This window comes from Odontesthes bonariensis, chromosome 2, assembly GCF_027942865.1.
Source record: "Odontesthes bonariensis isolate fOdoBon6 chromosome 2, fOdoBon6.hap1, whole genome shotgun sequence".
Taxonomy (NCBI): Eukaryota; Metazoa; Chordata; class Actinopteri; order Atheriniformes; family Atherinopsidae; genus Odontesthes; species Odontesthes bonariensis.
The window spans coordinates 7986341-8250418 of record NC_134507.1 but is presented as its reverse complement, the minus strand read 5'-3'; the positions used below and the strand labels follow the sequence as shown (position 1 = coordinate 8250418).

Genomic DNA, 264078 nt, shown 5'->3' with positions numbered 1-264078 from the left:
TTTGTTCTCTTTCCATTTGGGCTGTCATAGTGTTATCACTTAAATCCTATCAGTTGCACTTTGTGTGTTTAGTTCACATATTTTTGGTGATGTTCTGTGAAGCGTGAAGGCCACAGCTTTATTTAACTATTTGGCCAAGTTCATGTTTCACAACCAAACGCTGTCAATCACAGAAGCAAAGTGCAAGGCACCAAATGCGTGTTCTTCTGATCTATGTGGGTTATTTCAGCACAACAGTGAATGACGCCTAATGGTATGCTGTGCAGCAACTATCTGCTAACTGAGTGAACATGAAATTTGATGTTTCCATTCCTGCTCCTCCTCTGTTTGCCTTGGGTGGTGCCTGAAGGGAACAATGAAGGATTGTCTTCAAGTCTTTGCTTGAGCAGCTACGGTGCCTCACTTCCGTTGGTTTGAGTAGGCTACATCATATTTTATCCTGACATAGCTATTTTAGGTCTGAGAATAGAGCAAGAATCAATGAAAAATCTCTGTGCCTTGGTCTCTCCATTTCACTCCTTTCAGGGTTTAGCAGTGCACAGGCTACGGGATATCATCTTGGAATCTCAGATGGCCCTCGACCAACTTCTGAGCAAGGTCACACTGATAAATTAAAGGCAGTCAAGTGTGGCAATGTATTTTCAGTCTATTGTTAATGGCAAAAGAGAGATTGTTAAGGGAAAAAGACTCCACAGAATTAGTGTTGGCAGAGGAGGCATTTCTGTAATGCTCCAATCTCTTGTGACTGCACCTTTGTCAAAGTCTTTCCAATAATCACCCTCTTTTGTTTGTTACTGTCCTCTTGTTTGGTTAACTCATGAGGATAGTGTTATTGTCGCAATAATATCATCCCTGCTTCATCAAAATCCCAGGGATTGTTCAATGTTTAGAGAAGGGTGATGGCCTGATACTACCTCTGTTAGCCAGTGAAAAGCCTAAAATAGCCTAAAAAACAACACTGATCAATCTATTGCTATTTACCTTTCACCTCCAAGTAAATTATGATGAGGATATATATTTTTTTTGGATACCTATAATTAGGCACTACTTTGTTTCAAATCCATAAATTGTCATTTATATTAAGTTTTTATAAGGAAACTAAACAGATGGGCAGGCCCTGAGCAAAACATCTGCTGTGGACCTTTGCTGACTACCCACATTTTCATTACTTCAGCAGAGATTAACTAATCTGCCGTAATTCGACTCAGCAAATTTCTAATTGGGACGCATTCATAATGTAAGGAATTACAAAATTAAATCTTAATTTGGGGTCTCTAAAACAAGACATCTGAAAGTTAGTTATTATTGCATCCGGTATTTTGTTTTGTTTTTCCTCATTTTTACACTAGGAGTCTGACTCTCACCACATCCTGGACAAGCCCCCAAATTATCTTTTGCGACCCGGTTTATAGCTCTTTGAGCTCTATGCTGCAGCTGTGCAATGTAAAATGGAGACTGAGCACATGTTAATACAAATGAAGGGGTTTATCATAAAACAACAAAAAGATTAGAGTTTCAGCGAAACCAACACAAATAAAAGTATGGCGAGCACAACAACACAACAGGCATGACTATGAGCCACACCTTTACAGGTGCAGCCAATGAAGACAATTCGGAAAACCATGCACATGTACCACACAAAGACATTTGGAGTGGCACTGCTAGGTCAGTCGCGATGCATAGGGGTGTAACAATGTGTGAAATTAATATCAATATTAATTATTAAGTGGTAAAGGGTCTTCACACACTTTATATGGCACTTATGACACGCTTGTGTGTTCTTTCACACACATAGTCACACAGCTCTGTCACACTGAGCCTTTGGGTCCACTGTAATTTCATGGAAGAATAGCTTGTAATTTTTCAGCTCTTAAAAGTTTCAGTGCAATCTGTTGGTTTCCTTAGCTAGGAAATTGTTTTTGAATTGGCTCTATAGGAACGAATTGGATTATTTTATGAATAATTATGATTACAATTAATTGAATTCCAATTTGCTTGAATTGGACTTTATTATCCAAGTGCCTTGAGATGACATTTGTTGTATTTGGCGCTATATAAATAAAAATGAATTGAATTGAATAAGTAAATTAAAAAGAAGCAGCAAATTAATAAGCATAAATTCATGCACCGCAGTCAACCAACCCCGTGTATCAGCGTTTTGGGTTTTTTTTTTGTTTGTTTTTTTGTGAATTTGTGTATTTTATGACATACCTCTAGAAAATATACAAATCCCTGTCCATTCTTTTTTTTTTTTTTTCTGAACCGGCACAATTTCAAACGAGAATGAAGAGGATAAATATAAAACATGATTAGAAATTTTATGGACAAGGCAAAACGCTTTTTGATAGTTGAGATTTTGTGAATCAGCCTGATAAAGCGTAAATTAGCCACCGAGCAGCTGGAAGTAGTTTACTCGGAGCCGGTTGTCAAAGTGCTTCACAGCTAGCCTCGGGCCGGGCTGCGGGGAAAGCTGCGGGGAACACACCGAAGCTCCAGTCAAGGCGGGGCGACGGACTCTACGGCAGTTCCTCTCTGTCGACTGCTCTCAAAGATTCAAGGCAACATGCCTCAAGTATGACAGCAAACTGGTTTGGCTGGGTGACAGGAGGGGGGGAGGCAAAGTAACGAAAAAGAAGAAGAAGAAGAAGAAGAAGAAGAAGAAAACTGACTTTCCCCGGGTCCCATCTGGATAGGAGGCACGACGCAGGCAGCTGTGAGGAAAACACAAGGAAGAGGAAAGATGACCGGCGGAAAGTTTAAGCGAAGCAAAGCTTGACGAACAAATATCCACGGGGTAAGTTCAGCGTCTCGCCGTGTATTGTAGTGTAATATCTATTATAGAATTTAGTGCGAAATATCCTAAAATATGGCCGACCATATGGCTAACCTGGCCTTATTGAAGTTTTCTAACATGACTGTCAGTCTGGCTGGAGAAAAATGTTTATGTAGAAGTTCTGCACCCACAACCAAAGTTAAATGTACTACTATGTCTCTTTGTTTGTGTTTCATTCTCTAGAGTTCGTTGTTTAGTGCGTTTATTTTAATTCCTTTTTGAGTGGTTTATTTTCACTGTCATGTTTCTTTTCTCAAAAATGTGGCTCAACATTAACTTAGAAATGGAGGCTTTTGGCCAGAAGGAGGAGCCACACCCATAACCATTTATCCTGTGGTTAGATTCCATCTTCCCCTTTTTCGTTGTGCTTGTTCCACTGTAGTATCATTGTAACAGATCTGGTGATGAGAGTAAAAAGACCTTTACCCTGTCAAGCGTTTATCGTGTGTGTGGTAATACTCTAGTGCATTGACATTGATTTTGAAATGAGTCAGCTTGCTTTATCTGAAAAAAGGCCTTGATATATCACACAGATCCATACATGTATAAAGTACTAGCGATTCAGACTTGAGTACAAGTACTCTGTCAAAAAAGCGACTTGAGTAGAAGTAGAAGTGCTCTTTAAGCACCGTACTTAAGTGGAAGTACTAAAGTATTAAACATGTTTTGTACTTAAGTATGGCAAGTAGTTTATTTTTAAAATTACTACTCAAGTACTGAAAGTAAAAGTAAAAGTATTGTGTAGTGTAGTCATTAAAGAAATTGTTTATATTATTCAAAGTGTTTGGCTGTAACAGCAGTACAGCAGAATGTACAAGAGCACCTTAAAACATTGAGCTTAACTCTTTTGAACAAAAGAATATGTATTGGCAAGTATGTCCCTTCCCCCTTTAAAGCATCTCCCATCACTTCACACATTACACATTTTCTTTTCATCCTTGTCATTTTCTTTCAACTTGTTAAAAAAATCTCAAGGCCAGTAGGCCACATACAAATACAAATGTCATGTAGAAACAAAAAGTGATTAGAACACCTGAAAACACTGGGCTTAACTCTTTGTGAACAAACAGATCAAGCATGTCCCCTCTCCATTTAAAGCATCCTGCCCCTCTCTTCCCTGCTTGTGCTTTTTTTCTCTACAACGTTTCCCCTTCTTAAACTATGTGCATGCTTGTGTGTCTCTCTGTGTGTGTTTTTATATGTCTGTTTGCGTGTTTGTATGCGTGTGGGTGTGTTTGTGCATGAATGAGTGTACGTTTTTATGTGTGTGTGTGTGTGCGTTTATAATAACGAGTAACGATGCAGCACATAAAAAATGTATCGGAGTAAAAGTACTAAACTCATTGAAAATATGTACTGAAGTAAAAGTGGAAGTAGGAGAAAAAAATAATACTCCAGTAGAGTACAGATACAGCATTTTAGTACTTAAGTAGAGTAGTGAAGTAGTTCTACTTCGTTACTATACATCTCTGCACAGATCCCAAGATAACTACTTTTGTTACTCTTTTCTTTATCTTGGACTGTCGAATTTGGTTAAAAGACAATAACAAAATGTCATTTTTGAATGAATAACCATCATGAATTTGGTATTTATTGATGATTTAGTCTGTCCTAAACCTAAAGATAGAAAACAAGATGAAGAAAAATGGCTAAATTGAATAAATTTTGAGTTTGAATCTGGAGCGCTAAACTCTGACCTGTTGTTGTGAATATATCAGTTATGTGAAAGTTACTTGAACTTCCATGAATTAATTACATGTGTCTCTTTTGTCCCCGTCTCCTCTTAAAGCTACAGTATGGCGCGGCGCTCTCAGTGCTCCTCCGCCGGGGATAACCCCCATGACCCCAACTACCTCCCTCCCCACTATCGGGAGGAGTACCGCTTGGCTGTTGATGCGCTGGTCGAGGAGGATGTGGAGGGCTACTATCAGTTCCTCCAAAAAGCAGATGTTGTAGACTTTTTGTGCGCTCCTGAAATTCAGCACATTCAGAACTCTGTTCAGGCTCCCAAGCAGCAGAGCAGCCAGCCCGAGCTGCACTTTCTGGAGAGGGGGGACGATGGCTCCTCGGACACCTACTGGCCGATTCACTCTGACCAAGAGGTCCCGGGTTTGGACCTTGGCTGGCCTCAGCCGCTTCCTTTCGTTGAACCTGCTGAGGTCATCCCTCTGATCAACCCCCCAGAGCCGGACATGCCGAGCATCAAGGAGCAAGCTCGCCGACTCATCAAGAACGCTCAGCAGGTTGATCTGACGCTTTCTGTTTTTCATTTCCTTTGATGTTTACTCATCCCCGATTGTCTGTCTTTCACATTGGTGTTGTTTTTGGCTCTCGTCGCCTCAGGTCGTTGCCGTGGTGATGGACATGTTTACCGATGTTGACATGTTTGCGGATATTCTTAATGCGGCCCACAGGAATGTCGCCGTCTACATCCTGTTAGACGAGCAGAACGTGCATCACTTTCTTAACATGGCGTCCAACTGTAGAGTAGATCTGCAGAGCATTCCGGTGAGTGCAGATTATTGCTTTTGTTTTCAATATTTTGACATTGAACTTTGGCTCAAAATATACGCCTAAAAATATATTTTTTGTTTTAATATTGTGCTTTTAAAAACCGCAAAGTGGATATTCGTGCCGCAGGAATGAACCGCTTTGGCTCTGCTAGCTACTGGCAGGGTTGGGAGGCGAGGACGTGCAGAGACACGAGCACATTGTGGTGTTTTTTTGAGTTTGTTCGGTTGACCACATCAAAAATGTATCACCATTTTCATCATTTAGTGGTTTTAAAGCAACACTTTGTGCTGGTCAGAGGGAAATACAGTAGGTTCTGCAGTTGTTGGCAGCTCTGAAACTGCTTCTTTAGTGTAAGAAATGATTGAGCAGACAGAAGTATTTGTGTGCCTGCGTCAAATTGATTTAATTTGTCTTGCAGTTTTTATGTGTGAGGACCGTGTCTGGCATCACGTATCAGTGCCGCACAGGGAAATCCCTCAAAGGTCAGATGATGGATCGCTTCTTGTTGACTGACTGCAGGGCTGTGCTGAGTGGGAATTACAGGTGAGGTCCTTTAAATCTTTCTAAGTCTCATACAGGGTACTCATGTTACCAACATGACTGGAATCGCTTTCTACCTTTTAGAAAAATATATCTAGATTTAGAAAGTCTAATCACTTTAATCACGGGATTACCCAAACAATCAGTTGGACGGCTTCAACTTATTCAGAAAGAGTTCTTACACGAACTTTCAGCAGCCACATAAGAGCTGTCACCAAGGCAGCTTTTTACCATCTCAGAAACATCAACAGAATTAAAGGTTTCCTCTCCCAAACAGACCAGGAGAAACTCATCCATGCATTCATCTCCAGTAGACTCGATTACTGTAATGCTCTTTTAACTGGACTTCCCAAAAAGAGCATTAAACATCTGCAGCTCATCCAGAACGCTGCTGCTGGAGTTTTAACCCGGACTAAGAGATCTGAACACATCACAGCAGCTTTAAAATCTTTACTCTGGCTTCCAGTCAGTCACAGAATAGATTTTAAAAGCCTGCTGATGGTTTACAAATCCCAGAATGGTTTAGGCCCAAAATACATCTGTGATATGTTCAGAGAATATAAACCCAGCAGAGCTCTTAGACCCAAGGACTCAGGTCAGCTGGTCCAGTCCAGAGTCCAGACTAAACATGGAGAAGCAGCATTTAGCTGTTATGCTGCAAACAAGTGGAACAAACTGCCAGTGGAGATTAAACTTTCACCTAATGTAGACATTTTTAAATCCAGGTTAAAAACTTCTTTTTTTCATGTGTCTGTGCTTGAAATCTCTTTATATTCTTTTATGTATTTTTAATGCTTCTTCCACTCCCTGCTGCAATGCTTTTATTTTATGTAAAGCACTTTGAATTGTTTTGTACATGAAATGTGCTATATAAATAAATTTGATTTTGATTTAGACATGAACAAGGAAATTTTAACATATTGCCCCAATGCTTAAGTCCCTCCACTGGCTACCTGTTCAGTACAAATCACCTATAAAATCCTTTTTTTTTCAGTCCGTAAAGCGCTTAGTGAGTTGGTTCTCCAGTACATCTCTGACTCGCTCGCTGCGTGTAACCCAATCAGGTCTCTCGGGTCATCAGATGCAGGTCTTTTAGGTGTTCCCAGAATTAAATCCAAATCTCCCAGCGGTGCTTTCAGTTACTGCGGTCCAGATCTCTGCAACGAACTACCTGCCGATCCTCAAAACTAAACTCAAATTCATTCCTGTTGTCACAAGCCTGCAGTTAATAGTTGTCTGTATGTGAACCTGTGCTGGATTCAGTGAAGCACATTGGATTTACGCGTCATGAAATGTGCTGTATAGATAAAGTTGTCACGGTCATTTTATAAGCGTCTTGACTGTGTTTCTTTTTGTACAAAAACTTGACCATTCCCCCCTTATTTTTGTCTTTGTCCAGCTTCATGTGGTCTTTTGAGAAGCTGCACCGCTGCATGGCACACCTGTTCTTAGGACAGCTCGTGACAACATTTGATGAGGAGTTTCGGATTCTGTTTGCTCAGTCCCAGCCACTGGTTGTCGAACATGCGCTTGCTCCAGTGCAGGACTTGGGTCTTTTGCATAAGAGACAACACCCAAATGAAAGAGCTCCACTGTACAGAGAGCCCAGAAAGTTTCTACCCCATGGTATTGGTCAAACCGATGAATGGGTGAGACATTCCTATGATGAGCGAAAAGACGGGGATTGGAGGATGGCAGGTCTGAAAAGGCAGGAATCCTTTCACGGTCCTGCAGATATATACAGTAGGCTCCCTTCGCAGCAATCACGTATGGATCCTTGCTTGGATCCGGGCCTCTCGAGGATTGCCATGCTGGAAAATCCTGCCCATAAACGGCACTCTTATGCTGAAGGTGTTCATGGCAGATACTCATTCCTGCAACAGGGAATGCCAGACTCCGAGCCCCAGGAAAAGCATTTCCACAGGGGCCAGCAGCCTTATCCAGGACCAGGACCAGAAGGAGAATACGGTGGCCACGACAAGTTCTGGAACCCAGGCTATCTCTCAGCAGACCAGTACTCTGAACCAGGTTTAACACAAGACGTGCAACCATCTGAAAACTTTGACCCAGTTCTTAACTATTTATCATCTACCAGAAATGTGAACTTTGACCAGAGCTTAGAGAAATCACTACCTGTGGCCGATTTACCGTTTTCTTCATCTCAGCCCCGAAGACTGAGTTTAGACCAGCCATATGTCCGCCAAACATCTCCCACCCCTTCAAACTCAGCTGATCAGAAAACGTTTTTCTTAGACACTACCGCTGATCGAAAGGATCCGACAGTGAAACGGGGGCTGAGAAACTGGAGGATTAGCTCATATCTCAGTGCATATGAGGATCCCAAAGAAGAAGGCCTGCCACTGGCTTCACCTCAGGCCCCTGATGCTTTTGAAGACCCCCCTAACCCTATGCAGCAAAGTGGACCAGGCATAGATGTGTCATTTCCCAAAATACCAAATGTCAGAGAGTTCAAGGTTCCTGCAAACAGGGCAAGCCAGATGCCAAATTATGCCAAAAAAGCTACTCGAGAGCAGCCAAAGAAATATCTGGATGAGCCTGCTGCAGTGGCAGCAGAGACCAAAGCAACACCGACACCCTCAGAATTATCCCCTGCAGCCGAAGGGGAAAAGACAGAGGAAGCAGAACAAAAAGAGCCGAAAACCGCTGTGCTTCGAAGGGAGGACTCTTTTAAAAGGAATTACAATGCCGCAGTGCAAAGGAGCTCCAGGTTAAGATCCTCTCTGATATTCAGCTCTCTGGACCAGCAGCAAACTCAAGACACTAGCAGCACAGATCAGCTCGATGAGCAAAGTGAAAAGAATGAAGCCGCACAGACAAAAATCCCCTATGTTTTCGGACAAAAGAAGTCTGCTACGAGAGAACCTATTGAATGGAGTAGTTACATAAAGTCAGCTACAGTTGACAACTCATCCACAGAAACGTCCAAAGCAGATGATAAGAAAGCCTCAAAAGAAGATTTTTCAGCCAACCCAGAGGCCCAGGAGCCAATAAAACTGTCAGACGTGAAGCAAGATAGTCCTTCACCATCTGAAGCTGAGCTACCCAAAACTGATCAACCGGTACAACAGCCTAAACCTTTACTGCCAAGCCAGCTATTTATGGATATGAATGATCCTGATAATAGGCTCATGTTTTTCAAAGAGTTGGCAGCAAAACGCAAAGCTGCAGAAGCGGAAAAGAGAAAACAGAAGGCAAAACTACCGGCAAAAGTTGAAAACACTGCCACCTTCCAGAAGAAAGAGCCCATTCCAAAAGAATCCCCTGAAAGCCAGGCTTCAGTACCCGAGGGTTCAGTAGCAAAAAATGTGTCCACAGAAGCAGGCAAGTCAGCTACTCTGTCCTCAGATGCAGGTGAAAAGAGCAGTAAGAAGGAAAGTCCAGTCAGCAAGGATTCTAACACCTCCCACAGCTGTAGTGAGCAAACAGTCGAGCTGGACAATCAGCAGACGGCAAGATTTCAAGTTTCTGTAGAAACCAAAGCACAACGGAGCAATTCTACAGAAGAATCGATGCCATCAAAGCTTTTTATAAAAGAGAGCAGTGATCCACCTGCGCCAAGGGATGACAGAGAAACCCCAAAGCCAGATTCTACCTCAAAGCAGCCTGTTTCAGTCACCTCCAGTGCAGCAGAGTTTCCATCGTCTCAGTTAGAGGCCGACATCTGCTCTCCTCCCATCGCCGGATCAGGATTGAGCACTTCTTCTGATCACACTCTGCTAGATTCTGGTTCAGAGATCCGCCCCTCCACCGCAGGGGAGACCTCACCCTCTCGTATTATAAAAGGAGATTCCAGCTCAGCCCATTCTCCAGGAACACCATCACCAAAAAGTGACAAAACTGAAGCGCAGGAATCTGTCAGCACTTTACCGCAAGCATCCTCCCAATCAGTTCAAGAAACTAAACAAAAATCGGACTCTCCGGCCAGCCAGACGGAGTCTTCTGCTGCAACACCTTCAGCAGAAGCAGCAGAAAATGATGGCTCTCAGTTAGATGTTGCAGAGGAGTCTGGGGCTGTTGGATCGTCTAAGGATATTAGAACTGAGAGCGCATCTCCCAGTGTTAGCCCTGCTGTGCTTGAGTCAGGCCTGCTGGGTGTATCTGGTGTAGAAAGCTCCGTGTCTGAACCTGATCCAAAGGGGCCCGCTGCTCCTATAACTACTACTGGAGAAACTCCACCCAAACCATCGGTATCTGAATCAAGCTGCCTTGTCAATACAGACTTTACTCCACATGCTTCCCTGTCAGAAACAACTGCATCTCCTCAGGACACGTCAACGCCAGCTGCCCCTCCTCACCCCGTTAACCTGACAGAGTTTGATCCACCCACCCCTGCAGAAACAGAACCATCTTCAGACGGATCACGTTTGCCTGAAACCGAAAAGACGGAAACTAATATTTCTGCTTTGGACAGTCTGTCAGACGAAAAGTGCCTTTCCAGTGAGACTCAACCAGAGCTTGATTTGCCATGCAAACCAGCTGAATCAGACACAGCCGAAAGCGACGCATCTTTAGAAGGACGCAAAGCAGAATCTGAGGTAGCGGAGACGAGCGAGAACAAATCTGACAATCAGGAGGACGCGAATAAAAGTCATAACAGCAGTGCCCAGGAATCTGTGAGCAAGGAAAAAACAAATGACCAAGTCAAGCAGAGTAACTGCTCCGAATCAGCAGAGATTACATCCAAGCAGCCCAAATCGAGCCAGTCTCGCTACCACTCATCAACAGCCAACGTGCTCTCAAGCAGCAACCTCCGAGACGATACCAAGCTGCTTCTGGAGCAGATTTCTGCCAACTGCCAAAGCAGGAGCGAGGCCACCAAGGAGTCTCCTGTCACGGATGACGAGAAAGAAGACGAAGCTGACAAAAATGCCAAGAAAGAACAAGAAAGAGGGTTCAGGACACTCAGCAGAGGTCAGCCTAAGTCACCTCAGGAACGGGATAAACTGCTGGAGAGGATTCAGAGCATGAGGAAGGAGAGGAAGGTTTACAGTCGTTTTGAGGTACGGATGTGTTACCTTCTTTGTTACTGACCTCATTTTGTGTACCCGTTTGGTTGTAAATCATTTTGTGTCTCTTATTGCTTTAACAGATGGCACCTTAGATGGGATTCGAAGAACGTGGAGAGAAAGAAACAGTGGCTGCAGCGTATGCAGAAAAGACTGACGTGGCTCTACAGTGTTAAAAAAATGACCGTTTTTCACTGAGATACATGATAGAAGTGAGATTCCTCTTTGAGTTCTCAGCAAACAAGATTCACTGTGCTCTGAGGAGTCGGAGGACCTGCGTCGGATGTTTACGAGGTGAAACTGCCAGCAGTAAAAGAAACTATGCAAAGCTGGCCCGGTCACGTGCGTCTGGGACTCTGTGGACTGTGGTCACCAAGTAACTACCGATGTGAAAACCACGTGGGCTCAGACTGTGTATGTATGTGTCAGACATGTTTTCCAGAGTGCATGGGTCAGGTGCAATGTGTTCATCAGACGGTCTGTGTGACGTGTCGTTGCCTTTTTCACTGGCGTTACAGCAGGGACCGAAAGACGTGCTGTTAATGTGCGAGAGAAAACCAGTAACCAGAGTTTGTACAACTGTAATATGCTTCCATTTGTATCATAGTCTTGTCCCTTTCATGCCAAACTAGAGATGTCGATAGCTGCATATGTTAAAGTGTGAAACGAGCGGGCGTGAACATTCACGTCCATGCATGCGTTGGCAGGGTTACGCAAGCTTCGACCGTGGAACCGAAAGAAGTTGTGAAGAAACTTGAGACTAAAGGAGAAAAGTCGCTCAAACATTGTGTACTCGTGATATTGATGCGTTAATCAGGCAGCATGTGAGGTTTTATTCGTTTCTTTTTTCTATAGGAGCCCCTGAGTGAAACGTCCTGTTTCGAACTGCAAGAACATAAACATTTTACCGAATAACTCAAAGCATTTCTCTTCTGAATCGCTCATATTTTGTCCAGGCAAATCCAAAACGTACCCAAAAGCATGGGGGCATTTTTGTAATGAGCTGGCCTTATTCTGTTTTTAATGAAAAAATATTTACACAGTAAAAAAAAAAAAGAAAATGAGCTTGCAAACAGTATCAAAAGTTGTGTGGGATTTATGACTGTCTCTATCAACACTTGTCATTCATGAATAAAATATTTCAATTTCTTTCCGGCTGTTTATGAGTCACGGCTACATTATCGTTATGGCCTCTAAACTTATCTCCACCTGGGATGAACGACATTGCTTGAGAAAAAGGTTTTTAATTTTACTTGAACATAAATCACGTCATGGGAAACCAGTAGTTTCAAGCAAACTTACATCCCAAAAGTCTCTGAGAGGCAGCCAAAGGCCTGCAGGGAACACTGCTGCACATTATTTAACTGATTATACTTTGAATACGAAGGCCACATAATCCCATGACATAAGAGTCAACACTGTGTTTATTTCAGTCCCCAGCAGCACACCCACAAAGTGTGGAGTAGATCTGGACTAACGGGTCACTGAGAAAGCCAAAGAGCCTTTACTTTGTTAAAGAGATTTTTAAAAGCCGCTAACCTGATTTGAATTGGTGGAATTATTGCATTCAGCTTAATCAAGTAATCAATTAAACTGCAAACGTGACCAGCCTCTATTAATAAAAGAATGAGTTTCTGTGACAGACTGAACTTACTCCAACATACTCCTTGTTACATATTGGCGACAAATCACAGTCTGTCCTCTAGCACCACCCTCAGGACCAAACAGCCCACAACAACAGCAATATATTACAATCTGATGAGATTCATTTACTCGAGTCAACTTTTATGGAAGATTTTCAGATTTTCTGGATTTGTTTCTCGTAAGAATCTAAAATCTGCTGGTTTCCCTCAAACTTGTTTTCTGATTGGGAATAAGCTGCAAGCGTGCTACAGACCGTGTGTGGTTTGATTGCAACGTGTTTATGCAGTTGGAGCTAAAATAGGATTTAAAAAAAAAGAAGGTACTGCGTAAACGGTAAATCAAAAAACAGTTTCTAGTTGATTTCATTTTGAGTGAATTTGATTCAGTTGAACTGAATTGTATTTCTACTGTATTTATTTACAGTAATGTGAAAAAGAGAGTGTACCCTGTTTCAGGGTAAGATCAACCGGTCCTTACCAGTTCAGCAGCACATCACACGTTACATCTCGTCTTTATTCATTTTCCAAAACTAAGCATACTGAGCAGCTTTCATAGGGGGTAAAATGTAAGTTGTAGTAAGCAGTAGTGGACATCCCAGGTCAGACAATTGCATTGATCAGAGAAACTGCTAAAAATCCAAGAGCGACATCTCAGACTCTACAGGCTTACGTTTGCATGTGAAATGTTACAGTTCATGACAGTACAATTAGAAAAAGACTGAAGAAGTATGGCTTGTTTGGAAGGGTTGCCTAGAGAAAGCCTCCTCTCTCTAAAAAGAACATAGCAGCACAGCTTAGGTTGGTAAAGTTACATCTGAACAAACCACAGGACTTCTGTGGTTTGTTCAGCATATCAGCACCGACACCTCAAACCAGCTTTGAAGCACGGTGGTGGAAGGCTGGTGGTTTGGGCTCGTTTTGCAGCCACAGGACCTGGAAACCTTGCACTCACTGTGTCAACCATGAACTGCTCTGTATCCTAAAGTATAGAGTCAAATGTGAGGCCATTTGTCAAAGCTTGGCTGCAGTTGGGTGATGCAACATCTTATTCTTAGTGATTGTTTTATGAGATGTGCAAAAGTTGCCATTCTGCTTTTATTTGCATTTTCATTGTCCATAGTGTCCCAACTTTTTTTGGAATTAGGTTCCAGATTTTCCATCTTTTCTTTGTAGCCGCTTTATTTGAAACATCTTGCAGGACATGGCAATGAAAAATAAAGAAATACCTCTTAAATCTAAAACATATTGCTTATGTTTGTACTGTGACGACCCCTCCGCTCCACTAGTTGTCCCTGTTCTCTTTATTGCTTCTTCCCTTCTGCAGAGAGTAAGGCGGAGTGCTCGTCAGACTGATTGAGCCACACCTGGGGCTTGTGCTTCAAAAGCTCCTCTCTTGCCAGTTTCAATCCCTCCTGACTTGCCTTTGACTTGCAGGGCGGCTGCTGGTTTGTTGTTTTTGATCGCTTACACATTCACACACTCAGGCATGCAGACACGACTGACAACTGACTTCCACGTTTCCTTAGTTTAGATTTTGTAATTAAAAGTTGTTTTGAAATTTGGAAGCTTTCGTCTGTCTCCCATTTTTGTTACAGCCTGAGAGCCGGGCTGTGACAGTACCATCTTGGGGTTTTACACACATGGTTTGCAAATCATTTCAGTCTGTTTTGTTCATGTTTAGACTTTATCCAGGCTTTTTTTTTTTTTTGGCTGTCACACAATTATTATGATTTGATTGATCAATATTAAGCTTGATTAGAGAATAGAGAATTATTCTTCTATAGTAACAATGAAGTCTGGTTTACTGTGTAAATCCTATAAGTTCAAAGTGTCTTTATTTGAACTAATTTGCCAGCCGTTTCTCTTGCAAAACACCATGAAACGGATTAGTCTCGGTGTGGATTAATTTACCGTCCAGTCACATGTAACAGTGCGCTGATTATGAAAGAAGATCTCCAAGGTTTCATAAGAAACAGTGGGCCTCTTGTCTAGAAATGTCACTTTCCCTCCGCTGCTTACAAATGTCTTAATAAGCTTGCACTGAAACACACTAATCTTTAAAGAACTGCACAGCCTTGAGTGCCTCACATGGAGGGAAAAACTTGGGCTGCATTTGAAGATTAGTTTTTCTCTGTGTTTGATTGATTTGTGTCGATCATATCAAGCTTGCTTTAAGAATGACTTCAGCCCTCAGGAGAGCGTACCACATCTCAGCATTCGGCTGGTATGCTTTTATTGTTAAATGTCTCGCTGCAAAGGATGGAGAGGAGCTACCGGCAGGAATCTTTGTTTATGGAGGACCGTGGAAGTATCTTACTTTTTTGAACTTGGTGAGCACACTTGTAGGGGATCACTGTCGTGGAATATCAGGGTTTTGTGATGTGGTGGATGTGAACAAACATAATGGGAAAACGGTGATGTTGTTGGTAATATTTTAGCTACTACAAATGACGTTCTTTGGACTGGCGGCTGTGAGTGACCTTCAGCCAGAGAAGAAGACAAGGAGTGCTCTGAACAGATGTAAAGACCTCCTATTCGCTGTCTTTGCTTTCCCTGTGGGCATGGTGAGAAACCACTTTTGGCAAAATCCTACATTTCTGTCACAAAGCAATTACTTGGCACTAACTCTCCGTTTTCTGCCTTTTTCTTTAGTTTGTTGTTGTACTCTTCTGGACGATCTTTGCCTATGACAGAGAATTAGTGTACCCAGCTTCTATTGACACCTTCTTCCCACCTTGGATAAACCACGCCATGGTCTGTACCCAGTGTCACATTTGTTTTGGGCACTCAAGCGAACCTGAGTCTGTTGTTCTGAGCTTTGATGATTAATACGCTTCTACGAAACTGTTTTTCACAGCACACACTTGTCCTTCCTGTTTTACTTGGCGAAGTGCTGGTGCAGCCTCACACCTACCCGCGGACTAAAAACGCCCTGGCAGCTTTAGGAGCTGTAGGTTTAGCTTATTTATCTTGGTAAGTGCTGAGTCAGCTAATACAATAGATCATGCCTAAACAAGGGAGACAGGGGTGGAGCAGTGATTTTTAATGTGGGGGTGTTACGGGGGGAGTCACATGAGCGCCACATCAAGCCCATAGACACAACGCTGAAGTTGGCATCCGATTTGCGAATTAAATGGATGGGCATAAAGGGCCATTTCACTGCATTTCTTGCATTTTGATCGCCCTAAACTAGATCCTGTATGGAAACCACAATTGTTACAATGCTCAAATCTGGATGGAATTATTCTAAAGAGGCTATAGATTCATTAAAACCTTGTTTGGGATTTGTGAAATCTTTCTCTGATTTGTAAAAATGCAGAACAGGGCCATTTCACTGCATTTTTTGCATTTTGATCGTCCTAAACTAGATCCTGTATGGAAACTACAATAGTTACATTGCTCGCATCTGGATAGAATTATTATAAAAAGGGTACAGAGACATTAAAACACATTTTATGATTTGTTAAAACTTTATTTGGTCATTGAAAATTCAAAAAGGTGAAATCATCTTGCTGTAAAAGTGGGGGTGTCGAAACATCCCCATCCCCCACGGGTGCGACGCCCATGAAGGGAGACATATGTCTCACACAAAAAAAGCAAAAGAATTTGTCTCGGTTCTGCACCCTTCACACGAAGCAGACTGGAAATTTACATGAAAATAATGTGGCTGAATGCGCAGCGGTGTGTAAATGTGTCTCTGTCAATGCTGTAACTAGTCCAGGCTCGTCCACTGCATCAGTGTGCTGAAGTTCACGGAAAGCAGACAGCCTGAGGGGAAATGCTTCCTTCAAACCTTTAGCATTTCTGGATCGCATACAGCAATGCAGCCTGCAGCTCTGTGTGCATTTGACAGAACAAACCATAAACAAGCAGAACATAATTTTTTTTATAAGACTTTTATTTTGCTGTTACAGTGGTTACTATCAGAAGTGCCAATGGGTTGACAAGCACATTTTTCCAAGATTCATATCCATTTTTTTTTTTTTTTAGATCAACTGATAGCTCTAGTGATTCTGACAAATGCTCCCTTTTCTCTTTTATTTAATCCCACTGGGCAGGATCTTATGGGTGTATATGTCCGTGGGTGTCTGGGTGTATCCCCTTCTTGGGCTCTTCAGCACTCCTGGGCTGTTTGGCTTCTTCTTTTTTAACATGTCTGTGGTGACCTTGCTCTACCTGCTCGGGAACAAGCTCAACAGCCATGTCTGGGGTAAGACGAGATAAGTTTATCTCAAAGAATCGTGTTACCTTGTTTCAGCTCTATCTCTTGGTTTATCTTTTCTTACTTTTTTTTCGTCTCCCTCACTCTAGGAAAGGACAAAGCAAAGTAATTGCTTTCTCTGCCATACAAACTACCTTCCTTTCTGAAACTGGCTGCATCAGCAGCATATTGAGACCTGCACCTACAGTATAAAGCTATATTTAAACTGCATTTCAACTCTACTCTATACTCTGTACTCTATATTTAAAGCTGTGATTGTACAGCTCAACAAAAGGGTATTTGATATTGCATCATGTATCAGGAGCATCAAAGCAAGCATAATAAAGCAGCTTCCACAACAGCTGTGTCTTCTTTTTCAACTCGCTCAGATTCTTGATTCAAGAGGATCTTGTTGTCGGATGTCACGCAGTCATTAGTCACAGAGGCAGGAATAATGCAGTCAGGGTCCAGTTTAACAGGAAAATGTTCATCAACCTGAATAAAGTGTATATATTCTCCCACTGATTGTGGAACTTCTGGAGGGGTTACAAGAAGAACTAATAGTCCAAAACACAATGTTTCACAGACTGGATTTGATGCCATCACAAATCTTTGGACATCTCCAGGAAAAGCTTTGTTTTTGCGTCCATTAGTCACCTTGGATGAAGTGACTTTGTTTGTTTGACTCCAAAAAGGAACTCAGCCACCTCTCAAGTCTCTGTAGCCTTTCAGATGCTGGAGGTAGTTTGGATCCGCATCCACCAATCCAACGGAAAGAATCTTTGCCAGTAAATGCAGATCATCTTCACTCAGGTCATTCTGTTGGTGAGATGAGTGCCAGTTATTAGATCTCAGTGATTAGAATCTGTCTCAGTGTTTAACAGTGGGTGACAACTCACCTTCTTGTTTGCAGAGGACTCAGGAGGCTGGGACTTTTGGAGTTTCTTTGTCTGTGAGCGATATTGATCATGTCAGAGAATTTGAATTTCAGTTACATTTTGATACGAAACTTCCCCCACCTTGCAACTGAGAAATACTAAATGGTCACTCACCTCTTTGAGTCCTTTTGAAAAGCAAATTATTACGAGGAGTAATCCGGAAACGATCTGAGCAAATAAAAGAACAATAATCAGTGCTGCATTTGTCCCAGTGCTCTTTAGAGAAGAACTTTGCTGTAGTGCTCAGGTAAAAGAAATGAAAAAACACGTTAAAGGATCTTTACTTACTACCAACAGGTGCAACATGTTTGCTTGTCGTGTCTCTGTCCTGCTTGTGCTCTGAGGCGTCTCTTCAAGTGAGCTATATAAATTCCTCCAGCTCTGCAACATCAGGCCACAGTGCGTACGTCACAGGAGGTAAACTCCCCGAAGGAACCAGCTCAACCGGACACACTGCGTGTTCAAGAGGCACCTGGTCAGAAAGACAAACAGTTAATCATGGTAGAAATCTTCTATCACGCAAATGTTTGCGTAAAATGGGCCATCGCTGTGACAAAGAGAGCTATAATTGACTCCACTTTAGACTTGCGACATGCAAAAAACAACAAAAGAAAAGGAGCCACGGCTGACCTCTGATGTGTGACTCGCATTTTCAAAGCAGCATCAAAAGACACTTGGAAAAACGTCACATTAGCCACTACTTTCATCATCTGTGAAATCCAAAGACGACCAACATACTTTAGGAGTGGAATAACATGGCCTGACAGACTGTGTTTTTCCCCTCAAAAAAAAAAATCCCTTCATGCTCTCAAATGGTTTGGATGTCGCCCTCACAGTTCTGCAGCTATGTGGAAGCCTGTCTGCTCTTCTGATAAGGAAGATGAACTGCAGGTTGACATTTTTCCAAGTGAGGCAGGAACATTCTGTGCACATCATTAGAAAATCAATCATCAACATGACACAGAGGGCTCTGTTTCAACAGATAAGCACTTGTTTTAATACTTCTTCGTGTGCATCAAAGTAAAATGACGTCGCAGAGATGGAGGTCAATCAGACAACACAAATATGCATACATCACTCTCAGATGAGGATAAATAAATGCACACAGATGATTGCGTGTCCTAAATGCTAACATCTGTGGGCAGTTCTGACAAGTTAGGCCTTCCCCTCTTATTGACACTGGTTTCTTTAGTTTGTTACGTATAAAATCCGGACAGTGAATCATGATTGTGAGTCCCTAGCACTCTGCATTTCCTCAACAGCTACATATATCACGACGTTTACTGATTACTTAACTCGTGATATGACTATTAGCACACACACGTTACACTGTTAAACCTTTAAATCCCTAGAGGCAGTCTTCTTCACCTCTCAATGACACCTTTTATCCCTTTTGTGTGCTGGCTAGCCATTCAAACTTTAAAAAAAAATGTCAGCACTTAAATGCAAATTGGTCAAATTACTTAGATTAAGCACTTTAGACGTCAGAGCAACTTTAAAAAAAAACCCTGGAGGAAAATTGTTTCCATTGTGTTTTACTTGAAAAAAAACACGACAGAACTTAGATGCAGAATCTGTGATCATGCCAGGATAAGATGGATGTTTGGATGATGTCACACATTGCCTCGTTACCTGAGGAAAGGGTGTCAAGTATAACGAAAATGGCATGCAAAAACACGATCGCGTTATTGGTGTGTGTATTTCTATTTTACAGCGACAACAAACAAAATGCAATGATTTGCAAACTGTTTTTTTAACGCTGTCACTTAAAAGTTAGCAAAGACAACACCGGATATCAGATGGTAAAACTTGGATATTTTAAAAAAGAATAAAAGATAGTTCATTTAAAAATGTATGCCCCATTTAATAGATGCAACATATGCTTATCATTGGCAGGAAGGAAAAAAAGATATAACAAAATTACCCTGCTTTAACTCTCACAAGTAATGCAGTGAACTGGCAACAGGCTGAGAAGGTAAACATGGATCTCTATATGCTTTCCGTTGGTGCCTGAGAAATGTATGTCTGCGTGTTATGCTATTCTGCTGCCTCTATGGGCAGTCTCATAAATATGTGGAGCCATCCGAGCTATGGACTGCTCTTAGTTGCATTGCTGCTGTTGTTGGTGCTTTAACTTTGCTCTGATGTGAAATAGACAGAAGTCAAAGTGGACAAAGATCTGCTTTGTACTGGACTGAAACCAAGTGATAGATAATAAAGATTGTCTCACGCAGCTGTTGTCTGTATTTATCACCTTTGTTTTATATTTTTATATGTTTACGAAACGTCGGAAAACATGCAGTATAAACGTGAAGTATAAACAGGCCCTGGGTAAAAACTAATACCTAATAATATCCGGGCTCTCAGACAGCTTTGCATTAAAAACAGAAATGAATGTTAATCTCTGCATGGGATGGTGAGCAAACACAGTGTGACACTGCATCCACAAGTTTATTATGAAACTCACCCATGCAAAGAACATTTCTGAGTACATAAAAAGATACAGCCGTCTCTGGGTCCGAGCTCATTTGAATGGCAAACAGTCCTGTGGTCTTACAATGGAAAAAATTCAAATAATTCTTGGAAATCACAGACCCAGCATCCTCTGGGCTGAAAAGAGGGAGAGACCACCTGAGCTTTTATTACCATACAGTTCAAAAGCTAGCACCTATAATAGTATAGGTGCTTAAGAGGACATTAAGAAAAATTGGAAAAACATCCCTATGAATTACAAAATATTTCAAATCTGACACAACCAAATCATTTTAGAATATTGTCACCTCACCAACAATCAGGGTAACTTATTAGCAACTACAGGTGTATTAATCTGTAAAATAAAAAAAATAAAATAAAATAAACTATCTCTTTAGTACAGTGAAATCAACTTTTGATTCTTGAATCTTTTTCTAGAATAGATAAATAAATAAACAAATAAAGAAAGAAATGGAAATGCAGATAGCATGAGTATGAACTTTTATGGACCATTATCTTTGTAAATAGAAGTGTCCGTCTCCATTCCACAAGAGGGAGCCAAATATTTCGTAGACTACATGAGGTCATTTACAATTACTCAGGTAAGAGGCTCAAGTTAAAAAAAAAGCAGACAAGTGCCGACACATTAATTCCAGATCCTTCCAGGAGATGCCTAATTACATAAGGTGAACACAGCATCAGTTGACTAAAATAGACAGATTTTTATATACTGAAGACACGGAAGTATTTATGTAAAGCACTTTGGATTGCCTGGTGTACGAATTGTGCTAAACAAATACAATTGCCTTGCCTTTCCTTTATATCATGTTAAATCATATCAGGTCAGATATCTATAGTTATCTTTCTTTGACAACTTATTTTTACACACTTGGCAGTATATTTTTTTATTACATTTTCAACAGATTTCTGCGTTGTTTAGCCTACTCAGTGGGTGTAGACTTCACTGATTTCATTAGGTAACTGTGATTGAGTACAGTATAATTAGTTTGTTTCATATGTTAATTAGTCAACGTTACAGTTACATATGTGTGTGGGACGTTTTGAAAAGCGATATGTTAAAATAAAAAACAACGTGTCTGTGTTGTGGCGCGCGGGGGGTATGGGGGGTACTGAAGGGTATAATGTATTTATATATCTGTGTTTGTATGAGCGCGCGTGCGTGTTCGTTTTACAAATAGCATGCATCCATACCAGTACAACTGCAGTGACACGCATGCGCGCGCTCTCCATCTAGAACATGTTGGATGATTCGCGACATTTCTTCACTCACTCTCAGCAAAACTGTACTAAAATGTAGTAAGACTTCCGGTTAGATGGAAAATATTTCAAATTAAAGCTCGCCGTGTTTACTTATCATTGTCATTTTTTAGATTTACGTTCACAGCAACTTATCTCAAGAAGGAATTGCGAAATTCCTGCTATTTCTTTCAGTATTTAATTAACGGACAATGCTTGTTTTTGAGCTGTTGTGTCCAGATGGTCTATGGAAGTTAAACTTCCATAGAAACGGGCTTTGATACTGTTCGCTCTCTGTTAAGAAAGCGACTTTTATTTCTTAAAGGAAACCCGGAAGTCCAGGGTGTGACGCACTAGCGCTGCCACCTTACCTCAACAGCAGGGTTACAGCAGTTGTTGACAGAGTTTTGGGGTGGAGGACATGAGTATAATTCATTTTGAGAGCTGCCCGGTATTTAGGTTTTAATTTTTAAATGCAGAAAATGTACCGGCTTGTGTATTTTTAGCTGTCCGGAACAGTCGCCGTGCTAAAAACACTAGAAAGCAGAGCTGCTGCTGCTGGATCTGTGGAGGATTGGTAAGATGTGCTCCCTGTCTTTGAACGAAACCTGACCTAAAAAAAAATAATGAACGGTTTTAGTGAAACTTAAATATCTGATATGGCTCTGGGATACTGCGTGGTGTGTGCTCGTTGCTAAATGAACTATCCTTCTCATCATGCATCATGCTAACTGCACCGCTGATGGGGAAAAATAGCTCCTATCAGCGTTACCAGGTCGTCGAACAGGTTTATTTTTTTTTTAAAAAGGAGCTTTAAAACGTCCAGCGTCTTTACCAAGAGTAGTGGCACGAAGTTAAATTGTCATGAATGAAGTTGGTTTGGTTGCATTGGTCGCGGCTGACCGACCTAGCTTATAATCACCACGCTAAGAGACATGCTAGCTGTCCATCTGCGGCTATACTCCCACAGACCTCTGGCACATGATAGTTTATGTTTGGTAGTGTTTGGGATAGTGAAAACTACGGAAGAGTATTAGGGCCAGACATAAGAAAAAATATTAATATTTTGCCTGTCGAGAATAAAGTCGACATGTCGAGAATAAAGTCGAAATGTCGAGATTAAACAAGACACTTTAATCTCGACATGTCGACTTTAATCTCGACATGTCGACTTTAATCTCGACATGTCGACTTTATTCTCGACATGTCGACTTTAATCTCGACATGTCGACTTTATTCTCGACATGTCGACTTTATTCTCGACATGTCGACTTTAATCTCGACATGTCGACTTTATTCTCGACATGTCGACTTTATTCTCGACATGTCGACTTTAATCTCGACATGTCGACTTTAATCTCGACATGTCGACTTTATTCTCGACATGTCGACTTTATTCTCGACATGTCGACTTTAATCTCGACATGTCGACTTTATTCTCGACATGTCGACTTTAATCTCGACATGTCGACTTTATTCTCGACATGTCGACTTTAATCTCGTCATGTCGACTTTATTCTCGTCATGTCGACTTTATTCTCGACATGTCGACTTTAATCTCGACATGTCGACTTTATTCTCGACATGTCGACTTTAATCTCGACATGTCGACTTTATTCTCGACATGTCGACTTTATTCTCGACATGTCGACTTTAATCTCGACATGTCGACTTTATTCTCGACATGTCGACTTTATTCTCGACATGTCGACTTTAATCTCGACATGTCGACTTTATTCTCGACATGTCGACTTTATTCTCGACATGTCGACTTTAATCTCGACATGTCGACTTTATTCTCGACATGTCGACTTTATTCTCGTCATGTCGACTTTAATCTCGACATGTCGACTTTATTCTCGACATGTGGACTTTATTCTCGTCATGTCGACTTTATTCTCGACATGTCGACTTTAATCTCAACAGGCAAAATATTATTATTTTTTCTTATGCCTGACCCTAAAACTCTTCCGTAGAAAACTGAGCTGTTTATATGGGGTTAGTTAGAGATTAGCTTCAGTCTATAAGACCTTACCTCCTTAACGGAAGTTTTGTATCAAATGAGTGTAGCTAACCTAACTTTATTCTAACCCCAATTTCTAAACTCGACATAGTCCGTTTACATTTTTCCACGCAGGGTCCAGTCGGACAACTTTGGCATTTCACCAAATTCACAAATGATATGATAATTTTTTTTGTAATCTGTAATCTAATCCTTTTGAGTACATAACGTGTCCTGTAATCTGATTGCCAACGGATGGCTGAAATGACTGTCGTGTGGTCCAATTTGACGTTATTAAACATTACAGATAAAATCACAACTGTAAGATTCTTAGACATTATTACCGGTGTAATCACGCTTACCTGATGCGTTCTGGCTGTCTTTCTCTAGTATGCCTACTGTGGGACACCTTACAACTTAAATGATAAAGTAAATATAGTACAGATGCTCCATGATTTGGTTACAACCAGAGTGTCTCTTCACAGAGGCAGCGGTCTTGCTGACTGTTGCATCCAAAGGTGAAGGCTACCATGCTGTGCTGGGGAAATGCTTCTTTTGGACAGCTAGGCTTGGGCGGGATCGACGAGGAGATAGTGGTCGAGCCTCGGAAATGTGAATTCTTTCATGGGAAGCAAGTGACGGACGTGGGCTGTGGTCGACTTTAATCTCGACATGTCGACTTTATTCTCGTCATGTCGACTTTAATCTCGACATGTCGACTTTAATCTCGACATGTCGACTTTATTCTCGACATGTCGACTTTATTCTCGTCATGTCGACTTTAATCTCGACATGTCGACTTTAATCTCGACATGTCGACTTTAATCTCGACATGTCGACTTTATTCTCGACATGTCGACTTTATTCTCGTCGTGTCGACTTTAATCTCGACGTGTCGACTTTATTCTCGACGTGTCGACTTTATTCTCGACATGTCGACTTTATTCTCAACATGTCGACTTTAATCTCGTCATGTCGACTTTATTCTCGACATGTCGACTTTAATCTCGACGTGTCGACTTTAATCTCGACGTGTCGACTTTATTCTCGACATGTCGACTTTATTCTCGACATGTCGACTTTATTCTCGTCATGTCGACTTTAATCTCGACATGTCGACTTTAATCTCGACATGTCGACTTTAATCTCGACATGTCGACTTTATTCTCGACATGTCGACTTTATTCTCGTCGTGTCGACTTTAATCTCGACGTGTCGACTTTAATCTCGACGTGTCGACTTTATTCTCGACATGTCGACTTTATTCTCAACATGTCGACTTTAATCTCGTCATGTCGACTTTATTCTCGACATGTCGACTTTATTCTCGACATGTCGACTTTATTCTCGACATGTCGACTTTATTCTCGTCGTGTCGACTTTAATCTCGACGTGTCGACTTTAATCTCGACGTGTCGACTTTATTCTCGACATGTCGACTTTATTCTCAACATGTCGACTTTAATCTCGTCATGTCGACTTTATTCTCGACATGTCGACTTTATTCTCGACATGTCGACTTTATTCTCGACATGTCGACTTTATTCTCGACATGTCGACTTTATTCTCGACATGTCGACTTTATTCTCAACATGTCGACTTTAATCTCGTCATGTCGACTTTATTCTCGACATGTCGACTTTAATCTCGACGTGTCGACTTTAATCTCGACGTGTCGACTTTATTCTCGACATGTCGACTTTATTCTCGACATGTCGACTTTATTCTCGTCATGTCGACTTTAATCTCGACATGTCGACTTTAATCTCGACATGTCGACTTTAATCTCGACATGTCGACTTTATTCTCGACATGTCGACTTTATTCTCGTCGTGTCGACTTTAATCTCGACGTGTCGACTTTAATCTCGACGTGTCGACTTTATTCTCGACATGTCGACTTTATTCTCAACATGTCGACTTTAATCTCGTCATGTCGACTTTATTCTCGACATGTCGACTTTATTCTCGACATGTCGACTTTATTCTCGACATGTCGACTTTAATCTCGACGTGTCGACTTTAATCTCGACGTGTCGACTTTATTCTCGACGTGTCGACTTTAATCTCGACATGTCGACTTTATTCTCGACATGTCGACTTTAATCTCGACATGTCGACTTTATTCTCGACATGTCGACTTTATTCTCGACATGTCGACTTTAATCTCGACATGTCGACTTTATTCTCGACATGTCGACTTTAATCTCGACATGTGGACTTTAATCTCGACATGTCGACTTTAATCTCGACATGTCGACTTTAATCTCGACATGTCGACTTTATTCTCGACATGTCGACTTTATTCTCGACATGTCGACTTTATTCTCGACATGTCGACTTTATTCTCGTCATGTCGACTTTATTCTCGACATGTCGACTTTATTCTCGACATGTCGACTTTATTCTCGTCATGTCGACTTTATTCTCGACATGTCGACTTTATTCTCGACATGTCGACTTTATTCTCGTCATGTCGACTTTATTCTCGACATGTCGACTTTAATCTCAACAGGCAAAATATTATTATTTTTTCTTATGCCTGACCCTAAAACTCTTCCGTAGAAAACTGAGCTGTTTATATGGGGTTAGTTAGAGATTAGCTTCAGTCTATAAGACCTTACCTCCTTAACGGAAGTTTTGTATCAAATGAGTGTAGCTAACCTAACTTTATTCTAACCCCAATTTCTAAACTCGACATAGTCCGTTTACATTTTTCCACGCAGGGTCCAGTCGGACAACTTTGGCATTTCACCAAATTCACAAATGATATGATAATTTTTTTTGTAATCTGTAATCTAATCCTTTTGAGTACATAACGTGTCCTGTAATCTGATTGCCAACGGATGGCTGAAATGACTGTCGTGTGGTCCAATTTGACGTTATTAAACATTACAGATAAAATCACAACTGTAAGATTCTTAGACATTATTACCGGTGTAATCACGCTTACCTGATGCGTTCTGGCTGTCTTTCTCTAGTATGCCTACTGTGGGACACCTTACAACTTAAATGATAAAGTAAATATAGTACAGATGCTCCATGATTTGGTTACAACCAGAGTGTCTCTTCACAGAGGCAGCGGTCTTGCTGACTGTTGCAGCCAAAGGTGAAGGCTACCATGCTGTGCTGGGGAAATGCTTCTTTTGGACAGCTAGGCTTGGGCGGGATCGACGAGGAGATAGTGGTCGAGCCTCGGAAATGTGAATTCTTTCATGGGAAGCAAGTGACGGACGTGGGCTGTGGCCGCAGACACACAGCTTTCTTGCTGGAGGATGGGACCGTATACACCTGCGGCTGCAACGACCTGGGGCAGCTGGGCCACGAGAAGTCCAGAAAGAAACCAGGTTGGTGACGTTTCTCTAGTTTTGCATTCTGATAACAACTTGGTGAAATCCCCCCATCTGTCTTTGTCATCTATCAGAACAGGTCGTGGCGTTGGATGCGCAGATTATCGTGGCGGTGTCGTGCGGAGAGTCCCACACGCTCGCCCTGAATGACAAAGGGCAGGTTTTCTCCTGGGGTCTTGGCTCAGACGGCCAGCTGGGCTTGAATAACTTTGAAGAATGTATTCGCGTGCCGAGGTAAATTCGTCAACTTGTATCTCTTATTTAATGATTCACATTCTTTTCTTGTTGTTTCTTGTTTCCCCCCCCTAATGCTGATGCTCATTTATATTCTCACTGTGAAAATACCAGAAACATCAAGAGTTTGTCAGAGGTACAAATCGCTCAGGTAGCCTGTGGGTATTGGCACTCCCTTGCACTTTCAAGAGGTAAAATTGTTTTGTTTTTTTACCAACATAATGCCTATTTATTCATCCTGCTTACTGTGTTATTCTTCAAATCCTACCTATTTTCCCATAGGTGGCCAAGTCTTCTCTTGGGGCCAGAATCGATACGGTCAACTTGGGCTGGGACGAAAGGGACAGAGCATCTCCACGCCCCAGAACATTCAGTCTCTGCAGAGCATTCCCTTTTCCCAGATATCGGCAGGTGGTGCTCACAGCTTTTCCCTCACGCTCTCCGGAGCGGTGTTCGGGTGGGGGTGCAACAAGTTCGGCCAGCTGGGTCTCAATGACTGCAATGGTGGGTTGTCAAAATCTTAAACCGCTTAGGACTATTCAAGCCCGGAGTACAGACCGATTTTCAGTTTTTTCTTTTTCTCAGATCGGTGTTTCCCAGCCCTCCTGAAGTCCCTGAGGTCGCAGAAAGTGATTTACATCTCCTGTGGAGAAGATCACACTGCAGCACTTACCAAGTTAAGTTGCATTCATTTTGTTTATCTGGAAAATCCGTAGACGATCTTGATTTGAATTTGGGTCGAGCTTGAGCTATTATTTTCGTAGTTTGGAAGCAAATGTTGACACGGGATCACAGGCCCAGCTCAGAGTTGATGCTAACATGCGTCCCGGTGACATCTAGATAGCGCTAAATACAGGTGTAAACACACATTGAGAGGCTGTTTTTCGATCTGGTTTTATCACCAAAAATGGTTTTACGTCCCAGAAACATCAGCTGACTGCGTGCGCGCTGACTGAGAGTGCGCTCAATCTCGCTGTGATGCATTCCGGCATGCTTTCTGTTTCTGTTCCAACCCCATATTCACCGCTGACGTTACAGGAAGGGGGTGTGTTCACTTTTGGAGCCGGAGGGTACGGGCAGCTTGGGCACAACTGCACAAACCATGAAATCAACCCAAGGAAAGTGTTCGAGCTCATGGGAAACGCAGTCACACAGATTGTGTGTGGAAGGTGAATTCACTGTTTATTTTCACACGTTTCCTCCCAGACATGATGTATTGTTTCCTCAGATAAATGTGCTCAGCTCATTATTAGATCGTTGGCCACAGGGGCGTAATGGAATTTTATTGAAATGTCACGGAGGAGCGGAACATTTCTCAAATGACTGTGTTATTGAAAGGCAGCACACGTTGGCTTTCACACCCTCCTCTGGAAAGATGGATTCATTTGGGCTCGGAGGTAACGGCCAGCTCGGGACGCGCTCCACATGCAACAGAAAAAGCCCCGCGCTTGTCAAAGGCCCCTGGGTAGCGGCCGGCGCTTCAACAGAGGCGGGTGAGATTTATTCAGGCTTCCTCACGTAATTTCTGAAGACTAAAAGCCTGGGGGGGAAAAAACAAAGCCACTTGTTGGAGGTTTCTCTTGGTTCCATCTTGTTAGGGTGCATTCAACAAAATGAATTGTAGACGTTTAACTTTTTACATTTTCTTTTTAAACTCTAAACTTCTCGTTGCATAAGATGAGGTCATTTGAAATGATATCGTTACTTGTTGGAAATCTACTTAATGCTTTTATCAATTGATTTTGCAGACCCGGAGCAGAGCTGTTACGTCAAAAGAATTTATGCTGGAGGAGATCAGAGCTTTGCTCACTATTGCACTGCCAGTGTAAGTATGACTAAACACGAGGGACTGCCTCTTAAAGGATACTGTTTGCACCGAAGACTCGGCTTTTCATTTGTTTATTTATCTTTCCCTCACTGTGCTCTCAGTGGAACATAGTTCAGCATTTGAAATGCTCTCACTTTCCAGTCAAAATGAAGAAATGCGGGACTTGGTAGATAAATAATATCACCCGGTCACACACGCCGCTCATGGAGCATTCTTTAGTCCACCTACAGCGATGCAAGCTGTGCTTTTTGTTTCACACACCGATGAACCCATAGGAGGCCACGTAAGGGTTCGGCGTCTTGCCAAATGACGCTTTTACTAACCACCGACCTCCCGATTGGCAGACGACCGCTCTTCCTTCAAAGCTACAGCCGCCCTGAACATGAGGGATTAACATGATGAATCATTTTATCATTTTATAGCATCATAGCATCATAGCATCATTTTATATCTTATGCCAGCAACCACTTAGTTTTTTGATCATTTGTCCTGAATTTCTGATAATGGTAAGATATGGAGGATCAGTTAACGAGGGCGTTCTTAGTCTATTCTGATACTATGCATCCTTTTGTCAAAAGAACTTTCATCGCTGCGAGTTGTTTTGCTCCAAACTTTCTTCCGTTTATTCCGTTTGGTTTCTCTCTCTTTTCTTTCTTTATTGTTACAGAACCTTCAGAACGGAGATGACGAGCGGATACGAGACGTCCAAAGAAAGATATGCTCCTTGAACGAGGACGTTGTACAAAAATGGATGAGCCACTCACCGGGAAGACTCCCACAAGAAATCTCCAAGTAAAGTCTCCTCCTCGGGGGAACTCTGGCCTGTTGCCGTTTGGGCTAGTTTGAGTTCACTCTAGATAAACCGTATTTCTACGAAAGGAACCTGTGCTGCATTCAGAGATCTGGCCTTGAAAAGACGCCGCACCAATGCCGTGCTTTTTTTTTTTGTGATTCCTTTAGTGAGATCGACCTCGTGTTCTCCTCAGCGAGCTGCCTCAACGGATCTTTCCTGTTGACGAGGTAATCTCATTTTACACAAAGTCAGTCTGTGACACGGCACAAGAGATTCTCACTTTTACTATATTTGCTTTTTGTTGATCCTGTCGGATGTTTTCAACCCTGGTTTGGAAATGTCAGCGGCGTACAGGCGTGTATTGAATGAGGAAGTGCCGCTGATCGCTGCCTGGTGCGTGAACATGTTTGACTAAAGCGTGTTGTTCTTTCACGCAGTCATCCGGATCACTTCAGCACCACCGGCAAGTGTTCAGGCGTGGATGTGAACATGGCTCGCGTGCTGTTCCACAGAGTGATTCGGCAAGACCGGCCTGAGATCGCTCAGCAGGTCAGTAGCCACACGCAAAACCTTTTCCATCGAGCGTAAGCAGTCAGGTCCAGAATTTCTTTTGGGGAGGAAAATGACAGATTTTCAGTTTTTCTCCTCTTCAGTGAAAGGTGTTTAACTGAAAATGTGTCCCTGATAGGCACTTTCATGCTCGGCTTTTTGTCTGTTTCCTCTAAGCTTCTGGAGTTGATTTCAATTGTTGAATTTGTGTGTGGAAAATCACAATATGTGGTTCAAAGAGGTATCGATGCAAGTGACAGCAAGCCTTCATTGAGCTTAGACAAAAAAAAAAAAAAAGAAAGAAAATGGGCCAGAGAGATCTAAAAGTCTTTAGTTGTAATCAGATGAAAAAAAAAAGTCAAGAAACCTCAAGGGGAAGCAGCTCACTTGTAAAGTCTACAACCAAGAGATGTCGTCATCCGTGAAAAACATATATGGATCTTAAGATGCAAACGGTGACACTCCAAAGGAAGGCCTAGATTGGGGCCTTGTCAGATAAACTCTAATAAACCCTCTTAGTTGTAGAATAGAAACAATATTAAGGCAGAGAGGAAGGGCCCCAGATCCAAAGTCTGACAGAATGCACAACAGTGCCCTCCAAGTCCCATTTTTCAGAGTTCCCCCTCTGCTCCTCAGTGTAAAATTCCAAATCAAACAATTCAGGCGTGATTAAAGTGCATATTCCAGACTTTAATTTAAAGTCATTCTCAAACATTTCAGTTCCACCGTGTAGAAATTGCAGCCGTTTTTAAAGATGGTCCCCCTTGTTTCAGGGTACCATAATGTATGGGACGGTTGGCTTTTCTCAAGTGGGTTTTATTGCTTCATTCGTGCAGGGATAAGATACCGAGGCGTGCTTTTTGATGTCTGTCGTTGTCCTTTTTCAACCTGAGGAGAGAAGCTGTGCCGACGGAAATTTAAAGAAGCCATAATGAGGCTGAAAAACAAGTATAAAACCATGAGAGACACCAGTCAAACGTTAGGATTACCAAAATCAACTGTCTGGAATATCATTGCATTTCAATATAAATGTGTGGCAATTGTGCCGATACAATGGTGCAGTGTGGCCTCAGTGTGTTTGTGTGGCGTTTGCATGATGAGAGCAGTTGGTGCCTCAGTGTAGCTCTGTGATGTAGTGATGGGAAGTTCGGCTCTTTTCCAAGAGCCGGCTCTTTCGACTCCCGAACGGCTCCTTATTTAGGATCTTTTGTAGCCTATATTTTACCTTAAAGGGACACTATGTAATAAATTAAGTCATTTATTAGCTCAAATCAACATATTCATTCATAAGTTAGTCCTCATTGGTGTAAAATGATCTCTGTCAAAAATCTCACTTATCCTCCTGAGTGAAGAATAACTAGTCTGTATCTACATAGAGCAGGTAAGCTCTATGGAGGCTGCCATGTCCTTCCGCTCTATGAAAAATGACGAAGTGCCGAGAGGGACATAAAGCACTTCGAATCGCAATTTCCCCACCAGGCCTACAAGCAGAAATGACGTCATTGTGACGTCATTTCCGCCAAATGGCTTATTACAGCCGCTAATGCTAAATAGATTTTATTCCTTGGCACATATGTCTTTGTGTTCATTAGCTTTCTTTTTGTAAGTGCATCATCTTATTCTTTTTATTATTATTCCTATGCTCCCCCTGGCTATCTTCTTTTTGGCGTTATGCTCACATTTGTAAACTGTTATTTTGTTGATTTACTAATAAAGTTTAAAAAAAAAAAGCTAAATAGATTTTATCTCGTAAATGATCCCACTAATAATGCATTGATTGTTACCAAACTTCTGCCGTAGTACACATAGGCTCTTAACTCACAAAACGAGGCATTAGAAAGTTTGTAAGTTTACCGGGAGTTTATTTACCGCTGCTAATGCTCCTATTGCTAACGCAGGCTAATGCTAACGCTGCGTCAACGTCACTTCCGGTAACTCCCGGAATATGACTAATTGCATTGCTTGCACACCAAAGGAGATGTTATGTTATCTGACATGTTATCTGTCATCTGTATTCATAGTGTTGTTGTATGTGTGTTATATAATCCTTTGTACTGTGTGTCTTGATTTCTTTTTGTTTGTATGGACCTTGAGTCTGAAGCTATAGCTTCTTGAATCTTGACACATTCCGCTTGCCTTAGTTCAAGAAGTTGCAGTGCACATTTGAAAACGTGAGGCGCTAGAGAGCAAATTCACTCAACTTTGCAAAATAAAATTGCACCACTAGATGGGGGAAGAAATTACATAGTGTCCCTTTAACTTTACAAAAAAAAATCATGGTTTGTGTGTTGAAAACCCTTTTGCTTTCAGTGTTTTTATGAGAGACCTTATAATTGCCTAATTCTTTGCATTTGTTCTGTGACAAAACCACTTTTACATTTGTTTATTTCAATTAAACGTTTTTATTGCACAAATTAACAATAAACTTCAAACACATCCACAGAACAGAACCAAACTCAAGCTAACATTAATAATGGCCTCAATTAAGCTTTTTTTAATGGACAAATGAATCAAAAGATTTCAAACAAATTCACAGAACAGAACCAAAACCAGAACCAAACTCCTTAATTCTCACGTGAATACCGCATGCTGGTCGCCATGCTGGCCAATCATAACAAAGCTCTGTCGTAACCAGAGCTGGGACTGAGCACTGAAAGTGAAACCTAAGCAGCGAATGGAAAAAAAACTTGGAGTCGGCTCTCACTTGATGCGAGCCGGCTCTTATGATTCACTACAAAGAGCCGGTTCTCAGAGCCGATGCTTGTGCGCATGACCCATCACTACTGTGATGGTCTGACAACTTGCCCGCTGACAGGTTAAAGTTGGGCTAGCTTATCCATGAGCATAGTTTGATGCTCCACCACGGCAGGTTTGTGTGCCCCGCCTCCGCTGCCTTTAAAACTCTCTTCCCCTCAGCTCGTTGACGTTTGACGTTCAGAAAAGAAGAGTCAGACGAGGCTTCAACCAGGCGTTATTGCTTTGATTGTAGCACGTCTCTGTTCTTCCCTCTTGTCTGTCTCAGGTTGCTGCCAGTCTGGAGAAGAACCTGATTCCCCGCCTAAGCAGCTCTCCTCCAGACATCGAAGCACTGAGACTCTACCTCACTCTTCCAGAATGTCCGCTGTTCAGTGACCGATGCAACTATGTGACCATCACTATCCCGTTTGCCAAGTGTGTCATCAGCCTGAAAGAGGCTCCACTAAAGGTGCTCGGTAGGTCCAAGAATGGTTTCTGTAAAAAATGTATCCAACAACTCTTCTACCCGTGCCTGTAACCAAACGGCACCCTGTGTTTCCGTCAGGAAACTGGTGGTCCACATTTGAGCCCCCTCTCTTCCAGAGGTTGGTAGATTTGTACAAGGAAGTGGTGGTGTATCTGCTCCTAATGCACAAGGCGGGCATCCCGGCAGTGGAGCAGAGGATTTTCAGCTGCTTTTTAGCCACATCCCTTCAATTCCTGGAGATCTTGCACAAGGTCAGGAATGACGCACCGTCTCATCTCATCTCATCTTGAAGGATTATTAATGTCCCTTCCATGTCTTCAGGTGAATGAGAGAGCCGGACACATCATTCAGTACGATAAATTCTACATTCATGAGTTGGACGACCTGATCGATATCAGAAATGACTACGTGACATGGATTCAGAGGCAGATGTACCCAATGGTGGGTCTACTGTTGGTGACCCTTCAACTTTTCATTTTTACACGTGCTTATGTTTGGGCTTTGACGCCCACATTTCTGCTTCTGTGTCGTTAGGGCCATGATGGCGTAGTGACTCTGTGTAAGTATCCCTTTGTATTCGATGCCCAAGCGAAGACCACGCTGCTTCAAACTGATGCTGTCATTCAGATGCAGGTAATATACACGCCCCATCAGTCCGGTCTCACACAGTCCGAAGGAGCTCAGTCCACAGTGGTGAGTCGGCCATTAATCATACTTGTGTTTTATAAGTAGATGGCAGTGGATCAGGCGCAGATGCAAAACTTCAGCTCCATGTTCATGCCGGCAGTGGAATCTGTCAACCCGTGTCTCATCCTCATCGTTCGGAGGGAAAATATCGTCGGCGACACCATGGAAGTCCTGAGGAAATCCAAGAATGTTGACTACAAAAAGCCGCTCAAGGTAAACACTGTTAGAATCTGCGTTTTTTTTTTTTTTTTTTTTGTTAGAACTTACATTTTTATTATTATTTTCACAGAGCTATTATACAGCCATACATCAGTGGTCCACGAGTGTTGACAATGTGAAGTTTTCAAAAAAGAAAAAAACATGAATAAAACATCTTAGCATGACATCTGACAGCTTCAGCATCACATCTGTACTCATCACCATACAACCCTCAAATAAGGATACCCTTTGGGGAGGATAAACTAAACACCATAAGACAAACTTGTTGGACTCATTTACATCAACAGAGCTTCTGCTGGTCCCCAGCGCAGGCTAAAAGTAGTTTTTTGAAGTCTTAATGAGTAGGTTATCTTTTCCATTTGATATAATTCCCTTAGTTTCTGAACCCATAAGTTGTAGGAGGGTGGTTCCAATTGCATCCATCTGGTTGTAATGCATTTCAGGGCAGCTGTAAAAAGGACATTTAATAGATATACTTTGGCTCGTCCTTGTAAACCATCTGGTACAACAACAAGTATCGCAACTGTAACATCCTTCGGTATAACTTCTGGAAAGATATGGTTTATAGCTCTGTACACCTCATCCCAAAAGTTTTGAAGTTTAGGGCATGACCAAAAAATGTGTGTATGATTGGGGACTTCTGGGCCACAGTTTCTCCAACACAAGCTTAGTACGTTAGGATTCATCCTAGCAACTACATCAGGTGTCCTGAAATATCTGCTAAAAATTTTCCATTTATATTCCCGCCACATATTTGAGTTTGTAACTTGATGTGCCCCAGTCCAGACTCCCTCCCATGTTTCGTCAGAAATTATTTTGGCCGTCTCTGCTTCCCATCTTTGTTTTGTCCGAGTGGGTTTGTTAAGGTTCATTGACAGAAACACCCCATATAGCTTTGCTATCAATTTTTTATCCCCTCCCCCTTTCTGGAATTGAATTAGGTTTTCTATTGGTTTGGGGTTACGCACTCTTTCCCAATCCCTGTGTGCCAACAGAAAAGAACGCAACTGTAAGTATCTAAAGAAATCGCTTTTCTGGAGATGAAAATTCCTACATAACTCTTCAAACGACATAAGGTTGTTCCTGTCGATCAACTGATGAAGAAATGTAAGCCCCTGTTCAGCCCACTTGGAAAAATGTTTGCCTAAGGAATTGGGTGTGAAGGATCTAATATGTCCAATGCTTGTAAATATAGAATCTGCATGTTGACACTAAAGTGCCCGCATCAGGCTCATTTAAAGGAACATAACTTCCTCTCTGGGAGCAAAGCAAATTAGTTCACATGATTTAATGCCCCCTCACCTTAAAAAAAATAAATAAATAAATAAATAGTTTTTTGTTTGTTTGTTTTTCCTCATAATGATTGATAACTCTGTGCAGCTCCCTCACCACTGTGTGATGCGTTTGCCTCGGCACTGAATGCTCTTGCGATTCACGGCAGGTGATCTTCGTGGGAGAAGATGCGGTCGATGCAGGAGGTGTGAGAAAGGAGTTCTTCCTCCTGATCATGAAAGAGCTGCTGGATCCCAAATATGGGATGTTTCGTTACCACGAGGACTCCAGGCTCATATGGTTTTCCAACAAGGTAACCAGCGCTCTAAAGCCCCCTCAACAAATCCGTAGAGGTCAATGTTGACAGTAAACCACGTTGTGTCTGAATGTGACCCGTGAGACGCCAGCCTCCTTAAAAAAAAATGTTCCTTGCAGACCTTTGAGGACATCGACTTGTTCAACCTCATCGGGATCATCTGTGGTCTGGCCATCTACAATCTCACCATAGTGGAGCTCAACTTCCCTGTGGCTCTTTACAAAAAGCTTCTGAAAAGGAAGCCGACGCTAGATGACCTGAAAGAGCTCATGCCAGACGTGGGAAGGTCAGTGCCTCTTTTTTTCTTTTTTGTATTCTGTAAATGACGTAAAAAAAAAACATTTGAACGCCTTGTGAGATATTCTGCAACATCTCTTCCGATTAGGAGCCTGCAGCAGTTGCTAGACTACACAGAAGATGACGTTGAGGAACTCTTCTGCTTGAATTTCACCGTAAGACCGTTTTCGGTCGGCATGAGATGTAAAACGAATGGCTCGACTCCCTGTCATTACAGCATTTATTATTTTTTTCAGATCACAGAGGAAAACTATGGTGCCACAGAGGTCCTGGAACTAGTACCAAATGGTGAGGAGATCAATGTCAATAAAACAAACAGGTAAAATTGTCAGAGTTTGCTGAAATTCCTTACATGTAGCCAGCGATGAAAAGGCCGCTATTTCATCCCGGCTTTTCTCCTCTTCCAGGCAGGACTTCGTCAGCGCCTACGTAGACTACGTTTTCAACTCATCCGTGGCCCCACTGTTCGAGTGCTTCTATGCAGGATTCCACAAAGTCTGCGGCGGCAAAGTTTTGGAGCTGTTTCAGCCAAGCGAACTGCAAGCCATGGTCATAGGAAACACCAACTATGACTGGACGGAGCTTGAAAAGGTCTTATTTTAAAACTGCGACTCAGTCCAATGCATCAATTCACTAATTTAAAGGAGAACTGCGGTATTTTCAACATTAAGCCTCTTTTCTGAGTCGTCTGCAATGTTGTAGAACCCCCCATCAACGCTTTTTTGAAGTTTACTGCTGTCTCCGGTATTTGCCTAATTTTGATTCATCTCAACCTGCTTCAGAACGGAAAGTCATGTGCATGTCCAAAAAGGTCCGTAAAAGCACCATAAATGTCCGTTTTCAAAATCATCAACTCACCGGAGTGGTTACTGGTGTGCACTGGTAATCCATATCAAATTTTGTTGAGAAAAGTTGCTTCTGTCATGTTTTATTTGACATTTTGTTCTGGATGTTCGTTGATATTACTCCGCCACTGTAAGAAAATAGTGCGAGCATGAACGAGCTGCCAAATAAAACACGACAGAAGCAACTTTTCGCAACGAAATTTGATATGGATTACCAGTGCACACCAGTAACCACTCCGGTGAGTTGATGATTTTGAAAACGGACGTTTATGGTGCTTTTACAGACCTTTTAGGACATGCACATGACTTGCCGTTCTGAAGCAGGTTGAGAAGAATCAAAATTAGGCAAATACCGGAGACAGCAGTAAACATCAAAAAAGCGGTGAGGGGGGTTCTACAACATTGCAGACGACTCAGAAAAGAGGCTTAATGTTGAAAATACCGCAGTTCTCCTTTAACCAAAGTCAGCCGAGTAGGTCGTATGATAAACTGAATGAGTAACTTTAGTTGATGCTCCTCAGGGTACTGAATACAAAGGAGAGTACTGGGCTGAGCATCCCACCATCAGGCTCTTCTGGGAGGTGTTCCACGATCTTCCGTTAGAGAAGAAAAAACAGTTTCTCCGTAAGTGCCGCTACATTTGTGTGATGTTGTAAGAATGAAACGACACCTGAAGAGTGATTGTCCCGGCACGCTGTGTTTACGCTTTGCGCTGTTTCTAGTGTTCCTCACAGGAAGCGACCGCATACCAATCTTGGGCATGAAAAGCCTGAAACTGGTGATCCAGCCGACCAGCGGAGGGGAGCAGTACTTACCTGTTGCCCACACCTGCTTCAACCTGCTGGACCTTCCCAAGTACACGAGCATAGCAACACTCCGGGAGAAGCTTTTAGAGGCGATAGAACACAATCAAGGCTTTAATCTTGTTTGATAGTAGAGGGGGAAATGCCTCGTGTTCCGACTGTTGGTGGCAGCCACATTCCCAAACGTTTTCTTTTTATTTCTCGTTTGGACTCAGTTCAGCTGTTAGAACTGGACGCTGGTCGCTGAAAGAATCCACGCCGCACAACAAACGATTAAGTTTGGACGTCCAGAGTTTTACATTAATGTTGACTTTGATTTTCCAATTTTTTTCCCTTTGCCATGACAGCAGTTGATTCACATTTGAGATTGCTCATGTAGGTGTGCTTTAATTCATGTTTGGACATTGCAAGTATGATGAAGCAAACTACTGGTATATACAACACAGGGCTTGCAGACACCAACATAACTCTTGTAAGATGCAGTGAAAAAAAGCACTTCCTTTTTGAAGCTTAAAATCTAATCTAACGGTAAAATGTTTGAGTTTTTTTCTTTTAAAACAAAAATTGAACTTTAGGCAACATCTGCACTGCAACTGCAGCCAGTCTCTGAATTTTTGCAAGAGTTATGTACCGTCCCTGTGTATTGAATGTTTGAATCTAGACAATGTAAAGAAACTCTTGATGTTTCCGAGGAGCTCCACTGTAACACTTGATTGAGAGCAGTGTGAAGCATTAGCTTTGAATGCTGAGTTGATTAATCTTGGCTGTATGCCTTAAAATGATCCACAAATAAAAATCAAAGTACAGCCACTAAAATAAATGTTACTTTGAGGGTAAGGTATTGGTTTTGGTTTTTTTTGTCATTCCGAGTAGTCTTCTAAAAGGATGACTTATAGTCACATTAGGGCCTGTTGATAGCCTGGGAATTCCCATGCTGCTTTGCGCGCGATTTCATTCTCACTGCAAAGTCAGCTTGGAAACCACCGCCCTTATTTTTGCCTGAGTTAGGGAACCAATCACAGAACGGGGGGGGGGGCGGGCAGCAAGACGATGACGACGTCTATGCGCGACACCGAAGCTTGTAGTGTTAATCCAACATGGCAGCGGACACAACGTTACCGTTCGATGCAGCCTTAGAAAGTGTTTTAAGTAGCTTAGAACGCAAGTTTACTTTTAAAAAAGAGCAACGTTTGGCGTTTAAAGATTTCATTGCCTTCTTCCTCGTCGAATTTATGTCACTCTACATACGTCATCTGGTATAAGTGATACTATGTATTGCGCGCAAAGCAGCATGGGAAGAACCAGACGCCATTTGATAGACATTCGAAGCGCCCAAAAAACGGCTCTAGGCATTTGTAAACCACATCAGCCAGGCTAGCCTGTTGATTAAAAAAAAAAAAAAAAAAGTCTTTGGGAATAAGGGCTAAACTTCTATTTGACAAAAAGAATTAAGGGCATTTAATTTATTTCCCTTTGTACTTAAGGGTTGGGGGGGGGTGTTACTCTCCTTGTCGGGTGCAAGGACTGGACTGAAAACTAGTGGAAAAGCAGACCACGTCAACAGAAAAATGTTGAAATCCCTTCAGAAAGCCCAGAGAAGTACTGCTGAAGACCACGGTAGAAGATAATCCAAAACCTGAGAAATAAAAGGTGGTTCTGGAGTTTTCCACGGCACTGTGGGTCGCACATAATCTTTGAAAGGTAAAGCTTTCAATTCATTACATTAAATTACACTACAGTCATTTTTGCAGACGCTTTTATCCAAAGGGACTTACAATAAGTGTGTTTGACATCAGTAGGCAAAAGAACTTCAGGTCACAAGAAATAATAAGTGCATTTCCTTCCAAAACCAAACAGCTAAGAGCATAACTAGTGCTAGAGTATGTGCAATAAGTTGGTACCTAGACAAATGGGGAAAAAAGACAATTTAGGAAACATAAGTGTGAGGAGATCACAGATCATGCCATAACAGCAGTTTTCACTTCAGTTTAGCTTTAAAAACCAAGTCCCATCGGGATATGTGCTGGTGTGTTCCCTCACAAAAATCCCCAAAACAGATTGCCATTAAGACGACTCGGTTTAGGTTAATATTTTAATGATAAACTGTACACGTTAAATTGCATTGCACTCTATGGCCCTGACAGAAGACAGCATATTTGTCTGATGTTGCGTCGTTTTTAACGGGGCTTTTGTTGTTTTCAATGGGGCAGCTCATGGTGGACCAGCTTGTAATGGGAGCCACAGGACGGACAGCGCTGGGCATTTCCCTCATGAAGCCAGAACCACACAATAGCAGTGTTGTCCTCCTCACCTGAATATAAAATACAATAATGAGTGACTGCACTTGCAATGCTCACGGTCATAATAAAGAACTGTGTCAAAGTCCGTCTAAATAAGATAACTTACAGAGACAGCCCACCAGCCGCTTATTTGAAATGCTCGGCACAATATGAGGGTCTTCCCTGGTGCCCGCATAGTGTGGGGGCTTCAGGATACTGTAGGGATCCTGGAAAGAGAATTTAAATGAGATGTGTGCATGCAGAGTTTCTGGCCACTATTCTTCTGTGCAAAGCAGCTACCGTGGTGAAGTTGGTTTGATATTGGATATTCAACAGATATTCATAATAAGGAAATAAGGTGTCATTTTTTTCCAATACCTCCCAAGCCATGTGACCTAGTGACTCCAAACCAATGCAGAGTAGTTCTCCTATGTAGCACCAACCACGCACACCTTTTTTTTTTTTTTTTTACATTAATTGTGTGCACACTCTATTTTATATGGGTTTTTTTTAAGGAAAAGCCATTATTTCCTATAGGGAATGGTCTCTAAAATAGAATGTGCATACAGTTGGCTTAAAAAAAAAAAAGTGTGTGTGGTTGGTGCTACATAGGAGAACTATTCTGCATTGGTTTGGAGTCACTAGGTCACATGACTTGGGAGGTATTGGAAAAAAATGACACCTTATTTCCTTATTGTGAATATCTGCCGAATATCCAATATCAAACCAACTTCACCACGGCAAAGCAGCTCACCTTTCCCAGTTTGAGGGCCTCCCTGGCGCGTCGCTCCAGTCCAGTGGCCTGTTCGTCATCAGTTGGTACTCCTGAAAAAACATGTGGCACGAGGGGGGGGGGGGTCGTGAAGATACATTACCAACTATGAACGGCATTCAGTAACATTACGGCAGATTACACCAAAGTCCTGCAGGTGGGGACGGCGGTGAGTAACACCTCCCACAACAACACAACCCCCTGTCCTCTACCAGGATGTTGGCATCAACCCAGCACAAACTGCCAGGAAGGTGGGTCTAATCAGCAGCAGGCCTTTCCACAAGTTAAAGTCCAAATGACCTTCATTTTCGTCTCACACGCTGTCGCCACATTTACACAGTGAATCGCGACAAACAGAAAAGCGAAACAGAAGACGGTTAATTGGTCTGAGTACATATTTTGTGTCTCTGTGGACAGTGAAAGATGGTTGGTATCGTATAATTCAATTCATTTAATTTTTATTATATAGCACCAAATACAACAAATGTCATCTCAAGGGAGTAATAAAGTCCAATTCAAGCCAATTGGAATTCAATTAATTGTAATCATAATTTTATAATAATGTATCACCAGCTAGTAACCAAACTGCGCAATAAACTAAAGTGACTTCATTTGATAGACTCACATTTTTACTTCGTCAGCTTTGCTGTCTTATGACCAAGGACAGTTAGGCGTTTCTGGTATTTTATTTGTGGTCTTAAATATAACTTTCCTCAGTCACTATTAAATATCCCTACCTCCCACTGAGGCCATAGCACGGCAAAGTGGTCTTGCCGCCACATTTCTTCTCAGCTGCAAAGTTGTAATAGTACAAGTTCGGAGAAGCAGACGTCCCGCCATTCTGTCGCCTGTATCACGTCCTGAAAATGACCTGACTCTGACGCGGCTGTTTTGATGGACTGAAATGACCCCGTCACAGCCGACAGGTGGTTGGACCAATGAGAGCACAGATACAGCCGAGGCGACCAATAGAATTGAAGAGAAGGAGGGATGAGGAAAAGAAAAGAGCAACACTGATGAACTTTTGTCTGATTTCAAACTCGCTCGGACCACACTAATACTGCATTATGCCTTTTATTTTAAAATATCTTTCACTGCATGCCAAATTGCTTCTTATATTCTTATATCCAGTGAGAGGAAACTTAGTAGTTAAATAAATACTAGGCAAGGTAAGCCAATTTTATTTATAGAGCACAATTCATTTACAAGGCAATTCAAAGTGCTTCACAGCTACATAAAATCACAAGAAGGCAATAAAATCATTAAAAAAAAATTAAAAAATTAAATTAAAAAAATTAAAAATAATAATAATAAAAAATGTTAAAAAATTAAAAACCCATTAAAAATAATCATTAATTAATTAATTTAAAAGTGAAAAGTGCAGATAAAATACTTCCAGGTGTCATATGCACAGCTAAACAGAACTGTTTTCAGCCTGGATTTAAACATTGTCAGAGCTGAGGCCTGTCTCACATCTTCTGGAAGACTGTTCCAGATTTTAGGAGCATCAAACTGAAACGCAGCCTCACTTTGTTAAAGGATAAGACCGTTTTTTTGACATTGGGCCCTTGATTTCACATTATAACATGATGTTCTACTCACCCCTGCTTGTTGTTGGTCATTTGGAGCTGTTCCGAAGATATTCGCGAGGCGTCTGGCTGCTCTCTTGAGATATTCGGCCATGAAACGGTTTCCTATGGGCAAGCTTATACAGGCACAAACTATGCTGTTTATAATTTATTAATTACTCTACACTAGAACTGATAACGTGGAGGTGCGTCGCTTACTTAAAAAAATCCGGGTTATTGTAATTTTGATTTTTTTGTCGTAAAGTGGGTGTTACTGACGTCCTCGTCGTGCTACTGCCACAGACAGCCCACAGACCTGCTGCCTATTTATTCATTCGGCTAAAATTCAAAATTAGTAACCCGGATTTTTTTAAGTAAGCGACGCACCTCCACGTTATCAGTGCTAATGTACAGTAATTAATAAATTATAAACAGCATAGTTTGTGCCTGTATAAGCTTGCCCATAGGAAACCGTTTCATGGCCGAATATCTCAAGAGAGCAGCCAGACGCCTCGCGAATATCTTCGAAACAGCTCCAAATGTTCACCAACAAGCAGGGGTGAGTAGAACATCATGTTATAATGTGAAATCAAGGGCCCAATGTCAAAAAACCGGTCTCATCCTTTAAGTCCTAACTCTGGGCACCTAGGTACAATTGAAAATTGCTGTATGTATAATTCTGGCCTCAACACTGGATTCTGACTAAAGTCCTTTTTTTTTCATAGATTATTGCTGCATTGATGTATATCAGTACTTTGTCTAAGATTAAGATTAATCAACTGCATTCATATAACACTTAAACTAATCTTGTTGACCACATATTGGACTTTTACACTTGAATCTTATCTAGATTGTTTACATCCATTATTTACATCAACTTGGAGTATATGGAGTTCTCTCTTAAGCACAGATACTTAACTTCCAAAACATGTCATTAAAATGGATTTTATTAGTTCTAAAAAACAATGATTTGGTCTTTACCAGTTCCTAAGATTAGAAAATTTAGAAGCCGTGCATGAAAAAGAAGTATACTCTCACACATTCAATAGGAAATACAATTAATTGATCATCAGCAAATGTGACCATATGGAAATGATCATTTTGGTCAGTTTCCTGGTCTATAGCATTCAGGTGTGTGTGCACAAAACGCCAAGGAGGAAAGACACCAGCGATGATCTTAGAGAAGCAATTTCTACAGGCCTCTGTTAGCATGTAAAGTCTTTAAATTCATGACAGTATAGTTGTGTGGCTGGTTTGGAGTTGTATCGAGGAAACTGAATTCAATTCAGTTCAGGTCACTTTAATTTATTAAGTGCCGAAATGACAAACAATATCATCTCAAGGCACTTCAAAGATACAGTTTATTCAAGCCAATCCAATTCATTATACTACAATCATAATCCAATCCAATAAAAATCTAAATGAGTCAAAAGAAAAGAAATGCCTTGTGAAGGGAACCAAGAGGTTCCATTCAACCTTTTCTTTGATTCAATCCTCCCATCCTGAGCATGCATGAGGCGACAGGTAAGAAAAGACTTCCCTTTAAATCTGAAGAAAACCTCCAGTAGAACCAGACTCAGGAAAGGTGGCCATCTGCCCCGACTGTTTGGGTGTTGAGAGGTCCGGAAAGAGGAGACAACAAGCAAAAAAAAAAAAAAAAAAAAACACTACCCTCTCAAAAAAAGAACTTGGTAGCCCTGAAAAAAAGTTTGCAAAGTTACATCTTAACAAACCACGAGTCTTCTGAAATAATATCTTTTGGACAGACGAGAGCAAAATGTTTGGTTATACTGCACAACACCATGTTTGGTGAAGACCAGAGACAACATGTCAGGAAAAAAACTCCTTATAACTCAAACCACCACTGAGCTTGACAGTTGGGGATGATTTGGGCCTGTTTTGCAGCCACTGGACCTGGGCATCTTGAAGTCATAAGCCTTATTGATATATATATATAAACAAAACATCCTTAACCAGTCACTGTTCCCCTTCTGTGATTCACATGTAACAAACAGAAGAGGATCAGCCTCCTTACAATGTGTGCTTACATACATCAAGCCAGATTGATGGAATCAGCTGAATTTTTGACAGCGTGTTTGGTTAGAACAGCAGGTTCTGCTATGCTGGTTAACCATCAACTCCTCTGTGTACCAAAGAATTCTGGAGTTAAATGTGAGGCCAACTACTACTGTCAGACTACTAATTCTTGGCTAAAGTTATAGGTCATATAGCAAGAAAACTGTCTCAAACAGCAGCAAAACTACATCATGAGGGCTGAAAAGTAAAAGAATCAGGGTGTTGCAATGACCCAGTTAAAGTCCAGACCTGATAGAAATGCACAGAGAACTGTGCATAAACAAACGCCTGCAAATTTTAATTATCTGAAGCAACAGAAAACAATTGCTTGAGTTCTATAAGCTATTAAACCGCAGTGTGTGCTAATTTTTTCACATGTTTCTGTTTCTGCATTTTTGCTTAGTTTTTGTTAAATAAATAATTTAATGTTATGTGATGCACTGTCCATCTGAGGTGTATTTTATTGACCTAATTCTAAGACAAGGACCAGATGACTTCATATTATGGTTTTATATGTAAAATCTTGAATTTGAAAAATGACCATATTTATATAGAATTTTGATTTGATTTAGATTTTATTTTATTTCAGATGTTCAAGGGAGATCAACAGCCTCCAAGTCAACAAAACAAAATCATATAAGCAAAATCCCACTTAACACACCTGAAAAGGAGTGGGAAGAAGCATAGCTTATTGAATCCCACCCCTATACATTCAAATAGAATAGAAATATTATTCAGCTTTTGCGCTAGATATCGATAAGGTGTTTGATGATATCACTGTGATCAAAGCTAAAAGCCCAATAAGAACGAGGATGCTTTGCCGGGTGCGGTGGCGCTCCTGCAGCGCCTCCACCTGGACAACACGACCAACGACCACACGTGGAACCAAACATTTTGTATTGCAGTGACACTGTGACATTGCGTAACCAGGAGGTGAGGCCCTGTTTGTGCCATTTGGATCACATCTGGCCCTCACAACACTCACCCTAACCCGCTTCAAAGCCGGCTCATGTTCATACAACATTTACCATAACTCCTGTCACGCTTGGTTGCTGACCTTTGGACCACGTCTGACCCACATAACACTCGTCAGTGCTGTAGCAGAGCGATAAGCGCCATAAGTGGCCTGGGCTGGGGCCGAACATGTCTGCTATCTGGGAGAACTTTTTATCGTGCAAAAGGTACAGCATGTAATTACCTTTTTTTGGTTGTTGGTTTGATGTTGAGATTACTACTGTAAAGTGGAATTTAATAATGATGTGGTATTTCTTTTTGTCCATACAAAGCCGGGGGGGGGGGGGTTGCAATGATTAGAATTGCTTTTTAAAATGAACAAATCTGGAGAGGATTTAAATCTAATAGTCTAATATGATAAGTAGTCTTTTAAAAAAAATGTTTTTGCTTCCAAACACCAGCCACAACATTAAAAACACTGAAATTTAAAGTAAATTTTAATTTACTATGGTAACTGGAGTGTCATATTTTGGCAAGAAGTGAACAGTCAGCTTTTCAAGACAATATGTAAAAAAGAAAAAAGGAGCACACGTAAGGATCTGAGCAACTTAAACAAAATGCAAACTGTTAGTGCTCGACAGCTTGGTGGGAGCCTGTTCGTGAAGGCTGGCCACTGAACCCCACACACCCCAGCTGTGTTCATTGGTCTCTGATGGAGAAATGCTTTTAACCGGCCAAGATCTGAGTAGACTAGGACGGACTCTATGAATATGTATGTGAATGTGTGGGTGCAGTTTGTTGTGTGAAAGTGCTTTGAGTGGTCAAAAAGACTATGAAAGTGTGCTCTAAATGCAATCAATTTGTCTTCAACTTAAACCAATGTACTGAAATGCAACCCTGCAACAATAATGAATGACAGGTAAATATCCTGCACACACACACACACACACACACACACACACACACAAAGTATTTATTTTAGTTTGAAGTTTCTGTATTACTTCTAAATTATTATTTCTATTTGGTAACACTTTAAAGTACAAAAATAATTGCTTGGCAACCAGGGAACAATTGAGGAAAAATGAGGAGCTAACAGCTAGTTCACCATAACCTAATGATTAATCTGGCTAACAATTTGTTTTGGAAGCTATTGAACAGTTAATATAATAGCAAATCCTTATGTAATGAATCCTCAATCGATATTTTGACAAAATAATTTGTACAGACTCACTCACCTCAGTATTAGTTCTCAAGTTTACTTTCTCTAATCTTAAGATGCAGTCTTACTGATAAAACAACTACCGTACTTAACCCAGATTATCAAAGTTTTCATGAGGGATTCATCATTACTTAATCCATCATCCCATCAGTCAGGAGCGTGTTATGTTACATAACATCTGGGAGAACAGAAAATAAAGACAAGACCACTTCTGGAATGAATCATACATTTGAAATGACATATTTTGATGAGCAATTTTATTTAATAATGACAGCACTAATAACAGTAATACTGTCCGTCTTTAAGACTATTGCTAAGATGTTTTTAAAGAGTGGCAGAGTCTGTGAGTCCTATGTTCCACATGTGAAGGGCTTCTTTAGGATCTTGGAGGCTGCAGAGAACATCCTGGTGATGGCGGACCTCCGCTCCTGCTGATGAATAATTGGCGATTCAGAGTCTACGCAGATCTCCTCATTGCGAGGCAACAGTGCGTCGACCTCACAGGCTGGAGCGACTTTATTACTCCTGAAAAACCTTCTCACTTTCGTAAAGAAGCCTGGGGGGTTTCTCTGCGTCTTCTGCAGGTGAAGTTTTAACTCCTTGACGACTGCCTCTTCGAACGCCACGTCTTCAGACACGATGGCGGCCTGCAGCTGCGTCGCAGATCCAAACTGCTTGCAAAGCTTCTTAAAGATGGAGATGTGAAGCTCGCCAACAGCCTTCGGCAGAGTAAAACGCGTCTCTCTCACGGTCCTCTGGATCAGATTTGTGCAAATCCCATCCAAGTTCAACTCTTGCAGAGACGTATTGCTGGAGCAGGCGGTGTGGTCCAACAATTTACTAAGAAAGACCTGGAGAAAGGTCTTGTGTTCCTGCCGTAGCTCTTCTTTACCCTCGTGTAAGTGTGGCGTTTCTCTGTTCTCCTCATGCTCAGTTGCTTGATATTTGCAAGGTAACGATCGAACAGAAACCACCGATATGTCCGATGATGGAGTCTTTGTTTCGCAGCTTAAGGTTCCCTCTAAACTGAGCCCCTCCACACTCGTCACGTCTTCATCCCAGGAATCACTTTGTTCCTCGGAGGACTCAGACAACCTGAACATGGACACCCCCAGGAGTTTTGCAAGACACAAAATGATGTCTTTTCGTGTCCAATCCCGCGTATCACTGGCATCTGTTTTCTGACTTCCTGGCCGCACGGGTGAAAGCAGTGATTGGTTCACCCTCCTGGCCACCTCTTCTCCGACCAGCTGCAACAGCTGCTCCGAGTGTTCAGACTCTCTCGCTTTCACTCCTTCCACTCGTTGCAGGGCGCAGTGAAGGGACTGTCCGAGGCTCGCCTGGACGTCCTCTGGTGTCACTCTGCAGTAATTCCTCGGTGGAGTGCTAAATCCCTCCCTACATAAAGAGACACGATCATACTTTAGTGCGCTGATCTGTTCTAATCAGAGGCCAACACTGAAAACAGATTATAGAGGCTGCTAAAATTTGGGCGGTTTTTTTGTTCATGGTAGGGTAGGAGACCCTGGATTTTGAGTCCAGCGAAGCTGCATTTTGAAAAGGTCAAAAGGTCAAAAGTCCCAACCCTTTTCTTCACTTTCCCCCCCGAAGGCACGCCTCTAGAGTACATGAACGCGCACGAAGGTGCACGAGCGCTGTTCTGACAGCAAGCATCGATCGTTGCCGTATTTAGTATTTAGTTTATGCTAACTATACGTTTAATAATGCTAGGTGCTAGCCAAGCTGGCTCTAGTTTAGCTTCCTGCCAAGCTTCTGGACGCATAATTCGTTCACGGAGCAGGGTACGCGCACAGGGTACGCACACAGGGGGAAGGGGGGGAGGAGCAGATTGCAGTTTGATAGACGGCATCAGAATCCAATCATTGTGAACGGACCGTTCACAATGATTGGATACTTTCATATTTGTGTCAAAACTTTTAATTAATTGGTTGCAATGGGGGTGTGAAGAGTATTTCAAGCAATATGTAAAAAAATGCTCCAGAAAAAGAACCCCTACCCCACCTTTAACTAATTAAAACAGAAGTCTACACAAGTGAATATGATGGTTTTTGGAGGTGAAGGCTTTGGACTTACATTGCGACTGAGCTGCTGTTGTCCCTCTCAGAGGAAGTACAGTCGCTGCTCTCTTTTTGTACCTGAGGGGCCACAACATCCAGGACCGAAACACAGACCATGTCGAGTATTCTGTCACACAGCTTGGCCAGCACGATGACTGTTTCAGAATCGATGCTTTCCTGTGCCAACAACATCCACTGCCTGGAACACAAGATTAGGAATAGAAGTAGAAAAATACTTTATTTATCGCCCAATGGGGGAAATTCAAATTCGTCAAGTAGCTCAACATTTTTTTTAATATTTACAATGATTGTATTAACAACAATAAAACAACAATACTACTACTACTACTACCTAAATAAAAATAAATAACTAAATGACAAAATAAACAAATAAATAAAAATCAATCAATCAATTTGAGAATAACTCAGCAGTCACTGTTATAAAGCCTTATGGCTGTGGGAACAAAGGACCTTCTGAACCTCTCACTCTCAGTCCTGCGAATGGTTAATTAGGAATGGTTATGTCAGCCAAAACATTTAACAGCTACATTATTTGCTGCAGGTTTAGCTGACGACTTCTCCTTACTCATTGGTGATGTTGTGGAGGTGTAGAGAAACCACACGTTCAAACATGTCTGGTTCGAACAGGGGCATCTCCAAATCGCTGCACTTCAGTTCTCCTGCAGGTTCATCGAGCAAAGTCTGACAAAAAGCAGAACAAACAGGATTTTAGAAGCAGATATTTTCAGTATTAGTGCTGACAGGTCGGATATAAATGTGTGCACCTGAGGGTTGCAATAAAACAGGAGCAAATGGTCGCTTTGAAGCAAAAGAGGGAAACAACTCATTTCCATACCTTTCTGTCCATGACGGGGTGGCTCATCTGCAAAATCACAATCTGGTGCGTTCACCATAATAAAGTCTTTGCAGACAAAAAGGTTCTGCGCGCTCTGACCGCTGCGCGCAAAAGTGTTAGTTCGCAGAAGTCACCTCAAACCAGAACCAGAAAATGGCTTCTCAAGGATTTTAGAGTCATTTCGAGTTCCAGAATTCAGGAGACTGTTCCTCCGCGTGCACGTGCGTGTCACCGAGGCAACGATGTGAGACCGCAGGTGAGCGTGAACATTTTGAAAATACGTGCGTGGACGCTAATTGGCCGCGTGCGTGCACACAATGGGGGAAATTGCGAAGCGAGTCAATCCATTTAGAGACTCTTACAGCCTGTTGTCATGTGGAAGTTACACGCATTTCATGATAAATGTTTTTGGAGAGGCCTGTGTGTGATATTTAGCGAAACTTAACTAAACTTAACTATGCTGTTTGCCGGACTTCCTCTTTCTTCCTTAACCCCTTCAGACCCTGCCTCCATTGGAATGGACATGACATATTTCTGTCTCTAAACCAATAAATACTCTGTAATTTAATATGCCAGCAGTGCATGTTACTGACTGGATCCTGATTATACAATCACAATCATTTCATGACATTGAGCTCTGAGAGAGTGACAGACATGAATCAAAAATATCCATTTATGTTCATGCTGGCCAAATAAATTTGCTCTCAGTATAATTGTAAGTTACAAGTGATAATATTTGAAGTTATTTTGAATTTATATCCATCCATCCATCCATCCATCCATCCATTATCTTCCGCTGGTCCGGGGATCGGGTCGCGGGGGCAGCAGCTTGAGCAAAGAGACCCAGACGTCCCTGTCCCCGGCCACTTCCTCCAGCTCTTCTGGGGGGACCCCGAGGCGTTCCCAGGCCAGCCGAGAGACATAGTCTCTCCAACGTGTCCTGGGTCTTCCCCGGGGCCTCCTCCCAGTGGGACGGGCCCGGAACACCTCACCGGGGAGGCGTCCAGGAGGCATTCTCACCAGATGCCCGAGCCACCTCATCTGACTCCTCTCGATGCGGAGGAGCAGCGGTTCTACTCCGAGCCCCTCCCGGATGACCGAGCGTCTCACCCTATCTCTAAGGGAGAGCCCAGACACCCTGCGGAGGAAACTCATTTCGGCCGCTTGTATTCGCGATCTCGTTCTTTCGGTCACTACCCACAGCTCGTGACCATAGGTGAGGGTAGGAACATAGATTGACCGGTAAATCGAGAGCTTGGCCTTCTGGCTCAGCTCCTTCTTCACCACGACGGGCCGGTGCAGAGCCCGCATCACTGCAGACGCCGCACCAATCCGTCTGTCAATCTCCTGTTCCATTCGTCCCTCACTCGTGAACAAGACCCCGAGATACTTGAACTCCTCCACTTGGGGAAGGATCTCATTCCCGACCCGGAGAGAGCATTCCACCCTTTTCCGGCCGAAGACCATGGTCTCAGATTTATATATATATATATATAATTTATATCATATCATTAATTCATAGGATTCTTTCAAAGTCTGATGTCCATTGCAGTGGACATCAGGAGTTGGGCGGGTTCAGCTAACACTCAAATGTTTAGTGTCAGTATATAAAGAAACAACATACCTGTAATATTTTCATACAGTTTACTATGGGAAAAACAGATTTTTCAGGTAATCTTATCTGCAGTCACACATCTATTGTGATCATGTGCATGTTCAGATTGCTTTATTTCTGTATCTTCTTGCAGGCTCCGGGTTTTACTGCTGATGACCTCACTGCTGTTCCCTGCCCACTCTGTGATACACCATCAAGAGAAGAAGCTGATTGTTCATTTATTTTTTGACTGTAACATAGTGAAACAATTTCTCGCAAACCTCAGTTCTTATCTTTTTGCACAGCGTGGCCATTATGTTTTCTCTCTTAAAGATATTTTCTTTTACTATGAAAACTCAATAGATCCATCGTTTGAATTTTTAGTTAACTTTTATATTTTGCAAGCTAAGTTTTTTATTCATAAACAAAAATGGCAGAAAAATCAGCCTTTCTTTAATGTTTTTATGTTAGAAATGTCCACTCTTTTCAAGTCTCTTAAGTTTGTAAATAACAAGAAAAATGAAAGACTTTTGAATGTTCTTTAATGTATTCCTCTAGTTTTGTTTGTTTGTTTTTCTTTTAGTTGATTAATGTAGCCTAACCTAATCTAAAATGTCCTTTACATTGTTATATCCTTGTTTTGCCTTATTGTCATACCATGTCTCTGTCATTGTTCTTTAATTGCAATAAAAAAAATTAAAAAAAAGATACACCATCAAGTTCATGTGCATGTTAAAAACTGTACACAGACTCAAAACCATGCAAACACCCAGTTCCAGATGTTTAGGTCATACCTGATTGGTTAAAACTCAGCATCATTTTCCTTATGTTTTTATGACATTTTACGCCCATTTTGTCGTGGCGTCCATTGGAATGGACATGAAAAAATACTATTAAAAACATGAGATATCAAAAATGTGTTTTTTGCACTTTGTTTTTATGTTGGGGAGGAGTGAGAATCAGTTTGAAAAAATTTTTTTGCTCAGCCAAAAAAATGAAGGTCTGAAGGGATTAAAATGAGACTGGACTCCATTTTGGAGAGAGATTCTTGGGGTCCAGGAGACTGTTTTCAAAAGGAAAATGTTTCTAAACTTCAAAGTTATATGTACCTATGTGATCTGGGTGGACTTGAATACACGAAGCAGGACAAATACCTTTTGAGAGTGTTGTTAGTAGGGTGTAAAAAGGCTCTGACCAGAAAGTGGCTTAAGAATGAAAAACCAACAATAAATGAGTGGATTGATTTATGGAGAGAATTACATTGAAATTAAGAAACCAAATTAAGAGAACTGGTCAAAATGGCTCAGCTATGTGTCATCTATAAGACCTGATTTCATATAGATGTAGCTCAAATCCTCTATTAAGATTTTATTTAAAAAAAAAAGTCCCCTATTTTCGAGCAGCATCCTTATTTTTCTATGTGTGATGTGCTTATGTTGATTCTGCCGTTTTACTTAGTGCACAATCCTCCCTTCGTCATGTCATGTTGTGTTTTTGTTCCCAACTGGCACATATGTGTATGTTACCAAGTAAAAACGAATAAAAACTAAATTTAAAAAAAAATGACAATAATATTTTTCATCAAATCAAAGATAATTTCAGTAGAAAGTCACATGGGACTGGAGCTCTGATATTAATGGTCGTGTTCATTTTGAGGTACACCAAACTGGTGTATACTTGCTAACTTTTTAGCATCTGCTAAACTGAAGGTGGTAATTAAAGGGCAAGTCAGACAGTATTCATCGTTTTTCCATCAGGTTTTAATTTGAGTTTGACAACATTAACAAAACTTTTTTATCCTCATCAACATACTTTCAATGACCCAACCTTTCAAAGTGAATACTTAAGTCCCTTTGACATTAGTTTGATTCAGTAAGTACTGTCGGAATTTAGTTTCTCCTCCTCAGGACACATCAGACTGGATGGGTACCATCTATGAACAGATAATGATTGGTCTCTTCAAGCATGTTGTGTGTATGGGGATTAATTCTGGCCTCATACTCACAGAGCTGCTCACTTGTTACATTTTAATCCAGCAGTTTCTGACCGGTCTGTGATGACAGATGGCCAAAGTAAACTGATTTCCTTTTCCTCGGCTTCATTAATGAGAGTCTCTGTCTTGTTAATGGTGAAACTGCTCTGTCTCTATATGCTAAATGGTACAAATTAGGAGAGCGCCTGCTTCCATTCCCAGCTAAAAATAGGAGTGGAAATCCGGTTTGAGCATGTGCGTATAGTTTAATGATGAGGAAAAGGTGTACACGTTGTTTTTTTGTGTGTGTGTGTATGTATTGTTGACTTATCTGGCCACAGTTTGGCCTGTAGCAAAAAATAGATAAATAAAAATAGTCTGATGTTGAGGTGGTGTAACAGTGGGCAATACTGGTGGGCAAACAGTGAATCGTATGAAGTTTAGGTTTGGCTTTTTATACTACGTAGGCTGTTGATTTTATGTTCACAGATATTTTATTTGGCGTGGGGTGGACAGTCTATTTATTTATTATGTTTTATTGTATTTATTTTATTGTACAGCACTTTGGAAACCTTTGTGTTTTTTTAAACTGGTCACCTGAAGGTGCGACCATTAGGTCGTGTGTGGCACAAATTTAAATGAAGTTCTTTGTCAGCTTCGTGAGTAGGAAGTGTGCAAACCTATTCAAGATCAAATGAGCGGGCCAAGGACAGGAAGTCAGCAGGGCAATGCTTTTTAGAGTCACTGATGTTTTCTTTAATGTGGCAGAAGAAGAATTTCTGTAGTAAGAATTGGTATTGTGAATATGACTTCTGAGCAAAGTTGTCGTATCTGAACAGCAGCTGTTTAGTGTCAGATGCACTTAAACTTGGTATTTACTAAAAAACGTCATCTTCTTTTGTGAAGACTAGTTTGATTGGGGGGGGTATCCCAATGGTTAGAAATGGAACTGAAAAATGCAGTAATCTTATTTCTCACTGATTTTATAAAGCATAGATGTATTTTTACATGAAAATGTAATGGCCAAAAGAAGAAGAAAAATCAGCAAAGTTCAATGTGTGAGAGAGGAGCTTTAAGTAAAGAAGTGTGTCCAGGTGGAGGCGCTGCAGGAGCGTGAAACAGCTGTTGGTTTGTAAGTGAAAGAGAAGCCAGAGAAGCAGCGAGGAAGCTGCTAAAAGGTGTAAAAAGCGTGCGTGTAATGTGTCAGAGCAGAAGGAGTGTAAAAAGACTGAGTCCCGCTGTATTACTCAGGCTGCACTACAGCGTCTATTCACAGGCGCGATCCCACTACTGAGCGGCACGGGGGCTTTGACCTGCTCCGTTTCCGACCTGGGCCGTTGCACCCCTCCTTAGACAACCTGGTGTTCCCGGGCTACCCCAGGCGCACCATATCGATACCGAACTTAGTGCGGACACCCGATCGGCATAGTCCGCTGCAGCTCAGAACTCCTGAGTTCAAACGATCCGCCAGCCTCAGCCTCCCGGTAGCTTGGATTACAGGCGCGCGCCACCGCACCCGGCGGAAACACGATGTTGTTATCGGGATTTTAGCTTTGACAGAAGTGACGTCATCAAACACCACAGCGGCATCTGGCGGTGAAGACTGAGTAGTGTTTCACTCGTTCTCCAATCTCCTCCTTGAAGTTTACTGTTGGATTTGTTTTGGCGTTTGCACGTGTCGGTCACCGTGGTAACACTGTTGAAAATAATTTTGACACACCCACAATTTGCTGGTGCACACCCAGTGTCTTTTTCCTGGTTACACCAGTGGTGTGTGTATACATATTTAAATGTGTACATTAGCAAATGAAAGCAAGTCTACATGATGAAACACAAAGGATCTGGTGTTCATCCTGTCTGCAAAGAAATAATATTAAATGCAGCAGTCACTTCTTTCAACAGAGCATTTTCCATTCTGTCCTTACTTTCTCTTGTTTGACAGTGGTGTCAAAAGTGCACACATTTGTTACTTAAGTAGAAGTATAGATACTGCAGTTTAAAAACACTCTGGTAAAAGTTGAAGTATCAACTTGACCTCTTTACTCAAGTAAAAGTGAAAAAGTATGTGCTCCAAAACCTACTTAAAGTATAAAAGTATAAAGTAACATTTAAATAATCATTATTTTTTTAATTTAAAAAAAAACACACACACACAAAAAGGTAGATGCCACTATATGAATTGCAAGCTTAATTTGAAAACTGAATAGTTCTATATGTGGCCCAAGACAACGATCATAAAACCATTACTGTCAAAGACAAAGTCACTCAAGGAGCATGTTCTTTCTCAAACTTTATTGGAATTCAATTACACGTGACGTGAGGTAGTATTCAAGAGGTAGGTCGTGAGGTATTCATTCAAAACAAAAACAAAAAATGTAAGGAATAGAAAGTACAGATACTTGTGTGAAAATGTAATGAGTAGAAGTCAGAAGTAGGCAGAAAAATAAGTAATGGAGTAAAGTACAGATACCTAAAAAGTGTACTTAAGTACAGTAACGAAGTATTTGTACTTCGTTACTTGACACCTCTGAAAAACGACAGTGAAATCTAACTATTACGTGATGTTAGATAGAGGTCAGAAAACCAGGTTTGAGGTGAAACGTTTTACTTTTACTTCTTCAAATGATATCACCTGCATCATAATCGTGTACTATACCACTTTAGAAAGCTGACTTCAAGACAAAACACTGCATCGTCCACACCATCAAAGCTGCAAAAGGAATCGTAGAACAATCATGAGCAGAAAGAAAAGATTGGAGTGTGTGTTACAGGAACTGTGACGCTTTGAAATGAATGAGTTCATTCAGAGTTTTAAAAGCCATCACTGCATGAGAAGACAGACACTGTTCCAGAAACTATTAGAGCTGCACATTTCAGGACTGTTCTCATGATATCTTCTCCAACAGTGATTTTCAGACTTAGGCAGAGTTGTTTTAGGGCTGGACTCTATCCCAGCTGTCATTGGGCGAGAGGCAGGTTACCCTGGACGGGTCGCCATGCATCACAGGGCCACACAGAGACAAATAACCATACCGCTCACACTCTCCTAAAAATCTAAGAGTCAACAATCAACCTAACATGCAAGTTTCGGGGCAGTGGGAGGAAGCCGGAGTACTCTGAGAGAACCCACGCATACACGGGGAGAACATGAAAACTCTCCAGACAAACGCCCCGGCTGGGATTTGAACCAGGAACCCTCTTGCTGTGAGACACCACTCCTTGTATATTTGTATTTATCCTAAATTAATTTTTTGGTGCTCAGTACTGTACAGGAAGAAGGGAACTCAAATATGCAGCACAAAGGGAGAAGAAACAATATTTCAAATTTGGACGTTTAAGCCAATGTTCTTTTCATCGCCATTAGGTTGAGGGTGGGAGCTGATGATTCCAATATACTACAGAGCCAAGACTGTCCAACATTTAATGTGCTACATCAACTCTGATGGATCACTTAATGAGAAGAGGCATGACAATCCATCCTGTTCGCTGACGGTGAATCATGTTCTCTTCTGTTTACTGACCGTGGAAACCCTCTGTGAGTTCTTCAGGGGTTAACAATCCACAAAGTTTCAGCGTTGAGTATTAAAGAATTCACAGGTTAGATTTGGGTCCGCTGTTGACTGGAATGGCCCTGAGCTCAGTCCACATGCACAAATACTCTCCGATTGTCAGTGGTGTCAAAAGTGCACACATTTGTTACTTAAGTAGAAGTATAGATACTGCAGTTTAAAAACACTCTGGTAAAAGTTGAAGTATCAACTTGAGCTCTTTACTCAAGTAAAAGTGAAAAAGTATGTGCTCCAAAACCGACTTAAAGTATAAAAGTATAAAGTAACATTTAAATAATCATTATTTTTTTTAATTTAAAAAAAAAACACACACACAAAAAGGTAGATGCCACTATATGAATTGCAAGCTTAATTTGAAAACTGATTAGTTCTACATGTGGCCCAAGACAACGATCATAAAACCATTACTGTCAAAGACAAAGTCACTCAAGGAGCATGTTCTTTCTCAAACTTTGTTGGAATTCAATTACACGTGAGGTAGTATTCAAGAGGTAGGTCGTGAGGTATTCATTCAAAACAAAAACAAAAATGTAAGGAATAGAAAGTACAGATACTTGTGTGAAAATGTAATGAGTAGAAGTCAGAAGTAGGAAGAAAAATAAGTAATGGAGTAAAGTACAGATACCTAAAAAGTGTACTTAAGTACAGTAACGAAGTATTTGTACTTCGTTACTTGACACCTCTGCCGATTACAGCCATCAGCGCCATGCAGGCTACATTGACGAGCCACCAGGACAGGGCAGATGGAAGGTGAGCGTTATAGATCCAGCAGCTGAACATGTGAAAGAAGTGCACGGTGATCGTGAAGTCGAGGCACCGTTTCCCCCGCCGGAGGAAGAACCACAGACCCAGGGCACTGCCAGAACAATTAGACAATTCAATGCTGTGGTATAAAACATTTGCTTTGTTTCAGGTAAGATGAAGTGTTGTGAATACAGTCGTGTCAAAAATAACAGCGGTGACATAATAAATGGCAGGTCCAGCGTTTAAAGTGAAAGATGATTAACTATCGACTTTTCCTAACATCACGTAATAGTTAGATTTTTCACTGTCGTTTTCATCCAACATCAAACAAGTGTCACCAGTGTCAGGCTTTGAAATGAGCAAAATGTCAAAATACCCCTTTAATCAAGAGCTAAAGTGTTTTAGTAACCAAACATAAATTTTAATCTCTTGCAAGTTTCTAACCACAATACAACCAAGCCATCAAAATAACACTATCAATGTAGTTACAAAGACATCATGTGAGAACAGTAACAGCAATATCTCAGCAAAGCTTTGCTCTCAGTTATTACAAAAGCTATTGTTGATCTTTCAATCCATCAAAAGATCAACCACAGCGACAAAACCAACGTTCAGAAATGCTTTAGACAAAATGCACCTTCATCCGTTTTGTTTTGTTGTAAATCTTAGTGTCAAATGACAATCAACCGGTTCATTTGTGTGCGTGTGTGTGTGAAAAGAATATGTGAAGTGTGAATTTTGGAGATTGTTATACAGATTTCTGTCTTGGGTTAATAAAGAATAATCTGTGTTAGGATGCAGAAGATGATAGAAAAATAACCCAAGTGTTTATTACTGATGCCAGGCCAATAATGCTATTTTAGAGGTATTTCCGGTATTAAGCTCTTCTCTGATACAAAGAAAGTTAATAAATGTATAATTGATGATAGAAAACCCTGTCATTTAGACTCAAAATATACCAGTTAACAGCAACACAAACCACAGCCTCCAGATGAAGCCTCACGATGCTTGACCTAATAAAACTAGCTAAATTGCAAAGCTTCTTTCGCTTTTAACACCTACTGTTACTGTCTAAAGATGTAAAAGTAAACTAACAACTATAAAAAAGCAAATAATTGACTTATTCTCGTAAAGTATCTTAATTACCAATGCACTGTATAACTATTAAATCAAATGGAACACAAACTTCAAGTGTAGCTTCTCTTTTTAAAGGGATTTTTTTTCAGTATGGTTGTGTGAGGTACTCCTAAGTAGTCAGTGTTAGCCATAAAAACACTCCTCAAAAAACTCAAACTTTAACATTTTTAACAGCAGTTCAAGTAAAGACTTTATAAAGTGATTCGTTCACACAGCACCTTTGCATTGAAGTACTCTGTCTCCATTTTCTCAACCAAAGAACATGCAAGTTGTTCTGTGTCGTTGCGTGTACGGCTGCTCTGCTGTTCCCTAAGTACTCAGTTAAGAATAAATCAAGAGCCTGGAAAAGCAATACCACATACCGTTGTCAGCCAATAGGTCTGACATAACACCTGACAGACTCAGCTTTTCTGTGATAAGATATGCTGTACAGCCACCATGCACACAATGCAACACGAAAGCTTTTCAGTCTGTCCAATGTCTATGGTGCCCATACCTTGGTGGCTGGAAGGAGGATTGAAAACCCCCAACCTGCCACATGTAGCATAGCTTTTCTATTTGCATTTAATAACAACAATACGGCAAGAAAAATAACATAAGAGTCGCTTCATTTATTTATTTCTATTGCAGAATTTAATTTGAACTGATGAATAAATGAATAATGCTTCACATACATTCTTACAGTAAACATTTCAAGCACAGATACAAACACAAAAATGTCTAAATAACAACATTTTTGTAAAAAATAATGTCCAGTCATTGAGCTTTTTAATTTATAAATCAAATTTTATTTAATTTTTATATCTTTTCCATCTAAATTTTGCCTGAAGTGAAGGAAAGATTAATCATGTTTGAAATGCCAGTTAAAATGAAAGTTGAATGTAATATCCAGTTTAATACACATTGATATTACATTCAATTTGTATTTTCAACTGGTTCCCTTTGATGAAAGAAAATAACAAGAAATTACGTCAATGGATTATTCATTATGTGGTCATCGTTTGGTCTTATGTTTATGTTTATCTTTGTCACACCGCGGTGAGGTCGAGTGGATTTTTTGTCTCGTCTCGTCATTTCCTGTATTATTTTGAAATATGAACTCTCCCTCTCGTTTCAGGTCACTTGCCCTTCCTCTCGTGTTCCCGTCTGATTGTTGTGTGAATGATTCCACCTGTTCTCTATTATCCCTGTGTGCATGAGAGTCTGCGTCTCCCCTTGTCTTGTGCCACTGTGTTGTATCAGTTGGTCTCACGTGCATCACTCTCGCCTTTTCCAAGCCTGTTTCTAGCCAAGTTCCAAGATTACCTTGTTGTTGTATCCTCGCCAAGAGAGATTTTTTTGTTCTTTTTAACTTTGATAAAATAGTCGTGCTAAAGTACCAGTTTAAGTTTTTCATAGCATTCTTGTCTTCCCTCCCAGTTGGAGTGATATTTAGATAAAGTTCATTTTTGATAGTCCTTTTGTTTGCTCCTCCTTATAATGGAGTGATATAAATGTATATATATATATATATATATATAATGAATGACTTCCATAGCCTGTTTTGTTTCTCTCTGGAGAGACTTGAGAACTTCTGCTCCTCAAATAAAAGCTTTTGGATACATCATCTCCTGCGTCCTCCACTCTTGGGCCTGACAATCTTTATGTTTATGCATTCAGCAGATGCTTTTATCCAAAGTGACAGTCCTGTCTTTGGAGTCTATTGTCTTTAGAATATTAATTCTCCATGTCCATGGAAATTGTCTGGCAGCCATCTACAAACCTGTCTTGCTATCAAAAATGAAATGCCGGTGACAACGGCAAATCCAGCTACTTTAAACATGCATTTGGAACTGAACTGCCACCAACCACTGATCTGAGGTTTACCTGTTGAGGCATCAGTAGAAGTCTGGGGCATCTGATCTTGGTCTGCTTGTCTTACATTGTTCAACTCCTTGCTCTGTTTGGTTATCAGCTCGTCTTTACCCTGAATTTCTTTTTGGGCTTCCTCCACTTGGTCCTGAAGATTTTCCTTATCAGTCATCAAATGTTTCATTTTTTCATTTTTCTGGGCCAGCTCTTCGGTCAGAATCTGGATTTTCTCCTTCAAAACGTCCTCATTTTGATACCGAGCCTCAACTTCTTCATTCAAATGTTTGTTGTATGCCTTTTCTGTTTCCAGCTTCTTTTCAAGAAGACTCAGTCCAGCTCTGACCTTCAGGTTCTGTTCTCTCAAAGAACGCTCTGTCTCCTGCATATCAATTACTTCTGCCGATGTCATTTTGTTCTGTTCTTGCATTATCGTGAGCCTGTTCTCAAGTTGGGCCATCTTGCCTAAGAGGTCTTGTCCATAACCTTCCTCCCAAATCTCAGGATTGCTCTCTGTTTCCATCAGCCGCTCCATCTCCTCTTGTCTGGTGTGCTCTGACTCGACAGAAGCCTCCTCAGTAAACTGATTACGGTATGCTGACATGTCCGTCTTCTATGCTTTCAGGTCCTAAAAGAAATTGAACTGTTCAGTCGATGAATAAAAGTGCCAATAGTAACTTCAACGCCTGTGACGTCACGCCTTTGTGACGTCACAAAATGTTCTGGACCTTTGATGAGGGTCAACGAACGTTAAGTGACGTATTTGCGTTACAGAAACGAAATGGTCGCGTCACGTGCCTACGCAACCAATCCCCGATGTGAAAAGTCCGATGTTCGAAGTTGGAAGTTGGACAGCGAAACTAGCCTAGCGAGCCAGACCCGTATAGCAAAAAGCTGTACAGGGGTCTAGTGACGCTGGATAGCAGTGTGGGCGGGATAAACGACTGTCTGTCAAGTTCAACGCCACGCAATAGGATGGCGCAACAACCAATCAGAGCGATGAAGAAGTTTTACGTCGTCAACGCGACGGAATTTACATTGTGGTTTGTAGTCTATTGCCTGAAAAACTGATTTCTCTTAAGCTCTAAACTCTGTAAACTTTAGCAACATTTGAAACATTTTTAGGCGAGAAAGTAGTCGTTTAGATCCCCAAGGTGTTGAAAATCTGACAAAATACCGGCATTTACAATTTTGTTCCCACGAATTCGGCGCTGCTAAAGCTAGCCGCAGTGAGCAACGCATTTCCGGTTTTGCCGTTTTGACAACTCTCGTCCCGTTAACGGAATTTGACCGTTCAAATTCCTTACCGGATAGTTTTGTCAGCTCTGAGTCGAAGATCGGCCCGCTGTCTTCGGTACATCATACTCACAATTGACTGGGGATTGCTCTCAGATGTAAGTTTACTTCGTTTCCCTATAAAGCTAAAGAGAGGTAGCTAATGGAAATTTTTTTTTCTTTTTTTACCTCTCTCTGAAACTACACACTGAAACGGCGCACCTCTGTCGTCACTAGGTAGCCCGGCCTTCGACCCCGCTCCTCACGATTTGATTGGCTCGATTAAAGTTTTGATTTGGAACCTCGCAAAACGACCACAAGTGACTAGACTAGCCCCGGAGCAAATTCCATTTGCGGCCGCTAGGGGCGACCAGATTTCTAGGCTACAGCGAAACGTCTCCTTCGGCAGAACGTCAACTTCCTACACTGTAAGTAAACTCTCAAAACTGTTAATATGTGCTTGTTTATGCAGATGGAAAGCGGGTGAATCTGTCTCTATGATCTAACTTTTAACTTTGTAATATACCACAGCGATATAGCATGTAGCTCATAGCATAGCGAGCCTGGTTAGCTAGCTCACATAGCATATTACCGGTAGGTAATGTAGATTTGAGTTAACCCTGGTAGTTTTGGTCACTATATCATGATACAATATTTTTTTTAATAACGTTCTTCTCCAGTTTGTGTATTTATATTTTGTTCAAGTCTGACTCTGACAAGTTGGATGATTTTGATTCAAATTATTCAATTAATTAATTCTTCATTAAATTTCCCTTTGGTTGCAAAGTATTTTTTAATTTGAACTGTATTTCTATCATTGGAAACAAAAAAGTGTTCTCTTTTCCACACCTCACTGGATACATTTTATTTCTTGTTTCTGAAAAAGTTCTTTCAGATGAACAGAAAAACTGTGCCAGTCTCCAGCTCCACCATAAGACGGAGAACCCTTGCAGATGTAGAGAAGCGACTTCAACAGATTAGGGATGACTCCACAAACTGACTGACTGACTTTCAGATAACACATGAGCAACAGGGCAGTCAAAAACGCAGAGGAGCCTGGATCTGACTGGGGAACATGTGATGTGCGCATACTGAAATCATGTGGTACGCTATTTATCATTATTTAAGAAGACATTTACTTAAGTAGCAAACTATATTTTTCATGCTATGACTTCATTGTCTGATGTTTTTCCCCTGGTTTTAGATCAGTACCTCGAGGTAGTGATGTGGCGTTTGGAGCGAGGCCTCGGCGCATTGATATCAAGGGAGGCAAAAATAGCGGCAAGCGATGTGAGGTCTGACTTTTTCTGGATGAACGATTTTGTGATGCAAATGTATTACTCTTTTGAACGCATATTGTTTAGAGAAGCAAGACGCTTTATTTTTCTAGCCCCAGCCAACTAGCCGGACTACCTTTCGTGGACGCCAAAACTCAGCTGGAACTCTGCTCACAGGACACAGCGGGGGGTAAGAAAATGTTCATAAATGATGTTGCTAATATGGGATGTCAAACAGCTTCATATCAAAAGAGGCGAACTATCCCTTTAAGTTCAGTTATTATAACAGTCATTATATCATCTATTATTATTATTATACTGCATTAGAATATATCGTAATTAGGTTAGAATAGTTATATAGGATATAGGACCTAGTAGGATATATAATATCCTAATATATAATAAACAGTAATATTATGTAATCTCAATTATTAATAGTTTTTTCCCCCTTTTACTATAGGTCACCTTTGGCATCTGCTGGATAGCACTGTTGGACAGAGCAGGCAAAGCTCAAACGCGACAGCAGATGCAACAATGGAAGTAGACCGCTATTTAGCTGAGATTAATTTGGAGAGAAATGAGGATCCACTCATATATTGGAGCAAACAAAAGCACCAGTTTCCACATTTGTATCAGCTGGCACTGACATTTTTATGCACTCAGGCATCCTCAGTGCCATGTGAAAGGGTATTTTCGAAAGCCGGCGAGATTGTGTCAAAAAAAAGGAATCGTTTAAACCCGAATACTGTTAAAAAGGTTTTTTTTTTTTTTTAAATAAAAACCAATAACTTATATTTGTCTGGTTGCCCATACTGCTCTGTTGCAGTTTATTCCTGACTCCCGGTCCCATAAGCATTTTCATACTCCCAGTTCCATAAGCACTGTAGTCAGTGTACATCATTGATATATTTCATTTGAGTGATCAACACCATAGCACTCAATAATACTTCCATATATGCAGTTTTCACACATTTATTTTCATTGACACAGTGACAACAATTGTTTATTTTACATTGCAGGATGCTCTAACTCAGGGTTAATTTAGTCTGTCATATATTCCTTTTGCACAGCAGGTGTCACTAGAGAGACCGTTTCAATGAGGCTTCGGGTAATGAACCTTTGAGCTGGAAAGCCTCATTGGTTCATGAAGCCTCGTTTTGCCATCATTACTGCGAGGCACCTCACCACCTTAATAGGTCACTGTCATGCAACACTTCTGACTTAAAAAGTGAAGAGGAAGAAGTGGACATTTGACCGAAGTGAAAGGTGATGTTAGCATCTTGTAGTTTAATATTAACCTATAAATCAGGGGTACTCAAATAGAAATGAGGGGCCACAAAAAATTTTTCAATGACCCAAGGGGCCATTTATTTGGACCATGTATGATAACGTATCATAACAATATAACATAACGTATGTATAACATTTCCTTTATATTCAAAACAAAAATATTACCTAAAATAGAAATATAATTTGCATTTGGGCATAAATTAAAATGAATAACTAAATAAAACCAAGCATAACCGTGTTCAAGATCCAAAACCAATAGTCTTCAGGCAGCCCATTTCTTGTGCTTTGTTTAACAAACTATGCATCGCTGTGTCAAGAACTATTTCACTTTTCTCAGCTTAATGTGAGAAATGGCCTCTTGTGTTGGAGCCTTGGCTGAAATGGTGTGATGGCCAGGCAGACAGACTGATGCAAATGCTCACTTGTGAGTCGACTGCGGTATTGATTTTTAACAATGTTCATGGTTGAGAACGCAGATTCGCAGCGGTAGGTTGACCTGAACATTGTCAGGATGTGAATTGCCAATAATCTGCAGCAGAGGGAAGTTGGCTGTAGTTACCATTTTTGACTAGAAGGTGATGACGTCACACTGAGTCTCTCTCTCAGTGCCCGCAGGTCAATAAGCTGACTTTGCAACTCAGCAGCTGGCATCCATGGAAAGACCTGGTTTGCCTCTGAGGAGAACTCGCTCACATTTCTTACCAGAAATGGGTTTCCGATGCATAGAAGGATTTGTGTCCCAAGATTGAAGTCATCAAATCTTGCTTTGAAATTCTCAATCATCTTCTCCACAAATGGATTATGTTGCAGTTGAGCTTCTTTTTCTTTGATCTGCTCCAAAGGTTTGGGGAAATTCCTCCTGTACATAACAATAAAAAAGTCATTATTATTGGCATTTCAAATGATTGTTATTAGGACCATGATTATGATTATTATTATTCAAATCAAATCAAACCTATTTATATAGCACATTTCATGCACAAACAACTCAAAGTGCTCTACACAAAACAAAAGCACCCCAGCAGGTAGTGGAAGAAGCATTAAAAATACATAAAAGAATATAAAGAGAAACAAATAAAATAATTTAAATGAATTTAAAAACAAGGAACAGTCAAGATAAGTTAATAAAAGATAGCGTGCAGATTTCATGCATAGACACATGAGAACAGAAATCATTTTAACCTGGATTTAAAAATGTCTCCATTTGGTGAAAGTTTAATCTCCACTGGCAGTTTGTTCCACTTGTTTGCAGCATAACAGCTAAATGCTGCTTCTCCATGTTTAGTCTGGACTCTGGACTGGACAAGCTGACCTGAGTCCTTGGATCTAAGAGCTCTGCTGGGTTTATATTCTCTGAACATATCACAGACGTATTTTGGGCCTAAACCGTTCTGGGATTTGTAAACCATCAGCAGGCTTTTAAAATTAGTATTATTATTAGTAGTAGTAGTAGTAGAAGTAATAGTAATAGTAATTAGTAGTAGTGTTATTGTTATTATTTTAAAAGGGCATGACATTTTAAAAAATAAAAATAAAATGAAGATGTGTGTGGCAGACAATGTTTAACAGCCTACCTGTAAGTCACCCTTGTAGACCTCTAGTTTCCTCTGGAATGCCCGCACTGCTGATATCAGCTCACACACAGTGTTGCCACTCCCTTGGAGCTTCAGATTCAGCTCATTCGTGTGAGATGTCATGTCAGTCAAAAATGCCGCAGCCTCCATCTTTTCTGGATTGCGCAGGAAATCCATGAACAGTTTTGCTTTTGCACTTTTTTGTTGTGACAGAAATAGTTGCAGTTCATTCCTAATGGCCCAAAACCGCGCCAGGACCTTGCCCTTGCTCGGCCATCTGACGTTGTTGTGCAAAAGCAAGTCATCAAGTTCAGCTTTGACCTCAGTCAGGAATGACCGCAGCAAGCGATGCTGTAGTGCAGATGATACTCTCAAGAAATTCACCAGCTTCATCATTGTGTTCATGACTTCAGCGTAGATTTCTCCAAGACTTGCACGAAGGAGGGACTGGTGAATTATACAGTGGTGCGATATGAGATGAGGGTGAAGAAGCTTCAGGCGCTGAACTAGTCCCTTCTCTCTGTGGAGTCAGACAGTGGGATTTGTTGAATTTTGGCTTTCATTTCCTCTTTTCTTTCCTTTCAAGCAACGTGTCCATCACATCAATCATGCATTCTTTCTTTAGGATTCGGTTGGATGTTTGATATGATGCTTTAAGAGCATTTAATTTTGTTGTTCTGATCTCGGAGTTTTGTGGAAATGTCTCTTCAAACTGCTTGTGTTTTTTTTTTTCATAGTGTCGTTTCACATTGCACATTTTTATTGCCGCGGCAGTTTCTTGACATATTAAGCACAGAGGGCGAATGCTGGACGGTGGTAGAAAGAACGCAAACCTTTCTGTCCATTCTGGCGGTTTTCGCTGTCCAGTTTTCTTTTTGGGGAAAATTTCGAGCATGCCATTATTGCTCCGGTTGGTAAACGTGTTGCTGCTGCAGAGCGAGTGACTAGGCTACTATCTCGTCTCGAGTTTACGAGGGCTCTACTGGTAGAGCCTATCTGTTTATCGTTACCATGGAGGCAATCCCCAGCCTCGTCTTGAGATCACGGTGCGCGATCTCAAAATAAGAGCGAACAGCGCGATTGAAAAAAAAAAAAAAAAATCATAATTAAAAAAAAAAAAAACTTTTCAAAACAGCTCGTGGGCCAGAAATAGATGCCCAATGGGCTTAAAATGGCCCGTGGGCCGCCATTTGAGTATGGCTGGCCTATATAGTATTTTGGTAATATTTTAAAACCTAACAATCAAAACAACTTTACATAATGTCACCTGACAATAAAAAGTTAACGGACTTTAGTGAAATGATCAGGTTAATTACCTCACGTTAGCCTCCGTTGCCAAGCTTTCAGTTAGGTCTCTAAATCCATTACATTTTTAACGTCAACATCGACATTTCATGCCAACCAAATGTAAAAATAACGATATCTAAGAGTATACTTCTTATAGATAATGCTTAAAAATGTAAAAAAAAAAAAAAAAAAAACGTTTAAAATGCTGTTATTTTATTAACTTACCAGTAATTGTTCTTGACGAGTAATTGAGGTTAACGGAGCTGCGACTCTTGTTTGGAACTCTGGCGTCTCAGTGACCCACGTGACTTCCGCATTCCTTTCTTTCTGTAGAAGTCCATGGGCGTGTCGCCACTCTCTTTACGCCACTGATCAAAGGTCCAGAACATTTTGTGACGTGCGAAAACAGTGACGTGCGAAAACAGTGACGTCCGAAAACAGTGACGTGCGAAAACAGTGACGTCCGAAAACAGTGACGTCACAAATATTCCCTGACGACACAAAGTTATTTTAGGACCTTAAAGCATAGAAGAGGGACATGTCAGGATACAGTGATCAGTTTACTGAGGAAGCTTCTGAGAGAGAGTCAGAGCACACCAGACAAGCGGAGATGAACCGGCTGAAGCGGCTGATGAAAACAAAGAGAGGCAAGCTGGACCAACTTAAAATGGATATGCAGGACACAGTGCATTCTTTTAATGAGCGGGACCTGAAGGACAGTGCTGGACTGAGTCTTCGTGTAAAGGAGCTGGAAGCAGAGAGAGACAAGCTGGTCCAACTTAATATGGATATGCAGGAGACAGAGCGTTCTTTGAGAGAGCGGATCCTGAAGGACAGTGCTAGACTGTGTCTTGTAAATGAGCTGGAAACAGAAAGAGACAAGCTGGACCAATTTAGAATTAATATGCAGGAGACAGAGCATTCTTTCAGAGTGCAGAACCTGAAGGTCAGAGCTGCACTAAGTCTTCTTGAAAAGAAGCTGGAAACAGAAAAGGCATACAACAAACATTTGAATGAAGAAGTTGAGGCTCGGTATCAAAATGAGGACGTTTTGAAGGAGAAAATCCAGATTCTGACCGAAGAGCTGGCCCAGAAAAATGAAAAAATTAAACATTTGATGACTGATAGGGAAAATCTTCAGGACCAAGTGGAGGAAGCCCAAAAAGAAATTCAGGGTAAAGACGAGCTGATAACCAAACAGAGCAAGGAGTTGAACAATGTAAGACAAGCAGACCAAGATCAGATGCCCCAGACTTCTACTGATGCCTCAACAGGTAAACCTCAGATCAGTGGTTGGTGGCAGTTCAGTTCCAAATCCATGTTTGAAGTAGCTGGATTTGCCGTTGTCACCGGCATTTCATTTTTGATAGGAAAACAGTTTTTGTAGCTTGCTGCCAGACAATTTCCATGGACATGGAGAATTAATATTCTAAAGACAATAGACTCCAAAGACAGGACTGTCACTTTGGATAAAAGCATCTGCTGAATGCATAAACATAAAGATTGTCAGGCCCAAGAGTGGAGGACGCAGGAGATGATGTATCCAAAAGCTTTTATTTGAGGAGCAGAAGTTCTCAAGTCTCTCCAGAGAGAAACAAAACAGGCTATGGAAGTAATTCATTATATATATATATATACATTTATATCACTCCATTATAAGGAGGAGCAAACAAAAGGACTATCAAAAATGAACTTTATCTAAATATCACTCCAGCTGGGAGGGAAGACAAGAATGCTATGAAAAACTTAAACTGGTACTTTAGCACGACTATTTTATCAAAGTTAAAAAGAACAAAAAAATCTCTCTTGGCGAGGATACAACAACAAGGTAATCTTGGAACTTGGCTAGAAACAGGCTTGGAAAAGGCGAGAGTGATGCACGTGAGACCAACTGATACAACACAGTGGCACAAGACAAGGGGAGACACAGACTCTCATGCACACAGGGATAATAGGGAACAGGTGGAATCATTCACACAACAATCAGACGGGAACACGAGAGGAAGGGCAAGTGACCTGAAACGAGAGGGAGAGTTCATATTTCAAAATAATACAGGAAATGACGAGACGAGACAAAAAACCCACTCGACCTCACCGCGGTGTGACAAAGATAAACATAAACATAAGACCAAACGATGACCACATAATGAATAATCCATTGACGTAACTTCTTGTTATTTTCTTTCATCAAAGGGAACCAGTTGAAAATACAAATTGAATGTAATATCAATGTGTATTAAACTGGATATTACATTCAACTTTCATTTTAACTGGCATTTCAAACATGATTAATCTTTCCTCCACTTCAGGCAAAATTTAGATGGAAAAGATATAAAAATTAAATAAAATTTGATTTATAAATTAAAAAGCTCAATGACTGGACATTATTTTTTTACAAAAATGTTGTTATTTAGACATTTTTGTGTTTGTATCTGTGCTTGAAATGTTTACTGTAAGAATGTATGTGAAGCATTATTCATTTATTCATCAGTTCAAATTAAATTCTGCAATAGAAATAAATAAATGAAGCGACTCTTATGTTATTTTTCTTGCCGTATTGTTGTTATTAAATGCAAATAGAAAAGCTATGCTACATGTGGCAGGTTGGGGGTTTTCAATCCTCCTTCCAGCCGCCAAGGTATGGGCACCATAGACATTGGACAGACTGAAAAGCTTTCGTGTTGCATTGTGTGCATGGTGGCTGTACAGCATATCTTATCACAGAAAAGCTGAGTCTGTCAGGTGTTATGTCAGACGTATTGGCTGACAACGGTATGTGGTATTGCTTTTCCAGGCTCTTGATTTATTCTTAACTGAGTACTTAGGGAACAGCAGAGCAGCCGTACACGCAACGACACAGAACAACTTGCATGTTCTTTGGTTGAGAAAATGGAGACAAAGTACTTCAATGCAAAGGTGCTGTGTGAACGAATCACTTTATAAAGTCTTTACTTGAATTGCTGTTAAAAATGTTAAAGTTTGAGTTTTTTGAGGAGTGTTTTTATGGCTAACACTGACTACTTAGGAGTACCTCACACAACCATACTGAAAAAAAATCCCTTTAAAAAGAGAAGCTACACTTGAAGTTTGTGTTCCATTTGATTTAATAGTTATACAGTGCATTGGTAATTAAGATACTTTACAAGAATAAGTCAATTATTTGCTTTTTTATAGTTGTTAGTTTACTTTTACATCTTTAGACAGTAACAGTAGGTGTTAAAAGCGAAAGAAGCTTTGCAATTTAGCTGTGTCATGTCATGTCATGTCACTAAATACTGAACTGGGTGAATGAGTGCAGCTGGGGACAATGAATACAGGTGACGTGAGTGAAAAGCAATGGCAAAAACTAAACATGGACTTAAAAACTAAGACATGACTACGCATGATAAAAACACAAAACCAAAAACATGGGAAAAAAACCCATGAACGTGACAGTAACAAGTTATGAGATTTTTAAGAAAATAACAGATTTCTTCACCCAGTCACTGCCAATCTGTCTCCTTGGATTTGCACGTTTTAAACTCAAGCAGAGTGCATCCACTCAGTCCAAAAACCCAGCGTGCAAGGATCTGAATGGAGGCGGTGCATCAGGGTCAGTGTCCAATTAAGAAGATAATTGGTTACAATAAGCTGCCCAGTCCCCCAGGCATCAGTGATTTATTAATGAATCATCATTGCCTTCTCAGTAGAACGGAGGTTCCTCTCATTAAAGCTGCAGTCTGCAAGATTTGTTGTTGTCATACGTAAAGTCCTACTTTTTGGCAATCTAAGAGTTTACATGATCTATCAGAACGCTTGAAGTTGAAAACGGTGACCTCCGTAGTCGCAAAATGCAAGAAATGCTTATTTTTTAACCGAAAAATAAAAAGTTATTCAACTTCCTGTCCCGCCCCTTCAAAACACATGAGAACTCGTGCACGTCTACGTGCACACCAGATGCGCCTACACGACTCCTCATTCATCAACTCACCTGTCATTTGCGATCATGGAAGACACAGTAAGTAGACTAGCCTGTAATGAAGTTAAAAAGTCCAGATAAATAAGCGTGGGGACGAGCCTACCTTGTATCGCGCGTGCACAATCTGTGATTGACAGGCAGCAGAGCCCAGCTCGTTAACCTGATTGGTTACCTTTTACCGGTCCGGTCTGCAATTTTGTAAACAAACCTGCTGGCTTTGGAGGGACCTAGCGGGACATATAGGGGACCTAGAGAACTCATTTTTTTTTGTATTGGGGTATTTAATGTACTACTTTCAGAATCCCCGGATAGTTCCAGGCATTATGCTTGAAAAAGAGTTGCAGACTGCAGCTTTAATAAGGTGATTTAGGGTCAAATATGTTTCTGTGGCCAAACAACTTCGTTTTGTTTTTGTTTGTCCAGACAAAATTATCATTCACTTAGAGACAGATGCCAACCTGGAGCGGTGGGCAGCCATTCACAGCGCCCGGGGAGCATGGGGTTACGGTGCCTTGCTCAAGGGCACCTCAGTCGTGACAAGGAGGTGGACTAACACCCCTACAGCTTTCAGTTTCACCAATCTTTTTGAGTGGCGAGAGTGGGAATCGCACCGCCAACCTTCCAGTTATTGGAAGGACTCTAACCACTGAGCGACGGCAGTTGGGATGGTATGGAAATTGCAAAAAAAAAGAAAAACAAAACAAAACAGTTTTACTTTCTCTTGCAGTGTGAACCCCAAATATGTAAATCCATCCATCCATCCATTTTTTTTTAAGTGGTAGAAAGCATTTGGTAATGATGCTGATCAAAACTGAAATAAGTGTCTAAAATAATGCCTCTGACATGCTCACTGTGTTTTAGATACAGTGAAGACCGTATGTGCTGCTTTATGAGCCGATTTTCGTACATGTGTGTATCAGTGGCGTAGCCACGGGTGTGCCAGGGTTTGCCGGTGCCACCCAAGTTTCACTGTTGGATTTGTTTTGCCGTTTGCACGTGTCGGTCATCGTAGTAACACTCGAATACCCAACTGATCTGTTGAAAATAAATTTGGCACACCCAATATCTTTTTTTCTGGCTACGCCACTGCCAGGAGCTGAAGAATCCAGAACCATTTTCAACTTTATTCTTTATTACTTTACAGGAAGTGACATTACTCCCGGTTTTTCCTCTTCCTCGCAATATCATTGAGTGAGGCGACACACTTTGCTTATTTATGACGATATCTATTTAAAACAGCCTTATGTTGTTCATTTTGAGGCAGGTTGAAAAACAGCCTATATTTAAGAGAAAAAAAACATTTTACAACTGGATTGACTTCTGATAAAACCACATCTCACCTCTTCAAACACAGAATGCAGTGGCATATTCTTTTAATAAATGATGCCACGTAACCATGGGCGTCGCACCCGTGGGGGATGGGGGTGTTTCTACACTCCCACTTTTACAGGAAGATGATTTCACCTTTTTGAATTTTCAATGACCAAATAAAGTTTTAACTAATCATAAAATGTGTTTTAAAGACTCTGTACCCTCTTTAGAATAATTCCATCCAGATTTGAGCAGTGTAACTATTGTAGTTTCCATACAGGATCTAGTTTAGGGCGATCAAAAATGCAAAAAAAATGCAGTAAAATGGCCCTGTTCTGCATTTCTACAAATCAGAAAAAGGATTCACAAATCCCAAACAAGGTTTTAATGAATCTATAGCCTCTTTAGAATAATTCCATCCAAATTTGAGCAGTGTAACTATAGTAGTTTCCATACAGGACGTAGTTTAGGGCGATCAAAATGCAAAAAAATGCAGTGAAATGGCCCTTTATGCCCATCCATTTAAATCGCGAATCGGATGCCAACTTCAGCGTCGTGTCTATGGGCTTGATGTGGCGCTCATGTAACACCTCCACACTTAAAATCACTGCTCCACCCCTGCACGTAACTACATGATTGTAGCAGACTGTATGTTTCAGTTTAAGGAATAAACACGGCCCGTCTCACAGCTGAAGACAATAAACATGATCCACTTTAAATCAGCAACACAAAATCACACATCACACCAATAAATGCATCAGGCCTGATCATAGTGTAATTGTGAACATTCTCACTGAGCCTGAGAGATTCAATTCAGCCTTTTGTTAGACAAAGTCTTCCACACCTGCGACAAACACGTTCACATCAGCTTAGAATGTCCTGATTTAGCCAAGAATTTTAGTTGAGCCACGGCCAGACGAACACAAAAGGCGCCACTACGTTTAACATTGCCCGCAGTGGAGTGTCTGACAACAGCAAACACAAGCATTAGGGATTTGATTGACGGATGCATTTATATTTCATAGTTTCTGAACTTCTGTAGCAGACGAGATGGAGAGTCAGCGGCCCAGCGGAACCGGCGGTGGCAGTAATCACCTGAGCAAAAAAATGATGAAAAGGAAAAATGACTTAGGTTGTAAAAGCTGAATGCAATGAGAAAAATGTTCAGACCTGCAGAGATAATACAATATTTATTACTCTGTTATTTTTGATCCCATTGAAACATCACATTATATTACAAAGTTATAGTGGAAAATGGATTCCATTAAAAATGATGTAAAATGGGTTATGGAGCAAATGTTTAATCAAATGACCTAACTGTAACGCAAATATTACGTTAGAAATGATAAAAAGTCTTACAACTTAACTTATCTAGACTGTTGCTTGTTTTTAAATTCATTTAAATGATTTTATTTGTTTCTCTTTATATTCTTTTATGTATTTTTAATGCTTCTTACACTCCCTGCTGCAATGCTTTTATTTTATGTAAAGCACTTTGAATTGTTTGTACATGAAATGTGCTATATAAATAAATTTGATTTGATTTACTGACTGGATCATGTGAAGCTGGGATTTTTACTCCACCAGCTTCTTTCAGGTTTGATTGTAATTACAGCCCGTTAAGAAGCTAAACTACTCTGTTGTACAGTTCAACTGACAATGATACAGCGTTGGATCCCCGGTGTAGGGATGGAAGATGGGTGTTTGGAGGCCCATTACAGTCTAGTTGAGCGTATATGCAGGAGTTATTTGATGTGCATCGTTCAGGTGTTGCAGCCCAGTTATGGACTATTTGCAGTGTTGTATAGTAACAAAGTAAAAATACTTCACTACTGTACTTAAGTATATTTTGGAATACTTTGTACTTTCCTCGAGTTAAATTTTTTTTGACAACTTTCACTTTTACTTCACTATATTTCCGAACTTAATTGCATACTTTTACTCCAATACATTTTCATTGTTCGGTTTAGTTACTCGTTACAAAAAAAAGAGAGAGCGAGAAAGAACGCAACAGTGTTTTGACCCCATGCATGTTATGCCTGCCCAAAGACGTGGAAATTCTGTCTTACAGAAACTCCCCTTTTTTAGGTTTTAAGGTAGTTTCACAAAAAAGGTCTTCCTCTTCAGATGCCAGATAAGCTTCAGTTTTCTCCTATTTTTTTCTTTAAATTTTGTTTATAATGATGGCAATAACAGTAGCAGCCTCTTTTGTTTAATTTTTTTCTTAATGGTGTAATGTACGCCTCATTTTCAGCACTGACCTTACTTGAAGAAGAAAAACTTAAAGGTTCACAAAGTTTGTATGTTCTGTCTAATGTATGTTGTTCCTGGTCTAAATTTTGCCTGAACTTGGTTGTGTGTAGATTTTAAGTGTATTTGACCTTCAAAGTTTACCAAAATACAAAAAATGTCATTCAAACTGCATTTGCCTTGTTTACTTTTTACTTATACTTTTCATTACATTACTTAAGTACATCTATTTTTACAGCAATTCTCATACTTAAAGGGATAATCCGGAGTAAAATGCACTTTAGATCAATTTTGGGCGTACATACGTTGAGTTGACATCAAAATCATGTCATTCGGATGTGTTTTGAGAATTTCAATTTGACCGTTTTTAGCCAAAAGTCGTAAGCCTGGAAGTGAAGTTGGCAAATCATGTCACCGCTACAAAACGCTATTCTTATACCTCTTCTACAGCTCCAAACAACATAACACTTAAGTGGTAGTGAGTAGAGGGTCCCTAAAGCCAAACCGAAGTGTCCTGAGGTCTTCATGTGGTCGGATAGAGAGTCCTGAATGAATTTAATCAAGCCAGTATCTTTCCGGAAATGTTGCTGCTGCAGCTGCCTATACAGACCGTGGTGAAGTTAGTTTGATATTGGATATTCGACAGATATTCACAATAAGGAAATAAGGTGTCTTTTTTTTCAAACCAATATCAAACCAACTTCACCACGGTCTGTAGCGGCAGCTGCAGCAGACACATTTCCGGAAAGGTACTGGTTTGATTAAATTCATTCTGGACTCTATATCCGACCACATGAAGACCTCGGGACACTTCGGTTTGGCTTTAGGGACCCTCTACTCACTACCACGTAAGTGTTATGTTGTTTGGAGCTGTAGAAGAGGTATAAAAATAGCGTTTTGTAGCGGTGACATGATTTGCCAACTTCACTTCCAGGCTAACGACTTTTGGCTAAAAACGGTCAAATCGAAATTCTCAAAACACATCCGCATGACATGATTTTGATGTCAACTCAACGTATGTACGCCCAAAACTGATCTAAAGTGTATTTTACTCCGGATTATCCCTTTAAGTACAAGACGTTTCGGATACTTTAAGACTTTCACTCAAGTAACATTTCAGTCAGTGACTTTGACTTTTACCAAAGTCATATTTTGGAGGGGTACCTATACTTTTACTTAAGTGTGAGATTTCAGTACTTTATGCAACACTGACTATTTGTCCACCTGACAAACTTTGGCGCATCAGAAGTGCTAGCTATGAATACAAAAACGCAACACTTTATCCTTGGATGAGTACCAAGCTGCCCCCTCTTAGATATTTCCTGACCTTACTGCAGTATCAGAGGGTTCTAGGAGTTAATAAAGTTGATGGCGATCTTCTGACATGCCGCCTTGCAATCTATGTTTCTTTTACGTGTTTGGTTCTGGGTTTCAGTTCAGAGGCATCCTGGTGGATTCTTTGTTTCTTTTAATATTTTGAGAACATTTTTGATTCGATCGACTCACTTGAAGACGGCACCGCTTCACATGAAGACATCTCTGATGCCTCCTGCTCGCCGCCACGGTCCTCTGCCTGTGTAGCGACTGGCGCCTCTGGTTTGGAGGCCTCCAACGTTGGTTCCTTCTTGGTCTTCACAGCCCAGTGCATCGACTGCAAACAGATGGCCCAGCACGTGTTAATTACAGAGATTACACAATGCTTTGAGAAATGACAGCAGAAGTAAGGACATTACGTACGGTCTTTACAGAATCATTCCAGGCCTGCCAGTCATGAAATGGAACAGCAACGCCGCTTCTTTTCCAAAGGTCATAGTTTTTCCTTTTAGCTTCATTGCATAAAACCTCTTTGGCCTCCTGCAGCTTTTGGAAATCTGCCACTAAGAAAAACAAAGGGAAACATCAGGGATAGGACAAATAAAATCACGTCTTTCCATGAAGCCGACAGAAGGTCTTCGTCAACATCCTTTGCTTTGAAGTCAAGACATCAGAAAGAACTGTATTTGGAGCGAGTAAGAAAAGCGCGAAGAGAACTCATGCAAAAAAAAGCTTCATTTTCACGCTTTCCGTTGCGTTAAACAGGACTCTCACACAGCAGACGCCCACCTACCTGCTTTGGGGTTGTCCAGGTGTTTGTCTGGATGACACGCCAAAGCTCGGATCTTATATTCATTGATAATCTGCTCAGTCTGCAAGCAAAAGAAAAATTGTTAAAAAGGAAGAGGGGAAAAAAGATAAAAGAAACCAGGTGGAAGAATTGATGATTTGAATAAACAAATAATCAAAGAAAATAAAACTTATGAATGATATACATAGAAGAAAAGAATTCTCTATGATGTCTAAAATTGTTTAGTTTTCTACGTCTTGAAAATAATAGCTGCTGTATTTATAGATTTTCTCTGTTATTGTAGCATGAGTGGTACTGGTAATTATTAAGAGGGTGGGGGTTGCTGTATAAATTTTCCCCATCATGGATATCGCTTTTTTGAAGTTAAGTACGCGTATTTTTTCACAAATTACACATAAATATGCAATAGCACCACCTACACAGACACCACTGACGCACGACTAATTTTATTTATTTATTTTTTTGGGGTTAGGCATCAACAGGTCTCAACTAGCTCAAATAGTTACTTCCGAAACATCTTTGACAACATGCTCACACGGTATTTTTTTTATGTTGTTTCGCATTGATCAACTCTTGAAGTGATCTGGGTTTTTTTTTTTTTTTTTAATGTTGTGCAATCCAGCAAATAGTCAGAGACTCGAGTCCGCAGGTCAGAACTTACCGATGACAGTTCGTCGCATCCTAATAAGCCGTAGTAATCTTCTAAGTCCTCTGGTTTGTAGCTCAGCACAGCATCCATGAGCTCTGACAGAGAAACGCTGCGTGTGTTTTGTTATAACGGAGCAACGTGATGCTGCTGTGTCAGGTCACAGTTGCCTTGTTCAGGATTTGTCGTTGAATGGACTGCTGTTGATGTTGGTCTCAAAGTTGAATGCCTTTCCAGACGAATATGTTAGAGTGACCAATGTCCAATATTCCAAAGGGGATCTCTTCTGAGTTGATAGAATTTAACAGCATGTTAAATTTTCTCTTTTTTTCAGCATGTGACGTATGCTGCATTCAGGGGTTTAGGTTAAGGCTGGGTAAACGTCCCTCTCAGCGTCACAAAACTGTGAAAAAAAATGGAAATGCACAACCAGAATCATTTTAAAAATCTTAAATAACATTGTGACAAAATCATGTTCTCGTTTATTAAGCTATACGTCACGTGGCATGATCGAAATATCAAAGTACAGTGTGTTCTACTAATTGGAGTAAAAATCAAAGTCAAACCTCAGACGTGCAATGCAGTTGTTACAAAATATTTTCAAAGCAGGTCACAAGCTCTTATCAAACAGTCGAACGTTTGTCTGACAGAGCATTTTTATTTTATTCATTTTTGTAACATTTTTACGAGCTGTTGGCTATACATAGTCCGACAGCTTATGAAGGCAGCATATGGAAGTTTTTCTGTGCCATCAGAGTTTGAATACGAATTTCTAATATCGAATTTTTCCAGCATGAAAATCAGATTCTGAATTTGAAAAACCAACAGTGTAAAAAAAAAATTCAGTGTAAAAAAAATCAACTTCCAAAAATTGAGTGGAAAAAGAACCAGACTCAACATCAGGGTAAACAGGGAGAAGCAATCGATCCCTGCCGTTCTTTTTCTACTGATTTTTTTTAAGTTGATTTTTTTTTTCCACTGAATTTTTGGAAGTTGAATTTTTTTTTTCCACTCAATTTTTGGAAGTTGAATTATTTTCCACTGAATTTTTGGAAGTTGAATTTTTTCAAGTTGAATTTTTTTTTTACACTGTTGTTTTTTCAAATTCAGAGTCTGATTTTCATGCTGGAAAAAATCGATGTTAGAAATTCGTATTCAAACTCTGATGGCACAGAAAAACTTCCATACTATAATTTGTTATGGTTTGACGTCATCAACGTAAAAGGGGGACGTTCCGCTCGTGTCTAACTGGCAGAGAACGGGTCACGTGCCCTATGCAAATGAGCCAGCTGTCCGAGAGGAAGGAGCTGCTGCTCGGCGGCTCTGTGGGGCTGAAGATGGCGGACGGAGAAAACAGTCACGGAACGGCTTTTTCAGGCGCCTCCGATATGGATGAGCCTGCCGCGAAAAGGTCTAAAATCAGTCCAGGGACTTACTACGGAGTCAAATCCACCGAAGTACACCAGCTCTCGTGTGTCTCCGCGGCCACAGGGACCCGGGAAGCCGCGGTAAATTGTGCGCAGCCAGCGGAGAAGAAGGAAGCAAAGCCGGTGATGGCGGTGGAGCTGCAGGCCCCGGCGGCGCCAGGCGGAGACAACAATGGATTGGGGCTTTTGGTCTCCGAGCCTCACAAACCAGAGGGGAAACTGAGCGACAGCACTGCCTTTGGTGAAATTGAGGAGAGTGCAGGTATGAAAAGTTGGCCATTTGAACAAAGCCATTTTGTACAAAAGAGCACTTTCAGTGGGAACAGTGTCGGCTTCACCAACTGACCGGCTAGCCGCGAAACAAGATATGTTTTTTTTAAATTTAGCTATAGGTAAATCGTTATATACTAACGTGTACGGCAACTTTTCTACCAAGTAATATTCGGTGGACATATAGAGGTAAAGAAAACACTGTCAGCACAGATTTTTGAGGACTTAACTTTCACAGCACAAAACTTTGATCGGAACTCCGCGTTAGTTAGCTGGTGTAACGTTGAATTATGTGCACCATTACACTGTGTGAAGTAGCAGATACTGAAGGGTTTCACTTGTGTTGCCTTTCAGTATATGTTTTATCTAATGTTGTCGGAGGCTGTAGTTGTTGTTAATACTGCCGCACCATGTGTGGTCGCACATTTTACTGGCTCAGAAATTACTGCAAAGTCTGACAGCCATAGTGTAGTGTTTAGATTTGTCGATATGTCTTTAACTTGTGCACATACATATATTTACTTTATTTTGTACTCTATTTTATTCTATATTTTTAATCTTATTTTGTATTTTAATCTTGCTTATATATTTTATTTGATATTCTACTATTCTAATTTAGGAATATTTGATTTTACTTTAACTTTCTATTAATGTTACTTTGCTACCTAGTTTATATTTTATACTTTGTATTTTGTGGACGGCGGTCAAAGGTCATTTCACTGCATGTTGTACCGTGTATAACTATGCATGTGACAAATAAAACTTTGAATTTTTGAATCTATGTGTGGCAGAAGGCAGAAATTAAGCCGGTGAGCGGGTTTCAAACATTTTATTCTGGCACAGTCTGACTTCACGATTCCATTTTACTATTTGCGATGATATTTAAAAACCGTACCAATGTTATTGAGTTTGTTGATAATCGTGCTTAGGTCACAGAATCTGTTTCTGAGTAACAAAAGTCTGCTTTACCACACTGAACATGTTGTTGTCATAGTTGTAATAAGAGATAGCCACAACATAAATCTAGGTTCAGTTGCTCATCTATTTTTTTTTTTCTTTTTAAAAATAAATAAATAAATGTCTCTGTGCTCAGATTTTCTTGGACACAGCGATCTCCCTTCCAACGGCCTTGCTGTCACGCCAGACCACACAAATGAGGAAGATGACAGGTCCTCACATGCAAGCTCCAGTGATTGGACTCCTCAGCCCCAAATAGGTAAACGGAAGAATTGTACTGCTGCTTGCCAAAATGTATTTTCAGTATTTGTGATTGACTCATTTTGGAATGTATTTAGTAATGGGCTGAGATGCTGTTAATATGCCCAGGTTCCTACAGCGTCATCCAACAACAGATAAGAGAGACTGATCCAAGGGCCATTTTGCGGGATCTGCTCCCAGAGACTACACTCCCACCTGATTTAGATGACATGACGTTGTGGCAGATCATCATCAACATCTCGGAACCTCCGAAAAGAAAGAAGCGAAAGAATATTAATACCTTAGAAGATGTGGTCAGGCTACTTCTTCACAGCAGAAGGATCCTCGTGCTGACTGGCGCCGGTGTATGCATCTACGTTTCTGCTGTCCAGTTGCACCATTCAAAATAATCAAGCTTGATTTAATGTTGTATTGGTTTAAGGCGATTAAACTAATTTCTTCCTTATCGTTTGCTTGCTTTTTAAGGTTTCCGTTTCGTGTGGAATACCAGACTTTCGCTCCCGGGATGGAATTTATGCTCGACTCGCTGTAGATTTTCCAGACCTTCCAGATCCTCAGTCTATGTTTGACATTGACTACTTCAGACGGGATCCTAGACCCTTTTTCAAGTTCGCTAAGGTCTGTTCATGGTTTTCTTTCATTCTTTATTTTCTTAAGTTGACAATCCATTAAAAAATATGGTTGATTTTTGGGAAAGAGGACTATATAAAGGTTTAATTCCTAATGCGAGTACAGATTAAATTTAAACACAAGAAAATGGCCAAATGTTCAAAAGAAAGGGGTACAGACGGGTATAATGTATTTATTTATTTTCATTAATGTGGATTCTGTCATCTTTGCTACAGGAAATCTACCCTGGTCAGTTCCAACCCTCACCGTGTCATAGATTTATATCTTTATTGGATAAGAAAGGGAGGCTGCTACGAAATTACACACAAAACATTGATACATTAGAGCAGGTGGCCGGAGTTCAGCGGATTATCCAGTGTCATGGTAAGTGATGCATCTCATTTTATAACTTTGTCTACGTGTAGTTATGTCCCGCTGACAGAGCAAACTAATGAATTTCTTTGGTCATTTCAGGGTCGTTTGCAACTGCGTCCTGTCTTAATTGTCAACACGAGGTGGATTGTGAGGCTATAAGGGAAGACATCTTTAACCAGGTATATATGTATATTCATTATAAACTTATTCAGGACAATTGATTTGCATTCAGGTGCTTATGTGATGGTATCGCATCTTTATAATTCTGTTAAATATCTTCAATGTACATGAAACAGGGTGGCCGCGGGTCCTTTAAAAGTCGTAAATCAATTTTCCTGAAAATAAGACCTTAAAAAGTATTTGTCTTAAATTCAGATTGCATGGGTCTTAAATATTTGTGTATTTTTCTTTTTGCTCTAAAGGAACAGTATTTATTTATTTATTTATTTATTTTAATATATTTACTTGATTTTATAAGCATTTATTCATGGGACTTAAATGTTCTGAAAATATTGTAATAAATTTAATTTAGGACAATGATGACATTTTTGTGATCTTTTCACATGACACACATTTAGCCGATGTTCTTAAACTCAATTGTCATTTTACCATACTGTCAGTGTGTTTACTTGGTATTTCCATCGTACGTTTGGTCTTAAAATTCATTTAGAAGTGGTATTAAAAAGTCTTAAATTTAACTTGTTTATACCTGTATACACCCTGTGAAAACACAAGAAAAATCCCAACATTACCTTGTGTTTTCGGGTAGTAATTATGCATGAAAGTTCTCTTTAACAAGTAGTTTCCATTTAAGATCCCCGCACAGCCCCTCAGACTCCTATTTTTAATTTTAACCTTTGTTATTAGAGGCCTTTTTTATCAAAGACATTGCTTTGCGAACACATTGAGTTAATTAGGGTGATAGGCTAACTCGCTTTGTGAACGTTGGCTGTTCTTATTCATGTTTAATGCATGCAGCCCCTGTCAAAGTAAAAGCCTTCCTTGCACTGTATTTAGTTGCAATGTCAGTGAAATGCATTTCTCCTGCAGGTTGTCCCTCACTGTCCACATTGTCCTGATATTCCTCTGGCCATCATGAAACCTGACATTGTCTTTTTTGGAGAGAATCTTCCGGAAATGTTCCACAGAGCCATGAAGCAGGATAAAGACGAGGTGGACCTCCTGATTGTCATCGGCTCGTCACTTAAAGTCCGACCAGTTGCCCTCATCCCAAGTATGTTTTATTTGGATAAATACGTTTCTAGTCTCTGTAAGATGCATTCGAGAAACACGCCTTTTTGTTGCATTCACAATCAAATCCAAACGCACAATACATCCTGGTTTTCTCTCATCTTCATCCAGACTCCATTCCTCATGAAGTGCCTCAAATCCTGATCAACAGGGAGCCACTGCCTCATCTAAACTTCGATGTGGAGCTACTCGGCGACTGTGACGGCATTATCAATGAGCTCTGCCATCGTTTGGGTGGAGACTTTGAACAGCTCTGCTACAACACTCTAAGACTCTCCGAGATCACAGCGAAACCCCCTCGGTTACCAGAACAGCCACCAAGTGAGGCCTTGTTTGCTTCCAGCAACGCGGCTTTGGAGCAACAGAAGCAGCACAGGACAGACTCGGTAAAGAAGCCCTCGGAGGAGACGGAAAGTCTGAATATCACAGAGACCGCGGATAATAACGTCGCGCCTCTAGAGCCGTGTCCAAATGCTCAGCGTCCAAGTGAGGAGCCGGCCGAGTCTCACGCAGAGGACACGCCAAAAGACGACGCAGCTGAGTTAAAGAGCCAAATCTCAAAGATTGAATTTCGTAAAAGATGCTGGATGAGTCGAATCAATAGAAGTCCAATCAGCAAACGCCTCGAGGGTAAGCTTTAGGACACGGTAACCAGAGCAGTTTGGCTTCCTATAAGAACCAAAACATGTAAACGCATTTTAAGATGTTACAAATTTAGATGTGAGCTTTGTTTAAATACAATAACTAACACGCTCATTCCGCCGCCATTTACCTTTTCCCTGCATTCAAATAAAGCAAATGAATCTCCTCCAGATGGTTAGCAAAGCCACAAACCGTGAGAAGAAGGGATATTAGATGCACAAAGTCACAGATTCTCTATTGTTCTCCACAGCGGGCCAGTACCTGTTTCAGGCACCCAATCGCTACATCTTCCACGGGGCCGAGGTTTATTCAGACTCCGAGGATGAGACGTCGAGCTCCTGTGGGAGCGACAGTGAGGAATCGGAATGTAGCGCCGAAAGGGGGGAAGACGACAGCGAGCCCGAAGATGCCGGAGCGGCGGCGGCGGCGGACGGAGACACGTGCCTCAGAGACACATTACATGACAGTTCAGCCAATGAGGCGGCATCAAATGTGCAGATAGACAATTCGTCTGAAAAGACTCAGAGCACCACACACCTTTAAGTGTAAAAAGTACCCAGTTGACAAAGCACTAATTGTCCATTTTTTTTTTTTTTATATATATATATATATATGTTTCATATATTTTCGACTCATACTTACTGTTGTTTTTCTAAAGGTTGACATGGCGTGACAGCTTTGTGTGTATAAGCAGCAGGTCTTTCTTTTTCTGGGCCCAGTTCTGTCCCTCGCATTGTGTCTGAAACCACATACTCCGTTCTCCTTACTAAATAGAACGCAGGTTTTCTTTTCTCTCTTTTCATTTTTAAATTGCCCTTCTACTTTGTCAACTCGTATTGCATCCGCATCTTTCAGAAATTTAGCCGACGCTTTCGTCCACTGTGGCGTACCGCGAATGCAAATGCCGTATTAAGCTTTAATTCCCGAGCTGTGGCAAATGTTGATCTTGTTCACATGTGTGACGTCAGCTGTGGACTGATGTGTTTTCTTTTTTCGATTGGGTTCAACTCACTAATGGGAAAGATAAATATATAAGCCTACTGCTTGCTAAATAGTGGGTGCTGTGAGTTTCAGACACACACATTTTCAGTTGATTTACTTGGAACGTATTGTCGAACCTGTAATGTAGAAAGTTCAGTTCATTCTTTTTTTTCTTTTTTTTTTTAAATGGGCTTAATTGTTGGAAAAGGAACCGTACTCTTTCATTTTAGACCAAAGAATACTTTATCAACACGCTCCCATGTTGTTATGAGCTTTGTATGTTTAACTTGTCATCTAAATCTTTGAAGAAGAAAAAAAATATATATAACTGACAAGGTGTTCCTCCTGACATGTGGCAGCTACTTTTATGGTCACGCCTCTTATTTTTGTACTCGGATGTGAGATACTCGTCAAAGAGCAGTTTTTATCTGTACAAAGTTATTCCAGAAACCTTATAAAGAGAGGGACTTTGCTTGTATTGAGTAATATTAACTCCTGGGAATATATTCACATTGAAAATGGCACTTTTTCTCCTCATGAAAACGGTTTTGTTGCCCGTGTCTCTTCATACAATATGAGGGAGTCTAAATCCTGTAAACTGTTCGGTCTGTTGGCAGATTTGAGCCACTGTTATAGAGACAATGTTGACGCCGACATAATTCACATTGTTTTCAAGGTGATGTTTTAATAATTGTTTAAGTTTATATATAACGATTTATATATATATATATATATATATATGTATAAATCGTTATAGCTGTCTTCTCTCTTGGAGTTCTCAGTAAAAAAAAAAAAAAAAGGAAAGACGAGCACTTTTTTACTTCAAACATACCCGCCAGGTCTCCTCATGATGAATAAGAAGAAAGCCTCTCCTGCCTCAACACACCACCAGGTCCCAAATCCGCCAAGGACCTCTGCACGTTTTGCACTGAAACAAATGTGTTTGATACGGGCTTACTAATACTCAGGGGTGGAGCAGTGATTTTTAAATGTGGGGGGGTGTTACATGAGCGCCACATCAAGCCCATAGAAACGACTCTGAAGTTGGCATCCGATTCGTGATTTAAATGGATGGGCATAAAGGGCCATTTCACTGCATTTTTTTTGCATTTTGATCGCCCTAAACTACGTCCTATATGGAAACTACAATAGTTACACTGCTCAAATCTGGATGGAATTATTCTAAAGAGGCTATAGATTCATTAAAACCTTGTTTGGGATTTGTGAAACCTTTTTCTGATTTGTAAAAGTGCAGAACAGGACTATTTTACTGCATTTTGATCGCCCTAAACTAGGTCCTGTATGGAAACTACAATAGTTACACTGCTCAAATCTGGGTGGAATTATTCTAAAGAGGGTACAGAGTCTTTAAAACGCATTTTATGATTTGTTAAAACTTTATTTGGTCATTGAAAATTCAAAAAGGAGAAATCATCTTGCTGTAAAGGTGGGGGTGTCGAAACAAGTTGTCGACGTTGGGGGGTGAATTTGCTGCAAAACAATATCAGTGGAGCGTCTCGAGACTGCGCATGCGTGATACGTGTTTTTACTTAAATCATATTCTTTCAAACTTCTCTGTTTAAAACCGCTGCTCATTGATATTTGTACTTTCTGTGGGTTTTTTGCACTGTATTGTCGAGGTTCACATGCTCGGGGCCCCCCGAGTACTTCCCTCTTGTCCAAATCGTTCAAAACTACATTTCCCAGTATTCTCTTCGCTGTCCCGCTATACGGCGTGTCGTAAAAAAATTCAGTTAAGAGCAGAACCTGGATGTGCACCATCGAAAAACGGCTGACTGTGTTTTGTCTGTATTCCTATCCTTTTCTGCTGAAATGTCTATCTAATACTGCCAGGTTCTGGCCCACAGGACTAGTTGTGAAAAATGGAGGCCATGGAGGATGAAAGTTTGGACATTAAGGACGACCACAATCACAACTATTGTGGGAGTGCCAACAGTAAAGTCCGCACAATTCTTAGCTCCCAGCTGTCGGATGTAACGACGGTCCCGCAGTCCGCCTGTCCGACGGTGCCCGGGAGAGAGCCGGGGACCCGCCCGGGGAAGCTGTGGTCCGGTTGCACCGGGGGCTCAAAGTTTTTAGACTCGGATACGGGCAGTGAGAGCAGCGAAGTAAGCGAGACTGACTGCACGGCTGTGCCAGCTAATGCCGAGGCAAAAATCACCCTCGATTCTTCTTCCAAGTTCCGTAAGTTGACTTTAAAAGCGGGCACTGTGACAGCCAGCCAGGCCCCGATATCCCGGAATCAGTCTCGAAGCTCGGCCTCGGTGCTGTGAATACTACTACTTATTATTTATTTGTACACAGAGCGGTGCTGCTGGCATTGTTTTTACGCTTTGTGTCAGACCCAGCAGACCATCTCTTGTTCTTTCCTCTTTAGTTCTGAATGCAATGGCTGTGGAGGACTACCGGAAAAACCACTGGCCGAACCTGGAGAAGGCAATAGACCGTCTGCTCATCCAGAACGCCACGGATCACATCTCCGTGTCCTACGCACAGATATACGGGTACCTGAGCTGGGCCAGCTTTTTCTACAGCATGGGGTCGCCGTTGACTTATATAGCACAACGAGCACAGTGCTTGTTATTATATACCTCCTTAAACAGAAAATAAATGTATGGTAGAATTTTACAGTATGCTCAAAGGCATTGTGAAATGAGAAATAGGAAGGTAGGCTATAAAACTATAATTTTACTAACTGGTCACGTACTGTATTAGCCTAATGGGATGAGATCTGAGTGAAGAGACTTAATTCTACATACAGTAATCCATCCATTCATATTTTTTTTTTTATAGATAGTTTTTGTGACACTTGTTTGATGTGTTATTTTCATGTTTTGAAACGTTTTCATCAGTATTAGCATAATTTACTGTGAATAATGCATTTGTTCATTGAATACTTACCTATAAAAATGAACATTTCTAATAAACACAGTTGGTACAATCTTAACCAATGAAGTAGGGATTAGGCACACAAGTCACAAGTACATAAAGTTAAGGTCTTGGGGGGTAAAAAAGCATCAGTTTTAAAAAAAAGTCTGGAATTTTAATTTGGAAAAAGAGCAAGCACCCTGTTAAAATGTCTGTTGTTGTTGTTTTTCTTCTCTTTGTTTTCCCAGATACATCTACAAGTGTGTTTGCCAGCAGCACTCTGAGTTGCTCTACAGCGATCTGACATCAAAGATAACAAACCACCTACAGCAGGTTTCCTCCCAGCTACAGGTTCAATTCAATTTTCAATTCATTTTTATTTATATAGCGCCAAATACAACAAATGTCATCTCAAGGCACTTGGATAATAACGTCCAATTCAAGCCAATTAGAATTCAATTAATTGTAATCATAATAAAGGTACGAAAAGCCAGCTATACAGGGAAGTTATGAAGGAAAAACGAGGGGATTAACCTTTTTTTTTTATCACTGATTCGCAGGTCAGCCCGCCGGAGAACTTAGTTGAGAACTTCAATGTGGTTCTGACACAGTTCACGGCCTCTCTTCAGTGCATAGTTCCAGTGTTTATATACCTGGTTGGTATTTTTCTCTTCTTTTTTCCCCCCCTAAGAGCTTGAATTCTATTTCTACTTTATGTTGATGTGTGTTGACGCACGGCTTTTGCACGCTTCTCAGATTTTTAAAAAAATTTATTTTTCCCCTTTTTCGACATTTTCAGAACAAGTTCTACATTGAGTCGAAACTGAACAGAGACCTAAAAGAGGATCTGATGAAGCTGTTTGCCGACCATGTTGCAGAGAAACACTTGGAGACACTGATGCGTGAGTGCACGGCTCTTCACTCCGTGTAGAATCAGGATATTTAGTCTTCTGCTTATGATATTTGCGAACATAAACGTACTTCCTGTTCTCTCCTTTATGCTGCTGTAAGCGCATGGCGTGCTGTTAAAGAGTAGACTAAAGGGCGGTTTATGGTCATAAACCAGGTCGTCTGCGTGTGTGTCGCAGTTAACGCAGACATGCCCCCTCCCCTTACGCAGACACTCTGGTGCACCTCCCCAAAATTGTAACTCACCGCAGACATCGCCGCAGGGAGGAGAGAAAGGAGGCCTCTGATTGGTCAACTCTACATCCGGTCTACACTAAGCGTATTTCCGGTTTGCTAACCGGCTGACGCTAACCGTGCTAGCCGTGACGATTCTTTCGCCTCTCTGCCAGCTCCAGTAGTAGCAATATTTCTTCTATTTCTAGATCGATCAGCTGCATCTCAATCAAAGTGCGCATTCGTCCAGTCGCCATTGTTGTTGAATGACCTCCGTAACCGTAACACCCACAATCCTAGCTTGTTCGTGATTGTCCCTCTTGCGTTGTGGCGTGGAATTAACATAGCGCAGACCAAATTCAAAATTGGGCATAAATCAAAAATAACTGCGTCATGTCTGCGACACACTGCTGCGAGAGTATACACGGCCCTTTAGGCCCCATCCACACGTAGCCGGGTATCTGCTAAAACGAATATATTTTTCTACGTTTGGACCTGTCATCCACATAAAAACGCATCGTAAACGAATGTTTTTAAAAACTCCGGGCAAAGTGAAGATTTTTGAAAACTCCGTTTATGCAGCTGCGTGTAGACACAGATAACCGGAGTTTTGCGTTTTTGAACGTCACAATATGCGCCAAAACAACAACAAATCTGCTTAAAAGTCTAAAGTGCGACCTTTGTTTACTGAAGAAGCATGGATGCCTTGAGAACTGTGGTGGTTATTATTGTGCAGGCGCTGTTTACTGCCTTGATTTTACACGCCCAAGTCACTCCCAGAGGAATGGCGTGACAATTTCGCATGTCCCAGTCCTCACTCCTGTCGCTGTCGGAATTATTACGTCCTCATATCGAGGGGCAGTCCAGTCATGCGATCACCTGTCAGTGTGCTCAAAAAAGTTGCGTGCACACTTTATTATTTAGCTGACGAGGGCAGATTGCGCAAAACAGCAAATGCATTTGGGTTGTCAAGACAGGTGAAAACGCAGATGTTCGGTTATGTGTGGAAGGTTTTTTTTTTTCGAAAAAACGAGGTAATGTGGATACAGATTATTTCATAAAAGGAGGGGAGGAAATATTCGGGTTTTAAAAATACCCGGCTACGTGTGTACATAGCCTTAATTCCTGTGTGTCATAAATTAGCTCTGAATTTCTCGTTCGTTTCAGCCCTTCTCATCGAAGCTCATTCCATGCCCTTTCAAGTGCAGCCATCAACAATGGCCAGTGTGGTTAAAGGCCTCTACAGTCTACGACCAGGTGATTAATTATTATTTTATATATTTTTTGCTCTTGAAATGCCAGTGTGAGAGAGGCATCATAGTTCATGTAATGTTCCTGATATTCACTCATGTGCCGCTCCATGACTCTTTCAGAGTGGGCCCAGCTCGCCCCGGCTCTCTTTTCTGCCTTCATTCCTCAAATCAACCCTCCTGCCGTGGAGTCCCAGCTGCCAGATTACGCTGCTCATGACCAGAAGCTCCAGATGGAGCTTTCCATGAACGGCTTTCCACGGTCAGTTTTTTGGTTTCGGGCAGCTTTCTCGCACACTTTAGTTGATGGAGACGCTAACGCACTGTTTTCTCGTTTTCCCAGAGGTGATCAGTCGCGCAAACGTGCCAGCGAGGACTCCTGATGGCTGGCGCCGGCGTCACCAGATATGTTGCGGAACTGTTACTGTGCCTCCTACGTGTTTTCACGAGCCGGGTCGCTGCACTGGGTTCAAAGTTAACAATGCATCCGTTTCATCTCTCTCGACTCAAGGCCACAAAACACTGTGAACAAAGAAGAGAATGTGCTGTTTGAGCAGAAGCTTAATCTTACTGCACTCAAAAGTACACGGACTTCCACTGCGGATGCTTTCCTCTGTGACGACGCATCCGGCTTCTGACTGAGATTAACGGGATGGAACTCTTCACGTTGAGCTCATTTGAAGATAGCCTTAATGATCAGATATCCTGAGCAGGGATAGGCTGACGCTGTACGTTTCATTCCTTACCTTTTTTAGCCTGGAAGTGTTGCGTGTTGTCTGGATGGACGGGGCTAATCAAGACTTACAACTGCTGCTAATAATGCTGTCCATGTGTTAATCCTACAAGTCGCTTGGTCTTGGCGTGTGGAACTCGGTGTTTACAGTCAACACAGATGAGAGTGGAGAACATTGGCAACTATGGCCCAATCCCAGTTCCGCTCCTTGGCCCTACCCCTTCATTTCGGAGGCTTAAGGTGTCCTTTTCTTTCGTGCAATCAAGGAGTAGTTGTCATCTAGCCACCCAATTGGGCCCCAGTGCACTGATTATAAAGGGGTAGAATGAGCACAACTCCTCCATGCCAAAAAGAAAGAGGGACACCTTATTCCTGTAAAACAGAGGGGAAGGAACTGGCTTTGGGCCTCAGTCGTTGACCTCAGTAACGACTCTCCTCCTCATGTCGCCTTATACTGCGTTGGTAAACCAGACTGTGTTTCACAGTTATGCCAAAGAGGATTGCCTAACATGTTTGTTTACTTTCCGTATGGTTGGATTTAAGCTGAAATACTTCATACTGAGCCACAGATTTTTTTTTGTTTGTTTTGTTTTTTTCATACTAACAACTTTTGAGCTTTTGGCCGTACTGTCTGCTTTAGTGGCTCATGTCAACTTTGACCTTGGACAACAACAACAAAAAAAAGAATCACCCTTTTCTTTTCTTTTTTTAAAGCCTTACATGCTAGATTGGTAGAGCTCACCAGTAAGTGCCAGGAAGTTTAGAAAACTACAGAATAGCATATGAGGATCTCCTTGTTACTTTAGTTTACTTATTGATATCAAACCCAGTTCTCAATGGAGTTAACAAAACAACTGATATGCAAGCGTTTTATTTCTGGTGCACCAGTGCATTAAATGCTTCGACAGCTTGTTCATTATGCATATAAATTCTGCCTGTGTATAGCCGTCTGTGCTTACTAGTTTTTACTGCAGGTGCATTTTTGTGAAAACGATTAACTTGAAGAGACACATTTGATACGACGTCTTACACTGTTTTAAGTGTAATCAGATGCTCAGGCTTGCTTCTTGTTTTCACCTGAGTTTTGAGAAACAAATCAACTCAAAAGTCAGCCATCGTTGGGATCTGAAACGCGGCGATGGTTCGGGTCAGTGTGAGAAGTGGGTCTTGAAAATGTTGATCTTTGTTAATAAACCGGCATTATGAGGAAGAAGAGGAACAACAGAATTGTTGCGAGTGCTGAAACACTGGATTTACTAAGCTACTCACTATCAGTTTTCTTTTAACGTGCAACAAAACTATTCATTCTGAAACAACTGTGAATAAAATTCCACGTGTCGCAAAAGCTGTTTTAGGAATCTGTTACTGAGATGTCATTAAAAAGAAAATAAAAGCATCAAATTGTTGGATCTAGAATCTGTGATGAAACTGACATTTGACATTAATCTTTAGATTAATCTAATTGATCAATTAGATCAAGGGGCTTCTTTTTTTTATTGCAATTAAAGAACAATGACAGAGACATGGTATGACAATAAGGCAAAACAAGGATATAACAATGTAAAGGTACATTTAGATTAGGTTAGGCTACATGAAACAACTAAAAGAAAAACAAACAAACAAAACAAGAGGAATACATTAAAGAACATTTGAAAGTCTTTCATTTTTCTTATTATTTACAAACTTAAGAGACTTGAAAAGAGCGGGCATTTCTAACATAAAAACATTAAAGAAAGGCTGATTTTTCTGCCATTTTTGTTCATGAATAAAAAACTTAGCTTGCAAAATATAAAAGTTAACTAAAAATTCAAACGATGGATCTATTGAGTTTTCATAGTAAACGAAAATATCTTTAAGAGAGAAAACATAATGGCCATGCTGTGCAAAAAGATAAGAACTGAGCTTTGATAGAGAAATTGTTTCACTAAGTTACAGTCAAAAAGATCAAGGGGCTTCTGCACATTATGTACACAGGCTAGATTTCTACATTTTTATTTCTATATTTCTATTTTATTTAAGAAACCTGTTAAATATTGTTGTTGCATGCTTATTTTATCTTTATCTTATCTTTTATTATTATATATTTGGACATCCAGTGCGGGCAACAAAGAAAATAATGTCATTGTTCAGGGAAACACGTTTCTTACTGCACATGTGACAATAAACCTTTGAATCTTGAATCTTCTGATTCTGTGGGACGGATGTCTGTGACGGAGCACTGGAAGATGCTCCCTCCCTCCCCGGCCAATGAGGTGGGACGCCACCCAGACACATGGGCCAGGCCTCCCCAAAATAACCTGCCACCACTGTGCTGACAAATGTTGCTGCTTTTACTGGTGACAGGTTACCGCAGCTACTCGGCCGCACATTTTCCTGTAAACTTCCAAGGTTAACTCGGTGCAAGAAAACCCGGGAGGGCTGAGCAGCTGCTAGTGTGCAAGATTTCCCAAGGTGGCAGCAACCCGGGAAAGAGCAGAAACTTCCCCCCCCTTTCAGCATAGGTGCGCTCCAGTCCTTCACAGGGGCCAGCTGGGTTTATACTGAAGGTAAAACAAACTACCCCGTTAATTTGATTGTTCAAAGTCCTGGTAACTGTCTCTTGGCATTGGCCTCTGTGTGTGTTGCTTCAGAAAATATCTGACATGGAGTCTCAGACGAGCTTTGACTATTTTTGGTCGACTGTTGTGCTCCCGTGTAATCGAGTTATCTTAACCTGCCGGGATGTGTGCTACTGTTCAGTCAGGGAACTGATCATCAGAGTGGGTTAGGATTTATGTGTTGTCCCATTTATGATAATTCTAGTCCTGTTGGCATAATCGCATTAAAGTCTGATGTGACTGTTCAAAAATCAGGCTCGCAGGATAAGATGGATTGCTTTTTTTGTGTTGATTTTTTTTTTCGTGTAAACCGACTCCCCCCTCGCTATTATTAGATGTGACTCGGTGGGCTAGGAGCCTGTTTGCAAAGTATTAATGTTCACAACAGCTGCAGCGGCGGGTCCACTGGAAGGGCATCACCGCGTCTCTTAATTGCACCGATTTGAGTGTCAGCAACATATGCGTCCCCCTATCTCGTGTCTGTATTCAATAACTTGCTCATGCCTAGAGTCACAAAAATCTGTGCAAAGTCTAAACGTCATATAAGTGTTAATCAGAGGTGGACAGGGGGTAAAAAAGCATGCCTCCTGCCCATCTGATCTGGTGTCAGCACATGAACCCAACACCTTGTCCAGCATTTAAGCAAAAATAAAAAGCTATTTTTACCACATAACTCATTTATTTCACAAGGGATTGTTGTAACATAACGTTAAGTACAATATTAGAAACTTAAATCTAAATCCACGGATTACTCGACTCTTATGGTATGTTGCAACGTGACGGGATCAACTGATAAATTGCATGTTTTGTAAAATATCAGAAAATGGTTTAAATTGTATTTATCTATTTTATTATTATTATTTTTTATTTTTTACTAATATACTAATACTAATATTTTTATTTGTTAATTTTTGTTTTTTTCTATACATTCGTTCCTTTTACTATTTAATTGTGTGTGTGTGTAATGTTGCATAATTCACTTGAAGTCACTTGTCAAGGACTGAATTTATATTGTATAATAATATAATGTGGATTATTGTTTGGTCATTGTTATTGTTTGAAAAATAAAAAAAGTTTAAATCATAGAAAATGGTTTAAAATGAAAATAAAGCTGTTGATTTAAAATCAGTCAAATGCTATATTTAGCTGGAAATGATGCAAAATCTTTCTTTTTTAAATTTTTTATTTCACAATGCACTTAATGTTTTGAAATGGGGGGGCTGCCAGCACACCTGTGTAGCACCTGAGGGCGGTTTGACATCAACTTGATGAAACACTCGAGGCTTGAAGGCTCTGAAAAAGAAATCGCCCGGATGGCAGCATGTGTTGCTCTAACATCTGTGCATATTGTTCAGTGTTAAATCTGTGGAGCAGATTTGCGGGTTACTCGTGCACCTACGGACCCCCACGCCATTGGCAGACGCTGATTTCCAGACCTTAATGGGCCAAACAGTAAATGTTATTGCTAAATCAACATGCTGTATTTACAGTGAGAATGATTTGATATGGAACACCATGTATTTATATTGCTATCAGATTTGTTGGATGGTATCCTGTTCCTGCAACAGTCAACTTTTAGAGTCTGAAATATGCACCTGTCACTCAATCCCAATAAGTGTTTTGCAGTTTTCATGTTTCGTCAGTTATGTTGTTAAAATGTAATGAAATGATAAATAAACTATTGCAAGAAGCAGACAGCAGTTAAAAGTGGAACGTGAGGGGCACCTACTTTGATACAATAAGTCTGCAAAATCATATTATTCTTTTGAAGAATTACTCTTTCCTGGAAAAAAAACATAATTGAGATAATTGTTGATCGCTTGTATTTCCTTCATGAAGTTTTGGTCTACAGACTTTCACATAAGGCAGCATAAAAACAAGCAATTTAAAGAGAATAAAAAAATAGAATAAAAATGAAAACACAGTTTAAAAGCAATCAAAGAAGAGGGGAAGAAGAAAAATATAAACTCAACCATAAGCACACCGTGTGTACACTTGCTTGTGAGGTGGAAACGTACTCTAAAACCTGAGGTGTGGGCTGAAGCTCAGTCCAACCCAACAGCAGATTTGATTATTTGCATTTACATTCCTTTAACCGAATACTTTGTGTTTCTTTCAGCACCATGCAGGAGAACAACATCGACCAGCCGCCGTCGTTGTCTCAGCTCTTAAGGGAGAGCTACCTGGCAGAGGCCCGAGCCCAGCAGCGCCACAGCCGCTCAGACGCTTCTTCCTCACGCTTTCAGATCTATGGCACAATCAAAGGAAAGGGCGAGGACAACGTTGGCCACAGTGAGCCCCAATTGCCAGACCTGTCAGCCTTCCTCAGCCAAGAGGAGCTTGATGAGAGTGTGAACCTGGCCTGCCAGGCAATTGGACATGAGCCTCGTGAGGAGAGGGCAGAGCTCAAGGCCTCAGTGACACTATCACCGCCCACCAGCATCTCCTCAGTTTCTTCCTCCACACTCCCATCTGTTCCATTCTCCAACCCCTCTCATGCTTCTTTTGCTGCCTCGCCAACTGTGTCCTTCCCTCAGCCAGCCCCTGAGGTTAAAAAACCGACAGCAGCTCAAACAACGTTCGCATCCGACAGAAAGATGCACAAAGCGTCCGCACGGCAAGAGAACATGACCAGGAACAGCAAGGACTCCACCGAAGGATTCGACGACGACAACAGGCAAGCAAAAGGCGCTCCATACGGTCTTGAGACCCAGTCTAAGAAGGAGTTCCTAAATAAGGCAGCGGACTTCATCGAGGAGCTTTCTTCTCTCTTTAAGGCCAACAGCTCCAAACGGATGCGACCGAGAGCATGCAAAACCCACAGGAGCAGGACCCAAAACAAGAGCCAGAGCGACGAGGGGGTTTATCCCCTAAGCTCCGAAAACAGGGAGCGCACTGGCATACCTGTGGAGGTGGAGAAGGACAGACCCAGTCCAGCTGTTACCCACGACCCAGCAGTCCAGCAGGAGTCGGGGAGTGAACGCACTGAATTTCAAGACTGCAGAATTGCTGAGGAGGAACACTTTGATTCGGTGTCCCAGGAGACAGGGGGTCAGGCTGAAAGCTTTTCCTCAGTAGAAACTCCATTTCCTGCAGAGCCTGCGTGTGAGCCTCCTCAGTTCATTCAGAAACTGAAAAGCAGGGAGGTTCCTGAGGGTAGCAAGGTCCAGTTAGACTGCATTGTAAGAGGATGTCCTATGCCTGAAGTCCGGTAAGAAAACCCAAACCAGTTCTAAACTCCTCAACTTGCTTTTATACATTCACATTTCAGTGTGCAGAAAAGAGTATTTGCTTTTAGGCTCTTTAAAGATCCAACAGTTTTTTTTTTTGTGAAAATGAGCAAACGTGAATGAATCTCATTTGTCATGTTGTCAGTTTGTATCAGCAGTGGTGCCCCATCCGACTATTGGCAGTGTCCTAAAAGTTAATATCTACCAGGATGATCTTCATTATCTTAAACAATAAAACTACAATGTAGACTAGATATTTATGCTCCACTTAAGGTCATAAGCAAATATAATACCACGCATCTATTTTGTTGCCTTGACCTATTTATGCCAGGATACGGCACAGGAGAATCCTTCTGGTTGTTGAACCTCAAATGCAGGCAGAACAATGCGGTTTTGTCCTGTTGATGGGACACTGGTGAAGCCCATTGCTCTCAACAGATAGTGAAGGGTGCATAGAAGTTTGTCCAACTAGTCTACATGAGCGTTTGCAAGTTTGGGAAAGGCATATGAGCATATCCCTCAGGCTGTCCTTTGGGAATGCCATAGGAGCATTGTGCATTGGCCACAGCCGCAGGCCTATTGGTTCCTGTAAAACCTGAGCAAGAACTTGGTTCAGATTCCCTGCAGTAACTCAGGCTGGTGACCAGTGGGTGCTGGACAGCTTTGGCTGCTCTTTGTCACGGGTTTTCTTAAGAACTTATCCTGACAGAATTCATAGGCATAGCCAAAGAGCAGAGGATGTCCTTCCGGTTAGAGCACATCTTTTTTTTTAAATTTATCGTTGTTGTTGTTGTTGTTGTTTTTTCCGATGATGCAGTTTTGTTGGCCTCAACAGTTGGCGTCCTTGAGTTTGCATTTCGGCTATTTGTGATATGAAGCAGCGGCAATAAGAATTAGCACCTCCAAATCTGAAGCCACGATTGGTAGCCAGAAAAGGGTGGATTGCCCTCTCCGGTTTAGGGATAGGTTAACTCCTCAGGTGGAGGAGTTTTAGTTATTTGTGGCTTTTTTCACATGTGGAAGAAGGATGGAGTGAGAGGCTTAAAGGTGGATCCATGCAGCATCTGAAGTCATGTGAACACGAGCTGCTTGAGTATGTTTGTGCCCTCACTTGTCATCATAAGCTTATGACAGTGAGCAAAAGAACAAGATCACAGACAGAAGCCACAAAAAAAAGAGTTTCCACTGAAAGGTGTCAGCTCTCACTTTAACAAACAGGCTGAGCTCAGACATGTGGGAGATTACGTTTCTAAAGCGGTGCATATTTATTCAGACATTTATAATAACATTTCAAAACAAGAATTTGTTTTCATACTGAAGATACAGGCAAAGACACCACCAGAGGCTACCAAAACTGTCACACGGAAAAGTGAGGTAATTTTACAGGACGTCACAATTCTATGACATTGGTGGTGAACAAACACTCGCATAAAGACAAAAATAAAGCAAAACAAACACGACATAACACAGAAAAAGACAGCTAATCAGTTATTACTCACCAACGGGTACAACAAAGCGAAGTGTGAATTGATCTTGCATCCCATTTTTTTTTTCTGAACTCATGAGCACTAAAAGCCAGTCTGTTTATAATTAAAGGGCACGCGAGATCAAATTGCACCCCATTTGTGAATTTCACCATGCTGGAGGCTATATATCTTCATCCAAACAAGAAGTCATGTGCACATAGCTGATTTTTCTCAGATTTCGTTATTATCCGTTATTATTATTTAATTATACCTGAATAAGTAATCATGGTAGGACACTGTTGAGTGCCAATGTACAACAGCACTTTACAGGAGCATGATTTGGGGAAAAAAACAGGTTTGACACTACATACATTTGTTAGACTGAGTGTTAGCAAAGTTTGCCAGCATGAAGATTGGTAATGCCCTTACCCATCTATATGTTACATGTGAGTAAACAGATTACTACTTTAACTAATCAGCAGTTTAAGCACCAATACCACACACAAAGGGTTAGTGGGTGAGGATCACTGGTCCACTCTTTAATGCAACATCCGATTACATAAAGCTTTCTGTGTTGGTGTTTTTGGATAATGAGTGATTTTCTTCTTGAAACTTGACGTACATTTAGCTAACTTTAATATGTAATAACTTAAATTATTTTTCCTACAAATGAGCAGTTTTTGCAGATTAAGTCATTTTCTATCAGTATTGACTTTGCTTTTAAGGGTACACAAAGTCAAACAGGACATACTCAAGAATCAAACATGTATTGGTAATGGTACCCAAGTTGTCTTATATGCAACAATAAAAGGTGAGGTAATTAAACTTTGTGTAACAGTTTTCCCACCAGGGAGTATTTGCAGGTTTAATCTATTTCGGTCCATTTTTTTAGAAATACTTCAAATGTATTTAGTTTCTGACATATTTTTGTTTGTTCAGACACGTTAGACCATTTAAACAAACTGTGTGTGTCTCTAAGATCACCCTAAATAAGTCGAAAACACTTCAAGGAGAGGAAGCTAAGGAGGATGGTGCCGTGTTTGCTTGGGCAATGCTGACAGAAGTGTCATGTGATGATAGCCAACAGCTGATTCAGAAGAGTGCAAGTGCGTGTTTGTATAGGTGTGGGTCGCTGTGTGTTCAGGGGAGTAAATCACAACAGCACGAGGTTTCCTGTTTTAAAGACCGTGGATCCTGATCACTAATCATCTACTGTCAAAATGTGATGAAACACAAGAAGTCTTTACACTACACGGAGAACTCACAGAGCAGCTCTTGGTGTCAGAGAAAAGCAGGGCAAGCGTTGACATCAGCCTCTTGTTTTAATGCTTCTCTTCTGCTTCTTTTATGGCTGTTTTCTTAGACATGATTTAAAACAAAGCTTGGGCTTATAAGTTCCCTCCCATGCTGTCAAAGGCAGGTGGTGGACTATAGGGGGCATGGGCTTGTTAGCCCTTCTGAACATTGTTGAGCCACTAACTTATACTTGTCCGGGGAGAATGTTGCTCTCAGCCATTTTTAGACTGAACTGGCAATGCGAGCTGTAGTCCTGTCTGATAATGGAACTGACTGAGCTCTCAACAGAACCATGAGGAGTTTGGTAAGATTATTCACACAGTGCTCAGCTGATATCTTTATAGGGCTTGTTGCTGACAGCATACATGTGTGATGATGTGAGCTCTGATTCTCACAGCTTTAATGCTTGGGTCTTATTTGTGTATTTCATTGACACAGACATCTTTTCTTTAAATGTGATTTTTGCTGTTTCGGTGCACGCAGCTACGGTGTGTTGAAATAGAGGAGTCTAAACAGAGGTTCTTATTTCACATTATGAGGTGGTGTACTGCTTCTGGTGTGTCAGTGTGTAGCATTGTGTGTATTCTGACTCTATGTTTAGCATTGTGCGTAAGGTTGGGTCAGCCAGTCAGAGATCCTCGGCTCTGAAGGGAATCTCCTCTCCGGTTCTGATCTCCAGAGGGAAAATAACCCGGACAGGTGCAGCCTCCCGCCTCCTCTGCCGCTCATGTTTTCAAGTTAGGACCTTTACTCATTTGAAGTGACGCAGCTCGGCTCGGGCAGAACACGCACAGCACATTCCAGCAGCGTCACCTTTGTTGTATCCAAGTCCTGGGACTAGATCTCTACTGTTCTCCCCTTTCAGAATTTACAACAAAAATATCAAAGCTTTAGATGACTTCCAGATCGTGTCAGTGTGTGTTTTTTTTTTTTTTTTGCGTGAGCTGCTTTGGGAAACACTTTGTGAGGACGGGTTTATGGCTGTGTGATGGCGCTGTGCCAGAGAGTAACGCATCACCCCATTCTTGTTTGCTTATTGGCTGGATTTTTATAAAGCATCAAGGCCTCATCCTCTCAAAATAGATGTATGCTGACGTAGTGGCTGTGCATGTGTTGCTGGTCAGGACGGAGAAGAAGTAAGATCTTTACAACTCTACTTTTACATTGAAAAAATAGACTGTTGCCAGCTGCACATCCATGTTACTTGGAGGCTATGTAATTTTAGCCAAGCTTAAGATTTTGTTTAAGCCATTTATCATGTTTTGATAGAATTTTTGCACATTTATTCATTATTTTATGGTATACAGTTACAGATTTACTGGCTTTAGGATGCAGACCTGAAACAACCTGGTTTAAAAACCAAGTTTTACAATCATCAGCTTGAAAAACAACAGATTTTGGCAGACTTTATCAGTCTGCCAGCTTGGGAAGCTGGTAAAGCTTCTTGTCTTACGGGGATAGGGCTCGCTCATCAAAACATTTCTTCTTGGCCAATTAAATTGGCGTCAGGACAGAAACACTATTGGGGGAACTGGGAAAGACACTGCGTACTAGCAGCCTCATTGAAAACAGCGTTGGAAGGTTAATAGAAGGGAAAAGAACTGACATATGTGGGAAGAGTGGCTCTGAAATAAGATTGCTCGAGTAGGAGAGTGTTGAAAAAAATCCTCTTCTGAAAAATGAGTTCGGTGACACAAGCGTACTATGGATAAAGCCTGAAAAAAACTAGTTTACTGGCAGAAAAGAAGTAAAATCAAATTCTTGTGTGAAATCCCTAGGAAACATGTGATCAAATGTTTTTTGTGTGTTTCTGCTGCCTTGCAGGTGGTTTTGTGAGGGCAAGGAGCTGGAGAACTGCCCTGACATTCAGATCATCACCAGCGGGGAGCTGCACTCTCTCATCATTGCAGAAGCGTTTGAGGAAGACACTGGCCGCTATTCCTGCTTTGCGTCTAATTTCTATGGCACAGACTCCACTTCGGCAGAGATCTATGTTGAAGGTGATTCTCCTTTCTTTTTTCTGTTTTCATGTGGGCACATAATCGCACCACTCGATGCCAAACAAGCATGCGTTGTTCAATCTTACAGGTGCCTCCTCTTCAGATTCAGAGGGGGAGCAGCACTTTGAACAGTGAGTTTCTTACCTACAGTCATCGTTAACGTCCACTAAAAGATAAATGCAGTGTGAGGATCATACCAAGACTGAACAACTCTGTTTCTCCTTAACTTCTGTGATTTCAAAAAGGCTGCAGAGGAAACAATCTCAGTCGTCTTCACCTTTACCTCCATCATCGAGCCAAAGTCTCCCTGCAGAGGAGGACATCTCTGAGTCCTCACAGCCTGAAGCAGCCACTGAGGAACCAGCGGAGGAGCTCTTGGCTCTAATAACTAGCCAAGAAGTCCCAGAACCTCATCTACCGACATCTGCCACTATCCTATCCTCCCAGTCTAAAGTGTCCGTGGCACATCCTGCTCAGGAGGAGACAGCAGTGTTACCTGTGACGGTGTTTCCAACTTCAACCAGTGCTACAGAACTTAATGAAGCTCAGGGGGTGTCAACATCCATCCCGGTCATATCAGCACCACAGTTGGAGCAGGTAGCAGCAGCTTCAGAGCCAGTGCCTTTGGACCCAGTGGTGTCGTCTGTGCAGCCTGAGCTGTCATCTCCAGCACGGACACTCCATCTTCAGGTAGTAGAACTGAAATGTTTCCTATAACTACAGTTTTTCATTTATTTTTGGTCTTAAACAAATTGATCAAGCTCTCCCTGTTTTTTTCTTTCCTTTTTTTTAACAATTCAGAATCAAACGTCCAACCACATCTATCCACAAGGATTAAACGGGCAGCCTATCATGGCTGCTCCAGTATTCACAAAGGTAAGCTGATTTCTAAAAGGATGCGTACCTGTGCTGCGTCATACAGCTTAATGCAGGGGTCTTCAACGTTTTTCAGGCCAGGGACCCCCAAACTGATGGAGAGTTGGAGCAGGGACCCCCCTACTATTTATATGGTTTACAATTGTGTTTTATATTTAACGGGGCCTAGTGCCGTGTATAAATATAGCTACTCTGTTATTGTACATTCAACACTAAGCTATTCAAATAATACACAGGTTAATATATTCATGTTTTTATTTTAAACATGTGCAAGGTACAGGGTGGCCGTGCCACTGCCATTTATAAACAAACATCTTGCATACAACACTGAGCTATTCAAATAATTGTGACGTCCTGTAAAATTACAACACTGAGCTATTGAAATAATCCACAGATTTTAACTTTAAACATGCATGTAGATGGGACAATGAATTCTCAAACCATCTGTGGATGGCACACGTTTGCACACACCTCTGGCTTAATGTATGGATGCTCAGGTGACAGACAACCTGCCTTGTGCCACTAGAGCCTGCAGGACCTCACTGCATCTGAAGGCCAGCTGGTGGTGCTGGAGGGCCGCGTGAAAGGGGTGCCGTCGCCTCAAGTGGACTGGTACAGGGAAGGAAAAATCATAGAGGACTCTCCTGACTTCAGGATCCTGCAGAAAAGTAAGCTTCTGTCCTACTTCTGTTGTAACATTGGTGTCGTGTCATGTGTACAAATAGAAGTTTTTACATTTTTAAGATTTAAACTTTGAAAAGCTCGTTGTACCTTCGATTGGATGGTCAGCAGAAATGGCATAAGGCATAAAAACATAACACAAATTAATGGTGGTTTATATGAAATTTTGTTACAAGCGAGTTAAAGATTTAATTTCCATTAACAACTTTCTTCAGCTTAAATACTGCTACCATTTTACAAGACATTAGATTAAGCCTCTATCCTTCTTTAAAGTTGACAAAAGTTGACAAAATTTCAATTGTGCCCTATTGGTGCTAAAATTTTAATGTAAATCCACTGATTATTTTTCGAGTAAACCTTGCTACCAGACAACCAAACTCTATGGCAGAGTTGATAAAAAAATATGGTATTAACAAAAATGACAACTAAGAGTCACCTTGCATGACCTGATTGTGAACAGATCCATCATTAGGGATAATGAGTTTAGTTACGAAGCTAATTACAGTTTTTGTTTCTGTTTCAGAGCCCAGATCTCCGGCTGAATCAGGTACATACTTCATTCAACCGTCGTGTGTCAAAAACAGTCCTGTTGACTGCTGCAAGGCATTCGTGCCTGTATAAGAAGCTGCCGTGTGTACATATTACTCTGGTGAAGTGTTTATAGTCCTTGGCTGAAGCTTCTGTGCTTCTTCTGTACATAAGCCAGGGCTGCTCTTCTTAGACTCTGGACCATATAAGGTATTCTCCCATCCTGTCTTAAACCACTATGGCAGATCAATTCAACCTGCACCCGCTGCACACAGACTCTCAGACACAATGATGCAAAGGATACTCGTTGCTGGGCATTTGAAAACGAGAATCATCTATCTGTCTCTTGTACAATGCAGTTAAAGAATATCACATCATTTGAGCATCATTTCTCCCCCCTTTACCCCCAGAGGAAATATGCACTTTGGTCATCGCTGAAGTCTTTCCAGAGGATTCGGGAATGTTTATCTGTACAGCAAACAACAAGTATGGGACCGTTTCAAGTACCGCTGCACTGAAGGTCAAAGGTAATACTTCTCTTTTGCTTTACAAAAGCAATCCCAGTTTTATTCTTAGACTGAGCTTTCTATCCATCTCTACGGTTCTCCTCAGGAAATGGCAGCAACAGCAGCCACGTGAGGCCTTTCAGTAGTTTACCGGTAGAACCAAGCCAAATCCAAGGGTTTCCCCCCACAGCTCCAGCTGTAAACCCTCATGCAGAGGTTCCTGTGACCAGCAGCATCAAGCCCCACTCCAGCACCATTCGCCTCGACCCACTTGTCCCTACTACTTTACGCTTGGACCCGGTAAACACCAGCACCCTCCGTCTGGAACCGCACAGTTCTAGCGTGTTGCGTTCAGACCACCTCCGCACCAGCCTGCCCAGTCTGGAACCCGCCACTCTCACCAGCACCCCAACCTTAGATCCTCTCTCCCTCCACCGGGACTCTCCTGGATCCAGTGGCGCACATTCAGAACCACAGGGTGGCAACAGACAGATTTTCTCGTACCCAAAACCTTTCATCGCCTCCGACGCCGCGGCTGAGCTGGAAGGGCCCAGACCTTCAGTGACATCGCCAGAGATGAGCTCCAAAGTTAAGGAGACGCCAAACCACCTGAACGGGAGCCCCGCGGTGGTGCCCCTGCCCGACCCTCCACCGAACTCCTGCCTAAAAACAGGCACCCTGACAAACCACAGACACTCACGCTCCAGCTCAAGAGTCGGTCTGCGGGTGCACTTCAAACTTCCAGAGAAAGACGAGGGTGAACAAGGTGACGAATCCAGTTTCTCTGATGAAGACTTCTACTTGGGATCAGTCAGCAAAGAGCCTCCACCAGTGCTGGCTAAACCCAAACTGTGAGTAGACGGGTCTCTGTAATTAAGAAAAAATAGAATACATTAAAATGCCGATCGATTGAGATTTTATTTACCAAATTGTTACCAAAACTGTGTCCAAACTTTGGACTGTCTCAGAGTTGATGGGCTGTATTTTAAACAGCAGAGGGGGTGGGCGTTTCCTCCTGCAGTAGCTGGGAAAGCAGCTGAAATCATTTCGATTCGTATCTGAATGCACCAGGACTTCAAATGTGGACCTTCCGGCTTTCTAAAACAAAGGATGGGGTTTTTTATTTGTAAGTTTTCTTCCATGCATTTGCATTGATCTATCCCAGAAAAAAGCTGTAATCAAGTCGCGTTTAGTGGTTTGCTGATTGTCGTTGATCATTTATATGACATCATGGGTTGAAAAGCATTAAGATAAATCAGACATGTTGGCCACTTTAGTTTACTGTAAGTGGATGTCCATTCATTTGATGAGAAATAAAAGCGCAGTCCTGTTTAGACTCAGCGTGTTTAATGCTTAGTTGAAACTGTTTGCGGGCTACTTGTTCGTAGTCCATAAAAGGGCAGAATATTCTGCTGGCTTGGGCTCATTCCTGCTGGGGTTTACTGCAAGGACTGAATTTATGAGAACAGTGCACTGACCCTGTCTCATCCACTCCTTGTATAGTTTTGGTTGTTCTTTTATTTTGCTTTTGTTTGATCAACAGGGACCCAGCTCAGCTCCAGCTTCTGCACAACCAGGTCCTAATGGAGCAGCAGACTGAACCTCACACCCAAACCCCCATCCAGCCTCCGTCCCAGCCTCCGTCCCAGCCCCCGTCCCAGCCTCCGTCCCAGCCTCCGTCCCAGCCCCCGTCCCAGCCTCCGTCCCAGCCCCCGTCCCAGCCTCCGTCCCAGCCTCCGTCCCAGCCCCCGTCCCAGGTCCAGATCCAGCCTGAGGTCCAAAGCTCCCAGGAAAATTCCCTGTGGTCACCCAGAATGCACCGTGAACCCCACGTGCAACCTTTCCAGTCGTACCTCAACACGACAACACCCCCGCGGCAGATTTCTCACTCTGCACCTGCACTCACCACCGCCCCCTCTGCTCCCTCAATGACTTCTGCTCCCACCTTTTCACCTCTTCCTAAGACCCCCCCTCCGTCTGTCCCTCAGCTTAAGACTTCCTCCCTGGTGACCGCCCTTCCTCCTGCCCCACAGCTGAACACAGCTCCCGCTCTCAGTGCAGCACACGTGAGCCAGATCAACACCATCCATGCCTCCCACCTGAACCTTTCCCCTGCAGCCTTTGCCAGAGCTGCACCCACAACCCCATTTTGTCCCCCCCCTGCTCCAAAGCTTAGTACAGTCCCTTTAGATTCAAATCCAACCTTACAACAGACCACATCCCCTGCCCAAATGCTGAGAAGCACCCATGCATCCCTCATGAATCTCACCTCCATCTCCCACACCTTTAACTACGCCCGGCCAAAAGAGTTTATCAAAGCTCAGCCCTTTTCGCCCGTCAGGAGTCCTTCCCCAACAGAATCGCCAGTTCCTCTGCTCAATGAGCTGGCTGCTGAGCTCAACTCTTCAGCAGCTAGTTCCCCCACTCTCCCGCCGTTCTCTCCCCCACCCAAGATCTACCCTACAAGGGTGCTCAAGTCCCCCACCAGCCCTCTGTCCCTCGTGTCCTCACCCACACCGGGGTCAGCGTCATTCCTGAACAGCATGTTCGCCTTACGAGCCCAGTCGCCCCCACAAGCCTCTTCTCCCACCTCGAGCAGCTCAAGCCCCAGTCCCATCCAAAACCCCGTGGCCTTCCTCAGCTCCGTCCTGCCTTCGCTGACCCCAAGCCAGCCCACCAACTCCATGGGCCTGCCCAAGGGAGCTCCACTCGGGTACGCTTTTTGTGGCAGAACTGTCAGTGAACTGTCACACATTTGACCACATATTCACCCTCTTTCTCTGCAGGGTTCAAAAGAAGGTACCCAAGACACGCCTCCAATCAGCTGAAAGCATCCGTGAAAGCAGAGAAATTCTCCTCCAGGACATTGAGAGGAAGCTTCAACTCAAAGACGATACTCCAACATTTGCACATCAACAGGTAAGCAGGGTCTCTGCAGCCCTGATTCCTTTCAATTTCTCCACAGCCTAATTTGCAGGGATGTAGCGGTGCATAAACAACTTTCGGCTCTCTGACTGGGTCGACTGAGTTTGTTTATTTCAACTGTTGACTACTGTGTGAAAATGAATGTCAGTGATATTATTTAGAAATAGTACTGTGCTAATCCTCAACCAACCAGCTGTTGCAAAATAGTTTTCTATGATTTCTTTTAAGAAATAACTCCTTCAGCTTTCTACGTGCAGATATATACAATCCTGTGACCAAAAAAGTTGGGACTTTGTGTTAGAGGTAAATGAAAACAGAATGCAATGTTAGACAAAGTATTTAATAAGCACGCTTAATAGAAAACAGTGCAAATAAATATTGTAAAAGGTTAAAACGGCAAAATATAATAATTTTAATAATAATGATATGAAAACAATGAAATATTAGTTTCGAAACAAGCCCATGTGCAGTGCTGTGCAAACGGACACAATTCTGTTCTCCAGATAACTGCATGAGCTCAGGAACACTTCTGAGGGGATTTTGTAGGTCTGTGAGGACACCAATAATACTGATATGCAAAGGTTTTTGAAAAACATAAGTCAGTCCTTTAGGAAAAGCCTTGTTTATTTCCCTAAGACAAAGTTTTTCCATGTGTTACAGAAACATGTCTCAATAGTTAGAGAGTTTAGGTGCTAAACATGCCAAATAGTAAAAAATAAAGAATACTATAACAGAAGCCTCAAAGTGTTTAAAACTGAGCCGAAATCCCATATCCAGCAAGAATGGGGAAAGTTTTATACTTCACACTTAAAGGATGCTGTGAAAAGAAGAGGTGACGACCCACTGTGGTAAATATAGCTGGCCTCTAATTAAGAATGAGCATACAGGAAAATACGTGCAATTTCTCGGTTTCAGCGTGTGATGTGTTTTAATAATTTGAAAGTCAACGCAAGACATTCTGTTTTCCTTTGCTTTACACGCCGTCCCATCTTTTTCGAAGCCTTGGTTGCATATGTGTAAACAATCTGAGATGATTGTCTCTCGACAGATGTTTTTTTTAAAAAAAACGTACGCTCAAATGTAAATACGAGACCCACAGTCACTCAGATTAACTCAATGATGAACTCGCTTCAGTTCAGCGCAGCATCGACTCTCATTCCTGTTCATTCATCATTGTGAGTCCGCGTAGCGTAACAACATTCAGTGTGAGTACTAATAACAGCAGCTTGTGTGTTATACCATCAGTATATGCTTGTATGTACTGTTTGTGCGTCTTTGATGTTCATCATCCATCCCTATCCTCCCATAGAAGCTGAGTAATAAGGGGAAAACAGCAAGCAGACCCCTTGGACCAAACATTCCTGCTACTGTCATTAACTATGATGAGGTACAAGGATCTTCCCGTCCCAAGCACTGCTTTGTTCAAGGCTGTATGGGTTATCATAATGTCTCAAAGAGTAAAACATTTGGATAGTCTCACACTGACCTACATACTATGGTTAATCAGTATCTCTAATCAAGCACTCAAGTTTTTGTTAACTAATTAAATAACCTGCACGAGAAATCTAAAATTCAAGAACGGAAAATTCCTTAAACTAATTAAATGTAATGACCCTATTGTTTATTAAACTGTGTACAATTTTATTTTAGCTCATTTATAAGTCACAACTTTCCCACTGAAGCTTGCAGCTCCTTTTTCCAAAAGGAAGATGTGGTTAGTTACATTTAAGCAAAATGGGGGGGGGATTGGGGTTTTCGGCTTCCTTTCATCTTCTGTTATTTGGTTTGGTTGGATGAACGAAATATTTCACCAGCCAGGAGTGATATCCGATGATGTCACTGCATGAGCCTTATCATAAAGTTGTTAACAACCCAGTCTCCATAAACGTTGAAAAACTGCGGGAAACGGAAATAAGGACAGAACACACAGATTTTCCAAGTTACTCAAAGCCTACAGTTCATTGTAGATGGTGCAAAGACAACTTATCCAGTGTTGAAACAGAGAGATGGCAGTGGTTCAAACGCTGAACGCTGAACTGAGGAGGCCAGCTGCTGTAGTTTGGAAAGAAAATGGCTTGATGTAGGATTTCAGCTGCTCGTGAATTGTGGCATTTTTATTTATTTTTTGGTTTAATATCAGGTTCTCAATGCGAGGCTTATGGTGCTAAAAGGGCAGCCACCCAAACTCTTTTATTACAGAACCATGCTATTTTGATACAAGCAGAATAGGATTTTTCGTTGTCTTGCTGAAATAAGCAAGACCTTCCAGCTTTGGTCCTGGATCTTGTTGAGATGCGACGTGTTTTTATTTGCAGGTTACAGTCTAATCTCACCTTTCGAATGTGACCAACTGTGTTCACCGATTTTCCCTTTTTTTTAAAGGTCCCATATTTTTAAAGGGCTCCTTTGCAGTGTAATAATTTCTTTTAAAGATGTACATTGAGTTTTTCTGTTTTTGTATGTAGCAACGGCTCTTCTTGTGCCACAACGAAGGCAGCTGAAATCCTATTTTGTAGCCCCCCCGTCTCTTTGAGAACCTCCTCCTTGGTTAAGAACGGCAAAAAATAAGAACATTTCTCAGTTTCAACATTGTATATCTTGTTTTTTTTAGCTCTTTCGGTGACATGTAGGGCTTGAGTAATTTGCAAATCATTAAAAAAACTCTGCTCTCCTGTTTCTGTTTTTATTTGAGTTTTAAACAGCGTCTCAACAGTTTTGGAAACAGTTTTGGGTTGCAAAGTTACTTAACTTTGTGTTAAGATGTTAGTAACAGATTGTTACTTCAATACCGCCGTTGCAACATGGTAAACAAATGCACGTTGTTTCATGTTCCTGATTGCTGCAAACCTCTCCTATCTCAATGTGTATGCATGATACCGCAGCCATCAGTTTCAGGTTTGATGCAAGCACAAATGGCGCATGCAGACATGTTGCTGTTGCGACTACTTTTATGTCGTGGTTTATCTTCCCCCAGGAGTACAAAGTGTCCAGTTTTGAGCAAAGGCTAATGAGCGAGATTGAGTTCCGTTTGGAGCGAACACCGGTGGAGGAGTCGGATGATGAGGTGCAGCATGATGATGTCCCCTCTGGGAAATGCATCGCGCCGATATTTGACAAGAAACTGAAGAATTTCAAGGCGGTGGAAGGCGTGCCCGTTACTTTCTCATGTAAAGTAGTGGGAATCCCACTTCCAAAGGTGAGAGGTGAACAGCTTCGCTCTACAAATGAATGTATGATCTTTGACTTGTTGTCTCGTGTTTATCACGTACGCCTGTGTCCCTCATCAGGTTTACTGGTTCAAGGATGGCAAGCAGATCTTGAGGAAGAATGTCCATTACAAGAAGATAAGAGAGGGGGATGGGACCTGTGCTCTGCACATAGAGTCCACGACCAGTGACGATGACGGCAACTACACCATCATGGCATCTAATCCGCAGGTATCACTTGGATCTCAGTTTGCTATGCCTGCTGTCTGCACTTTCTTTCCGAACACTCAGGCTGATTTGTGATTTAATGATCATCAGGGACGAATCAGCTGCTCGGGTCATTTGATAGTCCAAACTGGACCGCCCCGGAGTCGACTGACACCCATTCACTCTCAGAGGTGAGCGAGCGTAAAATGTGATCTGCAGATGTAAACCTAATCCTTCTGCTGCATGGGGAACAGCTACTACTCTACTACTCCAAAGTGTCTTCATTCAGCATTTTGAGTTGGTACGAAAACATTTCCTGAATGATTTAGACCAGAGATCTTCAACAGGGGGTCCGCGCAGGTACTGCAGGGGGGTCGCGAAATCTTTGGTTGATTAGACGATTTAAAAAAATTTTTTTTCAAACAGTTTTTTCTCACAAATTGTGTGCAAACGTGTGCCATCCACAGATGGTTTGAGAATTCATTGTCCCATCTACATGCATGTTTAAAGTTCAAATCTGTGGATTATTTGAATAGCTCAGTGTTGTATGCAAGATGTTTGTTTATAAATGGCAGTGGCACGGCCACCCTGTACCTTGCACATGTTTAAAATGAAAACATGAATATATTAACCTGTGTATTATTTGAATAGCTTAGTGTTGAATGTACAATAACAGAGTAGCTATGTTTATACACGGCAAAGGCCCCGTTAAATATAAAACACAATTGTATGCCATATAAATAGTAGGGGGGTCCCTGCTCCAACTCTCCATCAGTTTGGGGGTCCCTGGCCTGAAAAACGTTGAAGACCCCTGATCTAGACACTTTAATCTAGCTGCCCCTATCTATGAAGTCATTCAGAGCTTCTTTCTTTCTTTTTTTTCAACGTGCAAAACCTAAATTTGTGCGAACACACCTGCTACAACTACATCACAATGCGTTAACAACTATTTGCGTTTCTCAAAAAAAAAAAAAAAAGGTAAAGGACCACAGATGACTAATATTGAGTAATGAGATTGTGTGTTTGCGTCCCGTAACATGCTCTTGTCGCCCCGTCACGTTGTCAGAGTGCGAGCCCGCATACAGGAAGTAGAAGGTGAGCAAACCCAGGAGCGCTTTTTTCGCCCTCACTTCCTCCAGGCTCCGGGGGACATGATGGCTCACGAGGGGAGACTGTGCAGACTTGACTGCAAAGTAGGTAGTGGGACCTGCCGTGAGATAATGTCAGCAAAATAAAGAATTTCTTTCTCAGCTTACTGTCAACCTTTTCTTTTTTTTTTTGTTCTTCCAGGTGAGTGGTCTACCTAACCCTGAGATAATGTGGCTGGTCAATGGGAGGCCGATCTATCCGGACCTTTGCCACAAGATGCTTGTGCGGGAGAACGGCATCCATTCCCTGGTCATTGACCCTCTGATTCAGAATGACGCGGGCACTTACACCTGTATTGCCAGCAATAAAGCAGGGCAAAGCTCCTTTAGCCTCGAACTGAATGTTGTGGGTGAGCACTGGACACCGTCAATGACTTTAGTTTCTCAGTGGCGAAAAGAGGAAAGTGATTGCTTGCAATTCAGCTGAATACACCTCTACAACTTATGTGATGTCTTACTCTTTAGAGAAAGAGATGAAGCACCCGCCCGAGTTTGTGGAGAAGCTGCAGAACGTGGGTATTCCTGAGGGGACCCCGGTGAGGCTGGAGTGCCGTGTGCTGGGGATGCCCTCTCCGGTCATCTTTTGGAAGAAAGACAATGAGACCATTTCTAAAGCTAAGGACAGAATCTGGTAAGCTGGAAGTGTCAGTGCCATACTGCGATTTCTACCTTAAAACTAAACAGGGTTATGACGAACTGCAACAATGCCCAAGCTCGCTTTGAAGCATGTCATACCCAACTCTTTTTTTCTTGTCTATATCTCACCATACTTCCACAAAAAAAACTCATTCAGGCCCCGTTTATACAATAGGAAGACGCAGATATTTTCCTGCGGTTTGGCCTCTCATTTACACCAAAACCCCGTTTTTATCACAGAAAACGATTATTTCTAAAACCTCCGGCCAAACTGGAGATTTCTGATAACGCCGGTTATGTGTTGCCGTGTCAACTGGGAGAAACGGCGTTTTAGGTTCTTAAACGTCACATTATGCGCCAGAAAATGCTTAACAGACACAAAATCAAATTGCGTGTTTGTCATTAATCCAGAAAAAGTCGCTCGTGTTATTTGTTGGTGTCGATTCTCCGGATTTTGATTGGCTTGCATGGCTTTATTCCTTTCCCTACACTGCCATTATTATGTTATTAATAGTTATTATGGCGCTTGACGGCGTATTTATGCGGGTTGATGTAAATGACAAGTTTTTTGAAAACGATGTTGTGTGCACGATGTTATTATTGAAAACGGAGGGGGGGGGGATATTCGTTTCTCTAAATATGTGTAAATGTGGCCTTAATCTCTGATAAAATGGGACTGAATTCTCCGTTATTTTTTTTTTTTATTTCAGGATGACCCAGGATGCCACAGGATATGTGTGTCTCCTTATTCAGCCAACAAGAAAAGATGATGCTGGCTGGTACACAGTGTCAGCAAAAAATGACGCTGGAGTTGTATCTTGCACCTGCAGACTTGATATCTATGGTAAATACTCTGTGTAGTTGCGTGCAGCTTTGTTAAGAAACCCACTCTGTCACTATGTGTAGTAATATTAGCTTACTGCTGCGTCTTCAGCACAGTGGCATCAGAGTGTCCCAGCACCCATGAGGAAAGCTCCACGAACAGGCAGTCGCTACGCCGCTCTGACAGGCCAGGGGCTCGACATTAAGTCGGCGTTCCCCACGTCAGACACCAGCCCCATCCTGTTCGCCAGCTCCCCTCCCGAGGCCACGCTGGAGAGCGAGGAGCTGTGAGCGGTCTGAGGTTTCGGGCCTTCCGGCACATTCTGTGACCTCCCTGAGATTAAAGCAAGAGAGAGCTCAAAGGGAAACACCTAACAGAGCAGATTTTGTGTGATGCATTTTTGAAGTGTAACATTCAGATTAGAACGGCAGAGACTCACGTTCATGCTGTCGGCACGGATAGTGGGTTTGTCACCATTCCTATTTACTCAAGTCATATAAAGAGTGTTTTACATACAGAAAAAAAACAAAAAAACTACAGATTTACAAAGTCTTAGCTCATGAGCCACTGGTGGGGTGGGATATTGTTGTCTGGTTGGTTTGAATGATTCACATTTACTTTCACCATCATATTTAGCTGTGATGCCAAGGTTTCTGAATGCTGGTGAAAGTATCTGCTCTTAATTGTTAATCCTGTTTTATGAGTGGTCGTGGCACCACTTGTTTCTACAGCAAATCACACACACACACCTGCACTGCTAGCAACAGTTTCTTTTTAACTTATGAGTTATTTTTTTTAATCAATAACTAGTTTAGAATATAAACAGAATGTGGCCAGTTTTCCACATTTCAGGTTTCAGACTCATCCTAAGTGTTTTTTTCCCCCCATCAGTCTACACATAGTTTTCCACAGTGATATTGCACAACTAGGTTTTTCGACTTTTTGGTCAGTTGGAAAAAACTGATCAAAAAGTGAACAAATATCCCTTTTCCATAAGTAATCAGACTCTTCACTTAATACCGGTTTAAAACACCTTTCCATGCAGTGACATAAGCATTCGAGCTCAACTATGTTGGATGGGGATTGCCAGTGCGCCGAATTTTCTGGATAAAGTTTTCCCTCTTTGGGGGACTTTGTTAAATGTAAATAAAAACTAAATGTGAGGATAAACCTCATCAAACGTTAAAAGTGGAACATTGTTGCTAAATTGTAAAAGATTTGAGCACATCTTGGATTTGATGCCAGCAAGATGTTTTAAAAGAAAGTTGGGATGGGGGCAACAAAAGGCGAGAAAGTGAGTGAAGAAAAAAAAAACAAAGATAAACAGCTGGAATAACCTTGTTGTAGCTAATAAGGTCAGTAATATGATTGGATATAAAAAAGAGCTTTGAAGACTTTGGATATTCCGTCATCATGATAATATCATCATCATCATAAACAAGCAAACAAAAATTACAAAAATCCAGAGAAATCTCTGTGTAGGCAGTGCTGCAAAAAAAAAAGAAAGAAAGAAAGAAAGACATGATTCTGTGATGGAAATCAGTGCATGGACTCGGGAACAGTTCCAGAAATCTGTTCACCGCTCGCAAATGCAGGTTTGAAAGTATTTTCTGCGTTCTCTCGCGAATAGAATATTGGTTTACGAGATTTGCAAATTAGTGCGTTCTGCTTTTGATTTACATTTCACGCTCCAAACGTTTTCGACATTGGCGTTGAACACATTCATCTTTACCCGACGAGTCTCCGAGCCCAGCACAGGAAAACCTCCCCGCAGAATGATACTGCCATCACCAAGTTTGACTCTACAGATTTCATTCACGGGCACTGACATTTGCCACACACCAATGGAAATATTGGCTCTATAATTCAGTCTGTCTGTCATTCAGCTGGCTTTTGGTCAAATCCCCACTGAGTTACTATGTGTTTTAGTGAGGAATGGCTTCTGCCTGGCCACTCTACCATAAAAGCCTGACTGCAGTAGTGTTGCAGTGACGTTGGGCTTTTTGTAAGATTGTCCTCAACAAAGAAACTTCGGATGTAATTCATAGTGACCTGTGACCCTGTGACCGAAGCGCTCTGTCCTTTATTGCTCAGTTTTGCAGGGCAGCCACCTCTAGCTTTTTTTTTCTTTTTCTTTCCTCGTATCTTCCCCAAATCTTCGCCTTGACTCCCCATCTCATAGAGGTACAAGCAATGTTACGATGTCATGGTTTGGGTTCACTCTAACTCGCTTGATGTGTCTGCTCGCTATTTATGATCAAAGAGTTTAATAAGACGGACCCCAGTTAGGCAGTCTAGGGATCGCAAGGACCCCCGATAGAAGCTTACTGGCTGTTTCAATCTTTTAATGTTGATAGATAAATAAAAAACTCCAAAAATACCGTTTTGCCTTTACTTTGTGGACACTGTTACATTGTGTGTAGAATGATGGCGGAAAAAAAATAGATTAAAACAAAAAAAGAGTCCATTATAAGTTGAGTTTAATTTCAGAAATGGGAAATTAAAGACTGAGATGTTATAATTTTCCACATTGGCTCCATGAACCCATTAGGATCTGATACAACAAGTCTACAGGGTGCCTCACATCACATAAACATGGGTTTATAAACATCTGAATGTGCAATTTAGACGAGTGGATTTAAATGGCTCCAACAGGGTGGGATTCTCACTGTGTTTAAGAGAGTTATTTCTTAAAGTTTATCACCGCTTCATGTTTTTTTCCATACGCCTGCATGCCTGTAGCTGATAAAGATGTAGATGTAACCAAACAAACATGCTGTGCCCTCTCATAACTCAACCGTCCTGTGATTCCTGTTTAACTGATGGCTTATTGTTGAAAATCCAGACTTTTTTTTCCCCCTGTTGGGTTTATTAATCTTTGTGTTGACAAATATTTATCTGCAAGGAAACATGTGCAGTTTAACACATGTTATCAGAACAATAAGTCAGATTTGACTTGAAAGCGCATGAAAAATGTCTCCTGAAAGTTTTTTTTCTTTGTCAAATATATCACGCAGAGGTTATTACTGAACATCAAGAGACTGAGTCAATATATTCAAGTCAGTTTGGGAACCGACAGGAGACCGGTTTGAAAGCATATAATCAGCTGATGTAAAGTTGCACACTGTAAAATAGTTTTGTCCGTCTCAGAATAAAATTATATTTATTCAAATGAGTGACGTGTTTGATTTGCTCGAACAAATGGTTTGAACAGCACCTTCGATCCTTTCTGCCTCACCTTGAAGGGATCCCGATCCCGGTTGTTAGTATCCCTGATGTTGGAACGATATCATCATTACCCAAAATCTTCACTTCTTCTGTCAGTTTTTAAAAGCTTGTTGTGGCTGTGCTGTAATTAGAGCCCTATTAGCTTAAACGGATTCCAAATTCAAAACAAATAGCAAAGCTCAGAAGCCAATTACGCATTGCTAATCAGTCCAATTAGTGCGGATGAGAGTTCAAATAGGCATAAAATTACATTCACCTTATGTGACCCAATTAGACTCAAAGCCTCATGCGACCAGCTGCCAGATAGACTTGTTATCTGGGTGCAGTGTGTGTTGCTGAGCTTTGAATGAGATATTGAATTGTGTTTCTTATTTTTTCTTAAAAATACTTTTTTTTAACTTATATTACACTCATATCTCATTTTGCACTGAATAGTGCGATGCTGTTTTAGATAATGTTTAGCAATTTTTTAACGACTATTGCGGCATCGACATAGCAAAGTAACGTTTTTGGCTTCAAACTAGTGGAGAAAAAGAAAAAGTTTACAAAACTCAAGTTCACATCGGCTTCGGCACACGACTCATTTCTCATCAAAGTACATATAAGCTTATCCATGCAGCTTGTTTTAATAATCGCGTGACGATGATGAGATTTAGGAGGTCAAAACCACACATGCAAAGTGAGTCTGCTCTTATACTTTCTCTTGTACTGAAACATACGCTTTTTGCCTTAATCTCCATTTCTCCATCCGGAGATGTGGCTTTCCGAGGGTACGTGTTTCAGTCGGAGCAGATCGGTCACTCTTCAGCTGTGACATATGGCTTTTGACAGAGGCTATGGCTCAGCCATCGGTGCTCAGACAAGCCAATCATGTGAGGGTGCTTCGTAAAGGCCCCTCAGACAAGACAAGCAGCAGCTGGCAAACTACATCAATCTGTAATAAATGAACCGACTGGTAGATGGGATTATATGCCTAACTGCACAGCTAACCAGTCAATCCCAAAGTGACCAGACAGCATCAGCTTGTGTGCATGACCCAGTACCAGAGACGGCCATTATTCTGGGCCTCTGACAGTGATTAATCATTCATAACCTGCCTCAACAGCCAAGCTTTGAGTCTGTCAATACACATTGACATGAGCTACAACCCCCCCACACCCTCCTCCCGACAAAGGATGACACCAGAAAACAAAGCAGCAGAGGTGCAACAATAATCCACAAATTTAGATACATGCAAAAGTTCTCAATTACAAGTACATTTTCTGCAAGGAACATTTTAAATTAATCTAAAGTATTTTAATTCTGGCCAGATATTATAAGTGAAATGTATTCCAGAGTAGTCAACAAAAATTGTTACCATCCTTCTTTTGAATTTCATCTAAAAGTTGCTGATAGATTGATACGGTTCAGTAAAGGTTTCCTTCTCAGAAGAGTTAACCAAAAGTGAAATCGTCGGGTGCAAACAACACTACAGAATGAGGGACCGCTGAAGGACATTTTTGCGGCTTTTGGTTGTTGGGCAACATTGTGGTTAATTACATGTGTGTCCGTGCTGAATCACAGAATTCACTGTTGGCAGATGGGAAGGACAGACAGACAAATTATTTCTCGAGCCACTTAACAGATCAATTATTTATCTCACTTGTGGCGCCAAGTACATAAGAACATTAAAGCATCGCATGAGGTGTGAGTCGTGAGGAGCACAGCACCAACAGGCGTACTTTACGGTGAAAGGAAATCTATCTAATTAGAAGTTTCTGCTCACCAAACCTGAAACGGGGCTGTAATCTTGACACCATATTGGTCCGTATTGTTTGAATGTCATAATCCCCTGATGTGCTGATAAAATCCCTCAGGTTACAGGCCTCACTTACACTTCTGTTGCCTCGGGCTAATCTCAGATTATGGCTGTCATCACATGGAGGGCATCCACATGGCAGGCAAAAGAGTGCTCCTTGATGGCTTAAGCAACTAAATAAAACCTAATAGGCTTATTGCCAGGGGTGCTTTCCATTTCTAACTTATAGATATGACTTTGTGATGCCTCCTGCTCGCTTTCTGAGGCTCACGACAGCTAAATTTAACAAATGCATAAAAAGGAGCTAAATAAATATTAGATTATAAAAAGAAAAACATTAGTATTATTAGAATATGGATTAACTATAAAATATTGGGGATTTTTTTCTTGTGTTTATCAAGAACACACTAGATTAAAAACAAATCAAAGGTTTCTATTAAAGCAACATCTGTGGTATAATAATTTAATCTGTCTGCCAATCTTTAGTCCGACCTTTGTTCGATGTAAAGCTAATTCAGGTGTTTGTATTCATGTATAATAACTTTGTTTCTTCAGTTTTAGCCTTAAAAGTGTTTGTTTGGCCCATCAGCTGTGGTGTGTTGAGCTAGCAGATGGTAGACTTTTGGTGTTTGTGACACATGGCTCTGAGTGAAGCCATGGCCAGATAGCCCAGCCCAAGATAATTGGAATTTCATTAAGGGTCCATGTGTATGTTCGTGTGTGAGTGGGTGTGGGTGTTTATGAGTCTGCATGAGTGTGTTTTCGCTAAGGGCAATATTGAGGAAGGGGTAAGGAGGAGGAGGAGGGGGGGGCGACTCCACCTGCTACCACCTGTTCATCTTCTCTGTCTTATAAAAGCTGCCCCCTCGCTGTTCCTAGGATCACAGACACCTTGGACTCCTCAGACTGTCCTCTATCTGGAGTTACAAGTGTTGGACACTCGGCCTGGACAAGATCGGACGGACACTGGGAACTTTTCTGATACATCTGTTGTCCAAAATCTGTCCGATCTGACGACACAGACTGGCTTTATTCTTCAGCCTAAAAAAACCATGAAGTCTCGTCGACCCAGCTGCACCGACTCTGGATCCGAATCCTCAGAGCCAGACTCCAAGAGCCCAGAGAAGTACGAGACCGTCACAAGGCGACGGACGGCCGCCAACGCCAGAGAGAGGAAGCGGATGCAGGGTCTGAACACGGCTTTTGATCTCTTACGTAAAGTGGTGCCCCAGTGGGGCCAGGACAAAAAACTGTCCAAGTACGAGACCCTGCAGATGGCCCTCAGCTACATCATGGCCCTCAACCGGATCCTGACGGACGCCAGGAGGCACACTGCTCCTCACAGGCAGTGGCTGGACCTGCAGTTTGACGTCGTGCAGCCCGAAGAATACTCTTGCCTCATGAGGTACGACCATCCCACAGGACAGGAGTACGTCCACTCATCGTTCTCTTACCAGTACGACGGCCATCAGGTCCACGCGTAAACTGCTGCCACGTGGTGCACAACCAGTCATGTTGTTAGATGTGAATGACAATGTGAATATCCTTTCTCCAGTCTGGGGGACAGTAAATACATTTGTATTGCTTTATTTTGCATCGATTTAGTCTTTGTATGATGATCAGAGAGTCTTCTGATTCAGTTTTGAAGTCTTTCTTTTGTTTTTTTTTTTGCTAGAAAAAAAACAGCAATGTTGAGCAGATTTTTGTTCAGAGTATAGCGGTGAAAGACTTGTAGCATCGATACAATGACCATTAGATTGTGCTGAGGATACAGGCAATGGTGTATTTTTTTATCAGTTATTTTGATACGGCCCAAAAATGTTGTGCAATGCTCAATGGATTCTGAGAAAAAACCTTGTGGTCTTAGCTGTATAGTTCAAGTCAAGATATGACTATTTTTGTCAGATTGTAAGTGCATGTTTTGTAGAGTGGAAATATAGATGTTATTTTTCACAGACTTCTATTTTGTTCAATCATAGTTTTTCATCGAAAAATAAAATAATTTTGTATGAACCCTTTCTTTTGCTTCATTGACCACTTTATTGAGCAACTAGTGCAAACATGACGGTTACAGTCCTGTGTCTAAGTCCATTTTTCAAAATCTAGACGTGCTCACGAAAGTAACTTTGACTTCCAAATATCTCAGAGCACAATAGTGTGCTTAACAGCTGACATGCTGTGGTTAAAAACAGGGGTTGTTAGACAGGACAAATCATTCAGAGCGTGATTTGTTTTGTGTAAGTCAGGTTCTGAGCGCCGCCTCGCCCCGCTCCCTGATGGTTAAATCATCCTTTTGTCCGGAGTTCCTGCATTCTGCGATAAGGCGCTTTTACGTCATTATAGGAACAAAAATATTCATTCATTTAAAAGAGACCATTTTGGGATTAAGTAGAAGCATTACAGTGGTTAGCTGAGGGAGTTTCTCCACACACACACACACACACACACAAAAAACAACACATTTTGTAGTTTAAAAGTACCATAAATATTCACGATTCAGCGCAAGCAGCAACAAACCAGGATGGCATATGACTGTTGGACCTGGTTACTGACCCGGCTACAGATTTAAATAGCCATCATCAGCCTTCCAAAAAACCGAATGCTGTAGATTTGAGCAAGTTTGAAAGGTGGCACAAGCCGCAGCAGATTAAGGAAGCCTGTGTGCCAGATCCCAGCATGGTTTCAGCAGGGGAGCAGAAATTAAACTCCATTGTTTGCTAATGGCTGTGTGTAATTTCTCTGTTCAGAGCCACTGGAGCATGAATGCCCAAACTCAGTCTGCACTATAAAGGACAACTACAGAAGTCCATTAACTTTAACGTTAAAATGAGAATACACTTCTTAGTTGGCTTGAAGTACTTGGAATTAGCTGCCGTACTGACATTTAATTTTCCAGTCTATTTGGTTTAATACATTTAACCGAACCCATCTCACAACTGGTTAAAACGATAAATGGGAACATGAATTACTTACATCAAATCATAGAAGGAAAAAAAAGTAACTTGACACGTTGTCCAAAACCTAACAGTTTTGTTCAAGAAATCATTGATGTCGGCCCAGAACACTTAAAGACTCGACTAATGGACCCTAATGCAGATGGTCATAATGGTTCACATACCACGTTAAGTGTTTGCATACCTAATAAACACTCTGACAGTTGGTAAGCCACAGAAGAATAGATGGCAATGTCAAAAGTGTGCAATGGTAATGAGGCAGCAATCACTCCTCTTTAGTAATTTCAGACAAGTGAACAGTTGGCCAGCGAGAATATAATCAACATGCAATTAATTGATTTCCTCAACAGGGGCATGTTATTGGATGAGTTGTTAATCAATAGTGACAACATTGTGTTCAGCATGGAGGTAACCGAGAGGGTCAAACAAACCGGGATGCCTTTCAACAGCTGAATAACTTGCACATTTCAAGCAGCTTAGTAGGCAGAAAATGTGGGCATTGAGCTGAAGACAGAATGGAATTACTTACATTTTCCAGGGTATTTTTTTTTTATTACATGAGCTTTTTGAGGCCTCTTTAAAGGAGGACGATGAGAGAAAAAGAAGCCGTTTTTCTTCACTGAGTTTTACCCGTTTATCTGTAACACACAGCCATCCACAGCAGAAAAAAGAAGTATGTCAAGCACCAACAAGCACCATGATATTACATAAATTCAGTGGTGTCAAAAGTACACACATTTGTTACTTAAGTAGAAGTATAGATACTGCAGTTTAAAAACACTGGTAAAAGTTGAAGTATCAACTTGACCTCTTTACTCAAGTAAAAGTGAAAAGTACGGGCTCCAAAACCTACTTAAAGTATAAAAGTATAAAGTAACCTTTAAATAATTATTTCTTTTTTAAATTAAAAAAAAACACTCACAAAAAGGTAGATGCCACTATATGAATTGCAAGCTTAATTTGAAAACTGAATAGTTCTATATGTGGCCCAAGACAACAATCATAAAACCATTACTGTCAAAGACAAAGTCACTCAAGGAGCATGTTCTTTCTCAAACTTTATTGGAATTCAGTTACACGTGAGGTAGTATTCAAGAGGTAGGTCGTGAGGTATTCATTCAAAACAAAAACAAAAAATGTAAGGAATAGAAAGTACAGATACTTGTGTGAAAATGTAATGAGTAGAAGTCAGAAGTAGGCAGAAAAATAAGTAATGGAGTAAAGTACAGATACCTAAAAAGTGTACTTAAGTACAGTAACGAAGTATTTCTACTTCGTTACTTGACACCTCTGCTTAAATTAATTTCAACTTAGTCTCATCCTCCAAACTACAAAAGCTACAACAGTGGACCGGTTGCTCCTCCCCCCAACAAAGCTTAGGTCATCCTCTCTTTATAAACATCTCTCCAGCAGGTGTTCAAAAGCTGCCGACAGTGCATCTCTGATCTGAACACCAGAGGTCCATATAGAGGAACGTCCACACCGAGCAGCATGAAGTGCTTGAACAACCGGGCCGAGAGCCGCCTGACTGGGCGGGTGGAGTGCGAGCTGGACAGCGTGGGTAACGGGGCATGGGTGAACCACGGCTACTGCGGGTCCCCTCCACCTTTGCCCCGGGTTGTCAGCACCATCTATAGCCCCCAACCCGTCTTCCAAAGCTCCATGGATAGTCTGTACAAACAAGATGTCCCGGGCGGGTTCCCAGAGGAACCCTCATCCTCTGAGCAAAGTGTGATGAAGAAGAGAAGAGGCTGCTGCTCTTTTATAAAAGGTAAGGAACACTTTCATCCCACCGCAGCGTTCCTGCTTTGAAAAACACCCGTATAACCAATTTCTTAACTGAACTGCTATCTTTCAACATCCTTTTCTAACCAAAAACACCTCGGAAACATGTTGTAATGCTTTTGAAATTGAAGTGTCTGCCTGACAGGTGTTACCAACATCACAAAAACATCTGCACCACAACTGCAAAAGCCTCGACTTAAACTGACTTTTCTCCGTAGGGTTGTGGGGCACAGCATTGACCGAAAACACCTCCAACAACAGGGAAAAGCTTGTCCGAACCACTCTGAGGGAGTTACTGGTCTACGTAGTGTTCCTGGTGGACATTTGCCTCTGTAAGTGCGAGATTCCAATGTTTTTTAAAAGTTATTCTTTCTAAATTTTTTGGAACATGGTCAAAGTTTTGAACTCTGAATTTGTGACAAAATGATTTCAAATATCTTGATTTTGCAGCATTTGTGACTAATGTAGTGAATGAGTCATTGAAAATACCTGCTCAATTTGAATTTGATGACAGCAATATGTTTAAAAAAAACAACTATTTGGTGACGGGGCCACTGTATTGCATAAGCAATGTTTGCTAGATATTTCCGCAGCTCAGCACTTTGTGAAATATTCAGTTTCTTAATGTTTTCAGTGAGTGACAGGTGTGGACTACAGGCAGGTCAGTCATAATGTTTGGTTCTTTCCTCTTAATCTTTTTTCTTTGGAAGAAGCGAAAAACGGTGTTTACTGATACTTTTTGTGATGCGTTTTGAGCTCTGATGCTTTGGCCCTTGGGGGTCTGATCCATTAAAAGCAGATTTTCAGACTCTATCCTGCTTAAAGAGATTTCTCCAGATTCTCTAAATCTTTGAGATGTTAAGTAATGTAGATGATTAAATCCCCACATCTTTGTAATTTCATGTTGAGTAATGTTATCATTAAATTGTTGAACTATTCGCCCATCCAGTCTTTCACAGAGAGGTGAATCCAGTTGTGAAGGACTTTCTACAACTCTTCTTTTATTATCTACAAATTATGCTTCTGGCCTGTTGATAATCAAACTCTTCAGACCTTAGTCGTTCGTTTCCTCCCTTTTTTTTATTTTTTTTACACAGCTTTTACTGAATTAAATTAGTTTTTTTTTACAAATCAGCTGCTTGCATTAAATTCTAGATACTCTTAAATTTTTCAGAACATCATTAAGTTGATTTGCCTGACACTTAAATACTGTCATTGATTTAATTTACATGATGAAAACTGCTGAATTGTTAGGAAGGCAATGAAGTTATTTCCCTGTTATCCCAAATGAGCAGATATCTAATGTTACTGAAGTGTTTTTTTATTTTTTATTAAATAAATTACATATTTTGTTCGCGTGTTTCTTCGTTAACTTGAATGTATCTCAACCAACTAAAAGGATGTGAGGGCACTCTGGATTGTTGACCTACCACCCAAACTTTCCACTTTGCTTTGATGCCAACCACAAAAGCCCCTCCCATCTCTGTCTAAAAGCCATTGTCCAGCCGAGCATTAGGAGAGAAAGGGACACGACTGCTGCTCTTTTGGCTTTTAGCGATAAGAGCATTTGGCCACATCTTTTGTTGCTTTGTCCGGGTTAGATTTACACTGTTTGATGAAGCCATTTGCGTCAGGCCAGCTTGCTCCCTCTTCAAACAAATTACAGCCCCCCTAATCTGGATCCATTTCACTGCAGCAGTGGCGGAAACAAAGCCAAAGAATTCAAAGCGGGCTTGTGTGTCTGCCAATGAGGTTGCCTTATCTTGGACCTCTGAATGGAGCAACATTTAGAGATGTGCCTGAGCAAAGCCAGATAGTAACTAACAATGTGATTACGTTCTTACAGTGACATACGGTATGACCAGCTCAAGCACCTACTATTTCACTAAAGCCATGACGGACCTCTTTGTGAACACAGCCAGTGAGAGTGGGGTTAAGTTTCAGTCCATTGGCACCATGGCTGACTTCTGGACTGTGAGTTTTACTCCATTATTATTTCTTGTTTCCAAACTAACGTGAATGTGTAAAAAAAAAAAGTAAATCAAACTGCATCTGCCCTCTCTGTACACGAACAGTACACCCAGGGTCCATTACTGGATGGCCTCTACTGGACAAAATGGTACAATAACCAGTCCCTTGATAGCGGAGACCAGTCTTTAATCTACTACGAGAACATGCTGCTGGGCGTTCCGAGGCTGAGGCAGATCAAGATCAAGAACAACTCCTGCAAGGTCCATAAAGACTTTAGAGATGAGATCACGGGATGTTTCGATGTTTACAATGAGAAGAAGGAGGACGACCTCAACTTCGGTCTCATCAATGGCTCTGCGTAAACCCCTTACTGTTGTCTAAAAAAAAGGCCGTTAGTTATCAAGCATATGCAGGAAACGAAGCAGGAAAATGTCGTGTTCTTCTCAGTTTGTCTTCTTCTTCTGCAGCTGGACCTACCACACAGAGAAAGAGATCAAAGGTTCCTCTTACTGGGGCTTGCTGACCACCTACAGTGGAGCAGGATACTACCAAGACCTGAGTCGGACTAAAGAGGAGAGCGCCGACATGCTGATGGAACTGGTGGACAACCTTTGGTTGGACCGAGGCACCAGAGCAGTCTTCGTCGACTTCTCCACCTACAACGCAAACATCAACATGTTCTGTGTCATCAGGTGAGGAGCATCAACTATTATCAGCAAATTCACCTTCTGGTTCTTGGTTCTTATCCACTGGCTGACCCAAAGTTTGGCCTGCACCTTTCAGGTTGGTGGTTGAGTTCCCAGCCACCGGTGGCGCGATCCCTTCCTACCAAATAAGAACAGTTCGGCTGATTCGCTACATCACCACCTGGGACTACTTCATCCTCGGCTGCGAGTTGGTCTTCTGTGTGTTCATCCTCTACTATATTGTGGAGGAGATACTCGAGCTGCGGATACACAAGTTATCCTATTTCAATAGCATCTGGAACATACTGGATATTGTAGTCATACTGGTAAGAAAATAAAAAAAAACACCCTTTCATTCAGACCTGCACTGCAAAAAGTGAAATCTAAGTAAAAAGAAATATCTTAGATCAAAGGGATATATGCTTATTTTTTGTCCGATAAGATAGTTCTTTCAGTTTTTATGTTAGACTGTTTCACTTGTTTTAAGTGTTTCTGTCCTTAATTATCTAAATAAGGTATTACAGCTTGTTACTGAGATGTTATGACCTGTTTTGAGTAAGTACATGCTTGAAGCTAGAATATCAACAGTTTCAAAGCTGGTTTCAAGAAATTTAAGGCCTAGTGCATACCACTATGTCAAGATAATGGCTCTAGCATTTACTTGATTCAAGAATATTTTTCAATATATTGAGAAAATAGGCCACGTGTATTTAATTAGAATCAAGAAAAATGTACTTGTTATTAGTTAAAATACACTAATTCTGAGGTATTTGTCGGTTAATTGAGATTAGATATTTTTACTTGTTTTGAAAAATTTTGACGAGCCACATTTTCTTGTTCCATTGGCAGATAATTTTGCTATTTTTAAGCAAAATACACCTAATTTTTGTACTTTTTTTTCTTGTTTTTGAAAGCTGGCTTTTTGCAGTGTGCTGTTTCCTCTGATGTTTCTTTGACATTATTCTTCTTTCCAGCTGGCCATCGTCGCCATCATCTTCAATGTTTTCCGAACAATCAAAGTAGACAAATTGCTTGGCAAACTGCTGGAGCAGCCCGGTATCTATGCGGATTTTGAATTTCTGGCATTCTGGCAAACGCAGTATAACAACATGAATGCAGTGAACCTGTTCTTCGCATGGATTAAGGTAAAGCACCGACATCTTTCCCCTTCCCGTGCCAATTCTTGGGCTGTTCCTAAGAACGGGTGCCTCCTTCTTTCCATTTTGTAGATTTTCAAGTATATCAGCTTTAATAAGACCATGTCACAGCTGTCCACCACTCTGGGTCGATGTGCGAAAGACATCTTTGGGTTTGCCATCATGTTCTTCATCGTCTTCTTTGCTTATGCTCAACTTGGATATCTACTCTTTGGAACAGAGGTGGAATCTTTCAGCACCTTTGTAAAGTGCATGTAAGTGGTGTTCAAAACTGCAACAGGAAGTGATTCACTGGTTTGAGCACCCGTTAACCATTCTTAATTTAACGTTTGTGGGGTTTTTTTTCCCCTGCAGCTTCACACAGTTCAGAATTATCCTCGGAGACTTCGACTATGACACCATCGACCGCGCCAACAGAGTCCTTGGGCCAATCTACTTTGTCACCTATGTGTTCTTTGTCTTCTTCGTTCTATTGGTAAGATATTCTGCAGCTAAAGCAAACAGACTTTAAGAGGGCCCTTTTGAGCTGTCACATGATCTCTTCACGCGTCCTTCCCTCAGAACATGTTTCTGGCCATCATAAACGACACGTATTCGGAGGTTAAAGAGGAGCTGTCGTCCCAAAAAGATGAGCTACAAATTACTGACATCATCAAACAGGTAATCAAATGGAAAAAACACACAATGATGGTTGTTTTTACAGAGCTCACACACAATAAGGTTTTTTTATTTTCTTCTTTTTCTCACAATTCAGAGCTACATGAAGACGTTTATGAGGTTGAAACTTAAAAATGAGAAAATTTCAGATGTTCAGAAGGCGCTGCAGTCTGGATCGGGAGAGATCGAATTCAAGGACTTCAGAGAAACTCTTAAGGAGTAAGAGATGCAGTTCCAGAAGGAAAAGTTATCAGTTTGATAACTTTAGTATCAAACTGAACGCTCTGATGATTTTTTGCAGGATGGGTCATGCCGATCATGAAATATCTGCAGCCTTCTCACAGTTTGACCGCGATGGGAACCAAATTCTCGACGCAGACGAACAACAGAGGATGAAAATGGAGCTGGAGGAAAAGAGGGTTCGTGCTCTAACCTGGAAAAGACACACTGAACGATTCCTTGTGATGTTTGTGACTATCATGACAGGTTTCGGGGATTACATAGATGCAAGGACTGAGCACCAATGACTGCAGCTTTTCTGTTTTTATCAGGACGCTCTAAATGCTGAGCTCAACAATCTTGGAAAGAATTATGGGAGTGATTTACTGGAGAAGCCTCCCGTAACACCAGATGAGCAAAAGAGCCTCTCCAGCAAAACCTTTGTGGATCAGGAACAGTTTCTAAAGTGGGCAAAATTTTTATTTCACTAGCGAAATGCCTTGAAATGTTTCATTCCAATGAAATACATAACCAAACTCTACCGTTACCTCTTTTTTTTCTCAACGAAAGACTGGCCTCACAGGTGCTGCACATTGAAAGCTTAGTGGCAGGCGTCACATCCAGGATTGAGCTGATTATGGACAGACTGGGACAACAAGAAAAAGCCAACAGAACAGCCCAGATACCGTCTGTCGCCAATAATGATGTGAGTACAGCAACAGGTAACAAGATTCTCATCAGCACGGAGGCTTCACTTTACACATACCCAGGGATCAGAGCACTCTATTAGGGATATCATGGAGATGCAGCGCTTATATAACAGAAGTTAGACTGAACTTTATTATGTTTGTGTTGTGAAATATTCTGCAAAATTCATTTTCAATGACCCCTTCTTCAGAGCAACGACTCAGCCTCCGATGGCCACGTCCTGGTCCACGTTGACAGAGCATCAAAACCCGAGATGTCGTCCAGGAAACCAGCGATGCGCCCCCTCGACACTCACATGTGATCCGTCACATGGAATCTCATCTTGAAATCAGCCGACCCGCTAACGATTCCTCAAGCCTCACAAACTTCCGTTATTCCATTTCTGCTCAGTAAGAAAAGAAAAATTCTCGAGCTAGCAACAGGGCAACCCGGTAACAGTCAAAGTTACCGTCCTCTCGTGGAAAAGTGTAAATGCTGTATAAATGTTTGTAAAAATCTTTGCTTATTAGGTGCCTGACCGCACTACAGCTGATCTAACAAACTGGCTCAAACGTACGCACAGATAGCTGTGTAGAAGGCTACAATGTCGTGAGATCCTAATGTAAATCTATGTACTATTAGTCTTGTAACATAAATATACTATACACAACATTAGGTTTAGCAAAATGAATAAGATGTTTAAAAAAAAAAAGAAAAAGTTATGCAATATAATCCAATGTCACGCAATGCGTCTGCCAAGTTGCAAGTAACTTAAGTTGCTTTGCTTTGCTTCATCCCTAGATGCCCAAATCACATTAATGACCTTAAACAGTGCGGAGCTCCTAATTTGAGAAAAATGACTTCACTTGTAGCAAATAGCTGGATCTGAGAAACTATGATTCAATTGGACAAGATTTCTATGAACGACAGTACAGTGCAAAAGGCTTGAAACCTGATTTTTCTAAATGATTCTGCATCCAAGCAGCCAGACCTTTCGGTTATCTTTTAAAGTGGTGTTGAGCCACAGCTCTTCAGACTCTGATGGCTTTTCTAAAGGTTGGGCATCGGGTGTTTTTGTTAAGCCACTTAACGCTACTGAAAGAAAAGTGCTAAAGATGACACTGTTTGACAGGCATAAAATTACTTTTTTTTTTTTAAATGTTTTATTTGATTCCCAAAGAGCCATTAGCTGAAAACCTGGTATATTGGAGGCTGTGGAGGACAAAAAATTACCCGCTAGGTGGCAGCAGTGCCACTTTGCACAAAAAAAAGAAGCTTGTTTTCTCCGTTTTTTGGGTCGAACAGCTGTTTTTGGTGAAACCAACCTATGTTCTACTGTCTATTACTAAAGGACTGAAAATGGTAGAAACAAACTTTTTTTTCCTGATGAAAGAAGAGAGTCTACTCTTTCGTTTGGTAATTTCGGTGTGTACATAGTCATAAGACACACTTTTCTGTGGGTCTTGGAAAATCAGTCAAAATACTGTAAAACACTTGGCAGTATGGCTCTCTCTTCACTGAAAATGGCTGGCAGCCAATGAGTTAAGGAAGGGAAACAGGGAGAAAAGGCTGAGCTGTGCCAAAGGACACGAGAAGTGGACGAAAAAATAAATAAAAAAATCAGCTGCAACAGGTCTGATGGAGGGATGAATCCTCCCCAGAATGAAGCAGTGTGGGATCATGTTGGCAGAGAACGGAGCAAAAGGCAGCTGACATCCAAAGAAGAGCTTTGGGATGTCCTTCCAGGAGCCTGGAGAACTATTCCTGAAGACTCCTTAAAGAAATGACAGAAAGCTCGTGTGTTCAGGCTGTGTTGAAGATTAAATGTGCCTTTAGCTTAACTTTCAAGCTAGTTAGAATTGTACAAATTCTTTAATGCCTTTTACACTGTATTGTCCATTTGTTTGCACCCGTTTTTCCATTTTCCTGACAATATCGTAAAGAAACGGGGAGTGTGGGTCAACCCTTCTGCACAGTACTGTGGCAGTAATTATTCAGTTCCATCATCTCCCACTTTAGAACTAATCTCCCGTGTATAGAATATTCAGACAGAATATCAGATGCAGACTTTAAGAAATGTGAAACATGCCGTTCACATCCTGTGGTAGGCGTCCCATAAATGTATGCTTTGCTGTCAAGACCTCCGCATAGAGCACCATTTATCAGCGTCTAATAATAAAAAAAACATACAGAGCAACGAGGTACAAATGCTTCTTTATTTCAAGTGACTTGCTTTTTTTTTTTTCCCCAATAAATGGAAAACTAATTCCGTCATTTATTATTAAACATCACTTCTGTTGTTCAACTTAAAAGCAAATTGCCATTACATTCAGTGTTGTAAGCGACATGTCATCAGCGTACAGGCCGAGCCGATGCGACACACCTGCTTCCTGCGGCGCCCGACAATGGCACACAAACGTGAAAACGGGGGGGAGGGTGAAGCCGAAAAAGAATTTCGACTTCAATAACTCAAAAGTTTGAATTTGCCGACAAATCAATTAAGGCTTAAGTCGTAAATCATATTGCTGAAAATCCAATGACGGGTGATTAATATCACATCATTCTACCTACAGTATGTACATTAAGTTTCATGATCAAGGTTTATATTTACACACTCAGTAGACACGACCCTGTTTTAAGTCTTGAACGCTCCCCCGCTCAAATAAAACAAGAAAAACATCGTCTAGTTCAAACGAGGGGAGAGGGAGCCTCAAAGGTGTGCGATACACTGTACAGAATGGCACAAACACAAATCGAATCCAAACGGCAGGATTTCATCGAGTCATCCTCTTGTCACAATTTGCCAGCGATTCAATAATTTACCTGGGATATAAGGACGCTTCAAAAACCAAAATCAAGGGGACAGAGCAGAAAGAAAAAAAAAAATATATATATATCTCCACCGATCAATGGAAAAAGTTTGAATTACCCAAAACAGAAAAGTTTCATAAATTAGAGGCCGTTTTGGTTCAAAACTCGTTTTCAAGATTTTAAATCGCCAGTAGAACGAGACGCGTGTGGATGAGCTGAGGTCAGCGAGGGGGAAGGAGGAGGAAAACATTCAAAATGTTCGTCTTCCTTCCTTTAGTCTTTACCGAGACTGGGGGCTGAGCAGTTTCTACAAAAATCTTCTTTTCTGCGTCGTGCGTGTGCTATAACGTCTCCTCTGAGACGCACCATCAGAAATGAATCGGTCTTGGCTTTAAGTAGGTTTTAAATTAAAAATCATCAGAGTCCATCAAAGAAGCGCGCGTCTCTGCGATGCCAAGGTCACGAAAATTTTTATTTACTTATTTTTTTTTGCTTTTAGAAGTGTAGGTAAAATTTCTTCGTACACAAACTTTATCCTGGAGACGCCACAACACACATTTATCTCCTTTAAAGCCACAGCTGTTTATACAAATAGTCTCTTTAGATATACTGGAAGGGTAAAACTCCGCTGCTCCGGGGCCCTATTCACAAAGCATTTGTGTCACAACTTATCACGATCCAACTTGATGCCAAGCTGGTCCATGAACTGAAGGCCCAGACCAACCTTTAAGCAGATCATTCCTGCAGCTCAGCGTAGCCTGAAGCAGAAATTCACCATGGCCAACAATAACTGCTCCACCTGTACAAATGATATGCGACTGTACGGGATTTTAAAAACCGAGGGGGCGGGGTTTGGTAATAAATACACACTGAAACGTTTCTTTTCAGAGCGGGTTTTCTGCATTTTGACCGTGTTTTTAGGAAAGTAAAAGTAATCCAGCTGTCGTTTGTGCGTTATTTTCCCTCCGAAGCTTTAAAACTGACAGTCGCAATAAGTTTTGCAGAACTACGATGACCTTTTTTCCAATTTTTTTCTTTTTTAGAGTTTGACCCATTTGTCACTTAATGTGTGACGAGAGAAAAAGCATCATGTTTGGCGTCTACGTTAAAGGAGACATGTTATGCTGTTTTTTTGGTTTTTTTTTCCTCGAGCTGACCCATTCCTGAGGTCTTTATGTCGCGCTTTGGTCAAAATAAGACAGGGACGGTGCAGCAACTCCTTCTTCTTCTTCCATTAATTCAAGCCGCTGTCCTGTCACAAGTTACCGGTGCTGCAGCGATGGCGGAATCAACGACAAATGGAGAAACTAAAATACTAGGGTTATGTTGTTTTTTGAGTCTCAAGCACAGAAAAAAAGTCATTTTCACATGATATGTCCCCTTTAAGATAGATAGCCTCTTGTCAAATACTAAAAGGGCCAAACATTCAAAATGTTTGGTGTGTCCCTAATTGCTGAGACAAAGACAGCTGTGTTGAAGTCCAAGAGCACCAGAATAATTAACTTAAAGGTTGTGGGTCTGATGGACCGTCATTTAGGACGACAGTTAAACTGGTTGTTTAGGTGCAACTGCTTTCTCCAAAGGCTTTGTGAATATGGCCCCTGCCCCGTTACCGCAGCGGCTGTCCAGATGAAAGAGCGCCGTGTTCCCCCAAGTCGGGGGCCATCTCACTGCGTTTGATAGCCAGCCATGCTGAAGTTGGCCATGTTGGACATGACCGTGCCGGGAGGGGGTGCTGCCTGGGCTGACGGAGACCCAAAGCCGCCAATCCAGCCTGTCGACTGCGACTGCCTGCGAAGATAACAAAGTTACCTGGTCAGCGCGGCGTTCATCTGCACCGTAAAAGCAAATTTGCCTGCAGCTAATAAAGATTTCCCAACTTTGAGAAACTGTTTTACAGTTTCAAAGTGGTAAAGTGGCAAAAAAACAACAACAACAAAGTGTTACAGAGTAAAACTCACTCTACTCCAAATCCCTGCTGGTTCCATGTCTGGCCGTACATGCTGTAGGAAGGAACTTGCCACCCGTTGGTCACATACTGCCCATACTGCTGCTGCTGCTGTTGCTGTTGTTGCTGCTGCTGCTGCTGCTGCTGTGGATTTCCGTACACCTGGTTCCACTGGCCCCACTGACTGTACTCAAACTGAAAAGAGAAAAAAAGAGAACCAACGTTTGAGCTGCCCCGTTTGCATTTTATCTCAATCAGAAGCTAAAAGATGTCACAAATGTTGCATGAATATTGGATATTTAAAAAAAAAAAAAAGAAAGAAAAAAAGAGGCTAAAATGTACTTAGACTAACATTTCTGCCTTTTTCTCTTTTATTTCTTATTCTTTTAATTATTTTGGCTCAAAAGCAATCCACAGTTCTCTGATAGTTACATCCAAGTCTTCCGAGTTCCTAAGAGGAAGACGGAAAGCCACAGGCCGAACCATCCCAGTTCTATTTTCAAGTCCAGAGCCCGCAGCCTGTCCCCTCCACACAGCTGAGCCACTTGCTAATACGACATAAAACATTCATGCGACAGTAGACGCTGCAGGAGAGCCAATTAACTCAACGCCTTCACTTGTTTACACCATTCATGCGATAAAATTCTGTCAGCTTTTCCTCTTCTCTTGCATTTACGACACATTTAAAACCTTTCATCGCTCTTATCGCATTGGTGGTGTTCGCTCTACCTGCTGTGGACTTTTTGCCATGTCGGGAGACTCTTTGCCCCAGTAGCACTTCACTATGTGACCCTCGATGGCTGTGCCGTTTACTGACACAATGGCATGTGCGGCGCTGTCATGGGAGGAAAACCTGGAAAGAAAAAAAGAGCAGAATCCCTGTCAGAATACTAAGCTTTTTTATCAGTGAGGCCTCATAAAAGTATTGATTACAGTAATCGTGACTAATAGTGAAGGAGACACGTATTGCTCTTTAACGGTCTCGTGTTGACATCTAGAGGCCAAAGGCTGCAATGGACTCTACCTGATGAAAGAATATCCTTTTTCAGGGAAAACCCTGACTTCCATTATTTGGCCAAAGGGTGAGAAGGTCTGTCGCATGAGATGTTCTGAAAGAGTCGGACAGAAAAAGATTTTGCCTGGTTGGGATGCAGTTCTATTCGAGACCATTTAAAGGGATAATCCGGCGTAAAATACACTTTAGATCAATTTACGGGATGTTGGGAGTACATACGTTGAGTTGACATCAAAATCATGTCATTCGGATGCGTTTTGAGAATTTCGATTTGACCATTTTTAGCCAAAAGTCGTTAGCCTGGAAGTGAAGTTGGCAAATCGTGTCACCGCTACAAAACGCTATTTTTATACCTCTTCTACAGCTCCAAACAACATAACACTTACGTGGTAGTGAGTAGAGGGTCCCTAAAGCCAAACCGAAGTGTCCCGAGGTCTTCATGTGGTCGGATATAGAGTCCAGAATGAATTTAATCAAGCCAGTACCTTTCCGGAAATGTGTCTGCTGCAGCTGCCGCTACAGACCGTGGTGAAGTTGGTTTGATATTGGATATTCGACAGATATTCACAATAAGGAAATAAGGTGTCTTTTTTTTCAAACCAATATCAAACCAACTTCACCACGGTCTGTAGCGGCAGCTGCAGCAGACACATTTCCGGAAAGGTGCTGGCTTGATTAAATTCATTCTGGACTCTCTATCCGACCACATGAAGACCTCGGGACACTTCGGTTTGGCTTTAGGGACCCTCTACTCACTACCACATAAGTGTTATGTTGTTTGGAGCTGTAGAAGAGGTATAAAAATAGCGTTTTGTAGCGGCAAAATGATATGCCCCTCTCACCTCCAGGCTAACGACTTTTGGCTAAAAACGGTCGAATCGAAATTCTCAAAACACATCCGAATGACATGATTTTGATGTCAACTCAACGTATGTACTCCCAACATCCCGTAAATTGATCTAAAGTGCATTTTACTCCGGATTATCCCTTTAAGTGGGACGAGGTTGAACGATGACATCTTGGAAAGGTGACACTTGCCTGATAGTCCTGACTGGATCCCGCCACAGTACACAGTACAGTTCTGTGGACTGGACTGAGTCACGACGTCGTCAAACTTCAGCTGCTTGGAACCATCTGAAACGGAAACAAACCGTCCTCGTTAGGCCTGTTTAAATAACTTTTTCTTTTTTTCCTGTTGGACTTTAAAAGACTAATCATCTTTAACCCATAAGAACCCGGGCCCATTTCTACTTGAAAATTAAGGGGGTCATAACACAGACTAAATAGACCACATAGAACACATTTCTGGCATTTTTTTCAAAATACCACCCCCACTGTCACATTGGGCTTTAAGAACCTGGATAATTTCTGCATCAAGGAAAATTATGGGGACATAAAACAGACTAAACAGACTATATAGAACAAGTTTCTGACATTTTTCTCAAAATAACACTCCCTAGTGTCAAAGATGTGTCAATGGGTGTTAAATGGTTTTAAATGGTTTGAATCTTTCCTTTAGCAACCAAAAACAAGCGATTTAAATTTAGCTAGCTCTGCCCGTAACCTGGCACACAGACATCTTGGAAATGTTATTATGGGAAGACTAAATCACATGACCTGTCACATGACCCACCAGGATGTTAAGTATGGGTCACTCTGGCAATTCATGAGTTGAAATCAAGGTTAAAGTTTTTCATGGAATTTTCCAGAACATTTAAAGGGCGTGTGACACCTGTGTCACGGTGGGTTCTTATGGGTTAATCTCATCACACAGATATAAAACACATCTTCAGGCTGATTTCTTCGTCAACACTCACTGTCCTGAGCGCTTTTAGGTGCCGGGGGTTTGCGTGTTGCCCAGTTTGTCCTGATTTGGCGTCCCCCGAGCCACTGTCCCGCCATGTGGACGATGGCATTTTCTGCGTCCTAGAAATCGAAAATCGAACGCAGTCACCCTCTCTGGATGTCGTTCACACCTCTAATCATTTCAGAAAATGTGTGCCGCTGCTTGTAAAGCGACATCTGAACCGATAGCAACGAATAACGCTATAAAAATGACTGCAGAGAGTATTTATGAGGAATAATAAAGAAATAAACATAACCTTCAGTCTGTGTTCTTGCCATGGAGCCTTACCAGTTTGTTGAAGAAGGACACAAATCCATACCCCTTTGATTTGCCGGTGGTCATGTCCTTCACAACACGAGCGTCCCTGGAGGGAAACGTAAGAAAAAGAGCCTCAGCGCACTTCGTAATCAAAATCTTCAAACTAAAAAAGGAACCACGCAAAACACACTGAACTGTGAATCCTCAACTCTGTCCTACATTAAGGTATATTAGCTATCATAGTGTTGTACTGAGCACTGACTCGATATATATATTTATATATATATATATATAACTTGAAAGCACTTGAAAACAAAACAAAACTAAAAAAAAAACAAAAACAAAAAAACAACAAATACATGCAGCCTACAGTACTGTTTAAAAAAAAGAATTTCAGATGTATTAATGGATCTTTACCACTAGAGCACCATCTTTTGCTCAATCCTCACAACAGTAGGCTAGTGATTATAATTCACAAAGGAACGGATATGGGTTACCATGCATTCTTAAAATCTGCTGTGGGTGCTCGTCCTACAGATAGAAATATATAGAAAATATCAGAAGAGAAAAAAAGGAATTAAATGGCATACATGGCCTGTTAACAGATTTCTTTATTTTTCCTGGTCAATTCTTTACCACCAAAATGGAGTATGGAGTTTGGGAAGCTGTAAATTTTGAGAAATTGACATTTTTCAGAAATTTCCGGAAGAGGATCAATGCACTACAGACAACACTATGCAAATCAAAATGAGACAATTTCAACACAGATTAAGAGGAATACACTGAAATATTGGAATTGGTTAATCTAAGCTATATAATGTTAATACAAATAAAAGACATGTGGAAATAAAATGGAATAAATAGAGGAAAAAAAACTACATCTGAGTCTCCAGAGTGCACAGTTCCTTGCTGTTAGCCTTCAAGCTCCTGTCCAATCCTATGAGCATTTCTGTAAAAATAACCAAAGTGCTATTACTTCACTGAGACGCACAACTAAAGGTGGTTCAGGTTCATACACAAAGCTTACATTTTCCTGGTTAACTGTACAGTTTACTTACCACACCCTACATGTGCATAAAAGAGCAAAAAAAAAAAAAAAAAAACATGCTAAAAGCTGCCACCTCAGTCATAAAAACAGACAGACCACAGGTAAGTTGACTGGAAATTGATGTTGGGACTTGATCAAATATTCTAAAAGAGGCTGTTCCAATCTGTTGAAGGTTTTTTTTTTAAAAAAAAAACAAGACATAAAGTATAAAGTATGTACCAGTCATAAAAAACATGTTAGTCCATCATCAACTATGTTTACATGCATAGATGTCGGGTGTTTTGTGAGAAAAAAAAGATAAACTACATCAAGAGGAAACAGTAAAGGAGCACCTTTAAAATGTCTGGAGACTTTAAAACATTTTGTTAAAAAAAAAAAAAGAGATAACATCTGGCTCTCATCTTCAGTGGGAAAGGTTACAATCAGTAATGAGTCCCGAGTCAGACAGTTCAAAGGGAGGGAAACTGAATTTACGTTGTCTGGGCTAAGCTCAAAGCATCTCACACGGATGGTCTAAAAGCTTGAGAGCCAAAAGTCACAGATCTGTGATTTGGCTCTGTTTAAGTGGTCCGGGAGTGCCTTCTGCATTCCTGTCAATCCGTTTTTCTTTTTTTTTTTTTGGTAATTTCTCTCAGACAGTCGTGTTTAGCAGAAACCGCGGTCCACCTCAGCCCGAGGAATGATCCAATGCCATTCCTCTGGGTTGCGGGAGTGACTGAGTGGCCTCTGGGAGCAATAGTTGGAGCGTGTGGCACCTTGTTTCTGTGGGTGCACAGCTGATTATATAAAAACCAAAACATCTGCATGTTGTTTTTGTGGGCACATGAGTCCATCTTTACCTCGCGCTTCCTCTGGCCTCAATTCAGAATTAAACTTACTCATATAGGTGTCCACCGACACTGTCAGATATTCCCTGAAAAGGGTGTCAGTAGAGTTGGCCTACCTGTGTCCATTTGATAGTTTATGTGGTTATTTCAGGATATATACACCTGTGTGTTCTTTGATGAGTTTAATTATCATTTGTTTTTGTTTTTTTATGCATTATTTTATTAACCTCCAGTGGGATAAATGAGGAGATGAGGACGGGTGGGGGTTTGAGGACATGCAAGACCAAGCCCTGGCTCGCACGGGGGAATACAGCAAACCACGGTCTCTTTCAAAACACGTGTGACCTTGTAAACATCATACCCTCAATGTATGCATGTAAGCATGGTGACAACTGGCTGTGTCAGACTATGAGCTAGCAGGGGGAGTACCTTAAATGACCTAAATATCATTCAACTTTAGAGTAATCAGTATTCTAATAATGAAGTATTCAACCTTTGCATTACACGTGAAAAAAAAACACCCTTTAAATGACAAACTTACGAGATTTTCCCAAACGGTGCAAACGCAGCCCTGACATCTTCTGTGGAAATCTCAGGGTTCAAATCACCCACAAAAACATGGAAGTGATCTGGAATGAGACAGAAGGCGAGAAGCTGTAAACTCAATCCCAGGGACTTAAAACAATTCAAGGCCAAAGACTTACTGGATGTGTCTTTCTTCTGGCTACTTGGGGTGGTGGCCCAGTTTACTTTAACCTCCTGTAAAACCAGATAAAAAAAAAGGAAAGCATCTTCACACGGAGCAAAGATCAAAAGGGAATTCAGTCGACAAATAATCACTCCATTGCTATCTTTAATGTCAAAGCAGACATTTGAACCCTCTTACCTTTCCTAATATCTTCCTCCCGTTCATGGCTGCAAGGGCTGCAGCGGCATCTCTGTGCTCAAAAAACTCCACAAAGCAATATGGGTCAGTGCTTGTGTGCTGCAGGAGACAACGTAAGAACACAGAAGTTCAAACACTTGGTTCCACTGTTTTTGTGACCATGACTCAAAAAAAAGTGTGGGGCAATGACTGCAATCACATAATGTGTCCAACGGAAATACTTGCTACTAACCTCTGTGATCATTTTGCAGCTTTTGCATGGTCCTATTTGGGTGAAGAGTTGTAAAATTAAAATCTCTGTTACATCCCTGGAGAGGTTTCCCACATAACTGGAGGAAAGGGAAAAAGGTGTTCAAAACGGTTTACTCGAAATATTATAACGCAGTTAAATTTCTTAAAAAATAAACATCCATTTCAACGTAACGGTATTTACATTGGCTAGTGTGGCCTATAGTTTAAAAACTGTAAATATTAAGCATTTAACTGAGGAAATTATTTATTAGGAGATCTAAAATTAATCGAGTTGACCTTAACAAAGGACTGAGGTTCGTGTTTATGTTTTCTTCGCAGGGGTATTTGCCTTTGGAAGCTAAGTTAGCCTTTGGAAGCTAGGTTAGCAAACGGTCCCAGACCGTTAGCGCACCTAACGGAACATAATGCAAAGTGCTGGAAATGTAAAATTACTTACAGGGTTCTGGGGTGCGTTTCGTCGTCCATGACCGATGCCGACAGTCACCTGGTCAGAAAACGTTAGCCACTTGATAGTTAGCTGACGTTAACTGACGATGTTACGCTGTTAACAACAACAACAACTAGCCAACTAGCTTAGAAGCTAGCTAACCGGGTAATAGGTCTTACGTCACACTGTGAATCCAGGGAGTGCGCATGCGTGTGGAGAACCTCGATAGGTCAAGGCCGAGCTAATAAAAAGCCAACATTTTCCCATCTTCAATTGTACAAGCTGTAAAAATGTTCACCACAACAGTGCTAACATTTGTGATTATTTCATATCAAATCAAAATCAAATCAAATGTATTTATATAGAACATTTCATGTACAAACAATTCAAAGTGCTTTACATAAAATAAAAGCATTGCAGCATGGAGTGTAAGAAGCATTAAAAATACATAAAAGAATATAAAGAGAAACAAATCAAATAATTTTAATGAATTTAAAAACAAGCAACAGTCTAGATAAGTTAAAAGATATTTCATGCATAGACACATGAGAACAGAAATGTCTTTAACCTGGATTTAAAAATGTCTACATTTGGTGAAAGTTTAATCTCCACTGGCAGTTTGTTCCACTTGTTTGCAGCATAACAGCTAAATGCTGCTTCTCCATTTTTAGTCTGGACTCTGGACTGGACCAGCTGACCTGAGTCCTTGGATCTAAGAGTTCTGCTGGGTTTATATTCTCTGAACATATCACAGATGTATTGTGGCCGTGGTAATATATGTACCACGGCCAATATATGCCAATATACCGAGCACAATTAACGACTATCTTCTGAGCGAGTAATTTCCGTCCTGGGCTTTTATTTTGAAGTGGAATGCAAGGGTGTACTTGTTTTAGTTATCGGGCCTGTGCGGCTCACTGCAGTGCTCCACCCAGGGCGACATTTCTGGAATCACATCTCAGTTTTCAAAGTGAAGAAGGCTTCACTATAAACACGTTTTGAATTATATATTTAAACACATTCATCAGCCAGACTTTATTTCGGACTTACGGTCCAATTAAAGGTAAAAACAAACAAACAAACAAACAAATAATAAATAACAAACAGACATATAAAAATATATATGAATCAACCTCCCACAATGACACAGCTATACCAGCGACATAAATGGTGATGTCTGTTCACTTTTTAAAATTATTTATAAATCGAGAACTAACCTGTATTTGTTAAGATCATTAACACTAACTCTATAAAGTTTTAATTATGCATTTACAACAGACACACACATACGCGCACTAATGAAAACAATATTTCTCCTTGAATGTGTGTGTGTGTGTGTTTTTAAAATGATTTTATATTTTTTCTATTTTTTTTAGCCAAGCAAATAACTGGGAAACAAATGCTATTATAAATTCTCCATGATGTATCACCATACGAATGATTTCATTTGGCTAAATGCATCCAAATTAGTCACAAATACAACTGAGCAACACAGAGCTGAACTTTTGGCCTTTGCAATAAAAACAATTCGAGTACCGAGTGTCAACATATCACATAGAAATATGGCCACTTTTTGTTCTTGTTGTTCTTTTTCTTTAAAAATTCCCTATATATTAGTGTTTCTGTAAATTAATAGACAGATTAGCCCTGTGACTAAAGAAAATCTGTCATTGTGCCTACATGGATCACACCATCAGTTACATAACTGAGTACCAAATCATAACTAAACCCAGACTGAGTTCCCTTGGACAAGATCTCTGATGTGGGAGTCTGAGTAAATTCTTTTTTAACTGAATCAAAAAGAAGCTTCGGGATTCCCTCTTCAAACATTCAGGAAATCCAGGGACACTCATGGGGTTAATGGGTAGACTTCCAGTGGTTCCCTGCTGGCCAACAACATCCCAAAAGATGTCCCTGTCGGTATAGCAGAATTATGGCTTTCTCCGACAACAATTGACATTCTGCTGAAACGAATAATGATATTCTGAGCAGATGTGTGTCTGTTGGGAGGTCTGCGGCATAGCAAGCAGATCACCCAAGCCGCCGTATCCAGCGCTGTCCGCCGCCCCCAAACATTAACCCCGCTATTTCGAGAAACTTCCAGCCCACTTTCACCACGTCACTTGGAGGAATCTTTAAAGCGTCCGTCGCCCGTATAAAATGTCTCAATACTCGGCGGCCAGCAACATGATGAACGCTGTAAAGACGCAGTCGCCGACACTGGCAATGGCGAGCAACGACAGCGAGCCTCTGCCCCTCGGGTGGGAAGTAAAAATCGACCCCCACACTGGATGGCCCTTCTTCGTGGATCACAACAACCGCACCACCACCTGGAATGACCCGAGACACGACAGCAAAAAGGTGAGTGCGCGTAAAGGTAAAGTTGGTCAGTCAGCGGTTACTCGGCTATTTTATTTATTTATTTATTTATTTTTGTTTGTTTTGTATTGAACTGCGGCGCCCACAGTGCGTTATTCGGTTTGACAGGCTGTTTGTGTAGCAAAAGCTTTGTGATATACATATTGATCTCGGCGACTATATAGGCCCAGTTTTGGCACCGTCACCTCCCCCTCACAGACAGCTCATGAGCCTATTATAACGGGTGATCAACCCCGTTATGTTCCCCATGCCATGATCTAACACTATTATTACTCGATGACTCACCCCGCAGTACGCAAAAGCCTACCTACGATAAGCTCCCAGTATCTCAACAGCGTTTATTTCATAGTGGGGAACCACAGCGACAGTGCAAGCTCCGAATAAACTTTTTCCCTTACAAGGATTGAGGTCGGTCCGGGCTCCCCCTCTCTCGCCTGTAGCTGTCTGTCTGAAAACTGAAAAGAGGCGCTGGCTGCGCCCGCATGTCACATTCGGCTGTATTTCAAAGGCGAAAAACATACAGGGTCTGCGATGATAAAAACCCGTGGGCTGAAGTGAGCCTCACAGCCTGCCAGCTGGTAATCTTTCGTCTCAGGGACAGACACTGTTTTCCAAAGTTAGTGTCCAGAGGAATCTGCCAGAAAGACACAGCTGTTGGGGGATAAAATTGGTGCATCGGTGCTGGCAGCGCGCAGTGTCCCGTACAGCCAGAGGGCAAAGGGTCGTTCACAGCTATTTCGTAACTTTTATGTTGGAGGAGGGGGAAAAAAGCCACTGGTTTACATTTAAAATCCTCCAGATTTGCTTTTAGCGCGTAGGTGTTTGTCTGTGCTCGATTTGAAACTATCAGACCTGTTGCTTTAACCCTTTTATAGTTGCCATTTGTAGCTTCCAGGTCACTTATAAAGTGCTTTTGGACATTAGTGGATGGAAATTCATATTACTATTCCTTTGTGATGTGTTTTGCTATTCAACTTTCCTTCCTTATCTTAATTGTTTTCCTGTGCGCCCCCCCCCCCCCCAATAAGGACACACTTTTCATTGGACTATTAGTCTTAAATCCAGACAGATTTATCCTGGAATGATGTTTTTGTTTTGTTTTCGTAAGACCAGACCAGAATAGGTGTGGTCGAAAAGATCCCTCCCAAAAAAATGATCAAATTCCTTTTCATTTTTCAGTTTAAATGTATCAAGTGAACGCAAAGATACCGAACAACCTGACTGTCTCTCTCCTGACAGGTTGTCACATAGCAATGTTATTTCTCTGTGCGACATAGTGATCAGGAGCCAATAACATGTTAGCATCGAGGGTGTGCCAAACTATTGTGTGTGGAAATTCAGTGGGGTGATGTCACTCAGATTCTGGAGCAAAACATCCATTTGCAGACACAGCAGCTGTCTCACGTGAAATGCGCTCATGTTGATGACACTCCCGTTAATCAGAAGTTGTTGTTTTTTAATAAAAGACACAGAGCGGTGATACTTTTGGCACCCCTCTGCAAAGATGTGATGTTTTAACCTATAGCCTTTGTAATTATCTCAGGCCTGAACCTCAAGGTTTTCGTGTTTTTGCACATTAGCTGCGCGTGGAAATGAGTTTGCAGTGTTTTTGCTATAGGAGGGTGCTTTGTTGGGTCGTGAAATAACTACAACACACGTTAAAGAAACACAATTAAAGGTTCCTTTAAATGAATCCATTAATCTATTTGCCCTCTGGTTTGGTTTCAGAATCGAGAAATATCAGCAAATGGACCCAACATACCCCCAGAACCAAGTCCTCAGGAGACACAGAAGAGTTTTGTGAGGGAGATGAAGCACCCAATTCTTCGCCCAGGTTATGTTCCCATCCCGGTTTTCCATGATGGCGCAGAATTAAGACAGCAGCAGCAGCAGCAGCAGCACCATCCGTGTTACTCCTACATCCAGCCAACCACAGCACAGAATGTCCGGACAGATGGGCAAACACCGTCCCAGACGTCAGGACTCCACATCAGGCCCAGATCACCTTTACATGGACCCTCCGACGGCTGCTCCACTGAGCCTGGAAAGGCCAGCTCACCTGTTTCCCAAACAGCAGACGTAAGCCTGCTTCTGAATACTGTCTACGTAGTAATATACATATAGGAAAAAAAATTACCCTTTTTTTTTTACTTCCTAAACTTGATCTTTTGTTTTTAAAGGTTTACGCCGTCCCCCATCACCAACCTTTACGGCCAAGCAGCACTGGTCTCCAGCCCGGTTATATCCCTATCCCAGTGATCCATGAGGGTGGAGGGGGCCAAACGCAGGCTCAGTTAAATCCCTCCGTGTATTCTCAGCGTGTCCCTTACTCAGAGCATCAGCAGCCCTTCCATCGCCTTCAGACCGAGGAATGGCCCAGCTACCCTGCCGCCATGCAGACTCCCCGAGAACGGGCTTCTCCAACTATGTTTCCCCAGCATCGCGACGCTGCCTCTATTCACCTCCCACCTCATATTAGAAGCCAGTCGCCCACGGTAACGCAAGTGCTGGGAGAAAGACCACAGGTAAGTTGACATCCCAGTGTCATTCTCCTCTTGAACTCTAAGAAGTCTGAGACAGTTACTATAACTATAACTCAGATCTTCTGTACAATACTGTAGTGCAATATCTGATGTGCAAATTACAACATCACCTCGACACTTTAACCACAATGTCACTTTAATTTTTTATTGTCATTTTAATTACATTGTCATTTTAATATAATTGACGCCTTATTTTATTCATTTGTTAAAATATTTTATTTTATTTTATTTCATTTTTTATTTTTTTTTAATTCTATTTTATTTTTTATTTTTCATTATTTATTTTTTATTTTTTGTCACCCCCTTCTGTGTTTTATTTTCTTTATGATTCCATTTTCTTGTTTTTCTTTAATGGACCGCTCTTCGCCCTTCTAATTGCCCTTCGGGTATAAATAAAGTTTTTTCTGATTCTGATTCTGATTTGTGTTTGTTTTCACTTGTTTTTAAAAAATAAATAAATAAATAAAAAGTTTGAAATCCCCGTCAGTGTTACCTAAACTGTAACTTTTCTTTTTTTTTTTTCCATTTTTACTTCTAAGATTCAGCAGCATGTCGTCATGAGAGACCCGCCACAGAGAATGGAGCAGGAGCAACAGAGCATGCAACAGAAACCTGAGAACGCTCCGGTTCCTCAAACGCAACACACAGAAGCCGAAATCCAAAAGCCTCAGCAACCGCAACAGTTCCAGCAGTCTCATCAGTTCCAGCCGGTACCGCCTCAGACGCAGCCTCATCAGTTCCAGCCGGTGCCGCCTCAGACGCAGCCTCAGCAGTTCCAGCCGGTGCCGCCTCAGACGCAGCCTCATCAGTTCCAGCCGGTGCCGCCTCAGACGCAGCCTCAGCAGCCCGAACAGCCGCTGCCGCAGCCTCAGCCTCAGAAGTCCGAACAACCACAACTTCATGTTGCAGATATCACAGTTCAAATACCTACAAAAGCAGATGGCCAGGACATGACAGCTGCCCCCCCAGAGGCCCCACCTGCAAAGGCGGAGGCTGATCAGGCTGCTCAGTGCCCAGTCCATCCAGGCTTGGCTAAAGTGCAGCAGATAGTTGGACGAGTTGCTAAACTGGAGCAGGAGGTGAGATGCTTCAACGGAAAGAAGAACGATAAGAAGTACTTGTTACTGGAGGAGCTGTTGACCAAAGAGTTGTTGGCGTTGGACTCTGTTGACCCAGAGGGCCGTGTAGATGTACGGCAGGCGAGACGGGACGGAGTTCGGCGTGTTCAGACCATACTGGAAGGACTAGAGCAACTGGAGGAGCAGCCGGGCAGGCCTGCGAGCGAGACCTCGATGGAGGGAGACAGCCTGACGCAGAAAGGAGAGCCCAGCATGATCACCCAGGAGAACGTCGCCATGGCAAAGGAGATTTCATAACAGCTGCACACTTCACAATGAAGAGGAAAGAAGGGTTACCTGCTGTATATTTGATAGTGAACAAGTCTGCTCCGGCTAACTCTCCCACACCTCTAACTACAGCATTTGTGGAAGTTGCATGCATTGAATAGCAGTGTTGGTATGTCCGTTCAGCACATAACTGATGGTATCTCAGTCCAGTCGTGTTGCTCAAGCCATTGTTGTTGCCTTCTATGTTGTGCCAATGTCTTCATAATAACACTGCCGTCATGAGTAAGATATTGACAACAGTTGCAAGGCAAAGTGAAGTCTGAATTAAGAGGCCTTTATCAGAAAATGAAACAGAGATACAAGTATTTTCTTAAGAAATGTCATGCTTCACTGCCTTCGTCTGATTAAATATTGTATGAAGCATTTCTTAATCCAGTCAGCACATCGGTTAGTACACCAGTGAGCCAAACTTTGGAGCTTTGAAGCAGAATTTGCGACAAAACTGAGTAATCAAAAAAAAAAGTGTTTCCCCATTTATGGCCCAGCCGGTCACGTTGAAGCTGCTTCGTCACACAACACAGTGAACATGTTTATTAGACGCTGCTTTTTGGTGCATTCTGATTTGCCGTCTTTGCACTTTGCCAGCATTGAAAATGTATCACGCTGCAAAATCAGCAGCACTTCATTTGAAGTATATCATTTAAACCAGTTTTGATTGATGTGTTTGAGTGGTTGTATGTGTATTGGTTTACTTGTTATTTCAAATCCTACAATCAGTATTTATATGAAGTATTTTGGTACATTTATGAATGTGTAATGACACGCGGGGGGTGGGATGTGTACCTTGCAGACAATCATCACTTGCTGCGATAAGGGGTCACATGTTAAGACTGACAGAATGTCCTTGTATCACTATCAAAGCCACAATCTGTAATAATGTTGACACAGTAATGGCCTCAAGGCGTTAAAAGTGCCTGCCCGATTCACAGACACTTCAATATGTCCGTTAAAAAGGCCCCGATCAACTTTTATGAATAATCTCTTTTAACACTTTTATGATAACCCTAATTGTTTCTGTAGTAATTTGTCACTCTCATAAGCCACCTGCAAGGTGGACTCACAGCCTTACACACTTTTCACAAATTATGGATTGTGGCTTACAGCTGATCATGGTTTATCAGTAACTGGCTGAATGAAAGAACTGCTGGTATAATTGAAAATAAAATGTATAAAATAATTTGGTTCCCAAAGATTCTGAAATACAGAGTTTTCTTTCCCCCCAATATGAGCACGTTGGTTATTTTGTGCACAGTAAGAGGTAAATAACAAGCTGTAGTCCATGAGTCATGGCTGAGAACACTTTTGGCCCCTCATTTCTAGTAAGGTGGAGACAAACAAGCTTGTTTTAATATTTGATTTACAGATTACCTTAAACTTTAAATATCAGCATAGAAACCGTTCTATTTAGTGATCGCTTTAGACATAAATCGCCCCTTGCAAGCCGTGAGATTTTGCTTTCCATAAAATATGAATAGCACATTGTTATTATGAATAAAGAAAATGCAACGACAATAAATACCTGGTAAAATCAAATCAAATCAAATTTATTTATATAGCACATTACATGTACAAACAATTCAAAGTGCTTTACAAAAAATAAAAGCATTGCAGCAGGGAGTGCAAGAAGCATTAAAAATACATAAAAGAATATAAAGAGAAACAAATAAAATCATTTAAATGAATTTAAAAACAAGCAACAGTCAAGATAAGTTAAAAGATACCGTGCAGATTTAATGCATAGACACATGAGAAAAGCCAGGAAGGAAGATGAAACTGACATAGTTTTAGTTGAGTATCAATAGATAGATAGATAAATACTTTATTAATCCCAATTTGGGAAATTGTTTTGTTGCAGCAGATATGAAAAAAATTAAAGTAGTAACTCAGGCAACATTCGTCAGTTACAGTCTATTCAATCTACAGCTGTAATATTTTTTTAGTTAATAATCGACAGCCACGGTTCCTGTGCACAGTACCTGCACACCGGTGATGATGACGGCGTGTCACGTGTTATTGTTTAGAGCAGGATTCAGGAAACGTCGATGACGTCCTGCACGGCAACACGGCGGCTCCCGCTCGGGACTCTTTCTCACTCACTGATGTGTAATTTGCCTTGACTTTGTCCAGTATGGCTGAGGTGAACGGGTGCTCCTCCATTATAAAGGGACGTTAAGTATCAATATGCGTAGAAGTGGAACAAATACATCTGACACGCACCCAGCTGCTGCTAGCTGGCGAGGGAGCTAGCCACAGTAGCTCAACCAGCCCGTGGGAAACGAGCTAATCTCGGCTAGGCTAGTCGCTGTTAACCTCGCAGACGGTGGAGCCCTTGTACCTGGCCGCGGAGCCGGAGAGGTACCTGTTTTTTTGCGTAACGTACCGTGCGTAAAAGGACAAAATGGAGCTGTTTCAAGCAAAAGACGAGTATATTCTTCAGAGCGGGGACCGTGCTCTGTGGTGCAGCCGAAAAGACGGGACTATGACTGTCAGACCTGGTACGTATCGGATGCCAGCTTTCTTTTTTTTTTTTGCCACTTTACACGAACCCGACATTTTGACGTTAATGTGACACACTCAAAAAAAAAATACGCGCTTTCTGTTTGTTTGCCAGTCTGTGATCGTCGCAGTTTGGTGATGGGTTTTTGTCTCACATTCCTCATTAGTTCAGTCTGATGTCTCCTATCTGTCACTTTGTCCACCTCCGTTAAAACCGTCATCATTTAGTCTAATCAGAAACTATCAATCAATGTTCAGAAAAAAAACACAAAACTGTTCGACAAAGCCGGAATGGGAGGTTTTAGATGCGCCACTCCTTATGCCATGAAATCATCATTCAAGCTTTCGTTCCAAGAGTGCCAACACCCCACACAGACTTCAAAGTTCTCACTTTGCTTCTCTTGTTACAAACTGAGGGTTAGAGTGGACTGCTCAGCTCTCTGAATTGGATTATTGTTAGTGCACAATGGTAATTATGATAATAATGATGATAATAACAGAAACAAAATTCCAGCTTTCCAAACAAGCAGCTCAGGTGTAACCTGAAAGTATGTAAAGCAGCAGCTCCTGACAGTTGGTCATGTTCAGCTCACAGCTGTTACAAACTCTCATATTATCCAATCCAATCCAATTTTATTTATAAAGCACTTTACAACAACATCAGTTGACCAAAGTGCTGTACAAAAAATAAAAACAAAGAAAATTTAAAAGAATAAAATACAAGAATAAATTAAAAGGCACAAAACAGCAATATAATTTAAAACAATAATAATACTAAAAATAGCAATTTCACATTTCAACATCTCACATCGTGTCAAAAGCCAGGGAGAAGAGATGCGTTTTAAGATGAGATTTAAAAACAGACAGAGAGGAAGCCTGTCTGACGTGGAGAGGCAGATATTAAATGTGTACAATGCGCTGTGGAAACGATATAGTTCCAGTTTCTGTGCAAGAACTGCTGAACTACGAGAGACGTTTCATTAAAGTCACCGGAAAGCGGCACATGCCATCTTCTGTGTCAGTTGGAGATGTTTGTCTGCGCGGCCATCCTGAACAGGTTTTCAGTTGCACCGCTGTTTCATTATTTAATTGGAAAAAGGGTTTCCACTCCTCACTGCGTTTCCACTTCGCTCTGTGGCCGACCAGGAAGTATTTCCACGATATTACACACTCTTGGTGAAGCTGTCGTGTTATTCATATTCCTTTCCCTTTTTTTTTGGGGGGGGGGGGGGGATCCGCACATGCTTATTCACTGGCATGTGAAACAGGAAGAGTCATTGTCTGAGGCCCCTTACGGGCGATGTTCTCCACCCTTGGCCTCACCCGTCACATTTTTCCGATATCCTGCACAGTGAACTTTTAATCCATAACCGGTGTTGAGCATTCCAATTTTCTGTTTTCTCACCCACCTAACCGACTCATAAAGACATGGAAAAGTAAATGGAGACTCTTTCTTCTGGTTTTGCTCTTAGTTTCATATCTGTTTATTACATCCAATATGCTTGACACTCCTACAAGATTGGCACAGATCTGGTAGGATCTGTGGGTTGTTACTTTCTTTACCCCAGCTGCAGTTTCATGCTCAAATCTACTCATCACTGAGGCATAATTGCTGTATGCCTACTGTATTTTTTTTTTTTTTTAAGAAAAAGGGGGACAAAAACAAACCAAAACACAAGACTTTCAGTGTGTAAAGTAAGTCACCCAACCATGACTGCTTTCAGATACTTAAATCCCTGACTATATTAATATGTAGGCCACTGACTTCATGTCACAATTGATGAGGGCCCAGCCTCCATGGAACTTCTCATCATCTGGAAGCGTGCTCCTTCTCCTTACTGAATATGGAGTAGAGATCCTCCGTCACTGGCAGCCCCATCATAAGATCTGCAGGGAAATGCAGGTTGTTCAAAGACAGATTTCCAGTGGAGCTGCGGTAAAGGTGCAAGCTGTAAAATCTGCCCTTCCTTACCAATAACTGCTTGTCTGTAGGCGTCTCTAAAAAAAAGTTCAGATAGTAGCGGTTGGCGGAGTTAACCCCATCCTTCATCACACCAGCCAGTTGAGCCTGTGTGACTATTAAGCCGCTGCTGACAGAAAAGGTGCACATGCTCAAATGTCTGACCTGAGCGAGTCTTTGTAGCTGTGACTGCTTATCAGCCTTAAAGCATATATCACACAACACCTCTCTGATGTTCACTTCAATATATGTGTTTCAGCAACCGACCTGTTGTTGGCTTGGAACCCGGTGTGTTTGGGTTTGGTGGAAGGCGTCATCGGAAAGATACAACTTCACACAGGTAGGGAGTGCAAATGTACTCTGAAATTTGTGTGTGTGTGTGTGTGTGTGTGTGTGTGTGTGTGTGTGTACAAAGACGAGTGAGCTGATGATTAATTTGATACGTCAGGTTTTATCAGCGGTGTGTGGGTCTCAGGGTTGTCTGCTGAAATACACGAAGGATGATGCAGTTTTAGCAAATCAAATAAATCAGCATGATTATAAATATTTATTTACCGGATGCCTCATACAGCCTTATTAATAAAATCCGCAGTTAACGACTTGTGCGCAGCTGCTTCCTTCACACCTTTCAGAATGTGAGGAATTCTGCACCAGTGACGCATCTCCCTCGTCTTCTTTCTCCTCTTGGCAGACCTTCCACTTGGCCTCGTATTAATCCGCCAGAAAGCACTAGTGGGACATCTTCCAGGCGGCCACAAAGTTTACAAGATCACCAAGATAGCTGTCATTCCCCTGTCTGACGAAGAGCCTCAAGAGCTTGAACTGGAGGTACGCATGCTTTGAGACAAATCCACCAACTTCCGTTGAGATTATTGCTTCCGGTCCCCCACCCCCTTGACAAATCATCATAATAGCACGCCTGAGAATCCTAATATGTGAATGCATCCAAGACTACCTTTGGCACATGATTCATTTGTGAAGAATAGCGGAAAGTGATGGAAAATTAGTTGTAGATGTTTATTTTGTTTGTTTGTCTATTTCTTTTTAATTTTGTGAAAAGTTAAAATGAAGCAGAATATTGCTAAGATTTCAGTTTTTCAGGGGAGCTTCATGGATGGTGAGACTGAATATTTTCAAGTGAGTAACTAAGAATGATTGTTAGAGGATAGGCTCTTAGACCTCGTCCCTCTACTCCAGAGTAACAGTCGTTCTCCCTTTGTGGCTAGAGATCCCACAGCTCAGTGTAGATGTTTCAGCATATTAAAATTAGAACGTTTTAGTATACCGTAGAGAGTCATTTATCTTTCTTGCTTTGTTTAGTCTAGTTGTTTGGAAAGAGCGCTGCTAAACTGAACTACTCTTCTCATCGACCTGAACATGTTACGTAGTAAATGTCACAGCGGTGTTGAGATTTGCATGAAGTTGCATACATTTTCTTTTTTCAGCTCTGCAAGAAGCATCACTTTGGAATCGACAAACCAGAAAAACTGGCCCAGTCTCCAGATGAGTCAAAGCTGATGAAAACTTTGAGTCAGATCAAATCTAATGTGGGCGTGCCCATCAAGAAAAAGGTATAGTGCCGCTGTGTGCGCTCCTTCGCTCTCAGAACGACGCACTAGCTTTGCTCGTCTTTCGCACCTTTGAAGGCTTTGAGGGTCTCATAAGATTCAGCCCTTTTTTCCGTGCCTCTGAAACTTACCGCTTTTTCTTCTTTCCACCTGCCCAATGCAGTATTCCCCTGCTTTCCAGGTGAAGGAAAACAAAGAAAAGGAGCGTCTGGAGAGGCGGTTGCTGGATGAGCTCTACAAGGTGTTCGTGGACTCTGACTCTTTCTACTACAGCATGACCTACGACCTGACGAACAGTGTGCAGCGACAGGGAGGCTCAGACAAGTCTGACTTACCCCTATGGAAGCAGGTTGGGAGATCAGTAACGCTTTGTGGTTGGATTTGTTTGCAGACACTTCTGATTTGAACTGATTGTGTTTATGCTTTAAAAAGGTGGACGATCGTTTCTTCTGGAACAAGCACATGATCCAAGATCTTATTGACCTTCAGGTAATGAACTTCTCCACAGTAACAGAGGCACACAGCCATTGTTTTTCTTTGCAATTGACAGCTCAAAGAGTTGTAGCTGTTCAAGTGGGGCAGCTGTACAAGCTGATAATTGCAGGACTTTATCAGAAAAGTATGAAAATGTGCACTTAATCAAGGTGTTAACTGAAACTCTGTTGATGCAAAGTACTTCCTTATCGGCTAAGCAAATGACATTTTAATTTTTTAACACTGTTGTTTTCTGTGCCCTATTGAATGATCCAGGTCCCAGAGGTAGACTTCTGGGTGATACCGATCATTCAGGGCTTTGTACAGGTGGAGGAACTGGTGGTGAACTACAACGACACATCTGATGAGGAGCGGAGCAGCCCGGAGACTCCACCAAAGGAGATCACCTGCGTCGACGACATCCATCCTCGCTTCACCGTGGCCCTGATCTCCAGACGTAGCCGTCACCGTGCAGGTAGGACTACACGTAACAGTTGGCATGGTTTCATATAAATGGGCTGATTTGTATAAATAGATCGGATTTTTTAGCTTTTTCCACAAATGGCTTCAAAGAACTGAGCAGATGAGTAGTTTAATGAGTCTGTGAGTGAAGTTTGATCTGTGATGTGATTAATCAGATGAATGCTGGATGCATTGTTCTTCAAAGGGATGCGGTACAAACGCAGAGGGGTGGATACGGATGGCCACGTGGCTAACTATGTGGAGACGGAACAGCTGATCCACGTGCACAGCCACACTCTGTCCTTTGTGCAGACTCGTGGCTCGGTGCCGGTCTTCTGGAGCCAGGCGGGGTATCGCTACAACCCTCGGCCACGCTTAGAGAAAGGTCAGTCGAAATCTGCTATCTCGCTTAGAGAGGCACAGAGAGCCTTTCTTTGGTGTATTTTAGCTGTGCCCTGATATCGTATGAAATAAAGTTATCTTGTTAGTCAGTAGCGTTTGCTGGTCCGTATTTTTATTTCTCCGGCTTTGGGGAAATTAAAAATCAAACGCACATAATTTTGGTCCTCATAGCTCGGACGATGGCAGCCCCCTCTGCAGATCTCTTTATGTCTTTTGTCCGTTCATGTCCTAAGAAAACTTGTATTGTTGTGCTATTGCAGGAGAGAAGGAGACCATGCCTTACTTTGCTGCTCATTTCGAACAACAGCTTGAACTGTACAAGAAGCAGGTGGGTTTACTCTTCCAGAAACTATTTGCGGAAATGTGCTTGGATTAAATATTAATCGTATGATGGGGTTGTTATTTTGGATGTACCACTTTCGTCGATAATTCTTGCACCTTTAACTGCATGTAGTTTCATTTTTCTTCTCGAGGTTTTAGTGTGTGAACTGTAAACCTAAAATTAAACCTAACAGGATGCAGGTTAAAGTTCTCAGTAACATCTCCAGTCAACTTTTAGTAGTTCTCTAATTATTGGTGTTTGCTTTTAAGGTGTTGAGTTGGCTCAGGTATTGAACTAAAACTTTGTTTATGTGGGAAAATGCCAATTTAGTTGGCCCTCCGTGATTTGATATTTGACATCTTTGACTGCGGAATGGGCCGGAGGGGTCCGAGTCCCACACAAACGGTCATGTGACCGCTGATTTCGTCGCATCCCTCAGGTCATCGTTAACTTGGTGGATCAAGGTGGGCGGGAGAAGATCATCGGCGACGCGTATCTGAAGCAGGTCCTGCTTTACAACAACCAAAACCTGACATATGTTTCGTTTGACTTCCACGAGCATTGGTAAGAGAAACACTGTTCTTAGCAGACACGTCTGTCCGTATTCTCCACCACAATGAGTTTACTTCCTCTTTATGCTTTTTTTGTCCTTTTTCTCAGCCGCGGTATGAAGTTTGAGAACGTGCAAATACTGACAGATGCCATTTCTGATCTCATCACTGACATGAAGTGGGCCTGGTAAGTGTCATGCCTGAGTTCTTACATAAATTCTGACAACAGGAACAGAAAACGTGAGGTTCACCAATAAACACCCACTGGCTCTTAGTGTGTGTTAATATTCCTCGTTATTGTTGGGCTTAAAGTCTCATTTTCACGAATGTATTAGATTCTGACTCTTATTTCCGTCAGGGTGGACCAAGCAGGAGTCATCTGCAAGCAGGAGGGAATCTTTAGAGTAAACTGTATGGACTGTCTCGACAGGACCAACGTGGTCCAAGCTGCTGTTGCTCGGGTAGTGATGGAACAGCAGGTGAGATTTAGCCTTTAAGGCTCTATTTTCAACGTTCGTCGGCTTTTGAACGCTTTTTATTATTTCTCGCAGCAGTGACCTTTTAGATAGAGTCCAATTGTTCCTTCTCCAACACACAGCCCTGGATGAATTGTACCGCTCGCGCTTTAGTGGCCGTAAAGTTCAACCTTGAGCTCGAGGATTTACAATGCAGTGGAAACCGCTTATAGTGGTCACGGACATAGTAATCAACCGCTTATATAGATCAAAAGGCTTGGGACAGAATCATTTCTATACAAATGCTGTTTAAATAATTTGTTTATAGTAATCAAGAAATCCGCTTATAATGTTAATTTTTGGCCATTTTATGAATGTAAACATGTGCAAAAATAATTTTAAAACTACGTGTAGCTATTTTATTTTTTACTCCCTTGATTACGTAGTCTCCTCGAGGCGTATGACAAATTACCAAAAACGAGCCAACGAGATGCTGCGACGAAGCTTTCCTCAGGCTACCTTGTGTAGTCTAATTAAGCAACGAGAGACAGTCATGAATGCTAACGACGGAGAAAGAAAACGACGGCGCCCGGGAAAAGCACTGTGATTAGGCATTTGTTACAAACTTTATTTTCAGACTTGTAAAAAAAAAAAAAAAAATGCACCGCCGGCACAGCAGAGAATAAGTTACGTACTGTATTTGAGTTAGCCTACAGTATGTCTGCGCACTGCGCAGTACTGTAATTAAACTTGCATGATAATAAAATTCAGTAAATGCTGAAGCTATCCGTTTCATTTCATTTTTCTCATTGAAAAACGATACAAATGGCATTTAGATGATATTCTGCATAGAAAAATAAGTGAAATACCTACTGTAATACAAATTCGGTTTTAGTAATCAACCGCTTATAGTGTTCAAATTGGCTCTGGACCAACGTGATCACTATAAGCGGTTTCCATTGTATTAGGAAGATAAGTTCGCAGTTAGTTGATTGTGCAGTTGTATTTCATCACATTTTAGATGCGCTATCATAATATCCGTGATTCTATTTATGATATAACTGCTATGCAACGTGAGGGTTCAAAGGTCTTTGGAAAGGTGAATCAGCAGCTGCACTCTTCTTCCTGCAGCTGAAGAAACTGGGTGTGATGCCTCCGGAGCAGCCTCTGCCTCACAAGTGCTACAGAATTTATCAGGTCATGTGGGCCAACAATGGCGACACCATCAGCAGACAGTATGCAGGCACCGCAGCGCTCAAGGTAACGCCGTCATCGTCTTCAAAAACACATTCACAACTGAATCAGAATTAGCTTTAGATGGCTAAAGCTTTTGGGACATGAGATTTCTTCAACAAGAAGGTAAAATCTGCAGCTAACCTTTTTATAGCAAGTATCATAGACTCAGTTCTTGGCTGTCTGGTCCGTGGCTTTACTGTAAGGGACACTGTACACTACCTGATCGGCTTGAAACAACAGACACTCTTTTAGAGATTGCATGGAACACACTTGAGCACATTTGATATATAAATGGGAAAATGTTTCACAAACCAGTTAAACAGGAGCAAATATCAGTCCTACATTTGCTTTGTTGGGCAGAGATATGACTCCTACCGAATGGTTATGTTGCTCACACACACACTTTGTTCTGTTTTAGGGAGACTTCACCAGGACAGGGGAGAGAAAACTGGCTGGTGTGATGAAGGATGGGGTTAACTCCGCCAACCGCTACTATCTGAACCGTTTTAGAGACGCCTACAGACAAGCAGTTATTGGTAAGGAAAAGGCAGATTTTACAGCTTGCACCTTTACCGCATCTCTACTGGAAATCTGTCTTTGAACAACCTGCATTTCCCTGCAGATCTTATGATGGGGCTGCCAGTGACGGAGGACCTGTACTCCATATTCAGTAAGGAGAAGGAGCACGAGGAAAAAGAGCAGGAGAGTCAAAGAGGAGCCCAGGAGCAGGTCGGCCTCCTGCTGCAGACCTACATGCAGCTTTTGCTTCCAGATGATGAGAAGTTCCACGGAGGCTGGGCCCTCATCAATTGTGACATGAGGTCAGTGGCCTACTGTACATGTTAATATCACCAGGGATATAAATGAAAAGAACGTTCAGTGTTCTTGTCTTGATACCATTCTTTAATTTTTTTCCACCAGTATCAATGAGGCAACCAGCAAAGATGTGGATGTGCTGCTGCTCCTCTCAGACAAAGCTTACTACATTGCTTAGTAAGTCAGATGTTCATTTAGCAAAACTGTGTCTCTATTTTGTATTTTATAGCTCTTTTGGACTCGCTTACATCTGCTTTTATTTTATTTCAGCTACGATGAGGAGGCAGATAAAGTCAACCAATACCAGCGCCTCAACTTAGAGGATTTGGAAAAGATTGAAATCGGTAAGAAGTTGTATTCAAAGGAGAAGTTCTCATACACTCACTGAGTCATCTAACACTTCCCAAAAGTGTGCTTACAGTTCCTCAGTAACCTTTGAGCAACGTCCTCACTGGCTGTGATTCATGCAAAGAAAGCAAGATTTCGACATGTGAATATTAAAAGTTGCGCTTTCTTCAACAGGTCCGGAGCCTACTCTGTTTGGGAAGCCAAAGTTCTGCTGTATGCGTTTGCACTACAGGAATGAAGAAACGAGCGGATACTTCCACACACTGAGAGCGGCAACGCGAAATCCCGAGGACGATGGGAAAGGTCGGCTGGAATTCCTTGAAGTCTTTTGTTTTCATTTTTCTTTTTAAGTTGTATCCACTACAGTTAGTTGCTGTGACTTAACATTGCGACATATTTCAGATACCTTGCAGTGCATAGCTGAGATGCTCCGCATAACTAAACAGGCCACAGGGCTGGACCTCCTTGTGGTTGAGAAGAGGCTAGAGAGGTAAGCATTCAGGGTAATGAAAATAAGTGTTTTGTTTTAAAAAACATAGCGCTGACCTGAGCTGCGGCCCACGTATGTAAGCTGTCTGCATTTGTGTTCCAGGCGGCAGAGTAAACCTCACGAGGACACGATGGGGATCCAGAACAAACCCGCCGACCAGGTTCAGGGCAGCTCCGGTCTTGCACAAGGCAAAAGTTTCCTCCTCAACAAATTCTCCTCTCTCAATCAAAAAGTGAAACAGACCAAGACGAACGTGAACATTGGTCCCTTCAAGCCTCTCGGAAAGCTGGGCAACTTCTCCAAGCCTGACGTGACGGTAAATTTCCTCAAACCAACTATGCACGTCAACTTGTGGAAGTCAGACAGCAGCCTGGAAACATCGGATGGCAAACCTGGCACAGGTGCCCTAAAAGTCATTGGTGTTGAGAATTATGGGAACTCCTCGGACTCGGACTCTTACAATTCCGACCCAGAGCATGGATGCTCAGGGTCCTTAGAGAAAGTGGACTATGTACTGCCCAGCTGTGGCATTGTAGCATCAAACCCTCGACTCGGCAGTCGCTCCCAGTCCATCAGTAGCGTGGAACTGAATATCCCCTCTGTTGTCCGGGTGACTGGCTGTGACGGAAAGCAGGAAGACTTCTCTCAAATGAGTGACGACAAATCGCCCGGGGTCGCCGAGGAAGCCATTCTGATTGACTTTGGCACTCCCATTGATGCCTACTGCCACCAGTTTGTCCAAGATGCACAGACCAAACCCGTGGAGGTGTTTGGAGAGAAGCCACCCACTGTCGTCGTACCCATGCAGAATAAGATCCCAGCAGACTCGGACAAGCAGCCAAGCTCAGAGCAGCAGAATCAGCCGCAGCTCCCCAGGCCCTCCCAGCTGGACGTGCAAACCGCTACCTCCAATTCCAGCCTCCTGTCTGTCCAGAAGCCCAGCTCTGCAGCCTCTGGAGGCTCTCAGAGGAGTCTTTCTTCACAGATGGAGGGAAGCCTCGGGCCTTCACCCGCTGACAGCAACGGCAGCCGAGTGGTGTCCCCTTTTGCCAAGATCAAGAGTTCCATGGTCCAGGTGGCCAGTCTCACCCAGGCTGGCCTCACCCAGGGCATCAACTTTGCTGTTGCAAAGGTACAGAAGAGCCCCGAGCCAGACACGGTCAACGAGGCCCAAGAAAATGAGTTGAAGGCAATGTTTACACAGTGCCAGACCAGGATCATTCAGATCTAGTGCTTTCCTTGTAGCAGGATTTTTTTTTTTCCATCATAGGTCATCTAGCAACTTCCTATATGGTAGCAGCAACAAAAGCTCACACAGAGCGCCGCTATTTGGCCAAGAAATTTGCTCTTAGGTTTCACTTTTAGTTAAACTCGCCCACTTTAACAAAGACTCAAACTCAAAGTCCAACATGATGATTATGCGCCCCCCTTCTTTTGAAAGCACTGACTCTTATTCATGTGTTTTTTTTTTTTTGCTTTTGCCATGCAACCTTGCACACTGATTGACGACATTATCTCATGCTCTCTGTTTTTATGGTTTAATAATCAGGTGTGCCTCCCAGTGAAAATTGCAATAATGTCTTTTCTGATATACATGTCCGAGGATCAGCGTGTATGTGTAGAAGTAGCATACGGTCACCTTTTTAGTAGTCTGGGAATGAAGGAATTCCAGGTTTCAGTGTGAAATTGATAGGAATTTGCACGTGTTCCATCTAAATCTTAAGTCACCCCAAAAACGGTTACAGTTGAGGCAGATTGCTCCGTAGGTACAATTCTTTTAAACTAAACTAATCATTGATAACTTAAGATGCACACGAAGTCAAGGAAAGAAATAGATATATATTTTTTAAATACACCTTAAAAGCACCGGGATGTGTCGAATGTTTTTCTTTATGTAAACGTGTCGCTGGCTTCAGTCTTGGGTTCAATCCCTCAGAGCTTGCATGGGGGGTTAATGGTAACAGCTGGTTAGCGTTAGCTGCATGGAGGAAGACCGACTCCTTTGCTTTATCCCGCGCCGTACGTCGTACAGACTCTCAACTAACCCGCAGTTTGTTTTTAGAGTTGTCGTAGAAATCAACCAAATATCCTTTTTGTGAATCCCAAAGGACAATACTGTGTTGAAAATAACCCTTTTGTAGCTGTAACGAGATAGCCAGACGACATACCGTACGTAGTTGTCACATGTCATGTCAGTGTTGTCAGGTGTAACTTAGACAATATACCGTTAGGAAATAATGACGACATAAGACCTTAGTAAGAGTAACCTAGGTGTCAATATGTACAGTGAGTATTGTTTATTTGTTTCTGGTGGGAGCTTTCCCTTAAGCTTTTTTGCATTCATGGTTGGGTGGAAGCTTGATATGTTTTAAGAGGTATAAGCATTATATTTTGAGAAAGATGCCCTGTACTGTCATTTCAACCAGAAAACTAGAGGTTGAAGTTGTTTTTGATAGGTAAATGTATTGAAATATCTATTCTGCTGTTGTACTATTTAATATACGAGGGTTTGTTTGAATTGAATCCTTGGTCAGCATTGTACATTGACACCGCATGTTCGACCGAGACTGGAGTGTAGCATATAGTTCGGTATATATGTGGTTACACCCATCCATTTTACTAGAAACACTGACGCTTTATGCACTCCCCAAAACTTAAAGCATATTTGCCTTAACAAGGAATTTAAGTGGGATTATGTATATCAGGTATTTATGGAAAATCTACTTTTTTTTTTTTTTTAAGTCCATTCTTACATGTTACATTTGGTGTACTGTGTAAAATATGTTCAGGATTACTGTGTCATCAAGCGTCGTCTTGGGATACAGTATTTCAGTCAGACGCCAGCACATGATGGGGGGGGGGGGGGGGGGGGGGGGGAGACGGTGTGCTAGTTTTGTGTACTGTGCAGCATCCTTGCTGCTGCTGGTGTTTAGGAATGCTCACCAGACAGCCCCCGGCCGTATTTAGGTGCTACAAAGATGTAAACGTTGTGTTGCACCTGTGTTGTTTTTCTTTAACCTCAAGAAGAGGTTTTGCCTCAGTCGTCCATTTTACTTACAGTTGCTGTTTTTGAAAATCTTCCATAGGACCTAGTTATAAACTGCCAGAGGAAGTGATGATGAACCCTGGCCACCTCATTCCACTTTGTACAGTAGCATTCATGACGAATGATTTTACTCGCTTTGAGCTGAAATATCCCAAGACAGACGTGTCACGTTTCATATTTTGTGCTTTCTGCACTCGGCTTGCTCACCAGCAGGTAAGATGTGGAAGACTTGTATATTTGGTTGCTTTGTGGGTGCTGCTGACAATATGTGGTGCTGCCAAAGCTTTAAGATAGTAGCTGCGATGCATAGTTTAGACGCTGGGGGTTAAAGGTGTTTTTAAACTTCATTCAGGTTGGCGAACACTGGAGCAGTTCTCGAGCAGGGAAGACACAAATCTGTACAAAACCGGCTGCGTTGAGCGAAAAAAAGGAAAAGTAGTCCTCAACATTCCTGATTAAATCCAGTTGGTGACGAGCTTTTTAACGCAAAAGCTGGCAGTTTTATTTGAGCATTTATTTGCCGGGTGAGATGTCCCTTTCCTTTCGTTTTCACACCAAGTGCATTTGCATCCACCTCCTCGTTCGTTGTGGTTACACTCCGCTTCCGTCAGGACACGATATCCATGACCAGAGAATCTTCAAGCATTTCATTTGCACTGCTGAAGCACATTCTTTAAGAATTGGCATTCATTTGAATGTCTGCAGTCCATTTTTTTTTTTTTTTTCCTCTTTACCAACTGACTATTGTAATTGTTTTCCAGATTGTATTGTACATTAAAGTATCCTATTTATTATCTCCTTTGGGTGTGCTACTTAATGACAAAGTGCATTTTATGCCATTTGCAAAAAAAAAGTGAGCTGCACAAGGTTTATTGTCAAACGCATCTATGGGTCGTCTCACCACTCATACAGTTTCTGTTTGGAACTAACAAACAGAAGAAATCGCACTGTGCAGTGTTAACATCTTTGAAGAAAATGTAAACAGGAATTTTGTCCTGGACTGTGCTGTAGTCTGGGAATTTAAAGCAAAAATGACAATAGTGATTGAGATGTTACTGTACACACAGTCAGTTACTAACTTTAGCCCATAACAAGAATATATAACACTTCTTTAAAAAAAAAAAGGTTCTACATCTGAACTCAATGGCACATGAAAAACTTTATTACAAAGTGTAAAGGTATCAAAAAGAAACTGAAGCCAACGCGCTCCTCGGATCACGGCTCGTTGCCGTTGACGCTCTTGTGCTGCTCCATCCGGGTCCTCCGCAGCATCTCCAGGTGTTTGGTTTTAAGCCAGTTGTCTCTGCACAGAGACGTCTGACCCAGGCTCAGAGACAGCAACCTGCGGGTAGAGTCACAGTCAGCCACGTCCTGCTTAACTTGAACAAGCGCGGCTCTCCTGGCTGAGACGCTCAGTCTGCCAAGTAAAAGGGACAATACAAACAAATCCCACCTCGCCACGACGAGCATCCTGTGGAGGTCCTCAGCAGATATGCTCTGGGGGTCGTCCTTCCTCATATCTACAAAGTCATCTTCCACCAACTGAGGACATGAAGAAAGGACAAACCGGTCGATTAGCATCAACTTTGTTTAGTTTAGAAGTAACACGAGTCATGACCTTACAAACCCAACAACGGTGAGGTCCACATTGGTCTATCCTGGCCTGGGTAATTTAACTCTTCCCTGCTCTGGTGAAAGGAGAAGCTGGAGGTAGAGGTGAACTGGGGGTAGTACCACCAGCCTCTGGCTCTGAGCCAGTCAGGCTCTGTCTCTCATGATTTCATCTAAATGTAATGCCTGAGAAGGCGTTCATTTAACCTTAACCGTTACTAACAGCAAGTTTTACAATGAGGCAAATGGTGCTAACATGATAGACAGTGTTTGTTAGTTAGTTACCTGCAGTGTTAGCCGAGGGCATGCTAACGTTGCTAACGTTGCTGCTGCTGGGTTCAGATTCACCAACGTTAGCCCGGAGCGGATCGAAAACGCGACATTCATTCATAGTTATTGCATGTTGGTAGTATTTCCTCCCTTTGGTGAAATATTCACTTTGCAAGTTGCCCTGTTGTCGTCTTTTTTAGGGATGTGTAACCAAACTTTCGAGCGTTTGTACCGCTTGGGCGCCATGTTTACTGTTGACTGCGCTGGACTCGCCACGCAACGTTGCGTGGTGACGTCATTCACGCCCACTGGAATCGATAAGGGAATCGTTTGCAAAATGGCCAAACGATTCCAAGGAATTGAAACACTGGGAACCGGTTCTCAACAAGAACCGGTTTTTGATTCCCATCCCTAGTCTCAACTCAAAACGCGGGTCCCACCTTTGTCACTTCATCTGAGATGCTGTAGTCGAGCAGCCGAGCCACACTCAGGAAGATCCTGTACTTGTTCAGCTGCGACGAGGCCTGCGGATGCATGTGGACGCTGCTGAGGTACTCCTCCACCTGAGACGGAGCCATTTGTGGTTGGAGGTGGACCTGACAGTCCGACTGTGGGCAGAAAGAGGCAGAGAAACACTGACAACATGCCATGGAACAACGTTCCTAACTGAAGTGTGCAGCTCACAAAAAGAAATGAAATATGTATACGCTGCTGTGTAAAAGTAGGCCCTGACAGCTGTTGGACAGTCTCGAACCTTCCCAGCCACATCAGACGGGAGCGTAGCCTTTGCTGGCCGACTCTCCGGCTGCTCACCAGCCAACAGCAGTTTGATGTAAACACAGCCATGTAAATGTGACTTCTAATCAGCCGTGGGAGTTGTTTACTGCCCGCTGCCCTTCACTGCAGGACTTAACAGATTTCCAAGCCTGACGCCTCTCCCAGGATTGTTCCTGTGGCACACAGCTGCCACCATGGCAACTCATTAGACCAACATACAGGAATAGCACAGGGCGCATTCCTCGGGCAGTTCGCAACAGAGCGAGACCCGGGCTAAAGCCGCTGGCTGGCAGGGTTGCTGCAGCCGACCAATGGCAGCCGAGGTGACAGCGTGGAAACAACCTCCAGCGTCTGACATGGCTCTGTCTCATGAGAGACAGGAAGAAACCTAACCCTTCCCTGGCGGCGCTCGTGGGGGTGAGTTTACGCTCTGCAGTAGCCCGCCTTATCCCCTTTTTTGTCCTCACCGGCAGCAGCGAGCGGCCCTCTGACGCGACGAGCACGTTAATATTGCAGGGGAATTCCATCTGATGGTAGTTGAAGTCATAATCAACCTTCTGCCATGAGATCAGGTTCCCCAGGGCCGTAACATTACGCACACCTACAGCACAAATCACAAACGGAGGCAAAGATCCAACCTGGTTAGTGCCAACAATGTCAGCCAAACTGCAGGGAAGGTATAAACTGTCCCCTCACTGTCGCCACCTTGTGGTCTCTACAAGCCTCACCGGTCGTGTCCAGCTGTCCCTGCTCCAGCTGGGTCTCATCCAGGAACAGAGAGGTGTTTCTGGCCAGCTGCAGCGCTCCGCTCACCAGCCGGTTTGCCACATAGTCCTTCTTAGGCACCAAGCGCATCTGGTTCATGTTCTGCAGGCTCATGCTCAGGTGGTGCGACTGCAAACAAAGAGAAAACGTTCAGCCAAAAACTCGGCCAAACAAATCAAACAAGAAAGGGATGGCCGTAGCTTCGATGGACTCACAGAAGGCACAAGCTGCTGGATGATCTGATAGAGGCGCTCGGTGTACGAGGCGACAACAGGACAGCCACTCAGGTTCAAGGTAAACTTGCCCAGTGGGAGAACATCCCGCCTGGTGTACCTACGAGAGAATCATTCACACTGTAATAAAAAACAATTTTTTTTTTTAGCGTGCTTAAACGTTACAAACTGATTTCAACATACACATTGGAAATGAGATGCAGAATGAGGTACTCAGCGGCCAGAGCGTCACCCAGAAGGACATGAGTGAAGTACGAGAGCAGCTCCGCCCTGACGGCGGCCATCTCACTGAGAGTCGAAGATAAAACTAAGGAGAGAGGACAAAGAGTTCAAACAAGCTCCTATGGCAACTACAGGAATGTTGGCTCTTTCAAAGCTTTACACTGAAAATACAAATAAAAATGAGTATTTTTCATTTTCCCCTCTCAACACAAGAGGAACCATCAGTGGCCTCGTGGTATATTGTTCCAGAGGATGCCAGAAGCAATGGACCAACACAGATGTTACTCATCAGGTTTGAATGGCAGCTTGACTGGATAAAAATTAGGCTGCATTCAGATTTGAGGCTTCGCTGACGAACTACTGGTCTGGGAAAGTAGATGAAGTTCATTTCTGGCTCTTGTAAGCATTTATCACGCAAGCGTGCGTCAACCCAACATGCCAGCAGGTGTGCAAGGTTGCCAGGTCTGAAGTTCCAGAATCAAATATGAGATTAGTCATGGCCTGTCAAGCTTAAAACTAAAGCTTTTGGAACAGATCCCATACCTCATATATGAAAGAAATTAATCTGGTCGGGGCAGTCCTGGATCTTAACAATAAAAGCGCTGCATTTTCATTTCCAAATTCACCGTGTACATTTTCTCCCAAAAAAACCCCAAAAAGCACTCAAGTGGTTTCAATCATATCTGTCAAACAAAGAATAACGTGTCATCTTTAATTACAATAATTAAAAAAAAGTTATATTAGCAGAGGCTACAAATGCTACAACTTAAACGGAAAGAAAAAAAAAGAAAAAGGTCCCAAACAAAAGAAACTTGGGAGCATTCCTACTCTTCTGTGTCCTTACAGGCACTGTTGTTCTCCAAGGTTGCGCTGGGCAACAGGGGGTTGTTGTGTGGCAGCGGCTTGGCGCAGAGCATGTGGAGGCGAGGAACGAGAGAGGCCGGGGGGCTGTGCACCCTCTGCTCCTCCGTCGTCTCCATGCACTCTGAAGGGGCCAGGAGGGACGAGGAGGCGTCTCTGTACGGGAGAGCCGAGGATGAGCAACAGACAGGCAGCCGGAGGGAAAGCAACACCGAATCAAACGCCTTACTTCTCATCAGCCAGAGCGCTCAGCGCGGGACTGACCGAGAGGATCCCATAGACCTCCAGGGCGTCGTTCAGTTTGAAGCTGTCCCCGTCCTCGTACACCTGCAGACAACACACACCTTGACGCTACCTGCCTTACACAGGGTGCTTGCTCTTTTTCCAAATTAAAATTCCAGACTTTTTTAAAACCGATACTTTTTTCCCCCAAGACCTTAACTTTATGTACTTGTGACTTGTGTGCCTACTGCCTACTTCATTGGTTGAGATTGTACCAACTGTGTTTATTAGAAATGTTCATTTTTATAGGCTAGTATTCAATGAACAAATGCATTATTCACAGTAAATTATGCTTTTACTGATGAAAACGTTTCAAAACATGAAAATAACAAGTACATGAATTTCACATCAAACAAGTGTCAAAAACTATCTATAAAAAAAAAAAAAAAAAATGAATGTATGTAGAATTCAGTCTCATCCCATTAGGCTAATACAGTACATGACCAGTTAGTAAAATTATAGTTTTATAGCCTACCTTCCTATTTTCATTTCACAATGCCTTTGAGCATACTGTAAAATTCTACCATACATTTATTTTCCATACTTTATTAAGACTTTCACACAAAATTCAAGATTTTTCAAGGTCTGGAAAACAGTGCTTCAAAAGGCCATACTTATTAAAGGGGAACTCCGGGGCATTTGAAGCGCGTTTCCATTGCTAGAGGTTGTCAAATACTGATAGTATGACACAGAGAGGTGCGTATCTGCGCTCCCTGTGTGGAGATCGCTCTGTCCGCACAGCATGTCATGCGAGGCTAATACGTGGTGGCTAAGGGGCAAGCGCTAACCCTTCCACGTAAAACAACAACTTGCACACTGCAGAAACATCACACCACTTTATAAACCATCCGACAATAAAGTCACAAGCCTTACCATCAAAACCATATGCATGGTTCTCACATTACTGGCATGGGGACGTTACAAAACAACTTTATAAACAGCATGTAACTCACCGGCTGGTTGTACGCTCGCGCATGTGAAAGCCCAAAAGAGTCGATGGAGGATAATCCCATATACAAAACAATTATCTTCTCTAGAAAAACTGCGTTCAAGTATTTAAAACATTACAACAATACATGCCCAGTAATATTGTTGTAATGTTTTAAATATTTGAACGCAGTTTTTCTAGAGAATATAATTGTTTTGTATATGGGATTATTCTCCATCGACTCTTTTGGGCTTTCACATGCGCGAGCCTACAACCAGCCGGTGAGTGACATGCTGTTTATAAAGTTGTTTTGTAACGTCCCCATGCCAGTAATGTGAGAACCATGCATATGGTTTTGATGGTAAGGCTTGTGACTTTATTGTCGGATGGTTTATAAAGTGGTGTGACGTTTCTGCAGTGTGCAAGTTGTTGTTTTACGTGGAAGGGTTAGCGCTTGCCCCTTAGCCACCACGTATTAGCCTCGCATGACAGGCTGCGCGAACAGAGCGATCTTCACACAGGGAGCGCAGATTTGCACCCGTCTGTGTCCTACTATCAGTATTTGACAACCTCTAGCAATGGAAACACGCTTCAAATGCCCCGGAGTTCCCCTTTAAGACGTTCAAGACTTGCACAAGCACCCTGGCAAGGCTGAACACACCTTGACAAGGCAGGAGGGGCCCTTTTCTCCTGGCAGGGGGAAGTTGAGGTCGAGGTGGGACGCGGACGTCGCCTGGGCGGAAGGAGCCTCCGTCTCCTGCCGCTTGCAGTCGCCGTTGCCGTGCTGTTCCGTTGAACTCTGAGGACCTGCAGCGAGACACACCAAAAAACAAACGAAAAAAAAAGTCAAGAAACTGCAGCCAGAAGGGCTCAACACATAATCTCACTTCATCCGACAGAGGCAAAACAAAGAGGGGCATAAAGCGCAGCTCGCACCAGCGTGTGGTTCCCTCTGCTTCTGCGGCTGAGTGTCCATGTCGTCGTCCTCCTCGTAGCTTCTTTTCTGTCTGCTCGGCACGTACGAGGTGGAGGGGACAACTCTTGCTTGGCTCGTGCCGGCATACCTGTGCAGCAGAATTAAGGAACGCTACGCAGCAGCAGCAGCATTCAGAAGCGCTCTCACGCTAGTTTTAAAAACATCGGACGACCAAAAAAGGGAATCGTGTTTGACCGACACGTCCATCTTTTTTTTCTTTTTAAAGGTGATAGAGAAAGGTTGAATGGGGCATTAATCCTTGTTCTGTATGTGGCTCAGAACCTCCCTAAAAGGCTCTCTGAAACAGCTGTTACTATGCTGGGTTTAGAATGCGTCGTTTACCCTTATTGGCGTCGTTTCAGAGCTTATCTGGCAACCTCATTATGAAATGCAGGTAGGTGTTGGCGCTATTCGGTTGCCGTTGCTTGATTGGCTGCCCTTGCTCTCACTGAAAAGAAAGTACTCCGTTTGGCTTCATTTGTTTTGTTTTTCTTCGGTTACTGTGACTTCCAAAGTTTATGCATTGAAACAAGCAAGCTGGCCTTCGCAGGCTTACTTACCGCCTGCATAATAGTGCAAATAGCTAGCTGCTAAGGGGTTAGCTCATTCCCTTTAGATGAACAAGCCAGAGCTAACGTGCAATTCTTACAACAGGAATATGGCACAACACACATTTAAAACAAAATAAAATGTGATACTTACAGGCTGTACTGACTGCTGGGGTTGATTTTGTTGCAAAGTCGGAACTGACCCTCTACTGAGCATTAAAATCCGACTGAAGCCTGCTCGGAATCGTGCAAGCTTTGTGAAACTGTACTCTGTGAAGGGGGTGGCTGTGGATTTAGGTGTGGGGGGGCGATTACGCCAAAAGATATGTCACTTAATGCTCAAACACGAATTGGCCCATTTTCTGGCGGCAATTCAAAAAAAGGGGGAGTACTTGAAACAGAGGTGGCACTTCGTGTGTACTCCCCACAGCGGGGAGACTCAGAACTAACACCTACAACGTGAAAAAGATGATTTTGATTCTCTATCCCCTTTAAATAAGTAAGCAAGGATATCTCCTTTACCCACTGATTTTCTCCAGGGATTGGCACACAGTAGAAAGTCTGTCTCTCTGCAGTCACTGCGCTTCTGGAGTTAAAATCCACCTGGAGATTAAAAAAAAAGAAGCAGCCACGTTCAAGCCGTGTCGAGGCATGTACTGAATGCACGTTCAACAGAGATAAACTCACCCCACATTCTGTCACGTCTCTGTACTTCCCGCAACGCAGCATCTGGGGATGTTCGGACAGTAAAATATGAGACATCCAACACACGAGCAAATGCAAAAGAGCGAGCATCAGACACACTAGAGGCCTGTGCGTATGCAAATGGCCGCACAGGCGAGGATGAGGAAGCACGCACCTTTGCCTGTGTGGAGGGATCGACGGTCTCATACACTCCCATGTAGAACTCTGGGTCGAACATGTCCTGGATCAAACAGCGAAACTTCACCAGGCTGTTGGGCTTCAGGTAGTGCAGAGGGACGTCGTTCAGAGACGGAACCTGCGTCCAAACAAAGGTGACCATTTCCTACAAGTAAGTGTGCTGAAAGAGGCGTCGACAATGGCGTTTCCAGGCATCTTTTGCCTCTCTGTGTAATTTGTACGGTAGGGGAAGCTGGGTTACCATCATCTGAGCGTCCTTCTCCTTCAGCTGATCTTTGAAAAATCCAACCGCTTTCGCCTCCCATCCAGAGTTTGGACCATTCTGGGAGGCAGCTACAACAGCAAGAAGTCGTGGTGTTAATTTGTGGTTTACAACTGGAAGCAAAGTGAATGTGCAGCCTTTAAACAAACAGGGACCCTTGCTGCATTAGAAATGCATCAAAATGGATTTGCACCAACCTAAAAGTTTAAGATAAAATGAAGTATTTGAGGTGTTTTATTTCATGAAATGAAGCATTTCAGGTGGTTTAGTTCAGAAAATGAAGCATTTCATGTGGTTTAGTTCAGAAAATGAAGCATTTCATGTGGTTTAGTTCATTAAATGAAGCATTTCAGGTGGTTTAGTTGATAAAATGAAGCATTTCATGTGGTTTAGTTCAGAAAATGAAGCATTTCATGTGTTTTAGTTCATCAAATGAAGCATTTCAGATGGTTTAGTTGATAAAATGAAGCATTTCATGTGGTTTAGTTCAGAAAATGAAGCATTTCATGTGTTTTAGTTCATTAAATGAAGCATTTCATGTGGTTTAGTTCAGAAAATGAAGCATTTCAGGTGGTTTAGTTGATAAAATGAAGCATTTCAGATGGTTTAGTTCATGAAATGAAGCATTTCAGGTGGTTTAGTTGATAAAATGAAGCATTTCAGATGGTTTAGTTCATGAAATGAAGCATTTCAGGTGGTTTAGTTGATAAAATGAAGCATTTCAGATGGTTTAGTTCATGAAATGAAGCATTTCAGGTGGTTTAGTTGATAAAATGAAGCATTTCAGAGGGTTTAGTTCATGAAATGAAGCATTTCAGGTAGTTTAGTTGATAAAATGAAGCATTTCAGATGGTTTAGTTCATGAAATGAAGCATTTCAGATGGTTTAGTTGATAAAATGAAGCATTTCATGTGGTTTAGTTCAGAAAATGAAGCATTTCATGTGGTTTAGTTCAGAAAATGAAGCATTTCATGTGGTTTAGTTCATTAAATGAAGCATTTCAGATGGTTTAGTTGATAAAATGAAGCATTTCAGGTGGTTTAGTTGATAAAATGAAGCATTTCAGGTGGTTTAGTTCATGAAATGAAGCATTTCAGATGGTTTAGTTGATAAAATGAAGCATTTCAGATGGTTTAGTTCATGAAATGAAGCATTTCAGGTGGTTTAGTTGATAAAATGAAGCATTTCAGAGGGTTTAGTTCATGAAATGAAGCATTTCAGGTGGTTTAGTTGATAAAATGAAGCATTTCAGAGGGTTTAGTTCATGAAATGAAGCATTTCAGGTGGTTTAGTTGATAAAATGAAGCATTTCAGAGGGTTTAGTTCATGAAATGAAGCATTTCAGGTGGTTTAGTTGATAAAATGAAGCATTTCAGAAGGTTTAGTTCATGAAATGAAGCATTTCAGGTGGTTTAGTTGATAAAATGAAGCATTTCAGATGGTTTAGTTCATGAAATGAAGCATTTCAGATGGTTTAGTTCATGAAATGAAGCATTTCAGATGGTTTAGTTGATAAAATGAAGCATTTCATGTGGATTAGTTCATGAAATGAAGCATTTGAGGTGGTTTAGTTCATAAACATACATCAGCATACAGTATGTCCCAAGTATTTTGATCACGTCAAATTTACAAACGAATTACACTAAATTGTAAAAAAAAGAAAGAAAAAGAAAAAAAGGCATTACTTTAATTACATGTTGTCACCTGAAAACTTTAATTAATCTTCTAAATCTAGAAATAACATCTACTTCATAACCGGCAGTACCATTCCCAAGTTCTTCAAAAAGTAGTGCCGAGTTATTTCGTTTTTAGCTGGTAACTTCTGGTTCACGTTTAGTTTAATAATGAGTAAAGCTACGAAAAAAAAAAAAACCTCGATTGAGAGAAAGTATTTTAACTTAATTCTACCCTAACCCTATAACTTAATTTCTAGGCGAGCTTGGCCAATTTTAGTTACAAGTTCTGGCTTTTCTGTTTAAATGCGGTAAGTCAGCATCTTTGTGTACTCAAAACTGGTGTGGGTACAGACTGCAGTGAAACACAGCTGACAGTTACTGCACCGAGCAACTTTATCAAGCGATAAAAGCGCAGCTACATGTGATGAGAGGCTGGCTAGCTAGCTAGTCTCACGCGTTAACGATAGCTGTCACAGTGCGGAGTTAGCGAGCTGTCTTACCGAACATCCCTTCAACAACGCCCAGAGGCTCGTTGATCCAGTCGTGTGTGGAAGGCATCGTAATCCTGGGACAATATTCGGGAGAACGTAAAATAGAATCAAGTAAAACCGATGTCAATCCACTACTTTGTTGACTTTCGGCTCACACGAGATTGCAGAAATGAGGGCGGGAAATTTGCGTCACTGGTTCGTGGAGCGTAGTTGGCTTGTTTTGTAGACGGGGACATACCGGAGGAGTGCGGAGCTATCATTAATGTATGGAAGTTTTTCTGTGCCATCAGTTTGAATACGAATTTCTTTAATATTGATTTTTTTTACAGCATCAAAATCAGACTTTGAATTTAAAAAACCAACAGTGTAAAAAAAAATCAATTTCTAAAAACAAAAATCAGTGGAAAAAGAACCAGACTCAACATCCGGGTAAACAGGAAGAAGCAATCGATCCCTGTCTCAATTCATCAGATCAGCTATCTATATATATATATATCTATTTTTCAATAGATATTGAGTAATATCTATTACTCAATTTTATTCACACAAATGGCAAATAAAGTAAACTCACTCACCGAAGCGGCATCACCCGCATTGGTGGACATGGCTGATCTGTCCAATGGAGTGTAACTTGATTGGCTGCGGTTGGATGAATTGAGACAGGGATCGATTGCTTCTCCCTGTTTACCCGGATGTTGAGTCTGGTTCTTTTTTCCACTGAATTTTTTTAAGTTGAATTATTTTCCACTGAATTTTTTTAAGTTGATTTTTTTTCCACTGAATTTTTTTAAGTTGATTTTTTTTCCACAGATTTTTTGAAGTTGATTTTTTTTCCACTGAATTTTTTTCCACTGAATTTTTAGAAGTTGATTTTTTCCCTGAATTTTTTGAAGTTGAATTTTTTTCCACTGAATTTTTTGAAGTTGATTTTTTTCCACTGAATTTTTAGAAGTTGTTTTTTTTTTCCACTGAATTTTTTTAAGTTGATTTTTTTTCCACTGAATTTTTTGAAGTTGATTTTTTTTCCACTGATTTTTTGGAAATTGAATTTTTTGAAGTTGAATTTTTTTCCACTGAATTTTTTTAAGTTGAATTTTTTTCCACTGAATTTTTAGAAGTTGTTTTTTTTTCCACTGAATTTTTTTAAGTTGATTTTTTTTCCACTGAATTTTTTGAAGTTGATTTTTTTTATCCACTGATTTTTTTTAAATTGAATTTTTTGAAATTGAATTTTTTGAAGTTGAATTTTTTTCCACTGAATTTTTTGAAGTTGATTTTTTTTCCACTGATTTTTTGGAAATTGAATTTTTTGAAGTTGATTTTTTTCCACTGAATTTTTTGAAGTTGATTTTTTTTCCACTGAATTTTTGGAAGTTGAATTTTTTTCCACTGAATTTTTGGAAGTTGAATTTTTTTTCACTGAATTTTTGGAAGTAGAATTTTTTGAAGTAGAATTTTTTGAAGTTGAATTTTTTGAAGTTGAATTTTTTGAAGTTGAATTTTTTGAAGTTGAATTTTTTGAAGTTGAATTTTTTTAAGTTGAATTTTTTTAAGTTGAATTTTTTTCCACTGAATTTTTTGAAGTTGAATTTTTTTTTTCCACTTGGTTTTTCAAATTCAGAGTCTGATTTTGATGCTGTAAAAATTCGATATTAGAAATTCGTATTCAAACTCTGATGGCACAGAAAAACTTCCATAATTTTTAGCTAATCTTCCTGGTATACAGGTGGCAGTAGCGAGAGAGAGACTTCGTTTTTGACACAACCAGCGAGCTGCGGTCAAGTGGCCTGCGTTATTTTAGCAAATCAATATGTCATATGGATGGGCCGTTTGTCTGTGAGAAGATCCGTTGGTGCTTTACAGATCAGTTAAAGTTCCGTTAAGTGCTGAGAAAGCGCCGCTCGACCAACGGTGTGCGAGCTGCCAGCTTGCTCCGGTTGTGGCTACGTGTAAATTCTAGGGGAAAATGGCAGATAGAAAAATTAATAATGCTCCCAACACCAGTTCAAATTTACTGTTCAGCGGCGCTCCGGAGTTTAACTTCAATTTGCCTTTCATGCCAGTGAGTCAGGCCACTGGTCCGGCGGTGTTGTCAGGAGGTGAGAAAAAGCACCGACTGAGGAAAATGTCTTAGAAAATACCGAGGTCGTTAGCAAGCTAAGCTAGCTAGCCGGGCTCATTCGCTGCTGTCAGCTGTGATGAAGTGCAAAGGAGATAGAAACAGGAACAAACTATGTATGAGTAGCTTGTCGTTTGTTTGGCGGGTTAGGAAAATTGATATTTAATGCGTTTTGGTTGGACTCTCCATTGTTGTTGTTATACTTTACCTATGTTTTAGAGGACCATATTTCAAAACATTTACTGTTAAAGTCTGGTGTTTGGCTGCTTCCGCTTTCCATCCACATTAGTTAACTAGCATGTCTTTTACAGACTTTTGAGGAAGCGACCTGCACGGGGAACGTACAATAAGAACATTTCTTTATACATTATATGTTAAAATATGTCATCCTTGCTTTTTGGATGTGTCAAGTGTTACACTCTTCCAAAATTTTCTTCCATTTTTTAATTTTTTTTTATGTCCATCAGATGATTCCACCGATGTTGGAGAGGAAGACAGTTTTCTTGGTCAGAACTCTGGGAATGGACCACCAGCTGCCTCCTCTACATTTAGCTACTTTTCCAGTCCCGTGACCACCTCTGACCCATTTGCATCCATAGGCCAGTCACCATGCCCACCGCCAGCACTGTCTGCAGCCCCAACAACTACAGGAGCCGTTTCCCCTCCCGGCAGCATCGGCATGGCTCCACCACCACCATCATCAGGCTCACAAATGAACCCTCCTACTTCAGCGTTTGGCAGTGCAGTTTACCAGAGCCCTGTTGGGCATCACACTCCTCCCCCTGCCACGATGACGCCTCCACCTCCCCAAATTCAGCCGCAGAGTCATAACCCGTACCGACACACCCCCACGAGCAGCAGGGCCAGTCCTTACATTCCAGCTCCAGAGATCTTGCCGCCAACGCACACACCTCAGCAGAATCCGTACCCCCTCAGCTCCCCGCCGCAGATGTTCCCGCCGCCGGGGCCCACGTTTACAAAGGTAGATAAAACCGACTGGCTCCTTGTCTTTCAAAAATAACAGAGGGGTTCATGATTATTAGGGGTGGGCGAAAAAATCCATTCATGTACATATCGCGATTTTTAATGGGATCGATTTTTCTCCCCAGAATCAATTATATTACGTCATATCCGTCTACAGAAAAACTTCATCAATTCATTACATTAAGTTATGTTAAGACTAGCCCACATTTGTGCTATGTGGACATTTGAATTCATTTTGAAACTGTAAACTTTAAAAAAAAATGCTGTACATGTTAAATACCTCTTTTTGTCTCAGTTGGAATAAATGTCAGCTGCTGGACTGACACAGACTGATGTGCATCGTTTATGGGAACGACATTCATTCTAGAAGTGTATGATTCAACTTGTTTGTTTTTTTTAAGGAGGAAGAAAATTGCAATTACTGATTATATACAATCGAATCGTGACCAAAGTATATCGTCCCACCCCTAATGATTATGTCATTAAAAAAAAAAACTTATCGCAATTTTCTTTGTTTTCTTTTCCAGCCTCCTCCAGCACATAGTCAGGGGCCTCCACTTTCACCCACCACAGCTGGAGCCATAGTTCCCGCAGGTCCCATGATGCAGTACAACTACAACGTCTACGAACCAGTTCAGCCTCATTGGTTCTACTACAAGCAAGTGGAGTCAAAGAGCGTCTGGCTTCCTTTCAGTATCATCGACTCCCTCCAGCTCGAGGAGACGTACAACTCAGGTTTGTCAGCGTTTATCTTGAGCATTAGACTAATGCTGCGTGTACACCAAGGGCGACCTACGCTACCTGGCAGCACCCCCGCGAAAAAAAACATGAGGAAAGAGAGGGCAGGGACACGAATAAACGTGTTGTTATTTACAATTTGTTATACAGGATATACATCACGTTACAAATGATGTAAAACTACATTAGGTACACCTGAGAAGAGCAGGAATAGCAGAGGCAGCTGTGAAAAAGAAACTAAATCCGAAATAAAACGTAATTGCAGTGAGAAAGGTATGCGTGGGGTTACTACACTATTGTATTGAAGCACTCGACACGGCAATTGCAACAGTCTCAGGATTAAACGACTATTGTTTGGATAGGAACCAAAGTTTACACGTCTGTTTCCGCGAACCCCGCGGATTGTCGGACTCCTACAATCTGTGGATTGTCATTGGTTTTCGCCGAAACGCGTCATAGCTCATTACCATAAAGTTAGCTTGAGTTTAATCACTGGAATCCGCTCTGGTCGCTCAGTTCTCTCACCCTCCATAGAGAAATAATGATGTCCGGCGCTCAGGTAGCGTAGGTCGCTCTTGGTGTACACGCAGCGTAATACTGCTCTGACAGAACCGCAAAATCGTCATCTTCCACAAATCTGTTTCTCCCAGTTCAACCAGACCCAGAGAATGTGATTGTACGGACGGACGGGGGGCGTTACGACGTGCAGCTCTACGACCGCGTCAGGACTTCAGTGTTCTGGGAGGAGGAGCCTACAGAGGTCCGGCGCTGCTCCTGGTTCTACAAAGGGGACTCGGACAGTCGCTTTGTCCCGTACTCTGAGGAGTTCAGCGAGAAGCTGGAGGTCTGTCCAGAAACACTGACGGCTTTTATGTTGCGTCAGAACACTCCAGAAAATGCAAAAACGTATTCAATCAGTTTTGTTGCACTGGTGTTTCCAGTACTGCGCTCGTTGTCATGTGAATGTTTGCTTTGGGTTGGAAATAACACGCTTTAAATGTGGCCACTTCAGGCAGAATATAAGAAAGCTGTGTCTACAAACCAGTGGCATCGTAGACTGGAGTTCCCATCAGGAGAGACTATAGTCATGCACAATCCAAAGGTGAGCCCATGTCCCACTAGTGTTAAGTGGGGCAGTTGGCCCCATTAGTTTGGTTCGAGCGGTGGTAAATATTGATCTGTTTGCTTTTGTTAGGTCATAGTGCAGTTTCAGCCCTCCTCCATACCAGACGAGTGGGGCACAACTCAGGACGGGCACACCAGGCCCAGAGTGGTGAAGAGAGGGATCGATGACGACCACGACGAAGTGCCAGATGGTAGCCTGCTCCCTCTGTACTCGCTTTGATTTAATCTAATCGCTTAATAGAAAAGTAATATGCATATTCTATATGAAGAGAAGTTCTTCAAAAGTAAGAAGCAACACGTGGCGTCAAAAGGCAATTCTACATTTATTTTACAAGAATAAAAAAAAAGATTGAATGAATTAATGATCAAACTGATCATCATAGGTCAGGTTTTAGGTGGTTTACTGTGGTTTTATAAGTAAAATCCCTCCGTTCAGTTATGTGCATCTTCCTCCAGGTGAGCTCCCCAAGGTGGATCATCTGGTCTTTATGGTTCACGGGATCGGCCCCGTGTGTGACCTGAGGTTCAGAAGCATGATCGAGTGCGGTGAGTACCGCACGTTCTCCTTTAATTAGGCCCTCCAGAAAAACCAAAATTTTATTGCAAAATCAGCAAAATACCGCTGATTATGCGATATTTTTAAAAAAAGCCGCATATTCACCGCAATAATCACATTTTCCGTGCAAAATATGCAGGACTCGCTTGATTTCACAATCTCTGCAGTTTTCTGCATAAAGTTGGGAAGAGAAAAAAATGTCTAAATGAACCAAATTAACTGGTGATGTAATTTATATGCGACTCGCGGCTTGTGACGTCATTGCCACCGACACACACAAGGAAAACAGCACCGTAGCGTGGAGAGACAAAATGAAAAAAGCTAATCGATCTCACCTACCGACGCACATTACTGCCTCTTTTTCATTCAGTAGCAGCATATTTTGCAACTTTGCATAATTCACAAGTTTCCGCAACTTCACGGCATAAAATCATTAAAAACCTGCATATTCAATCGCAAAATCCAGGATTTTAGCCCGCGTAATCAAGGATTTATGCCCGCGTTTTTCTGGAGGGTCTATTTAATGTCATTTATGACAGCAACCAGAGTATGATTCTCGTATCCTTGTGCTCTCAGTGGATGACTTCCGTAGCGTGTCTCTGAAGCTGCTGCACAGTCACTTTAAGAAATCGCTGGACGAGCACGCCATCAGCCGAGTGGAGTTCCTGCCGGTCCGGTGGCACACGGCTCTACACGGAGATGCAACAGGGGTGGACAGGTGAGGGGAGGCAGGACGGTCAACTCGATAAGACTTTTGGACATTGTTACTTTGTGTTGTCCGAACTGTCGTGAAAATCCGTGCGACTGTTCACTTGTTTGTATTCATCTGTGGTGTTTCCACTCAATAACTGACACACTGTTTGTGTAAATGTCAGCCGAACTGTTTCATCCTGGAACTTGAGTCGTTTGTCTATCAGTTGCGCCGAAGGAGGCGATTTTCTGACGATGCCACGCTAGCTGTTTTTTTTTTTTTTTTTTCTTGGAAAACATCCTGAAGCTAACAGTACTCTTCTCTGTAATGTGAAAATCTCATTAGTGCGCCTGAGTAAAGCGAGCACTTGTTGGGGTTATTTTAAGCTGCAGATTAATACTCATGGTGCTCCTGGGGCTGTTCTCAGCAGCAGGCTGTTGTCTGTTGTTTTGGCCTAATTAAACTCTGGTTCATGGTTCGGTGTCACATTGTGGTTCTGGGATGTTTTCTTAACATAAACTGTAGAAAAAGTGGACATGGATTAGGTAAATTTACTCCTTCTTAACAGGGCTGTGTTTATTTGAATGAAATCTGTTGGCTGGTGTTTTAAGTGGGCGCCTGTTACTTTAAGGCGATAGTGTGGCAGTGTAATTTAGAAACACTGTAATTACCCCCAAACTCTCCTGACTAATCATACCATCACACTGGGTATCCCTGACGATTCATCTCTGAATTCTTGTGCTCCTGTGTAGGAGGATAAAGAAGATCACCTTGCCCAGCACTGGGCGTTTACGTCACTTTACAAACGAGACTTTGTTAGATGTGCTTTTCTACAACAGTCCCACTTACTGCCAGACCATCATGGACACAGTTTCTCTAGAGATGAACAGACTTTATGCCCTGTTTATGGAGAGGAACCCAGACTACAGAGGAGCAGTATCAGTGGCCGGACACAGCTTGGGTATGAAACCAGTTCACTACCTGCGAGACCACCAGTTCATGACGTCTTCACCCTTTTCACCCGTATTGTCCTTTATTCGTCTCTGTGCTTGCAGGCTCCCTGATTCTCTTTGACCTGCTTTCTAATCAGAAGACTGTCTCTCCTGGGATGGTTATACCAGCCGTACCCACTGCCAATGGAGACACCAAACAGGTCAGCCACCAGCTAATAAGCGTGCGCTCAAATATGCTACCGTAAGTCAAATGTGTTTACTTTTTTGGCATCCAGAGGTTGCTGAAAGTGATACTCCGGAGTAGATTCAACCTGGGGTCATTTGAACCGTGATATCCAGCCAAGTAGCCCACCCGCAGTTTTTTCGATATTGGCTGAACATCAGCTGAGTTACTGAGTTATCCCGAATAGCTTCGTACAAGGGTTAATGGATCCTGGTCCGTATCTCCAAAATTACCACACTAAAATCACATGCCATGACACCAAACTTCTACAGTAGTACAAATATGGTCTGTACTCACCAAACGATGCATTTGGAAGTTTGAAAATAGTCCAGGAGTTTATTATTATCAACACAAGCCTGATAGCTTTTCTGCTGCTAAAGCTGCGTCGACGTCACTTCAGAGAGCTGGGAGCTTCAAAGTAAGATGAGGGTTGATCTACTACTGTACACAACAAAGTATATGCTATATTCTACATGTTTTTTTATGAATTTTTATGTTGTAGAGTTGTGAAATTATTTTATCAATGGAGAAATTGAGCAGCCTTGCTTTGTTGTCTACAGTAGTAGATCAACCCTCATCTTACTTTGAAGCTCCCAGAAGTGACGGCGACGCAGCTTTAGCTGCAGAGAAGCTATCAGGCTTGTGTTGATAACAATAAACTCCTGGACTATTTTCAAACTTCCAAATGCATCGTTTTGTGAGTACAGACCATATTTGTACTACTGTAGAAGTTTGGTGTCATGGCATGTGATTTTAGTGTGGTAATTTTGGAGATACGGACCAGGATCCATTAACCCTTGTACGAAGCTATTCGGGATAACTCTGTAACTCAGCTGATGTTCAGCCAATATCGGAAAAACTGCGGGTGGGCTACTTGGCTGGATATCACGGTTCAAATGACCCCAGGTTGAATCTACTCCGGAGTATCACTTGAGGTTTTTGTGTCTGTTACCCCCGCGTGTCCAACCTTGGGCTGGTGCTGAAGTGATATACTGTGTCAGTCCTAGTTGCAATTCACGCAGTAACTTGTAAATCGTGCCTGTCGTGTCAGGTGACGGCTCCGGCTACACAGGGGTGCAATGCAGTCACTCCTCCTGCTGCGGAGGAGCAGCCCAAAGAAGAGGAGGAGGAATTCCAGGATCTTGCTGCTGTCCTGGAACATTTGGGCCTGTCTGAGTACAAAAGCACCTTCGATGAGGAGAAGATTGACATCGAATCTTTTGTAAGAATCTTTTGCATTTCTTTTTCTAAAGATTGCTATTGCAAGGAGGGTTGTTCCAGGTGCATTTTTCTTTTTAAAACTAAGACAACACGGGAGTCTCGAATGACAAGAAAAATGATTTGTTATTTTGCACAATAAACCCTTTTTTTTTTTTTTTTGTCTCTTCACGTCTTCTTCCAGGTCATGTGCACCATAGAAGACCTTAAAGAGATGGGACTCCCAATGGGCCCCAGGAAAAAGATGGCCAAGTTTGTTAAAGAAAGGATTAACCGACAAGTAAGTGTGTCACTTGAGCGTCAGCGTAACTTGAACCTTTTGGTGTTGACAACGCTCTAAATTTGTGGCGGTTTCTTGTGCGCAGGCTGCACGACGGGCAGCTCAGGAGACCAAAGCCGAAGTCAAAGGGGTCGGTGAGGTTGCGGTGCCAACACCAGCAGCTGAGGCGGAAGCTGACCCCACCGTAAAGAAGCTTCCAGCGGGCAACACCGTCTCCTCTGTCCACGTCAACTATGATTACTTTGAAGTCGGTACCGGACAGGTAAATAAGTCTGCCTTCAAACACAAGGAAGAAAATCATTGAAGAAAAGGCATCGAAGCTTATTCTAACTCAGAACTGGCATTTAATAATAACTTCACTTACGTTTGGTTCTGCAGGTGTCTGTGATCTACCACTCTCTGGACTTTGAGCCCGTGAATTTCTTCGCTCTAGGTTCTCCGATCGGCATGTTTTTGACAGTCCGAGGACTCGAGAAGATTGAAGAGACATACCAGCTGCCCACATGCAAGGGATTCTTCAATATCTATCACCCGGTATGCAGCTCTTCCAGCGTTTATTTCCTCAACAAGTTGCTGATGAATAAGTTTCTGATGCTCAGAGGCTGCAAATCTGGACTTTTCCTTTTATTCAAAGGTATTTCAGTTAGTAATCTTACGGCTCGGTTTAAGAAGTAGAAAGAAAAACAAAAACAAACATGCATCCTCGCCAAATAAGGCAACAGGTGCTGGGCAAAAACTGCGGGGGAGAAAAAAACTAAGACGGCTCACACACTGCAGGGCTCTGTTCAGGGCAGCTTCATTGCACCAAAGTGAGCACAAAAACTCCTCATCAGACAGCATTACCATCTTTAATCACACGATGCTGACCACCTAATCAGGTCACGTGGGGGTAAATCTTCCAGTGCGAAACAAGTTTTTCCAATATCGGAGCGATATTGTTTAATACCATGATTTTGTTTCGGCACGATCCAATAAACATTGACAAGACGGGCGTCAAATTGTTTGTGGGAGGCAATTTCTATAACAAAGAAGTATTTCTGAAACTGATGTAAAACAATGCTAACAGTGAACTCTTTTCTAGTTGGACCCAGTTGCGTACAGGATTGAGCCCTTGATAATGCCAGACTTGGACCTGAAGCCTGTTCTGATCCCACATTACAAAGGCAGGAAGAGGCTTCATCTCGGTATGACGCAGATTCTTTTCTTTCTTTTAGCCCAGATAACCCATATCAGTGTCATTTCTTTTTTTTTCCAATGGCAAAAGTTCCTGCAGCCAACAGAAAGTTCTGAAAATAAATGAAGACAGTTGGAACTTTTTAAGCTAACGTGCATCCTGGACGATCCGATCACAAGTGGCCGGCTCAGTATGCGTGTTCACACCTGGTGTTACAATGGCCTTATAATATGTGACTACCTGTTATCACATCTTAATTTATAAGCTCTCTGTGCAAACAGACATACGGCCTGCGTCACACAGGCAGCTGAGCAACTCAAATAGGACAACAACATCAGTAGATGTGCTGACCCCCTGCCTGGAGGGAGTCAGCAGTCTCCCCTCATCCAGTGCAGCATCCCCAGTGTTGGCCCCAAAGATTCCCAAAGCGGCCCTGAAAGAGAGTCCCTCACTCTGGAACACCTCCACACCCAGTTCCCCAAAGAGTTCTGGACTCATGTCTACACGGACGGCTCTGCAGCAGATCCCATTAGGAATGGAGGTGCCTCGCTACCGGCCTGTACTCCACTGACCTAAAACCTGACTTTCTGGCAAAGGCACGAAAAAAGAGCAGACGGACAGATCTACCAACTACTCTAAATCTAGGACCATCATTAAGGCTAAGCTGCAGAACAAGTGGAGGCAGCAACATCCAGGCCACCACAGAGCAGACCCATATTACCTGCTGACTCGTTGAGAGCAGGTAACCATTTTCAGGCTCAGGACAGGCCATAACCGCCTGAAACACCACCTATATACAAAACTCTGTATCGGCAACAAAGAGCCGTGCCCCTGCAGAACAGCCAACAGAACATCCGCTGCTGGACACCTGCCCGCTCCACCCAGCGCTCCGAGAGGAAACCTGGCCCGATCCGATCCCTGCGGCCCAGAAGCTCTACGGAGAACTGGAGGATCTACGACGTACTGCCACCTTCATCCAGAAGCAGGGGAATTCATCTAAAAAATGACCAACGAGACGACGACAAACTCATTCGGTGATCTTAACTTTTTAGCCCCCCAAAAAAATGTTTCTTCTAGAACAAAGAGGGATAAAGGTTCTAACTGTGACTCCGCTGCTTGTGTGGCGTCACGCCAGGTCAGTAGATGGTCCCAGATTCTGTTCAGACAACTAAATGACTTTGGCTAAAAGCTCTCCTGGACCACCAGGGAGTTTGGCCTGAGCGTTCGGAGCCGAATGTGATCAGATCACACAGGACGCACGGTAATACCAAATGTAAAAAATGTAAACCAAATGTTAATTTATCTAGACTGTTGCTTGTTTTTAAATTCATTTAAATTATTTCATTTGTTTCTCTTTATATTCTTTTATGTATTTTTAATGCCTCTTCCACTCCCTGCTGCAAAGCTTTTATTTTATGTAAAGCACTTTGAATTGTTTTGTACATGAAATGTGCTACAAATAAATTTGATTTGATTTAAACCGGCCCCATTACTGGGTCACACACACACACACACGTGCGGTGGCCATAAACAAAGACTGGTCTTCTCAATTACATGAGAGAAAGTTCCATCATGTGATGGATTTAACAGTGGCTCTCTATGCGTTTCAGAGCTGAAGGAGAGTCTCTCCAGGATGGGCTCTGACCTGAAACACGGCTTCATCAGCTCGCTGAGGAGCGCCTGGCAGACTCTCAATGAGTTCGCCCGGGCTCACACGTCGCCTGCTCTACAGGCGGAGCTGGCCATTGTGGCCAATCAGATAGAAGAGGAGGAGAAGCACGTGCAGGAGGGTGAGTTTCCCCCGATTGTGTGACCTTCCGTATCTGTACTGTGAGATTGATAAGTTGGTTCTGGTCTGCCGCAGAGCATAAGATTCCCGAAAGCCTCGAGCTACAAAGAGAGGAGGAGCCGCAAGTGAAGATTGGGATGTTAAACAGAGGGAATCGGATCGACTACGTCCTGCAGGAGAAGCCCATCGAGAGTTTCAATGAGTATCTGTTTGCCCTCCAGAGTCATCTCTGCTACTGGTACCTAAGTTTCATTTCAATTAATGACACATTGCAACTTTTCCGTGTGAACCGTTCCTTTTCATGTCATCTGGACAAGTCGTGGTAGGGACACTAAGAGCCCTCAAGAGTGAACGTTACGCTCTGGAGATTTTAATGAAAGTAGTCCAGATAACCCAGAAAAAAACTAACGGACCTCTATGGTTGCTTTACCTCTTCTTTACGTGACATAAAATCCAGTTTCTTCATAGTTTTGATGACACGGAAACGGTAAAGACCAGCATCTGAGCTGCCATCATTTCTCCACCAAGGAGGAATGATGGCAAAGTTCCATTTAGCTGCTTCTGCTTAAAGGTGCTGGCAGTTTCCTCACTGGGACTCAGTCATGACCGACACCTGTTGTTGTTTTCTTTGTCGTTGTTGTTTTGTAGGCAATCCGAAGACACAACTCTGCTTATTCTCAAAGAAATCTACAAGGCAATGGGGATCCATCCAGAACAGGTGGCTCATTAATACACTGAAAACAGGCCTGTCTGAACCTTTTCCCATTTGGTTTCCTTCACATCAGTTCACCTAGACTTTGATTATTCTCTTATTTTCCTTTTATTTTATTGATGTAGCTTATTGTAATACAGATCAATAATACATTTGTATTATGCCATTTGTCTTAAATTAAGAAACATGAAGGAACTGGTAGATTCAAGGACACTCGACATGTTTGATATGACATTTTTATAGCATATATTAAAGAACTGGTTGACTTTACTATAAAAAAAAAAAAAAAGTAACTAACAAGTAGACCAGATCAAATGTTAATGGCAGAAACAACATAGGAACAGTAAATGCAATCTTCTCCAAGTTTTATTTCATGGCCAAAATCTCAATAAATCATTACCATGCTCAAGTTTTTCCTCGTTTGAATTTTTCTGCATCACTTAACCGGAAGACTCGTTTCTCCCATAATGCGAGGAGACTTGCGGACTATCTACAAAAAGCTGATTTGAAAAAGAACTTCAGCACAAGTATATGATGCAAGAACGACCTGCTTCTGTAGTGAGAACAAAAAGAAAAGAAGCATCTTTTGCCTGCCGTATGGAAGCTTTCCAGAACTGGCCTCGACATTTTTCAACCTGCGCGCCAACCGTCTGCACTGCAGCATCCTCTCTCGTTATGAGACGGATGGAGGTGAACAAACAGCCGCCGACACAACTTCAAACATATGCAAAACAATCGAGTCAGCGTGTCGTATTACTTGGAACCTGTAGGCACATATGACCGAGAAATACTCAACTTTTATGAAACAAAGGAATATTAGCAAAGTATTTACACGAGTGGCTGTTTATAACATCCAATCTCAGCATCAGGAGTCGTAGCGCTGAGAGCGATTTCCCCCCCCCCCCCTGGGTACAGATGGCTGCTGTTTCAACACTAGACCTGATGCCCTGGGTCTGCAAGCTATATGCTAAAGATCACTGCTTCTGGCTCTTAAACCGTTTCATCTGCACGTTTTCTGATAAACTTTCAAACACTGTCATCAACACAAGAAAATAGTGACCGTCACAAAAAGAAACACCCCGATCCCCCCCCTAACAGAACATAATGGCTCCAAACACAACCAATCACTGTAGATGAGTTCCAAGATTGTGCATTGCTTCGATCTAAAGGCGAGGTTCTCGAGCACATACTTCAGTGGTCAAATTATATTTCCACCTCCGTTGTGAGTAAGTGCAACTTCTCATTGTTCTTAAACCCAATAAATTAAAAACACGTTCGGTAACCGTCTTTTGTTTCATTTGAAAGAAAACCAAAGATAAAAACTAAAAACACCGCCGTCTTGGACAACTTTGATACCCTTTTGGAATGCAGAAATCCTCCGAAACGACTAAAATCTTCCAAAAAGTTCACATTCAGAAATAAAGCAGCGAAGAAACCAGCTGCAGGTCAGGCGCCGCGCTTGAAGCAGGAGGACGGCTCGCAGAGAGATTTCTGTCGCTCGGGTTGGTAACTGCATGCTTATTGAGTAGATTTCAAAATGTAAAATTAAAGTTTGTCTCCCTCCGACAGAGACGTTACTGCTCCATTTCCTTTTTCTTTTTTACATGTCCAGACGACAAGTTAAATATTGCTAATTTGATCATTTACGGCTGTAGCTCCTTAGTGAGACGTGTACCACGCTGTGAAGTTTTCACATTGCTCAATATTCAATTTTGTACATTCATTTGTCTGCAGCTGTGCAGTGAAATACAGAAGGATCCGTGTAAACATGTCTTTGGTGAGTCGGCACCCCACAGTCTGAATAAAGGAATTATGTTGGGCATTGTAGAGGCTTGCTCATTCTTCGGTTTTGCCCTCAGTCTTGAAGGCCTGCTTGCGTAGGTGAGCCTCGATCTCCTCCCGGAAAACCAGCATGCCCATGTGAGAGTGGGAGGCCTCGTTCATGGCTTTAGACTGGATGCACATGCGGTACTGCTCCGGCGTCAGCTCGTCCGCACACTGCTTCTCATGCCACAGGTGGAACAGGCTCGACACCGGGGTCCGGATCACTATCAGCTCGCTCCGGAGATACTTCCTGTACAAGTGGACGTCTTCCACTCCCCAGCCCTTCACCTCGAGATCGAAACCGCCTGGACGGAAAATAAATCCATTTGCAAAAGGTTTACTACAGTACCGTAAGCCATTTTAAATTATTGTGTCGTAGGTAGTTACAACAAATATTGGCCGCTTACCGATGTTTAGAAAATCGGAGCGATACTGACAAGTCATTCCAAATCCAAAATCTCTCCAGAATCCAGCGTCTTTTTTGTGGATCTGTGTCAAAAACCCAAAACAACATGAAAGTCGGCAACTGCAATATTTACCGATAAAACCGACAGAATTAAATCATGTTTCCAATGTATTCATGCGAGGAGAGGACACTACCAGGTGTCTTACCAGTTGGAGTTCAATAGGTGGAGCCAGCTCCAAATTCCCATAAACTATGGCGGGATTGTACAAACTGAACACCACTGGGTAGAAGACTTTCTTGTCTGCAAAACAGAGTTAAAGCTCAATCGTAAGCAAACGGCACATTTCACCTTGGGCTGAAAACCGGAGCAGCACGAGATGAAACCTACTGGGAGCAGTGTGAAGACGGCAGGTGTTGAGGAACTCCAGCGTGAAATGAATGTCCACGTCACAGAAAAACATCAACACGTCCCCTTTCTTCCACGCGTGGGCTCCGATGTCCAAACCGCGACCCCGGGAAAACTCCTCGTCCACCGGGATCAGAGTGTAGTTGGAGAAGTTCTCCTCCCTGGGGAACAAAAACATGTGTTTGTATTGACAGATGCTTCAGTTTTAAAAGCAAATTACAACGTGCACAGAGGACGAACCTGGACATTTTTTCCAATGATGACTTCACCTCCTGCAGGCCTTCCTGTCCAAAATAAACCACGGTGAGATGAACTCGTCTGTCCTGCTGTACGCACACATCCCTGAGGAAACAAAAGGACTTTTCAAGATCGTATCTCTTACACTGCAGTGATTTAAAAAAAAAAAAAAAACTAGACTAACGTGTCTTTGGAAAGCAAATGAAAGCAGCATGCTGGGTCATGTCCCACAGACAGGGACGGTATTTTGTTTTTTTTCTTCTCACCTGAAGTTTTGTAAGAACTGCGAGAAAGTGTCGACTCTGCCCGCCAACGCCACGATGATGTTTATTACCATTCCTGATGTTTCTACAGATGTGCTCCTGACTTTCATTATTGGACCGAATGGTCTGAAGAGCGTGACGTGGCGGAAACTGCTCGAGTCCTCTTTGGCAAAGAAGAGCTCGTAGAGCGTCCCTTTGTCTCGCTCTGTCCTGTACAGTCCTGCCAAAACACAAAAGGCCGCGCTGAGAGAACGCCAGTGTCGGTAATTACCGCTCTGCGGCCCGGCGGTGCGGCTCTTACCTTCGGTGAAGTGACCCTCCGTGTAGGTTTGCCTCTGCATGGGCATGTCGTCCTCCACGCCATCCTCCTCGTCGGGGTTGTTGATGATATCCAGCGCGGCCTCAATGACCTCCACCAGCTCGTCCCTGCGGTCTTTACGGACCGGCTTCTCCTCTGGGTGCCGCGTCAGCCCCATCTCTAGCTGGTACACCTTGGATGAGGTGAAACTCTCAAAGGGCACGAGGGCGTACTCGCTGGGCAGACGCGCTCCTGTACTGACCTCGGCCTTGTCGATCTGAGAGTGCAGGAACTCCAGCAAGTCTCCCGGCTCTTGGTCTTTATTCTCCCCCAGACCCTGCACCCCAGGCGGCTCCTTCTTGTCTTGCAGGAGTTTCAGCTTTTCACTCATTTCCTGAAGCTCCTGCTTAAGCTGCGCAATCTGCCGCTTGAGACTGGACGCCCGGTTGAGGTGGCGCTCCTCCTGCTCCTGCAGCAGAGCCTGGTAATATTCCTTCCCGTAGGCCTCTCCCACGAGGCCGGGCAGGACCAGGCTGGCGTCTGCTGGTGGAGTGCACTCCAGAAGGTATGCAAACAGCAGGAACACCAGCAGCAGGAAGAGGCCCAGGAAGAGCCAGCGGACCCGACCCTGGAACGGCAACCCACGCCTGGGCATCTCGTCTTCCTAAGACCCTATCGCTGGCGAGTCTGCATCCCCTTTTCCCCTCTGCTCACATTTACACACAATATGATGAGAGACATCATCTCAATGGCATCAAAATGCAATTAGGCCATTTTAATGTGAGGATCTTGTTTCTTGGCTCCAGCTTGCTCCCAACACGCCTCTGTGTGAATCCATGCAACAATCACCTGTGAGACAGAACAGAGTAATAATGGTAAATTATTAAAAAGAAAAGCTGCAGGTGTGCAGGAAGCCACTGACGGATAAATGATTCAGATAAAAACACAGCAGATAATCCGCCGATACCACTTTAGATGCTGAAGCTTTAGTTAACCAACCTGCCAGTTCCAGTTTCATTTCCTCTCTAAAATAAATGAATAAATGTCCAGCTTCGGCAAAGATTCCACAGTTTCAAGGTCCTGATTAAACCAGAAGAGCACCGGGACAGCAAGAGTCAGCTATACCTGGGCAGCTAGCACACGGCGCCTCGCTCTCCACCAAACAACAGCACAGTGGGCGAACGTCACGGCCGACTAATGACGACTGACTTCCGGCTTATCAGTTTCCTTTTCAAAATAAAGCCACTGCACTCTTAAGCAGCAATATAATACACCGAACGTGCCAAAGGGTATAAACATGCGGCCCAGGGTTGTTTTTGTTGATGATCTTGTGAGATTATACGTTAAAGAAATCCCACACACGCCGTTTACAAAAGCATGGAAGCCAAGTCTTCAGGATCCAGCCCCTTCACTGCTTTTACACCTTTAACTGGAAACAGTCCATTGTTGAAGGTCACACAGCTTTGAGTCCCAGCCAGGCTCACAAATTCATGCTGTTCTTTTCTGCTCTGACACCAAATGTTTTCACCTGGCGTCACAAGTGTAAATCCTTCCCAAGACTCCTGTAATGAAAAACAGCGGGGCCCCGAGTTTCAGGAGGCAGAGTCGGAAACTGCGGTTCTTTTCACAAAAAATAATTAAAAACTCTTTTTAGCCTGGCTGGGCTGATTGTTTTCTTTCTATGCCTTCTGAAGGGGGTTTAATATAAATACTTAACATAACTTTTTTGAGCTCATGACTACAAATATGAAAAAATTTAGACATGTGGCCTTTTTGCTGATGGAGTGTCAAGTACTTTCACACATCAATGAAAAGCACTTGTGACAGCAACTGCTTAGTGGACTTTTTATTTTTATTTTTAGGGCTTCCCCACAACACCAAACAGGAAGTCACATTTGGCAAAGCGCTGATTGTTGTCTCCACGGGCAGTCATGCACACAGAAACACAAATTACACACCAGAAAGTTTCAGTTTCGTCCGTTTGTTCACTTTGAGCTATGCGGCTAGTCACTTTTACAGCCTGACAGATCGCTTGTAATATCTGATCATTCACAGATTAATACATTTGTAAGTGAAAACCACAAAAAAAATGCATTCCATCACATAAGTCTTTGCCTTGCTAATTTCTACTATTACCTGCCTGAACTGACAGGTCCGAAGACTACATTAAAAATGCATTTGTAGGTAGGGGACACACAAAAATACAGTTAATTTGCTTACTTGCTGCTCGAAAGCCAGACTAAAGATATCTCTTGGTTGTGTTTACAACAAGGCTTTGGAGAATGTATTTTTTCATATTTTGAAAAATCTCAACCGGATATGCACGGTGCTCTACGGCTACCTTGCCCATATTCGGAGCCTCGCTATGCTTCAGGTTATTTGTACCCGACGAGAGAGTCCGTTTATCACTAATGGCGGTAATAAAGAAAAAATGTTCCTCACCTACTAATTTTTAAGTCCATTCCTGCGTCCTCTCACAGCAGTAGGTTTGGTCTGAGAGCAGCAGCGGCAGGCAGCTCCTGCTTCAAAATGCCACGGAGCAAATAGAGGAGAGTAGGTGGTCGCAGTCTACTTCCGGTGGACAGCTAACCAATGGAAGCTTCGTTAACGAGTGACGTCATCAGACACGCCGAGGCTCCCAGTTCATAACAATGCCGTTTATTGCTATTAAAGGTGGGGTAGGGGATCTTTTTCTGGTATTTTTTTTTTACATATTGCTTGAAATACTCTTCACACCCCCATTTCAACCAATTAATTAAAAGTTTTGACACAAATATGAAAAGTTTTAGTGGCCTCTAGAACGAACAATCTAGGAAAAACAGTATCCAATCATACTGAACGGACTGTTCACGCGTCCAGAAGCTTGGCAGGAAGCTAAACTCGAGCCAGCTTGGCTAGCACCTAGCATTATTAAACGTATAGTTAGCATAAACTAAATACTAAATACGGCAACGATCGACAGAAAAGCGCTCGTGGACCTTCGTGCTCGTCATGTACTCTAGAGGCGTGCCTTCGGGGGGAAAGTGAAGAAAAGGGTTGGGACTTTTTACCTGTGTATTTTCAAAATGCAGCTTCGCTGCACTCAAAATCCAGGATCTCCTACCCTACCTTTAAAGCTATAATGTGTAATATTTCACGGACAATGAATGTCTCCATGTCGCTTCAATGTGGAAACGGAAAGGGCGAAGCTGATGACATGTCCTTCTACATATCCCGTAGTTTTAAAATGGCGGAGCGACATGGAGACATTCTTTGGGGTGTAACACTGTTATGTACATTCACATGCTGAATATAAAGAATATAAGAACACTGCACTTTTGTGATGGAGGTAATTAATAACGATTGAGGTAATACTTGTGAATGATAAGACTCAAATTTATTAATAGACAACGTGAAATATTACACATTATGGCTTTAAAACAATGACCAGAGCAAAGTCAAATATCACGAGCATCGTAAAAAAAAAAACGTCTTGAAACTATACCTCGGACTTTAACCTGTGCACATACATATATTTACATTACTTTACTTTATTTTGTACTTCATTTTATTCTATATGTATATACTTTTAATCTTATTTTGTATTTGAATCTTCCTTATGTATTTTATATATTTTATTTGATATTCTACTATTTTAATTTAGGAATTTTTAATTTTACTTTAACTTTCCATTAATGTTACTTTGCTACCTAGTTTATATTTTGTATTTCATAGTTTGTATTTTGTGGACAGCGGTCAAAGGTCATTTCACTGCATGTTGTACGCATGTGACAAATAAAACTTTGAATCTTGAATCTATTTGTTCATAACACTTTCTTTTTAACTCACTTAAGTGAAGAAAATGCCTCGCATTTGTACATAATACAACACAATTACAACCAAAATTAGTTTAAAGATGTATTTGGGAATTCATTTAGTTAAACCAGTAGGATGTTGTTGTGTCTTCACCGTGTTTTTTTTTTCTGTTAACAAGAAATAATGCAAACCTCTTATCTGCGATGATACACTGCCTGACAACTCCGAATTGAATTAACACTGGAGTGGGCTCTAACTGGCAGTAAATCTCATATTTAATGATCAAACTTGTCATCTGTTATCACCGTGCCTCTCAACGTAAACAAGGAAATGTTCTCAAGAGGCTCTATATTTAGTACTTCTTTCATCCGTTTCCTCTATCAAATCTCATGAAAGGTGGCAGCCGTCTAAAGCGTCACAGCAGTGACGCAACCAGGACAGGTCACCGCACATCACACATCACATTGTAATACTTTAATCACATTTCCTGGCGTCTTATTCTCTTGTCTTATCGTTTTCCTATCCTGGTAAAGTATTTCAGTCGCAAGGGAATCAGTGAAACTGGCCTGTGTTTGCAAATGATAGCTTTTTCTTTTCTTTTTCAAAATCAACTTGACAGGGAACTCTCAAAATTCTTACAATGGAAGAGATCAGAAAAGACTTATAGAGATAGCTATGAAGAAAAAAAAGTTCACCTTCTTTAAATTCTAAGGGTTTTTTTAATGTATTAGGAGATATTGGGGGGGGAAATATCATTACCAGAGGTCCGTTTCACGAAGCAGGTTTAGTGAAAACTCTGAGTAGGTTAACCCTGAAATGAGGGAAACCCTGAGTTTTCCGTTTCACAAAGGGAGGTAACTCAACCCCGAGAAAGAGGGGTAACTCTAGCCTGTTTCACAAAGAGAGGTAACTCAACCTCTCGGTCAGTTACCGTAGTAACAGACTCCATGAACCTAACCTGGTCGGGACCAGGTTTTATTCAAGAAATCTCGAGTTTCTTTCTGTCTCCGCCCTCTTTCAGCCACACACGCCATCTGATTTCCTCATTCATTCAGTCAGCAGAGTGAGTTCTTCTACTTCTAGAAGTCCATTAGATACAGTAGGAGGCGACTTTTTTCACAAACATGTCCTTTTGACAACGATCCCGTGGATGTAGGAGCAGCATTACTGCGCAGAGAATTAAATATTCGTCGGAGATGGTTATCAGACCGCGCATAGATTTTTGCATTTACAGACAATTATCTTTTTGAGCGGCACCATCAGAATTTTGTTGGGACAAAAGAAAAAAAAGACATAAAAGACAAATAAATATTTGTATGAATAGGCTTAAAAAAGCCTATTATATTTTATAAAGGCACTCGTGTCTTGGGGGGTGGATTCCCTCCGGGACTCCCTCAGCCACTGGCCTTACGTTAGAGGTGGCGGTGCTGGGCACCACCCGTTTTACCTTCTTTCTGTTGGCTCAGTAGAAGTCTGTGTTAGTTTAAATAGGCTTAATTATTTAACAGAACATGATATAGATGAGAAGACAGGGCAGGGCAGCCGTGGCCTAGTGGTTAGGGAGGCGGACTTAAGATCAGAGGGTTGCAAGTTCAAGTCCAGCCAATACCTCTCCCTACACCTCTATTCATGGCTGAAGTGCCCTTGAGCAAGGCACCTAACCCCACATTGCTTCAGGGCCTGTAACCAATACCCTGTATCTAAATAGATGTAAGTCGCTTTGGATAAAAAGCATCAGCTAAGTGTAATGTAAAGACATAGTTTATGTGTGTGAAAACAGCATTATGTTGGGAATAAAATAACTGCACAGTCAAATAGCCACTTAATATTTGCTTTACAGTGTAAAACATGATCAGAATGAGGTACCTCCATGCCGAGGTCTCACCTGTTTGAACAATGTTTTTATATTTCATCTTAAACTGCTGCCAAGTGCGCTTCTCCCCCGCGGGATTGCACCTAAATTAAATAAATGAATGGGCTACCATTCAAGCAGTTTTCCCCTGTAATATTACTGTGATTGCAAAGGACTACATTTAAACTTACACTTTTGCAGCAGCAGCGGTGTTGCACTTATTTCTAAAAACGTGTTGAAACTCGCCATATGAGCGCATTAAGATTTCCAATTCGAGGTTGGTGAACAACGTAGCCCCTCCTCTTCCCCGTTGCCATGGTGACTCGTGAAATCGAGTTGTGGCGCACGCGCAAAACTCAAAGTGAACCTACTCAGAGTTGATTGAACTCACTCAAATCAGCGTTTCTGGAACCGAAAACTCAGAGTTTTCTATCTCAGAGTAGATCAACTCAGAGATCAGGAATAGACTCAGAGTTGGTTGAACCTGCTACGTGAAACGGACCCCAGGACTTAAAATCAAGTAATTAGAACAAAAAAACTGTGGTTTTGCCCAAACTACTATAACTCTAAAAATTAATAACATTAGCAGCAGCCAAGCTCTGCCATCTAAATGCACTTGAACAGCGGATCATCCATGAGTGTGTGCACATATATGACATCAAACATTTTGGAAGTTTGTTGGTATGGAGCATTTAGGTGTGTGGTAACACAATGCCAAGGAGAAAAGACATTTTCCCTGCAGTAACCGAGTCGACCACAAACTCCTCTTCATTCTAGAGTCGATTGTGAGGCCATGTGTGCGACAGACAAAGCTTGGCTGAAAATAGATCACACAACAGGGCAGTGATCCCACAAGAAGAGTGGGCCAAATTCCTCCACAGATGTGAGACTGATGACACCACACAGCAAACTATTAGCTTCGAGATATTGCTGCTAAACCTGTGGTGGCCACTATGTTGTTTCAGAGACATGAAGTAAACACACACACTGCACATTTTCGGTGTTTATTATTAATTGGAACATAATCAAATAACAACGTAACAGCAATAACACCCATTGGTTTACATAATCATTACAGTGAATGGAAATGTGAGCTGTGGTCTGACACAGGACATGGTCACAGTCTACATCATCCCTTGTGTCTTATCAGTGGAGTAGCACTCAATGGATGATATTTATAACGTAAAAAAAAAAATCATAATAAACTGATAAACACGAGCAAACATAAGAAAACAGTTCATGGAACATGTTTGCATTTCTTTGGCAGCTTTGAATCTTCTCGTGGGAGAAACATAAAAACGGGTCTTTGACATTTTGAGGAGCACGCAGTCCTCCTAAGTAGAAACTTTACATTTTCGGAACCAGTTCGGCATTTCACTTTAGTCCGCTCAATCCCAGCTTTCTACAACCGGTGATGGTAAAGACGTCCCCTTTCATTCCCGTGCTGGAACAACATCTGCGCGGTCGCACACTGACAGTTGGAGGCTATGGTAGAAGCGGCACAGGCACTTAAAAGACATTGACACTGACACACAATCTGGTACAACAGTCATGCAGTGATACATCTTGGCCAACGTGACCTGTGAGGTAACAGTTAACACAGTGAAGAGCTGAACGGAACGTGCTCATCGTGGATCCTGACACTTTTACAGCAAAGAGACCCCAGTTACACTTGAATACCCGTGCAACAGAAATAAAAGGGAACCAACTTTAGCATCAGATTGTTTATGTACAGTCTTACAGAAATATATACATCTACCAATTAGTCATCTTTTCTACAGTGTTGCTTTGCCTTTAACTATCGAGCTTGTCCACAGCTTTTGCGGGTGAAGGCAAAGCCATCCAGTTTGCATAAACACTATCATTGGCATATCTTGTAAAGACTGGATTAGTGGCATCGTGTCTGTTGAGCGGTACCGGGCTCGTCTCAGGCCAGTTGGGGTATGACATGCCTAAAAACGAGAACAAATCATTTTTCTGCACTCAGTGAAAGGTAAACAGCGTGCCGACAGTAAGGCTCTCAAATCAAACTCTGCGGTCTGTCTCTGAAGCGAGCCCCGGTTTGACTTTGGGAGGTCCAAAGTTACGGCTTTGCACAACAAGATTAATTATTTACTGGCTTTTATTATAATGTATCGAGGCTATGATCTTATTCGTGCACTGAAATTTTGACAGGGGCTGGCTTCCAGTCACTTGAGACATTTTAATGCAAGTGCCTCTTCCAATATGCTATTTACCTTTAATGATTTTCACCTGAGAGTTGCATTCAAAAGCCTTACTGTTCCTCTGATCAGCATTGTGTAATCAAAATAGATTTACCACTAATACACATAAGAAAATCAGGACATTTAAGACAGTCTGGACTTCAAACCACAATGAATGACTGAGTCAGCGTGGACCTGTTTCAAATGTTACAAACGGTTTCCTTCAGTGCAAACAAATAATGAAACGGTGGCAACCGAAATGGAATGGAGTGGGGAAAATTAGCTATTTACAAATTAAATGCAGATGACGTATGAATATGACTTATGGCGTATAAATAAGAGCAAAGGGAATATCTATATCTATAGATATATATAGATATAGATATAGTCAAACTTTACAAATGTAGCATTTTTGGTCAGCATTCATGTACATTAGAAGCAGGTCCAAATAAAACAAGAAAACCAAGAAAACCAAAAAAAGTCAAGACACAAGATCTTTTTTTTTCACTGAGCCTCTCATTTACGATGAAATGGGAGATATGTCAGCATCAAACAGCAAAAGGCATGCCTAGATCACAGTCACACACACTTGACTACGGAAAAGCCAATCACAGCTTGCCAAAAAAGAGAGCTTGTGTTGTGTGTCCTGTTTCTAAAATCGAGTAAATGCATGGGAGATTCTACCATAGAGCTTGTTTTCAATCCATGTGGAGGGGAGGGTTCGAGGGAGAGGGGCGTTATTACAGTCCACTAGTGGTGTGTCCTCTTCAGAGAGGGCGTCGTCATACAGCAGGGCATCAGCCGGGGTGGACGCCGCCAGGTCAAGGTAATCCTGGCAAGAGCAGATGAGGGTGTGATTAGGCTGATTATGGAGCAAAGGAAAGGTGGCACGCTAAGGCTAAGCGTGCTCATGCTAAAGGTCAAGGACATGCACTGATCCTGCAAACACCAGTCCAAATACTTTGGCTTTATTACAACCTGTGACTTTCCCATGAGAAACGGACTGCTGTATGCAGAGATGCCTGCATTCCTGTCTCCTTAAATGCTTTATATTTAGCCTCGCAGCATCAGCCTGATGGTTCTGATCTGTCATTACACTACCCAAGGCCACATTTTAGGATCGCTTCTCAAACTCTAATTATAGTATCTGAAGTGTTTGGGAAGAGGGAAAGCTCGCACAGGAGAGCGCAGTGTGTGTGTGGATCTAAACAGAAATGATATCGGGCCAGCTGCAAATCTGAGATGAGTGACAAGCTAAAAAAAAACAACTTCTCTGTCAGATCTCAGTGATGCATCATTGACATTTAGTCAAGATTGGAAGCTGCCCCTCACCTCTTTATGATAATGTATTTTAATGCCCCTCACCTCTTTATGATAATGTATTTTAATGCCCCTCACCTCTTTATGATAATGTATTTTAATGCCCCTCACCTCTTTATGATAATGTATTTTAAAGCTTCACCATACCCGACTCTTCACCATCATCTTTTCCAGTTCTTTGCTGATGTCTGAGAATGTTTGCCTCTTGTCTGGTTCTTGTTTCCAGCATCGAAGCATGAGGTTATACCTAAAGAGGAAAAAGAGTTTCACTGTTGGTTTCATTTCATTCTTCCCACAGAGTAATTTTCCACCACTCGCTGTCTTCACATGGTGCAGAGAAGTTATAACTCTCAAAAGAAATGAGGTGATGCCTGAGAGGGCATGGTGGAGTAAAAAAGTAGAGCTCACATTTCCTCGGAGCAGTTTTCTGGTCTTTCCATCCTGTAACCCGTCTTGAGGAGGTTAAATAGACGTTCGGGAGCGATACCTGGGTATGGATTTCCTCCCAGTGTCACTATCTCCCACAACAGCACACCAAAGGACCAGCTGGAAGAAAGTAATAATTCAGTAAACTCGCATATTTTGGAACTCTGCTTTCTTGCCCAGAGCTGCATGAGAAGATCAAAACGTGTCTAGAATATGTCTGATGAACCAGCCAGTAAGGGCTGAGCTAAGCATGATAATGAGAAACAGAGCAGAAGAGCTAGCCAAACCCTGTTGCAAAGTACCAAAAACCCCACATCAGCATGTGTGAAGCTCACTGTGTAACGTTTTGTCACTTATCTTGAAACACTGAAAATACTTTGTGGTTTCAGAAAGAGGTTGTCGTGGGAACTATTTTGTTAATGGTAAAAAATAGCTTCCCCCTATGACTCATTCTTGTTTTTGTTCCATTTGATCACAAAAATAACTTCTCAACAATAATGCATGTGAATTGAATAAATACGACTGAAATTAATTCTAAAATTAATTGAAAAAATCTATATATTTATACAGGTGGTCTGATAAATAGTAGTCCATGAATAAATGTTGATTTAGTAATTTTTCAAATGACACCATTGATTTATCCAAGGGAACGTTTATCTTTTAATTCCATGTCAATTTACTCTGGAGGAAATTCTTTTTTTTAAACATTTTTCCTAGTTTTTTTTTTAACTTATATCTCCTGTGTTCAGTTGAAAGGATGTGAATATCTTACTAAGTCAGTCAGAGAAAGCAGAAGCAGGGATGATCAGCTCCACTGCTGCTGATGGTTTAGTTAGAATAGTTCACATTACGTGGGTGACGTGACTCAAATAGGAATTTTTTTTAGGGCTATATTGACACAGAAACCAGTTCCTCAATTCAGATTTTCCCATTCAATATGTCTCATTTCATTAATTCTGATATATATGGCAATGTGACTTGATTGCGGTTGTATCAGATTCAGCTCTTATAAGTATTCTCTGAGTTGTCATAGCTATACAACATCTCTGTTAGCAATAACAACTAAAACAGAACAAGCTAGCCATCTAACTTTTCTTGGCTTCCTCAGTCTTTTGATACATTGATGGACAAATGTTTGTCATCTTGCAAAACTAGATGTCATCCGCAGTTTCCGAATTGTTTGTGTGTCTCAATCTATGCTCACAAGTGGTCTTCAAAATATGATGTTTTCTGTTGCTGTTGTTAATTTAAATGATGCATACTAAAAGATAAAAAAGTGCACAAGCATATCGTGTCAATGGGCAGTCGCGTTAACATGAAAATCAGACCCGTGACAGTTGTAAGAATGACTATGAATCGTCAAATCTTATCTGAAAGAATCAGAATCCAACAATGTGGCTGATAATGTGAATGTAAGACAATCACACCCTGTCATTTGAATACAAGAGATGGGTATATCATTTTGACATTAGAAAATACAGATATTTTCAACTGAAATAAAGAAATAGAGTTATGAAATTAAGTTCTCTTGAACATATACAAGTTGTCCTAAATAAATATGTTAGCTGCATTTCAACCAATGGTGTTCATTTCTTTAGAGAGCTTTGCCTCAGAGCTGGGTTGCTGTATTTCCTCTAAGGTTCGAAGTATGCAGGCTTTCAGACAAATGTACCCTGTTGAAGAAATAAATAAAGTCTGTCCTTGCTGATGTGTCAGAGCTGCAGGATTGAGTACCCAACACAGTCACAGAGAAGTGAAAGTAGGAAATATAGTGCAGCTGCAATAAAAAAATAAAAAATGTAAAAAAAGTGTTGGCGGGTACTTTTGCTGGAAGTTTATCTAAAAGTACTGCCATCAGCCATTTTGGGGGAAAAAATATCTCCCCTTGTGCTTTTTTTTTAAGTACTTGGTTTCTGCAGTGAAAATACAAAAAATACTTAGTTTCTGAAAAATCTGTCTTCAATATGCACATACTAATTTATTTAACTATATCAGCTTAATTTATTGGTTTCATTGGCATAATTCTTGATCTAATTCTGATAAATATGGTATTTATTCAACAAATTAGATAAAATGTGTTCATTCGTGAGCTCTAGAGGTGCTGGTGAGCAAGTTTCTTTGATTCACCTTTGGACAGAGTGAGGCTATCTATTTCTCCATATTTCAAGTCCTTATGTTATAACGGTTGCTTACTGCTAACCATATGCTCCAAAATGCTAAACTGTTCCCATCAGATTCTAACTCATACTTACACGTCACTTTGTGTTGTGTAAATGTGATCGAACAAGGACTCTATTGCCATCCACTTCACAGGTATACGGCCCTGGTGAAGAAGGAAAGACCTTGTTAGGTTTTTAATGTTACAGGCTGTTTATAATTCAGCAAAAATTGTACTTTTCTCTTTACCTTGCTCCTCTTAACATACGAGTCCTCCTCGTAAACATCTCTTGAAAGGCCAAAGTCGGAGATCTTCATCTTCCGTCCTTCAGCTACGAGGACATTTCGTGCAGCAAGGTCCCTGTGAACAAGCTGTGGGACCAACAGGCTCATTTAAACTCCCTCGAAATTCTCACACAATGAAACAATTTCAACTTTTTTCTGTACAGCCTCCAATTTAAATTGAAGCTATTTTCACCAAAACATCTCTCTGTCTTCAGATGACACTTAAACTCCTTATAAATGTACAAATTTCCACAAAAGCAACCAATACCTTCAGCACTTTCATTTCAGAGAATGTTTCAGCTTCACTCATTTGGTGATTACATTTATGTCGACACTTCAGCACCTTTTTTAGTAGCCATTTGTGTTTGACACTGTTAAGCGTTTCAGATATTTCAACTGCAAAGTCTAAGCATTAACATTTATCACAAAATTTCTTCATGAGTAGTTTGTTAGATACCTTCATTTCTGCCAGATATTGCATGCCTCTGGATATCTGCCACGCAAAGGAGATCAGGTCTCCCATGGTCAGTGCCCTGTCATCTGGGTTCTCTAGGTAGCTGGAGTTTCGGTTTGCGTCCCTGCCCATGTAGCTCGGGCCAACTTTCCGGCTCTCTCGCAGGAAATTACGCAGTGACCCATACTTGGCGTACTCAACGATGAGATACAATGGACCTATTGAGAGAAATGCAGCACTGAGACTAAGTGGGAAACACACATGCTGTAACAGAGATTGGCAGGAGGACGGAGGTCTTACCATCCTGGCTGCACGCTCCGTACATCTTTATGACATGTGGGTGATTGACTTGCTTCAGCAGAGTAAATTCTGACAGAAGGTCGCGCAGCTCACTGTGTGAAGCGTTTTCTGTTACAGAGGAAAGCAGTGGACTGTAATGACGAAGGAACTCTTCATTTATCAAAGGAACTTCCAGGCTTGTCTGGCCTTTGCGAGGATAGTTTTACCTTTAAGCATTTTCACAGCCACAGTGGTGTAACCAGCTTTTCCTTTCAGCCTGAATGCCGTTGCCTTGACAACTTTCCCAAACTCTCCTTCTCCTAAAGTCTTGCCGAGTACAAGGTTTTTACGAGGAAACTCCCACTTTGGATCCTCCTGTTGAAACAAGATAATGACACTTGACCTCCCAAAGGATCCAACATACAGAGCAAAGAGGATAAAAGTCTGTGACAGACGAAGCGAATCTTACAGGTATTTTAAAGGTGTCTGTCTCAATGGATTCCTGGGAGCCCCGGCGTAAATTATTGCCTGGAAAGCTAATGGGATAGGCCTGTGCTGGGCGGCGGAAAGTCATCTCAGCTGACGCTATTGGCGGCTTGGGTGAGTTCTTGTGGTACCGGTGGATGAAGTATGAGGACAGGAGGATGGACACAATGAAGGAGAGGAGCAGAGCTGTGGCGATGATGGTCTTACACATGTCATCACATATCACCTCTGGAGAAAAGAATGTTGAACTGTGACTGCTATTTCAAAAGCACTTTTGTTTCATCATTGAGATGGAATGACGTAGGACTTTGCAGAGATGGGTTGTCACGCAGTGTTTTAAGATTTATGACAACTCACCTTCAATGACTGCCTTCTCGCAGAAGCACTTATCAGCGAAGCAGTAACAGGTTCCATGGCAGGCCCTAATGCCGAACCCACTCAGGCCTCTTTCATACCCTCCAGTTACAGCTTCCTCTGCAGAAACAGATGAAACGTGAACATAGTCTCCATAATGCGCAATGGTCTTATATTGCATGTATAGGTGTTTCAAATCAAAATCAAATCAAATTTATTTGTATAGCACATTTCATGTACAAACAATTCAAAGTGCTTTACATCAAATAAAAGCATTGCAGCAGGGAGTGTAAGAAGCATTAAAAATACATAAAAGAATATAAAGAGAAACAAATAAAATCATTTAAATGAATTTAAAAACAAGCAACAGTCAAGATAAGTTTAAGATAAGATAAGTGTTTCAAAAAAGAAAAGCATCTGCTTCTTACTTGTACAGTCTTGGGGGCATATTGACCTATCTTTACTTTCCACTGCATCACAGAAGCTATCCGGACATGTTCGCACGTCAGGGGAGCATGTGGAGTAACTTTCAGATATCCCTGGAATTTGAACACAAATGAGGGGGAAAAAAACTTGAGCACGAAAACATCTTTGTGAATCAAAAACAACAGAGACCGAAAGTATTTAATAGTTAAAAACACATTTTAAAGTGTTTTGCATTGAAACCTTCCAGTTTTAATTGAAAAACATTCCAACGTTTTTTTGGCAATGGCACGATGTTTTTAGCATTTGTTCCCGATCAAATTAAAATCACATTTTTTCCCTCTTGCGGCTGAAAAGGACACACGTGCAGGATATGGGCCTTTCATTTCTCCTATTACCACTACTGAGGGAAACATGTTCTCATTCGGTTCTAGTGGATTATTCCGAGGCCTCATGAGTACTCGGTGATGTGAAAATGTTACACGATTATGAAGCTTTGACTTGCTCTAAAGTTTTTATTGATTAGATTGTACCTTTGCCAGTGCCTTGTCTCCACTGGCATCTCCCCGTCGTCGCTCCCAGGCCTACGGCAGACTCACACTCTCCTCGCTGTCTGTTTTCTGCACAGGACAGGAACTGCTGGCTGTCCTGGCTGGCTTTGAGTGCTACATATAACAGAGCCAAAGGCAAATGTAATTAAATTTCTAAAGGGCATTTGGGAGAGGGGAAGCTGATAAAAACGTGTCTGCACATGTGCTTAGTGGGAATTAGTTAGGAAGGAAAACTCAAGTGATAACTTTATTAATTTATCTGTATTAATGTAGACAAGCACACATTAAATTATTATGGGAAGAACTGAATCATCTTTCTTTTAAAATAGGGCCGGCTATTGTGGTTTTACCTTCGCCATCGAGTACAATGTGGATCTGAGTGCTGGCCTCCAGTTGTGTGTGTCCCTCCTCAGCTACAACAAGGTACTGCAGGTCCTGGCACTCAGGCTTGCGCAGTGCCTCAGAGTCATTCACATATAGCAGTCCCCACATCCCATCTTCGGCCTGAGTGATGCTTATGGCAGCATAGCAGGACATCAAGTCAGCAGAAATGTTTTTATCTGGCACCTCGAGCCGGTACGTGACACCGAAGCCATCAAACAGCAGGCAGTTTTCCACACAGATTCTGCCAACCTGATGAGAAATGAACCAAGACGTAGACAGTGCGTTATTTAAAGCAACACCAGAGACGTTTGTGATCCTTAAAACTGTGTTTCCAACTCATTTTTAAGCATATTGACTTTTGTCATGCACATTGCCAGAATACCTCAGCAAAAGTGAGCGTTGCTTGAACTGTAGAATATGTAATGCTAAAAGATTTGGCCCCCTGTTCCTCTTTTTTGAGGGGAAAATATAAATTTTATATAAAAATAAAAATTGGATGCGTGGCCTTAATGGGAAAAGATTGCAGTTGTGAATGGATTTGGTATATCTTATGCTGCAATCATCTTTTTGGCTAAAATGGAAAATCAAAGGTCAGTGTGGTATAAATATTCACGAGCACTGTACCTGTGCATAAACAGAAGCTCTGCGTGACAGTGTGAACATGTGTGTGATGTTGGCAAAGTTGATGTTGACCGGTAAGATGGTGACATTGAAGTGCAGCAACACTGTTCCCTCTAGACCAGGATAAGTGGTGTCGTTGACCAGGTAGTCCAGGTACACGCTTCGATTCTCTGTCACATACAGGTTCCTCTTTAGTATGAGCTCTGAAACAAAGGAAAGGTTGGTAAAAAACAATGTCTCCCTATTAACTAATTGGCTCGGTTTCTGTGGCCTCTGAATCACTTACGGTAGTCATGGACAGACTCTCGAATGCCTCTATGAGCAACTCTCCTTTCATTAAAGGTGTCTTTTATGTCAAATGTTTCCTTTATCCAGGCGTCACTGTTGAGCAAAGTCTCCACATATCTATTGTGCATCTGGTCTTTAGGAAAGATGGTTGTTAGATCCCTGTCAAAGACAAACAAGGTGCCAAAAGTTCCCCCCTGAAAAAAATAGAAAGTCAAAGTGAGACATCTGAGTCTTACCAAGATTCACCATTAGTTCAAACAATTCCAGTCTTCCCACCTTTGTCCGATTGAAGCTGATGACGACATCTGCAGTGTCGGTTCCGTTCACGTACGGTGCGTTATCGTCCTCATCGTCGACAAAAACATCCAGCGAAGTTTCCACCTTGGTGATGCGGGTTTCTGTTCGGACTGTGCAAACCAACAAGAGTCGGTAGCATTCACTTTCCTCCCGGTCCAACGGAGCGGTCACCACCAGCTCTGTGGTGTTCTCATTTACAGCAAAAGGTGCTGGGGCATCTGCAGGCAACAGCAGCAACAAACAGTCAACAAACACCGGTACACACAGGTGTGTGCTGCTGTAGGAAGGCTTTAATATGCTTAGCCACAGACCGCATGGGTCGGATTCTGAGCAAGACTACAGTATGAATTTTTCCTTCCGAACAATTTGAAATAATTGAATAATGACAAATGCTTATCTAAAATGCTAAACTACAAACAGTGCAAACAGTTGCACCAGCAGTAATTGAAAACAGTCAAATGTTACACAGCTATTCATGTAAAGTTTACGGGTGCTCATGTACTGAAATGAGCATGAGCGGATGGCATTGCATCAAAATCTAACTTTGCATTTGAAGGAATGGGCAGTGTTGTATAGTAACAAAGTAAAAATACTTCACTACTGTACTTAAGTATATTTTGGAATACTTTGTACTTTCCTCGAGTTTAAATTTTTTTTGACAACTTTCACTTTTACTTCACTATATTTCCGAACTTCATTGCATACTTTTACTCCAATCCATTTTCATTGTTCGGTTTAGTTACTCGTTGCAAAAAAAAGAGAGAGAAAGACCAACATTTTCTGTACTGAGCTATTTTATTTATGTAACCAACCTGCTCATCAGCATTGTATGGCGTTAAGCTATTTACGGTCTAGAGATGATTACTCACTTTACCAGAGGCCTGGGGTAAACAGTAGAAATGTTTACTGATGACTGCTGTGCTTTCTAAGGTTGTGCTCTCGAGCCCCCACTCTGAATTACACCTCAGAGATTCATTTAACACACACTGCTCATATTTTAGCTGATAAATCACACATAAATAAAACAGAGTGAAACATTTCGTAAGTTATATTAAACTAATAACCATTTATTTGAGCCCATAGTTGAAATTGATAAGCCCAAACACAATGGCAAGAAATGCAGGACACTGACAAAACAATACACAAACAAGAAAAAGAAAAATACCCGGCCGGGGTTAAGCAAAGTTATTGTGGGTACCCTGATGGCGCGCGATGGAGCTCATACCGTCTATGGACCTGAAGCGCTTACTCAGACAGCCGACATGTAATCCACACTCGTATCCACAAACGCAACATCCACCGATGTCACCCGAGTACCGACTCCATGACCATCCAAGGTAACAGTTTTCTGACACGAAGTAGCCTCCTCCGTTGGTCTTAACACCGCGACCCGGTCTTAACAGGCTAGCGGAGTCTCCGTAGTTGGCCGTTCGTTAGATAGCATTATCCAACTGTCAGTGTCCAACGGTAGAAAGTATCCAACTGTCAAACGGTAGAAAGTATCTAACTGTCAAACGGTAGAAAGTGAACTAAACTTCTCAAACGAAAACTTAACATAAGAACTGAAACCAAACGGACACCGAAAGACAGTGTGTCGAACAGCTCTTTCTCCTAAACGTCTGTAGTTGACATGTTGACTTAAAAATAACTAATTAAACTCTTTTCCAACTCGGTATCGAAACATGTCTCTCCCGTTCACAATCCCCTCGCACGCTCCTCTCCCCGTTCCCATGACAACCTGGTTACCCTGTCAACCGAACAGCAGGCCGTATAGGAGTTAGAGGTAGGGTAGGAGATCCTGGATTTTGAGTCCAGCGAAGCTGCATTTTGAAAATACACAGGTAAAAAGTCCCAACCCTTTTCTTCACTTTCCCCCCGAAGGCACGCCTCTAGAGTACATGAACGCGCACGAGCACGAAGGTGCACGAGCGCTGTTCTGACAGCAAGCATCGATCGTTGCCGTATTTAGTATTTAGTTTATGCTAACTATACGTTTAATAATGCTAGGTGCTAGCCAAGCTGGCTCGAGTTTAGCTTCCTGCCGCTTCTGGACAGACACGTAATTCGTTCACGGAGCAGGGTACGCGCACAGGGAGAAGGAGGGGGAGGGAGGAGCAGATTGCAGTTTGATAGGCGGCATCAGTATCCAATCATTGTGAACGGACCGTTCACAATGATTGGATACTGTTTTTCCTAGATTGTACGTTCTAGAGGCCACTTAAACTTTTCATATTTGTGTCAAAACTTTTAATTAATTGGTTGCAATGGGGCCGGGGGTGCGAAGAGTATTTCAAGCAATATGTAAAAAAATGTTCCAGAAAAAGATCCCCTACCCCGCCTTTAAGCAAAGTTATTGTGGGTACCCCTGATGGCGCGCGATGGAGCTCATACCGTCTATTGACCTGAAGCGCTTACTCACCGACAGCCGACAATGTAATCCACACTCGTATCCACAAACGCAACATCCACCGATGTCACCCGAGTACCGACCATCCAAAGTATACGGTTTTCTGACACGAAGTAGCCTCCTCTGTTGGTCTTAACACCGCGACCCGGTCAACAGGGAGTCTCCGTAGTTGGCCGTTCGTTAGATAGCATTATCCAACTGTCAGTGTCAAACGGTAGAAAGTATCCAACTGTCAAACGGTAGAAAGTGAACTAGACTTCTCAAACGAAAACATAACTCAACTGAAACCAAACGGACACCGAAAGACAGTGTGTCGAACTGCTCTTTCTCCTAAACGTCTGTAGTTGACATGTTGACTTAAAAATAACTAATTAAACTCTTTTTCAACTCGGTATCGAAAGATATCTCTCCCGTTCACAATCCCCTCGCACGCTCCTCTCCCCGTTCCCATGACAACCTGGTTACCCTGTCAACCGAACAGCAGGGCGCTATAATACTCCGTCAACAAAATAAAAGTTCATATAACAAGTTGTCTACAATGTTAGAAAGACAATACATTACATTAGATGCTTATTAAAACCCTTGTTTAAAACATATATTAGTGCACCAAAACATATCAACACATACTTGGCTTTAGCCAATATTTCAGGTGTGTTACATTTATTTTTTAGAAAGGTTTACAAAAGGGGTTTCAAACTGGAGTCCCTCTTCAGATGCCAGATAAGCTTCAGTTTTCTCCTATTTTTTTTCTTTAAATTTTGTTTATAATGATGGCAATAACAGTAGCAGCCTCTTTTGTTTCATTTTTTTCTTAATGGTGTAATGTACGCCTCATTTTCAGCACTGACCTTACTTGAAGAAGAAAAACTTAAAGGTTCACAAAGTTTGTATTTTCTGTCTAATGTATGTTGTTCCTGGTCTAAATTTTGCCTGCACTTGGTTGTGTGTAGATTTTAAGTGTATTTGACCTTCAAAGTTTACCAAAATATAAAAAATGTCATTCAAACTGCATTTGCCTTGTTTACTTTTTACTTATACTTTTCATTACATTACTTAAGTACATCTATTTTTACAGCAATTCTCATACTTAAAGCAATACTATGTAACATTTCTACCTTAAAATAACAGCTTGAAAAAAATTGTGCGGCTAGAATGAGTTTTGATATTACGATTGGCCTGTCTCCTATGCCCTTCGGGGGTCTGAGTTGGAATAACTGCACTATGTAACTTTGCTGGACCGGCCCAGTAGCGGCCCGATAGCGGCCCGGGAGCTGAGCGGAAGTACTTCGACTTGCTTTCTGGCACACCTACCGCAAAAACAAATAGACCCCTCTCACGCTCCCAGGTACATTTGATTACTCTTACCTTCTCGGTCGACATAGCTTGCACCTTCTGACTCCTCGCCGGTTCGTCAACAAACGTGAAACGTGAAAGCGAAAGGGTGTTGTATTTACGACAGTGTAACCGTACATTACCTCCAAGCCTGTAGGGGGAGCTCCAGAGTCGGCTTTTTGAGAAGTTACATTGTATCGCTTTAAGTACAAGACGTTTCGGATACTTTAAGACTTTCACTCAAGTAACATTTCAGTCAGTGACTTGGACTTTTACCAAAGTCATATTTTGGAGGGGTACCTATACTTTTACTTAAGTGTGAGATTTCAGTATTTTATACAACACTGGGAATGGGTTATGGATTCTTTCAGTATAAAAACATCTGTGTCTCACCTGATTCCACATTATACGAGATGGTGTAGTTGGGGCAGACATTGAGTCTTGTGAGGCGCCGGAGTTGCCGGAGGGCCCCAGGGAACCTGTTTTCTGTGATGTGGGGGTTGGAGGTATCTCTGTGCGGGAAGCAAAGCTCCTTCATATCCGTCTCAGCACACCGTGGCACGGTGCCGTTGACAAAGTCCAGAGTGATGTGAGCGGGTCTTTCGATGATGCACTGGGACCTCTTGGTGAGGTTATTCAAAACCATGGCTTGCAGGAACAACTTCTTCACAGGCCATGAATTTTGATCTGATGAGACGCGTAGCCATAACAAAAACAAGGGGCATTTTTAATCTCAGACAGTGCTCTTTTTTTGATGACTTAGCTCCTCTGTGAGCATTTTCAATTACATTATCATGCTGATGGAAGAGATCTGAACACAGAGCCAAAGCATTATTAGTATGCAAAGAGCGTGATTGCCAAGAATTTACTCTCATACGCAAAGGCACCTGGCAAAGAAATGATGCCATGAATTAGTTTCAAAAGGCTTGTTTACAACTCACACAGTGAGGTGAAGTCTGTCTCCTCCAGAGTTTTGTTCAAGAATAATACCCCGGTGCTGATGTCCATGTGGAACCAGGAGCTGTAGAGTTGACGTCGCCCGCACAGGTAGAAATGCGGCCGCTCGGAGTCACTGTCCAGCATGGCGTGGACCTGGAGGATGGGTGTCCCCGCTGGCTGGCCAATGTACACCGTCTCAATGTACTCTTTCTGAGGGAAGTACAGCCCTGTCACTCCTGCAGATAGAGGACATGAAATAACCAGAATTCTAGGAACAGCTAATAAAGAACTTGTTAGATACACTTTAAGGAACACATTGTTGGAACCTGTCTTATGACAGAGTGGGATAACTGCTGATATCAGACATCTCTGTCTGGGTGTTCAACTGTGGTAACGATACCATAGGACAATGCTATCCGACCACTGAAAGAAAATTAATACATACATGAAATATGATGGGGTCCCTTTTTTTTCCTGCCCTGATACATCTCCCCCCGAGCGGAAATTGAAAGGAAGGTTCAAATGACACTTAATGCAGCTTTTTTAATGAATTTCTCATGTGGTCAATAACATGTGGTTTCCGATTCTCCTTGCGTTCACCTTGAGAAGTTTAATTACAAGGGATAACATGATAGGGCTGTGGAATGAATCATTCCCTGCCAGAGGGGGTGTCGGACCCATGTATGTATATGTGTGTGGGTGTGTGTGTGTGTGTGTATGTGTGTGTGTGTGTGTGTGTGTGTGTGTGTGTGTGTGTGTGTGGTGGGGTAATCCATAAAGCACTATAGCAGGCTGCGTGTTTTACAGGAAAATGGAGATGTGTACCTCCTGTAATTATATCCTTGTTATGTTCCTCTTTGACGATGGTAGGCGACCATTTAGGGAACGCACTAATGTCATTAGCAGACAGCAAAACTAGATTTTCTATTTCTGTTGGTGCAGTTGAGGCCTCGGCTCTGGTTTCAGGCATTGATTTAATTTTGCGGGGCTGAGATGACAGGAGGCCGAACTGATGGATAAAATGTGGCCGTCCTTCCTGAAGGATGGAGATACACTCAATGAGGCTGCAGACCTTTTTATTAAAAGTGTTTCCGGGACGAAAACAAACAATGGGGCCACTTGTTTGTCAGCCCTGCGGGGAAGGCAGAAGTCAATTTCATGACTCCGACCCAAAAGAACCACTTCATGCTCATGTTTAAAAGATGAGCATGTATTTCATCAAAGATCAGCATAACTGTCTGTGTTTGTACATGTCTTATTTGCATGGCCAGGACATAATACAACGTCTACATGGGATGCTATCAGAGTGCAGGGTTTTTGTTTCTGCGCTATAAACGTCCATTAGAGGGAGCTGTTATCATACTGACAGACTCAAAACGATCTCAATCCTGACCATAATACATTATAAGTAAAGCTAAGATTAGTGCCTGTACTGGTTTTGTTAGATGTTAGATACTCTGAGATCATTTTAAACACTCTTCTCTTCAACTCTATATCAGATAAATGAATCAAATGTATTAAATCAATTGAAATTTAACACATCACAGAGTCATGAATCACATGCAGCAGATGACAGCAGCTCCACAAATAAAACTGGAGGGACCAACATGCTAACCGGTGGAAGCTGGACTCATTTGTGAAGACAAGCACACAAGGCAAGCCTTGGCCGTAAGCCACCGTGGCTGGACCCCCTGCAACACAATTCGTTTATATAATTCAAAATTCAATTTCTTTCCAGGACAGAAGCCAACAGAAAGCAAGCAGTTTATATCAAAACTAATTAATTGGATGGATCGAGCAGGCCTCCCTTTGCAAATGGCATCTTTGGTCTGTGAAGCCATGATGATGATTTTCCAAAGCATGAGTCATTACCTTCCCTTAATGGTGCGCAAGAATGACATAAACGCAGACAGTGATGACATTTCACCTGCTATGTGGGGATAATGACTTAAAAAAAAAATTAAATCTGCAGCAGAGGTTTTGCTCCAGCGTCACATTTAGGGTCGTATCACATTGGCCTTTCGGATTTGGACTCAGAGTTGTTTTGATTCAGCTCCGGCCTGTCTTGAATCAAAGCGTGCAAACACTAATGTCATAAAAAGCTGTTTTACAGCTTTTAATCACCAATAAAACTGATGCTGGGCTTCTACATACGGCATCATTTCTTCAAAAGCGAGATTAAGTAATTCTGCAAACAGAGCCGGTGTTTGAACAGGAGGACTCTTGTAGCAATCTATGTTTACAATAGATATCATGTACTGCCGAGTGAATAGGGAGACTGAACTCGTGCGACACAGCAAAACATTAAAAACAAAACAGTGGAAAACCCGGTCACACACCCATACACACTTGCTCATCGTTATTGATTGCAGTCCTTGCTGTATGCCTCGGTTTTTCTCAAACGTGTGCGTGTGTGTTTTTCAATGTCTGAGTGTATGTCTATGTTGTCTCCTTTCTTGCCATCATAAAAAGGACAAAAGCTCATCGCATAATCAGTCGCTCACAGAAGCAATGGGGTGTCTCAGAGAAGACAGAGCTGATAGGGTGGGACGCCCTCTCCATCGTCCCAGACAAAGACAGGAACTCAATTACCTCAGTGCGTACCTCTGCTGATAGATTTACCAGCTATGAGCTCATGGGCCGGAGTAACCCACAGGGTTGCTAATCTACCTCTGTGTATTTAGCTCCATGTCTCAGTGACACAATACATGAGTCAGACATCCTCAGCGAGCATCCTTGTCAAAAACCTGGCAGATCAGAAAAAAGTGACCCATCTCCGGCTGCTGTTTGGTTCATTCCCTCCATAATCTTGTTGGCAGGCTGGAGCCCAAGGTCAACGTGCGCTGCATCTGTCCCTGCTAACAGCCCATTGGAAAAGGCAACGTATCTGGCAGCAGACCAATCAATAGCTATACTAATCAACAGTGATGCTGATTGTTTTCCACTGATGAGACAGAAACGGGGGAAAAGCTGATGGCTGCATGTTTCTGATCATCTCCGTTGCAGAATAATATGGTCCATTTGCACGTGCACGGTCACAGAAATATTCTCTTTGTATTGGTTTGATTTCACAGCCAGCTCCACAATTTAGCACATCGATATTCACGTTCCAAATCATTTGTCCTCTATTACAAAGTAGCTGTTGCCAGTTACGCTAAGGAGCAGTCTCATCACGGTGATAAAAACACAATAAATATTATAATCACTCTGAAAACAATCACAATCACTCTACTTCCAAAGATGTAACAGTTATGGGAATGGCTCTCTTCAGAGATTCAATTACCTAAAAAGCTGCACATTCAACTATATTTCCACTTCTGAAAGCTGTTATTGATCAGAATGTTTTGAAATCTCTCGCTTTCTGTTTCCTGTGCCATTATGCACAATTGCCTCGTCATATCACACGGGATTCAAAACCTGGATTCAGTATTGTCATGGCCGTGTTGCTTTAAATCTCAAAACAATAAGAAGGTCATTTCCTGTCATGATGACACAATCATCAAACTTTTCATCAGCGTAATAAGATATTTGATCCAGGTTTGGAGGAGGCAGTCAGGCTCCAGGTAGATTACTCAGTTTACCACGATGCATACCATAACATAATGATCAATTACCATGTAATGTAATCCAATTAGCCCTAGGAGAATACAAGAGCTGAGATCCAATGATCCATGTTCATCAGTCATCAAGAAATCTAATAGAACGTCTCCCTAAGGGTTAGCTGCAAGAGCAAATTCAGTTTAGGGGTTCCTCTGAGGATTAGTGTGGCATCAAAAATTGAACACGTGGTACGTTATGGAGCTCCAGACTGAGTTTGATGCAACAGCCATTAGACTGCCATGATAAAACTATCTGTCCTCCTCACAGTGACGGTAAAACTCCCATCGGATTCGCTGACACACACACACACACACACACACACACACACACACACACAGAAGGTCAGGGATGTAGGGTTAACAGAAGTTTCACTAAATATTGTAAATTACGCTGTGAAAAACAAGACCTTTGTCGCCACTTTTTAAAAAAATTTTGTGTGACCTGTATCCACATAACAAGTCTGTGCCATCACAACCAAAAAGTCTGTGGTCTGTGAGACTCTGTTCACATGTGGCATCTGTATTGCTGCTAAATTGGACGTAATGGCAGCGCTAAAACCGGGATGTTTCACAGATTTGAAGTAAAGCAATTATCCCTAATCATTTCATGCTGAAGGCACTAATCATAAGGCATTAGTGATGGTGTATTAGACTAATTAATATCTTAACCTGATTAACGTGCTCAATGAAAGTCAAGGGATAGTTGAGCTATTAGGATTCACGGCTGTCTCAGAGCTACCTTGCTAGCACAGATAAATGCAGCCATGTAATTTACATATTTTGCATTTTAATCATGTCACAGATGCCGGTTGAGTTGGTGTGATACATACTGAGTTAAACGGAAGTTGTATTTAATATGGGACACTCCAATCCAGTGCAACAGTATCTGTAGTTATTTTGCATCATGAGATCTTTACCAGATTTGCTCCGACTTACTTGAACTTATAATAAATGAAGAAAAAAAAAGAGAAAAAAAGGCAAAGCTGAGGAGAGTAGTCACTATTAGACTCTGATAGCTTTTTGGCTTGTGTAATGAGGTTTCACAGTGAATCTGGCTGATCACAGGTTAAAACAAAAGGAGGGACATTGCTTTCTGGCAGCGATTAGCGAGAGCTGATCCTCCAGCAGAAGTGACAGCTTTAGAGATGTTTGCACTGGGATGTGATGGCGCAGTGGTTATGAATGTGCTTATCTAATTCAGTAAATCAAAGGAGTGAACAGAGGGGATACCAGGGTAGGGCTGGCAAATGATGTGCACGTATCAACAGAAACAAAAAGCAAAGGGGTTTATGTGAAATGAGGTTTTAAATTTAAGAAAAATACGGTTTGATTCATTTAGTGATATGAGATTTTCATCAAACTACTTCCCTGTCATTGAAATTTTTGCAGTGTCACGCTGACCACATGGATTCAAATGAGATGAGCTGGTTCTTTGTTTCTTTCAGCGTTGCAAGTGATGGGTCAAACACAGCGTGCCCAGCGAGGCAACTGGATAACAACTTGTCAAAACCCATGTGAAACCAGGGGACTAAATGCCTCCGGGGCGAAGTTTCAATCAATGTCTCCTTGTCCTTTCACCACAGCAAATTAGATTCTACCCATGCATGAGAGGGAAGTGTGACCCTGAACTGACTAGAGGATCAGACACGGAGCTTTGACAGGTAGGAGCAGCATCCATGCAACAGCAGCAGAAGCAACACTCCAGAGTTGGAAGGGGTGGGACTCTCGGCAAAGGACACAGTTATGAACTGGGTGGTGCCTCGATCCAGAAGATTTACTTCTGACTGAATGTCACAAATAAAACCAGCAAACGTTGCCAAAGGCAGGGGCTTCAACGGTAAAGTCGAAGAATTGAAAAGTGTTGCATCTGTGCTGGTGTGCATCAGAGGATGTGCAACAAACTGCCTGTTAATAGCTGTTCATTACCATTTATTTAAAAAAAAAAAAGATTTAAAAAAACTTTAAAGGACTAAACTTAACACAAATAATTGCACTGCGTAAAACTGATTGCTGTATTCAGATTTCTTTTTGCTAGTAGCATCTTTGACAATTACAGAAAAACATTCTACAAAGTCAAGCCCTGCTGTTAACGCAATTTAACATAAAAGAACAACTTGTTTCATGATATTTTCCAATTACACTAAAGGAGACGTACTGACAGCAGGACTGTAAAATTGAAAAAGATTGATACCGCACCCATAGGCAACATAATAAAGAAGCTTTACTGAATTATATAATGTGATAAGGAGCTAAATCAAATAGCAGCAAGTATCAAATGAGATTTATTGGCCTGGTCCTTCTCAAAAGCAAAGGATGCTGATGAAAAAGATTGTTCTGAAGCGAGGAGGAGGAGGAGCAGCTGAAGAGGCCGCGGGGCGGAGGAGGTCACCGCTGAGGGTTACCGCTTGGTTCACAGGTCAGAGGGCCACACAGGGTCAAAGATACAGTAACAAGGTCACGGAGGAAGATAAACCGATCCATGCTTTTTATGTGGACACATCTGTGGCTCCTCTTGTGGAAGTGATGGATTACATAGCAGTGCCCGTTAATAGATTTGGTTCATTTAAACATGGCCCTCCATCAGATTTGGTCGCAAAAGGTAACAGTGAGTGTTAACGCAAACATTTTGTGCCTCTTCACAAACAGGTTTTCTTCAGCGACTGACACTGCTCAGACCTGCACTCTTGGGATTAAATCCAAGGACTATTCCAGTAAACTCTTTTGATACGCAGCAGAGGGCAACAATTCAAATCTCAGCCTAATTAATGCAATCAAAATGTTTACATCCAAACATTCAGCTCCAATGTCTCCCCATGCATAAGCCCTCTAGCTTCACTCTGGTATATGTCTGGAACTGCTTTACTTCTACAGCACAGAGGTGCGGCCACATTTAAAAAAGGCTGATTTCTCTAATAGAGGCCACTGATTGCCCATTTCCTTTGTTTGATGACCTCAGGAAGAAACACTAAACTAATCGGTAACCTTGAAAACGCACTGCAAGGGAAAAATCACTTGCATCCCAAAGGAAGATTCAAATTAGATGCTACGTTGCACAAAACGTGCAACCCCGAAACGATTCAGTTGCGAATGAGCACCAACTCGAACCTTAAAGGAGAGTTTTAATGCAGAAAAATGGCTGTTTTGCTCGCAACATAAGCAGCCGAAACCCCCCCCCCCCCCCCCCCCCCCCCCATGAGTGAGACACAATCAACCTGCTCAATGAAATCAATCTGATGTGTCGTGTTGAGGAAAGTTTACGCCCGCCCGCCCTGCAGTCGGAGAGCCATGGGCTCTTGTATAACAGGCGATATTTTCCTAAAGAAAACAAACAGCCGGTGTTTGCCCAGAGATAGGAGCAGCTGCTGCACACCTGCCCGCGTGGGTCCTTTTGTTGCAGCGCGCGGGCAGGTGATGGGCGCCGCACTTAGGTGGGGGGGTGTAGGTTTCAGCACCCATTTAATTACCAGCGCGGCCTTGGTGCGGGAGAATGACATTGCTCTTTACTGTATGTTTAGGAGGAAAGCTCACTTGAGTGGCGACACTGGAAAAGCAAAGTGGAGGTGAGCTGCGGGCTTTGTGCGCGTGTGCGAGTTTACATCACTCCGCCTAAAACAAAAAAAAACTAAAAAAAAAAACTAAAGCGTCTATCACAGTGAAAAACCAGGAGATGTCTTGAAAATGTCATCAATTATTTTATCAAACTGCACAAAACTGCTCCCTCGGGCGATTACGCAGGCCTCGCGTCTATCGGTCACCGCCACTTTTGCAGACATAAAATAGCAGTAACTCATTCACAAAGCACCTCGTTATTACCACATTTTAATACCACTTAACACCGCGGCGATAATTTCAGTTTCACCCCCCCTCCTGCGCGCTAAATGATAAAAGTCTCGACTGTAACCTCTGTGAAAAAGCAGCTTAAAGTTTAAAAAACAAACCCGGCCCGTATGATCCGCCCAAGCGTCACATTCAACATGCTCGCTGGACACTGAGATTTGCACAGTCCTGAGCTATGAGAGACACTTTAAATATAGACTGCCTGCGAGGACGGTGTTGGTACAGTTGGGCTGTGGGATTGTGAATGGGATTATGATATTATGATATATGGCTGTACTCGTTGGACCGGGGCCATACCAGACATAACAACCAGCGGCACAATGCAATATCACCTTCTGCTGGCATTGTGCTCGTGCTATTTCAGGTACTTTTAAAAGGAACCTTAAAAATCCATCAGCTTCCAAAATGCTTTTTAGGTAGGCTAAGCAATTCAGCTTTTACACAAACGCAGCCAGGTGGCAATCCAGACTCCAGATCAACTGGCTGTGTGGTCAGTTTGTGGAGATTTTTCACAAATTTCAGGATTTAAACTAAAACTAAAACACCAAAACCAAAACCAAACACAATAGGTTCCTCTTGTGTTCATATATAAAATCTGATGGTCAGTGTGACAGAGAAGCAGGAGGTCATCAAGATGCTTTTAACGAAACTGAGGCAGCAGACACAGTCTACGGTGTTTTCTTTTGGATTCATAGTTATTTCTTGAATTATTCGGCGTATACAGACATATCTCTGTCTAATTTTCAATGAAGCAACAATACATTTGAAGACGTACTTTTGTGCAAATCAGAATCCTCCCGCCCCACACACTCACGCGCCTCATCGTTTGCTGTGCACCTTTTCCTGTGACTTTAATGGTAAAATTGATGATTAACCTTACCTCCAAACAGCAGCAGGAGCTGCAGCGAAGCGATGTCCCCCCGAGAGAAACCACAACTTGACCCCATATTCGCGAACCATAGGGGAAAGTTTCTGAATTAAAACACGATTTAAGAAAAAAGAAAAAAGAAAGAAAGAAAGAAAGAAAGAAGGAAAAAAGTTCCTCTGGTCGACAGTTAGAAAAATTACAATCAAACCGATAAAAAAACACACGACGGGCGTTTAAACCAGTGTACGTCCTGCCTCCGGCGCTCCGGGGATGCCAGATGAAGTCCTCAGTGTCCCATAGACGGGCTGCTGTGTGCGGCTCCTGTGGCTGCTGCTGGGCTGCGAGGCTGGTCAGGGTGGGGGTGGGAGGGGGTTGTGGGGTGGGGGGTGGAGGAGGTTCACCGCTTCACTGCTCACTGCCCCGCTGCTTCCGCGGCAGCAGGCAGCGCAGCATCTACAGGAAATTTAAGAGCATAATTTATCAGCAGGTCAGTGTTCTCATTAACGCTCCGCAGGAGGGGGAAGCATTAATAATTATCTTTAGTTGTGTAATGGTTCATTTTTAAAGGTGCAGGCGCGGTTTCAGTTTCTCTTCTTTCTCTATAAACCTGATTTTACACCTACAAGTGGCAGTTCTGGGTGTTATCTGTTATCGTTTTGCTGCTCTGCTGAACACCAGATGGGGTTAAGGCAACCCAAACTCTGTAGGACCTTTGCCTTCTCTGATGGGATTGTGTGTCCTAGGTTCAGGACTGTGTTAAGAGTTTGGTACACCTGTGTGGATAATGTTGAGTGATGCATTGCTGCAGCCCCGGGTCAGGACATCAGTCACTCACACAGCGGTGGCTTTCTATTCCATGTCTCTGCATGGAGGAGAAAAAAAAAACAAAAACTGAGGCTCACTGGGCAGCAGAGGAGATTGTAGAGCTTCTCAAAGCCTCTCATCCAGCTGGAAAACAACATATTGCTACCTCTGTCCTTTATTGGCTCTTCAGTTATTTGGTGTGACCAAAGGCTCCTTTAGCTTAAAATTGTGTGTCCTTAAATTCACGATTGAATGACACAGTTGAAGGAATTCCTGATGAAAAAATTAAAAACTATAAAGAAAGATTAAATGTTCACATATTGGGCAAAACTTAAGCTTTCCCTCTCAATTCTGAGAAAATAGCCAATTATGTCATGTCGTTTTAAAATGTGAAATTGACATGTTTCAAATGTATGATCCCAACATTCTAAATAAACATGCTGCTTTGCTGTATCATGGGAGAGTGTAGGCATTGTTCTATGACATTTGAAGCCGAGCGGACATTACGTGTGGGATAGAGTTTCCATATGACAGACCATATGTATCCTAAGACTCACAGAGAATCGATAAAGACTAGGAGACGAGGTGGTGTGAACATGTTACTGCAGCCACAGTAGATTAATATGGACTTTTTCTTCCGGATGATGGAAGTTTACAGCACTGTTGTAGGGATTCAGCAGAATCTCATCCTGAAATATGAGCAGAGTACCTGTCACCTCCACAGACTTGACATTCTTAATTTGAGCATTTTCTTCTTTATTAAGGGGCTGCTTGTGTTGGACTTCCTTGTGATTAAGCCTTGTAGCGGTTAGCTCAGTGCTTATAATAATACGAAGCGCTATCGTCGCATGCAGATGCACAAACGATATCTTTAGACCACAGTGGTGTGTCTGTATTGATTTCATTTCCCTCTCATGAAGTATCAGTTATGCATTTCCATTACTGGCACAGTCGTTTGGAAAAGCAATTACAGATCTGAGTCTTGTTCAAGGGGGCAGAGTGCACCTACTGGGATTCAAACAACAACTTCTGCTCAAGAGACAAAACCACTACACCATATTATGCAATGGTATTACAGCTTCTGAGGAGTGCGTAATAGAATTTCTCTCTGGAAGAAGAGCTTGATGCTGTTGCATTTCATTAACTGGATGGTCATTTCATGATGTGCACACCGCCTGACCTGATGCTGAGGGGCACTGGTCTAAGAATCTTAAATATTGCAATAGGATACATTGCAACAGTATGTGTAAATCACACGGGACAAATGATCATCTCAGACAGGACATAAACTCTAAGCCAGTAACGCAAGGAGCCTTAAGTGATAAATGTGTACAATGCAAAACATCTTTAGGGCTCAGGCTCTTTGATGGGGCTCGTCTGATTTATTGGATTTGTGTAATTTCCCTGATTTTCTAATACAATGAGCGCAAGAGGTGTCAGTTCCATTAACATTACTCCTTTGTAAGCTGTGCATCTTGACCCCCTATTAAAGTACTGTCACTTGGAGAGCAGATGGCACACACAGATACACACACACACACACACACACACTTAATAAGTGGAGGAGTGGCCATGGTAACAGACTCATAATGATTAGCCTGGTGTGTAGTGGAATCACTTGGCCTAATTTGTTAAGTACCACCTCAGTATATTTCATTTAATCAGTCTGTTCTGTGCATAAAACAAGTGGCATCAAATGAATGATGGGCTGCCCACACCGACAGCTGAGCAGATATCTGCTTTGGAGATGGGTTGCTGGTTTAATAGATTTCATGGAGGGAGATTTTCATGCATTTTCCATTGTGTTGGGGCTTATTTTGGACACAAACTTAGAGAGCTGCCTCCGAACTGTTTGATTTATCAGATGGCTTGGATAGAAGCTCAGCTCAGCTCACTTAAACGTCCTGTTTAATACCAGTAGGTAGGCTGTTTAAGCCAAGAACAATAGGCGAGTTTTGAAAATCTCCCACAGATGTTAAAATAATCAATGTACATCCTACATTTTTCTTTATTTTTAATAGTAAGAAAAGAAAAAACAACAGACTCAACAGATTAAAAGTTCAACAGGTCCTCCTGCTTATATTTTGAGGAAAAATTTCTTCCTGTAGAGCAGATAGGCGATGAGCACCCACAGTCCAGTTCCCCACAGGTTCTGCAGTAAAAGCTCCCAGTGGTTCTCCTGGAAGCGCATTTCCCAGCTGAAAGGGAAGTAGAAACCAAGGATAGAGTGGCCAACATACACAAAGATGGAGTTCATCCCTGCAGACAGAGGAGAGAAGGTCATTGGAAAGGATTTCTCAGTTTTAAAGCAAAACATTAGCATTTTTCAAACATGTACTGTTTACATAAGTGTGCGCTCTACACTTTTGCTGGAAAAACTGACAATGCAACTATTTTTTTACAGCATGCTGGGTGAAAATCCAGAAGGTTTTTATCGCATCCCAATCACAAGGAGACAAATAACAGGAAGAAAAACTGCTGGAATAGTGATTACAAACTCCATCACACACTCAAATACACTCCCTTTGTCTCATTTCCCACTTCATGCATTCTCAATTCCTCTCCTCACTCCTTACTTCCTCCCACCTCAGAAATGAGCATGGGAGACTTGAAAAAGACAACACGAGAGAAAAGTAAAGGTAATAAGAGTTTTAAAATTCAACCATCAGCACCCTCAACTTTAAATCAACTGTTTAAAGTCATTGTTAATTAAATGCTGTTGCCAAGCTGCACCATCTGTTGTTCTGTGACAGTTTTATGATTTCAGTCACATGAGCATTAAAGGTGCTTACGATAATGTACATATAAACTTTAAATCAAATTGAAATGTTTGTAGTTGCATATGAACAGGGAGGGAACTTGTCCTGCTGATTGTCTGCGATACCAGAATTTAGTTTGTTTAGTAAAAACATGAGACTAAAACCCAGATTCAAAGCCAGTGATGTCTATGCTATATTTACACTAATATGTTTTCATTTCAGCTCAGCAATCTATGTCCAGAAAAGCATTTTAGTTCTGTTTAAGAAACTCTCCATCCAAACTGCTGGGCCTGGAACCCCTTTACATAATCATGTGCATGCACCGGGCGGCTACATGTCAGTGAACAGATGTCAGATGACGCTGCGGCTATGATATCAGCATTTTATTAGAGCAGAGCGACAGAAATCAAATGCTTTCAGCAACCACGAGTTGACATGAAGTCTTAATTGGCTTATTTCAAATGAAAGAGAATCAGAAGAATATGTGAATAAGGGAAATTTTAATGGGAATTCTGTTTTTTTTTTATTACAAAAAGAGATCTAGGCCCTATTTAAGTCTACTTGGGAACATTTGTTCAGGGTGGATTGGATCCCCAGCAGCGTTCTCTGTGTCTCTTTGTCTAGGTTTGAGAAGATCAACTTTTGTACAATTTCAGTTGGACTAAAATGTTTACGTGCATTTTAAATAGTCTGTATTTTGGTCGGACCAAGACAATAATATTTTTTCAAAGTGCCATGTATATGTGTCTAACTTTGCACCTACCCAAAAGAACTCCAGGAACGAGTTTTGGTGTGGACAGACAGAAACGGAGACTTTTGGAAACGATGCGTTTAGTCTGACCTTCCCTGATTTTCCTCACAGACTCATCAAAGAATAAAAGAAGGCTGTAGATCATGACGCTTTTTTAATAGTGCCAACACACGTCAAATTAGATTTGGCAGATAACAGAACTAACGCGCTTGTCTGGACAGAGATGGTGATTATTTCAATACCACGTTTTAAAATGAAAACACAATACTGTGGAAGCAGGCAAATACGTCATTATAAAGCGGTGAGTGTCTTTGTTCACGTATAAACAGTACCTGGGTAAATGAAGGGTTGTCCGCCCCACCAGCCCTTCATATCAGTCACAAAGTACACGCCTCCGAGCAGCAGGAAAGAGAAAGAGCCCATGCACAACACAAAGGACAATGACCTGGAGAAACAGACTATCAGTAACACTTTACAACAACAGCCACATTTTACTCTGTCCATGTGGGCATCACTAAAATGTTAGCAGTTTGGTGTGAACAAGGGTGTAAACACAGTCAGTCCATCAATCCTGTGCTGCAGATAAATAACACCCAGGGTGTCGAGCCAATGCAGCAAACTGTGGGACTGTTTGGACGAAGGCATCAGCAGCGCATCTTTGGCATATGCCCTGTGGAGCTGTGCCAGCCAGCCATGTCCCTGTCTGTTCCTAAGTGCAAGAATGTTTGATGAAATATCATCTAATGTAATATGGCTGCCTCCCAGAGCCTCCTAGCAGCAAGCTTTCTTTTATTTTTTTAATCGCAGCTGAAGTGGGGCCAAAAAAGGACTCTTGGCCGAGAGTTAATTACCTCTAGACATCCAGGCAGGGACTCGTACTCAAGAGCTCAATAACCTGTGTATGATGAACTGCCTATAAAAGCTGGGCAGGTACAGTAATAGCGAGGGATGAGCATGGTGTTAGTGGGGGGCCCCTGAGGAACATCATGAGAAATTTGCTTACACATCACAGATGTAATGGTATTCTTCCTGCTATCATTAAAGTGATTCACATCATTTTAGGGGAATCATTTAGGGGTGGGGGTGGACCAGATGCACAAGTTGCACCTTTTTCATGCTAAATCACTCCAAGCATTTATAAAGGAGCTGTGCTTTGTTATACCAAATAGGCTTTTGGTAGTTTTGGGGGCATTTAGACTGCGCTGCACATTTTAATCCCTTTCTTTCACACAGAACTGGAAAAATATGTGTTAAGTGCTTCTGGGGTGAAGAGGACACAGGATTCTGTATTTTGCTGGAAGAGTGATCATGTTGGGCGGATGTATAACTACTCCACCTCACACTCCCGGCTACCCGGGTGATTATTTACAGTCATAGCTGCCGTTGGAGGTAAGTAAACGCGTGTTTTAGCAGGCTTGATTTGTGCCTGTTGGAAACCATCCTTTTCTTTTGTGAGGAAAAGTGGCTGGATTTAGAGGGTCAGGAAGCACTTACCAAAGGTTTTTATTGACAGGTATAAATCCTCCGTCTCGCGTGCACTTAGAAAGGATGGCTGCAGAGATTCCCTGAGGGTGGAAATGAAACAGATTTCAAATCGATGGAGAACGATAAAGCAATCTGCGTTGGGCTACTCGAACGTTAGACAACAGATAGCGAGTCCAGCAGATTAACCGATTATCTGAGAGTCAGATGAGAAAGGTGCATCAAGTCACACCAGCCCACGCACACACAAACACAAACACACAGTGTCGGGCAACAAAGGACAATTTGATCACCCAAACCAAAACATTAAGCTAGAACCCAACACTTTGTGTTTCTTTAAAACTCTTTGGTCTTCTTTACTCGCAATACATAGAAAGTGCATATGATCTGATGGGCTCTGCATCAGTAATCGCTTTTATTGTCTCATTTATTCACCTTTACATGTGATTTAGATACATGAGGAAACGCTTTGTGCACCAGAGAGAAACCCAGGGCAGTGGATCAAAATCCAAACACGCTCGTTAGGTGGATATCCATCATGTGTATAGATGGCAGAATCGATGGTGTGGAAATAGCCTAGCTGGGGCTGGACTGAACCTCCAGGCTATCCAGGCCGCAGGATGTGGGATGGGGCTGGTATGTGGGGCAACCGCTCAATTTCAATCTCACACTTCTGAAGCCTGATCGTTGAGCTTTAATTAACTGGGTCTGTTGTTTATTACGAGGAAGATGCATGGCCGCCCCAATATCTGTCTGCTACAGAAATCACAACCCAGAGACCTGCGGAGTGAACCCCAGCTTGTTGTTTACTGTATCAACACTTCCTCGTTCTTTGTGGACCTGCTGAGCTTAAGAACAATCCTGTGGTCGAGCGCATGCAGCGTAGATCCCCCTCCTTCACCGAGGAGATCTGCTAATGTCAAGAACACATGTGTGGAACAAGAGGCTCTGCTTCCGGGCTCCAGTGTGAGCTGAAATTGTGTTAGAAAAGTCAATATCAAGAGCAGGCCAATCACTAAAACTAATTTTGTCTTCTGTGTTGGTGAAAAAAAAAAGAAACAGAACTAAAAATAGATTTAATCACTGAAAGTAAAGAACAAGGGCAAATATGAATGTGAGGAACACGTGAGATGATTTTCAGCGGCGTTCATTCGTGATCTGTATCTGTTCTAAAATCAATAAAAACAGCCTCTCTGTCAACCGTTGCAATGTGAGGGAAATCTATTTTATTTGGACTCTCTGTTTCAGTTTACCACAATTTTAAGTCCCTGTATTGATCCATCTCTAAGCACTGTATGATCCTGAATATGTCACCTCCAACATCATAATCGTGAGTTGCATTCGCAGCATCTCTGTTGTGTTAACTTTCACACCATGAGACACAACCGGAGACACACAAAAACCTAATATTTATTTATTCCTACTTGTGTTCCTTTATCACTCTGTGCCTCCGGGAGAAGCCAAATGGATCTAATTCATTTCACCTCCCTCCAGCCATTCACAGCCCAATGATGGTCAATAAGATTCAAAACCTGGAGACGTAATGGGGGAGATTTGTCATTTAAGAATTGAGGTTAATGGCATTAAACTCTCACAAGAGAATTTGCTATTTTTTTCTCTGACGCATAAGCAGAACCTTTGTCCCGATTCACAGACAAAAAAACTGCCCTGTTTTTGGGCTTTTGGCCTCTTTGCATTCAGATTAGTACATAATTACTCGTAAACTTGCATGTTAAGGATCCATGTTATTGTGAACATTTTACCATTCCAGTGTTAACATTTAGTCCAAAGCACTGCTGGGCTGAAATCAACCTGGTCCAAAGAGAAAAATGTCCCTCTTTTCCTTTTTTTGGGAAACACAGATGTGGACACTATTATCTCAACAATTTCCGAGAAAGGCTCCAGCAGAATTCACAAGTGTGTTCATTATCTTACATGAATATGTGTCACGAGTGGATCTTTGTCCAGAGGACATATCTTCAGTCTCCTGTGAGTCCTGAATGGAAAACATTTTTGTTGATGTTGCTCTTATTTATTTTTGTTCTTTTTCACTGTTTGGTTAGGCACCAAAACACCTCGACTCTGTGTAAAACGCGTCCTTTGAAGATCTCACACGATGCTCACAAAGCATCACTCATCAAGGAGGGACAGATAGGAGGTTTGTGACCTAGAAATGTCCTGGATCTAAGTATGTGGGCTTTCCCAACATACAAATTGGAAATGGTTAATGCTGGTATACAGCCTCAAAGAGATGTGGGTGTGGCTGCAGACTCTGATTTCTTACATGTTTAGGTTTTTTAATTGCTTTTAGGTAGGATGGACCAGCTGACAAAACATTACTGGTGTGGACCTCTAAAGTCTGCTTAGATATTGTACCTGATGTTGAAGTTTGAAGGCTAGATGTAATTTACTGATAATGAATTGTTTCCTTATACGAGGAACCTCCAGCTTGGTTTCAACACATAAGTCAGATAAATAAACCTCATACAGTTAAACATAACAGTTTAGACTCTAAAACCGGATCCAAAGCTTTACAGAAAGCACAGAATAATACACAAGGCCAACTTATTCCTGTTCCGTCCCCCCCTCCTCTGACTAGGTCTACCCCTCTTTTCATCACGCACAGTTTGGTTTCAAAGGCAGGGGGATGAAGACAGCTCCTGCAGCTCCATCATCGCTCCAGGTCACAGGGCTGCCCGTTCAGGATGTCTGCCTCCACGGCAAGTGGGCTCCTACTAACCCTGTTTCACAAACGAGCTGCGTCTGCATCTCAGCGCATGCACATAAAAACAGTAGCCAAACGCAGTCCTGCACAGCCTGGCCTTTTATTCATGGCTGCCTCCTGGCCTTGTTAGAGCAGACTAGCAGCCTCCTGTCACAGGTTTAGAAATGCAAAACAAGTCATCTCCTGTAACACTCGCCTCCTCCCTGAGGGACATAGCTCCCCTCTAAATGAAACAGAGTCCAGCCTGGCTCTTTTTGTGCTTTCAGACCACCCAGAAATAGTACAAATCTAAAACGGATACAACCTCATAAAAGACCGAACTTTTTATCCGTTATTTGAAAGATCCGTTGTTTGGTCTCTTCGTAAAGGCTTTTCATGCAGGTACCTAAATCAATCGCGCTCTTCTTGCAGTGGACTGTAAATGATATGCAGAACTCTTCTAATCTAAAACCACATGTGAGGCTCAGACAGGCAACGGGAGACAGTATGTATCCCCCTGAGGTGCTGGATACCCACGTCTTCCCGGAAACACAGACACACATGGATGTTGTTTAATTGTACTGAGATCACACACATCTCCTCTGCTAAGTCCTGTTAATGAATGGCTTCGGAAGCTATGACTAATACCCGAGTGGCTGGAAAACACATAGCAGAGTCTACCTGCAAGATGGAGTAAAACATCCAGACCATAAAAGCGCTCAGCTCCGCATGAGTCACAGCTGTAGGACAATGTTTTAAGTGATTTGCTGTCTTGGTTTTAAATTGTCAATTGACTTTTACACTAATTTTTTTTACCAGCTGTGTTTCTATCCTCCACATGGTGTAACGTACCAGAATGACGGCCCACACTAGGTATCGACAGAGGATGTGTATGTTCTTCCTTTTGTAGAAAAGGATAATCTTCCCCGCCTGTGAAAAAAAAGAGGCAGCGATCAGCTCAGACACCACAACTCGCTCACTCATACAGTTAATGAGGAATACCACGCAAACACCAACACCCAGCATGTCCGGGTATTTGGCCTTGGGTAACCAAATAGTCCTGGGATGTGGCTGTCGATGCTGCGTCCCTGATGTGGCGGTCACATTTCTTCCATCCCGTGGAGCCAGATGTGGCGTGTAAGTCATCCGCACCCTCTGATTAATTTGGTGATGATGAATGTGTTTCAGCTGAAACGTTCGCATGGACGAACACAGAAGAGGGCAGCGGACACCTGGCGTGTCGTCTAAGACCCGCTGACTGAAGGGCTCAGAGCTAACCGCCCACCGGGAATTAAGCAATGTGGCTGCTTTTGCATGGCAACTTCCCACAGCCAAAATGATTATCAGGGACACTGTCGCCTTCAGAAATTCAGCTCTAAAGACCAAAATCTTTCCACTGACTTTCTGATGAATGAATCAATAAAGCAGGGCAGCTGTGCACTCACATGGAGGCAGGAAATGTTTACTTTTAAAATCTGTATGCATTATGGTTTTATTAACATTTAAACAAACGAAAGCCTGAACATTTGTATAAATGCATCTATATTAACATGGGAGAGGATACACTGGACAAGTGTGCATCTGTTAGAAGAAAAGAAGGCTGCTCTTAGCCAATCAGGGATCAGTATTGTGATGACATACCAGACAGTTTTACAAAAAGTTTCAAAATAAGTGTTGGTAATACACAAAGGACTGAAAATATCTAGGTGTTGTCTTGGATACCCGATTAAAAACTGTGACACATGTAAGAAAAGAACTCGATTCTCTTCCTATCGCTCAATTTCACATGCATATGATGCATGTTTTTTGTACCTTTCTCACCTGGCTTTAGGCCCTACAGTGTAGAGGACCAGGCAACACAATCATCGGAGAAACACTTTAATGTCTTCTTCCAAATAAACTACAACATTAAACAACCATAAAGCTTTCAGCACTAGGGCAAACAGTTGCTTAAACTAAAGCAAATCTAACTACACTGACATACATCAGTCCACATACAGTAACACACATATACAGTACGTGTTTTTCTTACATGTGGTCTTCTGTTATTATTCTCGATTGTTAGTGGTAGTAATAAGGGTTGTTAGCTCTGTGTTGAAGGTTTATTCCCTTTTGGCTCTGGGTTGGATGAACTCCAAAATTGTTTTGAAGTGCCCTTATAAGCCAGCACAGACTGATGGGCAGCAACAACTGCTTCTCTAAGACCATTGTTGATGTCTTTCCTCCTTGGGATTGTGTTAACACACACCTGAATGCTCCAGACCAGCAAGCAGACTAAACTTCTGCTCTTTATGGAGGTGCTCACACTTCCCGAGCATCTGTTAATCAGGTGGATTAGCAGCACCTAACTGCTACTTACTCTTAATTCCTTTGAATGCAGTAAAGGTGTTTTCTTAGTTTTTCCACATAATTCTTATGTATTTTTGCTTAGTTTTCATTAAATGCTTAATATATGTTATGTGTTAATATTGTCTGAGGTTGTATTTAATTTTAAGATATATTGTAAGATAATTTTTTCTTATATCCTGATACATAAAACCTCAGAACTACCATAAATGTGGCACCTATACTTACCATAGTGGCATATATATAGTTTTTTTGTTTGTTTTTATTAAATCTTTATGCCTCTTTTACAGCATTGTTACTCGTAATGATTTTTCTTGTTTGCAACTGGTTTTTCTGTACTGATCTATCGATATGATGAACTAGCATTAATGCAAAAAAATCTACATTTTTCTGTTTTCTGATTCAAGTACAGAGGTGGAGAAAGAAAGGTTCAATATTTAATGATCAACTTTTGATCTATAAGCAAATTGCGTAATCTTTGATTCATCATTCAAAAATACACTTGTGCTGCTCGCTGTGAAAGTTAGGACAAACAAATGATCTGGCTTACCTGCATCCCCAGAAATCCCATCACAATGGAGTTGATTGTACCCAGAACCCCCTCTGGGTCAAAGGGCTGCACAGTTTTATACAATTCCTGGGAAAAAAATCAAATAAAAGTGAGAGAGACAGAGAGAACTGGCAAGTTTATCTACAGCATATTTTTGTACAAACATGTGATTTATTAGTACATAGAAAAGTTACTTACTTTGCACGAGGGGTATCTGTACATGTTATCACCAAATATCCATCTATCAATGTGTCCTGCCGCGCCTCCAGTGCAATTTGGATAAAGACCGCCATCCCCAATTCCACCAGCTCCCAAATACCCTCTGATAACAAACAAGAATAAGAATAATGAATTATAGATATGAATAGGGATTTTTTTTTTAAACTATTTTTTTAAAAGTACAACACAAAGATTCAGACAAATAAATCTAAGTCTTCCATCTAACACAAAGGGTCACATCTGGTTTTTCAGTTCTGAAAGGCAGTTGTGTCTTGACATTAATTCATCATAAATCCCCACATTGTAGTAAAAAAAACTAAGCAGTTACTATTGCTACTGCTACTATTCACACTACTATTCAAACTCACAATATTCTAAACCTGATGCCTTACAGGATCACAGAGATAAGGGGGAGGGGGGCAGAAGACACAGAGCGAGGAAGATGGATCCCCTGCCTCCCCTCGTCTTACTGCACACGACAAACTGAGATTGGCTAATTATACCCTCTGAAGCATTCACCACAGGCCCATAAATCACGGTATTTCATAATACCTGCAACAAAAGGTGCACACGAACACCTCCACTACCGAGCAACAGCCCTAGATGGAAATTATCCCAGGATAAAATGTATCCTTCTAACATACATGTGTACAGCGGGAATAATGACCACAGTGGACTTGAAAAGTGATATGAGCGCTTCTTCTGGTCTTACGTTGGGCAGTTGGGTACGGGCATGAGGAAAGTGATGCACAGCCACAAAGTCTCCAGCAGGACGATAATCAGCCACTGTGGCCAATACAGGATGACATCCTGGGCAGGGTTCCACCAATGATCCTGCATGCACACAAGTTATTTTTGTAGCCACCAAACTTTTCATTCAACTTCAGAGATAGCATTGTTGACCTATCTGATTCAGTTTAGTTAATCATTTATTTGGACCAAATATTCACTTTTTCAGAACCCCTGACTATTTATCTAGCAGAGTCATAAGGCGAAAGCATCCATTTGTCCAACATTTTGTATTTAGAGCATCTCATCACGCTAACACACTAACGTAAGATGGTGAAAATGACAAACATTTGCCTCCACCACCTGCTGATCCTCACTGTGCTGGATCGCGACAAAGCTGTAAGCGTTGCTTTAGACCCTTTAGGTCTGTAAAAAGCGCTGTGTCAGGTTGGACCTTTGCTGTCTTTTTCACTTGTTTGTAATGACTGACGAAAGAGAACTTGACAGAAGTGCTCACCGCACTCAGAGGGATTTCTTTCTGGCCCCAGAAAGTCTGAAGGAGAGACAGAACAAAGTAGGTGAAGGCCAGACGCTGCAGCACTCCAGGGATCCTCAGCCAGGACAAAGACACTGGAACACAGCCAGCAACACACAGCAGAATCACTTACAACAATACAGTGCAAACTTCTTTTTGTTTTCTATACATATAGGCTAGTATGAATGTGAAGTTTTCACAAGGTGTAGCTATGACAACCCAATGAAAGCAATCATCTTTTCGACTGTACAGCTACTATATCCTGCAGCTGAGGGGCGGTGGGATCCACCTTCAGGATATGGAAATGTCAAGAATGTGGCACGCTAATCAAAGATTCCCAGTTATCTCTTGGTCTCTACAAATTGCGACGGATAAAAAATGGCTCCAAGTTGAGAGATTGATGGTGATCTACACATTAGTTAATTGGAAACCTCTTTGTCACACAAAGTGCTGTAAAAACAATATGATAGCGATCATTGATCCCAACAAATCAAATAAGAAGCGGATATCCCTCCTTTCGCAGGAAAAGAGGAAGCTCTTACTGATGACACTTTAGTTAGATATGCAGGTTACACCCCTACAAAGATAATTTACTGTTCTGTCCTTCCTCTAAACTGTCACCCATCTACAGTCTTAAAGTACACTGGAGCAAATTGTATCTTGTTCCAATGTTTGGTGAATTTATGCTTTCTTTCTTTTCCTTTCTTTTTTAGAACAACACCCCCTATGACGTTCAATAGCATTTGCGGGAAAACCGTGTTGTCTGCTTCTAATGTCTGAGCACATTCAGGGCTGGATTCAGTAAAATCGTTTCATACGTCAAAGTCAGCAGACCTTCAAAAGCCTCCAGAAAGTAGAAAAGAGAGCAAACGACTCAGGCACCTCAGCAGCATATAGGTTGAGTCAAACAGTCTAAAGTCACTGTCGTCTCATTTATCTTTTCTTGTTGGCTTTCACCATCAGTCAAAAAGGAAGCACCGTCAAATAGTCAGAAATCATGCCCTCACTTTCATAAAACAACAGTTTACGAAGTGACTGGATCTAAACTTGAATTCACAGCCATATTTGTTTAAGCTTCTCTAAAAGGTGTTTCTACAACTCAATCTCAAATAAGTTCATTCAATCAATTGCTTTTTTATTGCTTATTGGAATTTTTCTCAGGAAACACAGGTTTCAAGGTCTTGATTTGACACTCCTTTGACTATTATTTAGACATGTGACCACAGCTGGATTCTTTTGAAATCACTCACAACTTAACGAAGGTCAACACCTTTTTCGCTCTCATCTGACATTAAAAGGGTTTAGCATATTGAGCCGATGGGACTCCATTCTCTTATTAGATCAAACCCGGGACTGAATAGTCGAGGACGTCCTTGGAGACGGAGGGCAGAGCTTCAGTTTATGGTAAAAGTCACGGCGCTCTTATGATCAGCTCCAGCAGCAGAGTCCACCAACAGCAGCTGCATGCGTGGAGCTGAAGGCTGTAACTCTATCTGTTTGTAATTGTCCATTACCACAGCGCTTGTTTTTGCTCAATCTGCTGCTGTTAAACGTCCCCTGGTGCTGGGTTTTGAGACTGCACACACAACAACAATATTTTCGTTAACCTAGTTATACAGACATCCACCCAGGAAAGTCCATTAGCACCAGCGATGGCTAATGTGTGAAGGGCGCCCTGTGCATCCCAAGTGGACGGTAAAATAAGGATTTTCAGCAGTACTCCCCTTGTAAGCCCTAGCTCCGCCCAGGAGCTTTGGCTTTTATCACATATGTGGAGATTAAGACGTTTAAGATTTCTGTCAAAAAGCAAAAGATAGTGTAAGGAAAAGCCAGAGGAAGATCACATCTGGTGTTGTTACTGAAAAATAAAAGTCATGACTTGCATAGCTAATCATGAAATAAATGACTGAAAAATCTAATTAAAGAATCTCTGTCTGATAATCCTAATGAGACTGCAAACTTAGTTTGTGTGCAAGATTAATTTTCCACATCAACAGGTGCATCACCACAAAGAAAGCAAAAAAAACTGCCTCCATCCGATCCCCACTGCTGCACAAGAGGACATATCATCAGACATGTCTGTGTTTAGCAATTGGCCCAATATGGAGCAAACAAACTACAGAACTAACACATGCAGTCAATTTTAACAAGGTTTTCCTTCCATTGTCTGCCATTTGGCTGCATATTTGGCACATACGTGGTCCGTCTCTTGGAGAGTAGTTGAGAAAGCAGAAGCCCAGAATCATTAGCACGACTGTTCTCCAGGTGATTTTTCGCAGCAGCTGCAGGCGGGTAACTCCTCTCCTCTGCATGGAGCTGAAAGCCAAAACCACTGAAGTCCCAATTATAAACACGAACCTGGCAGACACAACAACATTACATTATTTACATTATACATCATTCCATTCTTCAAACTTAGGTTAGAGTACGGTAGATGTTGGATACCCACCATGGCATGACAAGATCTCCCACGGCTAGACCTGCAACAAATTCAGAAGCACAAGATGAATATCACTACATTTGAACAGATTTCACATTTACTTGACTTTGACGGCATCATACAAGGTCTACATAACCTAGCAATCCAGTAAGACAATTTGATAATTATATAACATATCTTCAAAATGATGCTTTTGTCATCAATCTTTCCATTTTGATAAAAAAAACACCTTTGTAAATGTGGCACGGAGACTATTAGAAAGTCTGAATTAAGAACACCCCTAAGCAATGAAATGCACGTCATAAAGTCAGTAAGTACAACCTTAGATTAACAACACATGATGTATACGTTATATACATTGTGTAATTAGTTATTCAACAAAAGCTAAGCTAAAATGCAGAAGCAGTGTGTGAAAAACTAAATATGCCCCATTATTCAGTCGCTTGTAGAACTGTCTTGAGCAGCAATAACTGAGGTAACAATTGTCATCCCAAGGTGAATGTTCCTCAGTCCCCGTCTCCCTCCAAAGCCTCCGCCCATGTTCTTCCAGCTATCACTCAAACTATCATCTCTCCTCTTGGTTATCTCCCACTGGTTGTATATGACAATGGACGTCTCATCACACTTTTGATTTGGCTTGTATGAAAAATGGCATCCTGTGTGTGTGACTGCATTTATCATAATTAGTGACGACTGGTCAGACAATGCCGCGGACATAATGAAGAGTGTTGCCTCTGATTAACAGCTTTAGGCCCCATGCGAGGCACAGGCTTGATTTTGTTTCCTTTGGGAATTCGTGCATGTCTTGTTCTTCACTTAACCATTCCAGGGTGCGTGTTGAAGGAACCAGTAGCCTCCTCCACCATAGTTCACAAACACCATCACTGTGAGGGAAAACCTGCAAAGACATCGCACAAATGAGAACAGACTATAGAATACGGCTGTAAATAGGTTCAAATGAGTTTCAATCGGGTACAAGTAAAGATGCCATTAAGAAAATGTGTGCGTGAGCTTTTGGTTTAAAAAAGAACAACATAGGAACGTGAAATTCACAATGATACAACACTTTTCTTCACTTTTCCTGAGAGTTCAACTGCAATACTTTGATTCTAATCGGGTGTTAACTTCTGAAATAAAGTTAGAGATGCCAAATGAGATGCTTTTTCAGTGTGTCCCAACTCCAAAAGCAGGGTAATGCAACCCAAGCATTATGAATCACTCAGGAAATGAACACTTGTCCTCTGGATCTCCTCAAGCAGCTTTGCTGACTAAAGACTTTGCGCCTAATATATGATACACTTTAAAATTTAGCACTGGCCAAGGCTGCTGAAACACAAGCACACGTGATTGAGTGCTTCACTGAATCCGACACTGGAGGGAAAAAGGTGTTTGTGTTGCCTGTCAGAAAACAGGCAGAGGGACATTATGCAACACAAAAAATGCCGGGGAATGCAGCTGGTGGAGATGCAGCTGCACTTAATTGCTTCACCAACTGAAATATGTGAATTTATGCTTTTAGGTGTTATTTAATCCCAAAAAATAAAATCATCTGGGGGTCTTTAGGAGCCATAACGAGGTTTGGACAACCTCTAAGAATGAGACAGTCTGATAAGGTGCCCTGTATCTACCTCTGCCTCCTCTTGTTTTTCTGCCTGGATTCAATTATGAGGTGCACCAAAGCCATTACTGTTCTTTTAGCCCCAACCTGCTGATACAAGATTTTAATCGCTCACTATCATCTCCAAAGGGCTATTAAAGCAGAGTAAACCCTGGTGCGCGTGCGCGTGGGCTCTTTCTCTGTCTCTCACTCATACACGCACATAAACACACAGGCTGTCATTTAAATTTGGACTAACATATCCATTAGTTGCCATAGTGACACAGACAAAGGTTAAATCCCCTGCCAGATGAGACCCGGTGAAAATCACTGCAGTATCACACCTTATTGGCCATCTTTTTAATTAACACACCCTGCTGTCTGATTCTAAATAAGAGCTCCATTACACTGCAAATGCCACGCACATGTGACAATAGAGGACGCTAATTATGAGACGGGGAGATAATAAGTGTTTGATATGATGTCTGGTGAGAAGTTTTTGTTTTTGTGTTGCCGTGGTGTCAAAGATGAAGCAGAGCAGACTTTTTTTCTTGGGTCCTAAACTTCAACTTGCTCATATCCCTTTGAAGCTTCCCACTGAAGATATGTCACCCCACCAACAGATTTATGTCATGTCTGGGAGGGAGAATCTATGATTTATAGCTAACAGATGACGGAGAGACTTGCCTTTCTTGCAGCAGTGACAACTGGTTACGACTCGTTGATAGACACTCAAAGCCTACTTTGATTTGAATCATTTTGCATGCACTACCAATTAGGGGATCAGCTCAGAGGTTTAGCCCTTTGCAAATGGAAAGTAAGACTCTCTCACTACACAGTATCAAATCACCAAATGTGCTGGCCAAATTAAGTGTGTTGACACCCAATCTGGCTGTAATGGATTATAACTTGAGTTAAAATGCCAAGGTAATTTTTTTTCCCCCCCTTGCGTCTAAACATCAGAGCATATCTCAAACTGCATCAGAGGGAAAACTTGGATCTCAGTCAGTATAAGGCACAGAATGATTCAGCCACCTGGCGTTAAATGCGACTCACAGTCCTCGGTTTTACTGTAATAGTTGTTACGTCTGTTGTACGGCTCCACTAACAACTGACAGTGCGATTTTCAACAGTGAGGAAACTGGTGAAAGGCTTTTAGCACTGAGGCGCAAGATTAAAATCCAAATCCTTTTAGAAAAATTAACGTGCAACTGTACCCCACAGTTCTCTGTATATCATGTCAGGGGAGCCTGAGCAATGATCAGAAAAACCTTTCAGCTCAGAAGGAAAAGCCTTTTGCCTTCAGAAATGTCTCAGCATTTATGGCAGATGACTGATGTGTCTGTTCTCTGTAGAAAGTTGTTACTTATCAGGGTTATGGATCATAAGTCACAGAGCTGAGGAGGCACCTGCAGCGTTAATCTTGAGCGCTGAGTCACGGTTTGATTAAGCATGTTGCCAGGTATGAAAAATTTCAGTATCACCATCAGTGCATCAATATGGGATTAGAATCTGTAACCACAGAGAATTTCAGCTAACAAGATTGATATGGACTAAGGCTAGAAGTGTATCTAAGGGGAAATCATATCAAAATGTATCTTTTCTGTGGGCAGATTTAGATGAAAACGTACTTCAGCTTCTAAACCAAGCAAAATTGGAGTGTTTTGAACTCAGCACATCTGCTCAGTGGTTTCAGATGGCTTCTCATCCAAAAGGAAGCCACAGATTGGAAAAGATGCCAGTCGTCTGCTGGATGCTGTTTGTGTGCGGCTGGATTTCCTCTCGCTCTCCGGTTTGGCAGGAGATCTATGGCCCTGTGGATGTGTGCTGATATGTTGACGGTATTATTACATCAATTATTTGGCAAGGGGGAGGTCAAAGCCACACCAGCATCCTGTTTCCAGAGAGACGTGCTTTGTGTCTACCCCCAGGCCACAATTAAGGCTAGCAGGGAGCCCAGATTCAATCACATGCATCACTCCCGTCCAACAGAAACGCTCTGTTCCAAACCCCGAGACGCAATGATATCAGAAATCATGCCCAAAGCTATACCGCCCGATAACAAAAGCTTGGGGGAGCGTGTGGCCAGACTGTGACCCCTGCGTAATTATTCATTATTTTGGGCCTGTAGATCTTCATCATGCCTCAGACAGCTCTAAAAAGGATTAGCATGTGAACGGGCAGCATGTGGTGATAGGCTGATAAACAGGATGATTGTTGATGGCGTACATACCCTCGGAAAGTGTCCAGGGAGAGCAGACGTGATGGTTTAGCTTTGCCCGAATTGTGAGCAGTTTCACAAGCATGTGCCGCTATGGTCATTTCACTGCACCGGAACTAGTTCCAAGAGGAAAAGAAGATTGTGAAGATAAGATAATAAGTTTATTATGGATAGAGTCTCTGGAAATCTATACAGAGAATAAAGTAATTTATCTGTTATACAGCAAAAATCAGTTTTGCTGTATAAGGACAAAGCCTTTTTTACATTCTTCAGTAAGGTAGCTGGAGCACAACATGGTATCAGTACAACTGTCAGATGTCAAAGTGGCTATCGTCTCTCTTATTCTCTCTGTTGACTTAATTAACTTATTCTGTCTCTTTATTAGATGGCAAAACAAGTTTAGAACAGATCATGAATAGCAGTTTTATAAGACTACTGTGGTTCATTTGGAGTCATCTGACAAAACCACCATTCTCTTGAGTCAAAGACAACTTTATGTGCTGTGATTTCAGCAATATGAACCATGATCACTCAGGGAGAAGGTTGGGAGTGGGAGAAAGACTGTTGCCAAGTATTAATAGTGCAGCTTTGTCCTAAATGTCACAAGATTTGTTGCCACTTTTCAAAACAATGTCTTAGTCACAAAGGGTGACTCAGCAACTTGCGTCAATCAAATTAGCAGCACATCAAATGTTCAAGTCTAATTAGCCAATCATGTTTTGCCATTGATAAATACCCACTTTAACAGTTCCCCTGTTGTTCTCTTTTGATGTAGCTTAATGACATCGCACATTTTGCTGGTAGACTGCAGCAATGCACAGAATTCTAAGTATACAATGTGTGGGAACATGACATCTAAAGCTTAACAAGTCTTAATGTTGATATCTTTTTCTCACAAAAGACACTCTTCCTGAATCTCCTCGAACAGCTTTTTTTTTTTGGTCCAGTCTGCTCGTTCATTACTTATCTACATCTGTGTTCAAATAGTTCCCTCCTTCACCGTACAGTCTGCTGTAGTGAGTCAGCATCTGGTCAGCATCTTTTATTTCCATTTGAAACCTTATCTGAAAATTTTCCCTCTCTAAACGGTATACCACAGAGTTAAAATGGAGCGTTTTGGACAGGTGATGAGGTCAGAAGCTGCAGAAATATGTGAAATGAGAAAAATAATGTTTTTCTTACATTAAATTCAATCATTCAGTTCCTGCTTTTACTGGAATCAAAGTTGGTAAGCAGAGAAATGCATCAGAGTAGAGGTATGTAAATCTGATGAGGAAGGATGGAGTTGGAGGGTGAAAATTCTGCACCGGTTCATCTCTGTGAGTGAGCCCTGCTTGTTACATGTGGTCATCTGATCTTTTCAAAGCCAGCTTTGAATTCCCTTTTAGTCTCTTAGGATCATTCTTGCCCCATGCCTAAAAATCCTCAATCAAAATGCTGATTACAAGTCGTCCTATAAGAGCTGAAGAGTTCTGTTAATTGGCATTAAATTCAAAATGACCCTTCACTGTAGCAGTGCTTAATTATGATTATAACTGAAGTTCTGTGTCTTGAAGTGGCAACAGTAATTCAGGTGCCCTCTGTAAAATCTGAATTATATAAAAGTGGGGGGGACAGAGGACATTTTGTAACATAAAATTGCATTACAATCATATACTTGTAGAAGATTACTTGAATATTTTATGAAATTACAATATCAATGAAGGAAGGATCAAAGGATCGAAATGGGTCGTAACTTCCCAAAACTCATTCCTGTTCTGGCTGCTTTTCCCTCTCTGTGAAGGCAGTGTTTCAATGACTCTGGCCTGCTGCCCTCTCAGTTGGATTAGCCTGACTTGCTGGCCTCCGTGAAGCAGTTTAAAGCACCAGAGCAGGAAGACACCAGCACTAATATGTCATGATGGATCTGCGTGCCATCCAGACAGCATATGGAGGCCAGAGACGTCTTGCTTCGTAGAATGAGAGGAGCTATTCATGCTCACCAAAAATACACAGCAGCTCTTGAGATGGAGCAAGATGATTGGACGGATGCGACGCACTACCGCTTCCATGTAAGTCTGCTGTACAACTGGCTCTGCTAACATTTGTATCAATCATTCCATTAGTGTCTCCCAAACGACTTGATGACTGGAGTCTCGGAGCAATTTCGGTATGCATCCCTGCATAGTAGACCGGTGGAAACAACGCAGTGTAACTGCTGGATCAAGGCGATGCTTATGTTTGATTACCAAAGAGCATAAAGTCAATCTTTTTCTGCAGTGTAGAAATAAACTCTTGGCGATTACCAAGCACTTTGACTCTAAACTGTTGAATCCAAACTAAATATTTTTTAAAAAACAAACAAACATGAATCTCCAGACATTTAAAATTTTCTGATCAATTTATGGTTGATCTAAATGTAATAAAACAAATTATATACGTACCATCAAACTCCATTCATCAAAGTCATTCATTTATTTGAATGTTACTCACATTATCCACAGAATGATGTGGACCTTGGCAGCGAACGGTCTCAATCAGCTTTGATGTACAACGCCTCCTGTAAAAAGGGCAAGTTGAGCTGCGTTCTGATGGAGGAGTAATAAGTGCAAGGAGGCATTTTTCTTCTGGATGTTGTGGGGAAATGTTTGTGTACCTGTAGATGTAGGGTACCATAACAGACAAGAGAGCGATTACAGCCAGAAGGAGAGCTGCCACCAGAAGAGCTGGAAGAATAAGAAAAGGAATCATTTGCAAATAGGAAACTGTACAATTAATCCCACTCTACGTCTAGTCAAGAGCTTCATGCTGTACATCTCTCTCAGAATCAGATCTGACTGGGGATAAAAGCGCTGACAGACCAAACTGTCTGCCTCGCTGGCCTCTGGACTCCCCTGTGACTCTCTGTCAGTCAGCCTGTGTCAAAGGAGATCCCACAAGCGACAAACGAGACCCTAATGGGAAAAATCTTGGTTGATCCATCAAAGAGCGATCACTGCTGGTAATCTAACCCTGCAGGCATCTGAAGAGGAAAATGTACGGCTTCAGAGGAAAAAAATAAAACAGACAGAAAGTGCCGGATCGCTTGGGGAGAAAGGTCACGATGAGGTTTACAGTGTGAGAGGGCTCGGATTTATTGTATTTGCTGTTAAGTATGAGTTATCAACGAGTAAAAAGCAAAGACAAGCGTTGTCACTGCATGAAATAGACTGAAATCTGAATGGAAACATTAGTGAAACTTAAAATGCTACAAAACACTCGGCTTCTGTTTATAAAACTATAACACAGAGGCTCAGGAAGTATCAGACTGGCCTCCCTGCGTCACAGCACAGGTAATAAGGGGACAGTACGCACAGTGTTTGTCTTGAGTGGAAGAATAAACAAAAAAAAAAGCCATTTTCAAACAAAGCTGAATCCGCTCTGGGGCATCCACTCTGAACAAAGAGCAGGTCATTTAATCGCCTCGGAAAAGTCACAGCATCTCTGACGTCCATTCATAAAACACCGAGCTCTCAGCACATGAAGTGCAGCTCTCTCGGTAACCGTCTGAATTAGTGGTATATGAATAGAGGCATTCTAAACAACTCAATTAAGCCATGTGAATTTGTATTGATATATTTGGTGAAACACTTGATTGTAGTCGATATGATGGGTGTCTGTCTAAGAGTTAAGGGGCTCAGCAGGTGACTTGTGGTCTGTGGCCCGTTGCAAAATACAGTACTAACTTGATTAAAGGGTGCATCTGATAGCAGCTGTGCAGAAACCCAAGCTCGAGGAACACAACGGATGACCTCACGAAGCCCTGCGGCCGATCAATCTGAGACACCGGGGGTAAACTTTAAAATTCCCTGGCAGTGCAACTCTTACCTGTGTGGAGCTGCTGACCAGACCATTACTTAAGTTGAGGAATTCCTATGGGGAGTTTGTATAATCACCGGTCTGTGGAGCTAATGGATGCTCATCATACTGCGAGAGGTGCAGTCACGCTGACCATAACAGATAATAGCTGCTTGGCCTTAAAAGTCTGATCTCCAACATAATCTGCAATATTGTTAAGTAGAGTGTACATTATGGAAGAGAGACGCTTTCAAAACCCCATTATGTCCTAATCCTTCCACGCTCCCTAATGTATAAGCCACATCCCTCGACGCACAGAGCCAGGCCTTCAAAACAAGCAGAAAAGCTTTTCTTTTATCCCTTTTCAAGAAAGCAAGTCTTATCTGATCAATACACATCATGTCCCATGAGATGGATGAGAATTACTGCTCAGAAGATGTGGACGAGAGAAGACATTCTCCTCTGTGCTGACTCAATTAAGTGGAGGACGGATCAAAGGCTTGGCCTGAGTGTTGCCACGGGTTCTAAGACTGTCACAGTGTCCACACAAGGAAATTTAAAAAGTATCGCCATAATAGATGCTTTCTACTTACGCAGGTAAGTATTGTTTGGCCTTTCATCCACGGAAAGGTTGCAGATTGGATTAGTGAAGGCATCTGGCCTATGGATCCAAATCAAGTAATGACCACCTTCCACGTATGTCTGACTCCACCTGCATCAACAACAGTGAAATAATCACAATAGACACATTTCCCCTTAAAAGTTTTTATTCGATCCTCTTTTTCCACTGAGGCAGGCTGCTGTTTTTCTCATTACCTGACAGTCATGAAAAAAACCTCTTAATGTCTTCTGCACTGTCTATAAAGCTCAGGAGCACCACCTAGTGTTTGCAGACACCTAGTGCGTGCCTTTGTCCTCTCATCAGCTCTAATTTCAGGCCCCAAAAACACGCATTACAAGCTCATATTGATCCAGTGTTGGGATGACATACTAGCTATCACTCTGAGTGTTTTTTCAAAGGGGAAAAGGAAATCAATACCAACACAGTCTGGTTAGAGACCTCGGCATTGATCTAAGAGGACAAAGACTGGACCTCTGAGAGGGCAAAAAGAGGAACAACAGAGGCTTGTCTCGTTGGAACAAAATCCCTGGTCCCGAGTTTACAGGAGAATGAAAAGCTCTGCTCTGTCAGGTCTGACTTTTCATAAATATGGGAGCCGTCTCCTCCTGTTAACATCCACAGTGATGCTTTCCGGAGGACATGTGGCTTTCAGGCTTTAATGAGCCCTTTTCATCAATATTAGAATGTCAGGTCTTATTAACCCCAAAAAGGCCCCTGATCGATACCCTGCGAGGTGGTTTAAGGGAGGGCATCGCTCAGGTCCAGAAAGCAGGTCATGATTACTCCCCTTGCCCTGTAAATAATCTTACAGACTGCTGATGCAATCATCGGATGCCATCACACTATATTATGTTTAGAGACAAGACAAATCCACTCCCCTCCGGCACAGTTAATATAAGTAAACAAGAAATCAGCGTTTTGCCTCTTGGGGACAGCAGGCGATATTAACAGCTGGTTTGAGAATTACAGTTGTTACCTGCAGAGAGTTGCATTTGTGGTTCGCAATTCCACCTGCATGCTCAGAGTGAATTTGGTGCTGATTATTGTAGACGCATTGTTCTTGGGCTTCACAGAGGCCAAAAGCTGGTGCACACACTGAAAGGAAAAGACTCAAATTTAATAAACATCTTCAACTTCAACTTTTGAGACGACAAACAGACAAGAAATCTGAACACTGAAGACAGTTCTTATAGGATAAACATGATTTATTCGTATTAAAGACAACACTGACTGCAGTGTAGTGTGACATGTATAAGTTTGATCAAAATTTACAAAAAAAAATGCAAACTGATCTCCAAATACACACATTTAAAGATAAAACATTCTTTTCAGCACTTGATGCAAGATAGGTGTTTTATTTTATATAAAAAAAAAGAAAAGGGACGTCGTGCAAATTCTTGAGCACTCCACTTGCTTTTACTTTTTTACCCATGCATGCCAGACCCCAATAAGCGTGGTAGGGCTATGGTTTGTGTGGGACAACATCAGGAAAGGCATATTTTAAAGATTTATAGAAGCTCGGATTTCTTAAAACTTTGTCCAAACAATCAGGACCATCCTGGCACAAATTTAAAAAACTGATGCTCATAAAACAGGAAGCATAAGCATGTTTTTAGGTAATCATTTTCACAGTGCATAACATATTCAGGAAATGACGGTTAAAAGGGAAAAACTGCTTGTAGGACTGTTTGAAAAGCAAAACAAAGACCCTGTTTTACTGTAAAAAAAACCTCAATTTTGGAATTTAATTAAATTTTCTGGAGTGATGGTGTACTGCTTTGTTGTAAAAGTATACCTCCAAAAAAATGTGTAGTTGCATATTTGAAGTAAACCTCTGCTGAGTCCTTACCGAAACAATTCAGGGTCAAAAACGGTGCAGAATTCCATGAAAAGAATACCCAAGAATGTCCAAACTTTTTTCTTTTTCTTATTCTTATGAATGTCAAAGATGGAAATAAAAAGGAACTTTGCTTAAAATATTATAGAAATGTTTGCCATGCATTTTGGCAACCAGATCTTCTTTCACTTGCTTAACTATAGACAGTAGCGATAACTTTGACCAATGGGAGCCCAAACTCTCACCTGTATTAAAAAAGTGAAATTTGTATTCTGTCATTCTTATAAAAAGGATTCACTTGCCAAGACGACGTGCCAGTAAGATAACGTAAAGGTTTCTTTTAAGATTTTAACTTGCACTGATAACCTCCAAAAAAATTCGGTGGAAATCTAGAAAACAATCACAGTCATAAATGTTGGAAATGAGCGCTGATGTGAGAAAATGTCTTACTTGATAAGGTATAAGAATGACTAACTTCAAAAGGACAGTATTTGTTTACCTGCTATATTCTGAGTGTCTATTTTGTCTGTTTGGGACACTAAAGGGATTTTGTTGCAGCTGGTGCCTTTGTCTTATAAACCTGGAAAACTGGAAATTCCTTACCTTGTAGCAGTGATCTGACTGATAGAAAACCTGCACTTCTTCTATCAGATGGTTATGAAATGTGAGCAGAGCCTGGTCCATTTTCAGAGGGGGTCCTACGAAGATTCAGAACACCCGCGATTTATGGCCGCTACACAAATCCTCTTGTACATCATAAATACACAATAGCAGAAGGTCATCATCCAGATCATAACACATACTCAATATTATTGACCGAGTTCATGTTCATAATGCTCGGGTTCTTTTGCTAAATCTGAATCTTAATTATGTGGGACCAATCAGTGCACAGAGTACAGCTATTTCATGTTTTGGACTGACATTGCATGCAGGGGAGGAGCAGTGATTTTAAATGTGGGGGTGTTCCAGGGGGGGCACATGAGCGCCACATCAAGCCCATAGACACGAAGATGAAGTTGGCATCCGATTCGCGAATTAAATGGATGGGCATAAAGGGCCATTTCACTGCATTTTTTGTGTTCTCATCACCCTAAACTAGGTCCTGTATGGAAACTGCAATGGTTACACTGCTCAAATCTGGATAGAATTATGCTAAAGGGGCTATAGATTCATTAAAACCTTGTTTGGGATTTGTGAAACCTTTTTCTGATCTGTGAAAATGCAGAACAGGGCCATTTTACTGCATTTTTTGCATTTTGATCACTCTAAACTAGGTCGGGTATGGAAACTACAATAGTTACACTGCTCAAATCTGGATATAATTATTTTAAAGAGGCTATAGATTCATTAAAACCTTGTTTGGGATTTGTGAAAATGCAGAACAGGGCCATTTTACTGCTTTTTTTTGTATTCTCATCACCCTAAACTGGGTCCTGTATGGAAACTACAACTGTTACGCTGCTCAAATCTGGATAGAATTATTCTAAAGAGGGTACAGAGTCTTTAAAACACATTTTATGATTTGTTAAAACTTTATTTGGTCATTGAAAATTCAAAAAGGTGAAATCATCCTACTGTAAAAGTGGGGGTGTCGAAACACCCCCATCCCCCACGGGTGCAACGCCCATGATTGCATGGCAGCTTGTGTCCAATCGCTCCGACAGGAATATTTTTGCATCCCTGCCAATGTACACTAACAATAACAATCACCGTTCTCGAAGAAATGAAAAACGCAGCTCACCATTGTTGATGTGCCCTCCATGGCAGTTGGTAATAAGAAATAACACAGGTAGACTTGTACATAGTATTAGTCTATTGAATTCCATGTTGCTTCTTGTCAACGGCCTCTCCTTTTGCTCATCTTTATAACTCTCACACCAATAAAACAACGGTCAAAGGTCAGTACTCATATCTGTGGTTGGATGTTCCCTTTTACTGGTTTGTGATGCACATATGTTGGGCAAATATCTAAACGAATGGCTGCCATCATTGGAGGAGTTAATAAATGACGTGAGACTGAAAACGGTTCTCAGGTTTAAAACGGTTAAAGCTGTAGCATTTCTGAAGTCATGTCTAATTTACATTTCGTAAACACTCTCCGTCTGACTCCAGTCTATTGGTTTTGTTCTAAATCACAGCTCGCTTTCTTCTCTATCTAAAGCCCCATTCTCATTTCCACAGCCAGTCAACTGTTAAATGCTGATCACTTGTCACATCCTCTCTCCCTGCATTCATTTCATTAAGTTGTTCATTTCCCAGAGCGCTCGCTGTAAGGGATGAGTTCACCGGGGCAATCTCCCAGGAGCAGCTCATTAACCTTTGACATGAACTCCAGCAGACCACCCCTTTCAAATCTCCTGTCCTGTTTTAAAGCGGCAGTTTCATCAATGCGCTGTTACTCTGCGGTTAAAGTTAATGTTTAGTATGTGTGTTTATATAAGATACAATAGATTATAGAGTGCGCAAAAAGAACAGTATCTTCCCTTTTTCATCACACAGCAAACACCGCTGTGCTGGCTTTTGTAATGAATCCTGCAACAATAGCTGGCTTCATGTGTGCCTTGTGCAATAGATGAAGGTTTACGATTAAACGCATGCTGACAAGTGGTTGAACAGCCTTTCAGCAGGGAGGGTTTCTGCTCAGGCTTGTGCATGGGCAGCTAAGCAGGACCCACAGCTCGTGTGTTGAATGGATTCATTCCAGTTGCACTCACTGGCTGCCACAGCAGATTTGCCTCTGTGCAACAGGGAGCTGGAGCTGCTGAACCTCCCCTGTGCATGACCACACTCTTCAAGCATGGTGAGTACACACCCGCGCTCCAGTTTACATCTCAAAGGGCTGCTCACTGCCTCTCACACACACACACACCTGTTGACATTTACACTCATGCAGAAATGCTCATTTGCAGACTGACACGTGTTCAAATGGATAAATCATACATCCAAATTGTTGTGCGTCCTCATAATATGTTCCAACGATAGAATTGATATAAACACCTTCTTATGAGTCTCTGTGAGCTCGGGAAGCCGTTGTTTTTGTTGCAGGCACAATGGAGGTTTAAGGCAGTGGGGATTGTTTGTGTGCTGCCCATCAACGCCACAGATAGAGCAGATTACAGCGTTGCTATGATACTTGATGATGTCATTGCTCTGTTTCAGTCTGAGGTTGAGACATCTGTTTGTTCTGTTGGAGAGGGGGGGGGCACACACACTTCAATTTGTACACTAAAATCATATCTGTTTAAGGAATTTTGTGAAACTGTTGACAGTGCTGCTCAGATTTGAAGTCAGTTGCAATGAAGGCTGAACATTGTGAGTCTGGACTCATTTGGATTCATGTGACTCTGCATGTGACCATAAGGAAGAACCCCCTGGCTCCCAGCACCTCTACTCCCCCACCACCATCACATACCTTTGAACCAGCTTGTTTTTTTAAAATCAGGAATGCAGCCTCTCATTGTATCCAGATGGGAGCCCGCGCAACCAATCACAGTTTGTGTTTGTGAAACTGCCCCTCTGAAACCGGCTGCACTCTGCTCTGTCCTCTCAGGCCGGTAAGATCCAGAGTCTGACAGAAGAGGAGAGGGCCCACCTACTCCCCCTGCTACGCAACGCTCAGTGGGTGGAGGTTGTGGGACGGGACGCCATTTACAAAGAGTTTATTTTCAAAGACTTCAATCAGGTATATAGACGATATTAATCACATTATCCCTCTTAACTCACACTATTCACATAACTCAGGATGGATGGATTACTTTTCTTTTCTTTTTCAGGCTTTTGGTTTCATGTCCAGAGTGGCTTTACAAGCAGAGAAGATGGATCATCATCCTGAGTGGTTCAATGTCTATAATAAGGTATTAAAAGATCAAAAGAATTTAGTCTGGGTAAGCTTTGTACAGACTGTGATCCTTTCCAGTTCTAAAAGCCTTTCTTGTAATTGTGCCTAAATTTCCCCAAAACTCTCAACACATATCCATAACCGCCAGATCAACTCCATAAACTTCTCACTTCCAAGTCAAAACCACTCTCTCATGCAAAAAAAAGACAAACACCACAATGTAGTCTAACTGAGCTCATTAGAAAACTTTACACGAGGATCACAGTGTAAGACACGACGAGTGCTTGAAATGTCACAGTTTTTCATTCCCCTTCATACATCTTTAAAACCTGTACACTGTAAAATAGGACGGTCCCGATATAGTTTCACTATATAATTTCCTTGGTCAAAAGCATTTGCCATGTCAATTTTTTTTTTCTTGTCCTTTTATTTTTCAATTGAATTGCACTCAAAATGGGAGGGGAGGCTAAAAATGGTTTTGATTTGATCTGCTGAGATCACATCACAACATTATTGTGTGTGCTTTCATCACATTGTCGTCATTCTTTTCAAAAATCACAATTATCATGAGAAAAACTGGCCTGAAGTCGAGCCCTTATTGCTCCATATTGTCACCAAACAATAGAAGAAAGACATATTTTTCTGGCTGAAACATATTTACTGGGGGATAAGAAATGGATGGGCTTAGAAAAGGTTTTTACAGTAAAGCACTCATGTTCCCCGAGTGTCCACAGTCTGTCAGGCACTGCCTCCAAGTATGAATTTTTTTGATCCGGTAGTGCTCCCATACTGTTTGAGCTTTAAATTTGAACTTTAAAATGACGCTCTTCGACGTCCTCCGCGCTTTTTTTCCGTTTTAAAAGACTTTGTAATAAACAGGAAGCGCTACGTTTCATCCCTCACATTCGGGTTTTGTTTTTTTGTAAGTGGAAAAGCCGGAGTGTGCGGTGAAATTATGATGCTGACCTTGTCTAGCTAAAACAAACACACTCATTCGCTCTGTCATGTGAACGTGGCACTCACAGTTTCCACCTCTGCCCCATTCTCCTTTGTTGCCTCAGGTCCAGATCACTCTCAGCACACACGACTGTGGGGGGCTGTCCCAGCGTGACATCACTTTGGCCACCTTCATCGATCAGGCTTCTCTGATGTGAGCCTCCTGCTTTCAGCTATTTCGGCAGTGAAGACTGGAGCGCTGGAGCTTGCATATTAATTCAACTCAGAAACCTCAACCTGTGACGGGCTATTTCCAAAGAATATGAAACCACTATATCTGAAGAAAAGGATCAAATCCTGTTTACAATTTAGAATTGAAAGAATTTCCCGGCAACCATTCCAGGTTTTTATTATAGAAAGCGTTCAGTGGCAGATTTTGTACTTCTGTCCCCCGTGAGTGTAGTAGTGCCAAACATTTTTGTACCGTCAGTAAAATGTTATTTTTTCTATGTCACACCGTTCTTGCTGTAGCTGAAAAATGATCCAGAAATGATCTCACGAGACTGAACGCGTTTTACTGGAAACTGAACACAGCAGAGATAAAGCTGAGGCCAGCTGGCTCCGTTTGGGTTAACATTGTATGCTGCAGATGTAGGAGAAACCATAAGATGTTCCTTACTTCAAATCAGGGCATTTATTACATGTTCCAAGATTGATCAAAAATCTTCAAATGTTACACATTCAGAAATCTGTGCTGAACAGGACAGGATAAATGTTAAAAAAAAAATAATAATAAAAAGAATTTACACTTCTCTTGTGCTTATATCAAAATTAAACATTTTAAGAAGATGGAATTTGTTTTTCTTTGAGCACATCTTACCTTGAAGTATGCTTTAAAGAGTAGTGAACCTAAATCACTGATGACGCTGGATTTAAAGAAAAATAAATTAGAAAACTGGCTGAATTTGAGCCCTTAGAATAGAAGAAAGACATATTTTTCTGTCTGAAAAATCTGTACCGGGGAATAAGAAATGTAAAGGGCTTAGAAATGTTTTTACAGTAAAAGTCTTTATTCAGTTTCACGGCCATTCAATCGCGTTTTTAAGGTTATTTCTCCAGAACAAAACACAATTAGTCAAGGCTGCAGCTCATTGCTGTCCATGTATTTCATGTTAGCGGGTTGGGGGAGGGGGGGTATATGATCAGTCTTAACTAGACACTGACTGAAAGGAGCAAAAATCCTAAATGTGGGAACCTAAATACTTCCACGCCAATCTCTTAAAAACAGCATGTAAAAACGGTTGAAAACACAAACAGAAGACTAAAGCGTAAGTAATTAATACCCAGTGGTCACACAAATGCTCAAATTAGGCTAACAAGGCTGAGAAGCTGATATTCCCAACTACGTTTCTATCGACTTAAACGTTAAAAGCGGAGCATCTTCCTTTGTTTCACTTCATAAAACAAAAATATTGCACAAACAAGTTCAACAATATTAGAAAAGTACGTAAACTAAAGCGAACAAGGTCCTTGTGGTGTGCGATTTGCATTGTTGTCAACCTTTTAGTAAATGTCTGTACATCCTGCCGAATGGATATCACAAAACGTTCTATCCACAAGCAGAAAGAAAGTTTCCCTCATGATAAAACTAACCATTCAGGCTGTGGATAAAGAGCCTCAGTCCCTTTCAGAGTTGGTGTATTAAGGAAATGTGTTACGGTTTTTGTGTTTTGTTTAGTTTTTTTTTTTTTTACTGCCCCAGCTTTAAAGTTTATTAAGAAAGACATGGAGAACAGTCACCTCGTTAGAATGTTTCAGTGGATGAATATATGTCATTTGCATTGAGTAGAAACTGAGGTAGATTGAATTAGGAGACAAATGATTACAACAAGGTGACGCACAGGTAAATATGTAGCCTAAAAAGAAAAAAAATAAGAGTTTATGCTTCTTAGTAATATCGTGGCAGAACAAAAGTAGGAGGAACCTTGAGTCCAGATGGTAAAAGATAAATCATCTAATTACTTTATTCAGAAAACTAACTAATGCATGGTGGAAAAAAAAAAAAAAAAAAAAGAGAAAAGTGAGTATGAATGATAAGTTGTGGATGCCAGCAGCTGCTTTCTAAATATTAATGCCCTTGTTCTCCCTTATCATTCGCCCGCTGTCTACGGATCTAACCACTGTGGTTGCAAAAAAAAAAAAAACTGAATGAATGAATGTCAAATACTATCTACTACCACAACGTAAGTGTAGTTTCAAGTGATTTACGGATTAACCTGATATGCTCCTGTCAGGGCGCTGCAGTGCTGTTAGGAATAAATGCTGGTTCTCTGAGAAGTGCTTCATGATAATGTCAAAATACCTTCGACAGAAATGTGGAGCCGGCCTGAAGCAGTACATCAGCTTTCATGCTAGAGGGCAGCACAGCAATTCTTAAAGGTTCTCAGTGGTTCGAGTTATTGCCGAGTCATCGCAGACAATGAGACAGTGATGACAGTGCGCTGAAATGTTCTGACAACAACAGAAAAAAAAAAAAGGTTTGTTATGTAGTCAGTAAGAGATCATTACAAACATAGGTATTAAACAAAAACTACATGGAAATTAACCGCTACAACATAACTCGTACACACACACACACACACACACACGCACTCCCAAGACATAATTAAAATAAAGGATTAAAACTCGTTTGGACCCAGTCATGTCTTCTCTGTGCCATGAAGGCACAGTGGTAGAAGCAGTTTCCCTCTGGGCTGATTAAAATGAAGATGGCTTGTGCTTGTAAGAGCTTTGCAGACAGTACACGTATACAAGATAAGGCAACCGTTGAGCGATGAACTCAGAGCTCGGGGAGGCAGCGAGCGCGTCTCCCGGCGGGGGGGTTCGGGTTAGTAAGGCCGCATGCCTTTTTCAGTGGGCTTTGCCATTGCCATTCATATGGCTGGTGTTTGACTTGGGAACCTCAGTGCTGTAGAGACAATCCAGGAAACCACGGGAGATCTCGGTCACCATGGATCGGTCCGGGATGGACTGGGCCATGCCGTAGATGGCTCCCTGAAACAACAGGAAGACACGAATGAGCTTACAAGCGCACAGTAAACCAAATATCTATAACATTGGCAGCTTTTTCTGGAATAATCTGCCTTGTACTCCTCCACTACGAAGACTTAACTCTTGTTTCCCATGCTGACATAGCAATGTGTGTGAGTGGAGCTAAGTGGCACAAGTGCTGCGGGTCGTATCGCACCCAAACACCCGGTGTATTTTCTTAGATGATTGATGTAACAAGTCTCTAAAAGACCAAATGAATAAATAGATGCCTTAATAAATAAGTACATTTGAAAATAAATTCATTTATCCATGTTCCACTTCCTCTAGAAGGACTACGTTTGCCCCCCTGAGCATGATTACGCTCCGACAGTGGCTTGAATCTTTTTTCTAATCCTCACTTGAAAATCATGACCTCATTCACTTTCCACAATGTGACCTGGACTCCAAACAGATGTGCTTTTGCTTTGACGTGCCAGGTGGGTAAACCTGACACACAAGATATGTACTCGTGTAAACGTTAACGGTTTACACTAGTAAACAAAATACCATTGCATCAACAGCAATAGAGCCAAAAATAACCAGCTGGCATGTTTCGACTCGCTTCTGAGCTTTACAAACATTAAATTAAAAGTGGTTCCTAGAGATGGAAACAGTGATTGACAGGAAAAAAAATTAAAACCAGTTGAGTGCATTGTTTTAAACAGCGAGAGAATTATTGGCGCTTCTTTTGGTCTGCGAGGGTTAGACAAAAAACAGACAAAACCCAACGCTAACAAGCTGAAAGGGGGCATTTCGCAGTAGTTCAGTTAAATAGCTGGTCACCCATAAGTACGGACAAGTTAAGGTCCTCTTACCTTTTAACAGAGGGTCACCGTTAATGATGGGAATTTGCAAGACTGCATTACCTACTTCATCAGATGTGTATATAAACCAACTCACCATTCCTGTAGTTTTCTCTTTGGGGTTCTTCATGATGATGGCGACCTGTTCTTTGATGTCACGAATAAAGCGTTCGGCTATCCCTTGCTGGGTGTGCAAAAGCGTGCAACAAATGTGGATGCTGAGAGAGAGAAGATGAATACATGTCACACCATCAAATCCCATCATACTGTGTGTGTGTGTGTGTTATTTATTTATTTTTTTTAAACACTAACCTGGATGGGTACTGCAGTGTGTTCAGATTCCAGCCCTTTGTCGTCAGTGCATTTGAGAGTCGGAAAATATCAAAAACATCCGAGCCGATTGCCACCACCGACACCTCTGGATCCCCAAAAACAAACACTCCTTTTACCTTACGGAGCCTGAGAAAAAGAAGAAAGAGAAATTAATTTAAGAGGCGATGAGGGCCATTGTAGCGTTATTAACACCTGGGAGAACCTGTGTGTCTTACTCCGTTTTGATCTTGCATGCAGTGCTGATGATCTTCCTGGTAGCATCCACGTATCTATTCTCTCCCATGTGCATCATGGTCGCCCAGCAGGCAGCGATAATTCCTCCTGGCCTGGAGCCCGCGACGGAAGGTGAGGCGTAAATTCCCCCCTGCCAGTCTGGAGCTACAAAGTATTGGTACTGACGGTACTTTTTATCACTGTAGAGGATCACAGAGGAGCCTTTGGGGGCGTAGCCATACTGGAGAAAAACAGATGATTAGTAATCAAGTAATTACAAGCACTGCATCGCACCAGACAGGATTAAAAACTGGTCTTTATATAACAATACACATATTACACATAGGCAGTGCATTCTTTATTGGATGTGATAAACCACGTGTTGTTGTTTTCGTTCGGAAAATAGCAGAACAAGAAAAACATAGGAATTTGTTGCTTTTATCTCAAGAGAATAAAAGAGCCACTCCTTACTTTGTGGGTGTCGGCAGAGATGCTGGTCACACCCTTTACCCTGAAGTCGAATGGAGCTAGTTTGTAACCAGCTTTCGCCATGAACACGATGAGATAACCCCCCAAACAGGCATCCACATGCAGTGGGAGGTTGTAGCGTACAGCAAGCTGCAATACACGGAGGTAAAGTGTCAAGGATTCGGCCTCCGTGTCTTTCATTTTGCACCCTAACTAAGGGAATAATGTTGCATTTCTGACCTTGGCTACTTCCTCAATGGGATCCATGATACCATGAGGAAACTGAGGAGCTGAGCACACAAGCATGGCTGTGTTCTTGCCGATGGCTCTCTTCATGGCCTGGGCACGGAACAATGTGGGAATATTGTTACAGACATCTGAAAACAGCAGCCACTCGCACATACACATACCCGTCTGTAGATCTTTTGTTCTCACCTTCACATCTACTTTCATGGTTTCCTTGTCAAGGGGAACATGCACAAGCTTCATCCCAAAGTAATGTGCTGCTTTGTCGAAGGCTGCATGGACGCTCACGGGCGCGAGGCTGCAGGAGTTGGAACCAAAATTATTCTACAACTTTCTCTGGGTAACAAAAATCCAGAAAATGCCTCGACTCTGATCCATGTTTGATAAAGCTTAACTTACATTTCAGGGTACTTGACACCTCGCTCATACGCCATGTCTCTGTATGCCTTGCAGGCCATCAGTATGCTCTCTGTTCCTCCTGAAGTGACCTGAACAAGGGAGCAGAGGAGATACATCATGTTAAGCCGACATTTTCTCTGTGTGGGATTGCAGGCTGGTTCTGTGAGGTCACTCACTGTGCCACAGGAGTTGGGTCCGCCGTGGAAAAGTGTACAAGACATTCTGACAACCTCAGCTTCCATCTTCCTTACACCGGGAAAGATGTCTGGGTGAAGAGGGTTGCTCCACGCAAAGTCTCCATATACCTTAAGAGCAGACAAACGTAGAAATCTATCGATTGAAGTAAAGACGTCTGTTAACTTTAAATATTTACCAGGAGTTATGAGCAAACAGACCGAGCCTCAAAGGAATGAAGAGGAGGAGAAACAAAAGATCGCTTAGATCTGCTCAGTGTAACCAACAGCAAAAAGTCTTTGACTCAGACGGGACTGTTTGTGCTGGGATGTATACAAAGATGCGTACCTTCACCAGGAGTTTGGTCAGTGACTCGTCACCCCAGTACACTGCACCAGAAACGCAGCCTGTCTCCCACTGAACTTCATCTGAAATGAAACATTGTGTCTTCAGAAATCACGGCCTTCCTCAAAAACATTCCTTCTTTAATGGGAAAACATCCCACAAATGAATGTATCAGTGAGAAGAAACAACACAAAAAGATGCTCTGGGATGAATGATCACTTACTCAGGGTTTGGTACTCTTTTATTTTTTCCATGACCTGGTCCTGAGTGAGACCTTTAGAGGGCAGCGCTTTAGTGTAGCTCATCCCCTCCTTTAGAGTACACAGGCTCAGAGACATGTCATCCAAAGCCTTGTTCAGCTGCCCCTGGATCTGATTTAAAGAGAGCGGCACAAGTGAATCAACAGAAGTAACCCCGTTATCATCAGCACATGATGTAAAGTATGTCAAAGGTCCGACGGCCCACCCCCCCTGACCCCATGCTGGGTATGAAGTCATTCACTGGTGACTCATAAGACTTTCAGACATCCCGAGTCAGAGCACATTTTGCTGAATGTGCAAAGAAAGCAGAGATTTACCACCAACACTTACTGTCGTGCCAACAAAGGGGATTTTTCTGATGAGTCGGAAGCACTTCTTCTTGATTCGGGATATGAGACCTATTAACCAAAGACAGACAAGGCAGCAGCTGTGGTGAAACTGTGGTCACATATGCCTCCTGACTGTGAGCAATAATCACATGTCGAGGCGAGACGCATTTCATTCTCACGGCAGTTACGTTGGGGAGCGAGTTTCCACCAGGAGGCCTCATTCTGACTTTTACTCTTAAATCAGCTGCAGTTAGATTGTTGGTGCTGGCTCTGCTTCAAATTTGTTACAAATTCAGCCAAGGATTGCTCGATTGATAGCAGATCGTCCAAGGGACACAAAGTACTGCACTTTTAGATACCAGCTGCTGAGTAGCACGGAAAGGAATGCCATCATCATAAACCTGCTCGTATTTGGAGACACCGTGCAGTAGATTAGCGGGCTTAAAATCTGTAATGCCCAAAGAATGCGAAATATTGAAAAAAAAATGTAACTGGCTAAAAAACAAAAATGACAGAAAAGGAGTGAGGTTGAAACTATTTTTGGAAAACACGAGTTCATTCCCCCACGGCAGGATTACTTTCTACTCGTGAATCACGTGTGAAAGATTACTTTCTTGCTGGAAGAGGAAGCCTTTGACCCAGACAGCTCCCAGCGTGGTGATGATCGACGCTCCTATTATCTGCCACGGCTCCAGTTCGCCGCAGTGAGAGTTGACCTGCCGCCGGCCTTCCTCCAGGTACAGCAGCAGCATCTCCTTGTACACCTCCAAGGCACTCTGCACACAGAGACACGTGTAAAAAGTCTCTCAAAGTTTGTCCTGCTTTAACAACACACCTCTTTTACCACGATAGCTACTAATATCTACTTCATTAATAGTAACATGAGCACCTGCCTCTTCAGTTGAAGTACTTACATCTGAAGGCATTGTCAGACCTACAAAGAACTTGTTCCCTCACAGACTAAAAAAAAAGTAGCAACTTTTACAGATGGCCGGCTCTTCCTTCACCAGGTGAGTGTGAGTGAACGCTCTCGGTTAAGTGGACGACTATCGCCAAACTCCTCCCACCCACCGCCCCAACCGGCAACAACACATCCAGCCAGCTGTGAGGATGTGTTGCAATAAGTCACGCTTGGATAACGCAGGAAGTTCGCCTGTACACAAAGGAAGCTATAAATAACTCGTACCTCCAAGCATAAATCCCCGATAAATGCTGAAATATTTGTCGTCCATCTGAATGCGATGGCAGCGGCTTTCACAGTGAAACACCAATGCACGCAATTGCACAAGTGAAGCCAAAATTATCTTTACGTTATCTCTGTTATCGCAGTCTGATAGCGAGGACACTCCACATCAGCCACAATCAGAGGGAGAAAGCTTAAGGTTCAAGAGATGGTATCTTAACTAATCACAAATCAGTGAAACATCTGAAAAAAAACATCATATAACAACACAATGAGGCAAGTCCCCCTTGTGCAATGGGAACACTGCTTACTAGGTCAGAAAGCTTCTTCGCAACCTGAAAGGATGTAATGAATTACTACAACCTCATCTGCCAAATCGATTCAAATGAAAGGTTTTTTGTGTTATCCTCCTTTATAGTAAATGTTCAGCGGGAGGCTGCATGTGAGCCACAGACTGGAGTGCCTGCCTCACACAACAGCTGCCATACCTGCCGGTTTTGGACTGCATGTTATCATTCAGGTTTGGCAAGAACTGCTGCAAAGAGCAGCGACGCATATGTAAGCCACGAGCTTCATGAGAACCCCTTCCATGTGAGGTTTCATGGCAGATAAGACATGAAAACCTGTACGTGTTCCGTGCCACTCGTGTGTCATAAAAACAAGATAAGACTGGAATTATCTGACATCACTGCCATAAGCAAGTCTGACCTGAAGAGACAAGCCTCTTTCTGATATCCAATACAATTACAATACAACCCACACTTCTCCAAACCATTCAGCCCCCATCTTTGCCTCAGGAAAACTTAAACCAAGTTCGCATAAAAGGCTCTTGAACCAGCATTGTCTCACTCATTGTTGAGCAGTGGACGCCCATTCCTTTGCTCTCCCCCTCTCTCCCAGGAGGTCGCGTTCTCATGGAAATGTGAGGTGGCTGCTCCTCCATACATCAAGGGAGAACTGACTGCTGGAACAACATGTCCACGGGCTTTTAGTCAAAGAGAATCATTCAGGGGGGTAAATAATTACAGCTGTGGTGTGTGGAAAGTTTCCTTTAATGGTCTAGAAAGCCCCAGGGACGTCGTGATTTGCCACAACATTTAGGCAAAAATCGAGATAAGCTATTTGAGCAACTTCTCTCTTTCTCCACACAAATGTAGACAGTAAACTTGGCGCTGACAGCAGATGTTGACCTCTGGTGCTGAGTCCTTCTGTCTATCTGATGTTATAAACAACAGCCGATTGTGCACTTATAAGGAAAGTCCCACAAATCTGAAAAATCTCTCTGGTGGCTCTACTAAGAATAATACATTGTTCAAACTTCCTGAAGGTTTAAATGTTGAACAGGATCTCCCAGTTTACCCCCTGTTTGCAACAATTAACAATAGGGAGTGTTAAACCTTCTACAGAGGAAGTCCCTCATAGAGACACATAAGGTGTTGACTTTATATAAGCCTAACACGAACCTCTTGTCTAGACAGAGCGATATCTGTTATTTCTGTCATGAAAATAAAATGTTCATGACCCCGCGTGCAGACTCCTATGTAAGGGGCCAAAGTAACAAGAGTTTTCTTCAAACACAGCAATAAACGCACAGCGCAAGACTCTGATAACAAGGGTCACAGTCAAACCCACTGTGGTCCCGGTGCATCCATAAGAACAGACGCACGGGTCATTAGCGCACTTCACTACTGATAAACATGTCTCCCTTTAAGCGTCTTCTAGCAGCACTGTCATCGCCCCGTGTGTAATGTGACCAAACGACATTAAAGTGAAGGGATTCCTACCCAGTAATCCATGTTTTCCGAGGCAAACCGTCACCGAAAGCACCTCTTTTAAGTCTGTTTCTTAGGAAAATCACCTCCAGCTGCACTACTTTGAGTCCTCGGCTCGCATCTACATGCTACTATCCGACCCAGCAGCAGCAAGCTAACCCCTGATTCAGGAAGTAACTAAAAGTCTGTTATAACTGCGCGTTGTCTGCGCATGTGTAGATCTGACAATACTCTGCCTCGGTCTGATTGGACAGAAGCCTGCTGTCCGCGTGGTGCTACGTGCCTTGTAGATCTACTGGAGCTGGACTACAGCATTGTTTTTTTTAAAGTCCATCTGTAAGGATTAAAAACACGTTTATATCATACAATGAATTTGATGCACTCTTCACTTTTAAATTAATTAATTAATTAATTAATTTTTAAATTTTTATTATTATTTTTTTTTTCTTTTTAATGATTTTATTGCCTTCTTGTGATTTTATGTAGCTGTGAAGCACTTTGAATTGCCTTGTGTATGAATTGTGCTCTATAAATAAAATTGCCTTGTCTTGATTCATTTAGATTTGTGATAGTGGAATGTTCACGTAGTTTGATCATAATTACAATAACAGCAATTATGATGAATGTATGTTTAGGCCTACAATTATGGGACTAGTTCACTTTCAAGCCAAACTTTATAAAAGTTCTCATATATTTCAATATCGCTGAAGGCATCATCTTGTGTCAGTTTTGTAATGAGGCGGAAAGTTGTTTTGCATTTTTGGGTGTGAAAACAGCGCTACACAGCTGCAGAGTACTGCAACTACACAACAAGCAACAATACAATGAAAACCAACCTGAGACACACATTGTATTGATTGTCGAGATAGACACCTTGTCAGTGTTCAACCTTATGTCATTAAACTAATAAGAGCTGTTTCTGTACTGTGGTGAGGTCGGAAGCCTGATTGAAATTTGTCAAGGAGTCCACTGGAGTTCAAGAAGTTACTGAGTTGATTAAAAAACACTTTCTCAACAATCTTGGCTATAAAAAGAAGATTTGAGATGGGTCTGTAGTTGGTTAAAATGAAAGCATCCATTGTTCTCTTTTTTAGGAGTGGCTTGATGGCAGCTACTTTTAAGGGTTTAGGAAACGTGCCTGATTGAAGTGAGCAGTTTATTATTTGCTGCAAATCTGTTTGGACAGAGCTTACAATAGTTTTAAAGAAGTCAGATGGCATTGTGTCAAGACAGGATGTCGATGGTTTAAGATGCTGGACTGTTTCTTCTATGGTTTTTTGTTCAACTGTATTGAATTCTGACATCATAGTTGATTGATTCAAGGTGCTTTTAAGGATTGTGTCATTTTATTATTTTGCTGATTTATGTTGATAGTTAGCCTTATAGATTTGATTTTTTTCATTGAAAAATTAAGCAAATTCATTGCATTTTTCTGTGGAACAGAGTTCTGAAACTATCTGTTTTGGGGGGGTTGTCAGCTTATTAACCATAGCAAACAGAGCACGAGTGTTGTTGATGTTCTTATTAATCATTTCAGATAAGTGTTGCTGTCTAGCCCGGAGTAACCCGTGGTTAAAATTACAAAGACTTTGTTTGTAGAGGCCATGGTGAATTTGAAGTTTAGTTTTTTGCCATTTACGCTCTGCTTTCCTGCATTCTGTTTTCAAGGCCTTTTCCATCATAGTGTTCCTCCATGGTGTTCGCTTTCTGCTCAAGATCATCTTATTTTTAACAGGTGCAACAGTATCCATGACATTTGAGATTTTCAAGTTAAAATTATCTAAGAGTTCATCAACTGTCTCTGGACTCTCAGTTGATGACATAGCTATAACTTCCATAAACTAAGCACTGGTATTCTCATTTATGTACCTTTTTCTAACAGACACATGGGTTAACTGACTGTTTGGAGTTAACTGTAAGTCAATTCATCCATCCATTAATTTTCTATACCCGCTGAATCCGTCTGTCGGGTCGCGGGGGGGCAGGAGCCTATCCCAGCAGTCATCGGGCGAGAGGCAGGTACACCCTGGACAGGTCGCCAGTCCATCACAGGGCCACACAGAGACAAACGAGACAAACAACCACACACACTCACACTCACTCCTAAGGACAATTTTAGAGACACCAACATGCATGTTTTTTGGAAAGTGGGAGGAAGCCAGAGTACCCGGAGAGAACCCAGGCATACACAGGGAGAACATGCAAACTCCACACAGAAAGGCCCCAGCCGGGAGTTGAACCTGGAACCTTCAATTCAATTCAATTCAATTCAATAAAAAAAAGAAGATTTTTTTGTCCCCGAGGGCCAATTAAAGGTACATAGAGCAGCAAAAGAGGCAACAATGTAAACACTAAAACAACTGTAAACGAAGACAAGAAAATAGTCGCACAGAGTATGGTCATTGCACAAATTTAGGCTAATGTTAAAAAGCTTAAATACTGGAACCGGGAGACACATTAATAACTAATTGCTAACTTCTAAAATACTGAAATACTATAGTGCCAAAAATACTGAGTGCTGGGGACCAGCATGATGGGTGCAAAATGGCAAGATAAGGTGCAGTAAAGATTAGCCATGCAGAGCCTGAGAACACAATGCCAAGGAGGAAAGACATCTACAGTGATCTTAGAGAAGCAATTGTTTCAGTTTATCAATCTAAGGCCATTTCCAATTAATCCAGAGTCCTTAATTCAACAGTGAGAAAGATAATCCATTCAAACATTCAAGACAGCAGTCAATCTTTCAAGTAGTGGTTGTCCCAGAAATCTTCACCCCAAGATCAGACTGTGCAGTGACGAGAGGAATTGCAAAAAAAAAAAAAAAATTGCTACATCTCAGACTCTACAGGCCTCAATTAGCATGTTAAATGTTAAAGGTCATGACAGGACAATTTAAAAAAGACTGAACGTGTTTATTTGGAGGAGTTGTCGGGAGGAAAAGACTCCATCCATCCATCATCTTCCGCTTCTCCGGGGATCGGGTCGCGGGGGCAGTAGCTTAAGCAGAGAAGCCCAGACGTCCCTGTCCCCGGCCACTTCCTCCAGCTCTTCTGGGGGGACCCCGAGGCGTTCCCAGGCCAGCCGAGAAACATAGTCTCTCCAATGTGTCCTGGGTCTTCCCCGGGGCCTCCTCCCAGTGGGACGAGCCCGGAACACCTCACCAGGGAGGCGTCCAGGAGGCATCCTAACCAGATGCCCGAGCCACCTCATCTGACTCCTCTGGATGCGGAGGAGCAGCGGTTCTACTCTGAGCCCCTCCCGGATGACCGAGCTTCTCACCCTATCTCTAAGGGAGAGCCCAGACACCCTGCGGGGGAAACTCATTTCGGCCGCTTGTATTCGCGATCTCGTTCTTTCGGTCACTACCCACAGCTCGTGACCATAGGTGAGGATAGGAACATAGATTGACCGGTAAATCGAGAGCTTCGCCCTCTGGCTCAGCTCCTTTTTCCTTTTCCATAAAAATAATGAACAGAATCTGTGACAAAGGGCAATACGGACCAAACTCTGACACCGGTCATACAGAGACCTAACACAGTGTTTCCCAACCCTGGTCCTCAAGGCACACTGCCCTGCATGTTTTCCATGTTTCCCTGCTCCAGCACACCTGATTCAAATAATTGGGTCAGGTCTTAAAGCTCTCCAGAAGGCTGAGGACAACCCATTCATTTGAATCAGGTGTGCTGGAGCAGGGAAACATGGAAAACATGCAGGGCAGTGTGCCTTGAGGACCAGGGTTGGGAAACACTGACCTAACAGCCCATATCAAGGGGTTCGGCACTCCATACTCCCGGAGCACCCCCCACAAGAGTCCCCGAGACACGGTCGAACGCCTTCTCCAAGTCCACAAAACACATGTAGACCGGTTGGGCGAACTCCCATACTCCCTCCAGGACCCTGCGGAGGGTATAGAGCTGGTCCACTGTTCCACGGCCAGGACGAAAACCACACTGCACCTCCTGAATCCGAGATTCGACTATCCGGCGGATCCTCCTCTCCAGTACCCCCGAATAGACCTTACCAGGGAGGCTGAGGAGTGTGATCCCCCTATAGTTGGAACACACCCTCAGGTCCCCCTTTTTAAAGAGGGGGACCACCACCCCGATCTGCCAGTCCAGAGGCTCTGCCCCCGATGTCCAGCGATGCTGCAGAGGCGTGTCAACCAAGACAGCCCTACAACATCCAGAGCCTTGAGGAACTCAGGACGGACCTCATCCGCCCCCGGGGCCTTGCCACCGAGGAGTTTTTTCACCACCTTGGCAACCTCGGCCCCAGAAATGGGAGGCCCCACGTCCGAGCTCCCCAACTCTGCTTCCTCATCGGAAGGCGTGTCGGTAGGATTGAGGAGGCCCTCGAAGTACTCCCCCCACCGACTCACGACTCCCTAGTTGAAGTCAGCAGAGCCCCGCCCTCACCATACACGGTGTTGACGGTGCACCGCTTCCCCCCCCTGAGCCGCCAGATGGTGGACCAGAAACTCCTCGAGGCCGTCCGTAAGTCGTTCTCCATGGCCTCCCCGAACTCCTCCCAAGTCCGAGTTTTTGCCTCAGCAACCGCCGAGGCTGCGTTCCGCTTGGCCTGTCGGTACCCATCAGCTGCTTCCAGAGTCCCACTGGCCAAAAAGGCCCGATAGGACTCCTTCTTCAGCTTGACGGCCTCCCTCACCACTGGTGTCCACCAGCGGGTTCGGGGATTGCCGCCACGACAGGCACCAACCACCTTACGGCCACAGCTCCGGTCGGCCGCCTCAACAATGGAGGCACGGAACATGCCCCCGGGACATGGTTGAAGATCTGCCGGAGGTGGGAGTTGAAACTCCTCCTTACAGGGGATTCCGCCAGCCGTTCCCAGCAGACCCTCACAATACGTTTGGGCCTGCCAGGTCTGACCGGCTTCCTCCCCCACCAGCGGAGCCAACTCACCACCAGGTGGTGATCAGTTGACAGCGCCGCCGCTCTCTTCACCCGAGTGTCCATACGTATAGGACAGGAAAAGACTCTTCTCTCTAAAAAGAACATGGCAGCACAGCTTGGATTGGCAAAGCTGGATCTGAACAGACCACAAGACTTCTGGAGCAATGTCCGTTGGACAGATCAGACCAAAATGGAGATGAAAGGACATAAAACACAGTCTGGAGAAAACCAAACACAGCATATATCAGCACAAACACTTCATGAGTTAATATGGAGTTTAATTTACTTAAATTCAAAAGTAAGTTACAGATGTGTTTTTTTCATATACCAAAAACCTGAGATGAAAAGATGACAGCTCCTCCTCTAGAGCTATAGCTGCATAGTACAATAATTCCTTCTGCTGACAGGTTTGTTGTGTTAACCGAGGTCCACTTTACTAAAATTACTTTCACAGGTACATCATATTTGATTCTTAAAGACATCTAACTCCCATATTTGCAGTTGCCAAACATCTGTGAATGTAAAGTTTCTCTAAAAATTGGACACAACAATTGAATGAATGCTCAGGATTCTTATTTTTCAAGATGTCCCTATTTCATTCTTTTGTCTCCTCAAGTTTTCCTTGTTAGAGAATTGTGACAAATATTTTGAGTTCATATTTAGAATTAATGGGATGTGGCAAAGCACCCTCAGCGGTTAGTTTGGTCATGATAGACTTGCTGTGCTGAAAATGAAACAATGCGTTTAATTAGTGCCAAATACTTAGGAAGTCATGTTCAAAGCCACTTTGTAACATTAAAATCAAATTATTCTTTCTCAATGATAAATTCCACAGAGGTTCATAAAAAAAAATCGTCAATCAATGATTATTTTTTTTTTTATAAATGATTATGTCTTTAACGTCATGCTTCACTTACCCACTGAAAGAAAATTTCCAATTTGTTCTTTTATTCTACAAAGTGGCACTAATGGACAAACACTTTTACATCGTAAATAAGCGAGTAGAGATAACGAAAAAATATATATTGTGCAGCAGTTTAAGGGCTGAAGGGAGGCGACTTGCAGACAGCCCTACTTGTGCCTGAGATCTACAATCTTTTCAAAAAGACAAGCCGTCTCCAAGGCCCAGCGATTCCACTGTAATTGGTGTACACTGTCTTCAAAAGCTGGGGTGAGAGCTACAATGCGTTGCCTGTGAAAGGAGACTCCAAAGCACATTAAAAGTGAATTACTTCTTGTGTAAAGTGTGTTCGGGGTCATTCTGGTCACGACGCGCGCACCTCTCCAAAGACGCACACGTCTCCAAAGGCGCACTCTACTTTCTAAAAGGCAGTCACATTGTTGGGGGATCTCACAAGAGGTGTACATATGGTATCCGGGTTGCAATTAAATGTTTTAAAGATGTTTTTCCTTTGGTGAAGAAGTTTCCCTTTTCTTTTTTTCTCCCCCGACAGTTCTTTGCCAGACAGAATAAGAGGAGGGGGGGGAGCATTGAATGGCTTCGCTGCTAGTTTGGGATGACAACAATCTGGTCAGCGAGTTGTCGGACTTTGATTGTCCCCCTCAAAACGTCCTTCAAACAAAAAGCTGGACGGAAATAAAGCCCCACCTGGTACCTCTGTTTGCTAAAGTAATAATAAATAGATTTCGTTTAGTAAATAAGCAAAAGAGACTGTAAAGTGAAGTAGTCGGAAGTATTAATCAGGAGCATCGGGCAGGTATCACCTGCTCTGGAGCTTGCTCAGTTTATTGTTAAATATTGTTAAATCACTTTTCGTAGCAGGTCTGCTCCCATATCTGCCATTTCCACAGCAACTGGTCGCTTATGTTTGCCTACACTTTGCATAACAAGCAGCACACTACAGCACGCTGATAAAAAAAAAAAAAAAAATCAAGGAGAGTCATACAACTTCAAACCTACACCTGTCTCCGATATCCGAACATGGATTTGGCATCAATGATTATTTGTAAAGTGGTAATATCCAGTTTACTTTAGAGTTTCCATGCCTTTTATAACAGCGAGCCACCATCTCCTATCTACCACGTGTATTTGTCCAGTTTATGGAAAGCATATGGTTACCAGATTGTTCCCAAAACACATATTTAGACAGAAAGTTAAGGAGAGCTTTTTGTGGTCCTTTGTTAGCAATTGTAAATCATGTTTGAGGTCTGGCACACTCTCCCGTCTCCCCTGGTCAAAGTTAGAATGTGTCTGAATGTCGTTGGCATATTTAACTAATCTTTAACTCTCTAAAAGACGAGATGTATTACAAAAAAGTCAATGCGTCATAGAGTTGTGGCGACAATGGGCAACTTTGGAGATGTCATAGCGCACAGGTATATGCTCACATTAAAGAAGAAATCGAGCTTGTATTGATGGGACACATAAAAGGACCCTTTGTACTTTTAACTCCCACAGCAGGTTTTGCCCAATCAAATCCTCTTTGTTAGCTGCCCTCATGCGTAATTGTCTTTGTCTGAATAGCGGATCTTTGCGCTCTAACGCTGTAAGCAAACGTTTATCCCCGTGTTTATGGGATTTAAAATACTTTTTTTTCTGATATGAGTTCAACTTTCCCGGCCAACAAAAGGTAACTTATCATTTAGAATATCTCATTAAGACAAATAAAGACGAACTTGCAGGAGCTCAGACCTTATGCTACAGATGTGATATGCGCAAAATCACAAATACGCAGATGTGTTCTTTTCGACAAACTATTCAAATATAGTCGTGGAGAGACTTTTTCCCCCTTCAGTTTGTAGTTCAGTATGTCACACTCTAATTAAATGTCTTTCCCACTCTGCACAGCTGCGATGATCACCATGAACCATACAGGATGTTTGCCAGTATTTTGAGTGCGTAAAAGGTGACTTTACAAGTACCACTCGAGGATATAGAGTTCTATATATTTGCAAGGGCAAACTCACACTTAATCCCAAACAATGTGTTTTAAATTGAATGCAGTGACACGTTAAATATTTACCATGATGCCCCAAAGTCTGCGCCTAAAATACAAGGAAACCAAGCTGATTTAAATGCATTTCCAGCCCTTCTTCATTAACACGGTGCAATTGACTGCAATAATAAACAATGATAATTGACAATAATGTTGCCACTGAAAGCTTCTGATGTTCAACATGTGTCTCAGATCATTTTCAGATGCGCACATGGACATTTTTTATTCCAATATCATGAGAGTGCTTTTGTTACCAAATCCTTCAACATTTCTCTCCAGCATGAGAAACACGCGTCACCCCACTGACACTTAAACTAAAGCAATGCTCACAGTGGTTTCTACCGAGTTCTACGGTATTTGATCTGCGAGATCCAGACTGTACGCCTGACATGATGAACATGAAGATGGGAACATGAAAATAGTTGCAACACGATTCCAAGAGTAGCATCTCGGTGCCAGCAGGGGTCCCGAATGTGTCCTTATTTGAGAATGCTGCCTCCGGATGCGCGATGTTCACTCTCTCCAATAAAACAGACAGAAGAACGAGGGCGCAGGGGAGAGCGTGGGGGGCCACAATGCCTGGAAGCTGATTGGCCACTTGACAGGCGCTGTTGATTCAGGCGTCCACGGTGCGCGAAGATAAGATAAAGGCCATATAAAAT

The 264078-nt window shown here is 41.9% G+C and overlaps 20 protein-coding genes across 28 annotated transcripts; 12 read left to right on the top strand and 8 right to left on the bottom strand.

Annotated features, from left to right (window-relative positions):
- The first annotated feature begins 2473 nt into the window (after positions 1 to 2473).
- fam83ha (family with sequence similarity 83 member Ha) lies at positions 2474 to 12063 on the top strand. The gene is made up of 6 exons (XM_075475497.1): positions 2474 to 2794; positions 4623 to 5076; positions 5177 to 5341; positions 5766 to 5890; positions 7287 to 10908; positions 10998 to 12063. Exons 2-6 carry the CDS (start codon positions 4630 to 4632, stop codon positions 11007 to 11009), a joined length of 4371 nt encoding a protein of 1456 aa, XP_075331612.1. The 5' UTR covers positions 2474 to 2794; positions 4623 to 4629; the 3' UTR covers positions 11010 to 12063.
- A 2671-nt stretch (positions 12064 to 14734) lies between these two features.
- On the top strand, positions 14735 to 16859 carry LOC142398771 (androgen-dependent TFPI-regulating protein). The gene is made up of 5 exons (XM_075482934.1): positions 14735 to 14887; positions 14996 to 15121; positions 15210 to 15311; positions 15415 to 15530; positions 16616 to 16859. The coding sequence occupies exons 1-5, from the start codon at positions 14735 to 14737 to the stop codon at positions 16779 to 16781; spliced, it is 663 nt and encodes a 220-aa protein (XP_075339049.1). The 3' UTR covers positions 16782 to 16859.
- A 4921-nt stretch (positions 16860 to 21780) lies between these two features.
- On the top strand, positions 21781 to 38690 carry herc4 (HECT and RLD domain containing E3 ubiquitin protein ligase 4). Its single transcript, XM_075475508.1, has 24 exons — positions 21781 to 22002; positions 26503 to 26773; positions 26851 to 27010; positions 27125 to 27201; positions 27293 to 27514; positions 27596 to 27687; positions 28049 to 28179; positions 28349 to 28503; positions 28759 to 28835; positions 29506 to 29630; positions 29799 to 29858; positions 30069 to 30180; positions 33203 to 33392; positions 33482 to 33654; positions 33725 to 33844; positions 33938 to 34036; positions 34136 to 34303; positions 35751 to 35894; positions 36017 to 36183; positions 36283 to 36349; positions 36431 to 36513; positions 36602 to 36785; positions 37561 to 37663; positions 37762 to 38690. The coding sequence occupies exons 2-24, from the start codon at positions 26548 to 26550 to the stop codon at positions 37968 to 37970; spliced, it is 3144 nt and encodes a 1047-aa protein (XP_075331623.1). The 5' UTR covers positions 21781 to 22002; positions 26503 to 26547; the 3' UTR covers positions 37971 to 38690.
- A 1230-nt stretch (positions 38691 to 39920) lies between these two features.
- cox5b2 (cytochrome c oxidase subunit 5B2) lies at positions 39921 to 41781 on the bottom strand. The gene is made up of 4 exons (XM_075475641.1): positions 41631 to 41781; positions 40876 to 40946; positions 40249 to 40348; positions 39921 to 40153 (listed from the first exon to the last, which is right to left on the bottom strand). The coding sequence occupies exons 1-4, from the start codon at positions 41731 to 41733 to the stop codon at positions 40041 to 40043; spliced, it is 387 nt and encodes a 128-aa protein (XP_075331756.1). The 5' UTR covers positions 41734 to 41781; the 3' UTR covers positions 39921 to 40040.
- Positions 41782 to 72283: 30502 nt separating this feature from the next.
- Positions 72284 to 77840, bottom strand: dnajc12 (DnaJ (Hsp40) homolog, subfamily C, member 12). The gene is made up of 5 exons (XM_075475487.1): positions 77517 to 77840; positions 76838 to 76916; positions 76468 to 76607; positions 76237 to 76381; positions 72284 to 73575 (listed from the first exon to the last, which is right to left on the bottom strand). Exons 1-5 carry the CDS (start codon positions 77592 to 77594, stop codon positions 73493 to 73495), a joined length of 525 nt encoding a protein of 174 aa, XP_075331602.1. The 5' UTR covers positions 77595 to 77840; the 3' UTR covers positions 72284 to 73492.
- A 943-nt stretch (positions 77841 to 78783) lies between these two features.
- On the top strand, positions 78784 to 83892 carry sirt1 (sirtuin 1). The gene is made up of 9 exons (XM_075475478.1): positions 78784 to 79190; positions 80292 to 80414; positions 80525 to 80760; positions 80882 to 81034; positions 81262 to 81409; positions 81500 to 81579; positions 82451 to 82634; positions 82763 to 83281; positions 83544 to 83892. Exons 1-9 carry the CDS (start codon positions 78839 to 78841, stop codon positions 83834 to 83836), a joined length of 2088 nt encoding a protein of 695 aa, XP_075331593.1. The 5' UTR covers positions 78784 to 78838; the 3' UTR covers positions 83837 to 83892.
- Positions 83893 to 86020: 2128 nt separating this feature from the next.
- On the top strand, positions 86021 to 91669 carry cacul1 (CDK2 associated cullin domain 1). The gene is made up of 8 exons (XM_075475467.1): positions 86021 to 86479; positions 86673 to 86799; positions 87412 to 87514; positions 87724 to 87819; positions 87963 to 88065; positions 89453 to 89542; positions 89659 to 89797; positions 89879 to 91669. Exons 1-8 carry the CDS (start codon positions 86158 to 86160, stop codon positions 89916 to 89918), a joined length of 1020 nt encoding a protein of 339 aa, XP_075331582.1. The 5' UTR covers positions 86021 to 86157; the 3' UTR covers positions 89919 to 91669.
- A 932-nt stretch (positions 91670 to 92601) lies between these two features.
- On the top strand, positions 92602 to 115565 carry mypn (myopalladin). Of its 3 annotated transcripts, XM_075475448.1 has the most exons (21): positions 92602 to 92814; positions 94985 to 96076; positions 100682 to 100857; positions 100946 to 100988; positions 101103 to 101547; positions 101659 to 101733; positions 102260 to 102401; positions 102938 to 102961; positions 103353 to 103469; positions 103555 to 104299; positions 104992 to 106161; positions 106235 to 106367; positions 107683 to 107760; positions 109348 to 109569; positions 109661 to 109810; positions 109898 to 109977; positions 110853 to 110979; positions 111077 to 111284; positions 111400 to 111565; positions 112281 to 112414; positions 112505 to 115565. In XM_075475448.1, the coding sequence occupies exons 2-21, from the start codon at positions 94989 to 94991 to the stop codon at positions 112681 to 112683; spliced, it is 5502 nt and encodes a 1833-aa protein (XP_075331563.1). In that variant the 5' UTR covers positions 92602 to 92814; positions 94985 to 94988; the 3' UTR covers positions 112684 to 115565. The 3 variants fall into 3 exon arrangements, with proteins under 3 accessions (XP_075331563.1, XP_075331567.1, XP_075331575.1); XM_075475452.1 differs by lacking the exon at positions 107683 to 107760; XM_075475460.1 differs by lacking the exons at positions 92602 to 92814; positions 94985 to 96076 and adding an exon at positions 99843 to 99993.
- A 2906-nt stretch (positions 115566 to 118471) lies between these two features.
- Positions 118472 to 118903, top strand: atoh7 (atonal bHLH transcription factor 7). Its single transcript, XM_075483725.1, has one exon. The coding sequence runs from the start codon at positions 118472 to 118474 to the stop codon at positions 118901 to 118903; it is 432 nt and encodes a 143-aa protein (XP_075339840.1).
- A 2880-nt stretch (positions 118904 to 121783) lies between these two features.
- pkd2l1 (polycystic kidney disease 2-like 1) lies at positions 121784 to 130431 on the top strand. 2 transcript variants are annotated; one of them, XM_075475382.1, is made up of 15 exons: positions 121784 to 122144; positions 122377 to 122490; positions 124005 to 124132; positions 124234 to 124487; positions 124597 to 124821; positions 124913 to 125141; positions 125790 to 125960; positions 126045 to 126226; positions 126327 to 126447; positions 126534 to 126632; positions 126727 to 126848; positions 126931 to 127048; positions 127181 to 127314; positions 127419 to 127554; positions 127747 to 130431. In XM_075475382.1, exons 1-15 carry the CDS (start codon positions 121865 to 121867, stop codon positions 127855 to 127857), a joined length of 2424 nt encoding a protein of 807 aa, XP_075331497.1. In that variant the 5' UTR covers positions 121784 to 121864; the 3' UTR covers positions 127858 to 130431. The 2 variants fall into 2 exon arrangements, with proteins under 2 accessions (XP_075331497.1, XP_075331507.1); XM_075475392.1 differs by having other exon boundaries at positions 127419 to 127570.
- On the bottom strand, positions 129733 to 139143 carry tial1 (TIA1 cytotoxic granule-associated RNA binding protein-like 1). Of its 3 annotated transcripts, XM_075475426.1 has the most exons (12): positions 138863 to 139135; positions 138407 to 138503; positions 138175 to 138273; positions 137993 to 138047; positions 137830 to 137917; positions 135444 to 135519; positions 135127 to 135235; positions 134348 to 134443; positions 133319 to 133403; positions 133024 to 133147; positions 132308 to 132489; positions 129733 to 132137 (listed from the first exon to the last, which is right to left on the bottom strand). In XM_075475426.1, the coding sequence occupies exons 1-12, from the start codon at positions 138889 to 138891 to the stop codon at positions 132014 to 132016; spliced, it is 1164 nt and encodes a 387-aa protein (XP_075331541.1). In that variant the 5' UTR covers positions 138892 to 139135; the 3' UTR covers positions 129733 to 132013. The 3 variants fall into 3 exon arrangements, with proteins under 3 accessions (XP_075331541.1, XP_075331532.1, XP_075331550.1); XM_075475417.1 differs by having other exon boundaries at positions 137830 to 138047; positions 138863 to 139143; XM_075475435.1 differs by lacking the exons at positions 137830 to 137917; positions 137993 to 138047; positions 138175 to 138273; positions 138407 to 138503; positions 138863 to 139135 and adding an exon at positions 136004 to 136323.
- Positions 139144 to 140953: 1810 nt separating this feature from the next.
- bag3 (BCL2 associated athanogene 3) lies at positions 140954 to 146373 on the top strand. The gene is made up of 4 exons (XM_075475405.1): positions 140954 to 141214; positions 142961 to 143311; positions 143413 to 143757; positions 144315 to 146373. The coding sequence occupies exons 1-4, from the start codon at positions 141014 to 141016 to the stop codon at positions 145149 to 145151; spliced, it is 1734 nt and encodes a 577-aa protein (XP_075331520.1). The 5' UTR covers positions 140954 to 141013; the 3' UTR covers positions 145152 to 146373.
- Positions 146374 to 147206: 833 nt separating this feature from the next.
- On the top strand, positions 147207 to 159623 carry inpp5f (inositol polyphosphate-5-phosphatase F). The gene is made up of 20 exons (XM_075475317.1): positions 147207 to 147676; positions 149897 to 149977; positions 150329 to 150465; positions 151083 to 151208; positions 151369 to 151554; positions 151638 to 151694; positions 151956 to 152154; positions 152347 to 152526; positions 152804 to 152871; positions 153305 to 153429; positions 153526 to 153603; positions 153775 to 153895; positions 155003 to 155131; positions 155526 to 155643; positions 155730 to 155928; positions 156029 to 156100; positions 156194 to 156267; positions 156446 to 156574; positions 156674 to 156761; positions 156864 to 159623. The coding sequence occupies exons 1-20, from the start codon at positions 147580 to 147582 to the stop codon at positions 157990 to 157992; spliced, it is 3393 nt and encodes a 1130-aa protein (XP_075331432.1). The 5' UTR covers positions 147207 to 147579; the 3' UTR covers positions 157993 to 159623.
- A 1038-nt stretch (positions 159624 to 160661) lies between these two features.
- Positions 160662 to 170764, bottom strand: mcmbp (minichromosome maintenance complex binding protein). The gene is made up of 16 exons (XM_075475339.1): positions 170601 to 170764; positions 168404 to 168495; positions 168140 to 168280; positions 167968 to 168009; positions 167794 to 167883; positions 166693 to 166822; positions 166418 to 166563; positions 164776 to 164873; positions 164530 to 164702; positions 163647 to 163770; positions 163446 to 163563; positions 163194 to 163359; positions 162933 to 163066; positions 162129 to 162296; positions 161261 to 161349; positions 160662 to 161149 (listed from the first exon to the last, which is right to left on the bottom strand). The coding sequence occupies exons 1-16, from the start codon at positions 170656 to 170658 to the stop codon at positions 161023 to 161025; spliced, it is 1896 nt and encodes a 631-aa protein (XP_075331454.1). The 5' UTR covers positions 170659 to 170764; the 3' UTR covers positions 160662 to 161022.
- Positions 170765 to 172508: 1744 nt separating this feature from the next.
- On the top strand, positions 172509 to 183562 carry sec23ip (SEC23 interacting protein). Its single transcript, XM_075475327.1, has 18 exons — positions 172509 to 172690; positions 173178 to 173692; positions 174222 to 174429; positions 175083 to 175276; positions 175445 to 175534; positions 175628 to 175748; positions 176014 to 176103; positions 176690 to 176831; positions 177557 to 177765; positions 177860 to 177957; positions 179032 to 179202; positions 179383 to 179478; positions 179564 to 179740; positions 179857 to 180012; positions 180560 to 180662; positions 182263 to 182442; positions 182517 to 182679; positions 183090 to 183562. Exons 1-18 carry the CDS (start codon positions 172558 to 172560, stop codon positions 183169 to 183171), a joined length of 2928 nt encoding a protein of 975 aa, XP_075331442.1. The 5' UTR covers positions 172509 to 172557; the 3' UTR covers positions 183172 to 183562.
- csgalnact2 (chondroitin sulfate N-acetylgalactosaminyltransferase 2) lies at positions 183502 to 189158 on the bottom strand. 3 transcript variants are annotated; one of them, XM_075475351.1, is made up of 8 exons: positions 189030 to 189158; positions 186591 to 187436; positions 186293 to 186509; positions 186030 to 186131; positions 185772 to 185950; positions 185590 to 185684; positions 185385 to 185466; positions 183502 to 185282 (listed from the first exon to the last, which is right to left on the bottom strand). In XM_075475351.1, exons 2-8 carry the CDS (start codon positions 187240 to 187242, stop codon positions 184990 to 184992), a joined length of 1620 nt encoding a protein of 539 aa, XP_075331466.1. In that variant the 5' UTR covers positions 187243 to 187436; positions 189030 to 189158; the 3' UTR covers positions 183502 to 184989. The 3 variants fall into 3 exon arrangements, with proteins under 3 accessions (XP_075331466.1, XP_075331483.1, XP_075331474.1); XM_075475368.1 differs by having other exon boundaries at positions 189034 to 189158; XM_075475359.1 differs by lacking the exon at positions 189030 to 189158 and adding an exon at positions 187587 to 187759.
- Positions 189159 to 193224: 4066 nt separating this feature from the next.
- On the bottom strand, positions 193225 to 216084 carry ret (ret proto-oncogene receptor tyrosine kinase). Its single transcript, XM_075475304.1, has 20 exons — positions 215758 to 216084; positions 207444 to 207677; positions 206896 to 207189; positions 202743 to 202981; positions 202465 to 202660; positions 202182 to 202381; positions 201524 to 201806; positions 201156 to 201287; positions 200628 to 200738; positions 200203 to 200319; positions 199829 to 200073; positions 199587 to 199734; positions 199381 to 199488; positions 199084 to 199298; positions 198591 to 198713; positions 198437 to 198507; positions 196167 to 196304; positions 195906 to 196005; positions 195123 to 195270; positions 193225 to 194186 (listed from the first exon to the last, which is right to left on the bottom strand). The coding sequence occupies exons 1-20, from the start codon at positions 215822 to 215824 to the stop codon at positions 194029 to 194031; spliced, it is 3327 nt and encodes a 1108-aa protein (XP_075331419.1). The 5' UTR covers positions 215825 to 216084; the 3' UTR covers positions 193225 to 194028.
- A 2542-nt stretch (positions 216085 to 218626) lies between these two features.
- LOC142398768 (heparan-alpha-glucosaminide N-acetyltransferase) lies at positions 218627 to 243956 on the bottom strand. The gene is made up of 16 exons (XM_075482920.1): positions 243872 to 243956; positions 241761 to 241855; positions 240297 to 240415; positions 237723 to 237777; positions 234895 to 234998; positions 231886 to 231962; positions 231074 to 231104; positions 230822 to 230982; positions 228607 to 228719; positions 228073 to 228194; positions 227340 to 227463; positions 227142 to 227228; positions 225098 to 225175; positions 221554 to 221624; positions 220392 to 220504; positions 218627 to 218808 (listed from the first exon to the last, which is right to left on the bottom strand). The coding sequence occupies exons 1-16, from the start codon at positions 243954 to 243956 to the stop codon at positions 218627 to 218629; spliced, it is 1617 nt and encodes a 538-aa protein (XP_075339035.1).
- Positions 243825 to 246780, top strand: pcbd1 (pterin-4 alpha-carbinolamine dehydratase/dimerization cofactor of hepatocyte nuclear factor 1 alpha). The gene is made up of 4 exons (XM_075475290.1): positions 243825 to 243957; positions 244708 to 244839; positions 244931 to 245011; positions 246057 to 246780. The coding sequence occupies exons 1-4, from the start codon at positions 243955 to 243957 to the stop codon at positions 246147 to 246149; spliced, it is 309 nt and encodes a 102-aa protein (XP_075331405.1). The 5' UTR covers positions 243825 to 243954; the 3' UTR covers positions 246150 to 246780.
- sgpl1 (sphingosine-1-phosphate lyase 1) lies at positions 246603 to 255705 on the bottom strand. Of its 2 annotated transcripts, none has more exons than XM_075475269.1 (14): positions 255559 to 255705; positions 253202 to 253367; positions 252593 to 252660; positions 252226 to 252373; positions 252006 to 252085; positions 251660 to 251788; positions 251484 to 251572; positions 251274 to 251382; positions 251079 to 251177; positions 250842 to 250988; positions 250373 to 250611; positions 250137 to 250283; positions 249922 to 250042; positions 246603 to 248985 (listed from the first exon to the last, which is right to left on the bottom strand). In XM_075475269.1, the coding sequence occupies exons 1-14, from the start codon at positions 255568 to 255570 to the stop codon at positions 248842 to 248844; spliced, it is 1698 nt and encodes a 565-aa protein (XP_075331384.1). In that variant the 5' UTR covers positions 255571 to 255705; the 3' UTR covers positions 246603 to 248841. The 2 variants fall into 2 exon arrangements, with proteins under 2 accessions (XP_075331384.1, XP_075331390.1); XM_075475275.1 differs by lacking the exon at positions 255559 to 255705 and adding an exon at positions 253506 to 255269.
- Positions 255706 to 264078: the final 8373 nt, after the last annotated feature.

Excerpts from the sequence above, each read along its gene's own strand:
- herc4 (XM_075475508.1), top strand. The coding sequence starts at position 26,548 with ATGCTGTGCTGGGGAAATGCTTCTTTTGGACAGCTAGGCTTGGGCGGG. Across the intron at positions 29,859-30,068 it reads GGATCTTTCCTGTTGACGAG|TCATCCGGATCACTTCAGCA; the intron begins GTAATCTCATTT and ends TCTTTCACGCAG. Across the intron at positions 34,037-34,135 it reads ATGCTGTCATTCAGATGCAG|ATGGCAGTGGATCAGGCGCA; the intron begins GTAATATACACG and ends TTTTATAAGTAG.
- mypn (XM_075475448.1), top strand. The coding sequence starts at position 94,989 with ATGCAGGAGAACAACATCGACCAGCCGCCGTCGTTGTCTCAGCTCTTA. Across the intron at positions 101,734-102,259 it reads CTGCTCCAGTATTCACAAAG|AGCCTGCAGGACCTCACTGC; the intron begins GTAAGCTGATTT and ends TTGTGCCACTAG. Across the intron at positions 111,566-112,280 it reads AAAGCTAAGGACAGAATCTG|GATGACCCAGGATGCCACAG; the intron begins GTAAGCTGGAAG and ends TTTTTATTTCAG.
- bag3 (XM_075475405.1), top strand. The coding sequence starts at position 141,014 with ATGTCTCAATACTCGGCGGCCAGCAACATGATGAACGCTGTAAAGACG. Across the intron at positions 141,215-142,960 it reads CGAGACACGACAGCAAAAAG|AATCGAGAAATATCAGCAAA; the intron begins GTGAGTGCGCGT and ends GTTTGGTTTCAG. Across the intron at positions 143,312-143,412 it reads CTGTTTCCCAAACAGCAGAC|GTTTACGCCGTCCCCCATCA; the intron begins GTAAGCCTGCTT and ends TTGTTTTTAAAG.
- pcbd1 (XM_075475290.1), top strand. Across the intron at positions 244,840-244,930 it reads TTTTCAAAGACTTCAATCAG|GCTTTTGGTTTCATGTCCAG; the intron begins GTATATAGACGA and ends TTTCTTTTTCAG. Across the intron at positions 245,012-246,056 it reads GGTTCAATGTCTATAATAAG|GTCCAGATCACTCTCAGCAC; the intron begins GTATTAAAAGAT and ends TTGTTGCCTCAG.
- csgalnact2 (XM_075475351.1), bottom strand. The coding sequence starts at position 187,242 with ATGCCCAGGCGTGGGTTGCCGTTCCAGGGTCGGGTCCGCTGGCTCTTC. Across the intron at positions 186,510-186,590 it reads GGAGGGTCACTTCACCGAAG|GACTGTACAGGACAGAGCGA; the intron begins GTAAGAGCCGCA and ends GTGTTTTGGCAG. Across the intron at positions 185,283-185,384 it reads CTCCGATTTTCTAAACATCG|GCGGTTTCGATCTCGAGGTG; the intron begins GTAAGCGGCCAA and ends TTTTCCGTCCAG.
- LOC142398771 (XM_075482934.1), top strand. The coding sequence starts at position 14,735 with ATGACTTCAGCCCTCAGGAGAGCGTACCACATCTCAGCATTCGGCTGG. Across the intron at positions 14,888-14,995 it reads ATCTTACTTTTTTGAACTTG|CTACTACAAATGACGTTCTT; the intron begins GTGAGCACACTT and ends GTAATATTTTAG. Across the intron at positions 15,312-15,414 it reads CTTGGATAAACCACGCCATG|CACACACTTGTCCTTCCTGT; the intron begins GTCTGTACCCAG and ends TGTTTTTCACAG.
- cox5b2 (XM_075475641.1), bottom strand. The coding sequence starts at position 41,733 with ATGGCGGGACGTCTGCTTCTCCGAACTTGTACTATTACAACTTTGCAG. Across the intron at positions 40,349-40,875 it reads AGGCCCTCAAACTGGGAAAG|GATCCCTACAGTATCCTGAA; the intron begins GTGAGCTGCTTT and ends TTCTCTTTCCAG. Across the intron at positions 40,154-40,248 it reads GCGGCTGGTGGGCTGTCTCT|GTGAGGAGGACAACACTGCT; the intron begins GTAAGTTATCTT and ends TTTTATATTCAG.
- tial1 (XM_075475417.1), bottom strand. The coding sequence starts at position 138,891 with ATGGACGACGAAACGCACCCCAGAACCCT. Across the intron at positions 133,148-133,318 it reads AAAGGATATTCTTTCATCAG|GTTTTCCTCCCATGACAGCG; the intron begins GTAGAGTCCATT and ends TTTTCTTTCCAG. Across the intron at positions 132,138-132,307 it reads CAGCAGGGATTTGGAGTAGA|GCAGTCGCAGTCGACAGGCT; the intron begins GTGAGTTTTACT and ends TTATCTTCGCAG.
- fam83ha (XM_075475497.1), top strand. The coding sequence starts at position 4,630 with ATGGCGCGGCGCTCTCAGTGCTCCTCCGCCGGGGATAACCCCCATGAC. Across the intron at positions 5,077-5,176 it reads TCATCAAGAACGCTCAGCAG|GTCGTTGCCGTGGTGATGGA; the intron begins GTTGATCTGACG and ends TCGTCGCCTCAG. Across the intron at positions 5,342-5,765 it reads TAGATCTGCAGAGCATTCCG|TTTTTATGTGTGAGGACCGT; the intron begins GTGAGTGCAGAT and ends TTTGTCTTGCAG.
- inpp5f (XM_075475317.1), top strand. The coding sequence starts at position 147,580 with ATGGAGCTGTTTCAAGCAAAAGACGAGTATATTCTTCAGAGCGGGGAC. Across the intron at positions 150,466-151,082 it reads CTCAAGAGCTTGAACTGGAG|CTCTGCAAGAAGCATCACTT; the intron begins GTACGCATGCTT and ends TTCTTTTTTCAG. Across the intron at positions 151,695-151,955 it reads AAGATCTTATTGACCTTCAG|GTCCCAGAGGTAGACTTCTG; the intron begins GTAATGAACTTC and ends TGAATGATCCAG.
- sgpl1 (XM_075475269.1), bottom strand. Across the intron at positions 252,086-252,225 it reads AAAAGAGTACCAAACCCTGA|ATGAAGTTCAGTGGGAGACA; the intron begins GTAAGTGATCAT and ends GTTTCATTTCAG. Across the intron at positions 250,612-250,841 it reads TCTCTGCCGACACCCACAAA|TATGGCTACGCCCCCAAAGG; the intron begins GTAAGGAGTGGC and ends GTTTTTCTCCAG.
- sec23ip (XM_075475327.1), top strand. The coding sequence starts at position 172,558 with ATGGCAGATAGAAAAATTAATAATGCTCCCAACACCAGTTCAAATTTA. Across the intron at positions 175,535-175,627 it reads TAGTCATGCACAATCCAAAG|GTCATAGTGCAGTTTCAGCC; the intron begins GTGAGCCCATGT and ends TGCTTTTGTTAG. Across the intron at positions 182,443-182,516 it reads GGAGAAGCACGTGCAGGAGG|AGCATAAGATTCCCGAAAGC; the intron begins GTGAGTTTCCCC and ends GGTCTGCCGCAG.
- cacul1 (XM_075475467.1), top strand. The coding sequence starts at position 86,158 with ATGGAGGCCATGGAGGATGAAAGTTTGGACATTAAGGACGACCACAAT. Across the intron at positions 88,066-89,452 it reads ACACTTGGAGACACTGATGC|CCCTTCTCATCGAAGCTCAT; the intron begins GTGAGTGCACGG and ends CGTTCGTTTCAG. Across the intron at positions 89,543-89,658 it reads CCTCTACAGTCTACGACCAG|AGTGGGCCCAGCTCGCCCCG; the intron begins GTGATTAATTAT and ends TGACTCTTTCAG.
- ret (XM_075475304.1), bottom strand. The coding sequence starts at position 215,824 with ATGGGGTCAAGTTGTGGTTTCTCTCGGGGGGACATCGCTTCGCTGCAG. Across the intron at positions 200,739-201,155 it reads GAGACAAGGCACTGGCAAAG|GGATATCTGAAAGTTACTCC; the intron begins GTACAATCTAAT and ends TTCAAATTCCAG. Across the intron at positions 199,489-199,586 it reads GGCTGTGAAAATGCTTAAAG|AAAACGCTTCACACAGTGAG; the intron begins GTAAAACTATCC and ends CCTCTGTAACAG.
- LOC142398768 (XM_075482920.1), bottom strand. The coding sequence starts at position 243,956 with ATGCTTGAAGAGTGTGGTCATGCACAGGGGAGGTTCAGCAGCTCCAGC. Across the intron at positions 237,778-240,296 it reads ACAAATGCAACTCTCTGCAG|GCTGACTGACAGAGAGTCAC; the intron begins GTAACAACTGTA and ends CCTTTGACACAG. Across the intron at positions 234,999-237,722 it reads CCAGCGAGGCAGACAGTTTG|TTCCGGTGCAGTGAAATGAC; the intron begins GTCTGTCAGCGC and ends TCTTGGAACTAG.
- pkd2l1 (XM_075475382.1), top strand. The coding sequence starts at position 121,865 with ATGAAGTGCTTGAACAACCGGGCCGAGAGCCGCCTGACTGGGCGGGTG. Across the intron at positions 124,133-124,233 it reads CCATGGCTGACTTCTGGACT|TACACCCAGGGTCCATTACT; the intron begins GTGAGTTTTACT and ends GTACACGAACAG. Across the intron at positions 124,822-124,912 it reads AACATGTTCTGTGTCATCAG|GTTGGTGGTTGAGTTCCCAG; the intron begins GTGAGGAGCATC and ends TGCACCTTTCAG.
- sirt1 (XM_075475478.1), top strand. The coding sequence starts at position 78,839 with ATGGCGGACGGAGAAAACAGTCACGGAACGGCTTTTTCAGGCGCCTCC. Across the intron at positions 80,761-80,881 it reads TCGTGCTGACTGGCGCCGGT|GTTTCCGTTTCGTGTGGAAT; the intron begins GTATGCATCTAC and ends TTGCTTTTTAAG. Across the intron at positions 82,635-82,762 it reads ACCAGTTGCCCTCATCCCAA|ACTCCATTCCTCATGAAGTG; the intron begins GTATGTTTTATT and ends ATCTTCATCCAG.
- dnajc12 (XM_075475487.1), bottom strand. The coding sequence starts at position 77,594 with ATGGATGCTGTGCTGAGCTACAAACCAGAGGACTTAGAAGATTACTAC. Across the intron at positions 76,917-77,516 it reads GATGCGACGAACTGTCATCG|ACTGAGCAGATTATCAATGA; the intron begins GTAAGTTCTGAC and ends TTTTGCTTGCAG. Across the intron at positions 76,382-76,467 it reads GGAATGATTCTGTAAAGACC|TCGATGCACTGGGCTGTGAA; the intron begins GTACGTAATGTC and ends ATCTGTTTGCAG.
- mcmbp (XM_075475339.1), bottom strand. The coding sequence starts at position 170,658 with ATGCCTTCCACACACGACTGGATCAACGAGCCTCTGGGCGTTGTTGAA. Across the intron at positions 161,350-162,128 it reads TCTCAGATGAAGTGACAAAG|TTGGTGGAAGATGACTTTGT; the intron begins GTGGGACCCGCG and ends TCATGTCCTCAG. Across the intron at positions 161,150-161,260 it reads AGGATGCTCGTCGTGGCGAG|GTTGCTGTCTCTGAGCCTGG; the intron begins GTGGGATTTGTT and ends CTCTACCCGCAG.
- atoh7 (XM_075483725.1), top strand. The coding sequence starts at position 118,472 with ATGAAGTCTCGTCGACCCAGCTGCACCGACTCTGGATCCGAATCCTCA.